Source organism: Nyctereutes procyonoides, unplaced genomic scaffold (genome assembly GCF_905146905.1).
Source record: "Nyctereutes procyonoides isolate TBG_1078 unplaced genomic scaffold, NYPRO_anot_genome, whole genome shotgun sequence".
In the NCBI taxonomy this organism is placed as follows: domain Eukaryota; kingdom Metazoa; phylum Chordata; class Mammalia; order Carnivora; family Canidae; genus Nyctereutes; species Nyctereutes procyonoides.
The window spans coordinates 16,736,284-16,990,168 of record NW_026575155.1 but is presented as its reverse complement, the minus strand read 5'-3'; the positions used below and the strand labels follow the sequence as shown (position 1 = coordinate 16,990,168).

At 55.8% G+C, this 253,885-nt stretch overlaps 17 protein-coding genes and 1 pseudogene across 20 annotated transcripts in view; 7 read left to right on the top strand and 11 right to left on the bottom strand.

Moving 5' to 3' along the window:
- The first annotated feature begins 1,707 nt into the window (after positions 1 to 1,707).
- Positions 1,708 to 40,195, top strand: UBE2G2 (ubiquitin conjugating enzyme E2 G2). 4 transcript variants are annotated; one of them, XM_055313344.1, is made up of 6 exons: positions 1,723 to 1,836; positions 21,017 to 21,052; positions 21,144 to 21,189; positions 31,740 to 31,858; positions 35,470 to 35,610; positions 38,379 to 40,195. In XM_055313344.1, the coding sequence occupies exons 1-6, from the start codon at positions 1,794 to 1,796 to the stop codon at positions 38,489 to 38,491; spliced, it is 498 nt and encodes a 165-aa protein (XP_055169319.1). In that variant the 5' UTR covers positions 1,723 to 1,793; the 3' UTR covers positions 38,492 to 40,195. The 4 variants fall into 4 exon arrangements, with proteins under 4 accessions (XP_055169317.1, XP_055169319.1, XP_055169318.1 ...); XM_055313343.1 differs by lacking the exon at positions 1,723 to 1,836 and adding an exon at positions 2,006 to 2,286; XM_055313345.1 differs by lacking the exon at positions 1,723 to 1,836 and adding an exon at positions 13,898 to 14,030.
- An 11,739-nt stretch (positions 40,196 to 51,934) lies between these two features.
- On the bottom strand, positions 51,935 to 54,921 carry LOC129502139 (transcription initiation factor TFIID subunit 9B-like; annotated as a pseudogene).
- A 24,725-nt stretch (positions 54,922 to 79,646) lies between these two features.
- Positions 79,647 to 244,413, top strand: TSPEAR (thrombospondin type laminin G domain and EAR repeats). The gene is made up of 12 exons (XM_055313551.1): positions 79,647 to 80,228; positions 193,799 to 194,019; positions 219,991 to 220,229; positions 222,225 to 222,315; positions 223,739 to 223,895; positions 225,416 to 225,547; positions 226,213 to 226,439; positions 228,064 to 228,250; positions 229,343 to 229,572; positions 239,920 to 240,107; positions 241,669 to 241,770; positions 244,003 to 244,413. Exons 1-12 carry the CDS (start codon positions 80,144 to 80,146, stop codon positions 244,154 to 244,156), a joined length of 2,013 nt encoding a protein of 670 aa, XP_055169526.1. The 5' UTR covers positions 79,647 to 80,143; the 3' UTR covers positions 244,157 to 244,413.
- LOC129502118 (keratin-associated protein 10-4-like) lies at positions 86,583 to 87,909 on the bottom strand. The gene has a single exon (XM_055313558.1). It carries the CDS (start codon positions 87,824 to 87,826, stop codon positions 86,909 to 86,911), a length of 918 nt encoding a protein of 305 aa, XP_055169533.1. The 5' UTR covers positions 87,827 to 87,909; the 3' UTR covers positions 86,583 to 86,908.
- LOC129502123 (keratin-associated protein 10-7-like) lies at positions 95,369 to 96,538 on the bottom strand. Its single transcript, XM_055313562.1, has one exon. It carries the CDS (start codon positions 96,460 to 96,462, stop codon positions 95,701 to 95,703), a length of 762 nt encoding a protein of 253 aa, XP_055169537.1. The 5' UTR covers positions 96,463 to 96,538; the 3' UTR covers positions 95,369 to 95,700.
- LOC129502116 (keratin-associated protein 10-4-like) lies at positions 101,425 to 102,875 on the bottom strand. Its single transcript, XM_055313556.1, has one exon. The coding sequence runs from the start codon at positions 102,791 to 102,793 to the stop codon at positions 101,756 to 101,758; it is 1,038 nt and encodes a 345-aa protein (XP_055169531.1). The 5' UTR covers positions 102,794 to 102,875; the 3' UTR covers positions 101,425 to 101,755.
- On the bottom strand, positions 108,338 to 109,528 carry LOC129502119 (keratin-associated protein 10-12-like). The gene has a single exon (XM_055313559.1). The coding sequence runs from the start codon at positions 109,446 to 109,448 to the stop codon at positions 108,669 to 108,671; it is 780 nt and encodes a 259-aa protein (XP_055169534.1). The 5' UTR covers positions 109,449 to 109,528; the 3' UTR covers positions 108,338 to 108,668.
- Positions 114,862 to 115,459, bottom strand: LOC129502126 (keratin-associated protein 12-1-like). The gene has a single exon (XM_055313566.1). It carries the CDS (start codon positions 115,401 to 115,403, stop codon positions 115,023 to 115,025), a length of 381 nt encoding a protein of 126 aa, XP_055169541.1. The 5' UTR covers positions 115,404 to 115,459; the 3' UTR covers positions 114,862 to 115,022.
- Positions 137,379 to 138,039, bottom strand: LOC129502127 (keratin-associated protein 12-1-like). Its single transcript, XM_055313567.1, has one exon. The coding sequence runs from the start codon at positions 137,978 to 137,980 to the stop codon at positions 137,660 to 137,662; it is 321 nt and encodes a 106-aa protein (XP_055169542.1). The 5' UTR covers positions 137,981 to 138,039; the 3' UTR covers positions 137,379 to 137,659.
- Positions 139,607 to 140,713, top strand: LOC129502125 (keratin-associated protein 12-1-like). Its single transcript, XM_055313565.1, has one exon. It carries the CDS (start codon positions 139,869 to 139,871, stop codon positions 140,427 to 140,429), a length of 561 nt encoding a protein of 186 aa, XP_055169540.1. The 5' UTR covers positions 139,607 to 139,868; the 3' UTR covers positions 140,430 to 140,713.
- LOC129502117 (keratin-associated protein 10-7-like) lies at positions 144,005 to 145,458 on the bottom strand. The gene has a single exon (XM_055313557.1). The coding sequence runs from the start codon at positions 145,215 to 145,217 to the stop codon at positions 144,273 to 144,275; it is 945 nt and encodes a 314-aa protein (XP_055169532.1). The 5' UTR covers positions 145,218 to 145,458; the 3' UTR covers positions 144,005 to 144,272.
- Positions 154,731 to 156,278, bottom strand: LOC129502113 (keratin-associated protein 10-8-like). Its single transcript, XM_055313553.1, has one exon. It carries the CDS (start codon positions 156,202 to 156,204, stop codon positions 155,065 to 155,067), a length of 1,140 nt encoding a protein of 379 aa, XP_055169528.1. The 5' UTR covers positions 156,205 to 156,278; the 3' UTR covers positions 154,731 to 155,064.
- On the bottom strand, positions 168,368 to 170,099 carry LOC129502115 (keratin-associated protein 10-7-like). The gene has a single exon (XM_055313555.1). It carries the CDS (start codon positions 170,026 to 170,028, stop codon positions 168,793 to 168,795), a length of 1,236 nt encoding a protein of 411 aa, XP_055169530.1. The 5' UTR covers positions 170,029 to 170,099; the 3' UTR covers positions 168,368 to 168,792.
- On the top strand, positions 174,749 to 176,413 carry LOC129502114 (keratin-associated protein 10-12-like). The gene has a single exon (XM_055313554.1). It carries the CDS (start codon positions 174,815 to 174,817, stop codon positions 176,078 to 176,080), a length of 1,266 nt encoding a protein of 421 aa, XP_055169529.1. The 5' UTR covers positions 174,749 to 174,814; the 3' UTR covers positions 176,081 to 176,413.
- On the top strand, positions 206,611 to 207,805 carry LOC129502122 (keratin-associated protein 10-7-like). The gene has a single exon (XM_055313561.1). The coding sequence runs from the start codon at positions 206,691 to 206,693 to the stop codon at positions 207,468 to 207,470; it is 780 nt and encodes a 259-aa protein (XP_055169536.1). The 5' UTR covers positions 206,611 to 206,690; the 3' UTR covers positions 207,471 to 207,805.
- On the top strand, positions 214,846 to 216,161 carry LOC129502121 (keratin-associated protein 10-7-like). The gene has a single exon (XM_055313560.1). It carries the CDS (start codon positions 214,941 to 214,943, stop codon positions 215,826 to 215,828), a length of 888 nt encoding a protein of 295 aa, XP_055169535.1. The 5' UTR covers positions 214,846 to 214,940; the 3' UTR covers positions 215,829 to 216,161.
- Positions 218,203 to 219,276, top strand: LOC129502124 (keratin-associated protein 10-12-like). Its single transcript, XM_055313564.1, has one exon. The coding sequence runs from the start codon at positions 218,260 to 218,262 to the stop codon at positions 218,947 to 218,949; it is 690 nt and encodes a 229-aa protein (XP_055169539.1). The 5' UTR covers positions 218,203 to 218,259; the 3' UTR covers positions 218,950 to 219,276.
- An 8,454-nt stretch (positions 244,414 to 252,867) lies between the features above and the next one.
- The window catches only part of LRRC3 (leucine rich repeat containing 3), a 4,191-nt gene continuing 3,173 nt past the window's right edge, over positions 252,868 to 253,885 (bottom strand). The window contains exon 2 of the mRNA XM_055313549.1: positions 252,868 to 253,885. This exon is cut by the window's right edge and continues 2,434 nt beyond it. The gene's annotated coding sequence lies outside the window, so the exon portion shown is untranslated.

Here is a 253,885-nt window from a genome sequence, read left to right as displayed (position 1 = left end):
CCGGGTACAGGGGGCGCGTTGTGGGGGCGCGTGAATGCGCACGTTAGTTAGTCTGGGCTTCTCAAGGTTTTTGCTGTTCGAACCTCAAGACTCTTCCTTTGTGCACTGCATCCCACTCACTTCCGTGAAGTCAGCACTGGACCACGGTTCTCTAGGCCTCTGCCCTGACAGACGCAGACCTCGGAGGCTGCTTTGCGTTGTTTTTTGTTTTTTAAGATTTTGTTCATTTATTCCTGAGACACACAGAGAGAGGCAGAGACACAGGCAGAGGGAGGAGCAGGCGCCCTGCGGGGAGGGCCGTGGGCTCCACCCTGGCCTCCGGGTCATGCCCTGGGCCGAAGGCTTGAGTGTCCCCGCCCGCCCGGTTTGCTGCCCCCTTAAATGTGACCCAGTTCAGCAGATGCCGCCTGCTGGCTGTACTGGAGCAGCATCCTCGCCCTCGCCCTCGCCCTCGCCCTCGCCCTCGAGCAGGAGCCGCTCCTTGCCCTCGGGGTCGGGTCGGGTTTTCAGGTTGCAGGACGCAGGACGCACATGATAACAAACCAAGGACGCGGATAGAGTCTACAGAACATCATAGGGCGGATCGGTGGGAGGGTATGGAGGCCGCAGGTGGCACGTGACCGTCCCGGAGCTGAGGACTCTTGTAACGGTGCACAGGTGCTTGTGTGGCGGAGCTGAGCTGCAGAGCACGCCCCGGGGTCACACCGGGGTTCTGAGAAGCACCAGCACATCCCAGGTCCGGGGGTCAGCGGGGACGGAGCCACCGTAACACTACAGGGGACCCGGCGGCCACTGCTCCCCGCCGCTGACCGGCCAGAGAGGCAGGGAGCCCGGGGGTGGGGGGTGGGGGGGGTCGCTGCAGGACCCAGGCCCTCCCCTCACCTGGGCAGCAGGTGAGCGCACGGCAAAGGCAGGCCTTTGCCGCTTTGCACCTTTGAGGAGGCGGAGATTGTCCGCAGGCCGCAGGCCGGTCCGCCTGCAGGTGCGCAGGGACGTCAGGCACCTGCTTCCCGCACCTTCCGGCCTCGACTGCCCTGGGCGGAGCGTGCACCGGAACCGGCAAGCGGGGTCTTCAGCCTTTTAACATTTTTACTTGTTCATGAGAAGCACAGAGGGGGGGGGGAGGGGGGCGGAGGGGGAGGGAAGGGGAGGGGGGAGGGGGGCCGAGACCCGGGCACAGGGAGGGGCGGGCTCGATCCGGGCCCCGGGGCACGCCCTGGGCGGAGGCGGCGCCGCCCCGCTGAGCCCCGCCCCCCCCCCCCCCCCCCCGGCAGCCCGCGGGATCTCCATGCTCCCGCCCCGCCCCCACTCACGGGGATGTGACCTGAAACTACGCAGCATCAGTGCGACCCGCTCCCGGCAGCCCAGCCGCCCCTCAGGCCACCGCCTCAGGCCGCGTCCTGCCCCGGCGTCCCGCCCCCCGTCCCCGGGCCCGTCCTCCGTCTCCCTCCCTGGTCCCCCCCCACCCCCCGTGATGTAACAGGCGGCGGACCCCGATCCTCGCGGCCCCCGCCCCGGTGCCCGCATGACCGTCCGGCCCGGGCCCGCGTCCCCGCCGGCGGCTCAGCGGCAAGGGCCCGGCGCCGGGGAGCCGCTGCCTCGGGGACCCCGCGGGCGGGACGTCGCGGCCACCGCGCCTGCGCAGCCCCTCGCCGCCCGCCCCACCGCGCAGGCGCCCCCGCGTCCCGCGCCCCGGAAGGGCTTCTGCGCCCGCGGCGACCCGGAAGCGGCCCTGCGGCGGGCGGGAGCGAGCGCGCTCGGGGCCGGCGGACCGCTCGGCTGCTGCCCGGACGATGGCGGGGACGGCGCTCAAGAGGCTGATGGCCGAGTACAAGCGTGAGTGCGCGCCCGCGCCGCCCCCCGCCCCCCGCCCCCCCGCCTCCCGCCTCCCGCCCGCGCCCCGGCCCCGGCTCCTCCCGACCCCCCGCCCCCGCCCCGCCCCCATCCCCGCGCCTGGTCCCCTGCCCTGACCCCTGACCCCGTGACCCTCGGCCACCCCGTCCGCCGCGGCCCTCCTCCCGGCCTGGTCCTCACTGGGGGCCCGGCGGCCCCGCGTCACACCCCGGGTCGGAGCGGGCCGGGGGGCTGGCCCCGGGCTGCGGCTGCGGCTGCGGCTGCGGCTGCGGCTGCGGCGGGTGGGCCGCCCCCCTCCGCCCCCGCCAGCGGGAGGACAGGGCGGCCGAGGGGCGGCGGGGGACCCCTGGGGGGTCCCAGCGGCCGCCGAGAAGTTAAAGCCAAAAATGCCCGAAACAGAAGCCGCACATTGGGATGCATCCGAGGTGGAAGGTCAGAGGGGCCTCTGCCTAGTAGGGCCGCCCGCCCGCCGCCGCCGCCCGCCCGCCGCCCGCCCGCCGCCGCCCCTCCCAGGGCCGAGCTCGGGGACCCGCGCAGCTTCCGAGCCAGCAGCGTGTTGGGCTACTTGGGGAAGCAAGGGGGGGGCCAAAGCCCGGGACGTCCTGTGTCCTGCCTTTTTCCAGCGGGACGTTCCCTTGGAGGAGCTGCCGGAGGGGGGGGGGGGCTCAGAGCCGGACCGGGCCACAGGCGGCTGCTCGGGCTGCTTGGGCCGCCGCCTGCCTCGACCGGGCCCTGGCTCCGCTGGGCGGAGGTCCTGCCTTTCAGGGCGCCGAGGGTGGCTCTGGGCTCTGCAGGCTGCTGCTGGTACCGCGGCGCTGGGCAGGCTTTGAGGGAAGTCGGAAGGAAACGAAAAAGACTGGTGGGTGTGCACGGAGCTCGGTCCCTCGGCAGATGGGTGCGGCTCGGGGGGCGTCCGTGTCTGGCAGGAGCAGACGCCGGCGGCGGGGATGCGGGCCCCTTAGAGGAGATGGTTGGTCACCTACTGCCCCGCCCAGTGCCCTCTGGTAGGGGCAGAGCGTGGGCAAGGGCGGGGCGGCCGCGGGCAGGGTCCTCTGCCTCCTGGGAAGCCTGGCTGGGGCGGTAGTGCAGGGGCACCTGCCGTCCCTGCCGTCCCTGCCGTCCCTGCCGTCCCGCTGGGTGTTTCCAGACTGTGCCGGTCGCGGAGCCCTAGCCCGGCTTCCCTTCCAGACTGCCGCCAGGCTCTGCTCTCTCCCGTCTGCGTCTGCGGGGAAGGAATCGATTCAGCCTCGAGGGGAATCAGGTCCAGGCCGCTGCTTGGGTACAGACTCCCCGTTGTCGAACTGCATTTCCTGAGGATGTTCGCAGTAGCAGAGATTGCTTTCCCTTTTACCGTGGTTACAAAAACCTCCTCTGTGAGTCCAGTCCTGCTGTAGGTCTGCAGTAGTAAGTTGCAGATGACACCTGACTTCCAAGTCTGTATCGCAGAAGTGTGACGTAGGCATTCTTACATGTTTTTGTGTGGCATTCTGGGGTATATGTGGAAGCCACAGCCCTGAAGATGCCCCCCTCGCCTCGGCTTGCTGGCCCCTACTCATCCCATCAGACGCACGCAAATCCAGCGCCGCTGTGAAAGGCGTAAGGCACAGGTTCCGGGAGAGCTGACTTACAGGGAGGGAGATTAGCCTGGGTCGTTGGGGTCTGACCCCAAAGTCACAGGAGGAGCTGAGACCGTGGAGGAAGGCAGGAGAGGCGAGGCGAGGCGAGGCGAGGCGAGGCGAGGCGAGGCGAGGCGAGGCGGGAGGGGAGGCTCCCCTGCTGTGGCTGGCTGGGAGGATGCACACGTGGCCAGGAACAGAAGCACGGGGTGGCCCACGGCACCTGGGACTGACTGCTGGGTGCTGGCGGTCGGGATCCTGGAGCCTCCGTCCCACAGCGGCAGGGACCCGGGTTCTGCCTGGAGCCTGAATGAGTTTGGGGGGACACCTGCCTTGATTGCCTTGTAAGACTCGAGGCAGAGAACTACCTCCCTCTTCTGACATATGGAAACTGTAAGGTCATCAGTGGGTGGTGTTTTAAGCCATTGAATTTGTGACGGCAGTAGAGAATGGAAACTGTGTGTGTCTGAGGGGAGTTCTGTTGTTGCTGTATCTTAGAAACATAAGATTCCATTTCATGATCCTCATCTTTTGTGAATTAGCCTCTAGTTTGTCTTACCATATGGGTGACATATCCATTGTAAATGTGGACTTTATAGAAACAATCTCTCTATGAAACAGGGTTTCTTTATTTATTCATGAGAAACAGAGGGAGAGGCAGAGACACAGGCAGAGGGAGAAGCAGGCTCCCTGCGGGGAGCCCCATGGGACTGGATCCCGGGACTGCAGGGTCACACCCTGAGCTGAAGGCAGACGCTCAACCACTGAGCCCCCCAGGCATCCCTGAAATGTACTTCAGTAGATTATTGGGATAGGGTTCAGGGATACTTTTCATGTTGGGGAACAGTCCCAGAAATGTAGAAATTTAGGGGTGCTGGTAGAACCTTGGCTAGGATTCTGTTCAGCCTCTGGTTTTTCACATTTTGCAGGAAATTGAGTAATAAAGGCAAAATGATTTGCCTACGTTCTTAGGACCAGGAAAAAGGTGTTAGAAAAAGAACTGAGATTTTTTTTTTTTTTTTAATTTTTAAAATTATTTTAAAGTAGGCTCCACATCCAGCATGGAACTCAGTGCGGGGCTTGAACTTTTGACCCTGTGATCGAGACCTGAACTGAGATCAAGAGTTGGACAGTTAACTGACTGGACCACCCAGCTGTCCTAAACCGATATATTTTGTTTTATTTTTCAAAGATTTTATATATTTGTTAGAGAAAGCGAGCAAGCACAGGAGCGGAGGCAGAGGGAGAAGCAGACTCTCCCCTGAGCAGGGAGCCTGACTCGATCCCAGGACCCGGAGATCATGACCCGAGCCAAAGGCAGACACTCAACGTTTGAGCCACCCAGGCGCCCCAGAACTAATGTATTTTAAATGGGATCTTTTCTTGACGTTTTCTTGTCACACAGCATCCGGCCTTTCCGAGAAGTGTCAAAAATAGAGTTAGGTATTGGTTTGGGGGGGTCTCCTTTAACAAAGGAGCGCAGGCCGAGTGGCTTAACAAAACAGAAGTTTGTTGTCTCTCTGTCTGGAGGCCCGAAGGCCCAGGTCCAGGAAGGCCCAGGTCCAGGTCGCCTCTCGGCACGGCCACACCCTGGGGGCTTTCGGGAAGAATCCATCCTGGCCTCTTGCAGCTCCTGGTGGTTGCCAGGAGTTCCTGCTGTTCCTTGGCTGGGGTCCGTGTAACTCCCATCTCAGCCAGTCGTCGTGGCTTGGCTGTCTTCCCCGAGGGAGGTGCCAGTCAGTGGTAGGACTCACCCCAGTCCAGTGTGACCCCATTTTTCCTGGAGCGCATGCGCAGACAAGGTCCCACGCACAGATTCTGGGGGACACACGCAGCCTCGTGCCATGTGGAGTAGCCTCGGATGTGAACGTGCAGAACTGGGCACCTGCTCCTCCCTTCGCAGTGCTGCTCCCACAGTGTCTGTGTCTCAGTTGCTTCCCGCCACAGCCCTCCAGTTTTTTGGGCTTAAAACCTTAGATTTGCCCTTGATGACTCCTTTTGTTTTATATTCACATGTCACCTGTCGTCCTGGAGACCCACACTGGTCCATGCCACTCACCTGTGGCCTGGATGACTGCCGGGACAGTCCTGATAGGTTTTCTGCTTCTGCTCTTGTCCCACTTTGTTCTGTCCTCAGCACAGCAGAAGATGCCATTAAAGCTCGTCAGGTCACGTCCCTCTGCCCAGGACCCTTCTTGGCGGCAAGAGCCAAAGTCCTGGCGATGACCCCTGCCTCTCAGTTCATCAGTCCCCTGCACTGCCAACCCGACTGGCCGGGTCATGGGCGCATGTCTCCCCTGGGCAGCACCCCCAGCACTCATGCCCTGCTCCCCCCTGGAGAAACCTCCCCTGAACCCCCGGACTCCACGTGTCCTTCCGGTTACTGTCCTCTTTCCTGGCAATATGTCTTTTGAGCTTCTCATAACAACTCTTTATTATGAAGGGAATTGTGTAAGAGTAAATGTGTATGTTCAGATGAAAAGTGAATGGACATCTGTACCCGCGGCACCCAACTTAGGAATCAGCACTAGCAGTTAACTTAGAGATCTTCGTGCTCCTTCCCTCCAGCCCTGCAAGTTAGTGCTGCTGAAATTTGCTGACTGGCTCCTTTCCTTTTCTCTGTCTTCTTACCGCTTAGTACACTTCTTAGCAACATACTGTGTGTTTTTGCCTGTTGTACTTAATAATTGAGATGGACTCACACAGGTGTGTTCTCACAACTTTCTCTGAGCGCTTCCTGCAAGGTCTGTATCCGGAGTGTGATACAGTCACGGAGCCCTCCCGTGATCCACCTTCCTGGATGATGCCAGACCGGTTCCCTGGGCAGTTGCCCCTGGCACAGTGCTTTGAATGTTCACGGACACCTTGGTGTTGGGCAGGGTCTATTTTTACCAACCTGGTGGGTGAGGTGCGGTTCCTCGTGGTTTTGTGTGTTGTGATTGAAGTTGAGCATCCTGTCACGTTTATAGGTGGTTTATGTTTTTTCCTTTGTGAAATCTGTTTGAGTCTTTTACCAAATGTCCATAGAGTGGTTTGTCTTTCTCTTACTGATTTGTAGGTGTTCCTTGTATATTGTCTATTCCTTTATAGATCCCTAATCCATTGTTGGCTATATATAAGTATTTTATCCACCGGTCTTTGTGGTGTCTTTTTTTTTCCCCAGCCATCTTTTTTTTTTCTTTTTTTTAATAAGCAGTTTTGTTAAGGTATAATTGACATTCAATAGGTTAATATACTTTAAGTGTACAGTTTGATGAGTTTTGGTGGATGCACAAGTTTTGGTGGATGCACACGCCCATGAAGCTATTGCCACAATCAGGAGGATGGGTGTAACCACTGCCCCGTGAAGTCTCCTGCTTCTAGAATCCACCTCTCCTGTGCCTTCCTGTGCCCCCAGGTTCCAGGCAACGACCAGCGGATCTGCTTTGAGTCACCATAGATTGTTTTGTCTTTTGTCAGGATTCTTTCATCCAGAGTAATTCTGTAGCCTCCCATCCTTCCAAGTAATGTCCCATTGTTGTATGCTCAGTCCGCAGCATATGGGTGGTTTCTAGTTCTTGGTTAATACAAATAAACCTGCAGGAACGTTGGTGTGCATGTCTTTCTGTGGACATACACTTTCATTTCTCTTGGGTAAATGGGTCACCTGTGAAGTTCATGTTTAATTTTTAAAGAAACAGCCAAACTGTTTTCCCACGTGGTTGTACCATTTAACATTTCTACCAGGAGTGTAGTAAAGAGTTCCAGGGGCTTCACTACTTTGTCTGCACTTGGTTTGTTTGTTTATTTATTTATTTGCACTTGGTTTTTAAAACTTTAGCAATTCTGTTGTGTGTATAGTGGTATTTCATTGTAGTTTTTAATTTTTTTTCATTTTTAAGATATCTTAATTTATTCTACAGTGTTCTGTGTTTATCTTTTAAATTAAATTTTTAACTTAAATTCATGTAAACTAAAAAAAAAAACCCAAACCAGAACAATTCACTCATTTCTCCCATTTTTCCACTCCCTTGCCTCTGGCAATCCCCAATCTGTTCTTTGTATGTATGCCTTTACCTTGTTGTTTTATGTATATACACATATACACATATGCATATATATGTATAGTTAAAATTTTATGTGTATGAAAGGTCATACTGTATTTGTTTTTCTGTATCTGACTTACTTCACTTAGCATGATGCCCCTTCCAGGTCCATCTGTGTTGTTGAAAAAGGTAACAATCCCTTTTTTACGGCTGAGTAATATTCCATTGTATATAGGCTTACCTTGGAGATATTGTGGGTTGGGTTCCAGACCATCACAATAAAGTGAATATCACAATAAAGTTGGTCAAGTGAATTTTCTTGGTTTCTCAGTACATATAAAAGTTATGTTTACTCTGTACTGTAGTCTGTTAAGTGTACAACAGCATGTGTTAAAAAAGCAATGTACATACCAGTGTTTTCCCCATTGTATATTCTTGGCTCCTTTGTTGAAAGTTAATTGTCCATATATGTGTGGATTTATTTCTGGGTTATTTTATTCCATTAACCTATGTGTCTGTTTTTATGCCATAGCATTGTAGAACTGTAAAATCAGTGTTTTAACTACTACAGCTTTGTGATACAGTTTGAAATCAAAGAGCGTGATGCCTCCAGCTTTGTTCTTCCTCAAGTTTGCACTGGTTATTCTGGGTCTTTTATGGTTCAATGCAATTTTTAGGAGTGTTCTGTTTTTTGAAAAATGCCTTTGAATTTTGATAGGGATTATATTGAATCTGTACATTGCTTTGTGTACATTTCTTTGCCCATGTAGTCCACATTAAAATGTGGCCATTTTGGTAGTATTAATTCTTTCAATCCATGAGTATAGAGTATCTTTCCATTTGTGTCTTCGGTCTTTCATTAATGTCTCCTGATTTTCATTATACAGGTCTTTTACCTCCTTGCTTAAGTTTATTCCTAGGTATTCTATTCATTTTTGTGCAATTATTAATGGGATTCTTTCTTAATTTCTTTTTTTGATAATTCACTATTAATGTATGATGCAACACATTTTTGTGTATTGACTTTGCATGTATCATGCAACTTTACTGAATTTGTTTATTCTAACAGTTTTTTGATGGAGTCTTTAGGATATTTTATGTATGTCAGTTGCAGATAGTGACGGTTTTACATGTTCTTTTCCAGTTTGGATGCCTTTTATTTCTTTTTCTTGCCTAATTGTTCAGGCAAGGATTTTTAATACTCTGTTGACTATGAGTGATAAGAATAGGTATCCTTGGGGCAGCCCAGGTGGCTCAGTGGTTTGGCGCTACCTTAGGTTCAGGACGTGTTCCTGGAGTTCCGGGATCAGGTCCCACATCTGGCTCCTTGCAGGGAGCCTGCTTCTCCCTCTGCCTGTGTCTCTGCCTCTCTCTGTGTCTCTCATGAATAAATAAATTTTAAAAATCTTAAAAAAAAAAAAAAAGAATAGGTATCCTTGTCTTGTTCCTGATATTATAGGAAAACCTAGCTTTTCACCATTGAGTATGGTATTGGCTGTGGGTTTTTCATATATGGCTTTTATTATGTTAAAGTATGTTCCATCTCTGCTTACTTTGTTGAGGATTATCATAAATAGATGTTGAGTTTTATCAAATGTTTTTCTGCATCTATTGAGATGATCATATGATTTTTAACCCTCATTTTGTTAATGTGGTTTATCATATTGACTGATTTGCAGATGTTGAACTATTCTTGTATTCCTGGAATAAATCTCACTTGATCATGGCGTATGATTCTTTTAATATATTGTTGAATTTGGTTTGCTAATATTTTGTTGGGAATTTTTGCATCTGTGTTCACCAGGAATATTGGCCTGTAATTTTCTTGTGGCATTCTTTTTTTTTTATTTTTATTTTTTTTATTTATGATAGTCACACAGAATGAGAGAGAGAGGCAGAGACACAGGCAGAGGGAGAAGCAGGCTCCATGCACTGGGAGCCCGACGTGGGATTCGATCCCTGGTCTCCAGGATTGCGCCCTGGGCCAAAGGCAGGTGCCAAACCGCTGCGCCACCCAGGGATCCCTTCTTGTGGCATTCTTGTCTGGTTTTGGTATTATGGTGAAACGATAAAATGTTCCCTCCCCTTCTGTTTTCATTTTTGCTTCTTCTTCGTTTGTGTGTGTGTTTAGAAGACTCTCTCTCTCTCTCTGTGTGTGTGTGTGTGACTATCATAAAAAAAAAAATAGAAGACTTTGAGAAGAACTGGAATTAGTTAATTCTTCCTTGCACGTTGGGTAGAATTCACTAGTGAAGCCATCTGGTCCTAGACTTTTGTTTGTTGGGAGGTTTCTGATTTCTGATTCAGTCTCTTTAACAGTAATCAGTCTGTTCAGATTTTCTATTTCGTCATGATTCACTCTTACTAGGTTGTGTGTTACTAGGAATTTATTTATTTCTTCTGGGTTGTTCAGTGTGTTGGCATACAGTCATCCATAGTAGTCTCTTATGATCCTTTGTATTTCTGTGGTATCAGCTGTAACATCTCTTTCATTTCTCATTTTATGTTTTTGAGTTTTCTCTACATTTAACTTCCTGAGTCTAGCTAAAGGTTTGTCAGTGTTATCTTTCCAAAGAACCAGCTCTTAGTTTCATTATTTCTATAGTCTTTTTAGTCTGTTTCATTTATTTCTGTTCTAATGTTTGTTACTTCCTTCCTTCTACTAACTTTGGGCTTCATTTATTCTTTTTCTGGTTTCTTGAATTATAAAGTAAGGTGGTATATTTGAGATTTTTTCCTGTTTCTTGAAATAGGCATTTATCATTATCCACTTTTATTTATTTATTTTAAGATTTTATTTATTTATTCATAAAGACACACACAGAGAGAGAAAGAATGGCAGAGACATAGCCAGAGGGATAAGCAGGCTCCATGCAGGAAGCCCAGTATGGGAATCGATCCCGGACAGGAAGCCCAATGTGGGACTTGATCTCGGAATTCCGGGATCACGCCCCGAGCCCAAGGCAGATGCCCAGCTGCTGAGCCACCCAGGCACCCCTGAAATTCTCTTTTAGAACTGCTTTTGCTGCATACATTTTAGTATGTTACATTTCCTATTTTTTTTTAACTTTTTGTCTCAAGGTTTTGTTTTTTTTTTAATTTCTTTTGATTTCTTCTTTGACTCATTGATTATTCAGTAGCATGTTTAATCTCCATATATTGTGAACATTCTGGTTTTCTTCATGTAATTTCTAGTTTCATATTGTAGTCAGAAGACATACCTTATTCATTTTTTTTAAAGGAGTTTATTTACTTATTAATGGGAGACACACTGAGGCAGAGACACAGGCAGAGTGAGAAGCAGGCTCTCTGCGGGGAGCCGGATGCGGGACTTGATCCCAGGACCCTGGGATCACCACCTGAGCTGAAGGCAGACACTCAACTGCTGACCCACCCAGGTGCCCCCCCCCAAAAGAGATACTTTATATGATTTCCATCCTCCTAAATTTGTTAAGACTTATTTTGTGTCCTAACGTGGTTTTCCTGGAGAACGTTCCGCTTACACTTAAGAAGAATGTGTATTTGCTGCTTTTGAGTGGAATGCTCTGTAAATATTTGTTAAGTCCATTTGGTCTAAATGTGTCCTTTAAGGCCAGTGTTTTCTTATTGATTTTCTGTATGTAAGTGGGGTATTAAAATCCTCTACTATTGGGGATCCCTGGGTGGCTCAGCGGTTTAGTATCTGCTTTCGGCCCAGAGCGCGATCCTGGAGACCCGGGTTTGAGTTCCACATCGGGCTCCCTGCATGGAGCCTGCTTCTCCCTCTGCCTGTGTCTCTGCCTCTCTCTCTCTCTCTCTCTCTCTCTCTCTCTCTCTCTCGAATAAATAAATAAAATCTTTAAAATAAAATAAAATCCTCTACTATTATTGTAGTACTGTGTGTCTCTTCCTTTAAGTCTGTTAAAATTTGCTTTATATATTTAGGTGCTCGTGTGTTGGGTGCTTAAATACTTACAAATGTTATATCTTCTTGTGTGATTGATTCCTTTATCATTATATAATTCTCTCTCTTTTATTACAGTCTTTATTTTAAAATCAATTTTGTCTGTTATAAGTATAGCTGCTCCAGATTTTTTTGTTTCCATTTGCATCTTCACTTTAGTCTGTGTGCCCTTACATCTGAAGTGAGTCTCTTTGTAGATGGGTCTTTTATTTTTATTATTTTTTTTAAGATTTAATTTATTTATTCATGAGAGACACAGAGAGGGAGAGAGAGAGAGAGGCAGAGACACAAGACAGAGGGAGAAGCCGGCTCCATGCAAGGATCCTGACGGGGACTCCATCCCCGGGTCTCCAGGATCACGGCCTGGGCTGAAGGTGGCGCTAAACTGCTGAGCCACCGCTAAACTGCTGAGCCACCGGGCTGCCCTGGATCTTTTATTTTAATCCATTCAGCTACTTCCTGTCTTTTGATTGGAGAATTTAGTCCATTTACATTTAAACTAATTATTGATAGGCTTGTATTTGTTGCCATTTTGGTTGTTTTCTGATGCTTTTTGTAGTTTCTCTGTTCCTTTCTTCTCTGCTTTCTAATCCTTTCTGGTTTGATGCCTTTCCTTGGCAGTATGCCTATATTTCTTTTTTTTTTTTAATTTTTTTTTATTTATTTATGATAGAGAGAGAGAGAGAGAGAGAGAGAGGCAGAGACACAGGCAGAGGGAGAAGCAGGCTCCATGCACCGGGAGCCCGACGTGGGATTCGATCCCGGGTCTCCAGGATCGCGCCCTGGGCCAAAGGCAGGTGCCAAACTGCTGCGCCACCCAGGGATCCCTATTTCTTTATCTTTTGTATGTTTGCTACAGGTTTTTGCTTTGTGGCTACCATGAGGCATACATAAAACAACTTATGTTTATAATCTATTGTAAGTTGACAGTAACTTTTTTTTTTTTTTAAGATTTTATTTATTAATAAGAGACACACACAGAGCACACACACACAGAGAGAGAGAGAGGCAGAGAGAGAAACAGGCCCCACACAAGGAGCCCAATGTGGGACTTGATCCCAGGACTCCAGGATCAGGCGCTGAGCCAAAGGCAGACAGACGTTCTGCTGAGCCACCCAGGCGTCCTGTAACTTAAGTTTCTAAAGCTCAACATTTTTACTCTCCCTTGCCCCCACATTTGATGTTTTTAGTGTCACTTTACATCTTTTTATCTGTGTATTCCTTAACTAATTATTGTCATCATAGTTGTTTGTACTACCTATGTCTTTTAACCTTCATAGTAGCTTTATAAGTGCTTAACCCATTATACTTTTCCTATATATTTATCTTGCCAGTGAGATTTATTCTTTCACGTGTGTTCTTGTGAACACCCTTTCTTTTCAGCTTAAAGAAGTCCCTGGAACATTCCTTATAAAGCCAGGTTAATGGTGAGGAACTCCGGTAGCTTTTGTTTCTCAGGAAAACACTTTATCTCTCATCACTTCGGAATGATTACTTTGCTGTGTGGAGTATTATTCTTGGTTAGAGATTTTACTTTCAGCACTTTGAATATATCATGCCAGTCCCTCTGGCCTGCAAATTTCTACTGAAAAATCTGCCAATAGACTTAGGGGAGTTTCCTCATATGCAATAAGTTGTTTTTCTCTTGCTGCCTTTATTTATTTTTATCTTCCTTCCCCTCTGCCGCACCCCATCTCTTGCTGCTTTTAAAATTCTTTCCTGGTCTTTAATTTTTGACATATAATTATAATGTGTCTTGGTGTGAGTCTCTCTAGGTTCTTCTGATCTGAATGTCTATTTCCTTCCTGAGCTTAGGGAAATTTTCAGCCATTACTTCTTCAAGAAGATTTCTGGAAGCCCCATGATCCAAATATTAGTCTGTTTCCTGTTCTATAAGCCTCTAAGCTCTTTTTGCTTTTCTGATTGACTGAGTTCCACTGCCTTGACTTCAAGCTGACTGATCCTTTCTTCTGCTTCATCTAGTCTATATTTCAGGTCAGCTGTTGTAGTCTTCACTCTTGTTTAAGAGAGAGAGAGAGAGAGAGAGAGAGAGAGAGAGGAGGGGGACATAGGGAGAGGGAGGAAGAGAATCTCACACAGACTCCATGCCCAGGGCAAGGCCCTCCTGCACAGAAAGACCAGGCTTCTGAATCTGTGGCTTCCTGCTTTCCCTTGGGGTGGTAGCTGTTTAAGAACTCTTTCTCCGTTGGTTAGAGTCCTCTGGGACCCACAGCATAAATCCAGCTGGTAGCCAGAGTCAGGTGATGTGGAGATGTCCCCTGGCAACAGTCATAAAATTTGGGGCACCCGACGAGTGTGAGCTCCTTTCTGTGTGACACTGATAATTACAGTTTCATGGGACCAGGAACTCAAGCTTCCCTGGCCTCCAGAGCTGGGTGATCAAAAGGTGTCCTACCAGTGACAGCCATAGAAATCAGGGCACTAGATACACGTAAAAGCTCCCTTCAGGGAAATGCTGGAGCCCTGGAGCACAGCAAAGACAGAGGGTGAGGGTGGCGCCCCAGTCTCCGTCCACAGAGAAGAGTGTTCCAGTAGGCTCTTGCTCTCAGGCTGGCCCTCTGATACAAGCAGGTGAGCCTCCTTCACTTAAGTCTGGGTACAGTCCACGGGCTGCCTCTGAGCTGGGCCCTAGGGTGGATGAGTCCCAGTGTGCAAGCCCGTTAAGGGGAGGTCTTGTAGGTTGCTCCTGGTCTTGTGGGCCTCAGGATGTGAGTCCCATGGAATTTTAAAGTTAAGTGTTCTGGGGGCTTGTCTATCCATGGGTATCTTAAAAGTTGGGGTGCTGCTGTGTTTTGTATATTCACATGCCATCCAAAGTGTCCAGTCTTTTGCTATTTTTAATGTGTATTATTAGTAAGTTGTAACACTTTATATGATGTAGCTGCTAGTCTTTTGTTGGATATTTTGTAAGTAGTGTCCTATAAAGTGTGGCTTGCCTTTTTTATTTTTAAGATTTTATTTCTTTAAGAGAGAGTAAGTGCAAGAGAGCAGGAGTTGGGGGGCGGGGGAGAGGGAGAAGTAGATTACCCCTATCGCAGGGAGCCCCATCTCAGGACTCAATCCCAGGACCCCAGGATCATGACCTGTGCCGAAGGCAGACATTTAACTGACTGAGCCACCCAGGTGTCCTGCTTGTCTTTTTTAAAAATTGTGGTAGGAAAACATAATTTTACCCTCTTAAGAATTTTTAAGTGTACATTATGGTATTCTTAACAATATGCATGTTGTACAGTACAGCTTTAGAACTTTTCTGTTTTGTGTGACTTAAGCTCTGTATCCCTTGAATGGCACCTGCTGTGGCTTGACTTTTAATCTCCATCAGGGTCCCTTCTAAAGAGCAGAGGAGTTTTTAATTTCACTGTAAGTCCAGTTTATTTACTCCTAAAATATTTCATGCTTTCTATGTTTACAAAATCCTTGTCTAAGGAAAATGAGATTGCTAAGATTTCCTCATATGATATAAATCATATATTCTTCTCGATGACATATATGTGGTCAACCCCCTGTGTGTGTCTGTGTGCTGATCTCCCAAGAACACCAGTCAGATTGGATCAGGGCCCTTAGTAACCTCATTTTAACTTAATCTCCTCTTTACAGACCCTCATTATAAGCTTCCCCCCCCTTTTTTTTTCCATTTAGTCTGTGTTGGGGGTTCATTGTACACTCTTCCATAGAGGTTTGCATCTTTCCTTGTTGTAGCAGTGAAATACTCCATTGGTAGATACATCATTATTTGACTGGTCCCTTATTGATAGATATTCAGGTGAAATTTCCAATGTTTTGCTATTACAATTAATTCTGAAATGAATAGCCTAATGCGTGCATCTTTTTCTACTTTTACCAGTGCATCTGTCTCTAGAGTAGATTCTCAGACAGGGTTGCTGGGTCAGAGGTTGAGTTTATATTTCATTTTGTGTGGTGGCTATTTTTTACACCATTATCAAAAAAGTGTTTTTAACAAATTAACCTTCTCAGGGAGTCAGCAGCATAGTTTGTGCAGATTTCTCTGATCGTGTTAGAGTTGGTTTTTTGTTTTTTGTTTTTGGTTGCTTTTACAGTAAACCCGAAGCTCTGTGCATGTGTGTTTTGTAAACAAAAAACTGAGAGGAGCCAGCGGGAAAGGTTCCCTCCGCTCTGGGGAGCGCTGTCACTGTAGTGCCACCTCCCTGACAGCAGGTGTCACTGTTGAATAAGGGTGTGGGTGGGCCGGCGGCAGCGGGGTCAGGTCCAAGGGCCCTCAGTGTAGACCACCTGCCCCTCCCAAGGTGGGGTGTCACAGGGGAAGGTTCCCAGGGGCCGCAGATGAGGAAGAAAGCCAGCTGTTTGGGAGGTAAGCTCCCCTTCAGGGTTCTGGGAGGACAAGTGCCGTCTTTCCTCTGCCTTGCTTTCAGGCCCCCTGCTCCCTCCCACCCTGCAGTTTGTAACTCCTCTGCTTTAATTTTTGTTTTTTGTTTTTTTTTCCTTATAATGATGTGGTTTGACTTTAGACATGAAAACTGGACTACATTTCAGATGACTGGGTGTGTTGGGCCTGGCGAGCTGGGTTCTGGTTCCCCTGGGCCCCTTCTCCTGGCCTGCTGTCCTGGAGAGACACGAGGGGACTGAGACAGAGTCTGTATTGCCACATCCGAGGGGCTCAGCCTTCCTGGTACTCCTGCTCATGCTCCTGGGATTCCGCCCTCTTGCACACGTTTGCTGGGTGCCTCTCCGAGCCCGCACTGCTCCCTCCCTTCCCCGCCTTCTCTGGACTCTGGACTCCCTCTCACCTGTACCTGCTCTGGTTCCTGGGTCAGGGTTTCTCAACAGCAGCTGTTGGCGATTTGAATGAGATCATTTTCCTTGTGTAGGACTTGTTTAGGGTGAAAGGCTGAGTATTCCTGGTCCCTTCCCCCTAAATGGCAGTAGCATGCCCCAGTCACTGTGAAGACCTGGCAGGGACACCTGAGTTCACAAGTGTTCCCTAGGAAAACTGCTCCAGCCACTTCCCTCAGTCCTCAGCGGCTCCATCTGTTCCCTGTGCACATAAGTTTATACTGTTTCTTTCCCCTGAGCTTCAGACTGGTTTCTCCAACCACCTGCCCATTCCCTCTACTTCTGGGTTTTTATTTTTTTATTTTTTTATTTTTTTTTTGATTTTTATTTATTTATGATAGTCACACACAGAGAGAGAGAGAGGCAGAGACACAGGCAGAGGGAGAAGCAGGCTCCATGCACCGGGAGCCCGACGTGGGATTCGATCCCGGGTCTCCAGGATCGCGCCCTGGGCCAAAGGCAGGCACCAAACCGCTGCGCCACCCAGGGATCCCTACTCCTGGGTTTTTAAAAGATTTATTTTGTTTTTTATTTTTTTTAAAGATTTTATTATTTGAGACCTTGTGCAAGAGCGAGAGAGCACCTGAGCAGGGGGAGGGGCAGAGGGAGAGGAAGACACCTCGCTGGGCGGGGAACCAATGTGGCACTTGATCTCAGAACCCTGAGATCATGACCTGAGCTGAAGGCAGATGCTCAGATTGAGCCACCCAGGTGCCCGTTTTGCACAGCTTTACGTTGTATGTAGCGGTGTATCATTTATTTGCATTTTTGTTCCATCGTATGACTATACCACAATCTCTTGATCTCTTCTATTGATAGATACTTGGGTGTTGTGTTTTTTGTTTGTTTGTTCTTTGGCTGTGTGTGAATAATGCTGCTATGAATTCACTGCATACATACAATGGGGTAGTAGTCAGCAATAACAAAGAATGAAATCTTGCCATTTGTGACAATGTGGATGGACCTTAAGAGCATTATGCTAAGTGGAATAAGAGAAAGACAAATATCAAATGATCTCTCTTACATAAGGAATCTAAAAAAAAAAAGAAAAACAACTCCAGATAGTACAGGTTGGTGGTAGCCATGGGGGGTGGGGGGTAGCCGTAGACAGAGTAGGTAAAAGTGGTCAGAAGGTACAGACTTCAGTTATAAATAAGTCCTGGGGAGGTAATGTACAGCATGGCGACTATAGTTAATAATGCTGCATTGTACATTTGGAAGTTCTCATCATAAAAAACAGTTTGTGACTGCGTGTTGGTGGAGGTCACCTAGACTTACCGTGCTCATTTCAGTATACAGATACCAGCTCCTTGTGTTGCACGCCTGAAACTAATGCGGCTGCGTCTTTCTATCACCTTCTTCGCTGTACTCTTCGGTATCCGAAACACTCTGTTCACATGTTTCCTTATTTCCTACCTGTCTTCCTTCACTACCACATAAGTTCATTGATGGCAGGGACCTTGTCTGTTCTTCGCCCCTGCGTGTCCACTGGCTGGAGAGTGCTTGGCAGACAGCAGCATAGCTGACAGCTAACGGTTGGCCACTTGTAGTCCTATTGGCTCAGACCACTGCCCGAGGCTTTGTACTGCTCCTCAAAGCTCCAGAGGGCCAAGAAGAATTGTCACTATGTACTTTTCAGTACATCAAATTATGTAGCAAAAGAGAGAACACAAGCTTTCCAACCAGCTGCTGGAGCAGTATTTTCATGGCGATAGTGAAATATTTAAATTGTGCTGTGTTTATCAGGTTTAGATTCACTGCGGCATTTCATCAGTGATTTTTTTTTTAAGATTTTATTTATTCATGAGAGACACAGAGAGAGAGAGAGAGAGAGAGAGAGAGAGGTACAGACACAGGCAGAGGGAGAAGTAGGCTCCATGCGGGGAGCCCGATTTGGGATTCGATCCCAGGGCTCCAGCCAGGCTCACGCCCTGGGCTGCAGGCAGGTGCTAAACCGCTGAGCCACCCGGGAATCTCCCATCTGTGACTTCGATGAGTTCTCATGCTGCTCTTGCTTCACGCTGTTATCCTTGGTATACGTCTGCTTTCTCTCTTTAGGGAGAATGTGAAGTGTTGCAGTACCAAACTGCCTAATTGCATCCAGAGATATATTTCATTTCCCCTTTTTCTTCCAGAGGTGGGTTCCTGGGGGGGGGGGGGTCATTAATAATTTGTTCTGAGTTGCTCTGCACGGCAGCATGTTGGTGGCTTCCTAGAATCCTAAGTGTTTCTGCTGCCTGGATTCTTGGACACATCTCTTGGTGCACACATGTGCACACTTTACTGTGTGGTTATACTCCTAGAAGAGGTGCATAGGATAAGGTATGTGGGAAGGGCATAGAACCTATATGCCCTCTGTGGGTGCACCCCTCTCCCAGCACCGCCACATGTGTACCCTCTCAGAAGCTCTCTGGACCCCATCCTGTTAGGGTTTACGGGGGTTTCCACCAGGGGGCCTGAGATGACGCATGGACTCCATTGCCAGCCCTTCCCCCTCCCTGGGGTGGGGGGTGGGGTGGGGCCTGAAAGTTGGGAGCTTCCAGTCCTTCTTGCTCTTTCTGGCCTCCAGCCCCCACCCAGGAGCCATCCAGGAGTCCACCTGCATCACCTCATTAGGACAGAAGACGCTCTGAGTGCTCTGGTCACTTAGGAAGTGAGGAGGGCTTAAGGAGTGCCGGACTGGGCCCTGGGGGGCTGGGGACAGAGACCAGGATGGAGATTTTCTATTATTCACATGCCTCCTTTCTCCTTTTTCTTATGTATTTTGATTTTGAATTTTTTTGTTTGGTAGTGTAGGAGGAGAAACTTTATTTTTTCTGCTTAAATATTAGCATCATTTGTGGAAAAGACTGCCCTTTTACCTCTGTTGGAGTTAGGGACATTGACCCCTATACATTCAAAAATATATGTCTAGCTTTGCCCAAAAACTTAACTACGAGTAGCTTGCTGTTGCCTCGAAGCCTTATGACCGTGTATACAGTCGGCACATGCTTTGTATGTTATAGGTCTGCGCACAGTGTTCTTAAAGAGGGGCAGCTGGAGAAGGAAGGCTACTAAGGGAACAAGGAAGAGGGGGGCCCGTGGTGGTCAGGGCTCCCGCCGTGTTTGCACAGGTCTGCTTCCGGACACTCTCCGTCCTGGTCCCTTGGTCCACTTGACCCACTTCCTCACTGTCACACGGCCTCACCAGAGCTTAGTAATAAGCCTTGATACCCTTAGGTGGAGTTCCCAACTTACTCTTCTTAGAGTGTCTTGGCTGTGCTCACTTGTTTGCATTTTCGTGTATCTTTTAGAATTGTCTTGTCGCACTCAAAGAAGAAGGCCGGTTGGGATGTTGGCTGAGGTTGTACGGAATCTATAGACTCGGTTTGAAGAGGGTTGACAACTTCATAATGTTGAGGGTTCGACCCATGAACTTGCTCCGATTAGTCTTTAAAGCTCTGACAATTCTGCTATGTTACAGATCTGACATCTTTTAAAAACTTATTTCTACATTTTCCCATTACGATTGCCATCTTTTAAAGATTTTTCTAGCTTGCTCCTACATAGAGGCACAGTTCAGTTACATGTCTGGACCTCGTAGTCAGCAGTGTTGGCAAACACTTTTTCTTACAACGCCTCTTGATTCTTCTGGACCTTGTACATATGTGCGCATAGCACCTGTGCGTAATGGCAGTTTGACTTCCTCTTTTCTGAGCCTTATGGCTTATGTTTATTTGGCAAAGATTTATTAATTTTATGTCCCTTCAAAGAACCAGTTTTTGGTTTAGTTTATCTTCTGTTTATCTGGTTCTTACTAGACTGGTGATGTCGTCAGCACTTGGGCCCAACAGGAAGTGCATCTGTGGCCAGATTCCTCACTCCCAGTGGCCACCCTTCTTGCCCTCGACTGTTTTCATCTTGTGCTCTTTGCTTTTCCACATTTCTGTGTGGCTTTGGTTTCATTTTGGAGCTTTCCATATAAAAGATGAGGAGGCCAGGACTTGAAATGGCATTTCTTAGTGGCAGGGCTGGGCCTCATCTTTCAACAGCCCCTGACCTTTGGAAATTGCTGCCAAATGCTGCTGCCTACTTGTTTACACGGAGTGCTCAGATCTGACAGCGTGGAGCATCACAAGGGGGCTCACAGATTTGGTGGAGCGGTCCTGGGGGCCAGCAGCCTGCCTATCTGAGCTCCATGAACTGCTTCATGAGCGGAAAAACTTGTGACGCCTCTTAGAGTGATGGGAAATACCATTCACTAGGAAAATAATAGACAATGTTTGATTTATGAAATTTAATCAAAATAACTAGCAGGAGTATTTTTGAAAGATAATTACCCCACCTCCTTTTTTAAAAAATATTTTATTTATTTATTCATGAGAGACACAGAGAGAGAGGCAGAGACACAGGTAGAGGGAGAAGCAGGCTCCATGCAGGGAGTGGGACTCCAGGATCACACGCTGAGCCCTGAGCCAAAGACAGCCACAAGACCACTGAGCCACCCAGGTGTCCCTGATAATTAGCCCTTTTGTTTCTTCATTTGTAAAACAAGAGGGTTTATACCTTAAAAATTCTCCTTTTTGCTGGTATAGAGTTTATATAGTCTTTGTTAGAAACGTAACTGGGATGGGCACGCACTTTGGGGGAAACAGAATTTTACTGTGTACTCTAATTTTTAGTTTTATATGCTTTTAAAAGTTTTGTTAAAATGCTAACCTAATGTTCATTCTATTTCATAATGGTTTTACTTTTTCATTTTATAGAATTAACACTGAATCCTCCAGAAGGAATTGTGGCAGGTAAGGCACTGAAATTAACCTCTGTATAATCCACTTCTAACCGCCAATGTTGCCTTCCAAGTTAATTGTGGATTTTTTTCCCCCCCTGCAGGCCCCATGAATGAAGAGAACTTTTTTGAGTGGGAGGCACTGATCATGTAAGTTAGTTATGTGTAACTAGTTTTCGAGCCTTTCCTGGACTTCAGACCTTTGAGTCTGTTTAGCAGCGGGCTGTGCTCAGAAGTGTCCATTTAGAAAAAAGACTTTGCTCATCTCTTGAATTTAGTCTGCTAGTCTGAGAGCAGAAAAGAGCACAGATGTGTATCCTGAGAAATGTTTCCTTAGAGCCTGTCAAAGGTTTAGTCGATTTCATTTCTGTAGAGTTTTACAGTATTAAGTTTTGAATGTTGTGTGGCTGTGCAGGGTGAGCTTCAGACACTGTCGGGGGTTTTGACTTCAGGAAGTTCCTAAGAGCTCAAAGCTTTAAGGAGGAAAGGCCCCTTAGGACGAGGGGCTGGGGTGTGGGAGGGTGTGTTTGGCGGGTGAGCCCCCAGCCCTGCGCCCCATGTGCACTCCCCCCCGCCCCCACTTCTGTGGAGCTTCTCCTCTGCTGCTGCTTCTTTCTCTGGGCACCTCATCTGGCCTCCCATTGCCCCTGACCCCAGAATGTGGCTTAGTTCTGAGGCGAGCAGTGTGGTTTCTGGCCCTGTTATACAAAGATCAGGAGTGGATTTCGTACTGCACTTTAGTGATGTTACTTAGAAAGAGCCAAGATGGACCCCTGATTCTAGAGTGTTCAATGGTCCTATGAGCTAGGCTCTTTGTTTGCCTTCCTTGTACTTTAGATGTATAGTTTTTGGCCATCTGTAGACTTACTATATTTTTAACAAATGTGGTTAGTTAAAATATATTAAGTTGAAATTTATCCCCAGTCTTCCACTTTTTTCATTAGTAAAATCGATGGTTCAATCATTTGGCAGGTGTTGGGGTTGGATTTCTGTTGGCTTGAGAAACACTGTATGGGAGGGGCCGGGGCAAGCGTGCACTTCAGACATCATCACACTTTGTGAATCTGCCCAGTGCCTACATCTCATTAGTTCTTAATGCTTTATGTGTTTTAATTTTTATGTTGAAAAAGATTTTATTCATTCACTTGAGAGAGAGAGAGAGAGAGAGAGAGAGAGCAGGAGCTGGGGAGAGGCAGAGGCAGAGGGAGAGGGAGAAGCAGACTCCCCTCTGAGCAGAGAGCCAGACCTAGGGCTCTGTCCCAGGACCCTAGGATCAGGACCTGAGCTGAAGGCAGACCCTCAGCCACCTGAGCCACCAGCCAGGCGTCTCAATGCTTTATAAGTTTTAGAAACAGATTGCTGCTACATGTTGTCTGTGGAGGTTAGATTAATACATGGAAATCAATGAGAAAATGAAGTTTTTTTGATAAGCAAAATATTTTTAAAATCATCAATAAATACTATCCAGAGAAAATACAGCAAGCACGATGTCTCCTGATAATTTGTAATACTCTACTTGCTTGAGCCTATGATGCCCATTATTTTCTGTGTGTTTAAATATTTTTGGCATGAGGATGTCTTTACAATCTGTATTTGTGTCTCAACTGCTATTGTATCTTTTGTCCCTGAAAGCAATACAGTGGGATGGTGAGTCCTGCTCAGCAGTGTCCTACGTCTAATGGAACATGGCATTGTCCACTGTGTCAGCCATAGATCCTTTTATTTTTTAGGAAGCAGAGATTCCATCACATAAACTTGATTTGTACCCCCTTTTTCCATTTTCTGAACCCCGTGTATTCTCTCTGTGTTCAGGCAGGCACCTGTGCATGCCACCTGGGCAGCCAGCCTGGTAGAGTACATGGGTTGTTGGAAGGTTTGAGCGCACAGGTCAGTGGGCCCCTGGCAGGGCTTCCATCTTGCAAGATACTGGCTTGTGCCCATCAGCAGACTTAGAAGCCTTTTATTTATTTATTTATTTATTTTTATTTTTTTTATTTTTAAAACTTATTTATTTATTTAAAAAAAAATTTTTTTTTTAGAAGCCTTTTAAAGGGACATGTGAGCCTTCCCGTATGGTTTCTAAAAAAGTGTTAGGCTAACTAAACTTGTTAGGGTAACTATTACTAATTTTAGATGAACACTATAAAATTAAAACCAATATTTTGAAAACACACATTAGTACTTAGTTGCAAAGGCAACAAAAGCAGAAATCAAGTAGGATGTCAGCTGAAGTTTCTGCATAGCACAGGAAATCATGGACATAATGAAAAGGCCACCTACTGATTGGGAGAAAATATTTGTGATTCATAGCTCTGATGAGGGCTTAGTACCCAAAATATAAAAGAAATTCACATAACTCAATAGCAAAAAAATAAACAATCAAACAATGGGCAGAGGATCCGAATAGACATTTTTTAAAGAAGACATCCACAGGGCCAATAGGTACATGGGAAGGTGCTCACCATCACTCATCATTGGGGGAATGCAGTTAGAACCACAATGAGGCATCACCTCACACCTGTCAGCGTGGATATGACACAAAAGACAAGAAACATGGGATGCCTGGGTAGTTCAGTGCTTTAGCGCCTGCCTTCGGCTCAGGGTGTGATCCTGGGGTCCCGGGATCGAGTCCTGCATTGGGTTCCCTGCATGGACCCTGCCTCTCTCTCTCTCTCTCTCTCTCTCTGCATCTCTCATGAATAAATAAATAAAATCTTAAAAAAAAAAAAAAAAGACAAGAAACAAGTGTTGGAGAGGATGTGGAGAAAGGGGATCCCTCGAGCACAATGCAAGCTGGTGCAGCTGCTCCTGAGAACAGTGTGGAGGTTCCTCAATAGCTAAAAATAGCTTCTTGAGGAACGACCCAGCATTTGCACTTCTGGGTATTTACCCCAAAGAGAGTGAAAACACCAATTCACAAAGATACCTGCGACTCCTATGTTCACTGCAGCATTACTTATAGCAGCCAAGACATGGAAGCAACCTGAGTTGCTCTCTACCAATGGATGAATGGATAAAAAAAGGTAGAGTGTGTATATACATGTACGTGCACACACACGAGTAACACCTATAAAAAATGAAATCTTGCCATTTGTGAAAACGTGGATGGACCTTGAGGATATTATGCTAAGTGAAATAATTCAGAGAAAGATAAATACCATGCGATCTCACTTATAGGTAGAATCTAATAAACAAACAAACAAAAAAACAACCCCAAATTCATACAGAGAACAGATTGGTGGTTGCCAGAGGTGCTGGGGGTGAGTGAAAAGGGTGAAGCAGGACAAAAGGTACAGACTTCAGTTAGAGAATAAATCTGTCTGGGGAAAGGAACAGACGGCATGGTTAGTATGGTCAGTAACGTTGTAGTAGGTATTTGAGTCTTCAAGACAGTAAATCTTACAGGTTCCCATCACAAGAAGTTTGTAACTTTGTACATGATGAATGTTCACTAGGTTAACTGTAGTGAATCCTTACGCTGTACACCTGAAACGTAATGTTGTGTGTCAATTATGCCTCAATTAAAAAAAAGTAATAAGAGCTTTTTCAGTGCTTTTACATTTGAAGAAGGCTTTTGCATTAGTATGGAGTTCCCCTGCCTCGGGGTTTGGTGAGCCTGTGGGTCTTGGTCCCGTTCCAGACCCTTTTACAAACAAGAGGCCGTTTACAAATGTTCTTAAAACGTCTATTAAGGAATTAACTGTCCTCCCATTGATCGGTCTCACGCTGCTATTTTGGCAGACAGCTGGCTGAGTTTTATTCCTTAGTGATAGGTTTTCTTTCTCTCTTTTTTATTCTTTAATTGTCTCCGGAGTGTCCTCTGTACTGGTGTTTCTGAGACTATGCTTGCCTCATTTCGTGGGAGGCGCAGTGCTGCCACGTTCGTAGCAGTGCTAACCCGTGGGGCCTCCATCTCTTCTTGGCTGTGCCCTAAGGAAAACATCTTTTCAGGTGCTTGGGCTGCAGGTACTGAGTGCCTCTTGCCTGAGGATGCAGGTGTGTCCCAGGTGACCCCACATCTCCCTGAGAGAACGAGGTGGAGGGTGTATGATGGGAACGCAGCAAATTAATGAACAAGAGGAGAACGAAAGAATAAAATTGCCACAGCCTCTTCCCTGATGATGAGGCAACTCCGGTGTACCTGGCTGGCTCAGTCAGAAGAGCGTGCAACTCTTGATCTTGGGGTTGTGAGTTCAAGCCCCATGTGAGTGTAGAGAGCGCTTAAATAAAAACTTTAAAAATCAGGGATCCCTGGGTGGTACAGTGGTTTGGCGCCTGCCTTTGGCCCAGGGCGCGATCCTGGAGACCCGGGATTGAATCCCACGTCGGGCTCCCGGTGCATGGAGCCTGCTTCTCCCTCTGCCTGTGTCTCTGCCTCTCTCTCTCTCTCTCTCTGACTATCATAAATAAATAAAAATTAAAAAAAATTAATCATTCCCCTCAAAAAAAAAAATCAGTTAAAAAAAAAAAGTAGAAGGTAGCTCTGATGCTGTCAGCTGAGCTTATGGTGGAGTTTGAGCGTATGGCCAGGAAGAGGGCCGGGGCTTCCCATCAGTCGAAGAGATGGGGGCCTTGGGGCTGCGTGGCCGGCATGGCTTCATGCTCTTGGGCCAGCCACGCTTCACTTGTTGGGATCATCATCTTTTTTTTTCAATAATAAATTTATTTTTTATTGGTGTTCAATTTGCCAACATACAGAATAACACCCAGTGGGGATCATCATCCTTTTAGACAAGTGGCATCACAGTCCGCCTCTTCAGGTCGAGTCTGTGGCCTGTGCGACCTTGTTGCCCTGGACTGTGGGTGGGGAGCTGAGGTCCTTGCCTGCACACGGTCGGAGGCTTCCGTAAGAACAGGGAGCTCGGTGCCGCAGGCCGGCTGTCTGTCGTCATGACTAGAAAAGGTGCAAAGGCCTCTGGGATCGTGCGGCCCGGCTCTGTCCTCCCCCAGCGTTCTTGGAGCAGCTGGCCTTAGTGATCTCCCTGCCTGAGCCACCGCCTAGCCGCTGTCCCCTCCAGGCCAGAGGCTCTGGCAAAACGAGGAGCTTCCCTTCCCTCCCGGTGCTTGGGGACCCTTCGCTACTCCCCCACATGTCACAGCCGCAGGTACGAGGAGCCCCGGGCTGTGCTCCCCCTCCGTCGGTGCTCAGCCTGGGGGCCAGACGCAGAGGTCACAGTTGAGGCGGCCTCCGTCTCCGCCGGGCCTGTCCCCGCGGAAGGCCGTCCCGCGTGTCTCCTGGCGGTGCCGCGCCTGCTGACAGGCCATGACGCTGAGAGAGCGGTCTCCTCCACCGCGGGCCGGGGGCCCGGCAGCAGCCCTGTGCGGGAGGAGGTCTGTTGCCGCGCTCGCTGCGGTAGTGGAAACATCACTGTCCGCCGTGCCGTCCCGCGTGGGAATGCCACGGCAATTCAGACAGAATCAGCATCTGGCCTGGGAAGCCGCTGCGTGCCCGTGAGCAGGAAAGCAAATGGGGACAATGGGCCTGGACCAGTGTTGTCACTGGGGTGATGTCATTGCCCGCCCCCCAGGACACGGGTGGTGTCAGGGGACAGTTGCGGCTGGTGCAGCGGGCAGTAGCGGAGCTCAGTCCCCGCATCTCGTGGGAGGCTGCCGAGTGCCTCACTGCCCGACAGCCCCTCGCAGCAGCACGGGCCTGTTGGTTTCCTAATGACTAATGATGTCGAGCGTCTTTCCCCAGGCTTACTAGCCACGCGTATGTCTTTGGTGAACTTCAGAACTTGTGCCCATTTTTTAATTGGGTCGTCGTCGTCTTATTGAGTCATAAGAATTCTTTATATATTTTGGATATAAGTCCTTTATTGGATATGCGGTTTTCAGATACTTTCTTGCAGTCTGACTTTCCTTTTTCATTTTCAATTTTTTTTTAAGATTTTTATGTATTTATTCAGAGGGAGAGAGAGAGAGAGAAGCACAGACACAGGCAGAGGGAGCAGCAGGCCCCATGCAGGGAGCCCGACATGGGACTCAGTCCCAGGTCTCCAGGATCACGCCCTGGGCTGAAAGCAGTGCTAAACCGCTGAGCCACCCGGGCTGCGCTCCTTTTTCATTTTCTTAATGGGATCTTTTGAAGCTGAAAGGTTTTTAATTTAGATGAGGTGCAGTTTAGCAGTTTTTTTCTTTTATGGATCATGCTTTGCTGTCATACAACCCCAGGTTGCAAAGATTTTCTCTTGTGTTTTATATTTGTAGCTCTCTTACATTTACCTTTACATTCTTGATCCATTTTGGATATGGCATCCAGTAGGAGTCCAACGTCATTTGTGTGTGGCTGTCCAGTTGCCTTAGCACCTTTGTCAAAAATCAACTGACCATAAATGTAGGGGTGTATGTTTGGGCTCTGAATTCAGTCCCATTGATCTGGGCCTGTGCTGCCCCCACTGCCACACAGTCCTCGTTCCTGTAGCTTTATAGGATGGTTTGGAACTGGAAAGTGAGTCCTCCATTTTGTTCTCCTTTCTCAAGATTGTTTTGCCCCTTCGTGGGTCCTTGGCATTTCCATCTGAATTTGAGGGTCAGCGTGTCAGTTTCTGCAGAGAAGCCAGCTGGGTTTTCCACGGGGATTATGTGGAGTCCCTGGTCACTTTGAGGACTGTGGGCGTCTGCACAGTCTTGAGTGCCTGGCACGTCTCTCCACTTTGTTGGGTCTTTTCAAATTCCCATCAGCAGTGCCATGATACATTTTTAATTTGAGAAAACCCAGTTTTGGGGACAAAGATGTGAATTTATACACAGAGAGACAAGCTTGGAGAGTGACCGTACTTACTGTGTCTGCCTTGGGGAGGCGATGCTGGAGGGGGTGCAGAGGGGGAGTATTCTGTTTTTATTTTATATACTTCATGTATTTGAGTGTTTTCCAACAGACTTTTCTGGTTCAAGTCAGTTTAGGTCGTAAGAGTTGTTGTCTGTCAGGACTGACTATGAAGTTCCTGGACGGTAGACTGACTTAGTCCGCTCTAACTGTAGGTCGGATCGGTGGATTTCAGGTTCTCAGACGTGTCTGGAGCACCAAGTCCCCACCTTAGAGACCGCCTGCAGCCTCCTTTTGAACAGGTTCAGTCTGGGCAGGTGACACAGAAGAAAGCCTGTGTTTGCTCCCTTGGCGGAGGGCGACAAGACAAGGTCATGAACCACTGTCGGGCTGCATCTGCCGAGCCCCCCGCTCCGTCCCAGCGGAGCCCCCCTGCTCCTCGCCTCCTAGAGCCTGAGCCGCCTTTACTGCGGGGCTGTGGGTTCCCGGTGCCCCCACCCAGAGGGGCCTGGGGCCCTCGTGCTGCTCCTTCTGTCCCTGCGGGGAGTGGAGCTCAGCAGCTGGAGGCATCCCAGGCCAGGAGCGCGGGGCAGAGCCCCAGTGCTCTCCCTTCCAGAGCACCCCAGCGTTGGGGGGGGCATGCAAGCGGGGGCGCTAGTGAGCTGGGGGTGCCGTGGGGGGTGGTGCCATGTGGGTGAGCTGGGGTGCTGGTGAGCTGCTTTCCCTGAGCCTGGGCGCCGGGTGCAGGGAGGTGACGCCCATGCTGGCAGCAGATGCCCTCCTGGCCCCCGCGGGGTGCTCCGTGGGGCCCCGGCCCTGGCAGGGGGTGCCACCGAGCAGCAGGCCCCTCCGTTGCAGCCGTGGGGGTGTGACTGGAGAGTAAGCCTGCTCGGTCCCCATGGCCAAGACCCTTGTCCCAGGCGGGTTTGAGACCTGGTGTCTGTGTGCCGGGTGCCGGCCGGGTGCCGGGCAGGTGGCTCCCGCCCAGGCCGCCCTCCACCCCCCGGCCGCCGTCCCAGAGCCACGCCGAGGGCGCGGCGGGGAGGGTCACTGCTTCGCTTAACTGAGCACCTCTCCGGGTCTTCTCGGGTCCTGCGGCGGGCGCGACCCTCGTGGCCAGCTCTCGACCCCGGGCGTCCCCTGGGCGGTGCTCGGCCATCGGAGGGAAGGGCGGGCGCGGGCTTCCCTGCCCAGCCCGCAGCCGCCCCCGTCCTCAGGCTCCGTCGGGCTCTGCGGGCCGAGAGTTCAGTGAGTAGACGGACAGTGATGTGCAGGCTTTGAAGAATTTACATTTGTTTTCAGTAAATTTGTTTCCTTCCTTCTTGTGCTTTGTTTTTCCTGTAATTTTCCCTTCTTGTACCTTTATTTTTGAGATGAGGCGTTTAGTGACAGGGCGGTGAGGCTGTCTGCAGCGTGGCACCAACACTCGTCCCAGGATGATGCTGATTATGCCTCTCGGTCCTGGTTCCGGAGCTGCCCCGAGTCTGCAGGCTCGGCCGCCCGCGGGGCCTCCGGGGGAGGAAATCCTCGGTTCACACCAGTAGCCAGCGAGGGCATTTGAAAAGAGCTTTGATACCTAAGACGCGGGAGCACTTGCGGAAATGTTTGATCATGCTTCCCAGGCTATGGACGACCCAGTGGATTTTTTTTTTTAATGTTAAAGAAAGCCCTATTATGAAAAACAAAGAACTGTTATCAGAGTGTTGAGCAAATACCATTTGGCTCATTCCAGAACACTACCCAGACCTTTTGTTCTCCCTTGCCGGGGCCGTGCCAGGAATACGGAGGCATTGGCAAGCAGTCCCGGCATACGCCAGGGTTGCTTTCGGAGACACTGCCTGTTTGCCCAGCCTTCGGAGTTAGCAGTTTGAACTGGGTTGGGCTCCTAACTCCTGTACCACCTTAGGACGTCAGCTGCGCCTGTCATCACTGTACTTCGACTTTGCTAACAGTGACGTGAGGGCAGCACTTCCAGACGCCTTTTACCAGGGGCCTGTGGACCATGAACAGGGTGGCGTTTATCATCTGCCGGGAGCTCCTCTACTGGAAGAGGCGTGGGATGATCATAAATCTCTCATCTTCAGTCTGTGCTGGGTCTGCGTGCAGAGGAAGAGGCGTCCAGGACAGCCGTCCAGGAAGCGCAGAGCAGGCCTCGGACGGCCCGGTCCGGCAGCCAGCTGGTGGCGGTGGTGGCACTGGTGCTCTGTGCCGCCTGCAGCCCCTTCTCTGGGACGGATGCCCTGCCCAGCACCAGAGTCAGCCTGGCCCCACGCTTGTACCTCTTCATGTGGCTTTCCCTGTCCTGGTTTCCTGCCAAGGCTCCGGGCGGTGTTGTGACACTCACCTCTCCAACACAGAGTAGCTATTCACTGTGGTTTTTCCCCAAAGTAGCAAGGACACAGTTTTCAGAATCAAGGTCGGTCTCTTAAATAGAAGAAAAAAATTGGCTCCCGAAACACTTCTCGCCTTGTTCTCATTTTGACTGTTTTACTGCGGCCCATCCCCCTTTCTGCCGGGATGCAGTCCTGGCCTCCACTGCACTGGTGCCATCGAAGGCCTGAGCATCCACACCAAGTGATAGGAAAGCCTCTGTTCAGTTTCTTTTTGAAGTTTTTATATTCCTTTTATTGTGGAAATAAACAATGTTTATATTGTTTTGCAAGTTTATGTTATTACTGAATCATAATATTTTTTTAAAGATTTTTTGTTTATTCACAAGAGACACAGAGAAAGACACAGAGACACAGGCAGAGGGAGAAGCAGGCCCCTGTGGAGAGCCCGATCCCAGGACCCCCGGGGTCATGCCCTAGGCCGGAGGCAGACGCTCGACCACTGAGCCACGCAGGCATCCCTGAACCATAATGATTTTCAAAAAGTGAAAGTTGTTTTGTAATAGATATACTTCAGTAATTTTTTTTCCTGTGCCTTACCTTGTATTCGTTTTGGAAGGCGGCACGTCTGCCGTGTTGAGCTGCTCCTGCAGTGGCTGGGCCTGGGTCTCCTGCTGCCGCGTCGTAGAGCTAACACTGGTCGTGGCTTGGAGAGACGGGCCTTTCTAAAGGGACCTCTCCGCTCACGCAGAGATGGTCGTAGCTGCCACTGTCTTGGAGTCTTCCACGGGCAGCGACTCTTGCACATTCGTAAGTGAGGTGTGTGAGGGAGGAATCTTTCCCTCCTGAGCTGGGGGCTCTTCCTCTCTGCTGCCTTTGTGTCTCACACGTGGCTCAGGGTAGTGTTGATTTACATGGACGTTTTAAAGTTTGACAGGACTTAGAAGTGGTTCAGTCCGTTTCTGCCTCTCTCCGTGTGATGAGGAGGTAAGCCCGGGCAGATGGGCATGCAGGTGCCCGGTGACTGTGTGTTCAGGTGACCGCGCTGGCACGGGCTGTGGCATGTGGCACGGCTCTGCAGGCCGGGCTGGCAGCTCTGATGCGTGTGGCACGCCTGGCCTTGTGCGGGAGCCGTAGTCAGTGATCACACGTGTGCTGTCTGTCTGTTTCTTGAAGGTTACAAAACCATTTCTTAGGCACATGTAAAAATTAAAAATAGCCTTTGAAATAGTAACTCTTACCCCTTCATTTAATCCAATAGTCGTGCTGTAACGTGCATAATTTATATCTTTATCTTAAAGTGCAATTATAGCACACATACAGAAAACAAAATCCCTTGGGTCTCACAACATTGCTATTAGTTCTTTATTAATGCAAAACCTGTGCCTGTAATTCCATGTTTGTGCTTGTACCTAAGACTTAAACCAGATTGGGATGGGATGATGAGATGTTACTTTCCCATTCAGAAAAAAGCACCAGTGCATCACTGTTATTTACATAATCCTTTCATGTGCATTTGTAAAGAGTAGAAATTTCCTAGCTGCTTCCTACAGTGGGCTGGACATGGAAAACCACTTGACTTGAGTGTTTTTGTCTCCTAGGGGCCCAGAGGACACCTGCTTTGAGTTCGGTGTCTTTCCTGCCGTTCTCAGCTTCCCGCTGGATTACCCATTAAGTCCCCCAAAGATGAGATTTACCTGCGAGATGTTCCATCCCAACAGTAAGTGCTCTGGGGAGTGGTTTCCATAGCACCAGGCGAGGCTCGGGGTTGCGTGTGGGTAACAGGTGCTGTCAGTGATGTAGGACATGGAACAAGTTATCTGTGTTTTGACCTGTAGCCACTTGGTCCTGGTGGTGTTGACGTCAGTTGAAGGACGGTGTAACGTAAATGAAGGAAAGTGCCATCTGACCTGTCCGCTCCTCCTTCCAGCGGGTGGGTAGAGCTCTTTGCCAGCCTCCGCCAGCCTCCGGCGGTGTGGTTAACGATGGGGACCACTCAGAGCAACCTAGGTTTTCACCCACAGGGCATCGGTTAACTAAGCTGCACTAGACCAAACGTTAGAATGCTGCTTAGATATTTCAAATGCTCTAGAGTGATATTTAATAATACAGAATGACACTTGTTCTATATCAAATGATTGAAAAGCAGCTTACGTTTAATCACATTTGTTACAATTTACTTTTTTCGAAAAAAATTCACATCTAATGTATATAACTGTAAACGTAGCACAAAAATGTTGGAAGTGATCTTTTTCAATAGGATCTTTTTTCCGTCTCTAAATCTTTTTTCTAAAATAAACATGTATTTTAAAGGGGAAAATAAGGTCATTAAATAAATTTACTGGACTTAAGTTGGCAGAGTGTCTAGTAGTAGGGATTGGAATTCCTGAATGGCTGTGGTTGTTTATTTCTTCCTTTTATAAGAGGGGATTATAGATAAGAGAATTAGTAAGAAAATGTGTTGTATCTTTAATGATCCTATTTAGTATAATGTTCCTTTTTATTTTTTTATTTTATTTTTTTAAAGATTTTGTTTATTTATTTATGATAGTCACACAGAGAGAGACAGAGAGGCAGAGACACAGGCAGAGGGAGAAGCAGGCTCCATGCAGGGAGCCCGACGTGGGATTCGATCCTGGGTCTCCAGGATTGCACCCCGGGCCAAAGGCAGGCGCCAAACTGCTGTGCCACCCAGGGATCCCAGTGTTCCTTTTTATAAATGGTGATTGCCACTAAAAATCATGATCTTAGTGGTTGTGGAGAAGAAAAGCAAGTAAGATATACTGTTTGGTAGAAATTTTTTCTTACTTGAAACTGATTCCTTTCCCTATGCTTCTCCACATATAAAAGAGGTAATGGCTAATTTAATCCATGAGAGCATTTATAGAATTTTCTGAGCCTTTGACACCCCCTGGCTTACAAGCGACCCCACCCACCCTGCAGTCCTCCCGTAGCCCGCCTGCCTGAACACCTCCACGCGGGGGACCCTGCCCAGACCCCTGCCCCCTTCCCCCTGCAAAGGGTCACAGGATTGCCCAGCTGGGGAGACACTCCCCTGCTCCCCTGTTGGACTTGCTGTCCAAACCCTCGTTTGGAACTTCTTGTGTCCTGCTGATGTTACGTGTGAGCAGTTTGCTCCTCAGGGGGACCGTTTTGAACACAGTTATGTATGCACGGTAGGTGCTCAGAAACCCTCCTCTCGAGAAGGCTGGCCCTGAGGTGGCAGTGGTCGAGGTTGGGTGGTGCGAGCGTGTGGGTGGGCGTCCATCATACTGGGATGACTTTGGCCTGTGTTTAGGATTTTCTATCAGAGTTTAAAAATATGTTACGATAGAGTTAATTGAAAAAGTTAACAATTTTAAATTGATTGTAAAATGTGACTATAAAGAGGATTGCTGGCAATTACAAAATAATGAGATTGTATCGAAGATAAGCACATTCTTGAGAAGAGTGCCTGTGACATGCTGTCAGATACCAGTGTGGCCGCAAACTGATGAATCAGTCGTGTACCCAGAAGAGCAATGACGTTTTTCATGTTAAAATAATTGATACAAGTAGCTTTGAAATTTGGCCTTACTGTAAGTGGATATGTTATTTTTATTCTGTAAAAATTATTTTTGAGAACTACTTAGTAGGCTCAGCAATATCATAAAAATCGGTCAATCCATAAATAATTAAAAAAATAATTCACACTTGCAGAGACTTGCTGGATAAAGGGTGAACAGATAATAAAAGGTAGGGGCTGGGACCATCAGGAGCTCCCAGTCTGAGGCAGGGATAGATGTGGATGGAAAAACACAGATAAATGTAAAACCATACCGGGAGGCCAGGGGGGTGCCCTGTGGAGGTGGTGTTTGAGCTCAGGGTCTGCAGGAAGAGCAGTAGGAGTCACCCAGTGATCTGTGAGGTGGGGAGGGTCTAGCACATGCAAAGGCCCCATGTAAGGAGCAAAGGGGACAGACCAGTTCAAGTTGGTCAGTAAGAAGGATTTTGGTATTTGCCAGGGGCAGTGGAGATCCACTGAGGGAGTCGGAGAGTGGGAGGGAGTAGCATGGCCAGTGTGGTCTTTGAAGGGTCACTGGCTGTGGTGTAGGGGACAGATTGCAGGGCGGACACCAACATGGTGGGCCTGCAGAGAGAGGGGCCAGCAGCGTGGAAACAAGCTCGGGCATTGACAAGGGAGGAGTTGGCGGGGGAGTTAGAGGGAGGCTTGGGTCATGAAACTGAGACACCCCGTGAGACAGGAGGGGGCAGGGCTACAGCTGCTTCTCTGTGTTCCTTGGGTGCCACCGAAGTTGGAACCCTCATGGCAGAGAGACTGTGCAAACCGAGGGTGCCCAGGCCCCTCGGGCGTCCTGCCGTCCACGACAGACTCACACACGTTCCTTCTGCGAGAAGTTGCACAGGTTCTGGGTAGCCAGAGAGCAGAAACTGCTGGATGGGGTGGACGGAAGAGCCAGGAACGGGACACCAGAGAGGCCCGTAGAGCCACTCAGCTTCCTCAGTGGTCGTGGGGTTCTGAACTCATGAGTGAAGGGGAGTTACGTAAATTCATTCTAAATTGTCGATTGTTTCTATCATTGTAGCTCACTTGGCTTACATTTTTATAGTTGAGTCTGTCCTCAGCACACACCGAACCATCTGAGGATCTGCCTGTGTAAAAGAGAAGCGACCGGTGCTGCTGTGTCCCCGACAGGACTGAGCGCACACCGCGAATTGAAACGCATTTTTCTCTACCCATACCGCGGGGGTCTGGTTCCTGATGCTGCGTGCTGGGGTGGGTTAGACTGGACACGGCTGACCTCCAGAGGCACGGGGGGCCGGCTGTCCCCGGGAAAGTCGGGGCACCTTCCTCCTTGATGTTTAAATCATCCCTGTTGCCTTCTTCCTGGCGCCGTGGATGTAGTTGCACAGTCCAGGTCCAGGTTTTCATGGTGGAATTAGGAAAATCTCAGAAACCATTGTGGAAATTATTTTGAGTGATCTTAGTACTTATGAGTTATTTTGCTGAAATATTTCACTGTCAGGTAACCATTTTATTTAGTGCCTTTAGGTAGAGTATGTAAAAAAAATAAAATCCCTGTGAAGGTAGAACCATCTGGGGTGCCTGGGACCAGACAGATGGGCCTAGAGCCCGGTCAGTGAGCGAGTGGCCCACCTGGCCGTGTGGGAGTGAGCGTGGCACTCAGGGCCTCGGGCTCTGCTCCAGCGGTGCAAACAGCTTGCTTTCCGTGTCTGCACCATTTACGCCCTTCCCGTGGTGGGCCCGGCCCAGCGTGGGGCCCCCGGACTCGTTCCCTGGGCTCACCTGCTGTGTTCTGACCCCTGCAGTCTACCCCGATGGCAGAGTCTGCATTTCCATCCTTCACGCCCCGGGCGACGACCCCATGGGCTACGAGAGCAGCGCCGAGAGGTGGAGCCCCGTGCAGAGCGTGGAGAAGATCCTGCTGTCGGTGGTGAGCATGCTGGCAGGTAATGTTCCGAGGCCGCCGGGCCGTGCCGCAGCAGGCAGGCAGCACAGTGGCTGCGTCTCCGTCCTCCTGTGGTTCTTCATAATTCATTTCTGGTCGTGGTTTGTTTACATATGCTGTTTGCTGCTTTGTCGTTGACTTGTTGGTATGTTCTTTTCCAAGTGTAAGCGCACTTCATAATTACAGCTTCATGTTGTATGTGTTGTATGTTGACCACAATTAACTGGGCTCCAGGCCTCAGGCATAGCGACCGTGGCGTGGGTGTTGATTGGGGCACCTGCTGTGTCGCAGATGCTGGGTCCTGGAGTTTCAAGGCTCAGGGTGCCCTAGACCCCAACTTTAAGGCCCGCTTTTTGAAGGGACTTTCCACATCCACCTGTGGTTGCCCGTCACCCGTACATCCTGAGATGGAGACACACACAGGGGCTGTCAGGCGGGTTTGTCTGGGATGAGTTTAGAGCATGGAGGGGGAGCAAGAGGCATTTGGGGTGAGGCATCTGGCTCTCGTGGGAGTCCTGCCAGCACTGGTTCTGGCTCGGGCCCAACCGGGGGCAGGGGAGCCCTGCAGAAGTGTGCTTACCTGGGGCCCGAGCCCCGGTGGGGATGCCAGGCCCTGCAGCCGTGTGCCTGTTGGCCTGGGACGAAAGGATTTCCAGCAGGCGGGGGGGGGGGGGTGGCTGCGGGCCGCGAGGAGGGCTGTGCTTGGGAGACTCGGGCTCACCGATGTGCAGGGTGGCCCCCGGGTTTCCGACCTCAGTGCCTGGGTAGAGGGCTGCTGTCTCTAGGGACAGGAATCCAGAGGCGCAGGAGTGGGAATGTCCATCCTCAAGAGCTGCTCAGCCGAGGCCGGGTGTGGAGGTGAGGGGTGCGAGGTCATGTCTGCATAGGACGGTGGGTGAGGGGCAGGGCAGACGGGATGAGAAAGGGCCTGTGAGGAGCCTAGGGAGGAATGATCTAGAAAACCCGGAAGAAATGAAACAAGGGAGAGTTGGAGGAGGCTGATCGTGCTGTGGGAGGCCCAGAGGAGGAGGCCCGGGAGTCCCCGTGGGCTCCTGGTGTCCCGCGATGTCAAGGACCTCTGTGCGTGCGCATGTCGGAGGGTGGAGGCACTCAACTCTCCAGGCACTGAGTGACTGCGTCAAGTGAGGTGTGGATGCTCACGGTGTGTGGGCCCCCCAGACTGTGTGCCTGGCTGGTTCCGCTGCCTTCACATGTTGGCTGTAAATCATACCATGACAAACGTTTTTGCTATAAATTCTTTTTTTAGAAATTTTTATTTATTTATTTATTTTTATTTTTAAAGATTTATTTACTTATTTTAGAGAGTGGAGAGAGGCAGAGTCCCAAGCAGATTCCTAAAAGGTTTCAATGTAGGGGTGCCTGGGCGGCTCCATCGGTGGAACATCCAACCTTTTTTTTTTTTTTTTAAGATTTATTTATTTATGAGAGAGGCAGAGACACAGGCAGAGGGAGAAGCAGGCTCCCTGCAGGGATGCCAATGGGGGACTCAGTCCCAGGATCCCAGGGTCACACCCTGAGTCAAAGGCACATGCTCCCCTACGGAGCCACTTGGGCGTCCCAGCATCCAGTTGCGATCTCAGCTCAGGTCTCCGTCTCAGGGTCGTGAGTTCAAGCCCAGTGTGGGGCTCTCCTCTCTGGGTATGGAGCTTGCTTTAAAAAAAATAAAAGGTTTTAATGTATTCCTCACACACTCCCTCTGAGTACGTGTCCTGTGCTCTGAGCTACCTTCCAGCCATGTCACCGCACCCAGCTGGGCGGTGCCCTGCCGCCCACTGGCGCCCTCTGTCCTGGCTTTAGGAGGCTGTGAGCCGTCTGGGCCTGGGGAGTGGGGCTGTCATAGGTGCTGGGTGGGGGTGGGGCTGGCTCGCTCCGTGCTTGCTTGCTCCCTGTGGCAGGCCTGGCCAGGGTCCCCAGAGCACACCCCCTCTTGGGGCCTGCAGGCTGCCCAGTCCTCCACCTCCCTTGTAGCACTGAGTTTGGAAGGATACAGGTGTGCATGTTCATAGTGTGTAGGCCTGCTGGGCGGTGTGCCCTCTGAGGGCCCGTATCACCGTGTCCCCTGCACACCTGCTGCCCTGCACTAGGCCTCATGCACACGACCTGGTGAGGAACGGTTGTGGAATAAATGGGAGGAACGGAGACCCGGTGGCCGCGGAGGCAAGCGCGGCCGGGGGTGAGGGAACGGCTGGGGTCGTGCCGGCAGCCGTGCTGGGCTCTGTGCTGCCTTTTCTGCTCTGACCCAGCGCTTCACAGGGCCGTGTTCCAGCTCCCGGCCCCGCAGGCCCCGGCTGCCTGTCTGCGTGTGTCCTGGTCTGTCTGCAGCGCCTGCTGGGGTCAGGTGTCCACTGGGCCTGACACCGACCTCATGTCGTCCTCTGGCCGGAGCTGGGGGCGTCTGTAGCCCACTGTCTGACGGGGGCCCAGTGTTTGTAGAGCGAGACACATGACACAGGTTGGCTCTTCGAGACGCTCGAGAGGTGAGGATCACGAGGTGGGTCTTTGTGCCTCGTGTGCGTGTCCCTGACGTCACGCAGCCTTTCAGCCCCCCTCCCTCAGGCAGGCTCCTGTCTGTCTCTGATAGAGTGGACTTCCTCCTGCAGGTGTCACACACCAGTGGCGCTCGCTTGCTTCTGGGACGCAGCTCTGGGACGACTGACGCACGGGGGTTTTTCAGTGGAATGGAAGACCTCGCCAGGCCCCTGCTTTCCAGAGCCCTTTTCACACTGAGCGCGTCTCCTTCTCTTTCAGAGCCCAATGATGAAAGTGGCGCTAACGTGGATGCTTCCAAAATGTGGCGGGATGACCGGGAGCAGTTCTGCAGGGTCGCCAGGCAGCTGGCACAGAAGTCCCTGGGGCTCTGAGGCCCACCCTGGCACACACGCAGACACGGCGCCCAGCCGTGGCCAGTGTTTCTCTGCTGAACACCTAGTGACAGTGACACTCTGTGCTGGTACCAAAAGAGGCAAGCTTGCAGAACCACAGCATCTGTTTTTTTCCCTACCTTTCCCGCTCCAAACAGGCTTCTCTTCTGAAATTATGATTCATGTAGGATGACAGCTGGATGCAGTTTTACCGTATTCCTGGCAAGGCGGTTCATATTCCTGGCAAGGCGGTTCGGGTAGATGGTGAAAGCCGTCCCCGCCTCCTCTCCCCGCTGGAGCGGAGCGCCCGCGGTCAGGGGCTTCCCTTTGGTCGCGGTTGGTGAGGGCGTGTGCGCGCCGCACTCCAGGGGGCTAGAACCAGTAATGCTCCTTCTGAAGAAGCGGCCACGCAGCCAAAGCAGAGGGGGGGGGGCGGGACAGCTCTGCGGGGGCCCCGTTCCCTGTGTGTCCAGGAGGGGGACGCAGCTTCGTTCCCGTGCTTTATAGTACTTCATACGTGTTCTCCTTATAATCTCGTTACGTCTTGTTTTGTTTGTTGTGTATCAAACTATAGGAGTTTTCAGGAAATAAATGCTTTTTAAAAATATGGATTAATGAGAAATGGGATGCATGAGAAAGAGAGGTTTACTGCTGGGTATAAAGACTGACTTTCTTCCCGGTCACGTTCAGCCAAGATTTACAGTGATGCCCTAATTGACTCGCACGTCACTAGGGCAGGAACACGTGAGACTGGAAGTTGTCGTTTCTTCTGGATCCGTAGGAGTTTCTTTTCCATCCAGACCCTGGGAGCTCAGAGGTTCTGTACCCTGTGGTGGCAGCAGGAACAGTAACTACCGAGACAGAATTTGTTCCTTGCAGTTTTGGTGTCGGAAGGGAACGTACAGCCTTAATGAGAGCAGAGCGCAGAGGCGTGCCTTATCCCCGACCTTGGCAGGCCAGACCTTGGCACGGCGTGGCGTGGGGGTCTCCGGACCCCAGGACCCCCGGGCGGAGGTGGGGCACTGAGTTGTGGTCTGTGACCTCGCTGCAGCCCCGAAGCTCGCCAGCGCCAGGGGCTCCGCTATAAGCGATACCAGATCTGTTGCACGCAGAGTCAAGTATTTGGCCTGTTCCAGACAGGCTAGGTTTAAATGGGAATCTCTATTTTTGAAATAAGGGACCGTCTGTAAGACATTCAGTAGGCTACACTCGACATCATCCCTTCCCTCCCTCGACGCAGGGGTCCCGTCCTGCTGAAACCTGGCCTTGTTTCTCAGTGTTGACAAGTACTGGCGGAAGGGGCCCATCCACGCTGGGCTTCTGTGAGGAAACCAGATTCTTCGGGGGGGGGGGGGGCATTTCAGATTTGACATTCAGTACAAGAGCCTCTATTTGGAAGGGCATCCGGAGAGGAGAGGTTTTGCACCCGGATAGTATTTGTGGGCCTCCACCCGGAGGGAAGGACAGGTTGGCGGGGCACGCGGTCTGGGGACGCGGCGGGCGGGTGGGCTCGCGCGGCGTCAGCAGGGGCCGGGGCGGGGGTGGGGGCCTCCCATGGAATCTGGAGAAGGAAGAGGAGGCTCTTTGCAAACAAAGTATTTTTATTCACTTGTATTTATTAAACGGAAACAAAGAAGCTCATGTTGTCCTCACTCTGCTGGAGTTTAATTACTATGTTAAAAATAAAGATATATTTTCCCCCTAGTCTGCTGGTATTTTTCCTTGTTGAATTTCATGTAATCCTGTGACAATCCGAGGCCCTTCGTGCCCGGGCCGCCCCAGAGGCCCCACAGCGGGAGGAGCCGAGGAGCCGTGGGAGCGGCGCTCTCCTGGCTTCTCACCGCCGCCCTCTCCCGCCCGAGTCCTGGGGCCCCGGGGGCCGCGGGTGCAGGGGCGCAGTGGCCAGCCTCTCCTTGGAGTGCGGCGCCCACCGGGCCGTAAACCTGGCGGGGGGAGCCGCCAGCGGGGCGTTGAGGCCACCCCGGCTCTGCAGACATCAGAACGCAGGCGACACGCCGGCCGCTGCTGTTGACCCGCCTCCGAATCGGGTTCCTGACGGCGAGGCTGGGGCCTGCAGGTGCCGGGGCCGCCTCGGTGGGGGGGCGAGGACTGCGGCCGCCCTCAGCTAGGACGGGGGACTCCCCGCGCCGGGACCCCGGGCACCCACCGGGCATGTCCCTCCGCCTCCTCCTCTCCAGCGGCCACACTACCGGTCCTCCCCTCGCCAGCCCCTCCCCCCCCGCACTTGCCAAGCTGACCCGGTGGCCGCCCTCCCCTGTCCCTCGGGCTCCTGCTTCTGCTATCGAGGGTGGGGCCCTGGAGCCCTCCCTAGTCACCTGCCGAGTCCCCACCACCTCCCCATGGGGCTTCCTCATCTGAATGAGGGGAGGCCTGGGCCCCGGGCTGGGGAGGCAGGCCCGGCGTGGGTGGGGACCCTGTCGCAGCAGGCAGGAGGCCGTGCACGGGGCAGGTGGCCGCGCTGCTGGTGGAGGTGGCCCTGCCAGCCGGAGGACACGTGCTGTCCTTTCCCCTGACTTTCCTCCGACCGAGCTAGCCTTGCTGGGGGGGGGGGCAGCTGTAGGTGAGAGGGGCGGCGTGGGAGGCAGGAAGAGCGTGGGATGCACAGCCGGCCCGGAGGGGGCTCTCACGGCACAGGCAGGCGGGCTGGGTGTCCCCCGTGGGCGCTGCGGACGTGGGTGCCTGCAGAGCCCCGGGCCTTTCTGTGGTTCTAAGGTTCTCAACTTCTCGTCCCCAGGAGTCCCAGGGCGTCCTGGTGCTGTCGTCTCGAGGTGGCGGGAGGCAGAGCGTGTCCCTGGGAGCCGGGCCGGGCCTCGCCTCGGGGACCCGCTCAGAAGGGGGCTCAGCACTTGGGGCTGGGCAAGCGGGGTGGCCGTGGCCTGGTGTGCAGAGGACGCGGCGGGCCTTGGGGGGAACAGGGCTGGGCTGAGTTGGTGGCAGACTGTGGGACCGTGCTGTGTCTCTGGGCTGCTGCGTGGTCGCCCCGCACCTGAGCTCCCTTCCCCGTGGTGGGGGCTGCTTCTCCTCCTCCCGCGTGGGGAGGCTTGGGGGGGCCGTGCTCCCAAGCTGTGGGACCAGCCTGCCCTCTGCGGGGCCGGCAGGCCACAGGGGGGCCGGGCCCCGTGGGCTGGGGGACAGGCTGGGCCCTTGGCCCCCCAGTGAGCCTGCGTGAGTGTGTGAGCGTGTGGACGGTGGGGACACCCCGCGCGCCTGCCTGCGGGGAAGCAGCGGTGACGGCTTCCTTTCATGTGGTGTGTGCGTGTGCGCGCGTGAGCACGTGGGCTCACCCTCCTGGCAGAGGACCTGACGTTGGAACCCGTTCAGGTGGAAGCAGGAGACCGAGGGATTGTCTTGTGCTAATGGCTCTTTGAAATCCCGGGTAATGCGCTAAATGAGCTGGAACCACATTAAACAGTCGCAGCTCCGGGGCAGAGCCGGCTGGGGCTCTCGGGGCTCTCCCGCCCCGCCCGGTGGCAACGCTCCCCCCCCGCCGGGGCCCGGGCGCCACCCCCGCGGGCACACCCGCCCCCGTGAAGACCTTTGCCTGACGCGTGGGTGCAAGGGTGCTCGGGTGGGCGCCCATCAGCACGCACGCCCACCCGCGTGCACACCCGTGCACCTGCATTCAGGCTCCTCCGGGGCGCGGGCCCTGTGGCGTCAGGGCTGCTCGCGGGCTCCCTGTCCCCCGCCCTCCGCGGGAAGCACCGGCCGGCAGGTGGGGGGTCTGGCCTGGGCAGAGACGCCTGCTGGGGCAGCTCCTGCTGTGGCGGCAGCGGGGACGCGTGTGGCCAGGACAAGGGCCCGAGACCTGGCCATCGGAGGCCGCCTACTGAGGCCGGGGCCTGGCGGGGGTGCCGCGGCCGCCGAGGGCCTGGGAGCCGTGTTCGCGGCTGCACCTGCGGTGCTGCGCCCACCTGCCGCCTCCGGCTGCGTGACCCTGGATGCGCCCCCTTCCTGGAGGCTTCTGGCCGCAGTGGCCCAAACCAGCCCCGTTGGTGTGCGGCCAGTCGGGCCCCCGTCTGTGTGTCACGGGGCGCCTGGCCCCCAGGCAGCCAGCGAGGCCTGCACATGCGACGGCCGTCACGCGGGCACGAAGCTGTGCTGCTGCAGGCCAGGGCGGGCACAGCGTGGGCTCGGGGCCTGGGGCCCAGCAGGATGGGGGCTGACGGGGTGGGGCCGTGGGCGGGGCTGCTCAGGGGGGGAGCTTCCTGCCCCGGCAGGTGCACGCCCCGGCCACACGCTCACACACCGCACATCCACACGTGCATGCTGAAGCCCCGTGCACTTGCCCGCACACCCGCACCCTCCCACGGTGGCACACCGCACGCCTGCAGACTGGCTCCCTCACCCCACACACCACGCGCCCTGACACACGCGTACCCTTACCCCTGTCCACTCCCGCACAACTGCACCCCTGCAGGCCTGACTGCACAGTGGGGTGCGTGTGCTGTTGGGCGCAGGCGCAGTAGGGGGATGCCGTCCCCACCGCCGAGAACACGGGGCCCCGGAGCGCGCCCTGCTGTTCGTGTCTGGCCCTGGGACTGGGAGGGCCCCCTTGGTGTGGTGATGCTGACGGGCATCCTGTGACGCTGCTGCCCCTCGGGGGCAGCACCCCGGTCACCCCGCCTGGCTGGGGTCTCCTCCAGTGGTTCTGTGCCCGCGCGGATGAGCAGGGACCCGGCTTCCTTTGGCCCTGGCGTCGGAGCCAGAGTCCTCGTTCTTTCTTCTCGTAGGACAACCTGTTCCCTGAAAGGTTCATAGAATTCAGTTGCTAAGCTCCTGGGCCTGCTGCTCAATTTGGGGAAACTCTTTCTTTTTTTTTTTTCTTAAACATTTAAAATATCTATGGCCTTATATTTCTTATAGATGGCATGTATCTATAAGATACATTAAAAATTTTTTTAAATTTTGTTATTAGAGGAGGGGCAAGATGGCGGAAGAGTAGGGTCCCCAAGTCACCTGTCCCCACCAAATTACCTAGATAACCTTCAAATCATCCTGAAAATCTACGAATTCGGCCTGAGATTTAAAGAGAGACCAGCTGGAATGCTACAGTGAGAAGAGTTCGCGCTTCTTTTTTTATATATATATATTTTTAATTTTTATTTATTTATGATAGTCACAGAGAGAGAGAGAGAGAGAGAGGCAGAGACCAGGCAGAGGGAGAAGCAGGCTCCATGCACCGGGAGCCTGACGTGGGATTCGATCCCGGGTCTCCAGGATCGCGCCCTGGGCCAAAGGCAGGCGCTAAACCGCTGCGCCACCCAGGGATCCCTTTTTTTTTTTTTTTTTATATATATTGAGTTCGCGCTTCTATCAAGGTAGGAAGATGGGGAAAGAGAAATAAAGGAACAAAAGGCCTCCGAGGGGGAGGGGCCCCGCGAAGAGCCGGGCTGAGGCCGGGGCGAGTGTCCCCAGGACAGGAGAGCCCCGTCCCGGAGAAGCAGGAGCTGCACCAACCTTCCCGGGCGGAAAGGGGCCCGCAGGGAGTTAGAGCAGGACCCAGGAGGGCGGGGATGCCCTCGGGCTCCTGGGGACACTCACAGACACCTGCGCCCCGGGAGAGTGCGCCGAGCTCCCTAAGGGCTGCAGCGCGCACGGCGGGGCCCAGAGCAGCTCGGAGGGGCTCGGGAGGCGGCTCCGCGGAGGGGGCTGCGGGGCGGGAGCGCGAATCCAACAGCGCAGGCCCCGGAGCACAGGGCGCTGGGAGACAGCCCAGGATCCGGCCTCCCCCGAGACAGGCAGAGGCCGGGAGGGCCCAGGATAGCAAGGACGCTCCTGCCCCAGCTGAGCAGATCAGCGGCCCCGCCCCAGAGCCTCCAGGCCCTGAAGACCGAGAGCTCCGGAGCTACTGCGGGAGCTGACTCCAGGGCTGCAGAGCTGGCCCCGCCACTGTGGTTGTTCCTCCTGGGGCCTCACGGGGTGAACAACCCCCACTGAGCCCTGCACCAGGCAGGGGCTGAGCAGCTCCCCCAAGTGCTAACACCTGAAAATCAGCACAGCAGGCCCCTCCCCCAGAAGACCAGCTGGACGGACCAGTTCCAGGGGAAGTCAAGGGACTTAAAGTCTACAGAATCAGAAGATACTCCCCCGTGTTTTTTGTTTTGGTTTTGGTTTTGGTTTTCTTTTTGATTTCTGATTGCTTCCCCCACCCCCTTTTTTCACCTTTCTTTCTTTTTCTTTCTCTTTTTTCCTTTTTTTCTTCTTTTTCTTTTTTCTTTTTCTCTTTTCTTTCCTTCTCTCTCTCTCTTTTTCTCCTTTTCCCAATACAACTTGTTTTTGGCCACTGCACTGAGCAAAAAATGACTAGAAGGAAAACCTCACCTCAAAAAAAAGAATCAGAAACAGTCCTCTCTCCCACAGAGTTACAAAATCTGGATTACAATTCAATGTCAGAAAGCCAATTCAGAAGCACTATTATACAGCTACTGGTGGCTCTAGAGAAAAGCATAAAGGACTCAAGAGACTTCATGACTGCAGAATTTAGACCGAATCAGGCAGAAATTAAAAATCAATTGAATGAGATGCAATCCAAACTAGAAGTCCTAACGACGAGGGTTAACGAGGTGGAAGAAGGAGTGAGTGACATAGAAGACAAGTTGATGGCAAAGAGGGAAACTGAGGAAAAAAGAGACAGACAAAAGACCATGAAGACTGATTAAGGGAAATAAACGACAGCCTGAGGAAGAAAAACCTACGTTTCATTGGGGTTCCCGAGGGCGCCGAAAGGGCCAGAGGGCCAGATTATGTATTTGAACAAATCCTAGCTGAAAACTTTCCTAATCTGGAAGGGAAACAGGCATTCAGATCCAGGAAATAGATCCCCCCCCCTAAAATCAATAAAAACCGTTCAACACCTCGACATTTAATAGTGAAGCTTGCAAATTCCAAAGATAAAGAGAAGATCCTTAAAGCAGCAAGAGACAAGAAATCCCTGACCTTCATGGGGAGGACTATTAGGGTAACAGCAGACCTCTCCACAGAGACCTGGCAGGCCAGAAAGGGCTGGCAGGATATATTCAGGGTCCTAAATGAGAAGAACATGCAACCAAGAATACTTTATCCAGCAAGGCTCTCATTCAAAATGGAAGGAGAGATAAAGAGCTTCCAAGACAGGCAGGAACTGAAAGAATATGTGACCTCCAAACCAGCTCTGCGAGAAATTTTAAGGGGAACTCTTAAAATTCCCCTTTAAGAAGAAGTTCAGTGGAACAATCCACAAAAACAAGGACTGAATAGATATCATGGTGACACTAAACTCATATCTGTCAATAGTAACTCTGAACGTGAACGGGCTTAATGACCCCATCAAAAGGCACAGGGTTTCAGACCGGATAAAAAAGCAGGACCCATCTATTTGCTGTCTACAAGAGACTCATTTTAGACAGAAAGACACCTACAGCCTGAAAATAAAAGGTTGGAGAACCATTGACCATTCAAATGGTCCTCAAAAGAAAGCAGGGGTAGCCATCCTTATATCAGATAAACTAAAATTTACCCCGAAGACTATAGTGAGAGATGAAGAGGGACACTATATCATACTTAAAGGATCTATCCAGCAAGAGGACTTAACAATCCTCAATATATATGCCCCGAATGTGGGAGCTGCCAAATATTTAAACCAATTATTAACCAAAGTGAAGAAATACTTAGATAATAATACACTTATACTTGGTGACTTCAATCTAGCTTTCTACCCTCGATAGGTCTTCTAAGCACAACATCTCCAAAGAAACGAGAGCTTTAAATGATACACTGGACCGATAGATTTCACAGATATCTACAGAACTTTACATCCAAACTCAACTGAATACACATTCTTCTCAAGTACACATGGAACTTTCTCCAGAATAGACCACATACTGGGTCACAAATCGGGTCTGAACCGATACCAAAAGATTGGGATCGTCCCCTGCATATTCTCAGAACATAATGCCTTGAAATTAGAACTCAATCACAAGAAGAAGTTTGGAAGGACCTCAAACATGTGGAGGTTAAAGACCATCCTGCTAGAAGATGAAAGGGTCAACCAGGAAATTAAGGAAGAATTAAAAAGATTCATGGAAACTAATGAGAATGAAGATACAACCATTCAAAATCTTTGGGATGCAGCAAAAGCAGTCCTAAGGGGGAAATACATTGCAATACAAGCATCCATTCAAAAACTGGAAAGAACTCAAATACAAAAGCTAACCTTACACATAAAGGAGCTAGAGAAAAAACAGCAGATGGACCCGACACCCAGCAGAAGAAGACAGTTAATTAAAATTCGAGTAGAACTCAACGAAATCGAGACCAGAAGAACTGTGGAACAGATCAACAGAACCAGGAGTTGGTTCTTTGAAAGAATTAATAAGATAGATAAACCATTAGCCAGCCTTATTTAAAAAGAAGAGAGAGAAGACTCAAATTAATAAAATTATGAATGAGAAAGGAGAGATCACTACCAACACCAAGGAAATACAAACGATTTTAAAAACATATTATGAACAGCTCTACGCCAATAAATTAGGCAATCTAGAAGAAATGGACGCATTCCTGGAAAGCCACAAACTACCAAAACCAGAACAGGAAGAAATAGAAAACCTGAACAGGCCAATAACCAGGGAGGAAATTGAAGAAGTCATCAAAAACCTCCCAAGACAAAGAGTCCAGGGCCAGATGGCTTCCCAGGGGAATTCTATCAAACGTTTAAAGAAGAAATCATACCTATTCTACTAAAGCTGTTTGGAAAGATAGAAAGAGATGGAGTGCTTCCAAATTCGTTCTATGAGGCCAGCATCACCTTAATTCCAAAACCAGACAAAGACCCCACCAAAAAGGAGAATTACAGACCAATGTCCCTGATGAACATGGATGCAAAAATTCTCAACAAGATACTAGCCAATAGGATCCAACAACACATTAAGAAAATTATTCACCATGACCAAGTAGGATTTATCCCCGGGATGCAAGGCTGGTTCAACACTCGTAAAACAATCAATGTGATTCATCATATCAGCAAGAGAAAAACCAAGAATCACATGATCCTCTCATTAGATGTAGAGAAAGCATTTGACAAAATACAGCATCCATTCCTGATCAAAACTCTTCAGAGTGTAGGGATAGAGGGAACTTTCCTCGATATCTTAAAAGCCATCTACGAAAAGCCCACAGCAAATATCATTCTCAATGGGGAAGCACTGGGAGCCTTTCCCCTAAGATCAGGAACAAGACAGGGATGTCCACTCTCACCACTGCTATTCAACATAGTACTGGAAGTCCTAGCCTCAGCAATCAGACAACAAAAAGACATTAAAGGCATTCAAATGGGCAAAGAAGAAGTCAAACTCTCCCTCTTCGCCGATGACATGATACTCTACTTAGAAAACCCAAAAGACTCCACCCCAAGATTGCTAGAACTCATACAGCAATTTGGTAACGTGGCAGGATACAAAATCAATGCCCAGAAATCAATGGCATTCCTATACACTAACAATGAGACTGAAGAAAGAGAAATTAAGGAGTCAATCCCATTTACAATTGCACCCAAAAGCATAAGATACCTAGGAATCAACCTAACCAGAGAGATAAAGGATCTATACCCTAAAAACTACAGAACACTTCTGAAAGAAATTGAGGAAGACACAAAGAGATGGAAAAATATTCCGTGCTCATGGATTGGCAGAATTAATATTGTGAAAATGTCAATGTTACCCAGGGCAATTTACATGTTTAATGCAATCCCTATCAAAAAACCATGGACTTTCTTCAGAGAGTTGGAACAAATTATTTTAAGATTTGTGTGGAATCAGAAAAGACCCCGAATAGCCAGGGGAATTTTAAAAAAGAAAACCATAGCTGGGGGCATCACAATGCCAGATTTCAGGTTGTACTACAAAGCTGTGGTCATCAAGACAGTGTGGTTCTGGCACGAAAACAGACACATAGATCAATGGAACAGAATAGAGAACCCAGAAGTGGACCCTGAACTTTATGGTCAACTAATATTCGATAAAGGAGGAAAGACGATCCACTGGAAGAAAGACAGTCTCTTCAATAGATGGTGCTGGGAAAATTGGACATCCACATGCAGAAGAATGAAACTAGACCACTCTTTGCACCATACACAAAGATAAACTCAAAATGGATGAAAGATCTAAATATGAGACAACATTTCCATCAAAATCCTAGAGGAGAACACAGGCAACACCCCTTTTGAACTTGGCCACAGCAACTTCTTGCAAGATACATCCATGAAGGCAAAAGAAACAAAAGCAAAAATGAACTATTGGGACTTCATCAAGATAAGAAGCTTCTGCACAGCAAAGGATACAGTCAACAGAACTCAAAGACAACCTACAGAATGGGAGAAGATATTTGCAAATGACGTAGCAGATAAAGGGCTAGTTTCCAAGATCTATAAAGAACTTATTAAACTCAACACCAAAGAAACAAACAATCCAATCATGAAATGGGCAAAAGACATGAAGAGAAATCTCACAGAGGAAGACATAGACATGGCCAACACGCACATGAGAAAATGCTCCGCATCACTTGCCATCAGGGAAATACAAATCAAAACCACAATGAGATACCACCTCACACCAGTGAGAATGGGGAAAATTAACAAGGCAGGAAACCACAAATGTTGGAGAGGATGCGGAGAAAAGGGAACCCTCTTACACTGTTGGTGGGAATGTGAACTGGCGCAGCCACTCTGGAAAACTGTGTGGAGGTTCCTCAAAGAGTTAAAAATAGACCTGCCCTACGACCCAGCAATTGCACTGCTGGGGATTTACCCCAAAGATACAGATGCAATGAAATGCTGGGACACCTGCACCCCGATGTTTCTAGCAGCCATGTCCACAATAGCCAAACTGTGGAAGGAGCCTCGGTGTCCATCGAAAGATGAATGGATAAAGAAGATGTGGTTTATGTATACAATGGAATATTCCTCAGCCATTAGAAACGACAAATACCCACCATTTGCTTCGACGTGGAGGGACCTGGAGGGTATTATGCTGAGTGAAGTAAGTCAATCGGAGAAGGACAAACAGTGTATGTTCTCATTCATTTGGGGAATATGAGTAATAGTGAAAGGGAATATAAGGGAAGGGAGAAGAAATGTGTGGGAAATATCAGAAAGGGAGACAGAACATAAAGACTCATAACTCTGGGAAAGGAACTGGGGGTGGTGGAGGGGGAGGAGGGCGGGGGGTGGGGGTGAATGGGTGACGGGCACTGAGGGGGACACTTGACGGGATGAGCACTGGGTGTTATTCTGTATGTTGGTAAATTGAACACCAATAAAAAATTAATTTATTAAAAAAAATTTTTTGTTATTAGGGCAGCCCCGGTGGTGCAGCGGTTTAGCGCCGCCTGCAGCCTGGGGTGTGATCCTGGGGACCCTGGATCAAGTCCCATGTCGGGCTCCCTGCAGGGAGCCTACTTCTCCCTCTGCCTGCTCCTCTGCCCCTCTCTCCCTCTGTGTCTCTATGAATAAATAAATGAAAAAAAATTTTTGTTATTATTACTACTTAGAACATTTTTTTATTTTGTATTTTTTAAGTAATCTCTGCACCCAGCATGGGGCTTGGACTCCTGACCCCAAGATCGAGAGCTGTGTGCTCTTCCCACTGAGCCAATGGGGCATCCCAGTTTCTATTTTTTTTTTTTTACGATTTTTTATTTATTTATTCATGACAGACACAGAGAAAGAGAGAGAAGCAGAGACATAGGCAGAGGGGGAAGCAGGCTCCCTGCAGGGAGCCCAACACAGGACTTGGACTCGATCCTGGGTCCCCAGGATCACACCCCTGGCTAAAGGCGCAAAAAAAAAAAAAATGGCACTAAACTGCTCTGCCACTGGGGCTGTCCTATTGTTTTTTATAAGATCTGACAATTTCCATCTTTTTTTTTTTAATTTCCATCTTTTAATTAGTGTAATTATGGGGGGGGTTTGTTTAAAGATTTCATTTATTTCAGAGAGAGGCAGAGCACAAGCAGGGAGGCAGAGGGAGAAGCAGTGTCCCTGCTGAGCAGGGAGCCCAACACAAGACTTGATCCCCGAGATCGCGACCTGAGCCGAAGGCAGACACTGAGCCACCCAGGCGCCCTGTGTAATTATGTTTAATGTAATAATTGAGATGTTTGGATTTCGGTCTTCTGTTGTTGTTGTTTTTCTTTGCTTTCTGTTCGTCCCCTCTAAGTGCTTGTGACTTTGCTCTGGCTTTCCTGCCTTCATTTGGATTCTTGGAATAATTATTAGTATTCCATTTAGCTTAATTTGCTTTTTAGTTGTTTTTGTTTCAATTTTATTTTCTTAATTTAAATTTTTAAATTAATCATAGGACAAATGCATTAACAATTTCTTGGTCTTATAAACCATTTTACAATTTTGAAATAATTTTCTCATATACCAATTAAACCCTCAACAACATCCCTGTGAGGTAGGCAGGGTTGGTGTTATTTTTCTATTACCGAGAACTAGGTTCAGAGGTGAAGTAAGGTCACATAGCTGGTAAGTGATGGGAGCCAGGGCTAGAACCTAGGCTTTTTGACATGCTGCTTCCCTGAGAACATTCTAGTAATGATATCCTATGCTATATGATGAACATCCTTCTCCTAACGTGATCGGACCTGTTTTTGTAAGTTTGATACCACCTTTTCCCTAATATCCAAAAACACTCAAACTGTGATAAGACAGGTCTTTTTGGTTCCTGGACTATTTCTCTTCAATGTATCAAGCACCATCCTAACATGAAACTTGCCTGTGCTTTAAGTTTGAGGATCCTTGGCTGTAAGTTCTAAATTATGATATATGAAAATCTATTTTAGAAAACTCTGCCAAAGTATTCCTATATTGAATATGTCAAACTTACTTGAAAACAACAGGCCTATTTGTATTTTTGAAAACTTTGCAATCTTTTCCCCTAAGACGTTTACATGTGTATAAGTGGAAAATGGTGAAAGGTGTTGAGCAACATTACCGAGAAACCTATGCATAGTACACCTAAATGCAGGTCACATTACACTGATTTGATTTTGTTGTTGGCCTTCTAGGGGATTTTCAGGTCTGATCCCATCTGATGTACGATATCCTCAGCAACAAGCTAGAAAAATGAATTATACCAATAGAAGGGTTCAAGCAGTAGTGATCGTAGCATATATGTATGGTAGAAAGGAAAAAAACACTTGCTCTTTAATGGTTTCTGCCTAGGTCCAGTGTAAATATACTTTTCAAGGCAGATTTTAAGCTATGGCATCTTCTCTGTTAAATTCAGACATGTGAAATATGGAGTTACCAACTTGCAATGTAAGACAAACTATAACTGATGCCAAACTACCGTTGTTTTTTTTAAGATTTTTCTTATTTATTTATTAATAGAGACACACAGAGAGAGAGAGAGAGAGAGAGAGAGAGAGAGAGAGAGGCAGAGACACAAGCAGAGGGAGAAGCAGGCTCCATGCAGGGAGCTGGATGCAGGACTCGATCCCGGGTCTCCAGGATCACACCCTGGACCGCAGGCGATGCTAAACCACTGTGCCACTGGGGCTGCCCCAAACTACCTGTTAAAAGCAGAGTAAAGCTCAAACAGCATAAAAAGCAATGGATAAAGCCCAACTGCTCTACTATGGAGAGAAAGAAAGCAAAGCAAAACTTTAGGCATGTAAAGCAGGTTTTAAAAATAGGAAAATGACACTGAACTGTATTATCAGTTAATTAGACTTTTTAAATTCGGGGTTTGGCCTTCTAAGAGTATTGGTGGAAACTCAGGCCCATGGGGAAGACGTGGTACAGAAAATGAATGGGATCTAGAAACTGGGTTGAGGAGGTGGGAGGTTAGGGAATAACAAGAAACAAATACACTCAAAATAAATTTAGAATCCCTTTAAATACATCCTTTCCAAAAATATTTCCTAAATTTAGAGATTTGGTCAAAAAGGTTGGTGAAATGAAAATTGTGACTTTTTTTTTACCTTACAAAAGAAAGTATTTGAATGTAAATCAGAAATCGTGCTGTTAAAGATTAGCCCACTGATGAGGCTGTAGAAGCTGATACATGCAGAAAACTGCTTCCAAATATAAAACTGTTAAAGAATTCAACGTTAATCAAAATATTAAGAAACAAATGCTTTTTTACTTGAAGCCTAATGAAAAAGCATTGGTATCTGACAGTTTAAAAAAAAAGAAATCTAACAGTTTAAGCTAATGTGAAAATCACTGCAGCTACTTTTACGTTTTCTAGGATAAAACCTGAGAAGATAGAGTATTCCAGTTCAGTACAACGGGCTCCAAGCCAACTACACATTTGAAACGCGTCTTGATGGAATTCCTTACATCGTACCATTATCATCATCACCTTCGTGTTTTCTCTTCAGTGGGTTTGAGTCACTGGCCATTTTCTGTGATGAAACCATGTTGGAGGTAATGAGAATATTTTGGGGCCCAATTACTGAAGGATTAATCAGAATATTTTGAACTGCAGTTGTTGCAGGAACTGATTTGACGGGGGTCGACTGAGAATGTGGAATCTGCACCGTACGTCTTTGGCTCGTCACTGACCCTGGAGGTGCAGCTTTGGGACAGGTGCTGTCCGTGGGGTTGCTACAGCGGAACCGGCCTCCCTTGGTTAGGTCCCTTCACTTAAGGACTTGGGCCTAGTGTTGGAGCTGTTGAGCAGCCTCTGTCAGGTGCAGTCTAGGTCCTGCAAATGGCTTAATCAGGGGTAAAGGGGTTTGATTTTTCTGCCTTGCAATAGCTAGTGAAAATAACCTCTTGGGGGAGAAGTCAAAGATCGATCAACGCGACACGTAAGGCTGGCGATCGATCACACCAGCCTTACGTCATTGGCATCAACATTAGGTTTCTTAGCAGGACTCCAATAAATTTTTGCATCATCCAGAATGGTAGTCACATATCGGAAAGCAAATTCCAACATTTGATTCATAACCGCTGGTTCATACTCCGTAACTCCCATATCCTTCAAGGTTTGTGCCATTGCCGAGGCGTCTCGCGGAGCGTTGGGAGGCGCCACCTTGCCCGACTGCATGTTATCCTGCCACTAATCTGCTTTTTAAATATAATTTATCTGCATGAGCAGCAAATACATTGCATTTGATCGTGGGACATATTCATCCCTCAGCGGTTGCCCCGGGGCTTGCAGTATCCCCGCCTCTCCCTCTGATCTCCTTAGGGTCACCAGAGCCACACGGGACCCGGTGGGCCCTGGGAGCTGTCACCCGAGGCACAGCTGCCCCACCAGGCCGCCCCGATGCCACGCCGGCCTTTGCCGTCAGCGGTCCTGCTGAGGGATGGGGGGAGCAGAAGAGCGTCAGCCCCCCTGGGAGCCGTGATTCCTCTTTCCCTCCCCGCGTGGGGGCGAGGGGGGCAGATGGGCTGTGCCATGGCCTTTGCTCCTCAAGGCCACCCCCTGGGCCCGGCCTGCCCCCTGCAGACCTCGCCGCCTGGAGGCCAGGCCGTGGCGGTCCTGTCACCTCCTGTGTCCCCCCGCTGGCCTCTGCCCGTGTAGGCCGAGGCGTTGGCCAAATCCCGGCCTTTCACCGGCAGCTCTTGGGCGGCTTTCCACACACGGGTGTCTTCGTCTGCCCAGTCACCTGGCCTGTTGCGCGGTCCCGCAGCCACCCTGGTCCTTCCGGACCCACGGCCTCCTGCCTGCCTGCTGTCCCGCACCACGCGTGCACTTCCCTCCCCTTGACGGCGACAGCTGCTGCTCCGACCAGGCCGTCCCAAGCTCTGCCACTTGTCCAGCGCTCGCCCTGGCACATACTCTGCCATCCCCGGGCAGGGCCCCGCAGCCCCCGCGGCCTCATGTTCCCATCCCTGCGGCTCACGGTGGGACACCAGTCCTGTCCCCGCCCAGAGACACGGGCCTGGTACCTGTCTGCTGTGCTGGCCCAGGCCCAGCTGCCGTGCCAGCCGCGGTGGGCCGCCTGGGGCCCCGGGAGGAGAGGCCGCCCCAGGTCTGTGTGTCCAGGCTTACCCAGCAGGCCGTGGGCTGCGCACGCCGTCACGTCAGTGCGTGGGAGGACCCCTGCGCGGCCGCCGCTCGGCACACTGCAGCAGCGACGCGCCGGCTCCCTCCAGCTGGCCAGCCCGCCGCGCCAGGCCCCGACCCCAGCCCGCTTGCCAAGCCGTGCTAGGCGCTTGCATTTTCATGTACCCTCGAGAGAATGATTAAAAAGTAATTAACCTAACTTTAGCCTGATTGTCCTAATAAATTAGCCACATGAATCATCTGCCGTGTGCCAGCCTGCACATGCTCGACGACCAGGGGAGCGTCCCCACGGGAAGACGGTGCCCACCACCAGGGGAGGGGCCTGGCCGCCTCAGTCGGCAGGGAGTGCAACCCCGCACACACCTGCTGCTGTCTCCCCAGACCGGGGGCATCAGGGGTCAGTGGGCATCAGGATCGGGGCATCGGATCAGGGAGTATCAGGGGCCAGGGGGTATCAGGGGGCATCAGCGATCAGGGGCATCGGATCAGGGAGTATCAGGGGTCGGGGTATCAGGGGTCCAGGGGCATCAGGGGTTGGGGGCATCGGGTGTCTGGTGGCATCAGTGGTCCGGCATCATCAGGGGTCAGCAGGCACCAGGGGTCCAGGGCCACCAGGGGTCAGGGGGCATCAGGGGTTGGGGGCATCAGGGGTCAGGGGGCATCAGGGGTTGGTGGCATCAGTGGTCCGGCAGCATCAGGGGTCAGCAGGCATCAGGGTCCAGGTCGTGCCATCACAGCCGAGGCTGCCTCAGGGGCCGAGACACCCTCCTGCCCCGAGCCCTCGCACGGCCCCCTGCCCAGCCCACGGCCGGGGGGCCTGCCCTGGGGGTAGGGTGATCCTCTGGTGCCAGGCCCAGGGTCTCGGGGTAGGTCTTGGTGGCCACCGTGCTGCTGTCGACGCCTCCAGACTGCCTGCGGCATTGCGGATCCCAGGGGGGGACGTGCGTCGGGTCCCCGGCTGGGCCTGGGGCGGTGCAGGGGCCCCCAGGCCGCGGGGGCTGCTCCTCACAGGGCCGCGCAGACCGCGGCTGAGCCCCCTCCACGTGGCCTCCCAGTGGCAGCAGCGGGCTCCGAGCACATGCGCGGGGCAGCCACGTATGGCCACGCACGAAACCAGAGGCCCTGCTGATTGAGTAAAAGTTTCCGTCCCCGCCCTGACACACGTGCGTAAGGCTCGTTGTCCCCACGCCTGATGCAATGTGAAAACACACGCGGTTTCACCGTGGCCGCGCGGGTCTGGGCTTCTGTGCACCGGCTGGCGATGTTGGACGTGGCACTCAGCGCACACCCGCGCCATTTACACGTTGGACATTCGTCCCATACATTTTATGTTTTTCACCCAAGTCTTTTTTTTTTAATTCACCTGTATTTCAACAAAATCCCTACTTATGTTATTCACAGTTGTCATTAAATTAATATCTATTAACAGTGCTGGTCTAAACTAGCTTTAAAACCTGTAATTATGTTCAAAGTGTTCAAAATGTGAATGTGGGGCAGCCCGGGGGGCTCAGCGGTTTAGCGCCGCCTTTGGCCCAGAGCGTGACCCCGGGGTCCCGGGATTGAGTCCCACATCGGGCTCCCTGCATGGAGCCTGCTTCTCCCTCTGCCTGTGTCTCTGCCTCTCTCTCTCTTCTCTGTGTCTCTCATGAATAAATAAATTTTAAAAAAATCTTTAAAAAAATGCAAACTATAATTCGTAAAACAAATTATAATGACTATAAAAGGTCAATAAAAATGATTAAAGTTAAATTTTTGAAACTCAGATTCTTACGGGTGTGACCTGAATGTTCCGCGTGCAATGTCCCCGCTGCTGCGCATGCCGGTCTGGACCGACACCCGCAGGGCGTTCCGGGGTGTGAAGTGCCCCCTGGACGACCCGAGGTCCACTGCGGCTCCCGAGCAGCTCCCGAGGCCCCGGACGCCGCGGACGTGGGCCGGTGGCGGCAGGACCTGGAGGGCGCCGTGCAGGGCCACTCCGGGCGGGAGCAGGTGCCAGGACGGCCGTCCCTGCTCCTCCATGAGCGTGCTGTCCGCGCTGGGACCTGGGGCGACGAGTGGCCCAGGCCGAGGCCTCAGCCCGCCCCTGGGCGGTCACTTCGCTCAGCCTGTGGTCGGAGGCGGCCGCCTGGCGCTCGGCACCCAGGAGGCGCCCGCGGGCCTGGCAGGAGGGGAAGAGCGGTGCCCACGCCTTGCCCCACGCGCGGCTTAGCCGGACTGGCCTCCTGAGCCCTCCCTCGCCGGCGCCAGCGCTGGAGGCACAGCGGGAGCCGGGGTGTCTCCAGGCGAAGTCACCAGCCGAGGTCCTGCTCAGCTGCAGTTTCTTTGAGCTCCTACTGTCCTTTCGGCCTCAGCAGCTGCACGTCCCCGCTCGGCCCTTCGAAGGCCCCAGTCCCCTTCTGCGCGTCAGGCCGACCGGCGCGTGGGACAGCACCCGCTCCGGGAGCGTGGGTCCCTGTGGCCGGGAGCGCGGCGCCCCGCATCCCCGGTGTGTCCGTGGGGGCCGCCAGGAAGGCGGCGGCGACCTCCGCCCCGGTTCCCCGCCCGGCAAGCCTGCTGCATGCAGCGGCCTCGGGTTGGCGTCGGAGGTGGCTCTGCTCCTGCCCTTCGCCATCCCGCCGCGGGCGCGGCTCTTGTGAGCCCATCGCCCACGGAGGCGCGATCCTCGGAGAGTGTTTGCCTTCGCCCCTGCCAGCTGCAGGGCGCCACCCGCCCCTTCCCCTCAGGCGTCCTGCGGTGCCCGTGCTGGCGGCTGTGGCTTTGGACGTGCTCACTGCTCCCCGCGTGGGTTCCCCCTGCGCTCGCGGCTCTGATCGCCCAGAAGAGGTGGCCCTTTGGGGGCCCTGGCCCCAGGGGCATAGGGTCTAGGAGATCCCGCCGTCAGGGCCGTGGGGCCTGCCCGCTGTCTGGTGAGCCCCGGTGGGGGGCATGGACACGGCGCAGAGGGGACCGGGCTCCTCCCCGCCCCCAGCCAGCCTGGCCCCGGGGTGCTGACCTTGGGGAGCCTCCCCGTGCCCCTGCCGCTGCCCCTCCCGCAGCTGCAGCCCTCACTGGCCTCCCTCTAGGCGGGAGCCTGCGCCCCGCACGCACCCCACGCGCTCCGACGCGCCCCTACGTTGCGCCCCTCATCTGGATCATGGCCACGGCCTCTGATTACAAAACAAGTGAAAAAAGTTTTTAAATTCTTAATGCAAAATCCATTTCTGATCGTTTCGGAAAATCAGTTGGAAAAACGAGGAAAGGTGAAGGTCAGCGATGCGGAGCCGCTGCCTGGGCCCGCCTCACCCCTGCCCTCGCCGCTCGCTGGGCCGCGCGTGTTCTGGAGCGTCCCCCGCCGCGGAGCCACCACCGTGGGCTCCTCATCCCTCCACCCGGGGTCCAGGCTACTCCTCGGCGGCGGGACCACTGCTGCAGGCGGCGGGGAGGCCACGTCCACGCGCCGTCGTGGGCCATGCTGGTCTGCCGAGTGGGCGCTGGAGGCCCTGCAGGGATGCGTCGGGGGCCGTGGGCCTCGCCTGGTGCTCAGGACCCCGCTCCTCCAGCGTCCCTGGGTGCTCCAGCCCTGGGGCTTCCAGAACTTTCCTGCACCCCGGGACTCTTCTTCATCACCCCAATCTTGCTCATAAACTCAAATTTTAAAAATTAAAAAAGTAATTTGAACTTTGGGGCGTCCGAGGGGCTCAGCCGGTTGAGCGTCGGACTCTTGGTTTCAGCTCAGGTCATGATCTCAGGGTCGTGGGGTCGAGTCCCGTGTGGGGCTCTGTGTGCTGCGGGGGGTCTGCTTGGGCTTCCCTCTCCCTCTGCCCACCCCCTCTCTCCAATGAATAAGTGAATCTTTTAAAAATTTTTTTGATTAGGGATACTCAAGGTCAAAACGGTATGTTTAGTTCATTGCAAAATACTAAAAATATCCTCCCACGGGCCTCACCCTCCTCCGGACCCAGCGCACCCCAGGCCCTTGGCTGTGCCCCTGCAGGCCTGCCTCCTCGGCTCCCACACCCCTGGGCCTTTACGTCTCTCCGACCTCCCCGCTTCTAGATCAGGCCGTCCCCAGCAGCGCCAGGCCCCATTCGTCGTTTCCTGTCCGACTCTTCCAGCCCCCAGACTGGCGCGCGGCTCAGACCCGGTGCTCCCTGCGTGCTGATGGCCTGAGCGGCGCCCTCAGGTGCAGCGCAGCGGGTCCCCGTGTCACCGGCTGCTGCGGGGGTGGGGGTGTCCAGGGCACCTGCGGGGGCGGGCGGGGGCTGGGTCCCAGCAACGCCGTCCCACTGCCCGCTGCCCGCCAGTGCTTCGGCCTCACGTCTTTCCGGACGTGTCTTCTGTTCCCACCCGCGTTCTGCTTTACCGTTTCCCTCTTCAGTTGTGGTTTAAACTTGGCGTTGAACCCATTGCTCAGGTCCTTCATTCTGTAGCCGAGCAAGCGCGGGGGGCAGGGTGGCGGCTCTGGACGCTGTGCGAGCCCAGGCTGACGCTCGCGGGCGCGCCGTCCACAGGAGGCACTTGGCAGGTGCAGTTCGGCTAGGGGTCCCGAGCTGTGAGGTGACCCGGCTTATCCCGGTGGGTCTGATGGCTCACGGGGTCCTCAGAGGAGGCGGCAGAGGGTCCACGTCGGAGAGGGACGTGTGACGATGGAGCCCAGGGCTGCGAGTGGATTTCCCCTGGGGCTGCCTTGGCTTTAGCCCCACGAGAAGCCCAGGGCGTCCCTCTTAGGCCCGGTGAATCCCCCGCAGGCCTGGTACATCCCCCACGGGCCTGGTGCATCCCCTGCAGGCCCGGTGCATCCCGAGGGCCCGGTGTATTCCGTGCAGACCCGGTGTGTCCCCCCAGGCCCAGTGCGTCGCGTGCAGGCCCGGTACATCCCCCGCAGGCCCGGTGCATCTCCCGTGGGCCTGGTGCGTCCCCCCGTAGGCCTGGTGCGTCCCCCCTGCGGGCCCGGTGCGTCCCCCTGAGGGCCCAGATCGTGCACTGTAACGTGTGAGCCCCCTGGCAGCAGGTTCGTGCTTCTGTAGCAAACTAAGGGGACCCTGCGTGTGCAGGTCGTGTGGTTCCTGAGCGGCGGTCCCCCCCCCGCCCCCCGCTGTGGTTTCTGGTTTCTGTCGAGACTTGGAGCTTCAGCCTCTGACGTCTGCTGACTGTTCCCACCGCGGAGGCTTTGACGGCCCGTCTCCACTTTCTGTGGATTTGGCCGGTCTTTGCTCGTGCGGCCGTGTGAACGTGTGTGCTCGTCCCTGGTTTGTGGGGCACTGTATTGGGCTGTGCTGTGACAGCACGCTGAGGCCCGGGATGTTACCTCTGCAGGTAGCGTGACTCACCCTGCGGGCGCCTGCACACAGTGGCCGTGGGCCTCCAGGCCGAGGGCGCAGTGCAGGGGCGCTCCCCGGGGCCCCGTGCGGGGGCGCTGCCTCCCGTGCTCCGAGCTGGGGGCTCCCAACCGCCTCCCAGGGCAGGCCGATGCCCCCGGAGCAAAGCAGCTCCGAACGCTGGCCCCTGTCTTGGCCTTTGGGCCTCGCTGGGGCCCAGCCCCGTGATGCCCTGTGCCTGTGGCCCTCGGCGCCGTCGGGGGGGCCGCAAGCCCCGTCCCTCTTCAGCGTGAGGAGGGAGGCTGCAGGCGAAGGTGGAGGCAGGGGCAGAGGCGCTGGTCCCCAGGGCAGAGCGCACCAGGCCCGCGTCACTCACGCCGCTGCGGCCACGGGGTCCGCCCTGCACCGAGGCCACCCCGGAAGCACGCCCGCTGGTGCAGGAGCTGAGCGACCGGGGGAGGGCGCCGGCCGGGCGGCCCCCGCGCCGTCATTCTGACGTCCATCACGGTCACAGAGCGGCCGAGGGGCTGGCTGGGACCTGGGCCAAGGGGACGTGGGCCGGGTCTGGGTCCTCCGTGTGCAAGAGCGTGAGTGTGAGCCATAGCAGCCCTGGGTTACTGCTCGGGTGGGCAGCGCGACCACAGAGGTGCCCAGAGCGGGACCGTGGCGAGGGCCCGAGCGCCCGGGGCTTGACGGTAGGCGACACTGTGCGGTGTCTCGTAAGCGTGCCCGCCCCCTTCACACACGCCCCGATGACCAGCCTGGGAGCAGCCCGCCGGCCGGGGACGCTGGGACAGGCCCGGGCCTCCGAGCCGTGCTGAGGTGACGTGTGAGCCCCCAGGGCTCCTCTTTCATCCTGCTGGGGAGACACGAGTCCAGACGAGTCGTGAGCCGCCTCATTAGCGATGGCACACGGCGATGTCGCTCCCGGTGCTTCACCCTCGAAACCAGAGTCACACTCGGAACGTGTCCAGCTTCTCCCGTTCAGCCACCTGGAGATGCAATCACCCCGTCTGCCTAGATCCTATCTGCCCGCTCGCAGCCCCTGGCCTGCCCCCAGCTTTCACCCCCCGCGGCGGCCTGACTCACGGCCGCAGAATCCGGGGGGGCTGTCGGCCCTACTGAGTAGACGGCCGCACACACGTGTGCGCATCACGTACACACGCACACGCATGCACGCACCGCATGTGGGGCACACTCGTGCATACCATGTACACACAGGGGTGTGGGCACGTGCTCCATGCATATACACGCAGGCACATACAAGCCCCCATGCATTCAGATGCATGTACACACGTGTGCGTGCACACATAGGTGCACACTCATGCACACTTCCCGCATGGGCATGGGCACACGGCCCCACGCACACACACGTACATGCACACACATACACATCATGTACACACGTGTGCACACACAAACACAGAGCTGTGAGCCGTGGCTTCCCCAGGTGACGGGGGCCTGGCCTTCACCTGCACGTTCTTCCTTTGGTGCTCATCGTAGCTGGCCCCCAGGTGTTCTGGTGAATTCCATGGGATCGCTGCCTGCCAGGCTCGGCTCCCTTGGGGACATTCTCTGCCCCGTGCGTCCAGCCGTGTCCCCAGGGCTGGAGAGAATGGCGCCAATGCGGGCAGGTGGACCCCGGGGGCTGTGACTCGGTCATGGCTGTCACCCTCGGTGCCCTCGCCCCAGCCGCCTGCTCCGTGGATGCGATCCGGCTGGCATATGATCCTCCCTCCTGTGACTCCTCCCCACCACGGTGGAGTGAGGAGCTCACTGCGCTGCAGGGAAAGCCGCTTGGGTCTCGGGGCGAGGAGCCAGCAGGGCTGTGTTGCCCCACGGTTGGGGTGTCTGCGCACACGCTCCTGCCTTGGACAGTGCAGAGCGTGGAGAGAACCTGCTCGGGCGCAGCTGGAAGGCACCGTGGGCACAGTCGTGTCACGCGGTTTGACCCTCGGAGCCACACAGGCTCCTGGTGAGGCTGGGGGAAGCCTCGGGCCCCGGCCCTCTGATGCTCAGGCTGCTGCCCCAGGCTGGGGTCTGGGGCCCGGGGAGATGAGGCGTGGGGAGCTGAGGGGGAGCCCCAGATCCAAGGCAGGTGGGCTGTCAGCGGGGCATCGCTGGGGCAGGGACGCTCAGGCATCCACCCACTTGTTCTGCACAGCCTGGTGATGCAGGGGGAGTAGGCTGAGATCATGGCATGAGGTTAAGAAAGATTTGACACAGTGCTCCAAACCCCTCGGACAGGGGCAGGGCAGCCTGCGCCACCGCCAGCCCGGCTGCAAACCCGCCACCAGGCCTAAGGACTGTTTACTCGTGGGCCAGGGGGCCCTGGGCGCCGGGAAGATGGTAAAGCACAGACACTGCGGCGTGGCAGGTGGCGGTGTTTCACGGGGGGCTCGTTGCAGGCACCGGGGGAGGGGGCGGTGGTGCAGGCTGCCCCGGCCAGGTGGGAGCTCCTGGGACCCACCTGGGAGGCGTCGGGGTCGTCTGGGTCAGCAGTGGGTGCCCTGTGCCTGGCCCCCCCGGCCCCCAAACCTGGCTGACGTGGGAACGTGAGCACCGGCCGCAGCCCCCCCTTTCCTGCTCTTGGCCTTTCTGGTTCAGCGGCCACGGGCAGTACTCTGGACGGAGGCTTGGGGTTGACAGGTCCCAGGGGGTGAGGGCACCCACGACGTGCTGCAGTTCCGGAAAGGATCCCCCTGCGCCCAGAGGCAGGAGCACACGCATGCCCCCAGCCTCAGAGTCACCTAAGCGGCTCGGGGCGGCGGCTCGGGGGCTCAGGGTGCCCGTGTCACAGCACCGCCCCAGCACCCTGCAGCAGGAGGCTCGGGCAGGGTGGCCTGCTGACCACGGGCGGCCACTCTCTGGCCAGTGGCCTGAACAGCTCTGCTCCCCGGGGGGCTCGTGATGTCGCTAATAAGGGTGTGGGTGGGCGCTGGGATGGAATCACGCTGTGGCGCCAGCTAGTTTGTTTTTGAGACAAAATTTCTATAAAACTAGCCATTCTGGGATCCCTGGGTGGCGCAGCGGTTTGGCGCCTGCCTTTGGCCCAGGGCGTGGTCCTGGAGACCCGGGATCGAATCCCGCGTCGGGGTCCCGGTGCATGGAGCCTGCTTCTCCCTCTGCCTATGTCTCTGCCTCTCTCTCTCTCTGTATGACTATCATAAATAAATAATTAAAAAAAAAAACTAGCCATTTTAATGTGGTCAGCTCAGCGGCATTTAGTACATTCACACTGCTGTGCAGCCGCGGCCTGTGAGTTCCGGAACATTCCATCACCCAGGGGAAGCCCCGAGCCCGCCAGCGGTCACCCCATCCCCTCCCTGGCACCCACCGCTCCGCCCTCTCCTGCCCTGGCTTCACCCATTCTGGACACTTCCTGGAGACGAAGTCTTGCGCTGTCTGCTCCTGGTCTGACTCCCCCCGGGCGTGGGCGTGGGCCCGTCCAGACAACGAACCGCCCCGGGGGACATGCAGGTGTAGCGTGGCCTCCGGGCAGGGCTTGGTCGTTGGGGAAATGGTTCTTGACCTTCTGTGACATTGTCCTAGGGCTCCCTGACCTCTGGGGCGTGGGGCCCCGCCCACGGCTCCGGGTGCCTGTGGGTCTGGGGGACTCCGACTTCTCTGTTGAAGGGTCTCCACCCCCACTGCTGACACCCTCCTTCCCCTCCCCTTTCCCGGCCTTCCCCAGCATCAGAGGGCCTCCCAGGGTCGGGGTGGCGCCTGAGAGTCTAGCTGCCAATGAGCTCCCAGGCGATGCCGGGCACCGGGAGCACCACCTGCCCTGGAGGGCACCGTGGGCGGGGGCGGGGGGTGGTTCATGGCCTGGCTGTCCGACGCCTCTACCCCGTGGGGAGCAGGCTGGTCTAGCGTGGGAGAAGGACACTGAGACCCTGAGGCCAGCAGGGGGCAAGGGGGCTGGTGCCCCAAAGACGTGCTCCACATCACATGTTTACCCCGGAGAGGCTCTTGTTCCTGCCATCCGTCTCTGCCACAAAAACAATGCTGTGAGCGTCAGACTCTAAGTTCTCAATCACTTCTTTTGGGGTTTCCTTAAATTAGTATTAGCAGGAAAGTGGATAAATTGTACAAACGTTGATTCACAATTTTCGGTAAAATATGTAAGGACACAATAGGCTTTTTTTTTTTTAGAAATGCATCTCTTGCTGAGTTGGGGGTTTGGATTTTCCCGTGGTTGGTGTGTCGTTTATTGATGACGATGTTACAGTCACACTGACCATGGCGTCCCTCACAGCCTGGCTGTCGGCTGGCGCGTGCTGCTCCACCACCTGGCCTGTCCGGCAGCACGGCCTGGGCTGTGGTATTGGCCACCAGGCTCTGGGAGGGGATCACTGTCCTCGTCCTCAGAGGTGCATCCCTGGTCCTTCAGGGGTACAATGCGACCCCTCCAACCTTCTCCTGGAAGTTCTGGAGGCTGCGGGGAGATGTGAGGCAGAACATGAAGTGGGCAGGAGGGACAGAGAGGACGCAAGAGGCCTTCGGCTAAGTGCCGCTTCATGCGTGAATCTCCCTGCCCTGACATCCCTGGAGGGACAGTCGCCAGTGGGTGGGTGACGGGCTGGGCACAGAGTCCCCTGCAGCCACTTAGAGTCCTTCCCGGCATTGTCCTCACTCACACAGGACTGTCCCTGGAGCCATACATCCTCAGAACTGCCGTGTGCTGCCTTCCCAGCTCCGTGTGGCTTTGGCACCCCCTCGTCACTCCACACTCTCAGCATGCAGCCAGGGATGCGTCTGTCCCTGAAGTCCTGGAGGACTTGAGGACCGTTGCTCCAAGGCTGGGTCTCTAGTCCAGGTGTAGGGTCCCCATTCCCTCTGCTGCTCCCTTGCTGAGGTCGCTGCTGGCTTCTCTGCAGGACTGCGGGTGGCCTGGGCCTGTCCAGCACCCCTACCCCGTCCCCTGCACCCTGCTAGCTGCTGCGCACTGGCCGTGGACCCAGGCCAATCAGGGGAGTCAGGCCCAGCATCCCAGCCCCAGGACAGGGGATAGCTGGGCTGCAGGATGGGTCTTCCATGCTTCATGTGGGCGGGGCGGGGGGAGACCCCAGCCAGCCCTGGGGAAGGGGCCCTGGGCGGCTGCACTCTGTGGTCTCTGCCCGAGTGCCAGCCACTTTGCTCATTTGGTGCCGTCAGGCTGCACTTTTAAGCTTAAAATGGACTGTTCTGAGTAGACGATGCATGTGTGTGGCTTGAGGCCACATGGAGTGATTCCGTGTTCCCCTGCCTGTCTGCCGGCTGCCCGCTTTGTGCACACTCACCATGTGCGCTGGGATGTGTGCTGGCCCTCTCCATCTTGGTGACCTGCCTGGGCTCCTGTGCCGTGGAACACTCACAGAAGCGCCTCCCTCCTCTCTGTGGCTGTCGTGTGTCTGTCACATGGGCGTCCAGCCTTTCTCAAGGCCCTCCTTGACCAGCTGTCTCCTGGTTTCCGTCTCCCGTGCTTACACACAAAACCGTCCTCACAGCCTTGCTCAGGTGGCTTTGTGTGGAGGTGGGAGTAAATCTGTGCAAATGTCCTGAGCAGGATTTACTGGGTTGGAAGGGATCGCTGTTCTGAAGGCTGGACTAACCACTGGAGCCCCATGCTCACTGGGTAAGCTTTGCCCCACAGCGCGGACGGCGGCATGGCCCCAGCCCCACTGGCCCCACTGGCCCCACCAGCGGTGGTGAGCTCTTAAGGCCTCCTCTGCACTTTCCAGTCAATGGTGGCTTTTTTGGTGAGCTTGTCATGATGAGACACCCCTGGACATTCTTCCCCACCTAGAGCTTCAGTCTCCTCCTCTCTACACCCAGACACCCTTTCTCATCCTCTAAGGCCGGCCTCACACACCGTCTCTTCCAGAAAGCCTCCCCAGTGTGCTCTGCGGTCGCTGCTCCACTGTTGTGTGCAGAGTCCCCCATTCCAGGGGGCCGTCCGGCAGAATGTGGGGGCACCTGTGCTGGGCTGCGGTCATTTACTTCCCACACCCTTCTAGAAACATCTTCCTTTATTGTTCAAAATGCTTTATCTGCAGTATGACACCTTTTAAACTTATTTCCCCCAGATCACTCTTGACAGTGTGGTTTTGGCCACAGTGAGAAAAATTCAGAGGCCATGTGGTGGCAACGTGCTGTTTGCATTCTAGCTGAGCCATGCTGTGCAGGGGAGGGTCCCCTCTTGCTCGCCTCCCGCACACCTGCAGCTCTGCCTGCTTGGCCTTCAGAGGCCGTCTGTGCCGTGAAGCCTCTGCCCGAATGTCCCAGATCCTCCTGGGGGGCCCCCACCTCTGCTCCCAAGTCTCAGGTCCTGCCCCCACCCCTGCTCAACCCCTTCCCTGGTCCAGCAGGATGAGACTCCTGCCCTCCTCTCCTCCCCCTTTGACCCTCCCCCTTGTCCTGACCCTCCCCCTCCCACTCTTCCCCCTCCATCCCATCTCACCTCTCCTCCTTTCCCCTCTCCTCCCCATCACCTGTCCTTCCCCTCACCTCTCCTCTCTCCCTGATCCCTCCTCCCCCTATATCCCTCCCCTCCCACCATCTACCTCCCCTCCCCTCCCCCTTCCCTCCCTCACCACCTGTCCCCCCCCTGCCCTCTCCTCCTTCTGCCCCTCCCCCCTCCCCATCCTTCCAGCTGTTTTCTAGGAACTCCAGGCTTGTTCCCTTGTTTTCACTGCCTCCCCTGTCAACTCACTTCTGCGGGTGTCTTGCTCTAATCCAGCCCACCCATCACTCTCTGCTGCCTGTGTGCAGCCCTCCCCTCCCCTTCCCTCTGGACACTGGTTTCCATCATCCACCCCCACAAGTGGTGCAGCCCAGAAAAGGCTAGTGGGGCAAAGGAGTGACATATGGGAGGTGTGGGTTCCCGCACCTAAGCGCACGTGTGCAGGCCTTCCCCTGGATGCAGTGCCCCCGACCTTGCCAGCACCTTCCCCTGGGCTGCCGCCCGGGGCCATCAACAGTGCAGCCCTCTGCACGTTGTCCCTCATGCTCACTCCTTGTGTGGACTCCTTGTAAGTGAAGAGATGAGGGGTTTTCTCTCCACAGAGGCCGGGGTCTCTGGGAGGGGTTGATGTGTTCAGGACCTCACTGTGGCTCCAGAGGACAGAGTTGGGATGTTGGCGCCCCAGGACCTAGGGATGTGGCAACAGGGGTGACCCACAGCCCCAGGGTGAGGCTTTCCTGGAGGGCCCTGCAGGCTCAGGGATGACACACACAGCCAGGAACGAGGCCCTGCTTCCATGGAGAAGTCCCTGGCTCTGCCTTGTGACCTCGGAGGTCAGCCCGTAGAAGCGCCCATGGCCCTTGGTGGTCACCTACTGCAGGCTGAGCGTGTCCTCCAAAAGATATGCTGGAGTCCTGACCCCCGGTCCCTGCCAACGTGACCTTAGTCGGAGACCAGGTCATCACAGACATAATTGGTTAAGATGACTTGGGACTGGAGCGGTGGACCTTCACCCAGTGGCTGTGTCCTCACGTGGAGGCTGAGAAGCCACGGGATGGAGGGGGCGCAGAGTGGGCTGATGTGCCTGAGCCAGGGGACCCCGGAGCCCCCAGAGCTGGACGAGGCAGGGCCTTGGGAAAGGGCGGGGCCCCGCGGTGCCCTCACCTGGACTTGCGGCCCCCAGCAGGGGGAGGACAGCCCTCCACCGCTAAGCTGCCCACGTGGGCCCGTTTGAACAGCGGCCATGGAAGCAAATACACCTGCCCGCAGTCAGCCAGGCCCACCGGGACATCACGTGGACAGAACTAGTGCCTCTGGCCACCATGGTGCCTGCCTATGGGTCATGCCCCCCCAAGGCCCCCTCGGAGGGGTGAGACCCTGAGGATTCTGAGGGCACGTGACACGCCTGACAGAGAGAAACTGTCCCTCTTCCCCTGGGCTCTGCGAACGAGCCCAGCTTTGGCTGCGGAGCTTTGACTTAGCAGGAGTGGGGTGTCTTGGTGGGGAGGCTCCTGTGGGTTCTGCTGTGTGGTCTGTCTTGGGTCAGAGCCAGGGAACACGGCGTCCTCTTCTTGCCTTTCGATGTTAAGTTGCTGTCAGAAGGCAGGGCCTCTGTTGGGTAAACATGCCCGGGGAGCCCTGGGGCGCCCAGCGTGGGTGCTGGCCCAGTGCAGGCTGGGTGGGGGCGCTGCAGGCCGCTGGACGGGGCAGTGCTCGGCGCCCCTGGCAGCCCCAGAAGCAGCCTGGGCCCGGGAGCTCGGAGAGCATCACCCGCTCTCCAGCCCAGAGCACCTCTTCAGGCTGCACAGCGTCCGTCAGAGCATGTCAGCGGCACCATCAGGCAGCCTCGGGGCAGCGCATCCCACACGTGGTTTTGGGGCCCCCATTTGCATCCCGCACCCCGAGAAACCACAGATCTGGCTCCTGCAGGACCAAGGAGCTGGTGCCAGGCTGGGGCACGGGCCGGCACCCGGGCGGCAGGGGCCGCGGAGCCAGCCCCTCCCTGCTCTTGCACCTGCTGCGCGCTACTCCGGCCCCGCAGCGTCCATGCGGCTCCCGGCCTCTGTCCTGGGAATGGGCCTGGAGACTGCAGGGCCCGTCGCGCTGCTGCCCGGCACTGGGTGTGAGAGCAGGACGGGGGCCCCGGGGCGGGGACTGTCTCGGGAAGGGTCCTCTGGGCACCGCCACGGCACGGAGGCGCCCGCCTGGGCGCCGGGGCCGATCCCCTCCCAGCACCGAGTCCAGGTCAGCTGCCCATCGCTGGAAAGGGACCCGGGAGACGAGTGTGGATCGGGAGGGAATTTGAGCTTTATGGAGGAGGCCGCTTAGCCGGGGAGAAGGCGGCCTCTTGTCCCAGAGCCGACTCCGCGGTTTCTGCCTGGCACACACGGGGCGCGCGTGGCTGCAACATTTCTTGGTCACGCGCGGGCCGATGGTGCCCGCTGCAGAGCTATCCCCGTGCCCCGGGCTGTGCCAGGGCCGGTTCTTGTTCTGTGACGTGCAGGAGTGCTCCGTTCTTTCTGCAAGGGGGGCCAGGCCTGCAGGTGCACAGAGGGGCTCCGAAAACCCATTTGTGCGCCCTGAAGAACATGTGGCTAACAGATCGCTGGGCCCCGAGGCTGGCCGCCGTGCCCGGGGCCCTCCTGGGCCTTCTCAGGGCCGTGGGCTGCACATCTCCAAGAGGGTAGATTAGTTCTGTTACAGGTCAAGGGCCTCAGGTCAGCAGCAGGGGTGTGTCCACGTGAAGCGAGGGAACCCTTGCGAGGGCTGCCGCACGCGGTGTCTCCCGTCCTGCGTGGCGCCCCGGAGCTCTGTGCTCATGGGAGCCGTAGGTCAGCTGTAGCACCGGCTGTGAGGAGGGCAGAAGGGAAGTGTGTGTCTCCACGGGTGCTGGCTCGTATGTGTGTGTGCATGTGCACCTACATTGTGGTGTGTGTACATGCATGTATGTATGGTATGATGTGTGTGCACACATATGATGTGTGTGTCCATCTATGTGATGAACATTGTGCATGTGCTTGCGTGGTGTGTGCACTGTGTACCGTGTGCATATGTGCACACTGTGGGTGGTGTGTGGTGTGCATGTGTGCTATGTGTGCATGTGCATATGTGTGCGTGTGTGCACACAGTCCTTGCTGCTTCATGCCAACCTGCCAAGTGATCCTGTCGGTAAGATTATGAATAATTTTCATTTTCTCCTATTTCTCAGCAGAACGTGATGAGGTTTCAACAATGAACATATTTTTACTTGTAGAGTAAAAATAAACTTATTTTTAAAAGCCAGTGTGTGCCTAAGTGATGTCACTTATTTGCTGGGGATCATGGACGAGGGCCGTGGCAGATGAGGCTGGGGCGCCCTAGCCTGTTGGGCCTGTCAGCGGGGAACAAGCTGGCATGCTCAGTGGCCTTTCTGTCACCGTTCTTCTAACAAACCCCACAAAGACGTGAGTGCAGGCTGGTCACCGGAACGGAGGGGCGGCCGTGAGGGGCGGGGGCCCTGGGCCTGCCAGCACCTCAGAGTGCCCCCGATACTGCCACTCTGCCCGTGTGGGGCCACCCCGCGGGGTGGGGTCTGCGGTGCCCGCTCACCCCCCCACTCCGAACCCGTGCTCCACATGGGCAGCCGTCCAGTTACGGGGTTGCCCACTCCGTCCCAACACCCAGAGGAGCATGAGCACCACGGTGGGCTCTACATGTCTCCTCTAGGGTGACTGTGTCCCTGAGTGCATGTTGGAGCCCTGACCCCCAGGACCTCAGAGGGGCGGTCTCTGGAGCCGGGCTCCTGGAGGGGTGTCGGGGAGGCCTCGCAGAGGAGGAGGCGGGCCTGGCTCAGGGAGGACAAACACCGTCCCAAAGGCCACTCGGCCCGGGGCCCCAAGCCCTTGGATCTCTCCCCCTTCCTTGGTGCAGCTGCCAACCCGGTTGTCCTCAGGCTCCTCCCGGACCGGGCTTCCCTGCTCCTCTGTCTGGGCCACACACGGGGGGCTGGCTGTCCTGCGGGGCGCCCCTGTGCACCCCCACCTCACCCCCAGGGGAGGCGGAGCTCACGCACTGCTGGGCTGGCTCGCCCCACGCCAGACCCCACTCCCGACCCCCACCCCGGCCCCCACCCTGGCACCTGCCCGCTCAGGGCCTCTGCCCTGCCCCCTAGCAGCTGTGCCCTCAGGATCCAGGGCACGCAGGACGCGCAGTTTCGGGTTGTCAGCGACTCTGCTGGAAAGCAGCAGGACCGGGGCCCTGCGAGGCCACAGGGTCGTCGACCCACCTGCGACCCCAGCACTGCAGCGGGGCCCCATCCGGGCCACGCTCGGCTCGCTCGTGGGTCCGGGAGGTCCTGGAGGAGGGGTAGCAGGCTCAGCCGGGCTGGGCGGGGCCGCGGGAGCCTGTGGAGCAGGACAGGAGGGAAGCGGGCACAGCGGGGCATTGCAGCCTCTCTCCGGGGACCGGGATCCAGCACAGGGCGCAGCTGGCGCAGTTCTCCGAGCCGGGTCAGGACGCTGGAGGGGGTTCTGGTCTCGGGGCCCGCGGTGGGGGCGAAGGGCCGCCCCGGGCAGATGGGAAGGCTCCCGGCCTCCTCCTCTGCAGGACCCCAGGGTGCGCGCAGCCCCAGACGGGCTCGGAGCAGACCGGGCCGCCCCCGGGGCTCCCTGGTCCCCCCAGTGTGGGCGCTCGGGCCACGCGCCCTGCACCCCGCTTTGGGGCGCCGGGGAGGGGACGCACGCACCCCAAAGCCGGGCCTCCGGCTCACTGCTCGGCGGAGGGAGGGCGGGCAGCCCGCGGGGTCTCCGTGCAGGGCGCAGGGCGCAGGGCGGAGGCGCGGCCCCAGCCGGGCTCGGGGTGATTCACATCAAACAGCGGCGCCTTTGTTGATGCGGCCGAGCGTGCGCGGGGCCCCTCGCGCTCCCGGGCCGCGGCGCTAATTACAGCCCTGCCCGCGCCCGCCCCGCGCGCCTTTGAAGTGGGGGCCCCTGCGCCGCCGGCTCGCACCCGCTAATTGCAGCCTCCCCGCGGCCGCCGCGGTTGCTAAGGATCCGCGGGTCCTTTCAGCAGGTCGCCCGGGAAATTACAATGCGGCTCCCGGGGGACGGCAACCCCGTGCTTTTGCCGGGTTTACGTTACTGTGGGTTAATCTGTAAAGAATTTTAAGAACACGCTCTGCCTGGAGGTGGGAGCCGGAGCCCGGGGCAGCTGCAAGGACGCGCCTGGTGACCCCCCTCCCCCGCGGCCTTGGAGCGCGGGTCCTCGCGTCCCCCGCGGAGGCGCCACCGTGCGCTGCGCGTGATCCTAGAACCGAGCCCGAAGCCACGTCGCGGGGGAGGCGGGGGGGGGGGTTGGTTCTCGGGAGCGCGCCCGGCCGTGGGGCCCGAGGGCCGGCTGCTCAGTCGGTGCTTCTGGGGGATCCCCGAGGCTGCGGACACAGGGCCTGGGGCTCCCGAAGTCCCGCCCGCCCCCCCTGCGAGCCACCCCGCTGCGCCCCGGCCCGAAGGCCCCGAAGCGCAGGCGGCCCGGGAGTGCGCGCAGGCCAGGGACCCCGCGTCGGGGAGCCCCGGACGGATCCCGCACCGACCCCACACCCACGCTGCCCCGCCACATGCCGGCGGCACCGGTTCCCACGAAAGTTCGGGAGCAGGGGATCCCTGGGTGGCGCAGCGGTTTGGCGCCTGCCTTTGGCCCAGGGCGCGATCCTGGAGACCCGGGATCGAAACCCACATCGGGCTCCCGGTGCATGGAGCCTGCTTCTCCCTCTGCCTATGTCTCTGCCTCTCTCTTTCTCTCTCTCTGTGACTATCATAAATAAATAAATAAAAAATTAAAGAAAGTTCGGGAGCAGCGCCCCAGGGCGACATCGCGGGCACCCCTCGGTTATGAGCTGGAGCGCAGGTCCTGCTGCAGAGGGCAGAGGCCGGGGTGCACGCCCCAGCCCCACCTCCCGCCCTCCCCTCCTCCTCCCCAGCCCCACCTCCCGCCCTCCCCTCCTCCTCCCCAGCCCCACCTCCCGCCCTCCCCTCCCCCTCCCCAGCTCCACCTCCTGCCCTCCCCTCCCCCAGCTCTGCTTCCTGCCCCTCCCCCAGCTCCACTTCCTCCCCTCCCCCTCCCCAGCTCCACCTCCTGCCCCTTCCCCAACATCCAGACTTGGTGCACAGGCCAGGGTTTACTGCTCGGCATCGCTTGGCAAAACCGGGTGTATTTATGTAGAGACTTCCAGAAGAATCGACACCAAAGCGTTAGAATTGTTACTGTAGTGCAATCTAGGCACCGCTTTTTTTTTTTCCTAGTTATATTTTTATATAATGAAAATGTCACACAAATATCGTTTCATGGGTAAGGCGGTGTGTTATGTGTGAAACTTCTCTCACGGGGGGAGGAGGAGACTCTGGCGGGGACCCTCCTCCTAAGCATCCTTGACTCCAAGGCAGAATGGGGGTCGACCCCATTCCCGCAGGTTCTGAAGTTCTGCTCCCCAGCAGAGGATGCAGGGAGGAGCCCGCAGGGGATGCAGGAGCTCCCCAACCCCGTCCCTTCTGTGTCTGGCTGCTCCAAGGCTGCAGCAGGATCCTGGCCGCCCCCCACCCCCGGGGCCTCCGGCTGGCCTGTGCGCAGAGATCCCTCGGTCCTCTCTGCTGGCCGCTCTGCCTCTGTGTCCACCCCGTCTCCTGTCACCACATTTCCTTCAGGGAAATCAGTTTCTGCAACTTAAAGTTTTTTGCCCAGATGGGAAAAAGCAGCAGCTCGGGACAGTGAGACAAAGGCACATGTTTTGTAAATGCACCCAACAAATTTTAGAAAGGTGAGAGCTTGTGGAGGGAGGAATGTTAGCAACCAGGGAAAATAAGCTGAGAGCATACAGGGCTCACAGGCGTGAATGCACCCTGAATGCACCTGGCAAGATGGCATCCGGGGGCAGCACAGCCTCGGTGGAGTCTCAGGGAGGGCGGAGCGGAGTGCACACAAGCCCAGGAGCACAGAGGTGGAATCTCAGGGAGGGTGGAGTGGAGAGCGCAGGAGTGCTGGAGCACACACACGCACCCCCGACTGCAGGACACACTACTTCATGGATAATGCTGGTCAAACTGTCTGCCAACTCGTATACTTAAAAAAATTTATAATTGAATTAAAGTCTACAAACTTAAAGGAAGAACTATGATAAAATGTCAAGTCTGGGGAAAAAAAAATCTAAGGTCTTGGTGAAACCCCATGTTAGTAAGAGAATAAAGCATGGGTATTCAAAAGACCAGTGGATTACACGGCTTCATGGCAAACCTTAACAGAAAAGAATGCTGAAATATGCAACATTAGATGTGAGAAAAATATATAATTACAGATAAGAGGAGATTAATTTTATTTTAAGAGAATATTATGTTAAATCTTTGGCAGTACACTTGGAAATTTGGAGGAAGTGGGTGATCTCTCTGTAAGAGATAAGTCATCAGGGACGCCTGGCTGGCTCAGTCAGTGGAGTGTGTGACTCTTGATCTCAGGATTGTGAGTTCAAGCCCCATGTTGGGTGTAGGGTTTACCTAACAAAAAGAGAGAGAGAGAGAGAGAGAGAGAGAGAGAAATGTCATCAATATTAGCTAATGAAGGAGCAGAAAAACAGAATAAACAAATGAAAGAAATGGAGGTCTGTCCGAAACATTTGCCATCGAAAGAGTCCCATCTGGAATTTAATATGGTCACTGTAGTAGCTAACTTTATTGGATTAATGGTATTTTTCTTAGCTATGAGGACCCTACCATAGAAATGTTGGGACGTGTCCTTTTTTAAGGAAACACATGCAGAAATATCTAGAGTGAACGTCGCATTAACAATTTGTGTCCAGATGGCTCAACAGAAAAAATGTTTACACAGGCACATGCAGACATGCAAGGGGTGCACACGTGACAAGCCATCACCAACGGGTGCGTCAGGGCAAAGCAAATGTTTGGTCAAATTTTCTTAGAATTGAAAAGTCTTTAAAAATGTTGCAAGAAGAAGGCTCAAACATTTTCACAAATGAGGCCCAGGTTGCAGAAAACAAATCCGTACACTAGTTAAAGTCTCCTAGAGCACGGAGAAGCACAGAAAGCCCTTGAGTTAGTTAGCTGGCTTTAGCCAGCATGACCTTACTATCGCCCTACAATCAAGATAGTGAATTCACAAATTGATCACGTGTTATTGAACGCCGAGATACAAGGCCTGGAGTTTCCAGCCTGGGGAGAAAGACACATGTCACTCAAAGGATCACGGGACAGTGATCCAGAGGTGGAGGAGGTGTGCTGGGAGCCCCGAACGAGGAGGCTCTCCCCAGAGGAGTTAATTAGGCCAAGGAGGGAGGAGGGTGTCCAGAGATGGCCCAAGCTGGGAACAGCCCTGGTAGGAGGAGCCACATCCGGGATATGGGTCTGGGAGAGATGTGCTGGAGCCCAGAGGGAGGCTGTGTGTGTATGGCGGGTGACATGTCCATGCCCAACACCAGACTGGGCAGGTTCAAACTCCAGGGCCTTGTAGGCCTTTCTCTGAACACTGTCTTTATTTGGGGATCAGTGGGAAGCCAGAAGGGAGACCAGTCTGGCCAGGCTTGGGTGCTGCAGAGATTGCTCGCATCAGGAGGGGGTCTGAGGGGTGCAGGAGACAGTTGGGCAGTGACAGTGTGGAATGAAAGTGGCTGGACAGGGAAGGTGATGGGTACAGGGGGGCAGAGGTGCTTGGGGTGAGCTCAAAGGGGCTTCCCCAGGGAGGCGTCAAGGATGAATTTCTGGTTTCTGACCTGTAGCCCTGGAGGGGGAGCCCTTCCCTGAGTGGGGAGCACTGGACAGTGCACGGTGCCTTCTCGACGCCCAGGAGCGTGGGGCTGTGGCACATGTTTTTTAGCCTCACGCATCTAGGAGAAGATAGAAGCCTGAGGGAGAGAGCAAGGAGAAGAACGTGAGCAGGAAAGCAGCATTCTAAATGAAGTGTTGGTTGGAATCCCACAACATACTAAAGAAAAATGCACTGTGACCCCAGGAACGTGAGGATGCCCCAGCAGCATTAAAGGAGAGGGCACTGTAATTAATTCCACTGACAAATTAAAATAGAAAATATGTGAAATCATATCAATTGATGTGTGAAAGCATTTGAGGGTTACAGACAGTGATTCAGAGGGGCACCTGCACCCCCGCGTTCCCAGCTACCGTGTCCACGGGGGCCGCGCCGTGAGAGGAGCCTCGACGTCCACGGACAGATGCTGGAGGGAGGAGACGTGGTCCCTGCGCACCCCGGGTGTCACTCGGCCTTGGGGTGGGGGAGATCTCGCCATTTGCACCGACGTGGGGGGAGCTGGAGGGCATGATGCCGAGGGGGGCGAGTCAGCCAGGGAGAGACATGATCGCACGGCCTCCCTCACACGGGGACTGGAGGAAACAGCCCAGAGGGTCACGGGAAGGAGGGAAAGTGAAACAGGACAAATCAGAGAGGGAGACAAACCCTGAGAGACTCTTAATCACAGGAGACAAACTGAGGGCAGCTGGAGGGGGGCAGTGGAGGGATGGGGTCACTGGGGGACGGGCATGAAGGAGGGCTCGTGATGTCGCGAGCACCAGGTGTTACATACAACTGATGAATCGCTAAGTTCTACCCTTGAAACTAATAATACACTCTACGTTGACTAAGTTGAATTCAAATAAATAATTTAAAAAATTTTGAGAAGATGCAGTGGTTATTCCTACTCTAAGTAAAAGAGAAGGAAAACAAATTGGTACACATATTCAAACAGAAGAGCCAGAATTATTCTTATGGGCAGACAGTATTTGTTTTAGAAAAACAGGAGATTCTAAAATCGCTTGGTAAGTTAACGTGGCTAGATACAAGATAGTTGTACTGCAATGAACCAGCTTTTTTTTTTTATACTACCAGTAACTAATTACAGGTGGAAATAGCGGGATTATGTTCATAATGATGATAAAATTATAAATAAATGTATAGGACATTTACAGGAATAATTTTACAGAAAATGTGCTGGACCTCTATAGTCAAAACTAAAGAAGTTTTTTGACGAACTTAATTCGAGGTTGGAATAATCCGAGAGATAGCTGTGTTTCTGAGTGGGAAGACTTCGTATCATAAAAATGTCCATTCTTTTTTTTTTTAAATGTCCATTATTCTGAAATCAACCTGTGAACTTGTTGCCACGCGAATAGGTATTCCTATGACATTTTTGCTTGTTTGATTTTGGTTTTGGAGGTAGAAATGAGAGGCAATAATTTTTAAAGTTCACATGAAAGAGAAAATATGAAAGAGAAGAAGAGAGAACCACCAATACGTTTTTGAAGTGAGAAAGCCAGTGTGCACGCCCTTGATCTATAGGTCTGAACACTTACTGTAAACACTCACCGAAATAATGTGCTGGCAAAGGAAATAGACAAAGAGATTAGTAGAACAACGAAGAATGGAAGAGTTCCAAGTATGTGTGGAGGCCTAATCCATCATAAATGTGACATTTCAAGGTGGTGGGGAAAGGAGAGGCACTTAATACATGGTGCGTGCACGACAGCCTTCTGGAGCAGAGCTCGTCGGTGCATTCCAGCTACCCCAGATCACACCCCAGGTGGCACGGGGAGCCCAGCGGAAGCACACAGCGGAATAGCAGAGACCTCGACAAGTTGTATCCGAAGACCATACTCTTAAGGGAGATGTTGCTGACTCAATAAAAGTTATTAAATACTTGGCCAAAGACAGGGCACCTGGGGGGCTCAGGGGTTGAGCGTCTGCCTTTGGCTCAGGGCATCCTGGGATCGAGTCCCACATTGGGCTCCCCGCAGGGAGCCTGCTTCTCCCTCTCCCTGGGTCTCTCATGAATAAGTACATAAAATCTAAAAAAAAAAAAAAAAAAAAAAAAAATACTTGGCCAAAGACAAAAGCATCAGAAAAATGGTTTAAACTAAAGGATAAAAAAAGGAAAAAAAAGTGATGGGGAAAATATCTGCAGCCACCCTTTAGCAGACAGGATTACTGGCGCTGCCATCCTAGGACTCATCTCCTGATGGGAAAAGCAAACTCTTATTCCCTCGGTCAGTGACGAGCCGTCTCTTATTAAATCTCTTCCAGAATCGGATCCCGGCCTGCGCTCCTGCGGACGGTGGGCTGGTGGCCGGGGCCAGCTTGCCAAGGGTCGGTGGGGACTCCCCGTCACACGCCAGGTGCTCTTTCTTCCCCGGAGACCCTCTCAAACCCCCTTAGCCCCGGGGTCACTAACCGTCAAGTTAGGGCACATACTCCAGAGGATTCAATATGTTTATGTTGAGCCGCTGGGGTCACCCACCCCCGTAGGTGACGGCTTAGTCCCACCGGGCCCCAGACTGGGTGATGGGCGGGTTGAGCTCAACATCGTAGTCCTCTGATCTGACTTGTGCCGTCTCCTCACCGTCCTTCCCGGGGCGGGAAACGTCTACCGGGCCCGGCAGGGAGGCCGACCCGCTCCATCCACGTGGCCGTGCTCCCCAGCACTGTTGCCACGTGACGAGGTGGGCGCCCTGCGTGTTGCTGGAGCAACCTGTGTCCCCAGCCGGGCATGAGGCCCTCCTCTGTCACCGCAGCGGACCCGGGGAGTGACCGCAGGTACCTGAGTTGGATGTTCAGGGACAGACTTTCTGTGTCGCCATGGAGGTGGCGAGCAGACCCGGGAGCGGGAGGCTTGGGCGGGCTCCGAGCAGTCACAGGACAGCCCAGGACCTGCTCTGCTCTTCCCCTGGTGCCACCGGTCTCGGCAGGTTCTGCATCCACGTGACCTCCGGGCGGGGGCTGAGGGATTCCCAGGCCAGCAGCCTGCAGGGAGGGCTTCCTGTCTTGCGGTCCTGGGCTCGGGGCCCATAGAGGGACAGGGACCCCTGCACGTGCGTGTCCCCCCAGCGTCGTCGGGCCGGGTGTGTAGCACCCCTTTGCATAGGTGCGGCTTTGGCCCCTGGTTGATGGGCTATCGCGCCGCGCAGGCCTCCTTGGCACTTACCGCAGGTGTGGACGTTGAGACTTGGAGCATTTAAGTGGCGTGTCTGGGGTGACGCGGGGACCAGTCTGGAAGTTCTGAGCTGTTTTCCTGCATTCGGGCGCAGTTTGCTAAGTTGTGAACGTGAACGGGGTTTCCACTAAGGAGCCTGTGTCGCTGGATCCTGGTGTCAACGGATCAAACGCGACTGAAGGGAGCTTTCCCGGGGGAGGGGGGGGGTCTCACGGTAGCCTAACTGGGATTCCTCAGATCTGGCTGTTAGAATAGGATCCAACCAGTTGAAGGCCAGCAGGAGGCGCGGGTCGGATGTCAGCGGTCAGGCGGCGAGGCTGCGGGAGTCACAGTGGTGCGGCCTGGGTCTGGGTTGTGCGGGAAGTGCCAGCCTGTGACTGCCCAGGGCCACCGACACCCACGAGGTTCTCGCCCATGGGGCCGGGCGCATGGGAGGCTGCCCGTCAGCTCAGACAGCTGGCCTCTCTCTGCAGGTGAGGCCTGCCCCGCTTCTGGGGGGCGGCGTCCCCCCCACGCCGTGATGGGCGCCTGCCCCGTGCGGCCGGGAAGGGTCTGTCCCTGTGCTGGGCGGGCAGGGATCCCCGAGCGGACAGTCAGGGGCACTGCGGGCCTTCCCAGGTTTCCCTCCTGAGGCCTCAGGTAACCAGAACCGCAGGACGAGGGTGGAGGGCGTCGGGTAGTAGCTGTAGGACATGCCTGTCTGTCTGTCTGTCTGTCTGCCTGCCTTCCTGTCTAGGGACAGAGGGAGGGTCTCTCCGGGCACAGGGTGAGTTTCACGCAGAGCTTTGCACACTCCCTCTGCCTCCCTCTCTCTGTCCCTGCGTCTCTATCTCTATCTGTCTCTGTCCCCCATGCCCTGCGCCCAGTGCCCCCAACAAACCCTCCCTGCGGGGGTCCGTCCCCGTCACAAACACCCGTGTCTCACGAGGCCTCTGCGCAGACCTGGGGCGGGGGCTTTGCAGACACTGTCGTGCAGCTATGATGCAGACGTCCCTTCAGGGGCCCGTGACCAGGAAAGCCAGCAACGTGGGACTGGGGCGCAGGGCCCCCCCACGCAGGGCAGCTCCCCGCAGGCCCCAGAAGGCTCTGAAGAGGGGTCGGCGCAGGGCAGGGCGTGTGGACGAGGAGCAGCCACACCGAAGAGCTGTGGGGCCTGGGGCGGCCTTGCGGTCCCCAAGGTTCTGAGTGCTGGGACCCCGGTGGCCCCCTGGGCCGCGACGTGGAGCTCCCGCCTGAGCTGGGCGCTCCCCTCCCCCAGGCGAGCCTCCCGAGCCTCCTCATTAGCTGTTCCCGGGGAGGACTGGCTTCCCTCCGGAGGGGAATTCCTGAAACCCAACAGTTGACAAACCCACACACCCTCGGGAGGGCCGGGCACCAGATAAAAGCCTTCCTGGCGGCCCGGCCCCTCGTGGGGACGGCCACTGCCTGTCAGCCCAGCCGGCGGAGGCGCTGCGCCCGGCCCGGCGGCGGCTGTCCTAGGGCAGCGGCCTGCGAGCAGCACCCGAGCAGACGGGGTCTCCGGGGTTTCTGGTTTGCCCCCAGCTCTCGGCCCGACCGTCTATTTCTCTTTCCTTTGGGAACAACGTGCTTTGCCAATGACTGATCCCGGTGCCGCCGCTGGGATGCTCTCACCTGTCACCTGCAAGGCAGGACCCAGGCCCGTGCGGGGATGAGCTAGGCTGCAGCCCGACCCGCCAGGACCACCCGCCTCCCCCCGCCGAGCCCGGAGGAGCTTGGCTGCCACCCAGCCGCCTCTGTCCCTGTCGCCGGACCCTGGCATGTGGCCACCACAGTGACTGCCCCGGGGCCCCCGTCCCCTGCCACCACCCCGACACGGCTGGCCCAGGTGTCTGAGGAGCAGCTGCCTCCCCGCGGGCCGAGGGCAGGGCCCCTGCATGGAGCTTGGGACCCGGACCCCTCATGTCTGTCCTGCTGACGCTGTGTGTGGCGCTGTTGGCCCTAGCGACCCCAGGCCGGGGCACCCCGCCATGGGAGCCCTGCACAGGTAAGGGGGCATCGCGCTGGGCGGAGGGCACAGCTGCACGCGGTCGGCTGGGGGCCTGGGTTTGCTTGGGCGGCCCTAGCGGTTGGCCTGGGAGAGGCGACGGGCAGAGGGGGCCGGGCAGAGATGAAAGGGCTGGGGAAGGCCTCGCCGTGGAAATGCCAACAGGGTGGGGACCCGCTTCAAAGTGAGAACCCGCCGCCATCTGAGGGCTTCACGAGTACTTACCTGTGCGGCGTCCTGGGGAAAGGCCTTGCACCTGTTCCAGGAATGAGCCATCCCCCCGCGGCCCTAAACGCAGAGAAACCCAGGTCTGCCTGCGTGCCCCGGGGCTGGCCCTGCTGTCCCACGGCCCCCGACTCAGACACGGGCGCCCCCAAGAGCGGCACTGGCTGGTTCCTCCGAGGGAGGGTCTGCTGCCCCACCGCCACCCCACCCCGATTTAGGAGGCTCTGCTGGCTCGCTAATGACCATGACATCACTGTATCTTTCTGGAGTTTCTTTCTTTTCTTAGTTAAGATTTTATTTATTTATTAGAGAGAGAGAGAGAGAGAGACAGGAGAGCATGAGGGGAAGGGCAGAGGGAGAAGCAGGCTCCTGCTGAGCAGGGAGCCTGATGCAGGACTCGATCCCAGGACCCGGGGATCATGACCTGAGCTGAAGGCAGACGCTTCACTGATGGAGCCCCCCGGGGGACCCCCTTCCTGGAGTTTCTACCCAGAGCTTTTATTTATCAAATTTAACATTAAGAACAAAGTGACAGGGAAAGGAGGCCTGGTGGCTGGAGACCCACTGAGCGCGAGCGGCCTCACCAGGAGGTCAGCGGCGTGGGTGTCAGAGCCCCACGCGCGCCGGTCTGCAGCGTGGTTCCAGTTCTATTTGCAGATTGCTCATCCCGGTCCCCTCCCCGTGATAGCCCGATGGCCCTTCGTTCCCAGTGGCACGCCCCGGGGGCATGAGGACCCCAGTTTGGAATGCTTGGCGGGGGGTCTGGCGCAGGGGAGAGGCCCGCAGGCCTCGGGGAGCAGGACCGAGGTCCCCCCCAGCGTCCCCGCCCTGAGCTCCCGCCTGCAGCGCCTGCCTTGGGACTCGTGATTTGCAAACCACACAGAAGCCAAGTCAGCCTGTTCCCAAGCAAAACCCCCCCGGCTTCGGGGGACAGAAGCACGGAGACCACCCCGTGGGCCGCGGGCAGCGGCAGCCCCAGAAGGACCCCCGGGCGGCGCCGAGCCCAGCCGCTGTCCTAGCACACGCAGCCTCCCGGTGGGGGATGAGTCACCGACATGTACCTTCATGCTTCCTGCAGCCCTGGGAACGGAATCAACCTGCACAGTAATAATAAAGGTTATTTATAAAGCCCGCCCCCTCTGCCCCGAAGGCTGCTGCAGAGTTAAAAGATGACCCAGTTCTAAACACCGGGGACTCGGGACGAAAGATAAAAGTCGAGTAAATCGTATTGAACTGCGTTTGGAGTCCTCCCAACACGCTTGCACGTGGCTCATCAGGACTTCAAATGGTTAAAAAAAAAACAAACAAACCCACTTTGATTCCGTCCCGTTTTGAGAGGCACCTGAGCTTTCCGCCGTGAGGCTGTGTGAGCGAGCCGGGGTGGGGGGCGAAGCGCGGGCGCCTTGGCGGCCCCTACCCTGGCTCCCGACGTCCTGGCCCCGAGTCCGAGGCCGGGGCCCCGATGACAGCAGCCTGGCACCGTGTCGCCGAGGGCTCCTGTGGCCGGCGGGCCTGGCTCTGGGTGTGGGGGGCTCCACGCTGGGGAGACGGGCGCTTGATTCCACCCCCCCTCGGCCTGCCCTTCTGCAGGCTTCGCTGTAAGGCTGTCGGGGGGCGGCGGCTGGGGTTTTCGGGCGTCCCCACCGCAGCGGGGCAGGAAGGTACCCTGACACCTGCGCCTGGGAGGAGGGAAAATGCTCACTCGGGGCTGGACGTGGCAGCCAGGCCAGGGTGGCCCGGGGTTGGGAGGAGGGGGCAGGGAGGAGGGGGCAGGGCTCGGTGGGACGTCGAGTCAGGAGGCCGCGGGTAGACGGAGGGCCGGACAGCCTGAGCTGCATGCGGGGCCCGGGTCTGGGCGGTAGAGCTGGCGGGGCGTGCCGGGAAGCCACGGCCAGGGTCACGCAGGTCCTCGGGCTGGTGTGCACTCACGGGGCCCTTCGGGGGGCTGGCCGCTGCCAGACCCCTCGCACAGGCCCAGGTTGTAGCGACGGGGAGATTGGGTTCAATGCCTGCGGGCGGTGGGCGCGTGGTGCCGACCTGCTGTCGGCGGGCTGGGGACTGGCCTTGCTGCGCAGATGCAGGTGCGTCTGAGGGTGGGGCAGGTCTCCCAGAGCCCAGGCCAGGCGGGACAGACGGCGGCGTGGACAAGGCCTCTGCGGAACGAGGCGGGGCTGCAGGCGGGGGCCCCGGGCTCAGGGCGGGAGGCAGGGTGGGGTGGGGCCTGGCAGGCAGGATTCTGGGGTGAGAAGCCCTTTCCAACTGTTGGCCTCCGTGACCCCAGGAGGCAGCCCCAGTCTTCCGACCGCAGGCCCCCCCCCCTTTGTTCCCCCCGAGCTGGGCCAGCGGCTCTGGACAGGGTTGGCGCAGGGGCCCCCAAGATGCTTGCTCGCTCCTGGAGGACATCCGAGGTTCTGGGCCGCGTGGCTTGTGAGGTGCAGGGCCATCATGGGGGGGACATCGTGGTGGGCCGTGTCCTGGGTGTGGGTTCTTGGTCGGGGGAGCAGCAGCGGTGGGTGGCATGGGGTGATCCTAGCTCGTCTCCACGGAGACCAGAGGCCAGGGTGGCAGGACTCTGCGGGAGCCCAAAGGGGCCTGGCGGGGCTGGGTCACTGGTAGGCTCAGAGAGGCTGGGTACAGGGAAGGGGTGAGGGGTGGGGGTGCGGAGGGGGACGGGGTAGGACGACAAGTCTGGGCCGCAGGTGTCAGGATCGCAGTGTCTCGCCTTCATCTGTGCCTGGTGCCCCGGAGCATTGTCACCCGGGAGCACGGACAGGTGGGCCCCTCCCCAGGACGGGCGTGGTGGCGCCCAGAACCCAGTCTAGGGCACCCCCTCCCCCTGCCTTGTCTCCTTCATTCACGCGACCCGGGCGGGGAGGGGGCTGTGCGCAGCCCTGGGTATGCACACAGCCTGCCCACCAGCCCAGGCGGCCCCGGAGGAGGAAACCTGGAGGGTGGCAGCAGGGACCCCAGAGGGCCAGGTGCAGGGGTGCGCGGGGCACTCCGGCCTCCGCCCTTCATCCCGCAGCTGGAGGAAGCAGCCAGGAGGCCCCAGGGACAGACCTGCACTTTAAAAGCTCTCAGGCAGCGCGGGGTCCCTGGGGGCGGCCTCTTCTGCATTTGGGGGGCAGGACGTGCCCCCCGCCCCTCCTGGGCTGCTCTCGGGGGCGCCAGCCTTGCCCGCAGACTTCCTCTAACCGGGAGCTTGCAGGAGGGTGGCTGCAGTCTGGGCGTTGGGGTCCCCTGGGAGGCCCCGAAGCGGTTCCTGGGAGACACTGCGTGGGCACGACGCCCCCTCCTGGCGGCGCCTGGGAGCAGGCGAGAGGCCTCCCGGGTGCAGTTGGGGAGCCGCCGACCTTGCAGGTGGGTGCTGGGGCCCCTCCGGGAAGGGGACCGCGAGCCGCACCTCCCAGGAAGCGGGGGCACCCAGGGTGAGCCCCCCCCCCCCAGTGCTTCACAGCTGCGCGGGGCTGGGAGCCGCTGGCCGCTGGGGACAGACGTCTGGGCACTTGTCGCGCTGCTGAGGCTTTTCATTTCCGTGGCTTTCGGCGCCCCGGAATGTGCCCTTAGGGGAACGAGCCTCTCTGCAGGCTCAGGAGGGCCCCTGCCCCACACCCTACCACTGCCCTTCCCCTAGCCTCCCCAGACAGCGTCGCAGAGCCCCCACCCCTCATTCCCCAGCGCCGAAGAGGCCACCCGGTCGTCCCCACCGCCACCAGGGGGGCCCGGCCCCCCCACCCTGACCTCAGTTTCCTTTTTAGAAATTCTCTGCCATTAGGCCGCGGCGCTTACTGTTCACTACTCACAAACGGGAAAATCAGCCACCCCCAGGGCCCGTGGGGTCTGCGCCTGCTTCCCGGCGGCCCACCCCATCCCTCCCCGCCCCACCCCTGTAACCCCACCTCGTCGCCCCTCGCCCCTGCCCTCCTAGGTGGATTCTGAGCTCCTGGCTTAGGGGGCAGGGGGCGCCTACTTCTCTGTCCCCAGTCTGAGTCTGGGGGAGCGACGGGGGGACCTGGTCCTTGGATATTACCCTCCCTCTGCCTCCTAACACCCTGGACCTGCCTGAAGGCGGGGGGGGCCTGGGTTTCTGTGACCCCCCTGCCACCTGCCCCGTGGAGTGAGGGGGAGTTGGGCCCCGGAAGCCAGTACCCTCGGGTGCCTCTGGGTCCGGGAGGGGGCGTGGGGCAGAAGGTGGAAGGGGCCCTGTGGACTCAGAGCTCAGGCCCGGGGCCTCCTGCTGGCATCCTCAGGGTGGGCCCCGTCCGCAGCCAGGCAGGGGCGGGCAGGTGTGCCCCGCGAGTGAACATGTGCTCTCAGAGCGTGTGCAGGTGTGTGCACATGTGCGTGCCCACGAGGGTGCGAGCGTGTGTGAGCGTGAGCTCCCGAGCCATGGGGAGAAGTGGGGGCAACCCCCGGGGGTAACATTTGTGTCACTCATGTGGAGGCCCCTGGGCCTTTGCGCATCCAGGTGTGGGGACATCCCTCTGAGCCCCACTTGGTGCGGCTCTGGGTCCAGCGGGCGCCAGCCGGGGTTCAGGCTGGGGACCCCATGTGTTGCACGTCTGGGGGTCGCCCGGAGGAAAAGGGCACCGGTGTGGGTGACAGGCTGCAGCTGGCGTCCCCGCAGAGCGGGTGGCCCTGGCGCTCGGGGGCTCGGCGCTGGGGGCTCCTTCCTGGTGAAAGCGGGGTGTGCGCTTTCCCTGAGGGGGCCGCGGGCTCCTGGCAGGCCCGGTGGGTGAGATTCAGGGCGGGGAGCCTCTCGGAGCCCTGACGCCGACCCCGCTACTGGGCGAGGGACGCAGAGGTGATGCAGCTGCCACACTGGCTGCGCCAGGCCCGTCACGGGTGAAGCCACAGGCAGCCGCACCCCATCGCAGATCTGCATCCTGCTCCGTGGGCGGGAGAACCCGCCCCGTCAGTGCCTCAGTGGCAGAGCCTGCATCTGTGCGTCATTCGCTCTGAAAGCATTTTGGTGACTGTGTTTTCGCACGGTTGTGTCCCCTTGACGCCTGCGGTGCTGTATTTGACACACGTGGATCATGTTTCCGGTGCGGGGCCGGGGTTTCAGCAGCAGCCCAGGGAGGGCGAGGACGCAGGTGGGGCTTCCCTGGGCCACCGTCCAACGGGGCTGCAGGGGGCAGAGGGGAGCTGGTGGGCGGGGTCCCAGGGGACTTCTGGCCCCCAGAGCAGCAGGGAGGATTGGTTCCTCATACCTCCCTCCCTGCATACCAGGGTCCCGGGGCGGGCGGGGGGCAGGACTCCCACCTGCCTGGGCAGCTCCAGATGCGGACGGGGACTGTAGGGCGCTCGTCTGTGTGCACCCGGTTACCCTGTCCTCTAAGGGGGGCGTTCGCTGTCCACCATCCTCCCTTCGTGGAATGGCTCGCAGGGTCCATGGCCTCCAGGGAGCGAGGGCGGGAGGCAGCAGGGCAGGTTGGGAGGTGGCTCTGTCTAGGAGGGGGGCCTGGGTCCAGGAAGCCCCAGGACACGCGGGGCCTGTCCCGACTGGCCCCGAGCGAGAACCCCGAGGGCGGCCTGGGTGGGCCTGGGGCGGAGGGGCTCTGTGCTGGCCTGTGCAGCTGGGGACAGCAGGGTGGCACTCTAGACAAAGCCCCGCAGTTCATGGGGAGACCAGGGTGGATTCGGGAGGCTGGCTGGAGCACAGATGCGCCGCCTCCGCGGTGGCCCCAGGGGACACTGGTTCAGCCTCCTCCTAGCTCCACCGCCTGGGAGACAGGCCTGGGGCCGGGGGTCCTGCTGCAAGGGGCCACCTGGGTCCTTGTCATTCAGCAGGGCCACCCTGCACTGCCTGGAGGCTCAAGTGGGGACCATAGGGTGGGGGTCAGCTCAGCGCCCTTGGAGATGCTCCCAGGATGGGGCTCGTCAGCAACTGCTGACACCAGGGTCTGCGAGCCCAGAGGATCCGAAAACACGCAACAAAACCAGTTGGGAAGAGAGGCCCACAGAGGCATGGACGCAAGGCTGATTGATGGGGGAGGGGCAGAGGGAGAGGCGGAGGGAGGGAGAGGGAGCAGGGGGAGGGGCAGAGAACCCCAAGCAGACCCGCCCGCCTGATCTCGAGACCCAGATACGGTGACCAGGGCCGCAGTGAGGAGTCCGAGAGGCTAGTTGACGGAGGCACCCAGGTGCCCCTGGAATTAGTTTATTCAGCTGTGTGTTTGGGGGGGGAGGCAAACCACTTGTTGGAGGGGCAGAGACAGGGCAGGGGCAGGATGTCCCAAACAACCTGGGGACCCATCAGTGACAGCGAGGGCTGTCTCAGGTGCATCTGGGCACAACATGACGCTGTGCAAAGGCTCAGGCCTGCTTGTGAGGGTCCAAGGGTGAGCATTTGTGCTGACAAGTCCCAGGGATCCTGCTGGCTTAAATCCTAGGAGGCAGTGGGAGAGCGGGGGTGCCCTGTGGTGCCCAGCTCCCCGGAGGCACGTGCACCATCAGCGGGAGCACACGGGACGGCACAGCAGGGACACGCTGGAGGCCTGGCGGCAGCAGCTGGGCTGGCAGGGGGAGGGAGGGGCGCAGCAGGCGGGCCTGCACACGGGGCGGCAGAGGAGGGACACGCAGGAGGAGGGTCTGCAAGGGCTGTGCTGGCAGCAGGGGGAGGCCTGGCAGCAGACGGGCTTGCAGCAGACAGGGGTGCAGCAGATGGGGGTGCAGCAGACGGGTGTGCAGCAAAAGGGCTTGCAGCAGGCAGGGGTGCAGCAGACAGACACACAGCTGTCTTCCTGGCAAGGGGAGGAGCTGCAGTAAGAAGGCTGGCAGCTAGACTGCTGGCAGCAGGGGGAGGCCTCACAGCAGACAGGCTTGCAGCAGACAGGGGTGCAGCAGAAGGGGGTGCAGCACACAGGCTTGCAGCAGACGGGGGTGCAGCACACAGGCTTGCAGCAGACGGGGGTGCAGCACATGGGCTTGCAGCAGACAGACACACAGCTGTCTTCCTGGCAGGGGGAGGAGCTGCAGCAGGAGGGCTGGCAGCTAGACTGCTGGCAGCAGGGGGAGGCTGAGCAAGGGGAGGCCTCACAGCACACGGGCTTGCAGCAGACAGGGGTGCAGCACACGGGCTTGCAGCAGACAGACACACAGCAGCCCTCCTGGCAGGGGGAGCAGCTGCAGCAGGAGGGCTGGCAGGAGCCGGGGCAGGCTGGTGGGCAGGAGCTGGACCCGCAGCTCGCAGGGGTGCAGAGGAGGGTCAGGCAGGAGGCCGGGGCGCAGCACGGGGGCTCGCAGTAGCTCTCGGGACAGTCGTCCACCTGCCAGGAGGGGTCGGCGCAGGAGTCGCCGGAGCTGGGCAGGCAGACGCGGCTGCCGTAGCTCAGGTCGCTGGAGCAGACAGACAGGGTGGAGGTGGCCATGGTGTGGGTGCTGGGGCGGGGTGTGGGTGCGGGTGAGTGTGTGGGTGCGGGTGCGGGTGCGGGTGTGAGTGTGCGAGGTGCCGGGCCGGCGGCTTTTATACGGCCCCGGCGGGTGCTGTCCAGCGACAGGCTCCCGAGACTTCCCCTTCCTCGTTGGTGTTTTGCCCGAGTCCTGCGAGTGCTTATTATTCTGCTGTATTTACAGGAAGGACTTGCTGCCCTTAAAATACCCGTCAGGGCCGAGGACCCCAAGGGTGTCTGTCAGGGAGCAAACAGCCGGGGGCACCGCGGACCCCAGAGCTTCGGGCCGTGCAGCCCGCCGAGGCCGCCCTCCGGGTGAGGGACGGTTGCCTGCGGGCCCCGAGGGCCACAGCCTCCGTGAGGGCCACGGGGTGCTCGTGAGCTGCGCCCCCCCCCCTGCACCCACGAAGGGCGCCCGGTGGCCAGGGCGGTCGGGGGCGGATGAGGGGCTCGCAGGTGGGATGTGGAGGCCCCGAGGGGAGTGGATGATGTCGTCCAAATCCAGCCTTCATCAGGAGATTTCCAGAAAGATCCACCACAGGGAACAATTCTCCGAACAGAGGGAAATGGGGTCTTCAGATGGGGACCGCTGAGCAGACGTGGGATGAGGTGCGGGGAACGTCCGGGTCAAGGCCCGCTGCTGAATCCCAACACCCCAGCAACCCGAGCACCCCAGGCGCTTCCAGAGATATCGGCACCGCACGGCAACCCGGCGACCGGGGGAGGTGAGTTCAATTCTGGGTCCCCGGAGCCATCCAGGGTCCGGAAGGTAAAGCCCTTGGGACACTACAGCTGTTCTGGAAACTGCCTCGTGTGCACCACCCGGGAAAGCATCTCGGGACCACCAGGTCTGGTAAAACGCAACCAACAAAAACGAAGAGAAGTAGAACATAAAAGATAATCAAGAGCAAAAAAAAAAAAAAATCTGTCAAAAGCTTGTGGTCCTCAGCTTCTTCAGGGAGAGGAATTTTGCCCGCATGACCTCCCCGAGCCGAGCAGGTGCTCCCGTCCGCCCTCCTCCCCCCCCACACACACACAGGGGAGGCGCTGGCACGTGCGCAGCGCTGAGACCTGGCGGACGCCCAAGGCCGCCACGTGCCGCACGAAGTCTCCTTGCGTCCCCGTCCCTCCACCCCAGGCCCCTGCAAGCCCCGACTCCGTCACTACAGTTAGGTGTTTTCCAGAAAGTCACCTACATCCGGTGCCCAGCCGCCCGGGCTGCTTCCTTCACTGGAGCAGCAGGCGCTTGGGCGGTACGTGGCCTCCCGCAGGGACGCACCAGGACCCCCGCCATCGTGTCCTGGGAAAGACACTTCCTGCGCCTCCCGTGCTTGCGGGTTGAACACAGCTGCTGCCACGCGTGCGGGCGTTTGCCCGGCTGGAGTGTCTGTTTGTCCCGAGTACACGCCTGGGGGTGGTGCAGCTGGGCCACAGGGAGGCCGTGTTGGATGTGACACGAAACAGCCCAACTCTTTTGCAGGTGCCTGTGCCGTTTGCGCCCCCACCCGTGGCGCAGGGCAGTTCCCGCGCCTCTGCATCCTTGCCGGCCCAGGACGTGCCAGGCTTTTAAACTTATTATTAAATATTAGCCATTGGTGTGCGGTGGCATCTTACCGGATTTAGTTTGCGATGCCCTGATGCCCAATGCCGAGCCGAGATTCCTTACCGCGCTGACTTGCCAAGATGTGTCCCCAGGGGCTGTGTGACCCTGCAGTCCCCCCGGCGCTGTTCGAGCGCCCCACTCCCCGCGTCCCCGCCAGCGCCGGGCATGGTCAGCCTTGTCCCCGGTGGCCCTTCTGAGAGGCGTCTAAGGGTGTCTCGCTGCGGCTTCAGTTTGCATCTCCCTGATGAGTAATGGTGTTGGGCCTCTTTCTCACGTGCGTATTTGGCATCTCCTGCGTCTGTTGGGCGTTTCTTCAAAGTTCAGGCCTCTTCCTTTTTTAGGTTTCCTTGACATTGCATTTTGAGAGCTCTTTCCGCATTTTGGAATATGAGTACAGTTGACCCTCGAATAATGTGGGAGTGTAGGGTGCCAACCGCCTCGAGCTCTGACTGCCCAGAAACCTAAGTGCTAACAGCGCCCTGTGGACCTGAAGCCCTACTGACAACGCAGAGTCCATGGACACATCGACTCGTGAGCTAGAGAAGAAAATGTTCGTACAAAAGTCAACAGGAAGAGAAAACACATGCACGGAAGGACATGTATTTCCTGGAAACACCGCGTCTGAGTGGGCACCAGCCGTCCACACCCGTGTCGCTCAAGGGTCAGCTGTACTTTGCTCAGATGTGACTTGCAAGTGTTTTCTGCAACTCCGTGGCTTCTCTCTCCACGCTCTTCACAGCGTGGTTTCAAGAGCAAAATGGTTTAATGTTGGTAAAGACCAACTTACCAATTTTCTTCTTTTTCAGATCACGCTTTTGGTTCTTAAGCCTAAGAACTCTGCTGAACACAGAGATTTCACAAGAATTTCCTCTAGTGTTTTCTTCTAAATGCTTAAAATGTTTACATTTTACATTTAGGTCTATGATCCATTTTTACTGAATTTTTATACTAAGTGTGAGGTATGGGTCAAGTCTCCTTTCTCTGTTTTTTTTTTTTTTTTTTTGCATTTGGGATGTCCAGTTGTTCCCAGTACACTTCTGTCTCTTTAACTTGACTTTGAATTCTGTCAAAAATCAGCTGACTGTATTCATGGGGATCTATGTGTCTAACCTGTTTCATTAGTCTACGTAATTATATCTCTTTGTCAACATCACATCATCTTGATTACTGTAACTTTATAGGAAATCTTGAAGTCAAGTGGTGAAGTCTTCCAACTTTGTTCTTCATTTTCAAATGATTTCGATACTTGAGCTCCTTTGCCTTTCCAAATAATTTTAGAGTTAGCTTGCTCATATGGACGGAAAGCTCTTACTGGGATGTGGATCGGGATTGCCCTGAACCTATTATAGACCAGGCTGGAGGTCACTGACACCATAACAATATTCCAACCTGTGAACATGGTCTAGCTCTCCATTTACTTACACCTTGTTAAATTTCTCTCATCAGTATTTTGAAAGTCCTCATTATGTCCATATTCTCTGAGATGTATACCTAAGTTTTCATCATTTATTCTACTGCAAATCACACCTCTAAACAAAATTTTTCAATTCCAATTAATTGTTGCTACTATATAGAAATGCAATTAATTTTAATTATTTTAGACTTGCACCTTTCAACCTTGCTAAACTCTCTGATAGTTCTAGGAGATTTGTGTGGATTCTTGGGGACTTTCCATGTGGACAGACATATCCTCTGTGAATAGAGAGCATTGTATTTCTGTTTTTTTAAAAAGATTTTATTTATTTATTCTTGAGACACACACACACACACACACACACACACAGAGAGAGAGAGAGAGAGAGAGAGAGAGAGAGGCAGAGACAGAGGCAGAGGGAGGATCAGGCTCCATGCAGGGAGCTTGATGTGGGACTTGATCCTGGGACTCCAGGATCACGCCCCGGGCTGAAGGCGGCGCAAAACTGGTGAGCCACCCAGGGATCCCTGAGACCATCGTATTTCTTAATTTCTGACATGTATGCCTTTTATTTCTTTTTTCTTGTTTGTTGCATGGATAGGACTTCAGTATGTGTTGAGTAGGAGCAGTGAGAGAGGACGTCTGTATCCTCTTCCTCATCTTTACAGGAAAGCTCTCAGTCTTTTATAGCTAGGTATGGTGTTGGCTGTAAGTTTTTAACAGATGCGGGATCCCTGGGTGGCGCAGCAGTTTGGCGCCTGCCTTTGGCCCAGGGCGTGATCCTGGAGACCCGGGATCGAATCCTGCGTCGGGCTCCCGGTGCCTGGAGCCTGCTTCTCCCTCTGCCTGTGTCTCTGCCTCTCTATCTCTCTCTGACTATCATAAATAAATAAATATTAAAAAAATCTTAAAAAAATTAAAAAAAAAGTTTTCAACAGATGCCTTATATCAGGTCCACAGTTTTTTCCCAAATATTCCTTGTTCACTTTAGTCTTTTTTTAAAAAGACTAAACAAGGTGGAACAGTTCCCCATTAATTCTATGAGGTTTTCATTCCCTGATAACAAAGCCAGTCAAAGACATGATAAGAACAGAAAACAAACCAATATCCTTCATGAACAATGAATGCAAAAGACCTCAACAAAATACTAGCAAACTGAATTCAGCAGCATAGTCAAAGGATTATGTGCTACAAACAAAAAGGATCTATTTCTGGAATTCAAGGATGGTTCCACATATGAAAATTAGTCAATAGAAAACCCCACATTCCCAGAGTAAAGAAAAAAGTAGACGATCCTCTCAACTGATGCAGAAAAAGCATTTGAGAAAATTCAATACTCTTTCATGATGAAAACACTCAACAAATTAGGAATAGAAGGAACTATATCAACAGAATAAAATATATATGTGAAAACCCCACGGTAAACATCACTCTCAATGGTTAAAGACAGCTTTTCTTCTAAGATCAGGAACAATACAGGATGCCCACTTTTACTGCTTCTAATCACCACAGTACTGGAGGCTCTAGGAGAGTAGTTAGACAATAAAATAAATTAAAGCAGTCTAAATTAAAAAGGAAAAAATGAAATCACCTCTGTTCACAGATGCTATGATCTTATATGTAGAAAATCTTAAAGACCTGTTAGTACTAGGAATGAATTGAGAAAACAGCAGGATACAAAGTCAACACACAAAAATCAGTTGCATTTCTATACACTAATAATGAACAGCCCAAAAAGGAAATTATAAAAACAATTCCACTTACAATTGCATCCAAAAAAAATAAAATAAAGGGAATTAACCACGGAGGCAAAAGCCCTGTATGATGAAAACTAAAAAACGTTGCTGACAGATGGTAAAGAAGACGTGATTCAATGGGAAGACATTCCATGTTCACAGGTTGGAAGACTCAGGATTGCTAAGATGTCAATACTACCGAAAGCAATGTACGGACGTAATACAATCGCTATTGAAATCTCAATGATGTTTTTTACAGAAACATTAAATCCCTCAAACTCACACAGAATCTGTGCATAGTCAGAATAATTCTGAAAAAAGAAGGCCAGAGGACGTACACTTCCTGATTTCAAAACCACAAAGCGATGGTAATTAACACAGGGTGGTACTGGCATAAAACGGGCAGCCATGTAAACTAATGGAATAGCATAGAGTCCAGAAATAAACCTTCACATTCAGGTCAAACCATTTTTCACAAGGTTACCAAGTCCATTCAATGGAGAAAGGACAGTCTTTTCAAAAAATGGTGCCAAGAAAACCGACTATCCACATGCAAGAGAATGAAGGACCCCTACCTCACACCACACACAAAAATGAACTCAAAACGGATCCATGACATAAATGGAAGACCTAACACCATAAAACTCTTGGAAGAAAACAAAAACACAGGATGAAAGCCTCACAACACTGAGTTCCACAGTGATGTCCTGGATATGATAGCAAGGCACAGGCAACACAAAAAATACAAAACTTGGACTTCACGAAAATTTTAAATATTTTCACCTCAAAAGACAATACCAATGGAGAATAAAAGGTAACCCAGAGAAATGGGAGAAAACATTTGCAAATCGCATTCCGATAAAGGATTCATATCTAAAATGTTCAGAGAATTCCCAAAACTCAATAACAAAGCCAAACCACCCCATTGAGAAACAAGCAATGGACTTGAATAGACATTTTTCCAAAGATGTACAAGGTATGTGACCAATGAGCGGATGAAAAGATGCTCAACATGGCTCATCATTAGAGAAATGCGCATCAAAAGTCCAATGAGAAGCCAGTTTACACCCATTAGGATAAATATATAATATATAATATTTATGTAAATATTATCACAAGGAGGAGACAGTGTATATGATATATATGCAAGAAGAAGATAGCAAGTGTTGATGAGGATGTGGAGAAATTGAAGCCCTTGGGGGTTGTGAGTGGGAACGTGAACTGGCCACGGCCACTGTGGAAATCAGTACGATGGTTCTTGAAAAGATGAACAGTAGAATTACCACAGGGTCCAGCACTTACACGAGCATTTGCTCAAGACAACTGGAAGCAGGCCTTCAAGGAGACCTCTGACAGCCGTGGTCACAGCAGCATCATTCACAAGAGCTAAAGAGTCGAAGCGGCCCAAGTGTCCACCGAGGCATGAGTAGAGAAGCAAACAGAGTCCCTCCCGCGGAACAGTGTTCAGCCTTAAAGAGGAAGCGAGTCTGACTCCAATGCGGGTGAAGCCTGAGGACCTAGTGGCCGGAGACGCAGGCCAGTCACAGAGAGACAACGACGACGTGACCCCCCTTCTCCAAGGTGCTTCGGGGACAGAGGAGGGAGGGTGGGCTCCAGGGGCGGCGGGATGGGCAAAGGCGAGTCTATGTCCCATGTGGACGCGGCTTCATTTCCCCAAGAATGGAAGAGTCTGGGGACGGGCAGCAGGATGGTCGCCCCACGTCAAGAATGTGCTTAGCACCCTGAACTGTAGGCTTGAAGATGGTTAACACGGTAGACGTGGTGTTACGTGCATTTGGCATCAATAAAGACAAATTTTAAAAAAGAATAATAAGAGGAAGGGAGCGATCACACCGTGAAGAGATGCGGAGGAAATTTACACACCCAGGCGGGAATGAATAAGCCACCCACGGAGACCCCGTGCTGTCTGTGCGTCCTGCCCTAGGATGTCCCCGGAAGGACTCAGTGTGGAGACGCTATGCCAGCAGGTGCCGCGGGCTGCACAGGAGGGGTGGGGGGGTACAGAGTGTCCCCGGACCATGATGGGGACCCCAGACCCAAACACTGGCTGCTGTGCCTCCCCCAGCACCCAAGGCCATCTGTGAGCTTGAGGGTGCCTGGAGCTCCGCTGGGGTGACCCTCCCGCATGGGGCTGGAAATATTCTCCAGGGGGTGAGAGCCCCAACGGCGATAAGCACCTTGTGCCTTTCCTTCCCCGCTGTGCCTCTCCTGTGCTCCTTGGCCCCGGACCTGACACGCTGGCTTCAGGGTCTTGTCAGGGCTGAGTTGACCCAGGTGGGAAGGTATCCAGTCCCTGTTACCCCATCTTGGCAGCAGCAGTGCCTCCCCCAGCCCGCCACCTATCCATGGGATGATTAGAGCATGCAGGAGGACCCCAGGGGGATCCCAGGAGGCCCTCAAGCCCCCAAGGGCTATGCTGCCTGCGGCCCCCATGCCGGCCTGTCTATGCAGCTTGCTCAGCTGGGGCGGTGGGTGGAGATGGGCCCAGGGCTGAGCCCCCCAGGCCACACCCCATGTGTAGGTGGCCAGCCTAGGGAGCCCCGGGGACGCATGTGGGGCCTAGCAGCCCTGACCATCTGCACCAGGGCGTGAGTCCCATCCCGCAGACTCGCCCAGAGCAGTTGGGCCCTGGCCCCTGGGGACCTCTCATCGCTCCTCCCAGAAATGTTCACGCGGGAAGGGACTACTGTCGGGTCCAAACCCCGGGACCCCACCCCCATGAGAGTCATATGAAAGGAAGCAGGTCAGCCGGTGAAGTGAGTTTATTGGGGTGCCCAGGGAGGTGCGGACAGGTCGGAGAGGAGGTCAGGTGACCCGAGCAGAGGAACTGGGAGGGAAGGCAGGTGACCCAGGGTAGGTGGAGGTGTGTCTTGGGAGCAGGAGTCCCGGGGAGCCGCGGGGTCAGCATTCTTAGGTTGGAGGAGGTGAAGGTCAGGTCAGGAGAGTGGACACCCGGGGTGACCCCGTCGTGGGTGGGGTCAGCCACCTAGCACAGGTGAGGGCTGGGCTGAGGGGTGGCCGGGAGGCCCAGGGTCCCTGGGTGGGGCCTGAGCCCAGGGCCCCGGGGGCACGTGCCCCATCAGCGGGAGCACCCGGGACGGCACAGCAGGGACATGCTGGAGGACTGGCGGCAGCAGCTGGGCGGGCAGGGGGAGGGGGCGCAGCAGGCAGGCCTGCACACGGGGCGGCAGAGGAGGGACACGCAGGAGGAGGGTCTGCAGGGGCTGGGCTGGCAGCAGGGGGAGGCCTGGCAGCAGATGGGCTTGCAGCAGACAGGGGTGCAGCAGACGGGGGTGCAGCAGACGGGCTTGCAGCAGACGGGGGTGCAGCAGACGGGCTTGCAGCAGACGGGGGTGCAGCAGAGGGGCTTGCAGCAGACAGACACACAGCTGTCTTCCTGGCAGGGGGAGGAGCTGCAGCAGGAGGGCTGGCAGCTAGACTGCTGGCAGCAGGGGGAGGCCTCACAGCACACGGGCTTGCAGCAGACGGGGGTGCAGCAGACAGGGGTGCAGCACACGGGCTTGCAGCAGACGGGGGTGCAGCAGACGGGCTTGCAGCAGACAGACACACAGCAGCCCTCCTGGCAGGGGGAGCAGCTGCCACAGGAGGGCTGGCAGGAGCCGGGGCAGGCTGGTGGGCAGGGGCTGGACCCGCAGCTCGCAGGGGTGCAGAGGAGGGTCAGGCAGGAGGCCGGGGCACAGCACGGGGGCTCGCAGTAGCTCTCGGGACAGTCGTCCACCTGCCAGGAGGAGTCGGGGCAGGAGTCGCCAGAGCTGGGCAGGCAGACGCGGCTGCCGTAGCTCAGGTTGCTGGAGCAGACGGACAGGGTGGAGGCGGCCATGGTGTGGGCGGTGGGGTGGGGGTGTGGGTGCGGGTGAGTGTGTGGGTGCGGGTGTGGCTGTGAGTGTGTGAGGTGCTGGTCCGTCGGCTTTTATACGGTCCTGGTGCGTGTTGTCCTGCGTAACTGAGGACACTTCCCCTTCCTTGTTGGTGTTGGGAGCTGGTTTTCAGGGACCCCTCATTAGGGCTGCTTTATTTTTCCAGAAGATGCCACCCAGCTCGTAAAAGTCCTGCCCGTCAGATATGGAAAAGCATACATACAAGAGGGAAAGGAGAGAATGGAAATAACTCAGTATTATGCAGACTTATGCCTTATTTTTTAGCATTTTTTTTTTAATGTTGGGTCTTTTAGTCTGGTTTTGCTTTTTATTAGATCTGTATAGTTTGGTTAATTAACCAGTGATTTAGTTTTACATTTAAGCTAGAATTAATCTTTTTTCTTTGATGATATTTATTTCTTTGCCTTTTTTTAAAAAACTACTTTCAATTTTTAGATGTTTTGTCTAATCTATTTAGAGCTTCATCACCATGGCAATATATATTTCCCTTAAAACACTGTAAACAAATATACTAGGAGTGCACCATTTTAATCTTTACTAGTTATTGTGAGATTGCTGTGTAAGTTAATAAATACATTCGTAAATACATTGTTTGCAGGAAGAAAATTTCTGAGTTACAGCTCAGGAAAAGCCTACTGACTCTACGTTGTAAGCTTTACTTAACACAGTATAAAGATGAAAAGGCAACAAAAATAATTCATACTCCTTCAGCCCCTCATTGCAACAAAGCCCTAAACTGGGAGAACCTTATTCCCCTCTTTCCTCTTCCTTCTCCAATTCCCACTTATTGTCACCTTGTAATATTCAGAGAGCACTTGGATTATGGGTCTGAATAGGGAAATGCTTTCAGATAATCATTAGCCCACATACCAGTAACTTACACTCAAAGATGGGATGGAGTTGTAAAGTGCTTTTATAATACGATATTATTGTTAAAGGCAAGGGTTGACTCTTTGTTTTTTTTTTTAATTTTTATTTTATTTTTTTATGATAGTCACAGAGAGAGAGAGAGAGAGAGAGAGGCAGACTCCATGCACTGGGAGCCCGATGTGGGATTCGATCCCGGGTCTCCAGGATCGCGCCCTGGGCCAAAGGCAGGCGCCAAACCGCTGCGCCACCCAGGGATCCCGATGCTTTGTTTTGACATGGCATGTCCTAAAATAAATAACAATTCAATATGGAAAAAAAAAAAAAGTCCTGCCCATGTGCTGGGTCCAACATTCCTGTTGATTGGAGGGCATGGGGGGTTCTGGCCAGGGTTGAACTGAGGCCTGGGTGCAGTGGCCGCCGCCTTGGGGATGGGGTGCTGGGGGAGGGGGGCTTGGGTTCTGGCCTCAACGGTGGTTCCCATCTCTGGGGCGGGTGATCCCTGTGATTTTGCATTTGTTACCACTTTCGCAGAGATGAAGGGAGGCTGGACACATACCTGGGAGGGCGCTGTCCGGGGTTAGGGCCGGCTGTCCCTCCCCGGTCACCGTGGTCATGGCGTGGTGCAAGGCTGTGGCCCAGGGAGGGGCCGGCCTTGGGCGTAGGGGTTCTGTCCCTGGGCCTTGACGGGCTGGGCCTGTGCTGGCCAGGCAGCGGCCCCAAGCTCGGGGTGTGTCCCTTTTCCAAGCTGTGGGTCCCGGGGCCCTGCAGCTCTGGCCTCGCAGCTCCGTGGTGGTGCCGGGCGAGCGGCTGCCCCGGGCTGGCCTTGGGGGCAGCTTGTTGCGTTTCCTTTCCCTCCTCACTCGGACCCTCATGCCGTCTGCCTGGGGGGCTGGGCCGGGAGTCCTCTCCGTGAGCCCTTGGGACACCTCTGTTGGCTATTCAGTGTCCGGGCAGCAGCCCCTGAGGGCTCTTCATAATTGGCACCTCCGGGGGCCGAGGCTGGGCCTGGCCGGGGTCCCTGAAAGAGGGGGAGGGGGACAGATGGACAAGTAACAGGCGGCAGGTGCCTGGGGGGCTCAGGGTATCAGCAAGGCCAGCTCGCAGGGGTCCTTGATGTCTCAGTCCCTGGGGGGGGGGGCATCCAGGGGCCGTGCCCAGGGGCCTGGGGTGGCTGGGACGGCAGGCAGACCCCCAGGGGGTTAGAGCTTCCATCCTCGGCCGGGGTTTGGGGGTGGCTGGACCCGACTCCTTAGCTGGATGCAGCTGAGGCTTTATTTTAATTTTTTTTATTTTTTAAGATTTTTAAATTTATTTATTCATGAGAAACACAGGGAGAGGGATGCAGAGACACAGGCAGAGAGAGAATCAGGCTCCATGCAGGGAGCCCGACGTGGGACTCCATCCCGGGACCCCTGGATCAGGGCCTGGGCTGAGGGTGGCACTAAATGGCTGAGCCACCAGGGCTGCCCTTATTTTATTTTTATCATAATTTTTATTTTACGTTGTCTCAGTGACACCTGAGACCAGAATGCTTAGAAATATGAAGATTTGGAGATCCCTGGGTGGCTCAGCGGTTTAGAGCCTGCTTTCGGCCCAGGTTGTGGTCCTGGAGACCCGGGATCAGATCCCACGTTGGGATCCTTGCATGGAGCCTGCTTCTCCTTCTGCCTGTGTCTCTGCCCCTCTCTGTGTCTGTGTCTCATGAATAAGTAAATAAAATCTTAAAAAAAAAAATACGAAGGTTTGATCAAACTCATCCGCTTCTGCTTCCCGAGGCTGCGGTAACGGGTGACCACACCCCTGAGCTTCACAACAACACACGTTCATGTCTCAGCGTCCTGAGCTGAGGTCAGGGTGTGGGCAGGGCCGCCCGCCGGGAGGTCCTGGCCACGGCCCTCCTGCCCCCTCAGCCTGGTGGCCCTGCTCCCCGGTGCGGGGCCTCCGCCTTCCAGCTCTGCTTCTGGTCCCGTCGCCCCCCGCCCCCCAGGTCTGCGGGCGAAGGACTACTGAGCCTCGTCCCCCTGGCATAAGGTCGCTGTGCCCACGTCAGGGGCCCACCTGGCCGCCTGGCCGTCTGCCCGCTGCCGGATTCCGAGTTTTCCTGAATTTAGGAAACGACCTGCCATCCCCTGGCCACACAGGAGCCGTCGGCAAGATGGGACCCCAGGGTGGCAGTGTCGCAGGGTCCCGCGAGGATTATGTGACAGCACGGCAGGGCCTGACGCTCCCGCACAGCTTCCCAGAGGCGGGTGGCCCTTGCTGGGGATCCCGGGCCGTGTGGCAGGAAGGATGGCGCGTCACAGCGGGACCCCGGGGCCCCAGACCTAGGAAAGCGACATGCGCTTTGCTGGAGAGTTCGCGGCTGCCATCAGACACGGGCTGTGACCAGAATATGCGCAGGGGGCCCGAGGCTTCAGGGTCCCTGGGGGTGGCCAAGGCCCCGCTGCGTAGAGGGTTGGAGGGTGGATTTTAGGCCATCAGGCCAGTTCTGGGGACCCCAAGAGCTGTCCCCGCCCCGGGAAGGGGCGCCCAAGGAGGCCCGGGCTCCCTTCACACCCAGGACAGGCCCCGGGCCGGTCGTCAGGGCAGCCCAAGGTCTCACCGCCCCAGCAGGTGGGGGGTGCGGGCTCAGGGTGCAGGGCCCCAGAAAACTCAGGTGCGGGGCAGGACGGAGGTGTGTGTGGGAGCCCAGGGCCCAGCTCTGCAGGGACAGTCCCCGGGAGACGGGACAGGGTGAGACTAACTTCGGGGACGGGGCCAGGCTGGGTCAGGGCCGGGTGCGGGAGGGTGGGGACAATGGGGCCTCGGGGGAGTGTGTGAGGGACGGACAGGTCCCCGGGGGGCGGGAGGCTCCACCCTGCAGGGGACTCACGCAGTGCGGGGCTGGGTCGGGGGCGACTGGGGCCTCCCCTCCCGTCCTCCCCGCTCAGGGCACGTCCTGCGGGCTCCCTGCAGGGGAGGGTGCCCAGGGTTAGGGCGCCGCCACCGGGTCCCTGAGGATCCGCCCACCAGGGCCCGCTTCTGGGACGGGGGTGCCCGGGCCGTGGCTGTGGCCGCCCTGCCTGGGACTGGCCCTGACACTGCGGGCGGGAGCCCCGGGCCAGGCCGGAGAGGGACGTGCCTGGAGGGGCCCAGAGGCCGAGGATGGGCCGGGCAGCGGGGCCCCGGGCGCCCTGCGGGGAGGGCTGGCCATTCAGCTAGAAATGGCCCACGGAGGGCCCAGGGTCCTCGGGGTTAATTCAAGGCAGGTTTATTCGGTTTCTCCGAGCAGCTCTGAGGAGGCGAGACCACTGAGGCCTCCCTGTGGACATGGTCCCTGGGCAGGACGCCGGACCCTGCGAGGACGTGGCCGAGGCCGTGGGAAGGGCTCTCCTGAGTGTGATGGGAACCGCCTCCTGCCCTGAGAGGAAGGTGCTGTCCACGGTCACGGGGGTTCCCAAGACACAGACCCAAAGCAGCTGGGAGGCTGGCAGGGGGAGAGCTCGGATTCCCCAGAGTGTCCTGCTGGCCCTGGGGGACGTGCCCTCCAGGAACAGGACGGGACCCTGGGCTCCTGCCACCCACCCTGAAGATTGTGCTTCCAACCTAGTCGTTTCCTCTAGAGGCTTGGAGCACTGCCTCCCCCAGCCCGCTGCCTCTCCACGGGATGAGCAGAGCACGCGGGAGGACCCCAAGGGGACCCCAGGAGGCCCCCAGGCCCCAGGGTGTGCTGCCTGCGGCCCCCAGGCCGGCTTGTCTGGGCCGCTTTGCCCAGCTGGGCAGTGGGTGGAGATGAGCCCAGGCAGAGCCTCCCAGGCCACGACCCGTGTGCAGGTGGCCAGCCTCGGAGCCCCGGGGACCCAGGCCCAGCAGCCCTGACCGTCCCATGCGACGCCGTGAGTCCCACCCCGCGGCCCCGCCCAGAGCAGTTGGGCCCCGTCCCTTGGGGACCTCTCATCCCTCCTCCCAGTAATGTTCACGCGGGAAGAGACCACTGTCGGGTCCAAACCCCGGCACCCCACCCCCGTGAGAGTCAGATGAAAGGAAGCAGGTCAGCCGGTGAAGTGAGTTTATTGGGGTGCTGGGGAGGGGCCCACAGGTTGGAGGGCGAGGCCAAGTGACCTGAGCAGAGGAACTGGGAGGAAAGGCAGGTGACCCAGGGCAGGTGGAGGTGCGTCCCGGGAGCAGGAACCCAGGGGTGCCGCGGGGTCAGCGTTCTTGTGAGGGAGGAGGTGAAGTCAGCTCAGGAGAGTGGACACCCAGGGGGACCCCATTGTGGGCGGGGTCAGCCACCTAGCACAGGTGAGGGCTGGGCTGAGGGGTGGCCGGGAGGCCCAGGGTCCCTGGGTGGGGCCTGAGCCCAGCGCCCCAGGGGCATGTGCCCCATTAGCGGGAGCACACGGGGCGGCACAGTAGGGACAGGCTGGAGGCCTGGCGGCAGCAGCTGGGCTGGCAGGGGGAGGGGGCGCAACAGGCGGGCCTGCACACGGGGCGGCAGAGGAGGGACACGCAGGAGGAGGGTCTGCAGGGGCTTGGCTGGCAGCAGGGAGAGGCCTGGCAGCAGACGGGCTTGCAGCACACAGGGGTGCAGCACACGGGCTTGCAGCAGACAGACACACAGCTGTCTTCCTGGCAGGGGGAGGAGCTGCAGCAGGAGGGCTGGCAGCTAGACTGCTGGCAGCAGAGGGAGGCTGAGCAAGGGGATGCCTCACAGCAGATGGGCTTGCAGCAGACGGGGGTGCAGCACACGGGCTTGCAGCAGGAGGGGGTGCAGCAGACGGGCTTGCAGCAGACAGGGGTGCAGCACATGGGCTTGCAGCAGACAGACACACAGCTGTCTTCCTGGCAGGGGGAGGAGCTGCAGCAGGAGGGCTGACAGCTAGACTGCTGGCAGCAGGGGGAGGCTGAGCAAGGGGAGGCCTCACAGCAGACAGGTTTGCAGCAGACAGGGGTGCAGCAGACGGGCTTGCAGCAGACAGACACACAGCAGCCCTCCTGGCAGGGGGAGGAGTTGCAGCAGGAGGGCTGGCAGCTAGACTGCTGGCAGCAGGGGGAGGCCCCACAGCACACGGGCTTGCAGCAGACGGGAGTGCAGCACACGGGCTTGCAGCAGACAGGGGTGCAGCACACGGGCTTGCAGCAGACAGACACACAGCAGCCCTCCTGGCAGGGGGAGCAGCTGCAGCACGAGGGCTGGCAGGAGCTGGGGCAGGCTGATGGGCAGGGGCTGGACCCGCAGCTCGCAGGGGTGCAGAGGAGGGTCAGGCAGGAGGCCGGGGCACAGCAGGGGGGCTCGCAGTAGCTCTCGGGACAGTCGTCCACCTGCCAGGAGGGGTCGGGGCAGGAGTCGCCGGAGCCGGGCAGGCAGACGCGGCTGCCGTAGCTCAGGTCGCTGGAGCAGACGGACAGGGTGGAGGCGGCCATGGTGTGGGTGCTGGGGCGGGGTGTGGGTGCAGGTGAGTGTGTCGGTGCGGGTGTGGCTGTGAGTGTGTGAAGTGTCGGGTGTTTGGGCTTATATACACCCCAGGGCGGCGTGTTGTCCATCACGAGGCCCTGAAAGGCCTTTTCCTGTTGTGGGAGCAGGTGCCTGAGGCTCCGGGTCACGCGCACCCCGGCAGGGAGCTCGGCTCTTGGGTGCCCCCGGCGGGTCAGTGGTCCCCATCCCGCCCTCACCCCTGCTCCCAGCGTCTCCCTGGGGGCTTCCCACTATTCATCCCCATGCTCCTCAGTACGCAGTGGAAACACACACATATTTTATTGTCCGTTTATTTGTGGATCGTCTTTATTTGGGGATATAATCCTCTCCCGAGTCCAGGAACCAGTGAATGGCTGTGAGCTGTATTTATTTTTAGCAAACACATGCGTCACAGGTCTATGCCAGCAACTGTCCTGAGCAGCTTTGTACACATCAGCTCCGTGACAACAACTGTGGTTTCTACCTCACCGATGGGGAAACTGAGGCAGAGCCACGGCAGCCGGGCAGGGGCCCAGGGGGAGGGTCCTCGGGTCAAGGAGCCCAGGGGCTGGGCTGAGAGGCGCTGCCTGCTCGAGTCCCGGGTGTGGGGCAGGGGTCTGGCGGCGTTGGGCCCAGGGTCTGGGGGCGGGGATCTGCCCCCCTGGGAGGCTGAGCCTTGCTGGGCAGGGCCAGGGGAGCTCCTCCAGGTGTCTGGGCAGGCCCGCCAGCTTCACGTCGTGACTGCCGCCCGGCTGCCCACCCTGGGGCGGAAGGTCCTAGAAGGGAGTGGGGACCGTCCTGGTGCCGCATTTGGGGTCTGGGCTGGGGACGCTGGTCTGCTGTGGTGGTGGCGGCCTTGGGGTCCAGAGAGGGAGCCTGGTGTCACCAGGGGGGTGGGATGGAGAAGCGGCCAGGCAGTGTGAGCGCCCAGGAGCCCCGGGAGGGGGGTCTGCCTTGCCTTGGGGTCCCCTTCTGGAGGTGGTGAGGGGCCTCTCTGGGGAGCATGGTGAGCTGTGGCTGCTATCCCCCGAGGGCCAGGGCCCATCCTTCCGGAGCCGAGGCAGGTGCAGGTGCCTGGAGCAGCCCCACATCCCAGACGGGATGCGCACGCCAAGGTGAGCGGAAGCCAGGTGACCAGCGAGGAAGACAGATTATATTACTGAGGGTGACCCGGGGGGACCAAGACAAGGGCATGTTGCTGAGCGGGCGCCCGTGCAGCCACCCGGGGTTGGCGGCGAGACAGGGAGGGCACGTGAAGGGGGTCGTCGCTGGTGAGGCCACCTGGGCCTGCGACCGGCACTCTGGGGTGAGGCCCCTGGCCCCCAAAGAGACTAGGTGGCCCGTGTTTCCATGGAGACGCCGTGGCTATGCAGGGCACATCGGTGCAAGGAGCTGGGGTCGTGGGTCCAGCTTTCAGGGGAGGCCGCACTGGGCCGGGCCGCCGTGGTCAGGTGGGGGCAGAGCGCAGGCCGTCCTTGCGGCAGCCCGAGCTGTCCAGGCGAGTCCTGGGGGGGAGCGCTTCTCCGTGTGTCAGTGTGCGTGGGGCACCCGCCCCCGGCCGTGAGCACAGGGCCTCGGTCCCCATTAGCCACCGCCTCCCGTGCCGCCGGCGCCCCAGCCCCGGCCCAGCCTGCTCTCCGGCTCCCAGTCCCGCTCCTCCAGGCCCTCCTACCTGTGGGCCCGACAGCGTCTCTCCGGCCGCGGCCGGCTCACTTCCCTCCACGTCGTGTCCTCCGGGCTCCCCCATGTAGCAGGTGTCAGGGCTTCTTTGGGTTCACGGGTGGGAAGACCCCGCCGGGTGGATGGACCGCGTTCCCTGTATCCGTCCCCCCGTCCAGGGACCCCTGCGTGGTTTTTCCCTTTCGGCTGCTGTGAATGACGCCGCCAAGAACATCCGAATCCCCTCTGTACTTTTGGGGGTGGATTCTCAGGAGTGAATTTCTGGGTGTGTACGGGGCGTGCCCGTGTGCCCCCCAGAGGTGCACCGTCTGCTCCCCCGCTGGCGACGTTCGAGGGCTCCGGACTCTCCACATCCCCACGTCCTCGCCTCACCCACCTCCCCTCACCTTCTCTTTCTTCCTTTTCAAGGTACAGCCGTCCCGGTGGGCGTCAAGTAGTGTTTCATAGTGGTTGTGATTTGCATTTCCCCGGTGACGAGTAACGTGGAGCACGTTTCCGTGCGTGTGCACAGCTGTGTTGGGGGAAATGTCCCTTCACTGTCCTCTGCCTGCTGTTAAATCCAGTTGCTTTTGTTTTTGTGGCCGAGTCGTGTGCGTTCCTTGGAAGGTCCTGGATATTCAGCTCTTCTCTGGTACGCGATTTGCGAATATTTTGGCCAGGCTGTAGATTCCCCGTCACTTTCTGCATGGTGTCTTCTGAGCCACTAAAGTTTTGAATTTTGGTGAAGCGCAGCGTATTTTTTTCTTTTGATCTTCTTGCCTTTGGCATCGTAGCTAAGAACCCATGGTCAGATCCAAGGTCACAAAGTGTTTCCCCTTTGTTTTCTTCTAAGATATTTTGGTTTTAGCTCTTACTCTCGGGATGCGTATCCATCGTTAGGTGATTGTTGTCTGTGCGGTGAGGTGGGGGGACCCAGCTGTGTTAAATTGCGTGGGGGAAATCTGGTTTCTCCAGCACCTCTTGTTGAAAAGACGGTTTCTTCTTCCACTGACCAGTCTTGAAACCCTTGTCAAAAATCAATCGGCCGTAAATACATGGGTTTACCCCTGGACTCTCAATCTTATTCCTTCAGTCTCTAGGTCTGTCCTTACGCTAGTACCGCAGCAGGTCCACGGATGTACTTTTGCACTAAGTTTGAAATCAGGAATGATGAACCCTCCACCTTTCCTCCTCTTTCACAGTATTTACTGGAGTCTCCACCCCTATGAATTCTGTATGATTTTGAGGATCAGCTTTTTCATTTGCAGAGAAAAAGTTTCTTGGTTTTTTTTTTTTTTAAGATTTTATTTATTTATTCATGAGAGACACACAGAGAGAGAGACAGAGGGAGGCAGAGGCACAGGCAGAGGGAGAAGCAGGCTCCATGCAGGGAGCCCGACGCGGGATTCGAACCCGGGTCTCCAGGATCAGGCCCTGGGCCAAAGGTGGTGTAAACCGCTGAGCCTCCCGGGCTGCCCTTAATTTATTTTTACCATAATTTTTATTTTACTTTGTCTCAGTGACACCTGAGATCAGAGTGGGTAGAAATATGAAGGTTTGATCAAACTCATCCGCTTCTGCTTCCCGAGGCTGCGGTAACGGGTGACACACCCCTGAGCTTCACAACAACACACATTCATGTCTCAGCGTCCTAAGCTGAGGTCAGGGTGTGGGCAGGGCCGCCCCCTGGGGGGTCCTGGGCACGGCCCTCCTGCCCCCTCAGCCTGGTGGCCCTGCTCCCCGGTGCAGGGCCTCAGCCTTCCAGCTCTGCCTCTGGTCCCGTCGCCTCCCGCCCCCCAGGTCTGCGGGCGAAGGAGGACGGGGCCTCGCCCCCCTGGCATAAGGTCGCTGTGCCCACATCAGGGGCCCACCTGGCCACCTGCCCGTCTGCCCGCTGCCGGATTCCGAGTCTTCCTGAATTTCCCCAGCGATCTGCCATCCCCTGGCCACACAGGGGCCGTCCCCAAGATGGGACCCCAGGGCGGCCGTGTCGCAGAGTCCCGCAAGGATTATGTGACAGCACGGCAGGGCCTGACGCTCCCGCACAGCTTCCCAGAGGCGGGCGGCCCTTGCTGGGGATCCCAGGCCGTGTGGCAGGAAGGATGGCGCGTCACAGCGGGACCCCGGGGCCCCAGACCTAGGAAAGCGACATGCGCTTTGCTGGAGAGTTCGCGGCTGCCATCAGACACGGGCTGTGACCAGAGTATGCGCAGGGGGCCCGAGGCTTCAGGGTCCCTGGGGGTGGCCAAGGCCCCGCTGCGTAGAGGGTTGGAGGGTGGATTTTAGGCCATCAGGCCAGTTCTGGGGACCCCGAGAGCTGTCCCCGCCCCGGGAAGGGGCGCCCAAGGAGGCCCGGGCTCCCTTCACACCCAGGACAGGCCCCGGGCCGGTCGTCAGGGCAGCCCAAGGTCTCACCGCCCCAGCAGGTGGGGGGTGCGGGCTCAGGGTGCAGGGCCCCAGAAAACTCAGGTGCGGGGCAGGACGGAGGTGTGTGTGGGAGCCCAGGGCCCAGCTCTGCAGGGACAGTCCCCGGGAGACGGGACAGGGTGAGACTAACTTCGGGGACGGGGCCAGGCTGGGTCAGGGCCGGGTGCGGGAGGGTGGGCACAATGGGGCCTCGGGGGAGTGTGTGAGGGACAGACAGGGTCCCCGGGGGGCGGGAGGCTCCACCCTGCAGGGGACTCACGCAGTGCGGGGCTGGGTCGGGGGCGACTGGGGCCTCCCCTCCCGTCCTCCCCGCTCAGGGCACGTCCTGCGGGCTCCCTGCAGGGGAGGGTGCCCAGGGTTAGGGCGCCGCCACCGGGTCCCTGAGGATCTGCCCACCAGGGCCCGCTTCTGGGACGGGGGTGCCCGGGCCGTGGCCGTGGCCGCCCTGCCTGGGACTGGCCCTGACACTGCGGGCGGGAGCCCCGGGCCAGGCCGGAGAGGGACGTGCCTGGAGGGGCCCAGAGGCCGAGGATGGGCCGGGCAGCGGGGCCCCGGGCGCCCTGCGGGGAGGGCTGGCCATTCAGCTAGAAATGGCCCACGGAGGGCCCAGGGTCCTCGGGGTTAATTCAAGGCAGGTTTATTCGGTTTCTCCGAGCAGCTCTGAGGAGGTAAGACCACTGAGGCCTCCCTGTGGACATGGTCCCTGGGCAGGACGCCGGACCCTGCGAGGACGCGGCCGAGGCCGTGGGAAGGGCTCTCCTGAGTGTGATGGGAACCGCCTCCTGGACTGAGAGGAAGGTGCTGTCCACGGTCACGGGGGTTCCCAAGACACAGACCCAAAGCAGCTGGGAGGCTGGCAGGGGGAGAGCTCGGATTCCCCAGAGTGTCCTGCTGGCCCTGGGGGACGTGCCCTCCAGGAACAGGACGGGACCCTGGGCTCCTGCCACCCACCCTGAAGATTGTGCTTCCAACCTAGTCGTTTCCTCTGGAGGCTTGGAGCACTGCCTCCCCCAGCCCGCCGCCTCTCCACGGGATGAGCAGAGCACGCGGGAGGACCTCAGGGGGACCCCAGGAGGCCCCCAGGCCCCAGGGTCTGTGCTGCCTGCGGCCCCCAGGCCGGCTTGTCTGGGCCGCTTTGCCCAGCTGGGCGGTGGGTGGAGATGGGCCCGGGTTGAGCCCCCCAAGTCGTGCCCCGTGTGCAGGTGGCCAGCCTCGGAGCCCCGGGGACCCAACGGGGCCCAGCAGCCCTGACTGTCCCGTGCGACGCCGTGAGTCCCACCCCGCGGCCCCGCCCAGAGCAGTTGGGCCCCGTCCCTTGGGGACCTCTCATCCCTCCTCCCAGTAATGTTCACGCGGGAAGAGACCACTGTCGGGTCCAAACCCCGGCACCCCACCCCCGTGAGAGTCAGATGAAAGGAAGCAGGTCAGCCGGTGAAGTGAGTTTATTGGGGTGCTGGGGAGGGGCCTACAGGTTGGAGAGCGAGGCCAAGTGACCTGAGCAGAGGAACTGGGAGGAAAGGCAGGTGACCCAGGGCAGGTGGAGGTGCGTCCTGGGAGCAGGAGCCCCGGGGAGCCGCAGGGTCAGGGTTCTTGGGAGGGAGGAGGTGAAGTCAGCTCAGGAGAGTGGATACCCAGGGGGACTCCGTCGTGGGTGGGGGCAGCCACCTAGCACAGGTGAGGGCTGGGCTGAGGGGTGGTCAGGAGGCCCAGGGTCACTGGGTGGGGCCTGAGCCCAGCGCCGCGGGGGCATGTGCCCCATTAGCGGGAGCACACGGGGCGGCACAGTAGGGACACGCTGGATCCCTGGGGGCGACAGCTGGGCTGGCAGGGGGAGGGGGTGGCACAGCAGGCGGGCCTGCACACGGGGCGGCAGAGGAGGGACACGCAGGAGGAGGGTCTGCAGGGGCTGGGCTGGCAGCAGGGGGAGACCTGGTAGCAGACAGGGGTGCAGCAGACGGGCTTGCAGCAGACAGGGGTGCAGCACACGGGCTTGCAGCAGACAGGGGTGCAGCACACGGGCTTGCAGCAGATGGGGGTGGAGCAGACGGGGGTGCAGCAGACAGGCTTGCAGCAGACAGACACACAGCTGTCTTCCTGGCAGGGGGAGGAGCTGCAGCAGGAGGGCTGGCAGCTAGACTGCTGGCAGCAGGGGGAGGCTGAGCAAGGGGACGCCTCACAGCAGATGGGCTTGCAGCAGACAGGGGTGCAGCAGACAGGGGTGCAGCAGACAGGGGTGCAGCACACGGGCTTGCAGCAGACAGACACACAGCAGCCCTCCTGGCACGGGGAGCAGCTGCAGCAGGAGGGCTGGCAGGAGCCGGGGCAGGCTGGTGGGCAGGGGCTGGACCCGCAGCTCGCAGGGGTGCAGAGGAGGGTCAGGCAGGAGGCCGGGGCACAGCACGGGGGCTCGCAGTAGCTCTCGGGACAGTCGTCCACCTGCCAGGAGGAGTAGGGGCAGGAGTCGCCGGAGCCGGGCAGGCAGACGCGGCCGCCGTAGCTCAGGTTGCTGGAGCAGACGGACAGGGTGGAGGTGGCCATGGTGTGGGTGCTGGGGCGGGGTGTGGGTGCAGGTGAGTGTGTCGGTGCGGGTGTGGCTGTGAGTGTGTGAAGTGTTGGGTGTTTGGGCTTATATACACCCCAGGGAGGCGTGTTGTCCATCATGAGGCCCTGAAAGGCCTTTTCCTGTTGTGGGAGCAGGTGCCTGAGGCTCCGGGTCACGCGCACCCCGGCAGGGAGCTCGGCTCTTGGGTGCCCCCGGCGGGTCAGTGGTCCCCATCCCGCCCTCACCCCTGCTCCCAGCGTCTCCCTGGGGGCTTCCCACTATTCATCCCCATGCTCCTCAGCACGTGGTGGAAACACACACATATTTTATTGTCCGTTTATTTGTGGATCGTCTTTATTTGGGGATATAATCCTCTCCCGAGTCCAGGAACCATTGAATGGCTGTGAGCTGTATTTATTTTTAGCAAACACATGCGTCACAGGTCTATGCCAGCAACTGTCCTGAGCAGCTTTGTACACATCAGCTCCGTGACAACAACTGTGGTTTCTACCTCACCGATGGGGAAACTGAGGCAGAGCCACGGCAGCCGGGCAGGCGCCCAGGCGGAGGGTCCCCGGGGTCGTGGAGCCCAGGCGGCTGGCAGGGCCCCATTGGAGGGTCCCTGGGGTTGTCGCGGCCCCACAGGCGCTCGAGGGGTGGGTCCTCGGGGTTGTGGAGCCCAGGCGGCCGCCCAAGGACTCGGGAGGGACGGTCCTCCATGTTGCAGAGCCAGGCGGCTCTGCAGGGTCTCAGCGCTGAGGCACAGCCTGCCCGAGTCCCGGGTGTGGGGCAGGGGTGCTTGTGAGCTACATCGACTGCCTGCGTTGGGCCCAGGATCTGGGGGCGGGGATCTGCCCCCTGGGAGGCTGAACCTAGCTGGGTCAGGGCCAGGGGAGCCCCTCCAGGTGGCCGGGGCAGGCCCGCCAGCTTCAGGCTGCCCACCCTGGGGCGGAAGGTCCTAGAAGGGAGTGGGGACCGTCCTGGTGCCGCATTCGGGGTCTGGGCTGGGGACGCTGGTCTGCTGTGGTGGTGGCGGCCTTGGGGTCCAGAGAGGGAGCCTGGTGTCACCAGGGGAGTGGGATGGAGGAGCGGCCAGGCAGTGTGCGCGCCCAGGAGCCCGGTGATGCAGGGAGCCCGGGGGCGGGGGGCTGCCCACGTCTTGGGGTCCCCTTCTGGAGGTGGTGAGGGGCCTCTCTGGGGAGTGTGGTGAGCTGTGGCTTCTATCCGCCAAGGCCCAGTGCCCATCCTTCCAGGGTCGAGGCAGGTGCAGGTGCCTGGAGCGGCCCCCGCTCCCCTGGGTGGTCGGGATGCCCACGCTATGGTGTGCGGAAGCCAGGTGACCATCGAGGAAGGCAGATTGTATTAATGAGGGTGACGCGGGGGGACCAAGACGTGGACGTGTTGCTGAGCTGGTGCCCGTGCGGCCACCCGGGGTTCATGGTGAGACAGTGAGGGCACGTGAAGGAGGTTGTCGCTGGCGAGGCCCCCTAGGCCTGTGACTGGCACTCTGGGGTGAGGCCCCTGGCCCCCAAAGAGATGAGGTGGCCGCGGCGTCTCTCCGGAAACATGCAGGGCACATCGGTGCAAGGAGCTGGGGGTCGTGGGCCCAGCTTTCAGGGGAGGCCGCACTAGGCCGGGCCGCCATGGTCAGGTGGGGGCAGAGCGCAGGCCGTCCTTGCAGCAGCCCGAGCTGTCCGGGCGAGTCCTGGGGGGTGAGCGTTTCTCCGTGTGTCAGTGTGTGTGGGGCACCCACCCCCCTGGCCGTGAGCGCAGGGTGCTCTGTCCCCATTAGCCACTGCCTCCCGTGCCACCGGCGCCCCAGCCCTGGCCCAGCCTGCTCTCCGGATCCCAGTCCCGCTCCTCCAGGCCCTCCTACCTGTGGGTCCGACAGCGTCTTTCCGGTCTCCAGGATCACGCCCTGGGCTGAAGGCGGTGCTAAATGGCTGAGCCACCCGGGCTGCCCGGCTCTTGGGGTTTTAATAAGGATTGCATTGAATCTGCATGACGCTTTGGTTAGTCCTGCCACCATAATGTAAAGTCTTCCCATCCATGAACATGGTATGCTCGTTGTCTTCTGCTCTTGCTGCATGTTTTATAGTTATTGGTGCACAGGTCTTTCACCCTTTGGTTTAATTTATAACCAGACATTTTATTATTTCAGATGTGATTTTCACTGCCTTAAAAAACGCCTTAAAAAATGCTGAAAAGCAGATGACCACACGAGAAAATACATGTCACTTAGTTTTAGAAAAACAGGCTTATTTACTACATCTATTACCAATAACGTGCTGTCGTGCTCGCTGCTCATTTACACGCTGTTTATGTATTTTTCCAATCATCTGTTTATTTGTAGCGTTGCTCATGTGTGGAAGCACAGGCTGGATTCCAGTCACCACGACTCTGTGAGCGCCGTTCCTGAAGTTTGTAGCATATGCAGTGCGTTAATGGCAGTCTAATGCCAATGTGATTTTTATTTTTCTGCAGATGACTTTTGTTTGTTTAGTTCTCTGCAGATGCTTTTGGGAACCACTTATTATCCCTAATGCTCTGCGGTTTCAACAGGATGTATCTGGGTTTTTCCCCATTCGTTTTTCTTGGCATATTGCTTAGTCTTTTCAACCTTGAGGCTGTATCTTCTACTGTGGGATGTGTTCCTCTCTAGGAATGCATTTCCTCATTCCCCCGTGTCCTCGTTGTGCTCCCCCCCCAAGAGCAGAGCCCGTACTCCTGGGGGAGGTCATTCATGCTGACTTGTTTTCCCTCGTACTTTCTACCTCTTCAACATTTTGTCCTAAGTCTCAGGGATTTCTCATGTCATCTTCAAGCTCCTCTGTTTAATGTTAAATATCATCAACACATTAGATATCTATGACTTCTGGGGCATTTGTTTTCTAATTGTTCCCTTTCAAAGCCTCTTGCCTTTGCTTTCTGGCTCTAATATCTTCTTGATGTCCTACTATATTTAAGATTTTTAAATTTAATTTTGACTTTAATTTAAAAGGTGATTTCTGCTTTGTAAACTATATGCTTCCTCTGGGTTGTATTTTTATATCTGTTGTCTCAGGCTTTCTTTCTTGTGCCACTGGTTTTGGTCATGTGCTGGGGTAAGGATGGGAGTGGTTCTTGGTGGTCTGGGCTCCTTTTCCACCTGTGTCAGCCTGTGTTGAGTTAGAGAAAGCTCACCCATGTGGGGAAGTTGACGTGGCACTCTGGGATTGGAGGTGGTGGTCTCGGGAATAATAAAGTTGGGAGCTCAGAAGCCAGAATGAGAGCTATGCACCTGTGGGGGACAACAGCTCCCCGGGAACCTCAGCCCTTCCTGGTTGAGGTGCTCAACTGTCCTAGAGGTACACACTGGTGGTGTTTGGGGAGAAGTGGGACTGCTAGACACTCTGCCTTGGGGGGGGGGTGCCTGCCTTGGTGGCCCTGGTTGTTCCCTTCCATTGAGGACACTCCTCCTCCACTGGGCCTCATCAGGAGCAGGGGATATCATGTTCCAGGGTCCACTGGTTCCTACCTCCTCTGCCTTGCTTTGGGGTGAGCACACTCGCCTCTGCTTCCCTTTGCATTTGTTGAGTCCCTCACCCATCGTAAGCTGGCTTCTCCCGCACAGTGGGTCCTGGGAGGGTGGAGATGGGATTGGTGGGCTCAGCCCGCCATCTTGAACGGAAGCGTCAGCTCTCTTGGAGTGATGGCTTTCCCACAACCACCTGAAACTCTGGGTATTTGACTGATCCATAGTCTACCCTCATTCCATTTGAATGCTGGGTACCCAAATTCTCTTTGTGTGCACCCCAACTCACTTGGAATATTAGGTTGCCACAGCATGGAGGCTATTGGTTTAATTTCCTATCCAAAGCAGGAATCCCATTTTGGCTTCTATTTTTTTTATGAGGAAAATTTTATTTTAAACTACTAAGCTGGGATCCCTGGGTGGCGCAGCGGTTTGGCACCTGCCTTTGGCCCAGGGCGCGATCCTGGAGACTCAGGATCGAATCCCACATCGGGCTCCCGGTGCATGGAGCCTGCTTCTCCCTCTGCCTATGTCTCTGCGCCTCTCTCTCTCTCTCTGTGACTATCATAAATAAATAAAAATTAAAAAAAAATAAACTACTAAGCTCAACAATTATTTTTAACTATTTTTACTTTCATTTTATTGTGAAAAATTTCAAACATACAGAAAAGCTGAAGGAATTAAACAGTGCATATCCACATACCCAACTCCTGGAACCGATAGCTAACACTGAGCCTCATTTACTTTCTCAGATACTTGCCCATCAAACCACCCCTCTTATCCATACATCTTATTTTTCTAAGCATTTTAAAGTAAGTGACAAACAAGTACACTTCACTCAAACACTTAGGAAGCGAATCGTTAACAGGAATTCGATTTTTGTGCTTTTGTGTGTGAAATCCTATGAATCTTAGAGGTGTTTCACTCTATGAATTTTGACAAATGCAAACACCTGAGTAGCCCAAACCCTATCAGGGCCCACAACTTGACCATGCACCCAGCCTTATCAGGGTCTTGGATGTGACCTGTGCCCACCCCTCTGGCCCTGGACCTCACCATCCTCCCCAAGTGTCTTCCTCCACCTACTCAGTTTCACTCAAAATCTCCAGAAACAGCCATTGTTCTTTTTTTATTATTATTTTTGTTCTGATTTTTAAAAACAATAAATTAGCTCAGCTCTTCGGAGAGCCTCACTTAAATGGAATCATGAAGCAGGTGCTCTTCTGTCCGACTCCATTCACCAACATCATATTTTTGAGATTTGTTCATGTTGTTGCAAAAGCAGTGCGGTCCTCTTAATTGCTGATTTGTATTCCATTGTAGGACTCTGTGCCTTGTTGATCCATCCCCGTTGATGGCCATGTGGGTTGATTCCAGATCTGTTAGTAAGAGAGTGGAATAAATGTGCCTTCTCTTCAAGCCCTCCCCACCCAGAAGCTGGAACAGCCTCTTGCTGCTCATTATCTTGCAGGGTAGCTCTGACTTTTAGGGAACTCTTTCTTCCTTGAGCAGAGATCTGTATCCCTGTCACCCTGGCTCCTTGGTGCAACCTTTGGGGTGTCACACAATGAACCTCTCTTCTTGGGAACTGCAAGCTACTATGGGTCACTCAAGCTGTGCCTCTTCCTTCTGTCATTGAAGGAAGTTGGTGGTTTCTAGGATCCCAAGAACCATGCACGAAGTCCTCATTTGAAACAGTGGGAAAGAACGCCCCATTCGGATTCAACAGCCTGGGTCTCCACGTGTCTCAGAGGGGCTCCCCAACATGCGGAAGGGTGTGACTGTCCCAGGAGAACCGCCCTTGGACAGGACGACTTCTCACTCACTGGCTTGTCCAAGGAAGCAGATGACAGGGAGAAGCAGCTTCAGGGCAAAATCACAGAAAGATACAGCGCTGAGGAGCACAGAGATTTATTTTTAATAGATCACTAAGCTTTCGTGGATAGGAAAAGCAGGAGGGAATTCTAGCCTCTATGGAGTGTGGCTCCGTCAGTGCTTCAGGAATGAGACAGGGCAGGAGAGGTCAATAGCAGATATGGATGTTCCAGGTGACTTGTTAGCAGCAGTTAGGGGTGCCGCAGGGGCCAGGGGTGCAGACCAGGGTGGGGCGGGAGGGCTGGCAGCAGCCAGAGGACTGACAGGGGGAGGCCATATACACGATGGGCTTGCAGCTCACGGGCAGGCACACAGCGGGCTTGCAGCTCACTGGAAAGCACACAACGGGCCTGCAGCTCACAGGCACACAGCTGGACACCTGGCAGGGCCTGAGCACACAGCTGGACACCTGGCAGGGGCTGAGCACACAGCTGGACACCTGGCAGGGGCTGAGCACACAGCTGGACACCTGGCAGGAGCTGGGCACGCAGCCGGACACCTGGCAGGAGCTGGGCACGCAGCAGGCTGGCTGGCAGCCCTCGGAGCAGCTGGTGTGGCACATGGTGGAGTGGGGCTGGAGTGGAGTTGGGGACGAGGACAGGCTGATCTGGACGCTCCTACCTGGTGGCCTTTATACCCAGCTGTGGCGTCCCTTCCTCCAGTCGCCTGATGGTTTTCCTCCTCCTCCTCCGCGTCTCTCCCTGGAGTTCCTGGTGCGAGTGACTCAGTTCAGGAAACCCCGTGTCAGCTGCAGGCTTGCCGTGACCCAGCGGCCCCGGGAGTTCTGGATTCAGAGCCCGGGTAGGAAGGTGAGGGACCGTCAGCTGGGGACAGGGGACCGCACATCGGGATGTTGGGGTGCCTCCCTGAGCTGATAAACCGTCCTCCATCCACACAAGAACCGTCCTGTTCACCAGACCGGGGTCGGTTCGGAAACTCCATGATCCAGAATCTTCCTGACAGATCAGAGCTAAGTGGCCGGTGGCTGTGGCCGCGTCACACACGTCACACAGTCCCAGCCCTGTGCCGGGTGCCGTGCAGACCCTTGCACGTGGATCCACTCATTCTGGATTAGTCACTGATCCCTGTCACCATCCAAGGGGTGGGGGGGACCCCACTTACACGAGGTGCAGTCAGAGTCCCTGACGTGTGGGCCTTCTCACCACCGGGTGAAGCAGCAGGAGTCTGAAGCTGCTCGGTTGCACCCCGAAGTCCGTGGCCTCGACCTCGGTGCCAGATTATGTGGGACTTCAGGGGTTCCATGGTGACATATCCTCAGGTCCCGAGTCGGCCGGGACAGACGAGACTGAGTGACAGACAGGTGAAGCGTCAGTCCCATCTGTGTGGTCCGTGTGGCTCCCGAGCTCTCTGGCGAGTTGCCCTCCTAGATGGGGCACAGCAGCCGGAGCCCAGCTGGGCAGGGAGGGTGAGCGGCCCACGCTGTGTGCTCCCCCAGCCCGGCTCCCGCAGAGCAGGTGTGACCTTCCCCGAGTCCCTTCCGAGGTGGAGGTGGGGGCAGGGGTGTGGACCAGCGTCCCCGCACTCCCTGGCCCTCTGCTCTTACACGTCAGCCACAGCACGGGCACCAGCGCTGGTGCCAGGTCGCAGGGGCGGCCGTCTCTCCGGGCCCTCCCCCCCACTGGTGGGTCCCCCCGAGTCTGCGGGCGGGGACAGAGGTGCTCACGCTGTGGTGGGTGCTGAGACAGCGAACAGCCCGCATCCTCTGACAGCGCACGGCGCGTGACCCTCCCGGACGTGACCTGTGGACGAGCCACGAGTCTGTGAGGCCAGCCCTCCACACGCCCCTCCGTTGGCTCCAGCCACGTGAAGAGGATTCGGGGCGACCACGGGTGACCACACATCCAGACATGATCCAGTAATGGAGTCGCACATGTCAGTCGGTCACTTGTCTCTCGAGAAAGCACAAACCTGCCTTTACACCTGCCGGCGTGGCCCACCTGCCTGCCCTCCTCCTGCCTGCAGACCCCACCCCCCGCGCCCCTGCCGCTCGTGCCCTCTGCACCGGAGCCGCCCTCCTGGCTTCCGAGTGTCCGGAAAGGTTTCATTTCACCGTTTCAAAGGACTTTCCTTTCTTTTCTTTCTCTCCCCCTTTTTTCCCCTATATGTACACCTCTTGATCGGCGCTGTTTGTCCTGAGCCCCTCAGCACCTTGTCCTCTGGTCTCCACTTCTCATGACAAGTCAGCTGTCACCGTTTCTTCTCCGTAAAGTGATTTTCCTCTCACTGCTTTGAAGGCTTTGCTCTGTCCTTTGGTTTTCATCCCTCTGGTATGTGCCCAGATACGGTGTTCTTTGTATTTATCCAGCTTGGGTTTTTCTCAAAGATCCTGGGACCCCTATAAGTTGGTGTCCTTTTTTTTTTTTAATCTAGTTTGGGAGAACTGGTGAGACTTCTACATATTTTATTTTTTAATTTATTTTATTTTTATTTTTTTTTACTTCTACATATTTTACGCTTTGATTTCATTCTTCCCTCTGGAGACTGAACTAACCTGTGTGTGAGACTGTCTGGCACTGGCTCACAGGCTAGTTTTTCTTTCTGCCCCCCCCCCTTTTTAAAGATTTATTTATTTATTTTAGAGAGAGTGCGAGTGGAGGAGGGACAGAGGCAGAGGCAGAGGGAGACAATCCCAAGCAGACTCCCCCTACTGAGTGCAGAGCCTGATATGGGGCTCGATCTCATGACCCTGAGATCATGAGTTGAGCTGAAATCAAGAGTCAGATGCCCAACTGACTGAGCCACCTGGGTGGGGCCCTTCTTTTCTTTTCTTTTTTTTTTCAAGATTTTATTTATTTACTCATGAGAGACACACACAGAGAGAGGCAGAGGCAGAGGGAGTAGCAGGCTCCCTGCGGGGAGCCTAATGGGGGACTGGATCCCAGGACCCCGGGGTCACGCCCTGGGCTGAAGGCAAATGCTCCACCGCTGAGCCCCCGGGGGCCCCTCTGTGTATTTTTCTTAGCTCTTCCTTCTCCTTCGGGTTAGACAATCTCCCTCGAGGTGCGCTCACTCTCGCACACCCTTTATTCCCCGTCTTCACTCTGCCATGACGACTTCCCAGGGGACATCCCATCTCCACTGTTGTGTTTTCAGTTCTAATTCCCATTTCCCACCGGTTCCCACTGAACTGCCTGACATCCCCTCTCCATTCAGTCATGACAATAACCCTTTCCTTTAATTCTTTGAACGTATCCTCCTTCGACTCTTGGGACACATTTATAATAGCTTCTCTACGGCCACCGTTTGCCCAACCAAGTGTCCAGACCATCCCGAGTTTCATTACTGCCGATTGATTTGTTCCTTTAACTGCGGATTACATTGTCTATACCCTTTTTGTCTAGTGGGTTTTTTTATTGTCTATTGACAATAATGATTGATAATACATTTAGGAAGTCTGCGTGTTCTCGCTCACTGGCTACTGATGTTCTTCCTGGCAGAGAGTCAGTCACTGGATGATCGTCTTGAAGGTGGCCAAGCCTGGCTTTACACCTTCTTCGGCTGGTCTGTGGAGGCTTCAGAGTGATTCCTAAGCTCCTTCTCTTGGTGGGACTCAGATGCCAAACTGTCTTCTCTGGAAGTGCTGTCCTGGGTTGGCTTTTTAGGGCAGGTCTGGAGCGGGCCTCACCGTAGGTATGGTCGCTGCTCCCTGGGTGTGGCTGTATGGGGTCTTAGCAGGTTGCTGGGGGGCTGCACTCTCCATCCTTTTTTTTTTTTTTTAGGATTTTATTTATTTATCTATGAGAGACCCAGAGGGAGGCAGAGGCACAGGGAGAGGGAGAAGCAGGCTCCATGCAGGGAGCCCGATGTGGGACTCGATCCCGGGTCTCCAGTATCACACCCTGGGCTGCAGGTGGCGCTAAACTGCTGAGCCACCCAGGTGCCCTTGTACTCTCAATCCTATGGCAGATGCTCAACGTTAAGCCTCCGGTGGTGTTGCCCTGAGTGTAGACGGCCCTGCCGCCTTCCGCAGATTTACACGGGACTCTCACAAAGACTCATGCGTGCTCCCTCCTTCCTGGTGCCCCATCCACTCTTCAGAGTCTAGATGCTTCCACTGCGCCAACCAGTAATGTGTTTCTGCTCAGCAAGTGGCCCACCATGTTCTGCCAAGACCCCCCAGCTCACTGTCCTGCCATTGGGACTCCGACCGCCCGGGGTAGCGGGCCGGGCAAAGGGGGAGGGCGCTGTGTGTTTCCTTCCTCTCGGGAGCCCATAAGAGCTGCTTGTTGAGGGCTCATCACTGTGCCTGACTTGTGTGCTTGAGGGGAGGGCGAGACGGCTACCGTCGCTCCGTCGGGTTTCCCTGGTTTGTTCTCCGAGATTCCACACTTGTCTGTGCTGTGAGCTTCCAAGTCCAGGCAGCAGAGGTGGTGCCGTTGGTCTTGGCCTCAGTGGGGCCCCGGGGGAGGGGGCAGCGACCAAGCAGGCGTAGCTCAATCCACCTGCTGTCGCCGATACCACACTCAGAGGGCTTGACGAGGAGTGTGGCTCCCAGAACAGACTCGCTGGTCAGTGACACGCTGTCCTGGAAAATCCTAGATGACACCCGCTCTGCTCCCCAAAAGAGGCCAGAGTCTTCCTGTGAAGACTTCCTGAGATGGCCCTGTGAGGGCGGACCCCAGCGGGTGCCCTCTGCAGACGGGCCGGCCCCAGAGTCTTTGTATTTATCCAGCTTGGGTTTTTCTCAAAGATCCCGGGACACCTATAGGTCAATGTCCTTTTTTTTTTTTTTTTTTTAAATCTAGTTTGGGAGAACTGTCCGTTGAGTCTTCTACACATTTTATGCTTTGATTTCATTTCCCTCCGGAGACTGAACTGACCCGTGCGTTAGACTGTCTGGCCCCGGTTCACAGGCTCTTTTTTCTTTTTCTTTTCAAGATTTATTTATCGTGCAAAGAGTGTGAAGGGGAGTGGAGTGGAGTGGGGTGGGGTGGGGGTGCCGGGAGCACAGATGGGTGTCTCTCCTCAGGGAGGGGACCCAGGACGGGGAACAGGGCCTCCCTGACGAACAGCCGTGGCCTGTGCTTCTCTGGGTCCATATGTGTGTCCCTTTGGGTGCCTGGATGGACCTCGCTGAGCTGTGTGTCCATCTTTGGGCCCCTGTTCTGGAAAATTCTCACAAACCAGTCCCGAGTCTTATAATTCAGCAGCCTCTTGCACAGCTGTTTTCACAAATACCATCTTCTGCACTAAATTCTGGGGGCTCTGTCACTGTCAGGGCTGGGGGGGTGGAGTCTACAAGCCAGAGCCCCGCGGACGGCAGAGCGTGGGCTTCCCTGCTGGCCTTCTGGTGGTAGGAGTCGGGCGAGAGCCCAGGGAGGAGAGGGAGCCCCGCCACCAGACGCCGACAGCCGCCCATCTGAGTCCCCGGGGCCGTGATGTCTGTGGGCTGCATGGGTGCTGGGGGTGCTGTCTCGTGCTGCGTCCCCGCACACTTCACGGGACGCCCCTGCTTCTGGTGGGGCTGCATCTCCATGCTGGAGGTTCGCGGCTTTGCTGATGGTGCGTCTTGAACGAGGGGGCTTTCTCGAGACGGGGTCCGAGGTCACTGCCCGCCGGGAGTTCCCTGTGACACTCACGCCGTGGGCAGGTGGCCAGCACTGGGCCGCCGGCCTGAAGCTTCGGGGACGCTCAGACACCGGCCAGATGCCCTCGTTCTCCCGGCGTCTGCCCCGGAGCCTTCCTGACGTGGGGGAGGCCGTTTGGGGACTGTCGGTGCGCACAGAGGGAGGGACATGGCGACATCCGCATTGGCAGGTCCACGCACAAGTAGCTCCGGCGACACCGTAACGGGGAGGCGGGGCCCGGCCGGTGCTGGAGAGGTGCTTGGGCAGGTTTCCAAGTGTGAGAGGAGCTTGACAAGCAGCAGGTAGTCATGAGGGTGAGGCCCAAACACGTAAAACACCCGCAGCAGAAAACCAAGTCCTGGGAGACAGCCTGGAGGAGGCGCAAACAAGGAAGTCAACAGGCGGCTCTGTGTTGCCAGGACGCTCCAGCCCGGGTATAAAGGCCACCCCGGGAGCACCCTCCAGACACTTCCACCCTCCTCCCCGACACCAGCCCAGCTCCACGCCAACATGTGCCACACCAGCTGCTCCCCAGGCTGCCAGGCTTCCTGCTTCACCTCCAGCCCCTGCCAGGCGTCCTGCTACGTGCCCGTGAGCTGCCGGCCCTCCGTGTCCGTGCCCGTGAGCTGCCGGCCCTCCGTGTCCGTGCCCGTGAGCTACCGGCCCTCCGTGTATGTCGTCCCCTCCTCCCAGTCCTCCGTGTGCCTGCCCGTGACCTGCAAGCCCCTGGTGTTTGTGGCCTCCTCCTGCCAGTCCTCTGGGTCCTGCCAGCCCTCCCGCCCCACGCTGGTCTGCAGGCCCGTCTCCTGTAGAACCCCGACCTGCTTCTGACCATGAGCCTCCTGCCTGGCTGCTCCCAGGGCACGGGGGCCACACCCGTGCCCTTCCTGGAACGAGCCTTCGGTGGGTCTCCAGGTTCTGCACGGGGCAGATGAAGAACATGCCCAGCAGACCCTCTGAAGCCAGTGCAAGGATGGAGCAGGATTATCTGGATCCTTCTGTGACACTGGGAAGCCCTGGTCTCCAGCAGGGAACCCACCCCATGTGAGTCAAATAAATGGTGCCTTCCTGACGCAGCTCTGTGCATTTCTGTGTTTTCTGCCCTAGTCCACGCTACGAGGGGGAGGCCGGTCCCCTTGTCACAGGGCTCACGGGACGTGCAGGTGCACCTGCCTGGGGTGGTGACTCGTCCTCCTTCCAGGGCTGCTCTACTTCCCCTTGGCTGTCGGCCCCTGCCTGGGGGCGTGAGGACGGACGTTCCCCACCGCGTCAGAAGGTGTCCCGTGTCCCGCGTCCCGCGTCTCAGAACGTGGAGCCCAGCTTTCAGCTCTTGTAGACCTTAGATCTTAGAACCGGATCAGTTCGGGCTCTCAGCTCCTGACTCGCTCCTGTTACGGGTCCACGTGGCCCATTTCTAATTGGCGGATGATCCGTTGTTGATTGCTGTCGTCAACCCCCAGGAGCCCTCCACCTAACCTGGTGCTAGGACCCATCACTGACTCCCTCTGGCTTCTCCGGGTGACCACCCGCAGCATCGCGTGCTGTTCGTTTGCAAAGAGCGCGCCCATCGCGTCAGTGTGGACCCGGAAAGCGGGTTTTCTCATGCAGGCTCTGAACGGCGGTGGGAGGGGTCATCCTGCACGGACCGGCCGGGAACGGACTTTGTCCTCTCCCTGTTGGTGCTAGGATTCCTCGCACGCCCTGTGTCCTGGGTCCCCCTGACCCTTCCCTGCTGTTCTGCTTGGGGGGGTGGGGGGGGAGGCGGTGCTGTTTCAGGTTGAACCTGCTCCTGTAGGTGGGCGGGTGTGGGGGCGAGTGGATGTGGGGTGGGAGGGCCAGGCCGGGGACTGTTCCCACCCCTCCTTTGGCACCTGTGACCCTTGCATCGAGGCCATGTGCCCGTGGGAGCCAGCTGCACCCCCTGGGGAACAGGGAGCCCCAGGCCGCGGCGGTCATGCTTCTCATGCACCTCGTCTCCGCAGCCACCAGGGCTCAACGCCTTGTTTTGGGGGGTTTGCTCTGCACTGAATTTTCTGAGTTGGAGACGTGGGTGCATTTGAGACCGGCCAGCACCACAGTCCACTGGCCTCCCCTGCTTTGGTCCCGGCGGAGGCGGGGGCCCTGCCCAGCAGACGGGAGCCTGGCTGCCCTCCCGCCTGGGGGTGGCCTCCGAAGCACTGCCCCCTGCCCCTAGTGTCCCCGAGATTCCAGAGGAGGCCCGTGCGGGGTGGGAGGTGGCTCAGCTCCCAAGGTGTGGCCCTTAAATCGGGGGGCTTCCTTCGCTCACCAACCAGAGGGCACCTGGGGGGCCCAGCGGTTGAGCACCTGCCTTCGGCCCGGGGCGTGACCCCGGGGTCCTGGGATCAGTCCTGCATGGGGGTCCCGGCGTGGAGCCTGCTTCTCCCTCTGCCTGTCTCTGCCTCTCTCTGTGTGTCTCTCATGAATAGATAAAAGTCTTTTAAAAAAGGGTAAAGCCCCCTCCCCCTTCCCTCGGGCAAGGAGGGGACACAGTCCTCCGACCCCGCCCTCCAAGGCTCCTTTATTCTTCCCTGGAGGCAGGTGATGCTCTTAGAGCTGCAGAACTGCTCCTACTATCCTTTAACTGAGGTGGCCTAGATTGGAGTGGGGGGAGGGGCTTGGTTAAAGCCGAGCTGGGAATGGGACCAGTGGACTTGGGTGAAGACGCTCCCTCTCGTACTTGCGTCCCCTGTGTACGCACACACGTGTGCACACATAACATACATGCATACACCATGCACGCACCAGCGCATACACATCTCACACTCACACACGCACGAGGCATCTGGTGTGCCCGGCTAGCAGCGGGAGGTGAACCCGCCGAGTAGAGCGTGTGCTGAGGGCAGGAGCACAGCTCGGCCCCACGGGGAAGCTACCCCGCGAGGGCTGTGGGGCCCTGAGGCCCCTCCGAGCCTCCGTTCCGTGGTGCTGAGTTTCCCCCTCGGGAATGTCTTAGGAAGTGAGGCTTTAGAGCGTGAGACACCAAAGGACAGTGCAGGTCTGACCAACTTATTAATTTTTTTTAAGATTTTATTTATTTATGAGAGATACAGAGAGAGAGAGAAGCAGAGGGAGAGGCAGGCTCCATGCAGGAAGCCCGATGTGGGACTCGATCCCCAGACTCCAGGATCACACCGCGGCTGAAAGCAGCGCTAAACCGCTGAGCCACCAGGGCTGCCCTGACCAACTTATTAATTAAGGTCAGGTCCCAAAGAAGGTCCAATTATCTTCAAGGTCATGATAAAGGGAAGCAAATGAGCAAGTGGGAAACGGCCTTTGGGCTGGGTCCCCACCCGCTCTGGGAGGGTCTGCGGAGGGGGTGCAGGTGCCAGCTCCCGCTGGGCTCCTTGACGTGACCAGAGTGGTTCCTCCAGGATTTGGGGACCGGGAATGGATGCCCTGCAGCAGGTGGGGTGCAAAGGAGACAGGCCTGCAGGTGAGGGCAGGAGGACTGGCAGGAGGGCCCCCCACGGCGCCTGGCACCTCGCAGGCAGGTGGCGGGAGCAGCCCTGGCTGCAGGCCGCTGGGTGCTCCCCTGGCCCAGGGGTGTGACGGGGGAGCAGCAGGTGTGATGCGTGGTGGCGCGGGGCAGGGGACGGCAACACAGAGCAGATGCTCCCGCCGCCCAAGTGTGGGGATGATGTGTGGGATGCTGTGCTCGGGCTGTGACACCTGTGACACTGGCAGCCCCTCCCGGTGCAGAGGAGAGCCCGGTGCTCTGCTCTCACGCGGTCCTGCACTCACCCTCCCAAGCGGTTGTGGTGTGGTGCCCGGCTCGGGCATCGGAGCACCGCCCTCAGCTTCCCTCCCGGAACCTCTCACCTGGGCGCCTTGCGTCTGCCTCCCCCACTCGGTCCTGTGCTGTAGGCCACACGTACACACACATGCACACGGGCATACACACGGACACACATGTGCATGAGGGGACACACGTGCACGAGAGGACACACACGAGCATGCACATGTCCACACGTGGGCATGCATATGTGCATGAGGGGACACACACAAGCATGCACACATGGGCATACACATGGGCACACACACGTGCATGAGGGGACACACACAAGCACACACACATGGGCATACACATGGGCACACACACATGCACGAGGGGACACACACAGGCATGCAGATGTCCATACATGGACATGCACCCGTGCATGAGGGAACACACACAGGCAAGTACATGTGCACAAGGGGACACACATGGGCACGCCCATGTCCACACATGAGCATGCACACAGGGGCGCATACATGGGTGCACAGTACACATGGACATGCACACACCCATGCGCACGCATAAGGGCACACACACGTGCACACACACGGGCACTCACACGCAGACACGCAGCACTGTGCTGGCTCGCTGGGGCCCTTGTTGACCCGGCCGTGGGAATTCCCGCGGAGCTCACAGCATAGGATGTGACACGGACGCCGGCAGCTACTTTGCCACGTGGACAGCGTGTGGCAAGAAAAAGGCTGCTGGCGGAGTCCGGAGACGGGAAAGAGGTCCCCCGGGTTCGGGAAGCCCTGCCTAGCGCCTCCTGCAGGAACCCGCGGGCAGGGCCTGACCACCCCGGTGCACCTGTCCGCCGTGTCCTGAAACAGTGCGGTGTGTTCCGTGGCGTGTTTTCGACATTTAAATGGCACCACGAGCTGTGCATCCTTTTGTAACATGCTTCTCCCCCGTCAGCGTCATGCGGAGCCGTCCTTCCCTGATGAGTCCCGCAGCCCTCGGCCGCTTCTGTTCGCGGCCGTGTAGGATTCCACCGCGGGGCGGACTGCCACCTATTTATTCTCCTTCACGGACATTGGGTTCTTCTTCATTTTTAGCTGCTGCCCCAAATGCTGCCCGTTTCCGTTCTTCTAACTCTTCTGGTGCCCACGTGCCAGCGTGGCTCGACGTCCTCTCCCCAGAAGTGCTCCTGCTCCTCCGTGGCCTTCGCCTACCCTGGAGCGTGCGAACCGCTCTGCAGAGTGGCTGTCCCCACTTGTCACACCAGCCGCCGAGGCATCGGCTGTCCCACGTCTCCTACCGTGGCCACTACAGTTGCATGACCCCCACGTGGGCAGCCTGACTGTTGGGAGATACGCCTTGGGGGATTTATTTTCTATTTTTTCTTAATAGGATGACAAGCATGCAGGAAAGTACAGAAAACCTGAGGGCACAGCTTGGTGAACATTCACAAAGTGGGTGTTCCCTGTAACCGCCGCGGGTCCAGGGAGTGGACGTGCCCCGTGCCCAGAGCCTCCGTGCCTCCCCCCGACCCGCCCCCGTCCTCCTGGAGTGGCCGGCACCCCGATCTCCAGCACAACTGAGGACTTTCCCCTGTTTCTGAACTTACTGAGAGAGGGATCTCCTGCTAGCCTGCAGTCTGTTTCTGGTGTTCGGGTTCATCTAGCTCAGAAAACAGGCGAGGGAGCGGGCTCGTTTTTGTACGAGCTTGGAGAGGTTTACTGCTTGGAGTGCCAGCTGGCACCCACAGACCCTCTGGGTCTGGCCTTAAGACAAGAGGGTGGATTCCAAGTCCTGATCCGATTTCTCTAATGGTTACAGCTTATTCAAGTTCCAAATGACTCATTTTGGGAAGTTAGAGAATTTATTGGGGTGAAGTTGTTTGTGACATCCATTGCTTATTATATTATATTTTTAAATGATTTTGTTTATTTATTCATGAAAGACACAGAGACAGAGAGAGGGAGAGACAGAGGCAGAGGAAGAAGCAGGCTCCATTCAGGGAGCCTGAGTGGGATTTGATCCCGGGACCCCGGGGTCATGCCCTGGGCTGAAGGCAGACGCTAAACCACTGAGCCACCCGGGCATCCTTTTTTAATTTAATTTAATTTAATTTAATTTAATTTAATTTAATTTAATTTAATTTATTTAATTTAATTTTATCTATTCTATTCTAATTTCTTAAAAGATTTTACTTATTCATGAGAGACACAGAGAGAGGCAGAGACACAGGCAGAGGGAGAAGCAGGCTCCATGCAGGGAACCTGATGTGGGACTCGATCCCAGGACCCCAGGGTCATGCCCTGAGCCAGAGACAGACCCTCAATCACAGAGCCCACCCCCCCCCCCCCGCCCCAGGCATCCCTATTTGGAGGTTTTCGAGATAAAACACTCCTTGCCAGTGTCTCACTTCGTCACAACTCATGAAAAGCTAAAGAAAAGTATCCGCAATTTTTCAAATTCTGAATAAGTCGATCCTTGACGTCACTTTTCTTCCTGCCCAGTCGTGTTCGAGGGACGTGTGTCGCAGTCCCTCCCTGTGAGCGAAGGGCCGTGGCTCCTCCGAGGCATGAATGCGCCGCATTTTGCATTTTGAGGCTGTCCTCTGTGGTATGTTGAAGTGCAGGAGAGTCACATCTTCCCGCTGAATTTCATCACTAATGATAATTCGCATCGTTACTAGCAGCGCTTTCTACCTCAAGGTATAGTTCGCCTATTACGGTAGCTGCACCTGATGTTTTTGGTGAGGGTCTGCTGGGTGCACTTCCTTACTTTCAACCTTTCTGCTCTTTACGTCGGGGACCGGGGCTTGACACCTCATGTAAAGGAGTGGGAGCAGATCTGTCCATCTGTCCGGCTTGCGGGCTCCTGGTCTCTGCCGCAGCCACGAAGCCCTGCTGTTGCCGCACGAATAGCCACACACGGTGTGCGAGCCAAGGAACGTGGCCGTGTCCGGTGAGGCCAGGCCCGCAGCCCTGGGCCTCTGCGAGGGGCGCAGCCGGACACCCCCACGTAGACCACAACCACGCGGAGCTGAATTTTTTTTTTTTGAATTTTATTTAAAAAGAAATTCAATCCCTGCTTTTCACCTGGACACTTTCATCTCACTCTGTTTATCACGGTCGCAAATACATGTGAATTTTTTTGTCGTCTTATTTTGTGATTCTCTTTGCCTCACTGTTCCACGCCGCTCCGAGCAGTCCTCTCCTACCCGCGCTCGCATTGACGTTTTACAAAACGTCTCCTCGTGTTTTCCCCCTTCCCCCTTCCAGTTCTCACGCCGTCTGTCTTTCCCCCATGGTCCCGAGGACTCCAGCGATCTGGCGTTGGTCACGACCCTTCTCGCCCTGAGAATAAAAGCAGATTCCCTGCAACGTATCAGCGTTGCGTGTCCAGGGCTCTAGTTTTAACTTGATTTTTATTCTAACCGCACAGCATTTGCAGCCCTTCTCCTCGGTTAATGTTTGTCCATCCACATGTTCTCCCAGCTTCTAAAGTCACTGTCCCTGCCCGCCTCCCGGATGCCCCCTCGGGTACCGTGCTTCTTCCTGGGGGTGTCCTGCAGGTGCTCCCACACTGTGTGGACGCAGCTGGAGCATGAGCGCCTCTCGGCCCGTCGACCCCTCTGTCGGCCTCACAGCCTCCTCGTGTGCAGCTGCAGAGCCCACCCCAGAAGCCCCCGGGGGGCCACGCTGGGCTTTTCTCTAGCTGCTTCCAGAACATTCCCTCCCGAGAGCTCCCGGTGCTCGGTGCTCGCCACCTGGGCTGAGGCCCGGCTTCACCGTCTCTGGAAAGCGCCCCCCCCCCCCCCCCCCACTGTGGCCTCATCCCAGTTCTCATCCCACTTCTCTCTGGTCTCTCCCTCCAGGAGGTGAATTTGTTGAATGTTGGATCTTCCCCTTCTGTCTTACAAGCCTCTCAGCCACATTTTGTTCTTTCAGAGTCTCTGCAGGTCGGCGTCGGGTTCGCGTCACCCCGGGGCATCCCGTCTACTCCCACAAAGTGGGTTTTCATTCCGGTGATTTTACACGTTTTGGCTTTAGAAGTTATATCTGGTTCCCCCCAGTACATACATCTTTTTTTTTTTTTTTTGAATAGCATCTTATTCCTTATTCATGTTTCTTGTTTCACTGTTTAGTTTCACCCACGTTTCAAACACACTTATTTAATATTTGTAACAGGGACCGAGGCTCCCCAGGTCGTGGTCTACGGCCCTCTGCCCGAGGTCAGATGCACGAGCATCTGAGCTCGTGTCGACTCTGAGAAGCCGGGACCACGGGTGTGCGTGAGCCTCTGGAGAGCGTGTGCCCTCCCCGGCAGGCACTGGCCAGGACCCGTCGTACAGATGGGGACACCGAGGTCACAGGGAGGCTGCCCCGTAGACGGCAGAGCCGCGACTCCAGGCCAGCTCACCCGGCTGCGCAGCCCGGGCTCTAACCGCCGCCAAGCCTCCGGAGACGGGGTGCTGAGCCGCCCTTCGCGTGAGGGAAAGGGGCCGGTGGCCCCGGCCAGGCCGCAAGAGCTGAGACCAGGGAGCCGTGGTCAGAGCACAGCAGGTGCACGCGCTCCTGTCCCCTCTACCCCCTCCCCTGCAGCAGCACCTTCGGTGGACCTGTGTGGCCATCCGAGGGCCATCTGTCCCCGCCTGCCTGTGCTGGCTCCCGGGCGTCACCCTGGGCCCCACGGGGGTGCTTGGGGAAGGACAAAGGTGGCGTCGGGGGTCAGAGAAGGGCCTGGGGTCCCGCTCCTTTCCGTCCCCAGGGGAACCGAGGCCAGGATCACCACAGCCCGAGATGGTGTGGGCCACCGCTGTGCTGCTCGGGGACCTGGCCACGGAGCCCAGAGGCGTCGCGCTCACACGGGAAGGCCCCACTCTCTCTGCCGAGGGCCGGTCAGGGGCAAAAAGCGCTGACCCAGGGCGCAGAGGGTAATGGGCTGGCTGGGCTCCCCCGCTCCCCAGTGCCACCTCGGTGCTGCCCCCCGCCCCCGGCGGCAGCCCTGACCCTGGGCGCCCCCTCACAGCTGCAGCCCAACAGCCCCGGCACCCAAGCGAGGGCAGCGCGGCTGCCAGCCCCGGGCGCTCGGCCCCGCAGGCTGCGGGGAGCACTGGGCGGACACCGGCTCGGGCCACGCTGGGAGCCGTCGTGAGGAGCGGCCAGCCCCAGGCCTCGGCCCCAGACCCTGCTCCAGACAGCGGGGCGCCCCTCCCGGCCCGGGCCCGCAATTTCCAGGAGGAGCGCCTGATGGGTCGCTTTACTAGCAGCGCCGGGGGCCGCCGGAGGCCCCGGGGATGGGCCAAGACCGGTGCGCCCCGGGGGCAGGGGGCGGGGTGCTGCCCGGGGCCAGGGGGGCCGGCTGGGAGGCCGCATCAGCAGCAGGCCAGGACGCCGCAGGGGATGGCAGGCGGCAGAGGAGGCCGGGGCACGCGGGGGCCTCGCACACGGCGGGCTGGCAGCTCACGGGCACGCAGCAGGGCAGCGGGAGGCCTGGCAGCAGGCCTGGGGGCAGCACGGGGCCACGCAGCCGCAGGCCGGCCGGCAGGACTCCGCGGTGCCCACCCCCCGACCCGCACAGCAGGAGCACGCAGGGGACGCAGCAGAGGGCGCCCCCGCTCGGGAGGTGGCAGCATCCAGAGCAGCTGGGGTGGCACATGGTGGCGGGTGCTGGGCGCAGGTGGGCTGGGGTTGGGGTGGGGGGACCTGGGCCTGGGGGTGTGGCCGGGGTGTGACAGGGTGTGGCTGGGCGGGTCTGCAGGCCGCCTCCCCTGGTTGCTGGTGTCCTGGTGACAGACACACCCTCTGCTTGTGCTATTTTTGCTTATGTCCCTTCCTGTGCTGGGGGCTCCGGGAAACAGCCCCACAGGGTGACCCCGGCCCAGGGCACAGCCTCAGCCTGGAAGGGCTCAGGCCACGCGGTGCCGGATGGGCCCTGTGGGCATGTTGGCCGGTGGCCTGTTGGCGTGGGGTGGACAGACGGGTGCCCCCGGGTCGTCCCCCCAACACACAGCCTGCCGGCTCGCTGGGTGTCCCTGCTGGGTGCTGACGCTTGCACCCCGTGGCCTGTCCATGCTGGGTCCATCAGCTCCCCCTTCTGGGCCTCTTCCTGCTGGGGTGGCCAGGCATCCTGCCCGCTGGTGTGGGGCCTGGCCGCGGGAAGATGGGAGGACGTGGCTGGACGTGCCCTCACCCCTGCCCATGGGGGGCCACCCGGGCCTGGCCCAGGATGGGATAGGTGGGGCCAAGGCCCTGCAGCCCCGGGAAGGGCAACCAGGTCTCACCCCAGACAGCAGGTAACCCGCCAAGGAGGTTCAGCCCCGCGGGTCCCACCTGCCCGAACCACAAAGGTGGAGGGTCTTCCACATAGGATCTTGATAAAACTTCACTGTGAATCTCTGGGGAAGAAATCACTGTCCCTGTTTGTGCCAAGAGCCGGTCCCAGGCCGGGCAGTGGCGGGGATTTGAAGCCAGGTCGAGCTGCGCCCCCAGTGGGTGGGCGATCCTGGCACAGGGTGGATTCTGGAGCAGGGGGCGGGGACGAGGAGAGTGGGGTCCCCCTCTGGCCTCTGGGACATCCTGGACATGTGCTGGTCTCCTCATCCATGTCCTCAGGAGCCATCCAGCAAGGCCGGCCACGTCCCCGAGCCCGAAGCTCAGCCCTTGGCTCCAGATTCCAGATGAGGGGCTCAGGCGCAATCCCCTTGGAATGAGGGGGCCGATGGGCCCTGCGCCATTGTGAACAATGCCCCTTTCGCTCAAAACTGATGACAAATTCCGTGGACACCCTAATCGGAGGCCTCCACCCGCCCTCGCTCCGTCAGCGAATGACCTATGACCCTGGCCAACGAAGGCCCCCAGGGCGGCCATGGCGTGGACCCCATCCGTGGCCCCTCGGAGCTTCTCTGATCACCTCCTCGACCAGGCCGCGTCCTGGCTTCTACGGCACAGCCTTGTTTCTGAGACCCAGGGAGATGGAGTCGTGCAGCATGTCGGGCTCCGTGCCTCCTCCTCTCCATGTTAGGTGGGGATGCAGGTCCCCCCCCCACACGTATTTTAGGCATTTTTACTCCCCCTGTGCCCACGGTAGGGATGCGCCACACGGTACCCAGCCTGCGGTCCACAGACCTCTGGGCTGGCTCCTGCTCATGGCGGGGCCCACGCAGACGTTACGCTCACCTGCGCGTGTGCACTTTGTGACAATGTATGAACACATTTGTATCAGACACGTGTTTAGGAGCTGAGTTGCGGGTTTTTAGGACATGCACATTTTCAACCTACTAGACAATACCCAACATAAATCCTTTTAAGGTAAGGTGTGTAGCACGATTCCACCAAGTTACACTTCCACCAGGAGGCAGGGGTTCCAGGGCCTCATCCTTGATAAAGCTTAGTATTGATGCTCTCTCTCTCTCTCTTTTTTTTTAAAGATTTCATTAATTTATTCATGAGAGACATAGAGAGATTGAGAGAGGGAGAGAGAGGCAGAGACACAGGCAGAGGGAGAAGCAGGCTCCATGCCGGGAGCTCCACGTGGGACTCGATCCCGGGACCCCAGGACCAGGCCTTGGGCCGAAGGCAGGTGCCAAACTGCTGAGCCACCTGAGCTGCCTCTTTTTTTTTTTTTTTAAATATTTCATTCATTTATTGATGCTCTATCTTTTAAAGATTTATTTGAGACAGAGAAAGAGAGAGGAGAGAGGGAGAACAAGTGCAGGGAGGAGCAGGGGGAGAGAGAGAACCCCAAGCAGACTTCTGGCTAAGCTCAGAGCCCGTTGCGGGGGCTCAATCCCACAACCTTGAGATCATGACTTGAGCTGAACCCAGGGAGTAGGTCACTTAACTGACTGAGCCACCCAGGGTGCCACTTAGCCCTGATTCTCTCTTTTTAAAGTCAGGTGTGTTGAGGTGCGACTTACATATAGTAAAATTTAGTCTTTTTACATGTACTTGCAAAGAACTTGTATAAATGTGTATGGTTTACATCACACCCGCACCACGATGGTGACACAGGACTTCACGCCCCCCCCCGCCCCAAATGCCCTCACGACCCGCCCAGCATCTGGAAACCACCGATCTGGTCACTCTACGTGTGCTTCTTCTAGAACACCATATAAATGGAACCCATGGCACGAAGCCTTCCGTGCTTCTTTGGCTCCTGTCACTTGGAACAGCCCCTCTGGGGCTCATTCACGTCGTTGCCTTCGTCAGTAGCGTGTTCTTCTGATTTGCTGAGTAGTGTCGGCCACCCCCTGGGTGGTGGTGGCCGTGAGGTTTGCCTCGAGTTTCTGGCTAGTACGAGTGAACCACTATGACGCTCACGCGCAGGTTTCTTTGTAGGCATATGTTTTTATTCCCCCTGAGTAACTGTCCAGGAGTGGGATAGCCGGGCTGCGGGCTAGGGGTGCGTCCTGATGCCACCTTGCCTTGATCAATGTAGCTCTAGGGGGACTCCCCAAATCACCTACTGTTTGTTTTCCAACTTTGCTCCTTCTTCTTACGCAAATTGTTTCAGGCAGTCCTAGTTTCTTTGTCTCTCCATATAGGCATCAGAGTAAGCTTATCAATATCTTTAAAAATTCATATTGAGATTCTGATTGGGATTGTGTTGGAACTATAGATCAGTTTTGGGGAAAATTCTTTTTTTTTTTTGAACCATGGATTATTTAGAAGTGGGTTGGTTAATTTCCAAATGACGTGGGAGGTTGCCAGCTATCCTTTTGTTATTAGTGTCTAATTTCACTGTAGTCAGAGAATATATTGTATTATTTCAATTCCTTTAAATTTGCTGAAGTTTATTTTTATGGTGGATAACATGGTCTTTTTGGTATATATTCCATAAGCACTTGAAAACGATGTGTATTCATCAGTCGCTGGGTGATGTTTGATAAATATTAACTAGGCCAAGTTGGTTGGCGGTACTGTTGGGCCCTTTACATCCTTATTGATTTTCTGTGTACACGTTCGACTCACTGCTGAGAAGCTCAAGTCCCATGATAACAAAACATGTGGATTTGTCCATTTTTCCCTGCAGTTCTTTCAGTTTTTTTTTTGTTTGTTTCAAGTGTTTTGAAATGTTGTTGTTAGGTTCTTACACATTTAGGATTCTTAATGTTTTCATGGTGAATCAACCTCTTTATTATTATGTAATATTCCTCTTTATCCTTGGTACCATGTCTTATTCTGAAATATACATTTTATATTAGTATAGTCATTCCAACTTCATTTATTTTTTTTTAAAATATTTCATTTGAATTCAATTTGCCAGCATATAACACCCAGTGCTCATCCCATCAAGTACCCTCCTCAGTGTCCATCACCCAGTCACCCCATCCCCCCTCCTCCCCTTCTGCAACCCTTTGTTTCCTAGAGTTAGGGATCTCTCATGGTTTGTCTCCCTCTCTAATTTCCCCTGCTCAGTTCCCATCCTTTCCCTTATAATCTATTTGGTTATTTCTTACATTCCACATTTGAGTGAGACCATATGATGATTGTTTTTCTCTGATTGACTTACTTCACGCAGCATAATACCCTCCAGTTGCATCCATATCAAAGCAAATGGCAATTATTCATCCTTTCTGACGGCCGAGTGACACCCGGTGTGTGCATAGACCACGTCTTCTTCCTCCATCATCTGTCCATGGACGTCGAGGCTCCTCCCACAGTGTGGCCCCTGTGGACACAGCTGCTGTGAACACTGGGGTGCAGGTGCCCCTCTGAATCACTACATCTGTATCTTTTGAGTAAATCCCCAGTAGTGCAAGTGTGGGATCATATAGGGTAGCTCTATTTTTAACTTTTTGAGGACCCTCCATACTGTTTTTCCACAGTGGCTGCACCAGCCTGCATTCCCGCCAGCAGGTGAGAGGCTCCCCTTTCTCCGCATCCTCTCCAACATGTGCTGTTTCCTGTCTTGTTAATTGTAGGCATTCTGATAGGTGTGAGGTGGGATCTCATTGTGGTTTTGATGTGCATTTCCTTGATATCAAGTGATGTTGAGCACCTTTCCATGTGTCTGTGGCCACGTGTAAGTCTCCTCTGGAGAGTTGTCTGTTCATGCCTTCCGCCCATTTCTTGACTGGATTGTTTGTTTCTTGGGTGTTGAGTTTGAGAAGTTCTTTATAGATCTTGGATACTAGCCCTTTATCTAGGGGCTAGTGTCTGTCATTTGCAAATATCTTCTCCCATCCTGTAGGTTGTCTTTTAGTTTTGTTGACTATTTCCTTTGCTGTGAAGAAGCTTTTCATCCTGATGAAGTCCCAATAGTTCATTTTTACTTTTGTTTCCCTTGCCTGGGTCAGGGAGTGGCTGAGGTCAAAGAGGTTGCTGCTTGTGTTCTCCTCTAGGATTTTGATGGATTCCTGTCTCACATTTAGGCCTTTCATCCATTTTGAGTTTATTTTTGTGCAAGTTGTGAGAAAGTGGTCCCATTTCATTCTCATGCATGTGGCCTCTAATTTTCCGAATGCCATTTACTGAAGAGGCTGTCTTTTTCCCAGTGGATAGTCTTTCCTGCTTTGTCGAAGTTGAGTTGGCCATAGTGTTGAGGGCCCATTTCTGGGTTCTCTATTCTGTTCCACTGATCTGTGTGTCTGTTTTTGTGCCAGTACCACACTGATGGTCACAGCTTTGTAATACAGCTTGAGGTCAGGCATTGTGATGACACCAGCTTTGGTTTTCTTTTTCAACATTCCTTTGGCTATTTGTGGTCTTTTCTGGTTCCATACAAATCTTAGAATTATTTGTTCCAACTCTGTGAAAAATGTTGACGGTATTTGCATTGAATGTGTAGATTTTTCTGTATAGCCACACTTTCATTTTTTAAAAGATTTTATTTATTTATTCATGAGAGACACAGAGAGAGGCAGAGACACAGGCCGAGGGAGAAGCAGGCTCCCTCCGGGGAGCCCGATGTGGAACTCGATCCCAGGACACTGGGATCATGCCCTGAGCCGAAGACAGACGCTCAGCCACTGAGCCACCCGGGTGTCCCTGTATAGTCACACTTTTAATGATGTATCCAGGTCATTATGTTTTATAGGGGTTGGGGATATATTTATACTACTTGAGGTATTATGAGCTTTTTGGATCTGTGGTTTTATGTATTTCACTATATTTAGACACTTTCTCAGCTCTTATCTCTTCAAATATTTCTTCTGCCTTATTTTCTCTCTCCTGTTTCTCTGGGACTTTAATTACATACATTAGTGATGATTTGATATCTTCCTAGAGCTCTTTGATGTTCTGTTCTTGTTTTTCCTCCCACTTTCTCTTTGTGTGTGTGTGTTTTGAAGATTTTACGATTGTTTTTAAATAATCTCTCCACTCAATGTGGGACTAGAACTTACAGCCCTGAAATCAAGAGTTGCATGCTCCACTGACTGAACCAGCCATATGGCCCACTTTGTGTTTTAATATGGGAAATTTCTATTATCTTCAAATTGAATGATTCCACTCTTAGCTGTGTGAAGTATACTCATGAGCTCGTTGTAGGAATTAATTTTTGACACTGTATTTTGAATTTTATATTATTGTTTGGGTCTTTCTTACAATTTCCATGTCTCTTCCAAAATTCCCTATCTGTTCATATATTTAGTCTGTGTTTTACACACTGTCCTTTTACATATTGTGATATTCTGAGCCTGGAGACTCATGGAAGCTCTGCACCCTCTCCTCATGCCTTGCTCTCTGCATCTCTTCCCTCTGGCTGCTTATGAGCTGTATCCTTTTATTTTTTTTTTAATTTTTTTTAATTTTTTATTTATTTATGATAGTCACACAGAGAGAAAGAGAGAGGCAGAGACACAGGCAGAGGGAGAAGTGGGCTCCATGCACCAGGAGCCCGACGTGGGATTCGATTCTGGGTCTCCAGGATCGCGCCCTGGGCCAAAGGCAGGCACTAAACTGCTGCACCACCCAGGGATCCCTTTTTTTTTTAATTTTTTAAAAATTTTTTATGTATCCTTTTATAATAGAGTGGAAATCTAGTGAGCAAAAGCTTCTCTGAGTTCTGTGAGGCACTGTAACATATCAGTTGAACTTAGGGACCTCTGATCCAGAGCCGGTTGGTCAGAAATGTAGGTGACAAGCTAAGCTTGCAGGTGGCATCTGAAGTGGGGTGTGGGGTCAGTCTTCTAGGACTGAGCAATTAACCTGTGGGATCTGATGCTGTCTCCAAGTAGATAGTGTCAGAACTGAGTTGAATTTTAGGACACCATGTAGTGTCCCAGACCACTGTTGGAGGTATGGGGAAGCATCCCCACACATGTGTGAAAACACAATTTGCGTATTAATCACAATTAATTAATTAATTAATTAATAGAAGCCTTCTTTGCCCCACACGATGGAATGTGTCACTCCATCCCACAGGTAACTATCATCCTAAATTTAATATTTGTCATTCTCATGCTTTTACCTATACATTTACCACATGTCCTCCATAAATATTTACACCTCTTACATATTTGCCACTTTGACTCTTTTTACTGCATTCTGGATACTTTCTTTGGACCTGCCTTCTGATTTTTCTAATCCCCTCTTTGGCTGTGTGTTTTATTGTTATGTGATGACCTTCAAGGTACCTAAGAGTCTGGATTCCTTTGTGGTGGGCTTCCAGGGCCATGTGCTTAGGGCAAGGGCTGGAGGCGGTGTTCTTGCTCTGCCCTAAGTTTTCTCCTGCCCTCGTGTGTCTGGCACGTGGAGGGGACCTCTACACATGCCTGCCTCTCCCTCCAATGACTTCTCCTCCTTCTGCAGCTCTACCAGCCAGGCTGAGTTGGGACCAGGAGGGCTCTGTTGTCCTGGTCCAGGGTCAGTCTTGAGCAGGCCTATGTGCCTGGGTCGTGGAGGGTGAGGCTTTCTCACTTCCTAGTGCTTCTCCCTGCAAAACGGGCCAGACTCTGCTTTGTAGTTGGGGAGGGTTTGTGTGAGCTTCCCCTACCCCCCGCCTTTTGCAGCGCTCTGATTCCCGGCCCCTGTTGAGTGGGCGTAGCTCTTCCTCTGCCCTTCCCATCTATAAAGTGAGTCTCGGGTGCTGGATGTGGGGATGACCCCTTCCCCCTGCACCCTCCAAGGACCCCCACCCCCAGCAGAGCTGCTGGAGAAAGGGCTCTTTGAGGAGGGGCTATTGTACTTATGCTTGTATATGTCTTCGAGATAAGAACTTCAAAATATGTGAGAGTAAACCAGAGGGACAAGCTGCATCAGGAAGGCACGATTTATTTGGCTCACACAGGGTTGGTTCCCTGCTGGAGTCAGAGGACCCTGGAAAACCAGGGCTTCCCAGGGGTGGGGGGCACGCTTCCCAGGGTCACAGAAGGATCCAGATCATCCTGCTCCATCCTTGCCACTGGCTTCAGAGAGTCTGCTGGGCATGTTCTTCATCTGCCCCGTGCAGAACCTGGAGACCCACCGAAGGCTCGTTCCAGGAAGGGCACAGGTGTGGCCCCCGTGCCCTGGGAGTGGCTGGGCAGGAGGCTCATGGTCAGAAGCAGGTCGAAGTGCTACAGGAGACGGGCCTGCAGACCAGGGTGGGGCGGGAGGGCTGGCAGGACCCAGAGGACTGGCAGGAGGAGGCCACAAACACCAAAGGCTTGCAGCTCACGGGCAGGCACACGGAGGACTGGGAGGAGGGGACGACATACACGGAGGGCCGGTAGCTCACAGGCACGGACACGGCAGGCTGGCAGCTCACAGGCACGGACACGGAGGGCCGGCAGCTCACGGGCACGTAGCAGGACGCCTGGCAGGGGCTGGAGGTGAAGCAGGAAGCCTGGCAGCCTGGGGAGCAGCTGGTGTGGCACATGTTGGCGTGGAGCTGGGCTGGTGTCGGGGAGGAGGGTGGAAGTGTCTGGAGGGTGCTCCCGGGGTGGCCTTTATACCCGGGCTGGAGCGTCCTGGGGCATGACTGCCTGTTGACTTCCTCAGTTGTTTCCAGCACGCTTCCCCCCGCCTCCTGTCGCGGGTGTGCTCTCCTGTGTCAGGCTCCACCATAAATATGTTTAATGTAGAGGCCAATTTCTTCTTCTGTAAACAGGTTGTTCTGGTTTGACTTTGCGTGGGGTTGGGGTGATCTCTCCAGGCCAGCACTGTGCACACAGCACCACTGGCTCCACTCCGGACTGCATCCTTCATCCCTTCTTGCCTCATGCCATCTGGGGGCACTTTGGGGCAGTGATGCATTTTGAGCTTTTCTGCACAGAGAACATTAAAGTGGGGATCCCTATGCTGGGAAGCAGGGAAGTCTGTGGGACAAATCGGGCCTCTGCTTGTTTTGTAAATAAAGTTTTATTGGAAACAGTCATGCTCGTTTGCTTCCGTGTTGTCTGGGGCTTGCTCTGTAATGTGGGGTGCTTATAGAGAGCACGCCACTGCCAGCCTGAAATAGTTACTCTCCTCCTTTTATGGAGAGGTGACCCCTTCTGCCTCCTAGTAACCTATACAACAGCTGGTTTGTTCGTGCGACACATATGTATTGTGTGCCGGCCACAGAGACGTCCTGGCCCCGTGAGCCTTGCGGGGCGAGGAATGAATGAGTGCGTGAAAGTTAATGCGTGAAATGATTCCAGAGCAGGCCAAGTCCCAGAAAGAAAAACAGGTTCAGCAGGTAGAGAGGAGTGAAGGCCCTGGTGGGTGGTTTGAGGCACCCCCCGGGTGGAGGCGATGCTGAGAGAACAGAATTAAGACACACGAAGAGTGACTAGGGGACCGTATCAGGAAGTCTAACAACGAGCGATCCCAACCCAAGGAGGAGCAGAGAATGATATTGAGACATAAATAGTGGACCAAAGTCCCCAATGGTTTTTCAGGTAGGCTCCATGCCCAGCGTGGATCCCAACGTGGGGCTTGAGCTCACCACCCTGAGGTCAAGACCTGAGCTGAGATCAAGGTTCAGATCTTTAACTAACTGAGCCACCCAGGACTCCCCCCCCCCAATTGTTTTTATTTAAATTCTAATTTATCAATCCAAGAGTCTCAGAAAACCCCTGAAGTCCCGCATAATCTGGCACTGAGGTCGAGGCCACGGACTCCAGGGTGCAACCGAGCAGCTTCAGACTCCTGCTGCTTCACCCAGTGGTGAGGAGGCCCACACGTCAGGGACTCTGACTGCACCTCCGTGTAAGTGGGGTCCCCCCCACCCCTTGGATGGTGACAGGGATCGGTAACTAATCAGGGATGAGCAGATCCACGTGCAAGGGTCCGCACGGTGCCCGGCGCAGGGCTGGGAATGTGTGACGTGTGTGATGTGGCCACGGCCGCCGGCCACGAGGAGCCCTGCCGCTTGGCTCTGGTCCGTCGGGAAGATTCTGGATCACGAAGTTTCTGAATTGATCCCGGTCTGGCGAGCGGGAAGGTGCTTGTGTGGACGGAGGACAGTGTATCAGCTTGGGGAGGCCCCCCAACATCCTGATGTGGGGTCCCCTGTCCCCAGCTGATGGTCCCTCACCATCCTACCCGGGCTCTGAATCCAGAACTCCCGGGGCCGCTGGGTCACGGCGAGCCTGCAGCTTACACGGGGTTTCCTGAACTGAGTCACTCGCACCAGGAACTCCAGGGAGAGACGCCGAGGAGGAGGAGGAAAACCATCATGCGACTGGAGGAAGGGACGCCACAGCTGGGTATAAAGGCCACCAGGTAGGAGCGTCCAGACCAGCCTGTCCTCGTCCCCGACTCCACTCCAGCCCCACTCCACCATGTGCCACACCAGCTGCTCCGAGGGCTGCCAGCCAGCCTGCTGTGTGCCCAGCTCCTGCCAGGTGTCCACCTGTGTGGTCAGCCCCTGCCAGGTGTCCAGCTGCGTGCTCAGACCCTGCCAGGTATCCAGCTGCGTGCCCAGCTCCTGCCAGGTGTCCAGCTGTGTGCCCAGCCCCTGCCAGGCGACCTTCTGCGTGTCCAGCCCCTGCCAGGTGTCCAGCTGTGTTCCCAGCCCCTGCCAGGTGTCCAGCTGCGTGCCCAGCTCCTGCCAGGTGTCCAGCTGTGTGCCCAGCCCCTGCCAGGTGTCCAGCTGTGTGCTCAGCCCCTGCCAGGTGTCCAGCTGCGTACCCAGCTCCTGCCAGGTGTCCAGCTGTGTGCCCGTGAGCTGCAGGCCCGTTGTGTGCTTTCCAGTGAGCTGCAAGCCCGCCGTGTGCCTGCCTGTGAGCTGCAAGCCCATCGCGTATGTGGCCTCCTCCTGCCAGTCCTCTGGCTGCTGCCAGCCCTCGTGCCCCACCCTGGTCTGCACCCCTGGCCCGTGTGGCACCCCGAATTGCTGCTGAGCTGTGGCCTCCTAGGACCCCTCCTCTCTGCAATCAGAAGTAGCTGCTCTGAGCTCCTACCAGGCAGCCCAGGCATCACCTGCCTCAGACCTTCTGGACCCAACTGGATCATCTTCCAGCAAAGCCACTTGATCCCCACTAACCAGGTGGAACGGGTCACCCACTGGGTCCCCCGGCCCAGGCCTGGATCACCCACACAGCACCCAGCTGGCTGGTGCGAGTGCCCAGGCTCTGCAGCCGCCCCCACAAGAGTCTAATAAATCCCGGAGCGTGTGCGAAGCCCCCGAGTGTGTGCGGCGTGTCTCCTTTAGCTTTCTCCGGGTGGCTCCCCAGGATCCAGGAGCACTCCCTCTGCCGAGGCACCCCGTTTACCAGGTGGCCGTGCCCAGGTGGCGAGTGGGCGAGTGGGCCTCCTGCTCAGCCTGAGAGGTGCCCCTGGAACTTCCTTTGGTCCCACTTTGTCCCTCGAACCACCGAGGTTTGTTCTTGCTCTGCTGGGAGGGACTGAAGGCGCGTCTCCAACCTTCCCACCTGCCTTTTAGGTAGAAAGGTCCCCGCTCAGCCACTAACATTCAGAGCCAACCTGGTCGAAAACTGAGACGTGTATGCTCCAGGGAAGAGCACAGCTCCTCCTTTGCCCGTGGGGGACAGGGCTCTGAAGGTAACTTCCCCTCGGAGTCACTCGCGTCCCTGTCCCCAGGATGGGTCAATACAGCCCTGCAGGCAAGGCGGCTCCGCAGACCGGTGACCTGAGGCTGATGCACTGGGAGGTGGGCCGGGTGGGCCCGCGTCATCCAGGGATTCACAAGAAGGAGATGGGGGGGTGCAAAAGAGGAGGCCGTGGGAAACGGGATGCCGCACCGCGGGCTTGGAGCACAGAGCGGGGAGCACGGAGCGGGGAGCACAGAACGGGTGGTGGAGCAGAGCAGGGAGCATGGGGGCGGGTGGTGGAGCACAGAGCACTGACCAGGGAACACCAAGCAGGGTGCAGGGAGCAGGGAGCAGGGAGCACCGAGGAAGGAGCATGAAGAGGGAGCACCACTCAGGGAGCAGAGAGCATCAAGCAGGGAGCCCCACTCAGGGAGCACCGTGCAGAGAGCATGAAGCAGGAATCATGGAGCACTGAGCAGGGTGCAGGGAGTACCCAGCAGGGAGCCCCGAGCAGGGAGCCCTGCGCAGGGAGCAGGGACCCCGAGCAGGGTGCAGGGAGCACCGAGCAGGGTGCAGGGAGACGCAGCAGGGAGCCCCGTGCGGGGGCGGCGCTGCGCCCGGGGGGACAGGGGACAGGTGTGCGGCGCTCGGCAAGGACCGGGCCCCCCAGAGCGCGGCCGCCGGGACCTGAGCGTCCGCCGGGGCCGGGGCTCCCGCAGCGCCGGTGCGTGCGTCCCCGTGGCCCCTCGACGCCCACCCTCCGCGCTCCCGCCTGGGGCCCGCGCGGCTCGGGGTGGGGACCCCCGGCCCGCCAACCGGCCCTGCCCCGACGCGCCTGCGCCCCCTGCGGGGGACCGCGGACACCCCCGGGCTGACTCCCCGGGTGGGGGCGCGGGGCCGCCGGGGACACACGAGGGCAGGGCAGCGCCAGGGGAGCGGGGACAGCGGGGAGGGGGGGGCGGGGTGGGGGGCGCCTGAACCAGGACGTGGTCCCCGGGGAGCGCCCGCGGGGTCCTGACCGCGCCGGAACTGCGCACCCACGGTTCTGGGATCGCCCGGCACCCCCAGGCCTCGGGTCGCGAGCATGTGACGGTCGGGTCGGGGCGCCTGCCGGGGCTCCCTCCTCCCGGTCCGTGAGCCCCACCGCGTGCCCAGCCGGGGTCCCTCCCCCCGGGCGCCCCCGGAGCCGCCACAGGCAGCGCGCAGGCCCCGCCCCGGGGATGTCCTTGATGGGGGGGACCGCGCTGCTCCCGGGCGCACCGGGCTGCCGCCCGCAGAGGGGCTCCCCGGGGTCGGGGTGGGGGCTGGGGGGCTCGGAGGGTGGGGGGCTCGGAGGGTGGGGGGATGGGGGCTCGGAGGGTGGGGGTGTGGGGGCTCGGAGGGTGGGGGCTGGGGGGCTCGGAGCGCTGAGCCGCGTCGCTGCAGTGGAACACGGGACCGGAGGCCGACACCTCCGTCGCATTCTCTCCTTGGGCAAGGGGGGCTGGCTGGTCGTGTAGACGCCCCGTCTGGGAGCTGTGGGGCAGACCGTGTAGACACCCCCTCTGGGAGCAGCTGTGCTGGCCATGTAGACGCCTCCTCTGTGAGCCGGGCTGGCTGTGTAGACAGCCCATCTGACAGCAGCCAGGCTCGGCGTGTAGACGCCCCATCTGGAAGCAGTCCGGCTGACCGTGTAGACGCCCCGGCCAGGAGCCGTTGGCCGCAGGCAGGCTGGCCAGGCCTTTGCAGGGTACCTGAGCCTCCTGCAGGAACCGTCAGGTGGTCCGGGGCGTGGAGCCGCCAGCCCAGGGCAGGGGTGCCTCCCGCAGGGCCCCGCCGACCCTCCCACGCACTATGCTGGCGCCGTTGTGGGCTGTGGGTTGCTGGAGGTTGACTTCCTGGGGAGTCAATCTCGTGCCCTTTGGCTCTGCGGTCCAGGGAGGGGCGGAGCCTCCCCTGCCTCTGGTGCGGAATCCACCCGGGTCTCTGCCTTTATCTGTGCAGATGGTCTGGTTTTCTTAAAATTCAAATGAACAAGTAACGGGCACAGGTTTTGAATAAATTCAGGTGAACTGAGGGGTTTAAGAGCCCAGCCCCTTTCCTTTTCAAGGCCCCTTGGCTCTGGGTCCTCCCCCGGGGTAGAGCCCGCCTGGGGCCAGGGGAGCCAGCCTCTGAGGGGGCGCATGTCGTCCTCTCCCGCCTGCCGCACCTCTGCTCTTCTGCCCCGGGGCCTCTCCCCCCTGTTCCTGGTGCAAGACATAAGGGGGACCTGATGCCGGCCTGGTTGGTCTGCCTGGTGCCCACCTGGCCCCCCAGCGCTGTGGTCCCCTGAGACTGCAGGCTCGTCCTCCCCCGCTGTCCCAAGGGTTTGTCCGCAAGGCACCTTTTTGCCCCCATCTCCTTAATCAGGCCTCGAAGCCTTGAGTAGAGTGGATGATGCCTGACCCACTCTGCACCCCTCTCGGGGCCTACGGGGATTTGCGGGGCTTAGAGCGCCAGCCCTTGTGCCCACCCAGCAAGCGGCCGCTCCTCTGTGTGGGCACCCCTCCCCAGGGGAGTCAGCACGGTGCTGGGTACTGAGCCTCGGGGTCCCGCCAGTTAGGCTCCTGCAGCTCCCCCTTCACCTGCACGGGCAGGGGATCGGGTGGGCCAGAGCCTGAAGGCCACTCAGGGTGCGGGCCTTCTGCGGCCCTGCTCACCTCCCGGGCCCAGGCTGGGAGGGCTCCGCACCGTGGGTGGGTGTGGGTGTGTGTGTGGGGGAGGTCCTGGGAGGGGAAGGGCCAGGTGCATGCAGGCAACATCCGCATTCAGACCTCATTGTCTCTCAGGGGCTTTGAGCTTGGACATGAGACTGGGTCGTCACTGTTTGCAGCCCCCCCCAGCAGCCACGGCTCCAACCGGGGGCTCTCCGGGCTTGGAGGAGGAGGGACAGACACACGCCCGTCTCTACTTCACGACACAAACGCTTTATTGATCACAGCAAGTGGCCTTCGTCACGCGGATTACAAGCCACGGCTCGTGCAGACGAGGGCCCTGGGGCCGCAGGTCGCCTCCGCTGAGGGCTGTGGGTCATCTCCCCAGAGAGGGGCAGGTGGCCTGTTCAAGTCCCCGGTTGGCAGCAGCCGCATGTCCACTGAAGGCCGGGGGTCCCGGGGTGAGGGGATGGGGGGGCTCAGCAGCTGAGATGGCAGCTCCCGGGGCAGTTCAGGCAGCTCAGCAGCAGGCGGGGCGGTGGCAGGCCTGGCAGGAGCACCCGGGGTGGCACAGCAGGGACATGCTGGAGGCCTGGCGGCAGCAGCTGAGCTGGCAGGGGGAGGAGGGAGCACAGCAGGCGGGCCTGCACACGGGGCGGCAGAGGAGGGACACGCAGGAGGAGGGTCTGCAGGGGCTGGGCTGGCAGCAGGGGGAGGACTGGCAGCAGACGGGTTTGCAGCAGACAGGGGTGCAGCACACGGGCTTGCAGCAGACAGGGGTGCAGCAGATGGGGGTGCAGCAGACAGGGGTGCAGCAGATGGGCTTGCAGCAGACAGACACACAGCTGTCTTCCTGGCAGGGGGAGGAGCTGCAGCAGGAGGGCTGGCAGCTAGACTGTTGGCAGCAGGGGGAGGTCTCACAGCAGACCGGGGTGCAGCAGACAGGGGTGCAGCACATGGGCTTGCAGCAGACGGGGGTGCAGCAGACAGGGGTGCAGCAGACGGGCTTGCAGCAGACAGACACACAGCTGTCTTCCTGGCAGGGGGAGGAGCTGCAGCAGGAGGGCTGGCAGCTAGACTGCTGGCAGCAGGGGGAGGCCTCACAGCACACGGGCTTGCAGCAGATGGGGGTGCAACAGACGGGCTTGCAGCAGACGGGGGTGCAGCACACGGGCTTGCAGCAGACAGACACACAACAGCCCTCCTGGCAGGGGGAACAGCTGCCGCAGGAGGGCTGGCAGGAGCCGGGGCAGGCTGGTGGGCAGGGGCTGGACCCGCAGCTCGCAGGGGTGCAGAGGAGGGTCAGGCAGGAGGCCGGGGCACAGCAGGGAGGCTCGCAGTAGCTCTCGGGACAGTCGTCCACCTGCCAGGAGGAGTCGGGGCAGGAGTCGCAGGAGCCAGGCAGGCAGACGCGGCCGCTGTAGCTCAGGTCGCTGGAGCAGACGGACAGGGTGGAGGCGGCCATGGTGTGGGTGCTGGGGCGGGGTGTGGGTGCGGGTGAGTGTGTGGGTGCACGTGTGGGTGTGAGTGTGCGAGGTGCTGGGCCAGCGGCTTTTATACCCCATGGGGTGTTTGTGTTGTCCCAGGGGACGCTCCCCACGCCTCCCTGGCTTGTTGGTGTTTTGGGCCGTGAGGACCATCATTAGGCCTGTTGTCACGACCCGATGTCGCTCAGCTTGTAAGCCTTCTCCCCGCTGGGCAGGGCTGCTTGTCCCTGACGTGAGCCCAGTTCCCCTGGGAGCCCCGGTGGGGAAGGTGTAGCCTCCCTGTGGCCCACCCTGTGGCTGACACTGTGGCCCCCTCCTGGCAGGTTATGTGCTGGGGGTCCAGGTGCCAGCCTTGGGCTCACGTGACCTGCCCCGTGTGGCCCCAGCCCGGGTGTGCAGGGCCTCATGGGAAGCAGCTGGGTTGTGGAGCAGGAGGACAGAGGTGCATATTTCAGGGCACAGGTGACGTGGGACTGATCACTCCTGGGCGGCTGGTGAACTTCTGTGGTCCCAGTGTCTGCCAAGGCCAGTGAGGAGGAGGCGGATGCCCACAGACAGGGCCCGACACCCCCTCCCCAAGGAGGAGCCAGAATGTCCCAGGGAGGCCTGCACTCCCTAGGTCATTGGGAGGACCGGATTCAAGGACTGATCCTTGGGGCCTAACGCTCTTCCTCGGAGCCTGTGGTCGGTCAGTGGTCCTGGCAGAGGCAGGTCCCTGTTTGGGGCCTGAAAGTGGGCTGAGATTTAATCTGGAGGAGGTGGGCGTGGAGTGAGAGTGACGTGGGAACAGTCCATCCAGGACAATCCAACATTGCTTAATTTCAAAACCCAAAGGGAATCTGTTTGGAACATGAATGGAGGAGAAGGTTAGTATGAACGTGAGAAAGTCCTCCCCGCGGAAGCAGGAGAGGGTATGAAAGAATCACATACAAAATTCAAAGCACTCGAGTTTCCAATAAACACAGGGAAAGATACTTGAGCTCATTAAGAATCAAATGTTCCCAAATTAAAACAAAAAATGTCACATCTGTAAGATCAGCAAAGCTTTAGGACGTTGTGGACTTGTAGCACTGCTGCGCGTGGGGGCCCCACTCCCAAAGACCCCTAGCAGGCATGATCTTTACAGATTGGGCCCACAATGATACAATTTGTGATTTTGTCCCTTTTAAAGTGTACGAGTCGGTGGCACTTAGCAAAGTCATGATGTTGTACAACCACGACCACCATCTATTTCTAAAACGTTCTCATGGGTCCAGAAGGAAACCCTGTCAGTCACCAATCTGCTTCCTGTCTCTACGGACCTGCCTCGTCCACACACTCCGCCTGGAAGGGCTCACACAGTACATGGCCCCGTGTCTGACCTCTTTCACGGAGTGCGATGTTTGCCAGGCTCGTCCAGGTTGCAGCGTGTCCGTGCTTCACTCCTGCCACGGCCGAGTAATAACCCAGCAAACGCCACCCCACATCTTATTTATCTGTTGTTCATCATCAGTCAGCGGACATCGGGGTTGTTTCCACCTTTTGGCTGTCGTGAATAGCGCCGCCGTGGACATTGTACACGGTTTTGTTCGAACGCGTCTTTTCAGTTCGCCATGGTGTCTACCTAGCAGTGGAGTTGCTGGATCAGATGGTGACTCTGTGTTTAACGTTCGAGGACCTGCCAGGCTGCCTTCCACAGCAGCTGCACCGTTTTGCATTTCCGACGGCAAGGTTCTTTCCACATGCTCCCCGACGTTGCTTCTGTTCTGGTTTAAAAAAAAAAAATCGTAGCCACCCTTGGCTACGATTGGCATCGTAATAAGACGCTGGCATCTTATTGCGGTTTTGACTTCCGTTTCCCTGACGACTGATACTCTTGGGCTTCCTTTCAAGTGCTTGTTGGCTGTCTGAATATTTTCTTTGGAGGAATGTCTGTCAAAGTGCTTTGCCCATTTTTAATTGGGTTATCTGTAGCTTTGTTGAGTTACAGGAGTACTTCATGTATTCTGGATATTAAATTATGCTTTGCAAATATTTTCTGTCGTTCTGTGGGTTGCCTTTCACTCTCTCGATAGCATCCTTTGAAGCACAGAACTTTAACTTTCGATGAAATCCAACTCACCTGTTTCCTTTTGTTTAGTGTCATAACCAAAACAATCCCTTTGCCGAATCCAAGGTCATGCAGATTTTCCCCTATGTTTCCTTCCAAGAGTTTTAGAGCATCAGCATGTATATTTAGGTGTTTGATTGATGTTTGAGTTGATTTTTGTAAATGGTGTGAGGTAGGGTTCAACTGTATTCTTTCACACATGGATGTCCAGTTGTCCCAGCACCCTCTGTTGAAGAGACTATTCTTTCCCCCACGAGATGATCTTGACGCCCTTGTTGAAAATCAATTGACCAGATGAGTATGGGTTTATTTCTACATTTTCAGTTTTATTCCACTGACTTCTATGTCTATCATTATGCCAGTACCACTGTTTTGATCACTGTAGCTTTGTAGTAACTTCTGTGTGTCCTTTCTAATTTGGACATCTTTTGTTTGTTTTCCTTGCCAAATTGCTCTGGCTAGCGCTTGCAGCACAATGTTGAATAGAAGCGGTGAAAGAGGGCATCTTTGCCTGTTCCTGACTTAGGGGAAGGCTTTCTGTCCTACACTATGGAGGCTGATGTTCCCTGTGGGGTTTTCATCTACTCTCTATTATGCTAGGGAAGTTCTCTTCTCATAGTTTGTTGATGGTTTTATTATGAGAGGGTGTTGGCTTTTGTCAGATGCTTTTTCTGCATCAGATGAGATCATCATGTTCCCCACCCCCCACCACACACACTTTATTCTATTAATGTGATGTATTAGTTTGATTGTTTTCCATATGTTGAATTACTCTTGCATTATTGGGATAAACCCACTTGGTCATGGTGTATAATTCTCTTAACATACTGCTAGATTTTGTTTGATAGTATTTGGGGGAAGTCTTAAAAATCTTTATCTATAAGGAATATTGGTCTGCAGTTTTCTTTTGTTTGCTTTTGCCTGGCTTTGATATCAGGATAATGCAGACTTCACAGAATGATTTAGGAAGTGTTCCCTCATCTTCCGTTTTTGGAAGAATTTGAGAACATTTAGTGTTAATTGTTCTATAAATGTTTAGCAAAACCCAGCATGAAACCATCTGGTCCTGGGGTTTGCTTTTGGGGGAGGTTTTGGATTATATTGTAATCTCATTCCTTGTTTTATGTCTATTCAGTTTGCCTATTTCTTCTTGAGTCAGTTCACTCACTTGAGATTCAAAGACACAAATAGATTGAAAGTGAAAAGATAGAAAAAGATACTTCATGCAAATAATAACCAAACGAGAGCTGGATGGCTATAATAAAATCAGACAAAATAGTCTTTGAGTCAAATTTGTTGTAAGAGACAAAAAAAGGATATTAAGTATTGATAAGAGGGTCAACATATCAAGAAGAGATGACAATTATAAACACATATGCACCTACTAACAGACTTCCAAATATATAAGGCACAAATTACAGAATTAAAGAAATAATTTCAGTTCTATGATAATAGTTGGAGATTTCAATGTCTTTTCCATGAATAAAAAAAATGACATAATAGAACAACTCGATCAAAGATCAACAATGAAACAGAGGCTTTGAATAACACTATAAACCAACTAAACCCAACATGTATACAAAATACTCAGCAACAGCAGAATGCATGTTCTTCTCAAGTCCCCATAGAATATTTTCCAAATTAGACTCTATGTTAGGCCACAAAACAAATCTCAGTAAATTTTAAAAGCTGAAATCGTACCAAGTATCTTCTCTGACCAAAATGGAAAGAAACCAATAACAGAAGAACAATGGGAAAACTCACAAATAATTGGAAATTAAACACACAGTGAAACAACCAATGAGCCAAAGAAGAATTCACAAGAGAAGTTAGAAAATACTTTGATATGAAAGCAGATGACAACGCAATGAGTCAGTACTTAGGGGATGGAGCAAAAACAGTGCTCAGAGGCAGATTCATAGTTGTCAACACTTGATTTAAAAAGAAGAAATATTTAAACCCACAACCTAACCCTACATCTTAAGGAACTAGAAAAAGAAGAGCAGACCAAACCCAAAGCTGGGAGAGGAAGGAAACAGAGCACAGATTAATGAAACAGACACTAGAACTACTACAGAGAGAATCGGTGAAACCAAAAGTTGGTTCTTTGAACAGAGCAACAGAATGGACAAACTTTTATCTAGACTAGGAAAAAAAAGAGAGAAGACTCAAATTAAATAAAAATGGGGACATCACTACTGACCTTACGTACGTGACAAAGGTTATATGAGAGTTCTAACTGGACACCAAAGACTTTGGTGTCCCGCAAAAATCCTTAGAAACACAGAAACTACCCAAACCAACACTCTGACTGGAGTCCTTTATCTCCTCCTATGGCTCCAAGTTACTGTTTAGTGTCCTTTTATTTCAGCCCAAATTATCATTTCTCCTAGGGCAAGTCTGTCCATGGGCAATGAAGCCTTTTAACTTTCATTTACCTGGATGTGTCTTAATCTTTGCTTCACTTGGCAAATGCACATTTGTGGGGCATGGACTTCTTGGTTGGTGGACCTTCTTCCAGCACTTTACACACGCCGTCCCACTGTCTCCTGCTCCCACATTTCTGATGAGGAATTGGCTGCTAATCTTCCCTCTTACCGCTTTTAAGATTCTCTCTTTGTATAATTTGGTTATCATGTATTAGTGTGGTTGTCTCTGGGTTTATCCTCTTTGGAGTTCACTGAGCTTCTTAGATGTATAGACTCCTATTCTTTTTTAATTCGAAAAGTTTTTTTAGCCATTATTTCTTCAACATTTTTTTCAGCCCCTCTTCTCTCCCCTCTCTTTAGGAGATTCCTGTCAGTGCATGTTGGTCTACTTGATGGTGTCCCATGGGTCTCACAGCCTCTGTTCACTTATCCTTAGTCCCTTTTCCCATCGACTCCTCAAACCAGAGTATTTCAACTGTCCTGTCTCCGTATTTACTAATTCTTTCTTTTGCCTGCTCACATGTGCTATTGAGCTCCTCTAGTAAATTCAGTGATTGCAATTGGTTCAATAACCCTAGAATTTCCGTTTGGTTCCTTTTTTATACTTCTGTCTCTTTACTGATATTCTCAATTTCATGAACATTATGCTCTTCATTTCTTTTGTTCATGATTTTCTTTGAATCTTAGAGTATATTAAGAGAGTTTACTTAAATGTTTTGTCTAGGGATGGCTGAGTGGCTCAGTGGTTGAATGGTTGAATGTCTGCCTTCGGCTCAGGGCGTGATCCCAGGATCTGGGATCTAGTCCCATATCGGGCTCCTTGTGGGAAGCCTACTTCTCCCTCTGCTTATGTCTCTGCCCCTCTCCCTCTCTCTGTGTCTCTCATGAATAAATACATAAAATCTTTAAAATAATAAAAGCTTTGTCTAGAGACGCCTGGGTGGCTCAGTTGGTGAAGCATCTGCCTTCAGCTCAAGTCATGATCCCGAGGTCCTGGAGTCAAGCCCCAAGGGGGTTTCAGGATCAGCAGGGAGTCTGCTTCTCCCTCTCCCTCCCGCTCCCCTTGCTTGTGCCCCCTCTCTCTTTTTCTTTCTGTGTGTCAAATAAATAAAATCTTTTAAAAAATAAAAGTTTTGTCTAGAAAGTTCAATCCCTAGGCTTTCTCAAAGGCATTTTCTGCTAATTGCTTTTTTACCTGTGAACGAGTCATCCTTTCTTCCTTCTTTGCATCCTTCATATTTTTTGTTGAAAGCTGGACATTTTGAGTATTATCATGTGATAATTCTGGATATCAGATTCTCCCCCTTCCCTATAGTTTTTGTTGCTGATTGCTGTGACCTGTCATTGTGTTTTTGTCCAGTGACCCTTCTAAACTATATTGTAATGACTGCACTCTTTGTCAGGTGTGCTCAGTGTTCCATTAGCCTAGTGGTCAGATACTGATTTGACAGAAACTTCCTTAAACACCTGGAACCAAACAAGACTTTTCCCCCAGTCTTGGCGGCTGGGCTCTGCTTGTGTGTTGGGACCACGCCCACAGCCCTGGGCTGGACAGTTGACGGATGTGCCTTCACCTTCACATGATGCCTGTCAGAGCTGGACATGTAGCCAGTGGTGAGTGTCCAGGGCTTTCTCAGCTCCTTTCTGAGCATGGGCCCCTTGCAGGCGTGTGTGGAGTCTTCTGGTCTCCCAGCCACCTGTGGAAGCCTGAAAACTTTATTCCTCTAAAGATTTCATTCCCCAGCTTTCTGTCCTTGGCTTTTTGGGGTGTCTTCTGTTTGCCACAACTGATACCTTTTCCCCAGGCAGCAGTGGGTTCATTTGACAAACTCTCTCCATGTAGCTGCTTCTTTGCCTTGAAGTTATGAGAAATTAAGCCAAGCCCTTGGTGTGGGCAACTCCAGAGCCACTGCTCAGACAACCACACTTCTCATAGAATGGGGCTTGCTCTTGCCAGAACCAGGGCCCTCACTGGCACCCAGTCCACCAGGCTGCAACCACTTTGTTCTTGGTGGAGCATTTCCTTGGTCGTTGTAACCCCTTGACCATTTGATTCTTTGCCAGTTTTTTCAGTGTTTCTATGGGGGCATGGGGTGGGCCCTTAGAGTTCCCTACTGCCCATCTTTTCTGATCACTCTTAGTAGACACAACTTTTAAAAGTCCTTTTGAGGACATTTGTTGATATCTCTCAGAATTTAAAATCAGCAAACTCTGACCTGGAAGTCTCACTTCTGGGAATTTAGGCACGGTGAAAACACACACCTGTGCACACAGGTAAGCAGTGAGGACCCTCATGGTGGCATTGTTTGTAATGATCAAAACTGGAGAGACTTCAGATGCCCATCCCCCTGTTTCTGAATAAACCCCTAACGGTGTATCACCCTTTGTGATTCTATGTGTCTAGGGACAAGGAGCAACCATAAGGTATTATTTCTTATCAAGTTGGCAAAGATAGAAAAAGGTAACCCCCATGCTGAGAATCTATGCTGCTGTAAAGAGGACCCAGATCTTCTGTGGGCAATGTGATTTTCTTGCCTCCACCATTTGACCCATTGCTCTGCAGTACCAGGACTTCATTCTCAGATTTGCTCATGTGTGTGGGAAGCTGCGTCTGGCTACATCTGGACATGTGACATTTGCTCCCACCCTCTGGTCTGGCCATGTTTTCACACTGTTCTGGCCTTTCTCCACTATTGCTGTTTCCGGTCATCCTTTCCCAGCTGCTCTCTGCCAACCCAGCCCAGTAGGTGGGAGCCCCAGGGGCTGTGTCCTCTTCTCTACCCTCTGCATCCCAGCAGCTGGCATGGTGCTGGAGCACACGACATTCTGGTGTCTGTGAATGTAGGATGCCACCTGTCCCTAGAAGACTGTCTGGGCACCAGACAAGCCAACTGCCGGTCTTTGCTGTCCCTACTTCCCAACAGGACTGTGGCATGTGCTGATGTCGGGACAGCCCTCATCTGTGCGTGAGGAGGAGCTGCTTCTACTTACAGTGGGTTGGGGTCTTTGTTCTCAGCCCATTTGGTGCTCACAGGGTTTTCCTGGGAACAAAGTCTCAGACTGTGATGGTGGCCAGACAGCAGAGCAACGACTGGAAGTAGACATGGCCCATGGCAGGCATCATGTGCAGGAGCTCCTGGTCCTCCAAAGATGACAATATAAGCCCCACAGAGGAGCACAGAGGTCCTTGGGTGCCGGCTAATGATCACATCGCTCCCCTGAGCTCCATGTTCCCAGATGAGTTGTGGGTCCCCTTTGTCAGTGAAACCACCACAGGAAACAGAGAAAAAGGGTGTAAGACTCTAAAATATTTGTTGGCGGTTATTCTGCAGGAAGCGAGTTGCATGGTTAGACTGGTCCAGGGGTCATGTGGGGCTGAGGGAGTCGCCTGTTGCCTGTCTGGCCCAGAGGGGTCCCTGGGCTCTACCTTTCAGGGCATCCAGGGGTGCTTTGGGGCACTTTCTGGGGGGGGATGCAGATGTGGGTGGGTCAGCCCTGGAAGGAGTCCACAGTGACAGACTCACTGGCTGTGAAAGGGAATGGCTGGCTGGGTGGCTTCCTCCTGAGTCAAGGGTGAGCTTGGGGAGGTTGGCTCCGCAGGAGGCAGGGGCCTTTAGGGGACAGTCTAGGTCAGGCAGGCAGGACCCGAGGGAAAGCGCATGGAGTAGCCAGCTGGGCTGCAGGAGCAGGCAGGCTGCACAGGGGCTGCCCCAACAGAGCCCTGAGCCCCTGGGGGGCCCAGGAGCTCTTGTAGCCCAGAGGCAGGGCGGGGGAAGCAGGTGGCCCTGGGACACCCAGGCTGGAGGCCATGAAGCAGGTGCTGTGGCACGTGGTGGCCTGGGGCTGGGTGGGGTCAGGGTGGAGGTCAGGGGTGCCCAGAGGAGCCTTTCCTGGGTGGCCTTTATGGCCTCCTGGCTACAGGCCACATGGGCTTCTCTCTACTGTGTTTTCCCAACACTTCATCTCCCAGTAAAGAGGAGGTGAGGAGGGGATGAGGAGCTCAGACATCAGAGAGCAGCTGTGAATTTAAACCCCCGTCCTTTGGGTGCCTGCCGTAGTGCGAGCCCATGAGAACGGCTAGGGCTGGGTGAGGCCGGCGGTGTTTGTCACAAATAAATCAAAGGAATAACACGTGGGCTCAGGGAACTTCACCCCACGGGACCTCCGGAAGTGACACACACCAGGCACAATCAGCAAAGCCCAGAGAGTCACAGGTCACTTGTGCAAACCACTGAGGACAAGTGTTCCTGGGGTGAGGGCAGGGGTGGGGGCATGCTGGCGGGCGACATAGGGGGATGCCTCTGCTCTTGTCAACGAGTGTCAACCGTGACACCAGTGCCATCCTGACATCAGAGCAGCGTTGTCCAGAGCACCAGGCACGTCCAGGCCTGATGGGGTTCCCAGCTCCCGGAGGAGGCCCTGCCCCGTGACTCCGTGTCCCTTCTGCTCCCAGGCGGAGTCCAGACCTACCAGCTGATGTCTTGAGTCCTGCCCAGGATGGGATCCTGGGGCTCCTGCCACCCACCCTGAAGATTGTGCTTCCAACTTAGTCGTTTCCTTTGGGGGCTTGGAGCAGTGCCTCCCCCAGCCCACCGCCTCTCCACGGGATGAGCAGAGCACGCAGGAGGACCCTAGGGGGACCCCAGGAGGACCCCAGGCTCCAGGGGCTGTGCTGCCTGGGGCCCCCAGGCTAGCTTGGCTGGACCGCTTTGCCCACCTGGGGCGGTGCATGGAGACGGGCCTAGGCTGAGCCCCCCAGGCCACGCCCCATGTGCAGGTGGCCAACCTTGGGAGCCCCGGGGACCCACTCGGGGCCCAGCAGTCCCACCCTGTGGCCCCGCCCAGGGCAGCTGGGCCCTGGCCCTTGGGGACCTCTCATCCATCCTCCCAAAAATGTTCACGCGGGAAGGGACCACTGTTGGGTCCAAACCCCGGGACCCCACCCCCGTGAGAGTCAGATGAAAGGAAGCAGGTCAGCGGGTGAAGTGAGTTTATTGGGGTGCCAGGGAGGTGCCCACAGGTCAGAGGGCGAGGTCAGGTGACTGAGCAGAGGAGCTGGGAGGGAAGGCAGGTGACCAAGGGCAGGTGGAGGTGCATCCCGGGAGCAGGAGCCCTGGGGAGCCGCCGGGTCAGCATTCTTGGGAGGGAGGAGGTGAAGGTCAGGTCAGGAGAGTGGACACCCAGGGGGACCCCATCTTGGGTGGGGGCAGCCACCTAGCACAGGTGAGGGCTGGGCTGGGGGGTGGCCAGGAGGCCCAGGGTCCCTGGGTGGAGCCTAAGCCCGGCGCCCCAGGGTCACGTATCCCATCAGCGGGAGCACACGGGACGGCACAGCAGGGACACGCTGGAGGCCTGGGGGTGGCAGCTGGGCTGGCAGAGGGAGAGGGGGGCGCAGCAGGCGGGCCTGCACATGGGGCGGCAGAGGAGGGACACGCAGGAGGAGGGTCTGCAGGGGCTGGGCTGGCAGCAGGGGGAGGCCTGGCAGCAGACAGGCTTGCAGCAGACAGGGGTGCAGCAAACGGGCTTGCAGCAGACAGACACACAGCTGTCTTCCTGGCAGGGGGAGGAGCTGCAGCAGGACGGCTGGCAGCTAGACTGCTGGCAGCAGGGGGAGGCCCCACAGCACACGGGCTTGCAGCAGACGGGAGTGCAGCATACGGGTTTGCAGCAGACGGGGGTGCAGCACACGGGCTTGCAGCAGACAGACACACAGCTGTCTTCCTGGCAGGGGGAGGAGCTACAGCAGGAGGGCTGGCAGCTAGACTGCTGGCAGCAGAGGGAGGCTGAGCAAGGGGAGGCCTCACAGCAGACAGGCTTGCAGCAGACAGGGGTGCAGCACACGGGCTTGCAGCAGACAGGGGTGCAGCACACAGGCTTGCAGCAGAGGGGGGTGCAGCACACGGGCTTGCAGCAGACAGACACACAGCAGCCCTCCTGGCAGGGGGAGCAGCTACTGCAGGAGGGCTGGCAGCTAGACTGCTGGCAGCAGAGGGAGGCCTCACAGCACACGGGCTTGCAGCAGACAGAGGTGCAGCAGATGGGCTTGCAGCAGACAGGGGTGCAGCACACGGGCTTGCAGCAGACAGGGGTGCAGCACCCGGGCTTGCGGCAGACGGGGGTGCAGCACACGGGCTTGCAGCAGACAGACACACCGCAGCCCTCCTGGCAAGGGGAGCAGCTGCTGCAGGAGGGCTGGCAGGAGCCGGGGCAGGCCGATGGGCAGGGGCTGGACCTGCAGCTCTCAGGGGTGCAGAGGAGGGTCAGGCAGGAGGCGGGGGCGCAGCAGGGGGGCTCACAGCAGGTCTCCTGGCAATCGTCCACCTGCCAGGAGGAGCTGGTGCAAGCACTGGGCGAGCAGAGGCGGCTGCCGCAGCTCAGGTCGCTGGAACAGACCGACAGGGTGGAGGCGGCAATAAGGCAGGTCCGGGAGCAGCAGGTGTCAGCCATGCTGGAGTTTTGTGCTGGGAGGTGAGCAGGACAGGGGTGTGTGTGACAGGTGTGCGAGTGAGGTGCTCTGGGCGTCGGGGCTTTTATATCTGTCCCTGGGGTGCTGAGCCTCGCCTGAGCCTGCACCAGCCTTCCTTTTCCTTGTTGCTCAGCGTGTATTTCCTGACAACCCTTAGGGGTTATTTGCGGTGTGATGTTTGTCCACCGTCCCCAAGGCTCTGAGTGTGTCCGGTGATGCCTGGTTGCTTGTGTGTGGAAACACTGAGGTGCACAGTTCCTGTTGGTCGACCAGCTCAGGGTTGGGTGTGTCTGGACAACCTGGGCTCCTCTTTCCATATTTGCTTGTGTGATTTTGGTGTGAATTCTGGCCTCTGCAGATGCTCCACACGTGGCGGCAAACCCCTCACTGAATAAAAGTGTGTTGGCTCGGAGGAGCCCCCCGATCTCCTGCTCCACCTGCAGACTCTGGTGGGGTGACTCCCACAGTCCGCGCCCGACACTGTCCTTGTTCCGCTGTTTATCTCACGGTTCCCCAGTGATGTGCATATTCTGTACTCTCTTGAGTTTTCAGTTTTATTATTTATTTAAATTTTTAATTTTCAGAAGTCTTTATTTTAATCTTTTAATCGCACGGTGCTCATCATCACAAGTGCACCCCCTAGTCCCCATCACCTGTTTCCCCCAGGCCCCCCACCCGCCTCCCCTCTGGTGACCATCAGTGTGTTCTCTAGAGTTATGAGTGTTTCTCGATTTGCCTCTCTTTCCTTCTATTTTTTGCCCCTTTGCTCCTTTGTTTTATTTCTTAAATTCCCCATATGAGGGAGGCCGTGTGATCATGTCTCTCCCCGGCCGACTCGCCCCCCCCTGCATCATGCCCTCCGGCTCCCCCCACGTCGGTGTAAATGGCGAGATCTCCCCCGTCTGACGGCCGAGTGACACCCGGGGTGCGCAGGGACCACATCTCCTTCCTCCAGCATCTGTCCGTGGACGTCGAGGCTCCTCCCGGCACGGCCCCCGTGGACATCGGGGTGCAAATATCCCTTTGAATTAGTAATTTTATAACTTTGGGGTAAATACCCAGTAGTACAATTGCTGGGTCGTAGGGTAGTTCTATTTTTAACCTTTTGAGGAACCTCCACAGTGTTTTCCAGGGCAGCTGCACCAGTTTGCATTCCCACCAACATGCACAAGGGCTTCCTTCTCTGCACATCCTGGCCAACACCTGTTGTTTCTTGTGTTGTTGACGTTAGCCGTTCTGACAGGTGTGAGGTGGGATCTCATTATGGTTTGATGTGTATTTCCTCCATGATGAGTCATGCTGGGCATTTTTCATGGGCCCGTTGGCCATCTGGCTGTCTTCTTCAGAAAAATGCCTGTTCATGTCTTCTGCCCATTTTAGGATTGAATTATTTGTTTTTTGGGTATTGAGTAAATACAGACCCTTTATACATTTTGGAAACTAACCCTTTATCTGATATGTCACTTGGAAATAGCCTCTTCCATTCCGTAGGTTGTCTTTTAGTTTTGTTGGTTGTTTCCTTGGCTGTGCAGAAGCTTTTTATCTCGGGGAAGTCCCAATAGTTCATTTTTACCTTTGTTTCTCTTGGCTTTGGAGACGTGTCTTGCAAGAAGTTACTGCAACCAAGGTCACAGAGGTTGCTGCCTGTGTTCTTCTCTAGGATTTTGATGGATTCCTGTCTCATTTAGGTCTTTCAACCATTTTGAGTCTATTTTTGTGTGTGGTGTAAGAAAATGGGCCAGTTCCATTCTCCTGCACGTGGCTGTCCAATTTCCCCAGCATCATTTATTGAAGAGACTGTCTTTTTTCCAGTGGATATTCTTTCCTGATTTGTCAAAGATGAGTTGACCATAGAGTTGAGGGTCCATTACTAGGTTCTCTCTTCTGTTCCATTGATCTGTGTGTCTGTTTTTGTGCCAGTGCCAGACTGTCTTGATGATCACAGCTTTGTAATATAGCTTGAGGTCAGGCATTGTGATGCCCCCAGCTTTGCTTTGCTTTTTCAAGTTGCTTTGGCTATTTGGGGACTTTTGCGATTGCATATAAATGTTAGGATTGTTTGTTCCAGCTCTGTGAAAAATGCTGCTGGTACTGTGATAGGCATTGCATTGATTGTGTAGATTGCTTTGGGTAATATGGACATTTAATGATGTTTGTTTTTCCAATCCACGAGCATGTCATCTTTAATTCCTCACATCACCATTTTATAGTTTTCAGAATATAGGTCTTTCAACTCTTTGGTTAGGGTTATTCCTAAGTATCTTACCTTTTTTTTTTTTAAAGATTTATTTACTTATTTGAGAGAGAGAGAGCACGAGAAGTGAGGAGGGACAGAGGGAGAGAGAGTCTTAAGCAGACTCCGTGCTGAGTGAGGAGCCCGACTCAGGGCTTGATCTCACGACCCTGAGATCATGACCTGAGCCAAAATCAAGATTGGATGCTTAACTGACTGAACCACCCAAGCACCCCAGTATCTTATTATTTTTGATATAATTGTAAACGCGATTGATTCCTTAACTTCTCTTTCTGCTGCTTCATTACTGATGCACAGAAATGGAACAGATTTCTCTACCTTGACTTTGTGTCCTGAGACTTTACCGAATTCCCGAATCAGTTCCAGCAGCTTTTTGGTGGAGACTTTCGGGTTTTCTGTATAGAGTGTCATGTCGTCTGCAAGTAGTGAAAGTTTGACTTCTTCCTTGCCGATGTGGAGGCCTTTTATTTCTTTTTGTTGTCTGACTGCGGAGACTAGGACTTCCAGTTCTAGGTCGAACAACAGTGGTGAGAGTGGACGTGCCTGTCCTCCCCCTGACCTCAGGGGACAGGCTCTCAGTTCTTCCCCATTGAGGATGGTGTTCACTGTGGACTTTCTCATATGGCCTTTATTAGGTTGAGGTGGGTTCCCTCTATACCTACCTTGTTGAGGGTTTTTATCATGAATGGATACTGTACTCTGTCAAATGCCTTTTCTGTGTCTATTGAAATGATCACATGGTTCTTCTCTTTTCTCTTATTGATGTGATGTATCACATGGATTGATTTGTGAATATTGAACCACCCTTTATATTGAATAAATCCCAGTTGATTATGATAAATTATTTTTTAAAATGTGTTGGATTCAGTTTTCTAGTGTCTTGTTGAGGATTTTTGCATCCATGTTCATCAGGGTTAATGGCCTGTAGTTCTCTTTTTTTAGCAGAGTCTTTTTTTTTTAAGATTTTATTTACTTATGGGAGAGAGAGAGAGAGAGAGAGGCAGAGACACAGGCAGAGGGAGAAGCAGGCCTCATGCAGGGAGCCCGATGCGGGACTTGATCCTGGGTCTCCAGGATCACGCCCTGGGCTGAAGGCAGGCGCTAAACTACTGAGCCACCCAAGTTGCCCATTTAGTGTAGTCTTTATCTGGTTTTGGTATCAGGGTAGTGCTGGCCTCATAGAGTGAATTTGGAAGTTTTCCTTCTTTTTCTATTTTTTTTGAAACAGTTTGAGAACAGGTATTAAATCTTCTTTACATTTTTGGTGGAATTGCCCTGTGTCTGGTCTTTAACTTATGTTTGCTGGGAGATTCTTGATAATTGATTCAGTTTCTCTGCTGGTTATGGGTCTGCCCAGGTTTTCTATTTCTTCCTGTTTCAGTGTTGGTAGTTTGTATGTTTTCAGGATTTATCCATTTCTTCTAGGTTGTTACTGTTGGCATATAGTATTTCATGATGTTCTCTTATTATTGTTTGGCTTTCTTGGGGGTTTGTTATTATTTCTCCTCTCTCAGTTGTGCTTTTATTTTTTGGATTCCTTTCTCTCTGTTTTTGCTGAGTCTGGCTAGGGATTTATCAGTATATCAATTGTTGATTTTTACAAAGAACCAGTTCCTCATTTCATTGATCTGTTCTCTGATTTTTTAGTTTCTATATCATTTATTTCTGCTCTAATCTTTATTATTTCCCTTCCTCTGCTGGCTTAAAGCTTCATTTGTTGTTCTTTCTCCAGCTTCTTTAGGTGTAAGGTTAGGTTCTGTTGTTGAGATTTTCTTTCTTGAGGTAGGCTTGTATTGCTATATACTTCCCTCTTGGGGCAGCCTTTGCTGCATCCCAAGATGCAAAGGTTCCAAACTGTCCCCCAGTTCCCCAAAGGTTCCAAAATGTTGTGTTTTCATTTTCAATTACTTCCATGTGTTTTACGTTTCCTCCTTAATTTCCTGGTTGACCCATTCATTCTCTAGTAGGATGTCCTTTTTTTATTTTTTATTTTTTATGATGTCCTTTAACCTCCATGTATTTGTGGTCTTTCCAAATATTTCCTTGTGACTGACTTCAAGTCTCACAGCACTGTGGTCTGAGAATATGCATGATATGATCTCAATTTTTGTGTACATGTTGAGGGCTGATTTGTGACCCAGTGTGATCTATGCTGGAGACTGTTGCATGTGCCTCGAGAAGGATGTGTATTTTGCTGCTTTAGGATGGAATGTTCCTCATATATCTGTGAAATCCACCTGGCCCAATGTGTCATCCAAAGCCCTTGTTTCCTTGTTGATTTTCTGCTTGGATGATCTGTCCATTGCTATGAATGGGGTGTTCAGTCACCTACTATTATTGTGTTATTATCCACGAGTTCCTTTACATTTGTTATTAACTGTTTTATGTATTTGGCTGCTCCCAAGTTAGGGACATAAATATTTACAATTGTTAGATCTTCTGACCTTCTTGTTGGATTGTCCCCTTTGTTATGACATGGTGTCCTTCTTCGTCTCTTGTTATGGTCTTTGGTTTAAAATCTAGCTTGTCTAGTATAAGTATGGCTACTCTGGCTTTCTTTTGACATCCATTTACATGGTAGATGTTTCTCCATCCCCTCACTTTCAATCTTCAGGTATCTTTATGTCTAAAATAAGTCTCTTGTAGGCAGAGTATGAATGGATCTTTTTTTTTTTTGCCCATTCTGACACCATGTGTCTTTTGATTGTAGTGTTTAGTTCATTTACATTCAGAGTAATTATTGATAGGTATGTATTTAGTGCCATTTTAATGTTTTGTGATTGTTCCTGAAAATTTTCTGTGATTTTTAAAATCTTCATATCTTTCATGGTTTGCTGGCTTTCTTTAGTGATATATTTGGATTCCTTTCTCTTTATTCTTTGCATATTTATTAATGGTTTTGATACATGGTTACCATTAGGCTTGTATATAACATCTTCTGCAAATAACAGTCCATATTAAGTTGATGGTCACTTAAGTTTGAAACCATTCTTTACTCCTCTCCTCCTCACATTTTAGGTATGTGTTGTTATATTTTACATCCTTTTATTTTCTAAGTTCCTTGACTGATTTTTTATAGAAATGTTTGTTTTTACTCCTTTTGTGTTTCCTGCCTTCATACTGTCATTTGGTCGTTCCCACTCAAAGAGTCCTCTTTAATATTTCCTACAGGGCTAGTTTAGTTTTTCTTTGCCTGAAAAGCTCTTTATCTCTGCTTCTATTCTGAATGACAGCCTTATCTCTGTTGCTATTCCTTATCTCTGTGTTAATTGTCTCACTGATGCATTCCACTCTTTTATCTAGTCTAGTAAGTATCCTTATAATCACTGCTTTAAATTTTCCAACAGGCAGGGCACATGGGTGGCTCAGTTAAAGTGTGCAACTCTTGATTTCAGCTCACATCATGATCTCAGGGTCATGCTCAGCATGGAACCTACTTATCCTTCTCCCTTTGCTCCTCCTTCCATGCATTCCCTCTCTCTCTCTCTCTCTCTCTCTCTCTCTCTCTCTCTCTCGATAAATAAATAAATATGTAAAAAAATTTCTGTCAGGCATTTTTAGAAATATCTGTTTCACTTAGATCTCCAGCTGTAGCCCTGTCTTTAATTTGGGACAAATTCCTCTGTCTTCTCATTTTGTCTAACTTTATGTGCCTGTTTTCCTGTGTTAGGAAAGTCAGCTACATCTCCTGTTCTTATGAAGTAGAGGTCCTGTAGTCCCCTGCCACACAGTGTCCCCTATTCCCCAGGGCTCTGTGCTTCAAGGCCTGTCTCCTGTGTGTGCTGTGTGTGCTCTGCTCTTGTGTCCTGCCACTTTATCCTTCAGACCAGTCATCTCTAGGCTTTCTTTACCTGTTGTGGTTAGTGTTTGGTCCCTGGTCTGAATGTGGCATATTTTAATTAGTGTGTTCTGATCTGCTTGTGAAATGAGACCTATCACCACCACCACCAGAACTCAGCCTCCATGGAGTTCCTGAATTGGGAGATGCAGTGTGAGCAGACATTTGGACTGGTCTTCTGGATGAGGGGGCCCACTGGAGTGGAACTGAGATGAGCATGACTGGGAATGGTGGTTCTTCAGGAGCACAGGGGATGTGGGGCTGGATGTGAGCAAGTTAGGTAGCCAGTGTCATCACTGGGCTGGTTTCTGCAGGTGGCTCTATGCTTATACTGGAAGAGTGTGGAAGGGAAATGGTACCTGTCAGTTCCTTTTGTTCACAGAGGCATCTTTCCATAAATGCTGCTTCTCCGGGTTGTGCTCCCAGATGAGCAAATAACCTCCCCACTGGTGCCCTAGGTGTTCTTCGGGTCACTGTTTCCATGCTGTATGTCCAAGGGCTGTTTTCCCTGCATTTTCTCCATAAGGAGCAGCTCCAACTTCCTCCAGATTCCCCCAGAGCCAAGCACATTGACCATCCAAACTCCAGTCTCTAAGCTCTGCTGGTTGTAACAACTCATGAAATTCAGGCCCTCTCGCTTTCCATGCCAGTTGCCGTGGGGATTCATCTTCCCCGTGTGCTCCCCTGTGTGCTAGTTTAGTCTGTTTCCCCTCTGTGTGCCCACAGCTCCCTCCCCACTGTGGTGGCCATGGTCTGTTTCTCACCCAAGCCATGTTTCTGCATTTCTATCTTCTTTGTGTGGCTTCTTCTCTCCCATTAGTTGTGGAGTTTGTTTTGCCAGTCTTCAGATCAATTTCTGGGGGGTATTTAGGATGAATTGTCTGATTATATTCATGGGATGAGGTGAGACTAGGGCTCTCCTACTCCACTGCCCTCTTCCCCCACCCCTTGAGTTTTCAGTTTTAAATAGGATGTGGTCTTGTGTCGTGAAGGAAGGCACTTTCTCTTGTCTGCCCCCCCCAACCCCATGAAAAGTTCCTCTCCCCAGCCTCAGGAGGTAGAAATATCCCAATATTTGGTTAAACCATTATCAAATCTGTATCATTTAAACCAGAGCATGTTGCTCATAGGCAGGTCTGCGTAGTGGAGCCAGATTTAATTTCCTCACTTGTACATGTTTTGTTTTTGCTTGTGTTTTTCCTTTTTTAGAGTTAACAATTGCTTATGTTTATTTGCTTCTTTCTCTGTGTACCTATCATTAGATCATCACTAAATCCTCTAATTTATCTCCAAGCTCCATTCAAGAGGGTTGAACATATCAGGTAATCTACCGGCTCCCTTTATTTTGTGGAGATGTCTCTTCAAGAGCTCCATTTATGGGATGATGTCTGCTGTGTATTCCAGGCATCACCCATGGATCTCCTCTCATCACTGTCTTTGGATTTTCCTCCATCTCTCTCCTATAATGGGTCTCTTATTTCCTGAACATAGTGTCCTTTCCTTTCTGGGCTTATGTATTTCTTTGGGTGGAGCACACCCTCTGGTAGCTTTCTGAAAATGGGTGCACAGGAGATAAATTTTGGAGCATAGAATAAGTAAAGATGACTTCATTCTGCTTTTATTCTTGATTGATAATTTAGCTGGGTATAATCTTCTGGATTGGAAGAATTATCCCTTAAGACATTTTGCTGAAACATAAAATGTTTCCAGAATTTCAAATGTTCCCTTGTGCTGTTTCTCAGTTAACTCAACTCTCCCAAGGAATCACTAGTTTACCTTATTTCCCTATGGATTGGTTTCACCTGTTCTGTCTACTTCTTAGTTTATGGCTCCTTTTGCTCAACAGAGTGTCTGTGATAAGCAGCCATATGGATGATGCATTATTGATCCACTCTCTTTTCCTGATGATACAAATTTAGACTATTTACAGATTTTGGCTAATATTAATAATGCTGCTATAAGAATTACTGTACATTTTGGGGTTTTTTGGTGGATGTATTTAGCAATCTACTTCAGTGTGCACCCATGAGTAGAATTTCTGGGTCGAACGATAGGCACATGTGCTGTTTAGCATATATCTTGTCCCAACGGCTTTCTAAACACATTTACATCCCTATTGGCCAATATTATGACTTGTATAATGACTTGTCATTCTATATCCTTTGTAAAATGAGGTATTGTCAATCTTTTAAAATTTTATCCATTTTGGAAAGGGTGTAAGGATACCACATCATTGCATTAATTTGCATTCCCTAATGACTAAAGCTGCTCATTGAGCACCTGAATATATTTTCTTCTGAGGTTGCATGTTTAAGTCATTTGCATGGCTTTTAAAAGTAAGGTTATTTGTATTTCTCATTGGATTATGCAAATTTATTATATTTTCCAAATATGCGTTAATTGTTGCATGTATACAGTGGTGTGTGATAAATGTTTGATAACTGGCTGTATGTAAAATGAAACCAAAAAGCCCTAATTTATTGCATGTACCAGTTCCCATGATATAAATACACCACAGCTCTCATTGTGATGTTTTGAACACAGAACTGGGAAGAAGTGGTACAAGCGTGCTTCAGCACTCCACCGGGTATAAGCGTTACACACGTCTCTTCCAAGTCAGGGACTTTTTTTTCTCATCCACTGGATGGTATCCTTTTTAAAAAGTCAACTTATTGAGGTGTGATTTGCATACTGTAACATGTACCTGTCTAAAGTTTCTATTTGCTTAGTTTTGGAAAAATATGCACTGGAGTGACCACTGCCACAAGGAACGTATAGAACTTCTCCATTATCCTGAAAATTTCACGTGTGTTCTTAATCCCACCCTGTCACACCCTGGCTTCAGGAAACTACGGAACTCCTTCCCATCTAGGTTAGCTTTGTGTTCTCTACAGGTTCACGTAAATTATGTAATATGAATTCTTAGGGTTTGACTTCTGCTTCTGAGTGTATTGAGATATATGAGTATGCATGTGGCTGCCTTCTTTTTGTGCTGCATAATATTCCATTGTGTGGATATAATACAATTTATTCATCCGCTGAGCTGTTGATGCACACACAACTGGTATGAACGTTCATGAACAATTCCTCGTGTGGACTTATGTTGCCACTTGTCTTGGGTAAACAGCCAGGAGTGGGATGTCTGGGCCACATGATTGGTGTATGATTGACAGACTGCCCAACCGGTTCCCAAGTGACCACACGTGTTTACATTCCCTCCAGCAAATCTGTATGTTCTTTTACATCTTTGCTGACACTCACGGTGGTTAGACTTTCTAACTTGAGGTGTCTTGATGGATGTGTTGTGATGTTCATGGTGTCCTTGATGAATAGAAGCTCCTAATTTTAATGAAGTCCAGTGTAACGACACTTTCTTTTGAAAAAGAAAAAATACATTTATTTATTTACTTTTGAGAGAGAGAGCAAGAGTGTGTGAGTGTGGGGAAGGGGCAGAGGGCCAGAACCTCCACACAGACTCTCTGCTGAGCAAGGAGCCCTACCAGGGGCTCAATCCCAGACCCATAAGATCATGACTTGAGCAGAAACCAAGCGTTAGATGCTGAACTGATTGAGCCACTCAGGCACCCCTGACTCTTGCCTTTTTGTTTATTTCTTTTTTCTTTTCATTTTTTCCCTCCTTTTTCTTTTTTACTTTTTTACAAACCCTTGTGTCGAGGGCTGATGACTCTTGCCTTTTGTGTTTAGTGTTCTTGGCGTCCCATTGCCAGTCTTTGTGTACCGCACATTGTGAAGATACTCTCCCATGTATCCTTCTGGACCTCCACCATTTTGCCTTCTGCATTCAGCTCTGATATCCTTGTCCTCCCCTCACTAATTGTGTATGTGAAGTGAGGTAGACGGCAAAGTTTACTTTCTTGCCCTCGCATACAGACACCAGCTGGCCTGTCTCGTCACTACCCTACTAAGCTGCAGCGGTGCCCTGATTGGGAATCAGGGAATCAGTGACACTGAGGGCGAGGGTCATTACTGGACCCCTGGGGCATCTGCTCTTGTGTCATCATCTGGATCTCGTACTTTTTGTGATGGAAAGTGTCACCCTGACCTTTCAAGCTCTCCCATGATTGCTGGCCTCCTCAAGGGCTTTACCTTTCCTTACACTGATTTCAGTGATACTTTCCTAGAAAATTGTCCCCTTAGCCCACAAAATCTGACTGTATTGACTTAAAGATATATATTTCTTTCCATAATTTAAAATTTTCTCCATCTTTGGTCATGTGTCTGTTTTGATACTTAATATCCGTTATCTTTTTTTTTTTTTTAGGTTTTCCAACATTGTTACCCTTTTATAGACTTAAAAAAATAAATGTTTGGTTTCTTTGATTATATCTACTGTTGCTTTTTCTGCTTTAATTCATTAATTTTATTAATTTATTTCTTTTATTTCCTTTGGAAGTTTCTGAATTGAAATCTTTTTTATTCTCAATTTTGCTTGTATACTACTGTATATCCTTGAGGATTATTGTGCTTTGGTTTACTCCCCAGTTTGGAAGCACTTTAAATTTTCCAAACAAAACTTCTTTTTTATTTTTATAAGTTCATCTTAATGAATCTGTCACAGAAACTGGTTTGTATATAACATTTTTTTACCTTTCTAGATAGTATTTTTATTATAAAATATTTCAGGAAGCATAGAAAATAGTAGAATAGACATCCAAATATCTATGAGTTAACAGAAACCTTAACATTTTGCCATATTTGCAGAATATTCCACATGTTGTTGACATGCCATCTGACCCCCCCCCTTGGGATAGCCCCCTGTTTGGAGGCTGGCATTCACATTCCTGCACATGCTTTTGTAGTTTTCATAGAGAAGTTTATAGTCATGAAGGCAAAGTATCACTTTGTGGTTTTAACCTTCCAGTGTGGGCTTTTCCGCACATATCAATCTGCAATGTGATTTTTATTTTTATTCAATGTTATGTTTCTGCCATTCATCTGCTGTGTTTCTCCGGTTCAGTCATACTAACTACCACATGCTCTTTTCTTGTGTGCATAGACTGTGGTCTAGTTGCCCATTCTCCCACTAAAGGTGGTGTTTAACTTTTAGGCCTTTCAGACTCCATTGTACAATAATCTATGTGGGCGTCAAGTGCACACACATAAGTCTTCTCCAGGAGAGCTGCTCGGGGTATAGGATGTGCACAGGTTTCGCTTTTCCAGATGTTACCAACTTGCTTTGAAACATGACTCTCACCTGCAGCATAAGCAGACCCTGTTTCTACACTTTGGGCGATGCTTGTTGTCATCAGACTTGAACATTTCTGCATTGGGGTCCCCAGGATTTTGGTGATTTGCTGGGGGACCTCCCAGGACTCAGTATGTAGAGCAAAGTCAGCCCAGGGGAAAGGTGTGTGGGGAGATGCCAGTGATACTGGACACATTTCCAGAGCCCTTCCCAGTGGGATCACCCAGGACATGCTTAACTCCCCTGCTAGGAGCTGTGACAACATGTATGATGCGTCACTCCCCAGGGAGCTCATCAGAGATCAGCACCTACGGTTTTTATCAGGGCCAGATCACATGGGCACCGTCTGCCTGGCTTGTACCAAAATTCCAGGCCTCCAGGAAGAGTGACTACTCAACACAAGCCATAGTATTTGTACAGTTTATGCCAGTGAGGCCCTCCTATCACATGGGTGGAAACTCTCCCAAAGTCTACATTCCCAGACACCCCCTAAGGGCCTACCTTATGAGCAGGCCTAAAGACAGCTGCCCAAGGCCTGCGGTGCTGACTCTTAACTGCACAGGGCCTGTGGAGTCCATCCTTCTGGAGCGGGGGCTGGAGACAGTCTGCGTTCAGGGAAGTCGCCCCTGATGGGTGGCTCTTCCCCAGGGTAGGCACTGCCATCAGACTATTTAGCCTTTATGTCCTTGAAAATGTGTCCACATCCTGGACATACATGTAGCCAGAGGCACTTCCTGGACACTACTAAAGACAGGACATGGTGGTCCTAGGGCACAACCCGGACCATCCTTATGTGGGGGGTGTTAGGTGGGGATCTTTGTTGGAAACCACAGAAATGAATTCTGCTTAACTTGATCAAAAAAGGAATTTATTGGAGGGACTGACAGCTACAGAATGAGGGTTGGTGAAGAAATAAGCTCAAGAATCAGTGGAGGAGCCAGGGCCATACCGGGTCCAGGGGCAATAGTGAGAAACCAGCTCTGGAAAAGACACTTTATCTTGTCTCCTTTCACTCCACGAGGTTCAAAGGCTTGGGGGAGCCCAGCTGGCCTTGCTGAAGTCACTGCCAATCCAGGTGGAGGAGGCAGGGCATATTGACTAGGGGAAAGTTAGTACCTGAAGAAAGTCAGTGGAACAAATGCACCATGGGAAACAGGTGACCAGTGTCCACTGCAGGAGCCCAGGGAAGAGGACTGGATGCTTGGTGCTTAGTAAAGAATCCAGGGTGTGCAGGTGGGCTCTAGAGCTTTGGGTGCTCTTATGAAGATCACTTAGCAGCAGGACTTCTGGGCTGAGGAGGGGCCGCAGCAGGCCTGGCGGGAGCACACGGGGCGGCACAACAGGGACACGCTGGAGGCCTGGCGGCAGCAGCTGGGCTGACAGGGGGAGAGGGTGGCGCAACAGGCAGGCCTGCACACGGGGCGGCAGAGGAGGGACACACAGGAGGAGAGTCTGCAGGGGCTGGGCTGGCAGCAGGGGGAGGCCTGGCAGCAGACAGGCTTGCAGCAGATGGGCTTGCAGCAGACAGACACACAGCTGTCTTCCTGGCAGGGGGAGGAGCTGCAGCAGGAGGGCTGGCAGCTAGACTGCTGGCAGCAGGGGGAGGCTGAGCAAGGGGAGGCCTGGCAGCAGACGGGCTTGCAGCAGACAGGGGTGCAGCAAATGGGCTTGCAGCAGACAGACACACAGCTGTCTTCCTGGCAGGGGGAGGAGCTGCAGCAGGAGGGCTGGCAGCTAGACTGCTGGCAGCAGGGGGAGGCTGAGCAAGGGGAGGCCTGGCAGCAGACGGGCTTGCAGCAGACAGGGGTGCAGCACACAGGCTTGCAGCAGACAGGGGTGCAGCAGACGGGCTTGCAGCAGACAGGGGTGCAGCACATGGGCTTGCAGCAGACAGACACACAGCTGTCTTCCTGGCAGGGGGTGGAGCTGCAGCAGGAGGGCTGGCAGCTAGACTGCTGGCAGCAGGGGGAGGCCTCACAGCACACGGGCTTGCAGCAGACGGGGGTGCAGCAGACAGGGGTGCAGCAGACGGGGGTGCAGCAGACAGGCTTGCAGCAGACAGACACACAGCTGTCTTCCTGGCAGGGGGAGGCGCTGCAGCAGGAGGGCTGGCAGCTAGATTGCTGGCAGCAGGGGGAGGCTGAGCAAGGGGATGCCTCACAGCAGAGGGGCTTGCAGCAGACAGGGGTGCAGCAGACAGGGGTGCAGCACACGGGCTTGCAGCAGACAGACGCACCACAGCCCTCCTGGCAGGGGGAGGAGTTGCAGCAGGAGGGCTGGCAGGAGCCGGGGCAGGCTGGTGGGCAGGGGCTGGACCCGCAGCTCGCAGGGGTGCAGAGGAGGGTCAGGCAGGAGGCCGGGGCGCAGCAGGGGGGCTCGCAGTAGCTCTCAGGACAGTCGTCCACTTGCCAGGACGGGTCGGGGCAGGAGTCGCCGGAGCCGGGCAGGCAGATGCGGCCGCGGTAGCTCAGGTCGCTGGAGCAGACGGACAGGGTGGAGGCGGCCATGGTGTGGGTGCTGGGGCGGGTTGTGGGTGCGAGTGAGTGTGTGGGTGCAGGTGTGGGTGTGAGTGTGCGAGGTGCTGGGCTGGCGGCTTTTATACCCCTCCTGGTGCGTGCTGTCCAGCAGCCGGTCCCTCAAGCCTGCCTTCCTTGTTGGTGTTTGGAGCCCGGGACTCTCATTAGTGCCGGCTTTATGTTTGGTCCTATGAGGTGTTGCTTAGCTATAAAACTCCTAGTATATTTTGGGATCTGTTGACACATGCTCTGGTTCCTTTGGTGCAGCACAGACGTTGAGCTAGTAAAGGTGTGAGTCTGCAAAAAGCATGTCCTGGGGCCAGGTTGGCTGCATAAGAAATCCATCCCTTGGAATCCTAAGTGCCCTTTGTTGACACCCGGGTGGATCTCGTACACACCGGTGGGGTGGGGTGCGGTGGGGAGGGGTCTCTGCTAGCCAGGGTGGTGAGCTTCCAGAGTGCCAGGCTGGAGAAGCCAGGGTCAAAGAAGCTGTGGGGCAAGAAGTGTTCTAGTTGTGACACCCTGGTGCGGAGGGCTCCCCTGACGGCACCTGCAGGTGGCAAGCAGGTAACGGTGGGACAGTCGGGTGGCCACTTCCATGTCCTTGGGTGGCCACCAGGCCTCTTATGCCTGACCACTCACTGAGGCCGTGGGTTCTGCATCTGCGCACAGACTTCTTATGCCCCAAACACCGCAAACCTTGAGTACAAACAGGGGTGCAGAAGGCACAGCTCCAGCAAAGCCTCCATGTGGAAAACAATGATTGCCTTTGTCTTTCTTATTGATTTTCTTGATTGTTAGCTGAAAAATTCCTTGGGTCACCCCAGCCAGGAACCTGAATGTCATCCGAACCCCTTCCTTCCTTCCTTTCTTCTGGAAGTAATATCCAAGTGGCCACCAAGTGGTTTTGGTTTCCTCTGCTAAATAAATTTCCATCATCTCTGGTCCTTCTACCTTCCAAGTGTGAACTTACTCACTGGGGAGCCAGCCCCCCCACCATGTGCTGGGAGTGGTGCCAAGCTCGAGAATGCATGGGTGCCCAGGGCCCGGCCTGGCGCGTGGAGCCCCTGGGGGAGGGCTCTGGGGGCACTCAGGCAGCGTGTGGTGCCCCTGCTACGTCTGTGAGCTCCAGTCCTCGCCCTTCCTGGCCATTCTGTTTGCAGCAGTGGTTCTCACCCCAGGCCCCTCAGCCACGAGGAAGTTCATGATGGGGCAGAGGGGTTCTAGGAATTCAATTAAACTGCAGACTGAGTTTCTTTATATCATTTATTTATTTATTTATTTATTTATTTTATTTCTTAAAAGATTTTATTTAGTCATGAAGACAGAAAGAGAGAGAGGCAGAGACACAGGCAGAGGGAGAAGCAAGCTCCACACCAGGAGCCTGATGCAGGACTGGATCCCTGGACCCGGGATCATGCCCTGAGCCGAAGGCAGATGCTCAACTGCTCAGATACCCAGGTGTCCCTCTATATCTCTTTAAAAAGATTCTACTTATTTATTTGACAGAGAGAGAGAGAGAGAGAGAATGAGCAGGAGGCAGATGCTCAACCCACTGAGCCCCCCAGGCGCCCTTTCTTTATGTCTTGAGTTACAAAAATAGTACAGGTTGAGCCTGGCCTCCCATGCTCAGGTTCCAGTCCCTCTGGGGGCACGGGAAGTGATCTGTCGGCTGGAAGTGCATGGCAGAAGCAGGGAGAGGAGAGGTTTGCCATCTATGACAAGGCAGCCCTTGCCAGACATTCGTACCCAGCTGAGGACAGCTTGGAAGCTGGATAAAATACAAGAGTGTCTGTGCTAGCTTTTGAAGGCGGCTGATGAGACTGAGCATTAAGGGGCAACATGTGGAGATGCGCGGGGGGAGGGGGGGACACTCCAGAGAGGCGAGCTGGCATCTCCAAACGGCTTTTCCCCAGGTGCAGCTGATGAATCTTGTGTACGGTGTGAGGGGAAGCAAGTAGCGTACAGAGAGGCCAGCGGAGCTTCTGGAAACCTGGGAGGGTGGAGATACTACATGGGAGTCTGCGACTGAGGAGGTCACATGGACCCAAGGGGCAAGACCCCAGGGAGGTGGCAGGCAACGAGACGAGGGAGCTCTAGAGCCGCAGCTTGTATCTCAGGGCATTTGCCAAATGTTTATGCTAGGCGGGAAAGACGCTAAGAAAGCCAGCGGAGAACCAGCAGAACCCAAGCAGAGCTTTTGCAGCCTCATTGCCAAGAAGACATGGCCAAGCAGGAGTGGCTCTCGGGTGCGACCCCTGGACAGCTCAGACCCAGGAGTGGGGAAGCCAGATGTAGGGCAGCCTCAGGTCAGTAGGGTCCTCTGCCCCTCTCAGGCCGCCAGCTAGCACGGGGAGAGAAACTCATCCAGAGCTGCTAGAATTTTTCATAGACGATGTCAAACATTCGATCAAGAATTATGGGGCACCTGGGTGGCTCAGTGGCTGAGTGTCTGCCTTCGGCTCAGGGTGTGACCCCAGGGCCCTGGGATCGAGTCACCTGTCGGGCTCCCCACAGAGAACCTGCTTCTCCCTCTTCCTGTGTCTCTGCCTCTCTCTCTGTGTCTCTCATGAATAAATAAATAAAATCTTAAAACAATTTTTAAAAAAGTTTAATATAAGCCACCAGTGTGCTGATGAGTCTATAAAAATGCTGTAGTAATCTTAGTGTTATTAGTAAAGTATAACTTCAATTCTCCAAAAAAACCAAGTGTAAAGTATTAGATATTTCAATTTACAAATAAAGATTGTTTGCACCAAAAAAAAAAAAAAATGTGTGCAAATTCCAAGAACTGGGTCCTGAATACAAGGGCCCAGAGGATTGGAAGCACAAGGATGAGAAAGATACAAACACACAGGACAACGTGAAATTCTGTGCAGCTGCAAACAAGAAAGAGGAATCTTTGTATTTTCATAGGCAGGGGGCTCCATGTTATATTAAGTCACAAAAAAATCGTAGTGGATAGAATGTGGTACAATCTGTATTTTAAAAATGTATGGGGATCCCTGGGTGGCGCAGCGGTTTAGCGCCTGCCTTTGGCCCAGGGCGCGATCCTGGAGACCCGGGATCGAATCCCACGTCGGGCTCTCGGTGCATGGAGCCTGCTTCTCCCTCTGCCTGTGTCTCTGCCATTCTCTCTCTCACTGTGTGCCTATCATAAATAAATAAAATTAAAAAAAATTAAAAAATAAAAAAAATGTATGCACACACATACATGACGCACGTGTGTGTGCCCACACGGAGAGGAGAGTATTCATTATTCACGGATTCTTCAGCTGGGATTCACTTACTTGTGACAGTTTATCTGTAACCACAAATCCAGACTCGCAAAGTGTGCGTGGCCATCCGTGGATGTGGGCAGAGTGCCCCCAATTTAGGAGGCGGACGTGCAATCCCAGCTGAGCAGGAACAGGTTCTGCCTCCTGTGCCTCCGGGACTCTACACCTGTCCTTTCACTGTGTCCTTCATGCCGTATTTTGTGCTTTATGTTGTGACTTAGTGGGTGGAAGTGGTCGCTGCCGGCACCGCCCCGAGGGTGTGGGGCTCTGAGCCCAGGAGGACTCGCATCCTACAGCGAAAATGCCAGGTAAGCCGTGCTCAGGTGAGACTTGGGCCCTGAGTCCAATGTTACGTGAGATGTGTATCGAGTACTTATTACCTAAGTCACTGAACAGAAACACACGTCAAGCCAGGTAACGGATGAGGTTGCTGAAGGTGACCCGCGCTTGCAGGGCCCTGGCCCGCCTCCCCCAGGGGTGCTGGCTCAGCGTTCCCCGTATCTGCTCACGCTGGGTTTTCGGCGACTTTCTAGAACGTGGCTACTGTGATGAGAATGCCCTGCGTGCACGTGTGTGCCCCCGTGTGTGCAGACAGAGTGAGACACACGGAGAGACACGCACAGAGATACGGGGGGCGGGGGGATATGGCTGCATCCTGAGAGGAGGGTGGGGCTGGCAGGCGGGGCTGAGGGTGGCTCAATGGTCCTGGCCCTGTTTCCTAACCTTTCTTGTGGTTCTGTGTCCCGGTGCTGCTCAGTGACACCCTGGGGTGTCTGGGGTCCTGCAGGGCTGGAAGAGGGGCAGGGTGGGGGCTGGCGGGGACTGTACAGAGGGGGCTGGGGTAGTGACTGCACCGCCACCGCCAGGCCCTGCTGCTTGGGGGCTCACCCACGACCACAGCCCCGGGAGGGGAGGGAGGCACACAGTTGAACACAAGCCGGGCCATCTCCCGAGCACGAAGGCAGGTGCAAAGCAGACACACAGACAAGACGTTCTTTGGTGATGAGAAATGCTGCAGCGGGGTAACCCCTGGAGATGCTGAGCCCGCGGCCTCGGGTCCCGCCTTCACGGGGGCAACAGCCCTGCATCCCCAGGGGGCAGGTGTTAAGCCGCAGAGAAATGTGGCGGCCCAACGCCGTCAGCCTCCGAGGGCGCACCTGCCCTGGGGCTGCCCCGCACACCGAATGGTCTCAACACTCGCCTGACACCCCCATCCATCCCCTGTCCTGAGAACCCGGGCTGAGACCTTGTCACTGCTCCCGAATCCCCGGGGACACGTGGGCCACCTCGGGAGTCAGTTGCAGTCATTTATGAGCTGCACAACGTGCCTGCAAATTAACATCCCTCGGGGCCTCGGAGCCGGAACTGCAGGCCGCTGGGCCCTGGGACGCAAGAGCCAGGACAGTATAAAAACCGACACCTCAGCACCTCACACACTCACACCCACACACGCACCCACACACACACCCGCACCCACACCCCGCCCCAGCACCCACACCATGGCCGCCTCCACCCTGTCCGTCTGCTCCAGCAACCTGAGCTACGGCAGCCGCGTCTGCCTGCCCGGCTCCGGCGACTCCTGCCCCGACCCCTCCTGGCAGGTGGACGACTGTCCCGAGAGCTACTGCGAGCCCCCGTGCTGCGCCCCGGCCTCCTGCCTGACCCTCCTCTGCACCCCTGCGAGCTGCGGGTCCAGCCCCTGCCCATCAGCCTGCCCTGGCTCCTGCCAGCCCTCCTGTGGCAGCTGCTCCCCCTGCCAGGAGGGCTGCGGTGCGTCTGTCTGCTGCAAGCCCGTGTGCTGCACCCCTGTCTGCTGCAAGCCCATGTGCTGCACCCCTGTCTGCTGCAAGCCCGTGTGCTGTGAGGCCTCCCCCTGCTGCCAGCAGTCTAGCTGCCAGCCCTCCTGCTGCAACTCCTCCCCCTGCCAGGAGGGCTGTTGTGTGTCTGTCTGCTGCAAGCCCGTCTGCTGCACCCCTGTCTGCTGCAAGCCCGTCTGCTGCACCCCTGTCTGCTGCAAGCCCGTCTGCTGCACCCCTGTCTGCTGCAAACCTGTCTGCTGTGAGGCCTCCCCTTGCTCAGCCTCCCCCTGCTGCCAGCAGTCTAGCTGTCAGCCCTCCTGCTGCAGCTCCTCCCCCTGCCAGGAAGACAGCTGTGTGTCTGTCTGCTGCAAGCCCATGTGCTGCACCCCTGTCTGCTGCAAGCCCGTCTGCTGCACCCCTGTCTGCTGCAAGCCTGTGTGCTGCACCCCTGTCTGCTGCAAGCCCGTCTGCTGCACCCCTGTCTGCTGCAAACCTGTCTGCTGTGAGGCCTCCCCTTGCTCAGCCTCCCCCTGCTGCCAGCAGTCTAGCTGCCAGCCCTCCTGCTGCAGCTCCTCCCCCTGCCAGGAAGACAGCTGTGTGTCTGTCTGCTGCAAGCCCGTCTGCTGCACCCCTGTCTGCTGCACCCCCATCTGCTGCAAGACCGTCTGCTGCCAGGCCTCCCCTTGCTCAGCCTCCCCCTGCTGCCAGCAGTCTAGCTGCCAGCCCTCCTGCTGCAGCTCCTCCCCCTGCCAGGAAGACAGCTGTGTGTCTGTCTGCTGCAAGCCCATCTGCTACCAGGCCTCCCCCTGCTGCCAACCCAGCCCCTGCAGACCCTCCTCCTGCGTGTCCCTCCTCTGCCGCCCCGTGTGCAGGCCCGCCTGCTGCGCCCCCTCCCCCTGTCAGCCCAGCTGCTGCCGCCAGGCCTCCAGCGTGTCCCTACTGTGCCGTCCCGTGTGCTCCCGCTGATGGGGCATGTGCCCCCAGGGCGCTGGGCGCAGGCCCCACCCAGGGACCGTGGGCCTCCTGACCACCCCTCAGCCCAGCCCTCACCTGTGCTAGGTGGCTGCCCCGACCCAGGACAGGGTCCCCCTGGGTGTCCACTCTCCTGACCTGACCTTCACCTCCTTCCTCCCAAGAATGCTGACTCCGTGGCTCCCCGGGGCTCCTGCTCCTGGGACGCACCTCCACCTGCCCTGGGTCACCTGCCTTCCCTCCCAGTTCCTCTGCTCGGGTCACCTGGCCTCACCCTCTGACCTGTGGGCACCTCCCTGAGCACCCCAATAAACTCATTTCACCAGGTGACCTGCTTCCTTTCATCTGACTCTCATGGGGGTGGTGTCCCGGGGTTTGGACCCGACAGTGGTCCCTTCCTGCGTGAACATTTCTGCGAGGAGCGATGAGAGGTCCTCAATGGCCAGGGCCCAACTACTCTGGGTGGGGCCGTGGGGTGGGACTCATGGCCTCGCCCGGACGGTCAGCACTGCTGGGCCCCACGTGCGTCCTCGGGGCTCCCGAGGCTGGCCACCTGCACACAGGGCGTGGCCTGGGGGGCTCAGCCTACACCCGTCTCCACCCACTGCCACAGCTGGACAAAGTGGCCTGGACAAGCCGGCCTGGGGGCCGCGGGCAGCAGAGACCCTGCGGCCTGGGGGCCTCCTGGGGTCTCCCTGAGGTCCTCCCATATGCTCTGCTCATCCCGTGGAGAGGTGGTGGGCTGGGGGAGGCAGTGCTCCAAGCCCCCAAAGGAAACAACTAGGTTGGAAGCACAATCTTCAGGGTGGGTGGCAGGAGCCCCAGGGTCCCGTCCTGGGCAGGACTCAGGACATCAGCTGGTAGGTCTGGACTCCACCTGGGAGCAGGAGGGACATGGAGTCACCGGGCAGGGCCTCCCCAGTGAGCTGGGAACCCCGTCAGGCCTGGATGTGCCCGGTGCTCTGGACAATGCTGCTCTGATGTCAGGATGGCATTGACGTCACATGAGGACACTCCTTGACAAGGGCAGAGGCATCCCCCTATGTCACCCGGCAGGGTTCCAGAACTCTTGCAAGCAGTGGCCCAGTGTCCCTTCCCCAGAAGGATCAGAGCTGGCTCCCCTGTCCCCCCAGCCTCCAGGTGGACCACGTGCCCTCCCCGCAGCTGTGTCCAGGACCAGAACCCACAAAGTGAGCCCGGCTGTCCTGGCTCAGTGCCCTCCGTCACCCACAGCCACCGCCCCCAGTGCCACACCACCCACCTGCTGCATGTTCCCTGCCTCCACGCTACCCCCCGCTACCAGCGCTTCCGTCTAAAATCTGTTTGAAATTCCCATATAATAGGATGCAGCCAATTTCATTGTACAGTTTTATGAGTTTTGAAAACAACCCGCACCTTCACCCTCCACTCGGGTCAGGGTATAAGCTGTCCCTCCTGCCGAAGGGTTCCGTGCGCCGGAGCCACCACGCCCTGCCTGGGCCCGGGAGCGGCTACTGGGCTCCGTCGCCAAAGTTGATGGTTCCTGGAGCGTCTGGTATGGTGGGAGCACGACAGGTTTGCTCGGTGTGTGGCTTCACTCACTTGTCTCTTTTGTTGCCTGCGTTCGCATTAATTCCATTTTAATTGCTGAGGTGTGTGATTGACCGGCGTGGCCCGGCAGGATCCACCTGTTGAAGTACGTCCGGGCCTCTGGGCCGCCTCCACCTTTGAACGATGATGAAACCGCCTAAGCGCCTGCGCTCTGCAGGTTTTGGTTTCTCCTGGGGAAAGCCCTGGGGGAGGCTTGCGGGGTCACGTGGTAGTAGTGTGCAGAGCGGCGTGTGCACCTCCTGGCGGCTACTGCGTGGGGCCGTGGGGGGGGGCTGTCAGCTTCTCGTGCGCCTGCCGGAGGTGGGTCTGTCTTCTGCAGGGAGGCGTCTGCTCAGATCCTCTGCCCACTGCTCTGCAATCAGACTGTTTGCAAGTGTTCCTTACGATGCCAGTCCCAGTCACTTATCCTACATGTATGCTGCATATTTCTCTGCCTGTGGCTTGGCTTTTCACTTTCCTTTTTTTTTTTTAAGGATTTTATTTATTTATTTATTCATGAGACGCAGAGAGAGGCAGAGACACAGGCAGAGGGAGAAGCAGGCTCCATGCAGGGAGCCTGATGCAGGACTCGATCCCAGGACCCCGGGGTCACGCCCTGAGTCGGAGGCAGATGCTTAACCCCTGAGCCTCGCAGGTGCACCCACTGAGGCTCTGTTAATTCAATTTTTTTTCTTTACTGCCTTTTGGTTTGGGTATTTTCTGTGATTATGTCTTCTAGGTCACTGATCATCTGCAGTGTTTATTATGTCTTTAAACTCATCCTTTACATTTTTTATTGTTGATCTTATGTTTATCAGCTCTTGGAGTTCCATTTAGTTCTCTTTTATATCTTACATTTCTCTCTGCTTTGTGTTCATGTTTTCCTTAAAATCCTTGTACATATTTATTATAATTGTTTTAACTACCTTGTCTGCTAATTCCAGCAACAGTCATTTCTGGGCTTGTTTGTATAATCTATTTTGCCTCTTGATTATGGGTTAGCTTTTTCCTCTGAATGTGTCAGTAATTTTGGGGCACCTGGGTGGCTCAGTCAGTTGAGCGTCCGTCCGACTCTTGCTTTCAGCTCAGATCATGATCTCAAGGTCATGGGATGGAGCCGTGTGTTGGGTTCCATGCATAGCACAGAGTCTCCTTGAGATTCTCTCTCCCTCTCCCTCCCCCTCTGCCCTGCCCTCACTCATGCTCACATGCTCTCTCTCTCTCTCTCAAATAAATAAATAAATAAATAAATAAATAAATAAATAAAATCTTTTTTAAAAAAGCATCTAGTAATTTTTTATTGGATGCTGGGTTTCAATAAAATAATAGTGTAATACTGTTGAGTGTTGTACTTTGTTTCCTTCCTCTAAACAGTGTTGGGCTTTGTTCCATCTGGCAGTTACCACCCGTGGACCGGCTTGATAATGGTGATGCTTCTGTGCTTGTTCCCAAGTTTTGTTACGGGGGATCTAGAGAGGCCTTTGCTCTCAGGCAGGGTTAGCGCGGCTCTTGATATGTGACTTCTGGGATCTGTACTGAATGCCTCTGGTACCCAGTGAGGTCTCCACTCTGGTCGTTTGGAAACCCATTGCCTCTTAGCCTTGCTTAAGCTCTGGGACTTGTTCCCCTTCAAGCTCCATGATTGTTCTTGTCCAGACTCATGGGGTTCTGAGTTCTGACAAATGGCTCAGTATTGGGCAGTGGACTCAAGGTGTTCCCGTGGAGCTCTTTGCTGTATATCTCTCTCTTCTTCTGTGTCTGTCCCCACAAATTCTGGGTGCCTCAGCCTCTTTGACTCTGATTTCCCTCTCTTCAGCTCAGCAACCCCTATACTGACAGCATTCCCCTCCACATGCTGCCGCCCAGAGACCCAGCCAGGAGGCTGGGGCAATCATAGGGATCTCCTCCTGTTTGTCTTCTCCTAGGGATCCAAGTTCTGCATTGTCAGTTGTCCAATGTCTGAAAATGGGTTTCTTATATATCTTGTCCCATTTCCTAGTTACTTAAGGTGGGAGGACAAGTCAGATCCATCATGTCCTGAAGCATAGCCTCACTCCTTTGTTTTGAGACTTCTGTTCTTCCTCTAGCCAATCCCTTGCTTCCTTCTTTGACTACTCAAGATCTTCCCTGACTCTGAAACTGAGTCTTCCCTCTTCCATTCTGGGAAATGCTCCAGCTAGACTGAAGCCCAACCTGAGACTTACCTGCTGCCCCAGGACTGGAGCATGTAGCCAACAGTCTTCAAGTGGGAACCCTCATAGTGGATGCTGGAGCCTCAACCTAACTTCTCTGGGGTTCTGACCTCCATGAGAAACAACACCAACCTTGCATCCCACACAAGGTTCAATGGGGTCCTGTTTGCCTGTATCCCATAGTAAGTATGTCAAGCCCTAATTGAAGGCCCCATCTATTGAGTGATTCAGGCAAAATCCAGATATACAGCTAAGAATTTTGTGAGTAAGAGTGGCCAAGGGAGGAGGGGGAGATGCCCGGGTGGCTCAGATGGTTGACCATCCAACATTTGGTTTTGGCTTAGGTCATGATCTCAGGGTCATGATCTCACAGGTGGTGAGATTGAGCCTCAAGTTGCATTCCGCACTCATCAGGGAGTCTACTTGAAAGTTATATCCCTCTGCCTTTCCCCCAACTTGTGGTCTCTTCCTCTCTCTCTCTCAAACAAATATATCAGTTTTTTTTAAAAAGATTTTATTTATTTATTTATTCATGAGAGACACAGGGAGAGGCAGAGACACAGGCAAAGGGAGAAGCAGGCTCCATGCAGGGAGCCCGATGTGGGACTCGATCCTGGGTCTCCAGGATCAGGCCCTGGGCTGAAGGCGGCACTAAATCGCTGAGCCACCTGGGCTGCCCAAAATAAATCAGTCTTAAAAATAAAAGGAGTGGCCAAGAGAGGTACTTGGACTTGGATCCTGGTATTGCTGGTGAGTTCTAGTCAGTGAACAGAGAGCATTTTTGGGGAGAAATGGCACATGCATGAAGAGTCCAAAGCTGCTCTGAGAGGCCGAAGCATGTGCTTAGTTATGGACCTTACAGATTCCCTGGGTCAAATGTACTCCATTAGACTGGTCTGTAGCAACAGAGAGGAACCCTGAGGTATCTAAAACAAGCTAGGAAAGTGCTTGACCTGGTGATAATAAATTTCACAGATCGGGATCCATTCGAGGGCATGGGAACATTGAGTCTTTACCCCAGGCTCTGAGGATGCAGACCTGGGGGACATCCCGGGGTCTTGGGCTCTGGGCTCAGTGACCATCAGCAGTTATTCAAGGTGGTACGTATGACCTCTGGTCACAGTTTTTGTTTGTCCCTTGAGTCACCAACCTTTGTGTTATCACTAATTAAGTTAGAAATGGAAGGAATATCTCTTAATGAATGAATTACCACTACAGAGATTTTGTTTTTTGTGAAATAAGTCTTCATGAGATGAGGCCCCTCCCAAATGGCCAGTGGAAGTGGGTGACAGTGTTGGATATCTTGCTGGGTTTTGCTTCCTCCTTCCTGCCCCCCACCTGCCAGCATGTTACCTTCTGCACTCAGAGTCGACTTTGGGAAGCCCCCTGGTTGTCGTGACTGGGAATGGCCATCTCTGCTGGGCCACTGAAGACTCCCCCGCAGGATTCTCGTTCTCAGGATTATTGTTGCTCTCTTGTTCCACGCGTTAGAGTTGGCACATCGAGCTGTGTGGTGGGGACCCTGTGTGGTGAACACTCTCATCTATCCTGGAACCAGGCTTTCCACAGGGTGGGTGCTCCGGTGTCCCATACAACCTCCGCCTCTTCTGCAGTCAAGTTGTGGGCAAGCCTCAGACATCTTCACATCAAAATCCCTCTTGATTTTGTCATCATTGGAAGAGAATCAGTACTTCCTCCAAGGACTCCAATGCATCAGTATTCCAAGAATAGTTTTTAAAGAGTTCTTAAAATACCCGGAAATCACCACAGTGTCTTTCTGTCCTGACCAGTCCGCCTGGGCCCTGCACATTCACTGTAATCAGAATGCACTTGCCCTTTGCCATTATTGCCAATCCTTGCAAATATTGCAAGAGTGAGTCCTATTACTCTGACCTTGGAAAGGACATGAAGACCCAGAGACGGGAGGATGTAAGCAACAGATCACACGGTGTGCTCCGACGCCACACGGGGAATATCAGTGGGGCGTGTGAGAAGGTTTTAAGCAATACAGTGATAAAAAAAATTGCTAATTTCAAAGTTAGGAGGACATCAGGACATGCTTTGGAGAAACATGGATCTAGCAGATCCTAGTCCTGATTGTCGTGAGGAGTGGCGGGGGCAAATCAAGGAAAAGAGCTATTCCATGGATGACAGTACAGGAGGGAGAAGGATGAGCCCGGGAAGACCCCAAGTGGCCAAAGGGCTACAATAGCCACCCCCACCCTCTGCTGCGCAGTGGGGACTTCAGGGAGTCGCAGGAAACCACACAGGGTCCTGCAGGGCGGCAGTGTTGTGTGCAGAGGGGAGAAGCGGACGTGTGGTCAGGGTGGGGGGTAATGATAGGATAGACAGAGCCAGTGCTCTACTTGGTCTTGGGCATTTATTGGTCAGTTTGCTTAAGTCAGTGTCCAGAGACTGGACCCTGGGTCTCTGAGGGTCTGAGGGTCTCTGAAGGGTCACTGAGCTGAAGAGGCTGGGCTGACCCTCCTGAGGGGTGGGAGATAAGGAGGGGAGGCCGCTGCCATGGGGACTTCCTAGGAGACCTCCCCAGGGCCACGGCACTGCATGAGGATGTTTAGTTTTTCTACATGTCCAGCTCAGCCGCACACTGGACCAGCAGACACTGGTCCATGTGCTGGAGCAGTTCAGGACGTGGTGGTCAGCTTCCAGGTGGGACCGGTCCCGTCCTCAGGAGTGGCAGCCCCTCGGCATGGGGCAAGACCAGATTGAGGAGGGGTGGCTGGGAGGACTGCAGTCACTGGGTGGGACCTGCGGTGGGGCGGGGGGAGGGACATGCCCAACTGCAGCAGGACTTCTGGGCTGAGGTGGGGCTGCAGCAGGTCAGGCACATGGGGCGGCAGAGCAGGGACACAGGAGGAGGGTCTGCAGCAGGAGGGGCCGCAGCGGCTGGGCTGGCAGCAGGGGGAGGCCTCACAGCACACGGGCTTGCAGCAGACAGACACACAGCAGCCCTCCTGGCATGGGGAGCAGCTACCGCAGGAGGGCTGGCACGAGCCGGGGCAGGCTGGTGGGCAGGGGCTGGACCCGCAGCTCGCAGGGGTGCAGAGGAGGGTCAGGCAGGAGGCCGGGGCACAGCAGGGGGGCTCGCAGTAGCTCTCGGGACAGTCCTCCACCTGCCAGGAGGGGTCAGGGCAGGAGTCGCCGGAGCCTGGCAGGCAGACAGACGCGGCCGCCGTAGCTCAGGTCGCTGGAGCAGACGGACAGGGTGGAGGCGGCCATGGTGTGGGTGCTGGGGCTGGGGTGTGGGTGCGGGTGAGGGTGCGGGTGCGGGTGGGTGTGGGTGTGCCAGCTGCCCTGACTTTCTCTTCGTACCCTCCTGGCTTGTGCTGTCCCAGCAGTCGTCTCCGATGCCCTTCCCTCCTCGGTGCTAAGTGCTGGGTCCTGCAGAACCAGCCACAGCTTTTTACTTCCAAGTGTCCTTGCTCAGTTCATGAAACTCTGGAATCTGGCCTGGGAGTCTCTACCTGTTTTTAGTCCTAGAAAGCAAACTTGGAGGTGGAGTCCAGGTTTCTTTTGTTTTAGCGGGGTCGTTGGGGGCCGGGGGTGGAATACCTGGGGGCGGGTGCTGGCTCCTAGGCCCTGGGCTGAGTGCTCTGCTGGCCGAGCACCGGCCTGTGCCTCGTGTGGGAGGTTCATTCTCTCACAGGACGTCCGAGATCAAGGAAGGGCAGGGTTGGCTCTTCCTGGGACCGTGAGGGAGAAGCTGTCCCATGCTCTCTTAGCATTGGGGGTTTGCTGGCAACCCTGGGGTTCCTTGGCTTGGAGAAGCGTCTCCCACTCTCTGCCTGCATCCTCCACGGCATCCGCCCTGGGTGCCAGTCTGCGTCCACATTTTCTCTTTTTAACAAGGACGCCAGTTGTATCGGATTAGGACTCCTCTCCCCGGACCTCACTGGATCTCGATAATCTGTGAAGACTGTCTTTCCAAAAAAGGTCACTTCCCAGGTACTAGGGGTTAGGACTTCGACTCTTAGCAGGCACCTGCTCGGAAGCAGACAAGGCCAGAATCTGAGATGGGAGAAAATGTGGAACGGGTCTCCTTTCTTGGGGACTGTGGTCTGCGGCAGGGAAGGATGGGGCGCAGGTAGCGCGTGGCCTGACAGGCCAGCCGCGCACGCACATCCCCTGCTTGTCCAGGCACAGCTGAGCTCAAGGGACACTTACCCGTGTGCTTACCCATGCCCTCGCCCAGCTTCCTCTAGTAATATCTTACATATCCATAGATCGATGACAAATCCTAGAAATCAGCATTGGCACCTCTCCTATTTCCCGTGAATGGCCCCTCTCGGCCTAGGACTCCCCGCAGCATTGGTAAGGTCTCCCCGGTCTTCTCTAGTCTGAGAGAGCTTCTTGGTCCTTCCTTATCCTTTATGTCTTGTTGCTTGTGAAGAACCCTGGTCACATGTGTTGCAGAAGAAATTTGGGGTTGTCTGAAGTTTCTTCACCGTTAGACGGAGGTTATTGTGTTTGGGGAAGAATCTCGCAGAAGAAATGAGTCCAGGGAAGCAGGGGTACATGATGAGGATGTGTCTTGTCCCTGGGGATATGGTTGTTTTTCTCTCTGTAATTAATACATATTTGGGGTAGGGGGAGATTCTATGAGATTTTGCAAATGTCCCGTTTCTGCCGTAATGTTTGCTCAATGGTTTTAGCGTCCCTCTGGGGGCCATGCCTGCAGCAAGACCACTGTGGTGTTTTGAGGGTGAGCTTCTACTTCCGCCTTCCACCTCCACTTACTAACTGGAATCCTTCTATAAGGAGGAGTTATCCCATCTCCTCCATTTATTTACCTGTTCTGTTTTATTTCATTATGGACCAAAGAATATTTGTTTTTGTTATTTGACTTATAGTTCACTCTTCTATTATTTTGTTGTTCAGATTGTCCCAGTGTTGAGCATTGAGACCTCCTTCATTTTGGGTCTGGTAACTTTCAGCAGGCTTCCAACTCCCCAACATCTCACTTCTGGCCCCAGATCCTCTGAAATTCTCCTGTCGCATCCCTGGAATTGACCACTTCTCCAAGGAGCCCTGCTCCTTTTGGTGGATGATGGTATTTAGAAACCGAGATCTGGAGCGAGGTGCGCTCATTGCTGCTGGGGTGTCACCTCTTCATGGGCAGAGCAAGGAATTGTACGAACGGGTGCTTGGCCTTAGGGGGAGGCATTCAGTCTTCATGCTGGCTGGCTGGTGGTCGCTGAGGCTTTGTCTGGATCAGCTTTCTCAGGCTAAAAAGCTCCCTCTTATCACTGAAAGATTTTTATCATGAATGGATGTTGGATTTCACGGAATGTTGAAATGATAATATTTTCTTTTTTAGTCTGTCAATATGGTGAATTACACTAATTTTTAAAAAATATTTTTATTTATTTATTCATGAGAAACGCAGAGAGAGAGAGAGGCAGAGAGAGATATAGGCAAAGGGAGAAGCAGGCTCCACTCAGGGAGCCTGATGTGGGACTCGATCCCAGACCCCGGGATCAGGTCCTGAGCCGAAGGCAGAAGTTCAACTGCTGAGCCACCCAGGCAACCCAAATTACATTAATTGATTTTTAAAGCTTTTTATTTTGAAATAATTAGAGATGAAAGGACATTGCTGAGCCAGTACACAGAGGTGCCATGTACTTAAATGACTTGATTTTTCAATGTTGAACCAGTCTTGAATTCCCAGATAAACCCTACTTGGTTGTGATGTATCATCCTTTTTCTATGTTGTTGGACTTGACTTGCTAATATCTTATTCAGGATTTTCGTGTCTGTTTTCATGAGGATATTGGTCTGTAGTCTTCTTTTATTGCAATGCCTTCAGTTTTGATAATGCCACCCTTGTAAAAGGTGTTAGCAAGGGTTTCTTCCTCTTCTACTTTCTAGAAAAGATTGTATAGAGTCAGTATTTGGTCTTCTTTAAATATTTAGGAGATTTTCCTGAGAAACTGAAGTTTCCTTTAATAGAAATAGGACTTTCTGGTCATCTGTTTCCTCTTTAATGAAGAGCCTACTGAAGAGTTGGTCCATTTCGCTCAAGGTTTTTTTTTTTAATTTTTATTTATTTATGATAGTCACAGAGAGAGAGAAAGAGGCAGAGAAACAGGCAGAGGGAGAAACAGGCTCCATGCACCGGGAGCCCGATGTGGGATTCGATCCCGGGTCTCCAGGATCGCGCCCTGGGCCAAAGGCAGGCGCTAAACCGCTGCGCCACCCAGGGATCCCTCAAGGTTTTTTTTTTTTAAGATTTTATTTATTCATGAGAGATACAGAGAGGCAGAGACACAAGCAGAGGGAGAAGCAGGCCCCATGCAGGGAGCCCGATGCAGGACTCGATCCCGGGACCCCGGGGTCATGCCCTGAGCTGAAGGCAGGCGCTCAACTGCTGAGCCACCCAGGTGCCCACACACAAGGTTTTGAATATATAGGCATAATGTTGTTTATAGAGCTCCTCACTATCCTTTTAATTTGTGAAAAATGGTTCTAATATCCCATCTTTTATTCTTGGTATTGGTAAATTATTTCTTCTTGTTTTTTTTTTCCCCTGGTCAGTCTAGCTGGAAGTTTATCAATTTTATTCATCTTCTCAAAGAACTAGCTTTGTTTCAATTGATCTCCTCTGTTTTTCTTGTTTTCATGTACACTGAGTTGTATTATATACAATCACACTGACTTACCCTTCCATTTTCAATTTTCTTAAGTCAAAGTTTAGATGGTTGATCTGATTCCTGTTGTCTCTTCTAATGGAAACACTTAGTACTGTAAACCTCCTCCTCCTTTAGCTGCCCCCGACCAGCCCTGTCTGTGTCGATAGCCCTCATCTATTGGCCCTTTCCAGCTCCAATTCTGTGATTCCTGGACTCAGTGCATGTATTTGAAGGGCAATAGAGTTGATGAGGACGCTCACACAATGGGATTGGAAGGCAGGTAAAGCTCTAGGTGCTGACGTTTGGACTTCCACATCCCTGAGGCCACCATAGCCGGATTCATCCTCTGTTCCTGTTCTCACTCGCCAGGAGGACGTGAGATAAGGGAGCATGGAAAGCTGGCTGGATTGCAGAGATAATCATGCCTGGCAGGAGAAAGCGATGTTTTTATTACAAAGGTCCCCTGGGGGCAGGGACTGCTGCTTCATCTTCGCCTCTCCCACCTCTCAGCTCCTGGCAGAAGAGACTAAGAGGTGGCATTTTGGATCATTAGAGACAAGTTCTGTGGGTGGGACCCTGAGGGCAGCTGAGCATCCTGTCTCGGGAAGAGCTCAGATCAAACCCCCTGTCCCTGTGCCAGGTCTGTGTGATGCGTGCATTGTCTTTTGCCTTCTGAATGTCCACGTGCCCAGAGAGGCCAGGTGCTTGTTATACCTAATGGACAACATGCGAGAAAGGTGAGAAAAGAAGGTTCTGGTTTGGGGTTGGCCAGTGTGAGTCCAGTAAGTGGGCCTATTCCCAGACTGTGTGCGGATTTTTCTGTGTCAGCTGATTAAGGCACCCGAATGCCCCATTGCCGATTTATGTAAAGTGAACTTAACGTCAGCTGTGTACTAGCCGCGTGGGTCTTACTCGAGTCCTTCTTCGCCAGCCCTGGCCGCCTGCATTCCCACAGGCAAACACATATCCTCCCACAGACTCATGCAGGAAGTTAATAGTTGAGCGAAAATGTGGCCCACACAAGGCTCACTGCATCCTGAGGGATGGGTCATCCATTTCCAGTTCAGTCACTGTAGTCTGCCTCTGGGGAGCGACTTCCGCCTGCCAGACAGTATTCTCCAGTCCCTCCCACAGCCCTACAAGAAAGGAGGGTACATCCCCTTTTGCTGATGAGGTGATGGAGCCTCTGAAAGGCTGATGACAGAAACCGCAGGACATAGCGCCTCCCAGGAGAGCTGGGGGCAAAGGCCGCGGTCCTTGCTATACTGTCTGCTTGACCCCTTGGGCAGTGTGGTGCATCCTGAGAACACTTTGGCTCTGCCGGGTGACTGAAGTGGACGCGATGAGTGTGGTTTTGAAAGCGTTGATGTGTGTGGAGCGCTTAGCGCCGGCTGGCCACAGAGCACTCTATCACGCCTTTGTGAGGTTATTGGTGTCGCTGCTATTTTGGTGTCGCCCTGAGGCTTCAGCGGCCTGATGGCCACACTGCCTTTGCCTTCCCAGGCATCCACGCATCCATGCTGCAGCCCCAGAGAGTCCAGGAGTCCCGCTCAAAGCCCAGTGTGCCAACCTGTTCCACATCCTGCGGTTTCCTTTAAAACAAGTTTTTAAAAAGCAGGTTTGAACACACAAAAGGGACATGAGTTATTTTCCCATGCATGCTCCATCTTACATTGTTTTCCTATTTCTTTTTTAAAACCAGTATAGTAGGAGAAAAGTGATCACTTATTACTGTTCTAATTTGCATTTCTCTGACTCGTATTGACTTGAGCATTTTGTCATATGTGGGCCCTTTGGGTTTCTTCTTTTTTAGGTTGCCTTTTTTTTTTTAGGGATTGTTCTGATGTTCTCCTTGCTGGTTTCCAGGGGCTCCCTGTTCCTTCTGTATCTCTCGTGTTATGGCAAATACTTTCTCATTCTGTCCCAGGACCACTGGCCTTGCCCATGGTGTTCTTTGTGAGCAGAAGGTCTTGTTTTGATGTGAGCAAGTGTAATGACTTCTTTCTGATGGTTTGTGCTTATTGAGCTTGTTGTAATCATCTGTACCCCAAAGTCACAGAAATGGCTTCCAACCACCCCTCCTGGAGAGGTGAACTGAACTGTGTATCCTGGTCGGGGAGGAGTTCAGCCTGGTTTTCTCCCCATAGACACTCAGCTTTGCAATCACTTTCTCCCAATGACCCTGGCCTCCTCACTGATCTGCGTGGACTACTGGCCATAGGTGTTCCAGATCTCCATCTCTTCTCTCCATGGGTCCACCTGCCTCTTCCTGGGCCCAAACTGGCCTGTTTTGTGATGATGGCTATACATTCGGTCTTACTGTCCAGTGGGGCAACCCTTACAATACCCTAACCTAAATTCCTGGAAATAAACTCCTCCAGGGCCCTGGGCACACAATTTAAATTGGTGAAATCCACAGAGTAAGGAGGATTTTCTTGGCCATTTCCTTCTGCCTCCCTTCCCACCCCAGTGGAGGGACCCCTCCTTAGAGACTGTCTAGAGTGTGCAGAGTCTACCTGGCTGAGGGGCTGTGGCTCACACCTGGACCCCCAGCCAAGGCAGGTGGCTTCTTCTGAATAATCTGAGTCTTGATTGGCTCCAATATAGAAAGTCTTTCCAGGAACCAGTTCTGGGGCACGAGGAGTCTGGCTCCTGGCCAAAAATCCTATGCGTGATCTATCAGGCCCAGCCACAGGCGATCATAAGGTCTTCATCCAGCGGACGGCCACAGCCCCACCACACACCAGGCTTGGGACGCAGCCAGGGCACTGTTGTCCTGGGGGAAACGTAGCAGGGACCCAGGCCTGCCTGCCATGCTCGGATGTACATCTGCATCTGTAGCCCTGGTGCCTCCATCAGAGGCCTCCTTGTGGGGCGCCTTGAAGTTACTCTCCCCTGTCCGCACCCCGCTCTGACTCAGTACCCGGTATTTTTCTACACCCAGCCCTCCTTCCTCCTTCCTGGGCCCCAGGGCTCATCAACCCATGGCGGGCTTTCATCCTGGGCTCCTGGGCATGACCCCCACCACGTGTCCTTCCATGGGGGGTGGGGGGTCAGGACTTCCTGTGCTTTTAGCTTCTTGAAGTAAGCGACTAAAGTTTTCACTGTTTCTTCCAGTTTGGCTTGCTGCTGTAATGGGCTCCCCCAATATCCGGCTGCTCATCTGGGTCCCTGAGGGGGGAGGTCACTGCCATCCCATCTTACAGATGAGCAAACTGAGGTTCTGAGTGGCACAGTGAGTCAGTTATGGGCCAGACCTTAAGACCTTGAGGCTAGTTCAGGACCTTCTGTGCAGCCAGTTTTGAGTTAATGTATTTGTGGCTACCATTGCATCTTCTCTGCTAAACTCTAAGTACTTTGAGAACAAAAACGATTTCTGAAGCTGCCCTTTCAAGAAGCCTTTGTAGAACAAACAGAGACCACCTAGATGAGAAGAAGCAAGCTGGCTGTAGCAGGGGGTCCCCCACAGCACTGGATTTGGCAGAGACTCCAAGCAGGGGAGGGGGAGAACCTACAGTGGAAAAAGAGAGACTCAGTCCTTGGCCAGGTCCCGGCTGGTGTGGGGGCCACGTGTCAGGGTTCGGCTACTGTGCGCAGGTGGCTCGGTCACGGTCTGCTTGTGTAGACAGCCTCTCAGCGTGAATATAGCAGCTGCGGTGAACGTGTGTCTAACGGATTAGAATTAATTTGCAGAGTTTCATCGCCGTGTGTGTCTGAACCTCCAGCGGGGGCTCTAACTTTGTGGACTCGGTCACCCCGCATCCCTGCATCCAGCAGGATGGTTTCCGGGGAGGTACAAAACCTTGGAAACCCTCCAACTGTGTGTGCAGACTGCAGACAAGGTGTGGGTGGGGAGCCGGATACCATAGACTGAGCATCTGTCAGAGCAAAGCCTGCTCATCTGCATGGGCTGGAGGGGCAGGGGTGGGGAGAGGGGAAGAGGCTGCTCAGCCAAACAATGGAGGGAGAGGCTCTCCCTGGGATTAGCCGCATTCGGGGTTCCCCTTGCTGCTCACGCACCCTGATTGCCTGTGCCCGGGGCTTAGCCAGGCTGAGGCATGTTCTCGGCTCTGGCAGCCTGCCTGGCAGTGGACCCGTGGGTCCTGAATGAGGGGACAGGCCCTGGGGGGCGTCCGCTTAAACCGCCAGGCCAGGCCCAGCATCTCACAGTGGGCTGAGGGTGGATTTAGGGCACGGTGGCTACTGGAGCCTCACACCCTCCAGGGACCCCGACCAGACCCAACCGCCCAGGACCCGGACTCCGAGCCTGGTGCCCACCAGCCCGAGGCTCGCCAGGGTCAGGTCCCGGAGCACAGGCTCGCCCCAGCCCGCGGTGCCAGCGAGCTCCCTCTAGGCGGTGTGGGACCTCAGCACGACCTACACAGCTGCCTCGGGGGTGACCCCTCGGTGTTCGGAGACCTGGAGGATGCAGCCATCGTCCCGCGAATGACCCGCTGTCGCTCCACGGAGCTGCTGTGCTCCAGCGTCCAGCGTCCCTCCGTCTGTCTGTCCCTCCGGGCGCCCCTCACCTCGCTCTCTGCTTGCAGTTGCAACACGTGAATAGGAATGACTGCGAATCTGTCCGCCCGTCCTCACAGTGTGCCCCAGAGGTCATCAGGCAGTGTCCTCCCAACGGTTCAGCCCCCACTCCCGCCCCACCGTCCCCTTGCCACCTGACGGCCACCAGCAGTGCGCTCGGGATGGCCATTCATCCACACCCCTGTCAAGTCCCCTCCGGAAGGACCTCAATGTCCCCTGCTGCGTCCAGGCTGGTGACCCGCTCCATACCTGCAGTTGGTCACAGGGGATGGGCAGGTGTAACCTCAGTCACCCTCCTTGCGCGCAGTGGGCAAGGCTGGGCCATGTCCAGTGCGCTTCCTGCCCCGGGGCTCCTGCCCTATGAGGCCCTGGGCGAACAGCCTGCAGGCTTCCCGTGGGGGGTTATTAGGTGGTAGTAGGAGCGTCTGCACTCACCGTGGATCGTTCTGTCTCCAGCCCCTTCCCCCTCCTCAGTGTCCTGATGTAGCCCCTTGTGCCGCAGCCCCTGGGCCCCTCGGGACGGGGCTCCCACCAACTCTGACCGCTCCCCCGCAGCTCACGTTAGGGGGTCCCGTCATTTCTCTGCCCTTGGGTGCCTGCCTCTGGCACTTTTTCTAAATTCCCTGGATTTATGGAGGAAACTGTGCTCTACCTTCCACTGCGGGGCCCACTCGCCCTCGTCCCAGGCTGCGTTCCCGCCGTGTTCACCCCTGCAGGGAGTGGCCACTAGAGGGGCAGGGGCTCCGGGCTCAGCCCGCCCTGTCCTGGGAGAGGCATGGGGTGTGTGCAGCGGGGTCCGTCCGCTGAGCCGCAGAGCCCGTGGGCCTCAGGGCCCCTCTGCCACATGGGTGGCCACCGCCATTCTCACGGCGCTGCCATCTGACTGTGCTTCCTGCAAAAACAGGGTTGGGGCCCTCGTGTCACCTCCCTGTGCCCCCACAGGCTGGAAGTGACCCAGGACCCCCACACCCACTTGGGCCTCAGCCGTGGGTGCTTCGAGGAAGAGCAAGGGCTCGACCCCTAAGTAGGGGTGTCTCTGAGGTTTCTGGGCCCTTCTGTGGGCTGCCTGGGAGCTGTAGGCCTGCGTCTGCCCCAGCCCGGGGCTGATCCCACATGACCCCGCGGGTGGCTGCGTGACACAGGCCCCCGAGAGGAGCGATGCTCCCCGGCCTCGCTGAGGAGGAGCCCTTGGCTCTGCCACGAGTTGTCCTTGCCCAGGTTCAGAGGGCGGGGGCTGGGCACCCTTTCTGCCCCCTGCTGAGGGCCTTGGAGGCCTTCCTGGGGTCGAGGACTCAGCCGCACCCTCAAAGCCACACGAGCCGGGGCCACGTGGGGGTGCCTGGAAGCTGGAGGACACCCCCAAACACTGGCCATCTGTCATTGCCAGCAGGCCCGGGGGTCAGAGCCACACAGACAGGAAGAGTGCCAGTCCGCCCAGCGCCCGTGGGGACAGAGCTCGCCGGCTCCCTAACGGCCGGGGATGGGTTACGGTTCCCTGGATTCTGTTGGTGACGGTGACCCCGCTGGGAAGAGCCACTTCCCTTGGACCAGGCAGTGACCGGCCGAATTTCCTTCGGCGTCAAGCCCACGGGTAACCCGGATGGTGCTGCGCGCTCATGGGAGCCGGGGTCCGGATGCCTGGGTCCAGACGGCTCCAGACGGCTCTCGCCACGGGGCTGGTCCCAGTCCTCGGCCTGCAGCCCGGCCCTGGAGGCTCCTTGCTTCAGTCTGGGAGACATTTACTTAGCAGCTACTGCCCGCCGGGCGCTGGCCGCGCACTTCTGGAACGTGGAGTCGCCAGGTGCGCGATGTGCACAGGCCCCACTGTTGGGAGCGCTGTGCCCCACGCCCACGCGAGCGGGAACGTGCAGGGTGCCTCGCCGGGCTGTCACTGCCCAGAAAGCCCCTGAAGGCCCTGGTCACAGGGCCTGTTGTCCTGGCGAGGCTGCTCCCTCCTGGGAGTGTCCCTGCATCGAGGGTCAGTGGCTCTGGGAGGGGGGTCCATGATCCACCACGGTGGGCTCAGGTCAGCTCCACCGTCATCATCGCCGCAGACCTGCTGACCGCGGGCCGTGGGCCCAGCACCCCCATGTGAGGCCCAGGCCCTCAGCAGGTCCCCTGGGCCCAGGGGCAGCTCCAGAAGCGGCTTCATTCCGGCTCCGTACCTAGCCAGGCACGCGGTGGCTGAGTCGGGGTCGGGGTCGGGCAGGGTCCAGGTGGGGGTCCAGGCGGTGGCCGTGGCTCTGCTCCAGGGCAGCCCCTCCCTTCCCTTCCGGAGGCTGGGCCCCTCTGGCCCCGGGCACTGCGTGGGCTCCCCACTTCCCTTCCCATCGTGGGCCTCGGGCGGAGGCCGGCCCGCCCATCAGCCACGCTCCGACGACCTTGAAGAGCAGGCAGAGGTTCTCCCGCACCGTATCTGCCTCCCTACGGTGGGCGCGAGGAGCAGTGCCCAGTCCCGGGTGGCCTGCAGGGCACACCGGAGGCTGCACGCTTCCACGGCACACGGGGACATGGGTCACGGAGCCCCGCGGTGAGCACGGGGCATGCCCTCCCCAGGCTGTCCTCCCTCTGTCCCCTCGCATGCCCAGCATGGCGTGAGGCCATCGGCCGGGAGGCAGCGAGCCCCAGAAAGTGCAAGTGTAGCTCCTTCTGGGAAACCCGGGGTGGGGGGTCCCTGCAGACCCAGGGGCGCCGACCCTCACCGGCAAAGGGGACGCTCGCGGGCGGGCGTGTCTAACCCACCTGTGGTTTCCCCGACACAGACCTGCGCCCCCTGGACATCCTGGCAGAGGCCGTCCCTCCGAATGGCGCCGCGGGCGGAATCAGGGTGACCCAGGCCCACGGCGTGCGAGGACTCCAGCTCTCGGCCGCCGCCCCCCACGCCTTCAGCTTCCCTGCCTCGAGGATTTTCTTCCGGTGCGACCTCTTCCCTGAAGAGTTTTCGATCGTCATAACCTTGAAAGTTCCCAGTCTTCCCCCCAAGGTCAGTGACGCTCTTTGCTCTTTATCACCCCCCCCCCACCGCGGCCAGGCCTCTCCCGCGGGCTCTGGGGCATCTTCGGGGTCAAGCGGCCGTCCCCATAGGTAGTGAGGTCCCCATCACAGCGCGCGTGCAGGCGGAGCCCGTGGCACCATCGCGAGGTGGGCTCACCGGTCCAAGGCTCGGGGACAATGCTTGGACTTCTCAGTTTGACATCTGTCCTCGGGAAATGGAGAGCGTGCCCTTCGGGGCCCGATGACCCGTGGCTTGCGGCCCCTTCAGCCCAGATGCAGCCAGCATTCCCGCCCCCCTCGGCCCGCCGCCCCCAAAGCTGAGGACCCTCGGTGCCCAGTGCTGCTCCCCCACGGGGCCCTGGACCGTGCTGCGCGTAGGCCTGGGGGACCCGCTCGGAATCTCAGATAAGGACGGAAAGGCCGTCCCCACTGGCCGCGATCCTCCCCGTGGGCTTGCTCCACGGCCCGGGGACGTCTGCTCACGAAAGCCCTCTCTTCGTGCCTTCGACTCGGCTGCGTTTTCTTTCCCAAGTCTTTGCGTTTTCCCTGTTTCATAATTTCCATTTTCTTCTATTTTATATAAATTCCACTTCTCAGCTTAAAGCCTCCATCTTCTCAGCTACTGTCCTGAGCACGGCTCCAAATATTTGGACGCAAGGACTCCATTCCGCGGACGATTCCCACTCGTGTACCGCCATTAAAGAGTGCTTTTTTTTTTTTAAGTTTTAATTTAAATTCCAAGTAGTTGGGCAGCCCCGGTGGTGCAGTGGAGACCCTGGATTGAGTCCCACGTCGGGCTCCCTGCATGGAGCCTGCTTCTCCCTCTGCCTGTGTCTCTCTGCCTCTCTCTCTCTCTCTCTCTCTGTCTCTATGAATAAATAAATAAAATCTTTAAAAAAAATAAATTCCAGGTAGTTGCCTTACAGGGTAATATTAGTTTCAGGCGTGCAATGGATGATTCAACATTTGCAACAGAACCCAGTGCCCTTCAGGACAGGTGCACGCCCGACTCCCCATCTCCTCCCCCGCCTCCCCTCTGGTGACCGGCAGCATGTTCTCTGGGGTTGCATCTGTTTCTTGGTTTGTCTCTCTCTCCCTTTTCCCCCTTTGCTCCTTTCTTCTGTTTCTTAAATACCCCGTGTGAGGGAGGCCGTGCGATCATGTTTCTCCCCGGCCGACTCGCCGCCCTCGGCATCACGCCCTCGGCTCCCCCCACGTTGGTGTAAATGGCGAGATCCCCCCCCTCTGACGGCCGAGTGACACCCGTGGTGCGCAGGGACCACATCTCCTTCCTCCAGCATCTGTCCCTGGACGTTGAGGCTCCTCCCGCAGTGCGGCCCCCGTGGACATGGCCGCTGGGAACGTGGGGGTGCAGGTGCCCCTGCAGCTCACCGCCTCTGGGCTGCAGGGTCGGTACCCAGCAGTGCAATTGCTGGGTCAGAGGGCAGCTCTGTGTCCGGCTCCCAGAGGCCACCCCCCCACCCCGTCCCCACGGTGGCCGCCCTGCCTGCGTTCCCACCAGCTGCAGAGAGGCTCCCCTTTCTCCACATCCTCCCTGCACCTGTCGCCTCCCGACCGTGGCCGTCCTGACAGGCGTGCGGGATGGGGTGGAGGGTCCCACGTGGTGTTGGTGTGTGTCTCCAGGACAGGGAGGGATGTGGAGCATCTTCCCGCGTGTCTGGGGCCCCGTGTGGGTCTCCACTGGAGACGTGTCTGCTCACGTCTTCCGCCCATTTTTTAATTGGATTTTTTACATTTTGGGGTTGTTGAGTTTGATAAGTTCTTCATGGATCTTGGACACCAGCCCTTTACCCGATCTGTCTTTACAAATGTCTTCTCCCATCCTGTAGGTTGTCCTTTAGTTTTGTTGGTTGTTTCCTTTGCTGTGAGGAAGCGTTTCATCTTGACGAAGTCCCAATAGCTTCCCTTGCCTCCGGAGACATATCTAGAAACATGTTATGGCAGATGTCAGAGAAATTACTCCCTGTGCTCTCTTCCAGGATTTTTATGGTTTCAGGTGTCACATTTAGGTATTTAACCCCTTTTGAATGTATTTGTGTCTGGTATAAGGGAACGGTCCAGTTCCACTCCTCTGCTGTCCGGTTTCCCCAGCACCATTTGTTGAAGACACTGTCTTCAACTGGATATTCTTTCAACTGGATATTCTTTCCTGCTTTGTCAAAAATGAGCTGACCATAGAGTTGAGGGTCCATGTTTAGGTTCTCTCTTCTGTTCCATTGATCTGTGAGTCGGCTGTTGAGCCAGCACCAAGCTGTCTTGATGATCACAGCCTTGTAGTGCAGCTGGAAGTCTGGAGTTGTGATGCTTCCGGCATCGGTTTTCTTTCTTAGGGCTGCTTTGGCTATTTGGGGTCTTTTGTGGTTCCACACAAATGTTAGGATTGCTTGTTCCAGCTCTGTGAAAAATGCTGCTGGTATTCTGATAGGCATTGCCCTGAATGTGTAGATCGCTCTGGGTAGCATGGACATGTTAACAATATTTGATCTTCCAATCCATGAGCATGGTATGCCTTTCCATTTCTTTGTGCCATCTTCAGTTTCTTTCATAAGTGTTCTGTAGTTTTCAGATCTTTTACGTCTTTGGTTAGGCTTATTCCTGGGTAGCTTATTGATTTTGATGCAATTATAAATGGGGTTGATTCCTTAACTTCTGTTTCTGCTGCTTCATTACTGATGCACAGAAATGGAACAGATTTCTCTACCTTGACTTTGTGTCCTGAGAGTTTCCCAAATTCCCGAATCAGTTCCAGCAGCTTTTTGGTGGAGACTTTCGGGTTTTCTGTATAGAGTGTCATGTCGTCTGCAAGTAGTGAAAGTTTGACTTCTTCCTTGCCGATGTGGAGGCCTTTTATTTCTTTTTGTTGTCTGACTGTGGAGACTAGGACTTCCAGTTCTAGGTCGAACAACAGTGGTGAGAGTGGACGTGCCTGTCCTCCCCCTGACCTCAGGGGACAGGCTCTCAGTTCTTCCCCCATTGAGGATGGTGTTCACTGTGGACTTTCTCATATGGCCTTTATTAGGTTGAGGTGGGTTTCCTCTGAACCTACCTTGTTGAGGGTTTTTATCATGAATGGATACTGTACTTTGTCAAATGCCTTTTCTGTGTCTATTGAAATGATCACATGGTTCTTCTCTTTTGTCTTATTGATGTGATGTATCACATGGATTGATTTGTGAATATCGAACCACCCCTCAGTCCAGGAATAAATCCCACTTGATTGTGGCGAATGACTTTTTAAATATCTTGTGGATTTGATTTGCTAGTGTCTTGTTGAGGATTTTTGCATCCATGTTCATCAGGGTTAATGGCCTGTAGTTCTCTTTTTTAGTGGTGTCTTTATCTGGTTTTGGTATCAGGGTAATGCTGGCCTCATAGAGTGAATTTGGACGTTTTCCTTCCTTTTCTGTCTTTTGGAATAGTTCAAGAAGAATAGGTATTAACTCTTCTTTAAATGTTTCATAGAGGGATCCCTGGGTGGCACAGCGGTTTAGCGCTTGCCTTTGGCCCAGGGCGTGATCCTGGAGACCCCGGATCGAATCCCACATCAGGCTCCCGGTGCATGGAGCCTGCTTCTCCCTCTGCCTATGTCTCTGCCTCTCTCTGTGTGTGTGTGTGTGTGTGTGACTATCATTAAAAAATTAAAAAAAAAATGTTTCATAGAATTCCCCTGGGAAGCCACTGGCCCAGGACTTTTGTTTGTTGGGAGGTGTTTGGTTATTGATTCATTTTCTTTGCTGGTTATTGATCTGTTCAAATTTTCTAGAAATTTCTTTCTGTTTCAGTGTCGGTAGTTTGTATGTTTCTAGGAATTTATCCATTTCATCTAGGTTGTTAAGTTGTTGGCATTTGGTGTTTCATAATATTCTCTTATGATTATTTTTTGTGGTGTTGGTTGTGATCTTTCCTCTTTCATTCATGATTCATTTATTTTGGTCCTTTCTCTTTTCTTTCTGATAAGACTGGCTAGGGATTTATCAATTTTATTAATTCTTTCAAAGAACCAGCTCTTGGTTTCATTGATCTGTTCTACTGGGTTTTTGTTTGTTTCTGTATTGTTTATTTCTGATCTAATATTTTATTTATTTATTTATTTAAGGGGTGGAGAGAGAGAAAGAATGGCAGGGGGAGGGGTGGAGGAAGAGAGAGAAGCAGACTCCCTGCTGAGTAGGGCGCGTGAAGCTGGACTGGATCCCAGGACCCTGAGATCATGACCTGAGCTGAATGCAGATGCTTCACCAGCTGAGCCACCCAGACACCCCTATTTCTGCTCTAGTCTTTATTATTTCTCTTCTCTTGTTGGATTTAGGCTTTATTTGTTGTTCTTTCTCCAGCTCCTTTAAGGTGTAAGGTTAGGTTCTGTAGTTGAGATTTTCTTCCTTCTTGAGGTAGGCTTGCATTGCTACATACTTCCCTCTTGGGACAGCCGTTGCTGCATCCCAAACGTTCCAAACTGTTGTGTTTTCGTTTTCATTTACTTCCATGTGTTTTAAACTTCCTCCTTAATTCCTGGTTGACCCATTCATTCTCTAGTAGGATGTCCTTTACCCTCCATATATTTGTGGTCTTTCCAAATATTTCCTTGTGGCTGACTTCAAGTCTCACAGCACTGTGGTCTGAGAATGCACATGAAATGATCTCAATCTTTGTGTACGTGTTGAGGGCTGATTTGTGACCCAGTGTGATCTATGCTGGAGACTGTTGCATGTGCCTCGAGAAGGATGTGTATTCTGCTGCTTTAGGATGGAATGTTCCTCATATATCTGTGAAATCCGCCTGGCCCAATGTGTCATCTAAAGCCCTTGTTTCCTTGTTGGTTTTCTGCTTGGATGATCTGTCTATTGCTGTGAGGGGGATGTTCAGTCCCCTACTATTATTGTATTGTTATCCATGAGTTCCTTTATGTTTGTTATTAGCTGTTGTATGTATTTGGCTGCTCGCTCCCAAGTTAGGGACATAAACATTTACAGTTGTTACATCTTGTTGATGGGTTGTCCCCTTTGTTACGACATAGTGTCCTTCTTCGTCTCTTGTTATGGGCTTTGTTTTATTTATTTATTTATTTATTTATTTATTTATTTATTTATTTATTTTTGGCTTTGTTTTAAAGTCTATTTTGTCCCATCTAAGTATGGCTACTCCAGCTTTCTTTTGACATCCATTTGCATGATATTTCTCCATCCCTTCACTTTCAATCTCTGTGCATTTTTAGGTCTGAAAGATGATTTTTTTAACTGCTTCTTTGAGCTACACTTCCCATACCACACCATTCCCTAATTCTCTGTGCCAAGTGTGCAATTTGGTGATGTTCAGTGTCCCCAGCTATCTGTACATCCCTTGCTGTGGGCAATTTGCCACTTGCCACCACTTCAGGAAGACCTCCCTATGCCCTTGGGTTACCCCACCTCCTGTAACCAGCAACAACTAGTTGACTTTATGTCCTACTTGTTTGCCTACTCTGGACATTTCAAATAAATGGATCCATTCACATATATATGGTCTTGCTCCTGGCTTCTTTCATGTAGCGTGTCTTCAAGGTTCATGTATGTGGAGCATTCATCAGTACTTCCTTCCTTTCTTGGCTAAATCATTTTCAACTGCGTGGACCTATGACTATTTGTTTATCCATTCATCAGCTGATGGACATTTGGGCTGTTTCTACCCTTTGGCCACAGTGAAGAGTGCTCCTATAAACCTTACATGGTTTCGTGTGGACATATATTTTTAATTCTCTTGGGTATATAGTTAGGTGTGGACTTGCTGGGTCATATGGCGACTCTATGATTACATTTTTTTTTAAAATTTTTATTTATTTATGATAGTCACACACACACACACACACAGAGAGGCAGAGACACAGGCAGAGGGAGAAGCAGGCTCCATGCACCGGGAGCCCGACGTGGAACTCGATCCCGGGTCTCCAGGATCGTGCCCTGGGCCAAAGGCAGGCGCCAAACCGCTGCGCCACCCAGGGATCCCCTATGATTACATTTTTAAGGGGGGGTGCAAAGGGAAAGGGAGAGAGAGAATCTTAAGTGGGCTCTGAGCTCAGCCTGGAGCTCAACATGGGGGTTGATCTCACAACCCTGAGACCATGACCTGAGCTGAAATCAAGAGTCGGATGCTTAACCAACTGAGCCACCCAGGCATCCCTCTATGATTAACTTTTTAGGACTTGCCAGACTGTTTTCCGAGGTAGCTGCACTATCTTGCAATTTCTCCACATCCTGTCAACACTTCTTATGATCTTATTTTTTTAATCTAGCCATCTTCATGGGCAGCAAGTGGCATCTCATGGGGTCCTGATTTTCATTCTGTGATGAATAATAATGTTGTATGTTTTTTCATGTGTGTGTTGGCTGTTTGTCTATCTTTTTGGAGAAATACATATCCAAGTCCCTTGCCTAATTTTAACTGAATTTTTTCTTGTTGTGGAGTGATGAATTTTCTATGTGTTTTAAATTGAAGCCCCATATCATATATGACTTGCAAATATTTTCTCCTCTTTTGTAGGTTGTCTTTTCACCTTTGTAGTGTTCTTTGAAGCACAAACCCCTTTAATTTTGATGAAGCCAGATTTATCTTTTTTTTTTCTTTTCTTGCTTATACTTTTAACGTCATATCTTAGAATCCATTGCCAAATCTGAGGTCAAAAAAACCTACCCCAATGTTTACTTCTAATAGTTTTATAGCTTTAGTGCCTTTATTTTAGTCTTAGGTCCATGTGAGTTTGTGAGTTAAGTTTTGTAATTAATTTTGGTGAGAGGTAGTGGCCTACTTCCTTCTTTTGCACACAGATGTCCAGCAGTCCCACCACTATTTGTTGAAGAGACCATACTTTCCCTGTTGAATGGTCTTAACCCTTGTTGAAGTCAATTGACCATAGATATATGGATTTACTTTTGGACTCTCAATTGTATTCCATTGATGAATCAATAAATACCAATTTATTGTCTGTCCTTATGCCAGTACCATACTGTCTTAATAAGTATAGCTTTGTAGTAAATTTTGAAATTGGGAAATGTGTGTCTTCCAATTTTTAAAAGATTTTATTTATTTATTTGAGAGAGAGAGGGAAGGGGGGAGAGAGAGAGAGAAAGAGAGAGAGAGAGAGAGAAAGCACGCGCACACAGGCAGGGGGAAGAAGAGAGGCAGAGGGAGGAGCAGGCTCCGCTGAGCATGGACCCTGATGCAGGGCTTCATTCCAGGATCCTGGGATCATGACCTGAGCTGAAGGCAGATGCTTAATCAACTGAGCCACCCAGGGGCCCCCAAATTTGTTCTTATTCAAGGTTGTTTGGGCTTATTCTGTTCTGGCTTATTCTGCATTCCATATGAATTTTAACAACAACTTTCAGTTTGTGCTAAGAAGTCAACTTGGATTCTGATAAGGATTGCATAAGTGTGTAAATGGGAGATAACTGCCATCTGCATAGTGTCAGGTCTTCTCATCCTTGAATTGGGATGTTTTCCATGGATTTAGATTTTCTTTAACAAAACAAAACTTGGGACACCTGGGTGGCTCAGTGGTTGAGCATCTGCCATTGCCTCAGGTCAGGATCCTGGGATCCGGGTTCAAGTCCTGCATTGGGCTCCCGCAGGGAGCCTGCTTCTCCCTCTGCCTGTGTCTCTGCCTCTTTCTCTGTGTCTCACATTAATACACAAATAAAAATCTTTAAAATATATATATATATATATTTTAAAAAACAAAACTGATTCTCTACAGCTCTCAGAGCAACTACTTTTGCAGCTATCTTGTTTTCAAGTATCCATTTAATCTAATTTATATACTTTATTGGCATATAGTTGTTCATAGCATTTCTCTGTAATCCTTTTTATTTCTGTAAGGCTGATAGCAGTGTCCCCTCTTTCATTTGTGATTCTCATTATTTGAGTTTTCTCCACCTCTCTTTTTCATGATCAATGTAGCTAAAATGTTGTCAATTTTATTTATCTTTTCAAAGAGCCAATTTTATTGATTTTCTCATTTTTCTAGTCTCTATCTCACTTATTTATGCCCTAATCTTTATTATTTCCTTCCTTCTGCTTGTCTGCAGTGCCTTAAAGTGAAAGTTTAGGTAATTGATTTGAGACCTTTCTTCTTTCTTAGTATAGGTGCTTACAGCTGTAAATCTCTAAGAAGTGTTATAGCTGCATTCCGTAAATTATAGTATTTTGTTTTTCACTTTCATTCATTTAAAAGTATTGTATGATTTTCTTTTTGATTCTGCTTTGATCTTTTGGTTATTTAGGAGTGTGTTGTTTAATTTCCACATGTTTATGAATCCCTCCAGTTTTTTTTCTGTTACTAAGTTCTTTTTTAAAGATATTATTTATTTATTCATGAGAGACACAGAAAGAATGGCAGAGGCACAGGCAGAGGGAGAAGCGGGTTCCCTGTGGGGAGCCAGATGAGGGACTCGGTCCCAGGACCCCAGGATCAAAACCTGAGTTGAAGGCAGATACTCGGTCACTGAGCCACCCAGGAGCCCTCTGTTACTAATTTCTAATATCACTCCAATGTGGCCAGAGAATACAGTTTGTGTTATTTCTATCCATTTTAACATATTGGGGTTTGTTTTATGGCCTAGCCTATGTTCCATTCTGAGGATACTGTGTGCATTTCTGAAGAGGCTATACTCTGCTGTTGGTGGCTGACAGATGTCCATTAGGTCTTGCTGGTTTGCAGCGCTGTTCTTTGTGTCTTTATTGATCTTCTTTCAGGTTGTTCTGTCCATTGTTGAAATTGGGATATTGAGGTCTTCAATGAATATTATTCTGTTTTTTCCTGTATGTCTGTTAGCTTTTGATTGTGTATTTTGGTACTGTTATTATTTGCGTGTATGTTTATAATTATTATATATTCCTCATGGATTGACCTTTTATCACTATAAAATGTCACTCTGTCTCCAGTATCAATTTTTTTAAAGTCTACTTTATCTGATGTTAGTAAAATATTAATATCTTTTTGTGGTTGCTGTTTCCATGGTATATCTTTTTCTATCATTTTACTTTCAATCTAGCTGTATCTTTTACTATAAAAGTGCATTTCCTATAGTGAGTGTATAGTTGAATCAATTTTATTCAGTAGAACAATATTCCCTTTGATTGAATTAATTCACAATTGATGTTATTATTGATATATAGTTGATCCTCATTATTCATGAATATCGCATTTACAAGTTCACCTACTCACTAAAATTGATTTGTAGCCTCAAAGTCAGTACTCACGGTGGCTTCACATTCATTTGTGGACATGCACAGAACAGCAAAACATTGGGTGTCCCCACATGTGTGTTCCCAGCTGAGGTCAAACAAGATGCTCCACGTCTTATTTCAGTTAATGCTGCAAACAAGTGTCCTGTGATGTCTATTTAGTGCCACACTTTCCATGTTCTTGTGCTTCTCTTTGGTGATGTCACTGTTTGAAATGGCCTCATAAATCAGGAAGGCTGTGATGTGCCTCACAGAGAAAATACATGTGATAGATAAGCTTCGTTCAGGTGTGTTATGTTGCTGTTGGAAGGGACTTCAGTGTTAAAGAGTCAGCAATGAATATTAAGTATTCACTGTGAAATAATAATGTATTTTGACATATTATATATATATGGTAAAATATATATGTCTCTATCCTTGGTTTTCACTAAAGTTTGGTCTCTGACCACAGTTTCTAACACTGCACTCCTAAATCCCTTGGAATTTCTTGAGTGATAGGAATGAATTTGTTATAATGAGGTAATTCTTAGTTGGCTTCAGGATGGGGGCTACTCACCAGAAAGACCAAGCTCTGATTATAAGCCTGGTGCTTTCAGCCCCATCCCTGTCCTCAGGAAAGGGGAGAGGGGCTAGAAATTGAATTAATAATCAACCATGCCTACACAGTGAAGCCTCCCTAAAAATCCAAATGCATGGAATTCTGAGAGCTTCCAGTTTGATGAACATGTCCACGTGCCAGGAGGGTGGTGCACCCCAGTTCTGCAGGGAGAGAAGCTCCTTCAACCCAGGACCCATGCAGACCTCGCCCTGTGTATCCCTCCACGTGGCTGTCTGTCTGCAAAATATCCTTTGCAATAAGGTCACCAATAGGAAGTCAGCTCTTTTCCTGGGTTCCGTGAGGTGCCCTAGCAGAGGGTTGAACCCGAGGAGGAGGTCATAGGAACCTCTGATTTGTAGCTGAGTCAGATGGAAGTTGTGGGTGACGGGGTGTCTACTGCTGGCATCTGAAGTGGAGCCAGTCTTGTGGGCCTGAGTCCTTAACCTGGGAACCTGCCTGTACTAGGTTAGGGTTGGATTGGAACTGAGTCGTGGGACACCCAGAGGGCATCAGAGGGCTGGTCGGTGGGAAAAACCCACACACCTGCTGTCACAAGCATTACAGTGAAGGAAGACGCTGAGATTCTCCTAGACACACATACAAGGAGGCTCCGTATTGATCAGCTGATGAAGATGGGACCAGGGGCCCACAGGAACCTAACTCTAGTTCTAACGCTGGGAGCGCTGGGCTAACCCAGCATGCGTGGCGATTTTCCGTAACAAGATCTCCACCAGTGGCGCAAGTTGGCTGCAGCTGGATCTTGCCTGCTGCTTTGCTGTTCTGCTTTCTCTGTCTCGTGTCTTCTCGTGTGGGCTCCTCTCTCTCTCCTTTGACACACTCTTTTGCACTTAGTGAATATTTTCTCATTCAGCATTTTGTATCTTTAATGTTTTTTCTTTTTTCTTTTTTTTTTTTTAGTTTTTTCCTAGTTTTGCTCTAGGGCTTCCGTATATTTATTTTAACTTAGTAGAATCAGCTTCCTGTTTACACTAAGTCAATTCCAGTGGCGTAAAAACATGCTGTTTCCACTGACCTCCATCCCTTCCTATCTCTTTGTGGTCTTGCTCTTACATATACTCCATCTGTCAATGTTGAAAAACACTCGATATATTGTCATAATTATTACCTAAGATGCTTTTATGACTTCTAAGAAGCTGAGAGAAGACGGGAAAGTGAGTATTCTATTTACAGCCTTTTATCGTTTCTAGTTCTTTTCACGTTTTCTTGTGGATCTGAGTTGCCATCCGGGGTCATTTCCTCCGCTGGATGCAGCTTTGCTACCACCTGCCTCGTTGGTCCCATGTTGTCAAATACATCACATCACACACAGGCCCAGCAAAGCGGTACGTGCAATTCTGTGTAGGCAGCTGCTTTCCAACTTAGCAAGCTGTCTAAGACTCAGTGAGGGAGAAAAGCACGCATCTGCACCGTCCGTTGTAATCACATGACCACCTTCACTGGTGTGCTTCCTGTCCCCCTGGGGATCAGAATTCCCAGCTGGGTTTGCTCCCCTTCAGCCTGAGGGACTCCCCTCACTGCATCTTCTATGGGGGGGGGCTGCCAACATCAAATTCCCTCCGTTTTTATTTCCCTGGGAATGTATTCTGACTCATTTGTAAAACTAGCCTTGTTGGACAGACGATTCCTGATTGACACTTCTTTTCTCTTGAGTACTTTGACGACCTCATCCCCCGTCCGTGATGAGAACTCGGCTGTGGAACTCACTGTGTGCACTTGTGGGTGACTCGATGCTTTTCTCCTGCCTTTGACTGTCAGCACCCTCACCGCAATGGGTCCGTTTGTGGGTCTTTTGTGTCTGCCCCATTAGCAGTGCATTGAGTTCCTGGATGTGTAGATTAAAGTTTTTCAATAGATTTGGAAACTTTTAAGTCATTATTTCTTTGAGATGATACCATTTCTCCACTGAGGACTGACTGCCCTGCCACCCTCAGGGCAGCCCCCAGTCCCACCCATCAGAGCTGATGAGGCTTTAAACCCTGATGCCCACTGTCCCCACGAGTCTTGATGGAGCCCTGCAGCTCAAAGCATCACCAAGGCCCTGCCCTCGCCACTTCAGGGGCTCGGCAGAGGATGGCGGCCACGTGTCCGTGAGGGCATGGGGGCCGTGCAGGATGTTGCATACTCACTACGTCTCAGGCGTCGAACCAAGCGTCTGGGCAGGAAGCAATGAAGCAAATGCATTGCCCATCATGGTTATTCCTACTGTGCTAACCTGCATCCGGGTCCTTGGCCCCGTCTATGCGCCAGTCTCTGCCCCCAGGACGCTTTTCTCACACCTGCCCTAGGGCTCTGTCCTGGGAGACCCATACCCCATCAACACCCACTACAACCAGCAGCATCAGCCCACAAACCCCATGGCCAGGCCACTTGAGCCTCATCAGAACTGTCCAGAGCTAAATATCTCACTCCCGCTCAAAGCCCACGTTCCAGGATTGCTCCCACCTCAGCCCTTCCTTTGGAGGAGAACGGCGCCCCCGCCCCCCACCGTGGGAGGGAGCATAAGCTGTCACTTTAAGAAAATCACCTATTGCTATGGTCTCCACAAAAGCATCAAGGCATTTCCATGGTCTTTCCTCTGAGGACAAACGCAGGTCGGGAGCCCCACAAGCCAGGGGCAGACGGTGACAAGCCCGTGGGAATAAACACGCTGAACAATAAGGAAGGGGAGGCTTCACTACCCTGTTGTTGGGACAACACACGCACCAGGAGGGCTATAAAAGCCAACAGCCCAGTACCTCACACACTCACACCCACACCCGTACCCACACACTCACCCGTACCCACACCCCCACCCCAGCACCAACACCATGGCCGCCTCCACCCTGTCCGTCTGCTCCAGCGACCTGAGCTACGACAGCCGCGTCTGCCTGCCCGGCTCCGGTGACTCCTGCCCCGACTCCCCCTGGCATGTGGACGAATGTCCCGAGAGCTACTGCGAGCCCCCCTGCTGTGCCCCGGCCTCCTGCCTGACCCTCCTCTGCACCCCTGCGAGCTGCGGGTCCAGCTCCTGCCCATCAGCCTGCCCCGGCTCCTGCCAGCCCTCGTGCTGCAGCTGCTCCCCCTGCCAGGAGGGCTGCTGTGTGTCTGTCTGCTGCAAGCCCGTGTGCTGCACCCCCGTCTGCTGCAAGCCCGTGTGCTGCACCCCTGTCTGCTGCAAGCCTGTGTGCTGCACCCCTGTCTGCTGCAAGCCCGTCTGCTGTGAGGCATCCCCTTGCTCAGCCTCCCCCTGCTGCCAGCAGTCTAGCTGCCAGCCCTCCTGCTGCAGCGCCTCCCCCTGCCAGGAAAACAGCTGTGTGTCTGTCTGCTGCAAGCCTGTGTGCTGCACCTCTGTCTGCTGCAAGCCTGTGTGCTGCACTCCTGTCTGCTGCAAGCCCGTGTGCTGCACCCCTGTCTGCTGCAAACCCGTCTGTTGCCAGGCCTCCCCCTGCTGCCAGCCCAGCCCCTGCAGACCCTCTTCCTGCGTGTCCCTACTCTGCCGCCCCGTGTGCAGACCCGCCTGCTGCTCATGCTCCTCCCCTTGCCAGTCCAGCTGCTGCCGACAGGCCTCCAGCACGTCCCTGCTGTGCCGTCCCATGTGCTCCCGCTGATGGGGCAAGTGACCCTGGGGCGCAGGGCTCAGGCCCCAACCCAGGGATGGTGGACCTCCCGTCCACCCCCCAGCCCAGCCTTCACCTGTGCTAGGTAGCTGCCCCCACCCACGACGGGGTCCCCTGGATGTCCACCCTCCTGAGCTGACTTCACCTCCTCCCTCCTAAGAAGGCTGACACTGCGGCTCTCCGGGGCTCCTGCTCCCGGGACGCACCTCCACCTGCCCTGGGTCACCTGCCTTCCCTCCCAGTTCCTCAGCTCGGCTCTGGTCCCCTGGCCTCAACCTACGACCTGTTGGCACCTCCCCAGACCCCAATAAACTCACTTCACCGGCTGACCTGCTTCCTTATATCTGACTCTCACGGGGGTGGGGTGCCGGGGTTTGGACCCGACAGTGGTCTTTTCCCGCCTGAACATCTCTGGGAGGAGGGATGAGAGGTCCCCAAGGCCCAGGGCCCAACTGCTCTGGGTTGGGCTACCGGGTGGGACTCCCGCCCTGGCGTAGGATGGTCAGGGCTGCTGGGCACCACATGCGTCCCCAGGGCTCCCAAGGCTGGCCACCTGCACGTGGGGCATGGCCTGGGGGCTCAGCCCCGGGCCCATCTCCACCCACCACCCCAGCTGGGCAAAGCGGCCCAGACAAGCCGGCCTTGGGCCTGCGGGCAACACAGCCCCTAGGGGCCGGGGGGCCTCCTGGGGTCCCCCTGGGGTCCTCCCGAGTGCTGTGCTCATCCCCTGGAAACGTGGAGGACTGGGGTGACACTGTTGCTGCCAAGATGGGGTAACAGGGACTGGATAACTTCCCACCTGGGCCAACTCAGAGCCCTGACAAGACCCTGAAGCCAGCGTGTCAGGTTCAGGACCCGAGGAGCACCAGAAAAGCACAGAGGGGAAGGAAAGGCACAAGGTGCATATCGCCGTTAGGGCTCTCACCCCCTGGAGAATATTTCCGGCCCCATGCAGGAGGGTCACCCCAGCAGAGCTCCAGGCACCCTCAAGTTCACAGATGGCCTTGGGCGCAGGGGGAGGCACAGGCAGCCAGTGTTTGGGTTTGGGGTCCCCGTCATGTTCCGGGGTCGATCTGTGCCCCACCTCTGCCCATCCCATGCACCCCGCGGCACCTGCTGGTGTAGTCTCCAACCTGGGTCCTTCCAGGGACCTCCTAAGGCAGGACCCACAGACGGTGCAGGGACTCCGTGGGTGGCTTTTTCATTCCCACCTGGGTGTGTAAATTTCCTCCGCATCTCTTCACGGTGTGATCGCTCTAATTCTTCTGTGCTAAGGTCGACTTGGGGCGACCATCCTGCTGCCCGTCCCCAGACTCTTCCATTCTTGGGAAAATGAAGCCGCGTCCACATGGGACATAGACTCGCCTTTGCCCATCCCGCCGCCCCTGGAGCCCACCCTCCCTCCTCTGTCCCTGAAGCACCTTGGAGAAGGGGGGTCACGTCGTCGTTGTCTCTCTGTGACTGGCCTGCGTCTCCGGCCACTAGGTCCTCAGGCTTCCCCCGCATTGGAGTCAGACTCGCTTCCTCTTTAAGGCTGATCACTGTTCTGCGGGAGGGACCGCGTTTGCTTCTCTACTCATGCCTCGGTGGATGCTTGGGCCGCTTTGACTCTTTAGCTCTTGTGAATGATGCCGCTGTGACCACGGCTGTCAGAGATCTCCTTGAAGGCCTGCTTCCAGTTGTCTTGAGCAAATGCTCGTGTAAGTGCTGGACCCTGTGGTAATTCTACTGTTCATCTTTTCGAGAACCATCGTACTGATTTCCACAGTGGCCGTGGCCAGTTCACGTTCCCACTCACAACCCCCAAGGGCTTCAATTTCTCCACATCCTCATCAACACTTGCTATCTTCTTCTTACATATATATCATATACACTATCTCCTCCTTGTGATAATATTTACATAAATATTATATATTTATCCTAATGGGTGTAAACTGGCTTCTCATTGGACTTTTGATGCGCATTTCTCTAATGATGAGCCATGTTGAGCATCTTTTCATCCGCTCATTGGTCACATACCTTGTACGTCTTTGGAAAACCGTCTATTCCAGTCCATTGCTTGTTTCTGAGTGGGTTGGTTTGGCTTTTTGTTATTGAGTTATGGGAATTCCCTGAACATTTTAGATACGAGTCCCTTATCAGAACGGGATTTTCAAATGTTTTCTCCCATTTCTCTGGGTTACCTTTTATTCTCCATTGGTATTGTCTTTTGAGGCAAAAATATTTAAATTTTCGTGAAGTCCAAGTTTTGTATTTTTTGTGTTACCTGTGCCTTGCTATCATATCTAGGAAATCACTGTGGAACCCAATGTTGTGAAGCCTTCATCCTGTGTTTCTGTTTTCTTCCAAGAGTTTTATAGTGTTAGGTCTTCCATTTATGTCATGGATCCGTTTTGAGTTCATTTTTGTGTGTGGTGTGAGGTAGGGGTCCTTCAATCTCTTGCATGTGGATAGTCAGTTTTCCTGGCACCATTTTTTCAAAAGACTGTCCTTTCTCCATTGAATGGACTTGGTAACCTTGTGAAAAATGGTTTGACCTGAATATGGAGGTTTATTTCTGGACTCTATGATATTCCATTAGTTTACATGGCTGCCCGTTTTATGCCGGTACCACCCTATGGTAATTATTGTAGCTTTGTCCCTTTGAAATCAGGAAGTGTATGTCCTCTGGCCTTGTTTTTTCAGAATTGTTGTGACTATACAGAGATTCCATGTGAGTTTGAGGGGTTTAATGTTTCTGTAAAAAAACATCATTGAGGGCAGCCTGGGTGGCTCAGCAGTTTAGCGCCACCTTCAGCCCAGGGCCTGATCCTGGAGACCCGGGATTGAGTCCTGCTTCGGGCTCCCTGCATGGAGCCTGCTTCTCCCTCTGCCTCTCTCTCTCTCTCTCTCTCTCTCTCTCTCATGAATAAATAAATAAAAATGTTAAAAAAATCATTGAGGTTTCAATAGCGATTGTATGACATCCGTAGATTGCCTTGGGTAGTATTGATGTCTTAGCAATCCTGAGCCCTCCAACCTGTGAACATGGAATGTCTTCCCATTGAATCATGTCTTCTTTACCATCTGTCAGCAACGTTTTTTAGTTTTCATCATACAGGCTTTTGCCTCCGTGGTTAATTCCCTTTATTTTATTCTTTTTGCATGCAATTGTAAGTGGAATTGTTTTTATAATTTCCTTTTTGGGCTGTTCATTATTAGTGTATAGAAATGCAACTGATTTTTGTGTGTTGACTTTGTATCCTGCCGTTTTTCTCAATTCATTCCTAGTGCTAACAGGTCTTTAGGATTTTCTACATATAAGATCATAGCATCTTATATGAACAGAGGTGATTTCATTTTTTCCTTTCTAATTTAGACTGCTTTTATTTATTATTGTCTAACTACTCTCCTAGAGCCTCCAGTACTGTGGTGATTAGAAGCAGCAAAAGTGGGCATCCTGTGTTGTTTTTGATCTTAGAAGAAAAGCTGTCTTTAACCATTGAGTGTGCTGTGTGCTGTGGGGTTTTCACATATATATTTTATTATGTTGAGATAGTTCCTTCTATTACTACTTTGTTGAGTGTTTTCACCATGAAAGAGTTTTGGATTTTGTCAGATGCTTTTTCTGTATCAGTTGAGAGGATCGTGTACTTTCTTCTTTACTCTGGGAATGTGGGGTTTTCTATTGACTGATTTTCATATGTGGAACCGTCCTTGAATTCCAGAAGTAGATACAACTTTTTGGTTGTTGCATATAATCCTTTGACTATGCTGCTGAATTCAGTTTGCTAGTATCTTGTTGAGGTCTTTTGCATCATTGTTCATGAGGGATATTGGTTTGTGGTTTTCTGTTCTTATCATGTCTTTGACTGGCTTTGTTATCATGGGAATGTAAACCTCATAGAATGAATGGGGGACTGTTCCACCTTGTTTAATCTTTTTAAAAAAAGATTAAAGTGAACAATGAATAATTGGGAAAAAACTGTGAACCTGATATAAGGCATCTGTTGAAAACTTACAGCCAAAAGAAAAAAAAAGAAGAAGAAGAAGAAGAAGAAAGAAAAAAAAGAAAAGAAACCTTACAGCCAACACCATGCCTAACTGTAAAAGACTGAGAGCTTTCCTCTGGAGATGAGGAAGAGGATACAGACGTCCTCTCTCACTGTTCCTACTCAACACCATACCGAAGTCCTATCCATGCAACAAGCAGAAAAAGAAATAAAAGGCATACATGTCAGAAATTAAGAAATACGATGGTCTCAGGGATCCGCGGATGGCTCCCCAGTGTAGCGCCTGCCTTCAGCTCGGGGCATGATCCTGGGTTCCCGGGATCGAGTCCCACATCAGGCTCCCTGCATGGAGCCTGATTCTCCTTCTGCCTCTGTCTCTGCTCTCTCTCCTGTCTCTCTGGCTCTCATGAATAAATAAATAGAATCTTTAAAAAAAGATACAATGCTCTCTATTCACAGAGGACATGACTGTCCGCATGGAATATCCCCAAGAATCCACACAGATCTCCTAGAACTATCAGAGAGTTTAGCAAGGTTGAAGTGTGCAAGTCTAAAAAATTTAAAATTAATTGCATTTCTATATAGTAGCAACAATTCATTGGAATTGAAAAATTTTGTTTAGAGGTGTGATTTGCAATAGAATAAATGATGAAAAAAAGAATAAATGATGAAAACTTAGGTATACATCTCAGAGAATATGGACATAATGAGGACTATCAAAATACTGATGAGAGAAATTTAACAAGGTGTAAGTAAATGGAGAGCTAGACCATGTCCACAGGTTGGAATATTGTTATGGTGTCAGTGACCTCCAGCCTGGTCTATAATAGGTTCAGGGCAATCCCGATGCACATCCCGGTAGGAGCTTTCCGTCCGTATGAGCAAGCTAACTCTAAAATTATTTGGAAAGGCAAAGGAGCTCAAGTATCCAAATCATTTGAAAATGAAGAACAAAGTTGGAAGACTTCACCACTTGACTTCAAGATTTCCTATAAAGTTACAGTAATCAAGACGATGTGATGTTGACAAAGGGATATAATGACGTAGACTAATGAAACAGAATAGACACATAGATCCCCATGAAACAGTCAGCTGATTTTTGACAGAATTGCAAAGTCATGTTAAAGAGACAGAAGTGTACTGGGAACAACTGGACGTCCCAAATGCAAAAAAAAAAAAAAATAAATAAATAAAATAAAATAAAATAAAAAACAGAGAAAGGAGACTTGACCCATACCTCACACTTAGTATAAAAATTCAGTAAAAATGGATCATAGACCTAAATGTAAAATGTAAACATTTTAAGCATTTAGAAGAAAACAGTAGAGGAAATTCTTGTGAAATCTCTGTGTTCGGCAGAGTTCTTAGGCTTAAGAACCAAAAGCGTGATCTGAAAAAGAAGAAAATTGGTAAGTTGGTCTTTACCAACATTAAACCATTTTGCTCTTGAAACCACGCTGTGAAGAGCGTGGAGAGAGAAGCCACGGAGTTGCAGAAAATACTTGCAAGTCACATCTGGCAAAGTACAGCTGACCCTTGAGCGACACGGGTGTGGACGGCTGGTGCCCACTCAGACGCGGTGTTTCCAGGAAATACATGTCCTTCCGTGCATGTGTTTTCTCTTCCTGTTGACTTTTGTACGAACATTTTCTTCTCTAGCTCACGAGTCAATGTGTCCATGGACTCTGCGTTGTCAGTAGGGCTTCGGGTCCACAGGGCGCTGTTAGCACTTAGGTTTCTGGGCAGTCAGAGCTCGAGGCAGTTGGCACCCTACACTCCCACATTATTCGAGGGTCAACTGTACTCATATTCCAAAATGCGGAAAGAGCTCTCAAAATGCAATGTCAAGGAAACCTAAAAAAGGAAGAGGCCTGAACTTTGAAGAAATGCCCAACAGACGCAGGAGATGGCAAATATGCACGTGAGAAAGAGGCCCAACACCATTACTCATCAGGGAGATGCAAACTGAAGCCGCAGCGAGACACCCTTAGACGCCTCTCAGAAGGGCCACCGGGGACAAGGCTGACCATGCCCGGCGCTGGCGGGGACGCGGGGAGTGGGGCGCTCGAACAGCGCCGGGGGGACTGCAGGGTCACACAGCCCCTGGGGACACATCTTGGCAAGTCAGCGCGGTAAGGAATCTCGGCTCGGCATTGGGCATCAGGGCATCGCAAACTAAATCCGGTAAGATGCCACCGCACACCAATGGCTAATATTTAATAATAAGTTTAAAAGCCTGGCACGTCCTGGGCCGGCAAGGATGCAGAGGCGCGGGAACTGCCCTGCGCCGTGAATGGGGGCTGGGGTGGAGGGACGGGGACGCAAGGGGACTTCGGCGCGGCACGTGGCGGCCTTGGGCGTCCGCCAGGTCTCAGCGCTGCGCACCTGCCAGCGCCTCCCCTGTGTGTGTGTGGGGGGGGGAGGAGGGCGGACGGGAGCACCTGCTTGGCTCGGGGAGGTCACGCGGGCAAAATTCCTCTCCCTGAAGAAGCTGAGGACCGCAAGCTTTTGACAGATTTTTTTTTTTTTTTGCTCTTGATTATCTTTTATGTTCTACTTCTCTTCGTTTTTGTTGGTTGCGTTTTACCAGACCTGGTGGTCCCGAGATGCTTTCCCGGGTGGTGCACACGAGGCAGTTTCCAGAACAGCTGTAGTGTCCCAAGGGCTTTACCTTCCGGACCCTGGATGGCTCCGGGGACCCAGAATTGAACTCACCTCCCCCGGTCGCCGGGTTGCCGTGCGGTGCCGATATCTCTGGAAGCGCCTGGGGTGCTCGGGTTGCTGGGGTGTTGGGATTCAGCAGCGGGCCTTGACCCGGACGTTCCCCGCACCTCATCCCACGTCTGCTCAGCGGTCCCCATCTGAAGACCCCATTTCCCTCTGTTCGGAGAATTGTTCCCTGTGGTGGATCTTTCTGGAAATCTCCTGATGAAGGCTGGATTTGGACGACATCATCCACTCCCCTCGGGGCCTCCACATCCCACCTGCGAGCCCCTCATCCGCCCCCGACCGCCCTGGCCACCGGGCGCCCTTCGTGGGTGCAGGGGGGGGGCCGCAGCTCACGAGCACCCCGTGGCCCTCACGGAGGCTGTGGCCCTCGGGGCCCGCAGGCAACCGTCCCTCACCCGGAGGGCGGCCTCGGCGGGCTGCACGGCCCGAAGCTCTGGGGTCCGCGGTGCCCCCGGCTGTTTGCTCCCTGACAGACACCCTTGGGGTCCTCGGCCCTGACGGGCATTTTAAGGGCAGCAAGTCCTTCCTGTAAATACAGCAGAATAATAAGCACTCGCAGGACTCGGGCAAAACACCAACGAGGAAGGGGAAGTCTCGGGAGCCTGTCACTGGACAGCACCCGCCGGGGCCGTATAAAAGCCGCCGGCCCGGCACCTCGCACACTCACACCCGCACCCGCACCCGCACCCACACACTCACACCCGCACCCACACCCACACCCCGCCCCAGCACCCACACCATGGCAGCCTCCACCCTGTCCGTCTGCTCCAGCGACCTGAGCTACGGCGGTCGCGTCTGCCTGCCCAGCTCCGGCGACTCCTGCGCCGACCCCTCCTGGCAGGTGGACGACTGTCCCGAGAGCTACTGCGAGCCCCCGTGCTGTGCCCCAGCCTCCTGCCTGACCCTCCTCTGCACCCCTGCGAGCTGCGGGTCCAGCCCCTGCCCATCAGCCTGCCCCGGCTCCTGCCAGCCCTCGTGCTGCAGCTGCTCCCCCTGCCAGGAGGGCTGCTGTGTGTCTGTCTGCTGCAAGCCCGTGTGCTGCACCCCTGTCTGCTGCAAGCCCGTGTGCTGCACCCCTGTCTGCTGCAAGCCCGTCTGCTGTGAGGCCTCCCCCTGCTGCCAGCCCAGCCCCTGCGCCCCCTCCTGCTGCAAGCCTGTCTGCTGCAAGCCCGTGTGCTGCACCCCCGTCTGCTGCAAGCCCGTCTGCTGTGAGGCATCCCCTTGCTCAGCCTCCCCCTGCTGCCAGCAGTCTAGCTGCCAGCCCTCCTGCTGCAGCTCCTCCCCCTGCCAGGAAGACAGCTGTGTGTCTGTCTGCTGCAAGCCTGTCTGCTGCAAGCCCGTCTGCTGCACCTCTGTCTGCTGCAAGCCTGTCTGCTGCAAGCCTATCTGCTGCACCACTGTCTGCTGCAAGCCCGTGTGCTGCACCCCTGTCTGCTGCAAACCCGTCTGCTGCCAGTCCTCCCCCTGCTGCCAGCCCAGCCCCTGCAGACCCTCTTCCTGCGTGTCCCTACTCTGCCGCCCCGTGTGCAGGCCTGCCTGCTGTTCATCCGCCTCCCTATGCCAGCCCAGCTGCTGCCCCCAGGCCTCCAGCGTGTCCCTGCTGTGCCGTCCCGTGTGCTCCCGCTGATGGGATACGTGACCCTGGGGCGCCGGGCTTAGGCTCCACCCAGGGATGGTGGGCCTCCCGGCCACCCCTCAGCCCAGCCTTCACCTGTGCTAGGTAGCTGCCCCCACCCACGACGGGGTCCCCTGGATGTCCACCCTCCTGAGCTGACTTCACCTCCCCCGTCCTAAGAACGCTGACCTTGCGGCTCTCTGGGGTTCCTGCTCCCGGGATGCACCTCCACCTGCCTGGGTCACCTGCCTTCCCTCCCAGTTCCTCAGCTCGGCTCTGGTCCCCTGGCCTCACCCTCCGACCTGCTGGCACCTCCCCAGACCCCAATAAACTCATTTCACCGGCTGACCTGCTTCCTTTCATCTGACTCTCACGGGGGTGGGGTGCCGGGGTTTGTACGCGACAGTGGTCTTTTCCCGCCTGAACATCTCTGGGAGGAGGGATGAGAGGTCCCCAAGGCCCAGGGCCCAACTGCTCTGGGTTGGGCTACCGGGTGGGACTCCCGCCCTGGCGTAGGATGGTCAGGGCTGCTGGGCACCACATGCGTCCCCAGGGCTCCCGAGGCTGGCCACCTGCACGTGGGGCATGGCCTGGGGGCTCAGCCCTGGGCCCATCTCCACCCACCACCCCAGCTGGGCAAAGCGGCCCAGACAAGCCGGCCTTGGGCCTGCGGGCAACACAGCCCCTAGGGGCCGGGGGGCCTCCTGGGGTCCCACTGGGGTCCTCCCGAGTGCTGTGCTCATCCCCTGGAGACGTGGAGGACTGGGGTGGCACTGTTGCTGCCAAGATGGGGTAACAGGGACTGGATACCTTCCCACCTGGGCCAACTCAGAGCCCTGACAAGACCCTGAAGCCAGCGTGTCAGGTTCAGGACCCGAGGAGCACCAGAAAATCACAGCGGGGAAGGAAAGGCACAAGGTGCATATCGCCGTTGGGGCTCTCACCCCCTGGAGAATATTTCCAGCACCATGCAGGAGGGTCACCCCAGCGGAGCTCCAGGCACCCTCAAGTTCACAGATGGCCTTGGGCGCAGGGGCAGGCACAGGCAGCCAGTGTTTGGGTTTGGGGTCCCCGTCGTGTTCCGGGGTCGATCTGTGCCCCACCTCTGCCCTTCCCATGCACCCCGCGGCACCTGCTGGTGTAGTCTCCAACCTGGGTCCTTCCAGGGACCTCCTAAGGCAGGACCCACAGACGGTGCAGGGACTCCGTGGGTGGCTTTTTCATTCCCACCTGGGTGTGTAAATTTCCTCCGCATCTCTTCACGGTGTGATCGCTCTAATTCTTCTGTGCTAAGGTCGACTTGGGGCGACCATCCTGCTGCCCGTCCCCAGACTCTTCCATTCTTGGGAAAATGAAGCCGCGTCCACATGGGACATAGACTCGCCTTTGCCCATCCCGCCGCCCCTGGAGCCCACCCTCCCTCCTCTGTCCCCGAAGCACCTCGGAGAAGGGGGGTCACGTCGTCGTTGTCTCTCTGTGACTGGCCTGCGTCTCCGGCCACTAGGTCCTCAGGCTTCCCCCGCATTGGAGTCAGACTCGCTTCCTCTTTAAGGCTGATCACTGTTCCGCGGGAGGGACCGCGTTTGCTTCTCTTCTCATGCCTCGGTGGACGCTTGGGCCGCTTCGACTCTTTAGCTCTTGTGAATGATGCCGCTGTGACCACAGCTGTCAGAGATCTCCTTGAAGTCCTGCTTCCAGTTGTCTTGAGCAAATGCTCGTGTAAGTGCTGGACCCTGTGGTAATTCTACTGTTCATCTTTTCGAGAACCATCGTACTGATTTCCACAGTGGCCGTGGCCAGTTCACGTTCCCACTCACAACCCCCAAGGGCTTCAATTTCTCCACATCCTCATCAACACTTGCTATCTTCTTCTTGCATATATATCATATACACTATCTCCTCCTTGTGATAATATTTACATAAATATTATATATTTATCCTAATGGGTGTAAACTGGCTTCTCATTGGACTTTTGATGCGCATTTCTCTAATGATGAGCCATGTTGAGCATCTTTTCATCCGCTCATTGGTCACATACCTTGTACGTCTTTGGAAAACCGTCTATTCCAGTCCATTGCTTGTTTCTGAGTGGGTTGGTTTGGCTTTTTGTTATTGAGTTTTGGGAATTCCCTGAACATTTTAGATACGAGTCCCTTATCAGAACGGGATTTTCAAATGTTTTCTCCCATTTCTCTGGGACACCCTCGTGGTCCTCGGCCCTGACGGGCATTTTAAGGGCAGCAAAATCCTTCCTGTCAATACAGCAGTATAATAAGCACTCGCAGGACTCGGGCAAAACACCAACGAGGAAGGGGAAGTCTCGGGAGCCTGTCGCTTGACAGCACGCCCCAGGGCCGTATAAAGTCCGCCGGCCCAGCACCTTGCACACTCACACCCCCACCCACATCCACACACACCCACACCCCGCCCCAGCACCCACACCATGGCCGCCTCCACCCTGTCCGTCTGCTCCAGCGACCTGAGCTACGGCAGCCGCGTCTGCCTGCCCGGCTCCGGAGACTCCTGCGCCGACCCCTCCTGGCAGGTGGACGACTGTCCCGAGAGCTACTGCGAGCTCCTGTGCTGTGCCCCAGCCTCCTGCCTGACCCTCCTCTGCACCCCTGCGAGCTGCGGGTCCAGCCCCTGCCCACCGGCCTGCCCCGGCTCGTGCCAGCCCTCCTGCTGCAGCTGCTCCTCCTGCCAGGAGGGCTGCTGTGTGTCTGTCTGCTGCAAGCCCGCGTGCTGCACCCCTGTCTGCTGCAAGCCCGTCTGCTGTGAGGCCTCCCCTTGCTCAGCCTCCCCCTGCTGCCAGCAGTCTAGCTGCCAGCCCTCCTGCTGCATCTCCTCCCCCTGCCAGGAAGTCAGCTGTGTGTCTGTCTGCTGCAAGCCCGTCTGCTGTACCTCTGTCTGCTGCAAGCCTGTCTGCTGCACCCCTGTCTGCTGCACCCCCGTGTGCTGCCAGGCCTCCCCCTGCTGCCAGCCCAGCCTCTGCAGACCCTCCTCCTGCGTGTCCCTTCTCTGCCACCCCGTGTGCAGGCCCGCCTGCTGCGCATCCTCCTCCCCCTGCCAGCCAAGCTACTGCCCCCAGGCCTCCAGTGTGTCCCTGCTGTGCCGCCCCGTGTGCTCCCGCTGATGGGGCACGTGCCCCCGGGATGCTGGGCTCAGGCCCAACCTAAGGACCCTGGGCTTCCCGGCCACCCCTCAGCCCAGCCCTCACCTGTGCTAGGTGGCTGCCCCCAACCACGACGGGGTCCCCACAGGTGTCCACTCTCCTGACTTGACTTCACTCCTCCCTCCCAAGAACACTGACCCTGCCACTCCCCAGGGCTCCTGCTCCCGGGACGCACCTCCACCTGCCCTGGGTCACCTGCCTTCCCTCCCAGTCCCTCTGCTCGGTCACCTGGCCCTGCCCTCCAACCTGTGGGCCCCCTCCATACCCCAATAAACTCACTTCACCGGCTGACTTTCTTCCTTTCATCTGACTCTATGGGGTGACCGTGTGGACTCTGGGGCTTCCTGGCTGAGGCCGAGTAGCCACAGGTGCCCCAGGGAGTCCGTGTGTACCTGGGCTGCTCTGCGAGTGGGTCCTGGCCGTGAGGCTGCCGCGTGTCCCCCAGAGCCTGCTGCCGGCTTTCGGCGAGGGAGGGTGGCTGGGTCATATGGCCTCTTCCTGTCACCGTTTCCAGGGCCCTCGCACTGTTTTCTACCTCAGCCCTTCAGGGCTGCAACCCCGCCCCACTTTCTCTGTGTCCCTGCCAGTACCCCTGCGGCCTCATGTGCAGTAGCCCACCTGATAGGTCCCACAGTGCGGGGCTTTTAGCACAGAACTTGTCACGGTGGTGGGCCCTGCCCTTCCTCCCCTCCCCTTTCCTCCCCTGCCCAGCCTCCCCTGCCCAGCCTCCCCTGCCCCTCCTCCGCTGCCCCTCCCTCCCCTGCCCAGCCTCCCCTCTCCTCTCTCTTCCCTGCCCAGCCTCCCCTCCCCCTCTCTCCCCTGCCCAGCCTCCTCCCCCCCATCCATCACCTGCCCAGCCTCCCCTCCCCTCTCTCTTCCTTGCCCTGCCTCCCCTCCCTCTCTCTCCCCTGCCCAGCCTCCTCCCCCCCATCCATCACCTGCCCAGCCTCCCCTACCCCTCCCTCACCTGTCCAGCCTCCCCTGCCCCACGTTCTCTTTCAGAAGAACGAATACCTGTTCACTGTGGTGGCGGAGGAGCCCGACGCCCTGCTGCTCGGCCTGCGGTACTCGCCCACCCGGCTGCACTTCCTCTTCCTGAGCCAGGACGCAGCGGGAGCCTGGCAAACGCGAGTGACTTTCCGCAGTCCCACCCTGATGGACAGCCAGTGGCACACGCTGGTCTTGGCCGTGTCGGAAGGCTCCTTCTCCCTCACCACAGACTGTGGCCTCCCGGTGGACATGTAGGTGGCAGGACGCAAGGGGTGGACCAAGGGGGCCGGGGGCCACCTGCCAAGATGCGGCCCGGGCATCGGTGCAGGGTGGCTGGCCCAGCTGCGGCTGGCGTCGTGCAGTGTGCACCGGGGCACTCGGGCCTGTGGGCCAACAGCCGTCAGGGGCATCCCTGAGGCAGGAGTGTGGGGTCGTCAGCAGGGTCGGAGACCAGACCGTTCTCCGGAAGGGCCGCAGCGGGTGGGGGCCGATGCAGGCGCCCGAGCTGGGGGCACTGGACATGGCAGGGGAAATGTGCCCTGCAGCGTGTGGTCACCATCACAACAGGCCGCAGAGGAAGGTCACAAAGCTCAGGCACCAGCGCCAAGGTGAAGCTGCAGCCTGACTCGAACCCAGCTCCTGCTGTGCCATTTTCAACACATCCCTTGACTTAAGACTCAGTTTGCTTGTCTGGGTTGAGGGAGTGACATAATGGGGTGCAGAACAATCCATCCGGTAGCTTTGACCCAGCCCCAGAAGCCTGAGTCCACACCCTGTCCCACCGTCACCTGGTCGCCAGGCTGGACCAGGGCGCGTGGGTCCCCACAGCCCCGTCACGGAGTGATGACCCCTGTCGCCCTCAGCTTCCACCCTGGCTCAGTGGGGCTGGAGACTCTTTTTCTTTTTTTTTTAATCAGAGATTGTCCAGTTTACATAAAATCGATCATTATTCCAAATATTATTTGCAAAGGCAGACTCTCACTCTGCTTTGTTACCATGGAACTGACTCCATAATAAAAAAAAATCCTTGACATTCATACACTTCGTTTAAATACGTCTCTACTACAAGCGCCCCCCCCCCCCCTCATGCCCTCAAGTACATCAGGGCCTTTACCGGGTGATGACAGTAGGGACCCAGCAGGGGGACGGCTCTGTGATGGGGACGTGTAGGGGCCAAGGAAGGGGACGGAAGGAGCCAGGGCTGCAGCCACTGGTGGCCAAGGAGGAACCTGGGTCCTGCGGTCAGGCTTCCCAGGCCTTGTGGGAGCCACGGAGGGCACCCCTGTGATCAGAGCTGTGGTGGCAGCACAGGGGATCCTGGGATGGCGGTCAGGATCTGGCCTCACCATGGCCAGCTGCAGCCAGACGCAAGGCCGGAAGGAGCAGGTGATCTTACAGGAGGATATGGCACCGAGGAGCAGGAGGGGGCAGTAGGAGAAAGCACATGTCTGGTTCATCAGCCCCAGAGGCTCCGGCCAGGATGTCCCTTCCAGCATGTTCCTACCGTCCCCCCCACCCCAAGGGTTCAGCTTCCATGTCCGAGTCAAGACCCAGCTCTGGCCACATCTTCCAACACTTCCCAGGCCACCAGCAAGGATCCCTCCCCACCAGATACCATCTGTGCCCCCCAGGCTTGGTGGAGGGTGGGCAGGCGGGGGATCCAATGCCAGTCTGAGCCACCTGAGGTTCCCGAGAGATGGAGGAGCCACTCTGCAGCCACACTTTTGCAGAAGACTCTTGTCCTGGAGCAAGGAGCATCCCTCAGATGCAGGTCCCCCAGAACCGGGGAATGGGACCTTGCTCGGAGACGGCGTCCTTGCAGGTGTGATCAGGTGAAGCTGAGGTCGTACTGGAGTAGGGCAGACCCTGGTCCAGAGTCTGGGGTCCTTATAAGAGCAGGAGAGGCACAGAAAAGGCCACGTGTAGACAGAGGCAGCAGGGGGCGGGGGGATGTGGGCTACAGCCAGGAAAGACCAGAAGCCCCCAGAAGTTGGAAAAGCCGAGAGAAACCTCCCCCGGAGCCTCCAGCAGGAACACGGCCCTGCAACACCTTGATCTCAACACTTCTGGCCTCCAGATCCGTGGACCACCTGCCGTCTGAGCCCAGATGATGAGCGTGTAGAGTTTGTTACAGTCGCCCCGGGAAACTGAGACCCCTCACATGCTGCTTCTCCCTGTCCTTTTCTGTGTAAATGGGCCATGACCCTGCTCCCCACGGCCCTAAAACCAAACTCAAATGTTTTCAGAATGGCCGACGTGCCCTTCCCGGCCACCCTGTCCGTGCGAGGAGCCCGATTCTTCATCGGCAGCCGGAAGAGGACCAAAGGCCTGTTCACGGTAAGGAAGGAAGGGGCTGCCTGTCTGGCCTCCCAACAGCAGCGCTCACAGAGGGGCTGTCACTACAGGCCTGGTGTCCTCACACTCTGATTCAAAAGATGGGTGTGCATGCCACGCAGGACCAGGAGCCCTGGGGTACACTAGGGCCCCGTTCTTGCCAGGCACATTTCCCCATGTTCTTTCTTCCTGGCACACTCACCCCACTGCCAGTGCGGCTCGCACCCTACACCCTCAGGGCCCTGCTCCATGTCCCCTTCCATGGACACCTTCTTCTGCCACTTAGAGAAAATGAGACTTGTACCCAGCCCCTTCCCCTGGTTGTCTTCTCCCCCGTATCCCTGACGGTCCTCAGACCAGCTGTGCGTTTGCTCATTTCCTATCTCTCCCCTAGAGTGCAGGTGAGGGACCTTGTTGCATGAGTGTAGGGGCTCTTGTTCCTGCTCTGTCCAGTGCCTAGCTCCATGCCTGATACATAGCAGGTGCTTGGTGAATATTTATGGATGGCGCGCTTGGGTGGATGGATAGATGGGTAGCTGGAGGGGTGGGCGGATGGACATATGGATGAGTGAGTGATGGATGATTGAATGGGTGGGCGGGTGAACATACAGAAGAGGGATGGATGGATGGACACATGGATGATGGATGAGTGAGTGACAGATGGCTGAATGAGTGGTTGGGTGAGTGAATATATGGAAGAGTGATGGATGGATGAATGAGTGGATGGACATATGGTGGATGGATGGATGGGTAGATGGATGGATGGATGGGTTAGATGGATGGACACATGGATGGATGAGTGAGTGACGGATGGATAGATGGATGGACAGATGGATGGATGAACATATGGATGGATGAATGAGTGATGAATAGACATATAGTGGATGGATGGATGGGTGGATGGATGGATGGATGGATGGATGGATGGATGAGTGGCATATGGAAGGATAGATGGATGGATGGATGGACATATGGTGGATGGATGGATGGGTTAGGTGGATGGACACATGGATGGATGAGTGAGTGACGGATGGATGGACATATGGATGAACAGATAAGTGAGTGGTGGATGGATGGATGGGTGAGTGATGGAAGGACATATGGTGGATGGATGGATGGGTGGATGGACAGACAGATGGACAGATGGATGGATGAGCAATGCAGCCCAGTCACCCAAGGTTGGTTCACAGGGAAAACCCCTTCTGTGACCTCATTACCTTAGAACAGTGTATAGTTCTCCGCCCTTGCTCCAGTGCTCCCCACCCCCACAGCCAATGAGCAGATTCTTCTCTCGTAGCTCTAGAGGTGGCTAGACCCTCATCCCCATTCCCACCTGGCCCCCAGGCTCTGGACAGGCTGAGTGAGCCTAGTGGCCCAGGTCCTCTCTGGAGGTGAGGTTCTAAACACGCTGTCCCTCTCTCTGCAGGGCCTGGTGAGGCAGCTGGTGTTGCTGCCCGGCTCGGATGCCACCCCAAGGCTCTGTCCCTGCAGGAGTGCCGAGCTGGCTGTCCTGTCCATCCCCCCTGTCCTGCAAGGTCTCTCGGGGAGGCCAGAAGATAATGAGGTGCTGAAATACCCCTATGGTTAGTAGGTCAAAGCCACCCACTGCCCCGCACTGACGGTAGACCCCAAGAGCTTTGTCACTTTCCGACCTCCCCTGGTAGCAAAGACGGGGGTGATTATCCAACTGACCTCCGAGGGTGCCCTCGCGGCTCTCCTTAGTGTGTGCTTGCGGGTTCTCCACGTTAAGTCACAGTTTGGACCGGTTGTGTAATTTATGTAAGCAGCAGCCCCTGGAGCAGCCGAATCTCCTCCCACCACCCCTCAGCCCGCCCCTCCCAGTCCTCCTGGCCATGCTTCCCCGCTCAGGGGAGCCCCTCAAGGGCGTCGGCCCTCACGGTCCAGTCCTGGGGTGGCTTCCAAACTCCAGAAGCACCGGCTGCTGCTCTTTATGTGCTCACGTTGGAGAGGCTAGAGACTGGGGCGCCTCGGTGGCTCAGTCGGTTCAGCAGCCGACTCTTGATTTCGGGTCAGGTCGTGATCTCAGGGTCGTGGGACTGAGGCCTGCATCAGGCTCTGTGCTCAGTGGGGAGTCTGGGGTTCTCTCTCTCCCTCCTTCCCTTCCCCCTGCTCCCATGTGTGCTCACGCTCTCTCTCTTTCTCCCTAAAATAAATAAAACTTGGAGAAAATAGTCTACAAATTGATGCAGTTTATTGTCATGACACTCTGAATAATTTTATAGCAAAAGTACAATTTTGAATGATTCCTTAGTTAACAGTACAATTTTGAATCATCTTTAAGTAAAGAAGAGACACAGAGGAAAAGAATTTCCCCGCACAGAGAAAATTTTCAGGCCCTTAATGGGAATTTGCCACACCTGTCCAGTCCCTGCCCAGAACAAGAGGCAGGAGGCAGGAGTGAGAGCCCAGGCCTCCACTGGGCGCTGCATCCGGCGCAGGTGCTCTGGTCACAGCGCTGGCCGTCGGGTGCAGCACCCATGTCGCTGTAAGTCGGCTGCGCAGCATCTTCAGGATGAGTGGGCCTGGCCCTAGAGGAGGTGTGACCACCTGAGGACGGGGTCAGACGCCAAGAACTGGGCAACCACCAAGCTTAGGTAAACTGGCACCACAGAGTGACCGGTCTGAGAGGAGGGCAGGGCAGCCGTGTAACGGCCAAGGCTTTTCTTGTTTCCTTTTTGTTTTTAAAGATTTTATTTATTCATTCATGAGAGACACAGAGAGAGACACACACACAGGCAGAGGGAGAAGCAGGCTCCACACAGGGAGACCGATGCGGGACTCGATCCCAGGACCCCGGGGTCACGCCCTGAGCTGAAGGCAGACGCTCAACCACTGAGGCTCCCAGGTGCCCCTGGCCAAGGATTTTCCAAAGGAAGGAGGGCCGTGGTCCACAGTGGGCGGGGAGGCAGGAGGGAGGCCTCGCACCGTCCGTCCCACTGTGCAGGGGCCTCGCTCCCTCCCCAGGGCCACGTGGAGAGCTGTGTGTCCTCATGGGCCCTGCACGCAGAGGCAAAGGCAGGACCGCCTGGGCCAGGGGCCACCCCCAGCTCCTGTACTCTGGACCCTCCTTGTCTCCCCCTAGAAACCGACTTGAAGGTGACGCTGGGGTCCCGGCCCCCGTGCACCAAAGCGGAGGACACCCAGTTCTGGTTTGACGCCAGCCGGAAGGGGCTGTTCCTGTGTGTGGGCAGCGAGTGGGTCTCCGTGTTAGCAGGTGAGGCGGGCGGCGGGCTCCCCGGCCCGGGAGTCAGGGTTACCTGGGAATAGGGAGCGGCCCCCCAGGACAGCAGGCCTGTGCACGATTTCATTGGATCGTGTGTCTTCTGGGCACGGCACATGGGGGGCGGGCTTGTCGTGCTCCCCTCGTCCAGGTCGAGTCCCCGAGGCCCCAAGGGGGCAGCCTCGTGGCGCCGCGTGTGCCCCTGGGATCTCAGATGCTGGAGCCCGGAAGCACGTCATTCCTGAGTGTGTCCCGTGGGGCCTTCCCGCGTGGGGACAAGGGCGCTCGGGACCCTCGCCCGCGGGGATCAGGAGCCGCCTGCAGCGCCGCTCACCCGCCTGGAACCCAGTCCCTCGGGCACCGAGCAGTGGGCATGGGAAGCGCGGAGGAGGGACCCAGGCCACCCCGTCATGTCACGGGGGCTCCGCACACCCCACACCCGCGCAGGCGCCAGGGCCCCTCTGCCAGCCTCTGTGTGCGGGGGAGACGCGCTCGGGGCAGCTCGCCGTCCGGAGAGCCCCGACGGGGGCCAGGGCCGTGGCCTCGGGGCTCGGGCTCGGGGCTCGGGGCTCAGGGCCTGGGGTCTGGGTCTCGCTCCCCGACGGCCAGCGGCCTCCACTCCGGGCGGCGTGACCGGGGCTGCACGGTTCTCTCACCAGCCAAAGAAAAGCTGGACTATGTGGAGGAGTACCAGAGCCTGTTCACCAGCTCGGAGACGCTGGGCATCGAGGTCTTTGCCATCCCCGAGGCTGGGCTCTTCGTAGCAGCTGCCAACCGGAAGGCCGCGTCCGCCATCTACAAGTGGACGGACGGAAAGTTCGCCTCGTACCAGAACATTCGCACGCACCAAGCGCAGTCCTGGCGACATTTCACCATCGGGAAGAAGGCAAGTCTGCTTCCAGCCACTTTCTTTTTCTTTTTTTTTAAGATTTTATTTATTCATTCATGAGAGACACAGAGAGAGAGGCAGAGACACAGGCAGAGGGAGAAGCAGGCCCCACGCAGGGAGCTGGACGCGGGACTCGATCCCGGGACCCCAGGATCATACTCTGGGCTGCTGGCGGCGCTAAACCGCTGAGCCACCCGGGCTGCCCTCCAACGACTTTCTCAATCCTTTTTATCTTGGAAAAACCCCGAGTCCAGACGTTGGCTCTGCTCGTGTAGTCGGGAAAGTATTTCTCGTGGTTTCAAAGTCCTGCTCCGGTTCTAAGCAGCTTTCACAGTCACTTAGCGGGGCCTCTAAGTCCGGGATGTGAAGTCTGGTTTCCTACAAAATAGGAGGCACGACCGTTCCCGAGCCGCCGCCCGGGTCCAGGTAACCCATCGGGGCTAAATTAACAGCTTGTGGGCTCCTAGGAGCAGGTCCACAGTGTGGAATTCACTGGCGACAGAGACACTCACTCCGTGGACTCTGTATCCAAACGGAGGGGGCCGGGCCCGGAGGTGAGGGTGTGGGACCCCCCCCCGCGGGCAGCCCCTGCGCAGCCACGGCCGGATGGGGCCAAGGGCATGGGCGTGGGGCCGAGGGCTGCCCCCAGCACGACGCATTCTCTGATCAGCGCCCCCTGCCCCCTGGACCCCAGCGGGAGAGTCCTAGGGCCACCCTCCTGCGCCCCCCGCATCGCTCGCCGACCGGAGCCAGGTGCGGCCTGCCCTCAGCTGGGCCCACCCGAGCATGAGCAGGAGCGGGACGGACAGGCCTCTGCGCTCCTGTTGCTCACAGAACCCCCCGCCCCGCGGCCCAGCCGTGCCCGAGCCCAGCGTGGCGAATCGCTGGCCGGCGCTCTGGCCTTTCGGTTGGTGACATTTTTTTTAAAAAGATTTTATTTGTTTATTCATGAGACACCCAGACTGACAGGCAGAGACACGGGCAGAGGGAGAAGCAGGCTCCCTGCGGGTAGCCCGATGCAGGACTCGATCCCAGGACCCGGGGTCACGTCCTGAGCCGAAGGCCCCAGGTGCCCCAGTTGGCAACATTTTCGTTACAAAAAATGCTGACTTCCCATCAAAGAAATACCAGGAAATTCAGAAAAACAAGGTGGGGCAGGTCTGTCCCGTCCCCGTTCAGGTGTGGGGCTTACTGAGTGCACACTTGCTTCCGTGCTCCACGGGTGTGCCCCCCACGACCAGCCAGCTTGGCCCCAGGTCCCGTCACAGGGGAGTGGAGTGGAGGGGAGGGAAGGGAAGGGGAGGGGAGGAGGGGAAGGCAGTTTTTTGTCTGTTTTTAAAGAAATGCTGATGAGGTACGGGCACCTGTGCGCCACACTCGGCCACGCGACAGGCGCGAGCTTCCCAGCGGAGGCGGCCCAGGGTGCTCTGCTCATCCCGGGGACAAGGACCACTCTGTGCATGAAGCGTCCCTGAGTCTGGGGACCATGGGCCGGCGAAGAGACACGTTAGGGGCGGATCCGCAGAGACGGGGCCGGCGGACAGGGACGCGGGAGCTCCGTGGCCTCAGCGCCGGCCCGGGCACAGACGGCAGGAACCAGGGTCCCGGGCGTGTGTTTCAGGTGTTCCTGGCCGTGGCTAATTTTGAGCCGAATGAGAAGGGTCAGGAGTTCTCCGTCATTTACAAATGGAGCCAGAGAAAGCTGAGGTTCACGCCGTACCAGCGGGTCCCCACCCACAGCGCCCGGGACTGGGAGGCCTTCGAGGTGGCCGGGGAGCACTTCCTGGCCGTGGCCAACCACCGGGAAGGTAGGCTGCGGCCTTGCGCGGAGGAGACCACGGGGGGTGGGGCTGGCTCCCCCCACCCCCCCCCCAGGGCCTGCTTTCACCCCGTTAACAGACTACAATAAACCGCACCTGGCCCGGGTCTCTGGGCTTGGCCCTCTGACAGCGGCGCCCCGGGCCAAGGCACCTGAGCACCTTCTCCCCGTCCAGGTGGGGAGACAGAGGCAGTGTGTGGGCGCCTGCCCAGGACGGGGGTCATGGGAACGTGGCCCACCTGGCCGCGCACACCGCCTCATCTCAAACTAACCGACCAACTAAGTGACTGGCCTCCTCGTGGGAGGAGTTGGCTGCAATCGGTGTGGAGGCGAGCGGTTGCCCGGCAGCCGGTGTCCTGCAGAGGGACGGTGGTGGGGACGCCGTGCTGGAGAGTCGGTGCAGGCTGTTGTCTCCTTGGGGACAGGCTCCTGCCTTCTGGACGCAGGCTCCGTGATGCAGGGGGTGCAGGGGGTGCAGGGGCACAGGCCCGGCAGAGGCCAGGGGGCTGGTTTCTGGCCCAGCGATGGCCTGCGTGAGCACAGCTGGCCCCTCCCGGGGAATGGGAGAGGGCAGGGTCGGAGGCAGCGGGCCCTGGAGGGCATCTCTGGCCAGGCCTCGGCCACAACGGGCCAGGGAGCTCCATAGGGGCCTGGGAGGAGCACCTGTCCCCCCGCTCCTGGGCAGGGGGACCCCAGAGGCCTCCTAACCAGTGCTCCTCGGGAAGTGGGTGTCCTGGGAGAGGCTGGCCCAGCCAGGGGGGCTCCAGGGAGAGTGACGTAGGGACGGGGCTTCTGGGTAGAGGAGCAGAAGGTGCGAAGGCCTGACCTGTGGGTGACAGCGAGAGCTGCGGGGTCCTGGGCAGTGTGAGAAGAGAGGTAGGGAGGGTGGGGTCCCGTCTCTAAGGGACACAGGGAGGACTTTCATCTGGGCACAGGGGCAGGGAGCATGGGGGTGGCCAGGGGGATGACTGCTGTGGAGGGACGCCCAGGGCCTGGGGCAGGGCCAGGGCAGGGCTGCACCAAGGCCACTGCAGGGCCTCAGTCGTCTGCCTCCCTCCCTCACCGGCCGCTTGACTTGCAGGTGACAACCACAACATCGACAGTGTCATCTACAAGTGGAACCCGAGGACCCGCCTCTTCGAGGCCAACCAGACCATTGCCACGTCGGGCGCCTACGACTGGGAGTTCTTCACTGTGGGGCCCTACTCCTTCCTGGTGGTGGCCAACGCCTTCAATGGCACGTCCACGAAGGTGCACTCCCACCTGTATGTCTGGCTCCTTGGCTCCTTCCAGCTGTTTCAGGCCTTCCTGGTAAGGAGCCGGGGGGACCCCCATGTCGAGCCTCCAGCAGGCCGCGTGGCAGTGGGAGACAGATGACACAGGACTGGGGCCCTGAGATCCAGGACAAGTGCCCGGCCCCTGACCCTCACCCCAGACCCTCCCCACCAGAGCACTGCCCCCTGCGTATGGCTCAGGCTGAGGTGTTCCCTGTTACCCCAAGTGAAGCCTGGGGAGCCCTAAAGCGAGGCGGGAGGGTGCCCTGGCCCTGCCCTCCCTCTGGCACAGAGCTTTTCCGGGAAGCGCTGGGGGCTCGGCGGGCCTTGTGGCCCCTGGGCAGGCCTCAGCCAATGACTGGCCCTTCCATGAGTGTCAGGCTCCTGCCTGGGGCAGCCGGGCAGCAGGCCCCTGACCTGACCCCGACCTGGCCCCGACCTGGCCCTTCACCTGGCCTGACCCAACCCTGACCTGGCCCCTGACCTGGCCCTGACCTGGCATGTGCGGGGGAGGGGCAGCACGGCCCGCTTCCCCTCAGACCTCCGTGCACACGTCGGTGAAACCTTTGAGTCGAGCGAGGCACGAGTGTCTCTCTGGGCGGACGGCGCTGGGCACCCCGGGGAGCCATCGTGCTGGCCCTGGTCCTGGCTCGAGGGCCGAGGATCTTGGAGGGCCGCACAGGTGCCGGGCGGGGTGCACACGGGCCATCTCAGGAGGCGGGGCTGGCGCTGGCGGCCCACCTGTGTTCTGATGAGCTGTGGGCGCTCCCTCTACGTGCTGGGATCGTCATGGAGAGGCTGTCACCACCAACACGACGCCTTCCTCCCTGGATCCTTCCGGAACACTCCTTTGCTCGTTTATCTGGCCCTCATTCACCCAGCAGAAATGCGTTGAGGGCTCCCCTGAGCCTTGGGTGGGGACCCCTTGGGCGTTCGACATCACTGGTGGAGGAGGGAACGCGCTGAACCCCCTCCCGTCGGGTCTGCAGGGAAACGGGGAGGGCGGTGGGGGCTTTGCTAGGCAGCCCCTGCACGGAGGCCCCGAGGCCCGCGGCCGTCTCCTCTGGGACAAGCCCGGAGGCCGCCCTCGGGGCAGGTCTCAAACGCAAGGAGGGATGACGACCCTCCGCAGGCTCCTCTGCGGGCCGTTCCCTCCGCCATCCAGGTGACACCCACTCGCTGCCCCGCACCCCTCAGAGCACACAGTGCGGTCAGGGCACCCCTTCCAGGGTCCGTGGCAGGCGGCCCCCTCGGGCAGGGACGTGAGGACCAGCCCCCGAGGGGGAGGGCCGCTGCGGGAGGGCAGTCAGGGCGCAGTGCCCCGCAGGTGGAAGGGAGCCTCCCCCAAGACGTGAGGGCGCCCGCACTGTGCTATGGCCAGGGCAGCCGTGCCCAGTGTGCATGGGGCGGGGCAGCGCCAGGGCGAGACAAGCACGTCGGGGGAGCCAGTTCCCAAGTGCCGTGGTGGGACCAGGGGGCCCGATGTGAGCAGGGAGGCAGCACGACCCCAAGATTGCTGGCAGGAAGACGACCCTCCTGGGGCTGCCGATTCCCGAGAGGGACCCCCAGGAGGACTGGGACTGGGGTGGGCATGAGTCCTCACACCGCGTGCCTTCCTGCAGGCTCGGGGCTAAGCGGGGGGAGCGGTGCAGCTGAAAGTGCCCGAACCCGGGGCTTCATCCACCTCCTCCCGCTCCATTCTCTCGGCCTCCCTGGAAGCTAGGTGCTGCCCCTCATTTCGCCTCACGCCCGGGGACACTGAGGCACGGGGGTCCGGCACTGGCACCTGGCCACGTGGCGCCGTCGCTCTGGTCAGCGTTGCGCAGAGCTGTCGAGGACGAGCGCCTTCCGAGGACTCCGCCGTCGCTGCGACGCCTTGACAGAGCCGAGGTCCGGAAAACAGCGCGGGCGGCCTGGCCAGAGCCGCCCCAACCACCGGCCTGGCCGCGGGCTCACCGTTTGAAAGGCCTTTGGCGATGGGCCGGCCTGGGAGCCCTCCCGTCCCCCCCCCCGGATGCCCCCGTGGAACCAGCCCCCAGGCCTGTGAGACCGAAGACACACCAGAGTCTGGGAGCAGACGTCGGGATTTGCACACAGGCCTGGGGAGCGGGGACGGTGGCTGAGGACGGCGACACGGCACGGAGCAGCTGCGCACGGGCCGCGTGGAGGCCGGCGCCGGTGACAGGCTGACGGCAGCGCATGTGGAGCCCCCGTGGGCTCTAAGCTACCTCCCGCGTCACCAGGGTCGCACGACGCCCAGCCCGAGGAGGCCTGGTTCTCAAGGAAGATCCAGGGTGATGCTTCCGGGCGCTACGGGGCGGGTGGGGGCCGGGGACAGACCCCTGTGGCGTCCCCGGGGCAGGTCCTGCAGCCCGACGTGGAAGGCGCGGCCCGCGGCTTTCTGGTCCCCACGCCGGGTTTGGGCAGGGCCGTGGCCTGCGTTTGGCATGAACACGGTTCCTGCCGTGGGTCGGAGCGCGCGTTGAGATCATCGCCCCGCGGCTCCCACGCCGTGATCCTCCACCTCCTCCGTGGGAGCCAAAGGCCAGGTCCAGAAGCTGTTCTTCCTCGCGGCACTTCATCGGGGCGGCGATCAGGTGCCGCGGCTCCCGGGGGCCCAGCCCGCCAGGGCACATGCCACCCGCCGCCATCCTCACTCATCACGGGGCAAACACGAGGGAGGCTGAAGCCTGGTAATCGCCGTCAGAGGTATCCAAGCAGACTCCGTGTTTATAAAGTGGCTGCGGGTGCCATGAAAGGACAGTCCTCGGGTCTTAAAAATACGGTCGCTGCCCATATAAGAAGATACTCGTCAACCGCACTGGAAAATGAAGGCGGGGGAGACTTCTAGAATGTGGAGCAAGAAGGTGAGGGAGGGAGAGGGGATCCACCCAGGAGATCCGGATGGAGTGACGCGGGAGCAGAGAGCAATGGGGCCGTCGGGGGGCCCGGAATGCGCCTTCGGCAGGGGACGCTGGCCCTGGACACCACATCACACGGGACTGGCTGTGAGGCAACGGGAAGACCCGAACCTTCCAGAGACGCCAGGACAGCTCCGGAGAGGCTCAGGCCACGGCGCAGGGCGGGTTCCTCTCCCGCAGCCCTCTGGGTTCCGAGGGAGCCCACTCCCGCCTGAATCCTGCGCGCGGCCCCCACGAGGCTCCCCGGGTCTCCTCGGCCCTGCGGCTGCTCCGTCGGAGCCACGGTCAGGGCCAGGAGAGGCGGGAAGCCACACTGGCTGTCACCCCTGCTGCTCAGGGTCAGCCCCGGTCACATGAGCCACACGGGACACTGGGCATGTGGGGCACGTGCTGTCCTGAGGTGTAGACGCGGCGTCCACAGGGAGCAGCTGGCCTTGCCGAGCCGCGGGAAGAGCGGTCACCTTCCGAGGAGGGGCTGCTTGACCCGCATGCAGGGACTGTCCCCAGGGGCTGGGCGAGTGGTGCTCCGAGCTCCTCCTGCCGCCGAAACCCCCCAGGAAGGGCTGGGCTCTGCGAGAGTGACGTTGTGATGTGCCCAGGACCCCATAAATGCTGACACTCACATCTCAAGTCTAGAGTCATCCTGCGGACAACGTCCAGGGGCCGGGGCTAGGGTCGGACCCTGAGTGCATATGTTGGGGTTCGTTGGCGGGACAAGGGGGAGGGGAGGTGAAGGAGGGGAGGGGCCCCATATCTTCCTCCTAGAGCTCCAGTGGGGTGTGCGGCACAGACCAGGCATTACAGGGGTCTCCCCGGGCCCCAGGTGGGGGCAGCTCTGTGTCCCGGTGCCCAGGGCAGGCGTGGTGGGCCGGGCCCCCCAACAAGCAGGACCCAGTGGCCGTGGGCCCCGCCTGTGCACGGGGCACGGCTGCCCTGCTCCCCACGGCCTCGCGCCAAAGCCCTGGGGTTGCCGCTGGTGGGCAACCTCTCTCGCGTCCCCTTTTGAAAAGCCTTCCTGGCGTTTGCAGAGGTACTTGAGGGGAGGTCCGCGGCGGCACTTGCTCAGCGGGCTCGTGATCGCACGTCAGATCCGCTTCACAAGTGAGGACACCGAGGCGGGAGGTGGGGGACCCAGCGAGGGGCGCAGGTTGGGCGGAATCTGGGGTGTGGGCCGGGGCCCTGGGAGGGGTGGGTTCTGGACTCCACGCTCGGCGGCGCTAGTGGTGCTGGTGGCGCTGGGCCAGCGGTGCCCGAAGGCGGCGGCCGCTCTGCGTTTGCAGGCGGGATCCGGGACCTGGGATCCAGCCCCGGTCTGTGCCCTGCCCTGAGGGTGGGGCTGACCCAGGAGCCGGCCCTTGGGCGGTGCCGGGGTCACCACCGCCCCCCAGCCCTGCAGGCCACCGAGGGAGGCCCGGGGTGGCCAGAGCTTCGCGCCCTGCCCAGGGGCCTTCCCTTCGACGCCGCCGTCTCCTCACGGCTCCGTGATGCCTCAGACCCCGCAGAACCCCACTTTCATGTTTTGCCAGCATTTTTCGCATTGTGTTCAAATCCTTCTAGGCCCTGGCATCGCCTTACTGTGCCGGGTGCTCTGAAAGCACGCGTGATGGAGAGGAGCTGACCTCACAGGGGCCTTTGCTGGGGGGCTGGGCTGGCCGTAGGGGGCGGGGGGTGTCACCAGGAAGCCCTGGCCCTACAGGGTCCAGCCTGTGGCTCGTGTGACGGGGAGGCAGACTGCTCACCCTCGGGCACGTTCCCAGCCCCACCCTCTGCATCTCCCCACCTCTCCCACCAGGAATTCCAGAACCTTCCTGCAGACGGCAGAGACCAAGGCCCCAGTGACTTGGCCTCGTAGTCTTAGAGCCAAGGAGGCCGGAGCTGGGTGTGTCCAGGAAGGCATGGCCTCGGTCCACGGGGAGTCCGGCCTCCAGCTGCTGGAATCTCTGCCCCCTGAGCTCTTAACTGGCTGTGGGTCCTGTGGTCACGGCATGGGAGGGGGGCAGGTGGCTGAGTTGGGGTTGGTTGTCCTGGAGATGAGCTGCTGGAAATGACAACCAAGGGCAAGAGGGGCTGGCCGAGTGCCCACGGGATGTGGGGGGCAGAGAGCGAAGCGCTAGGGAAGCAGGTCGGTGGGCGAAACTGGGGGCTTGTTGGAAACCTAGTGTCCACCAAGCGGGTACGTGTGCAGGCAGGAAGTGGAAGCGGGGGGTGGGGGGGTTGGGAGCCACAGCTGTGGGCTGGGTGGTGCGGGAGCACCCCTGGGCGGTCAGCACTGCCCGACGGCCCCGGGAAGGGGCTTCCTCCTGGGGACTTCTGTTTGCTCAGTGGTCAGGAGCCTGGGGGGGGGGGGCATCCAGAAGTCAGCCAGGGAGGGCGCCGCCCCCTGCAGCCTCCTGGGTTGGGTGGGACCCTCGCCCACCTGGCCAGCTGCCCAGCTGAGGACAGCGGCCCCCCCGGCCCTTTGGGGGGCAGCCTGCCCTCCCGACAGCACGCCCTACCTCCCGATCCTGTCCCCCAGGCGCTCCTAGGCCTTGATTCTTTGCTCCATGGAAGCCAGAACCCAAGGGCCTCCTGGCCGAGCAGCGGCTCCTCTGATTAGAGGAGCCCCCCACCCCGCCCTCGGGGGAGGGAGGCTGTCGGGGGCTCCAGGTGCACCCGCCGCCGAGCCCCAGAAGCGCCGTCGCCCCGTGCCTGAGCGGCCTGCCAGGCACCGTGCCGGGGGCTTTGGGGCGGGTGGCAGGGGAATTCCGCGGGGGGTGGGGGTGCCCAGCCCAGCAGGTGCCTGGCCGCCCTGCTCAGTGCCAGGCAGGGTTTGGCAGGGCTGTTTGATGTGGGGATTTCTTCTCTCTCTGATGAGTCCCTAATGTACCCAGAACTGGGGCCTCCTGCAGCAGGCCCAGGGCCCGCACCCCCTGCCCGGGCTGGTGCCGCCGCAGGCGCGCTGTCCCCACCCTCACTTCTGAGCTGGAAGAGCCTGGGCTCTGGCTGAGGCCACGGGGGTGGGCCCTGTTCCTCTGGGTGGGAGGAGGGCTCCTCGGCGGCCCGCGGCCCCGGCCTCGCGTGGGTCCCTGCCACCCTCCACCCAGATAAAACCCCGATGCCTAGTTCAGTTTGAATTCTGGGTAAACAGTGAATACTTCTTAGTAAAAGCACCCCAAGTGGTGCGTGGGATACACACAGACTGAAGAGTCATGGTCTGGAATTCAAATCAAATGAGGCACCCCCATACTTGCTGTATCGGGTGGGCACGTGGCACCGAGGCAGGATGAGCACCCCTCTGCCCACACGCACCTGAGCGCTCCTCCCTGCCTCCTGCTCCGGCCACACCCTTGGCCTCGTCTCCGGATCCTCCACAGCCCCTCCTCACCCCCCTGCTGTACGCCCCTCCGTGACGAGTGAGTGGTCTGAGGTCGCGTGGCTCGGTGCCCGAAGGAAGCCTGGCAGCTAGGGAGATGCTCTCCTCAGGCCACCTGCTGGCCACTTGTACTGCAAGGGTGTGCACGTGTGCATGCAGGCGTGTGCATGTGGGTACACAGGTGCGTGTGTGTGCATGTAGGCATGTGTAGGTGGGTGTGGGTACTTGTACCAGGTGCATGACTGTGCATATAGGTGTGTGCTTTGTGTGTGCAGGCATGTGTACACAGGTGCACGAGAGTGCATGCAGGCATGTGTAGGTGTATGTATACAGGTGCATGTGTGTGCAGGCAGACATGTGCATTGTGTGTGCAGGTGTGTGTACACAGGTGCGTGTGTGTGCATGCAGGCATGTGCAGGTGTGTGTACAGAGGTGCAGGAGTATACATACAGGCATGTGCATTGTGTGTGCAGGTGTGTGTACACAGGTGCATGAGTGTGCTTGCAGGCATGTGTAGGTGGGTGTGGGTACGTGTACACAGGTGCATGAGTGTGCATGCAGGTGTGTGCATTGTGTGTACACAGGAGCACGAGGGTGCATGCAGGCATGTGCATTGCGTGTGCACATGTGCATGTGTGTCCATGAATGTGTGCAGGCTTGTGCACTTACAGGTTGTGGTTTCCCAGCCACGTGGATTCCTCAGCGTAGGGTTGGAGGGAGCCTGTGGTCTGGCGGTCTGACCACTCCTGTTTGGTTTCTCGGGAGTTGCAGAGCCACCACGTGTGACCCCTCGCGGGGTGGGCCCCCAGCACTTGTCCCGGGGAGCAGCCGCAGAGCGGATGACGCTGAAGGCTCCGTGGACCCCAGTGTGTGTGAGCCTGCTCGGGTGCTGTGAGGCGGCCCCAGGGGACGGACGGTGCCACCTCATGGAGCCACATGAGCAGAGGACACGCTAATCCAAGAAAGCCCTAGCCCAGCTCCTGGCGCCCGCATGGAGTCAGTGACCCGCAGGCGTCCTGGTCCCCTGGTCCTTGTCCTGATGAGTCTTGTTCTTTAGCCGGAAGTTCCCGGTCCGTCCCCTCAGGACAGGGCCAGACCCGTTCTAGAGCCGCTGGACTAGGCAGTGCCAGGACGTCTCAGTAGGGCCAGGCCGGCTGGGCCACGGCAATGGCACCCTCTGCTGGGCCTGGAGAAAACGCCACCTCGACGGCAGAATGTTCTTTGCCCATGGTTGAGGTTGGCCAAGCAGGGAGTGAGGCCACCGGGGGCCAAGCAGGTGGGCTGGGCCGCACATCCTGGATTTGCATGTGGGGACAGCGGCATCCCAGCAGGTGGCAGATGTGCCAAGGAGGGGCAGGCACATGAGGCTGGCCGGGGCTGGTCAGGGATGTGGGATGTCCCTCAGGCACGGGCCTCACTGGGCACTGGGAAGCAGGGAGGAAGGCAGCGGTGGGCCCGGGGTGCCCCTGCCGTGTAGCCAGCTCTGGCCCGGCCAGGACCACCCGGGGCCACTCAGGGATGACCTGTCCCCAGGGAGGCAGCCCGGTCCCCAGCCTGCCCACTGGGGGGCTGTGGGCATCCCTGTGTCCCCGGGCCCGGGCCCTAGTTCACGCAACGGAAATCCCCCTGGAGCCTGGCCCCGAGCGTGACCCCGACGTGTGCGGGGGGGAGGGGAGGGTGCTAACAACCACCTGCTGCCCCAGTATGAGAGCGTCGCAGTGTCGGGGGCACAGCGGCCAGCGGGGATGCCCCCTCTGAGGTGCGGGGCGACTCCCTGTCCTCAGCTTGCTGCAGGACTTGCTACCCGGCAAAGCATGTGCCCCGACGGATCTAACGTCCTGAAAGCACGTCTCTTTCTTGCTTCGGGGGAGGCCGGGGAGCAGGGATCCCGGGCCCCATATCCTGGGCCCCTCTCTGGGCGGCTGGAAAGCTGAGGGCTGCCTTTGGACCCCACCCCGCCCTCCCCTCCCTCCGGGGAGCAGGTGGAGCTTGGATGTGGAGCAAGCGCGTCCTTGGTCACGCGGAGGATCCAAGATGTGGGGAAATGTCTGCTTTCGCCAGGACTTTTGGTTTTACACGTTGGGTGTGAGGTGGTGTCTCGGGTGCTCTAAGCTTGTAATTCCCCGGAGACTGCAGACCTCGGACACGTCCCCACCAGTTTCCTGGCTTTCTGTAATTTCACTTGTGAGATGCCTGTTCAAGTCTTTTGCCCACATTTTATCTTTATTTTTTATTTTTTATTTATTTTTTTTGCATCGTCATTACTGATATGTAGGAATGACAGCCCGTGACAACACCGCGTCCCCGCCTGGCCATCGGGTGCTGTGTGCGTGTGTATCCTCACGTGGCTTCTGGTCACAGGAGCCCTGCGGACGCCCCGCGGTCCGTGTGCGCCCTGAGCTCGCCTCCCCTTGCCCCGGCCGCGTGGCCGCCCGCACTCCCACCACCTCCAGCCTGTCCTGGAAATCGGGCCCCCTGGCAATTCCTTCTGTCACTGTTCTCTGAAAATGACCTTATTTTTACCTTCACTTGAGAAAGCTGTTTTCACCGGTTTTGGGATTCAGGGCTCACATGTTTGCCGTTCGATTACCCTGAGGACGTCTTGCCATTGACGCTGAGCCTCCCCGGTCTCGGGTGTCGCTGCGCTGCTGTCCCTGCGCCGTGCGGCCCGGGACATGTCTTCTCCTTCCCCTCTAGGCTTCCCGCTTCGTCCTCTCTGTCAGCTCCCGGAACAGGACACGTTGGGTCTCTGGTCCTCTCGGATCTGTGGTTTGGTGTCTTCAACCGCATTTGGAAACATTCTAGCCCTCGTGCATTTGAGCGTTTGCTTCTCTCTCCTCTTCTCCTTCCCTTCTGGCTCCATTCATGGGCTCACCTGGGGACCCCCACCCCGGGTCACTGGCTGCACCCGCCGAGCGCCGTGCCCACGCGCCATGTGGTGAGGACAGTCCTCAGAGGAAAGGTCGGATAAGCAGGCTCCCCGTGCACGTGATTCCCTTCGTTTGGGGGTCGCGGCCCCTCCAGTGCCCACTCCCCAGAACCGTCGTGTCACACGGTGGCCTGCACAGTCACGCTCACAACTGCCGTCAGCAGGGGGGCCAGGCCGGCCCGCGTCCCTCTGCTGCTATCAGAAGCTGAAAGTCGGGGGGCAAACATTTAAAGACAACTTGAATGCCAAGTGTGCCGCTGGAGCTTCTGCAGCCATCAGCAGCCCACGGGGACAGACGGGGTCTCTGCTGACACGGGAACCAAGAGCCCGGCAGCGTCCACTCCCTGTGGTTTGGGCTCTCCGGGGGCAGTGACAAGCGCCGCAGACCCCGCCACGGGGAGCAGCCACGCTCTCCTCCTGCACCACCCACACCATCTGCCGCCTTCCTGTGGGGACGTCCAGACGGCCTCCCCCTGCACCACCACCCCCGATTTCCCCGGGGAAATGTGTCCATCTGTTTCTGCCCCTGTCCTTTCTCCTGAGGGCTCAGGTCGGGGCCTGGATCTGGACCCCCCGACCTCTCCGCCGCCCTGCACGGCCCTACCAGAACCCCTGAGATGCTGGCCGTAGGCTGGACACAAACCTCCTCCACGTGGGTCCGCGCGGGGGCCCCGTTCATGCAGCTCCGGGTCGGGGCAAGGGCTCCCGGGCTCACCGTTTGTGCATAAGCGCAGCCTTGCTGCCCGTGCGCCCCTCGCCCTCCTCGAGGGTGATACGTGATTCCCGGAGGAGCAGCATGAGGGAGCCAGAGCTGGGGCTGCTGATGGAGCCCAGGGAAAGCCTCGGGCCAGGGGCGGCCTGTGGCCAGAAACACGGGTATCTAGAGTCTGCTCGGGAGCTCAGAGCCAGGACTGGGGGGAGCAAGGAGGGCTACCTGGAGGAGGTGTTTCAGCAGTTGCACCTTCAGGACGGGAGCCCTGGGGGAAGAGCACAGAAGGCCAAGAAGCACATTGCAGGGACGATCTCTCTGGGTGAGGGCACACTCGTGCGGGCAGGGGGCAAAGCCAGGTGGGGGGGCGGGCATTGTGTTTGCCCGCGGCAGCGCCGGGATATCTTGAGGGTCGCAGTTCCCGCACGCCCCCCCCACCCGCCCCGCACTCCTTCTTGCTCTGTCTGTCGCAGACGTTCGGCGCCGCCGACTGGGAAGTGTTCCGCATTGGAGAGAGGGTGTTCCTGGCTGTGGCCAACAGCCACAGCTACGACGTGGAGGCGCAGGTGCACAATGACTCCTATGTCGTCAACTCGGTCATCTACGAGCTGAATGTCACTGCGCAGGCGTTCGTCAAGTTCCAAGAGATCCCCACGTGCAGGTGTGCCTGGGGCGGGTGGTCGTCAGGGCGGTCGGGAGGGCGGGCACGGGAGGGCGGGCATGGGAGGACGGGCATGGGAGGGCTGCCCCCGGAGCCAGCGCCTGAAGGCCACGCGCGATCCCCAGAGCCACACACGCGGTGGCGGCAGCGGCGAGGGCTCGTCCCTGCCCTTGGGGTGTGATGTGGCCTCCGGGGGCCGTGGGCTGACTCTGGGGCTGCTATTTGGAACCTTGGCTCTAATTTCCTTCGGACACTGTGCTTTGTTTGCTGCAAGTCAGCGATTTTCTATTAAATGTGCAGGTTAAAAAAAAAAAGTGCAGATATGTGTCACCACCAGCAGGTGATTTTAGAACATTTTCGGGCCAGCCCAGGGAGCAACCCCCACCCGCCGGCGCTCACTCTTCCCCACGCCCCAGCCCCGGCAGCCAGCAGCCTACTTTCCGCCTCCATGGAGCAACCAGCTCCGGACGCCGCGTGTGTGTGGAACCCGCGGGAGGCGAGCCCTGTGCCCAGCTGCTCTCACTCAGCACAGGTCCTCATGGTTCCTCACGTAGGAGCGCCCGCCAACGCTTCGCTGCTTCTCACGGCCGAACGGTAGTCCATCATGCAGGCAGGTCCGTTCCGGTGACCCCAGCCGTCGCCCGCTGATGGACCTCTGACCAAATGGCATGGCTCTGAACAGAAATACACCTGCTTTGGGGGCACAGTGGGAACTCACAGCGAGACGGCTCACTTTCTTTTTATTTTTTTAAAAATATTTTATTTATTTATTCATGAGAGACACAGAGAGAGAAGCAGAGACACAGGCAGAGGGAGAAGTAGGCTCTGTGCGAGGAGCCTGATAGGGAACTCGATCCCAGGACCCTGGGGTCACGCCCTGAGCCGAAGGCAAGACGCTCAACACTGACCCCCCGGGTGCCCCTACTTCAACCTCTTTGAAAGATTTCGCCCTCATTGCCCAACAGCGCTGTGCGTGTGCAAGCCCACCGTCCAAGGATGGATGGGTGGGCAGCGAACGGGTCCCTCCACGTAGTGCACTGTCATCCAGCCTGAAAGGGAGGGGCTGTGACACAGGCCCCCGCACGGCAGGCCTTGAGGACACCATGCTCAGTGAGACCGAGGACACACGCGGTGTGATTCCACTCGTAAGGTCCCTGGAGCGCTCAACGTCAGGGGCAGAGCGTAGGGTGGTGGCGCCAGGGCTGGGGAATGGGTTCGTGCTCCACAGGGACAGAGGCTCGGTTTGGGGGAATGAGGAAGGCCTGGAGATGGATGCCGGTGACGGCTGCACAGCGCTCTCGACGTACCTGTCACCACCGAACCACGTGAAAACGGTCAAGACGGCACATATCATGCTATTTGTATTTTATAATTTAAATTTTAAAATTGAAAAAAAAAAAAAGGCAACGACTGGTTTGCACTTCCCTGGAGTGGACCCAGTTCGCTGTGCGGGAAAGTCGCCCTGGATTTGGGCTGCCACGGGGCCCTGGGTCCTGGGATTAGGAGAACCGGCCGGAGCCCGTGCCTGGGTGTGCTCACCTCTGCTCCCCTGTCTCCGCAGCGCTCTCGACTGGGAGTTTTTCTCGGTGGGAGAAGATTATTTCCTGGTGGTTGCAAACTCCTTTGATGGAAACACCTTCTCCGTAAACAGTATTATCTACAGGTAAAGAGCCTCCCAAGGCTGTCCCTTCCTCGCCGCCTGGGTTTACCTGGGAGGGGAGGGGCTCACCTTCCGTGCAGGCGACCACCAGCCGCCGCGGGTTGCAGGCCGAGCCTGGGTCATGCCCGAGGTTGGCCAGGTGGCCCCGCCGGTCACGCAGGCGCTCACAGGTCTGGATTCCGGCCGGAGGTGTGCAGGCTTCCAGCACGGTTGGCAGTTTTCTAATGGATCCTGTCCAGGAGTGCGGTGGTGTCTCCCTCCCGTTGCCACGTGCGCTTCAGTACAAGTTCCCAGGTCCTCGTCCGGGCCCTGGGCCACGGCCCTGGATTCGTTTCTCGGAGGCTTTCCGGTTTCGAGAGCACAGCACCTGGGATCTTTTCCTTTCCATTTCCAGCCGCTCGTCATGACTTAACCTTAGCATCTAGCTGCCCAACCACGTTGTCATCTCAGTTCTGCTTTTTTTTTCTTTTTTTCTTTTCTGCTAGTTTTCTTTAAGAAGAGTCTCATGGAATTTCTAGGGGTATAATTACATCCATTAGTACAAGCAACTTTGCTCCTTATTTCCTTTTTTTTTTTAAAGATTTTATTTATTTATTCATGAGAGACACAGAGAGAGAGACAGAGACACAGGCAGAGGGAGAAGCAGGCTCCATGCGGGGAGCCTGACGTGGGACTTGATCCCGGGACCCCAGGGCGCCCATGAACGGCATTTTCTTTTGGGGACTTACCTTTATCCCGTTTGATCTGGATCCTAACCTAATAAATACAGGTGCAGAGTCTTGTACCCGCACCTGCGGACTGAGAGGGTCCAGATGCAGGACCTGCTTTCTTTGCCGTTGGCTTAAACTCTGCTACAAAGCCGCCCAGGCCCCGTTCCTTGTCAGTGGTGTCTCTTGAGCAGCTGCCTCAGTGTCCCCCGCGGCCACCGGTGTAACCAGGCTTTTCACCTCTTCTCCAACAATCCCGGTCGTTCCCCGTCTCACTAGAAACGTCCCCGGTCCTCTTCCGACTTCCTGACTTAGTAGAAAGTGGAATTTTCAACGTGACGAAGTAGCTGGAGAGCTCGTGTGGAAGACCACGTGTTCAGAGGTGGCCACCAAGACTTTGAAAAGGAAGAACAGCGAAGGCGGCCCTCGCAGCGTGGAGACCGCAGCTGGTTCCCGCCGAACGTGGGCGTGCAGGTGTGGTCGCAGCTGGGCCAAGAGAGACGGCGGTTCGCAGCCGCGTCACGCGGTAAATGCTGTGACTCAGTCAACAGGGAAGGGACGCGTTACGTGTTACCTGATAAAATATGTCATCTCCTGTCTGTCTGGACGGGGACCACGATCTGCCCGGCTTCATATTTTACGTGGAAACAAACTTCCCAGGGGTTGAAAATCTAAGCGTAAAAAATCGGAAACAGCAGAAACATCAGCGGAAAGGCTAAGAGGGCCCCGACGGCCATGTGGCGCCGGCGCCACGACCTCCTCCAAGCAGGCGGCAGAGGGGCCGGGTGACTCCCTAAACCTCGGGGCTTCTGCGGAAAAGGCTTCGCGTTCAAAATCGGAGAGAACGACTGACCACACAGGGGGCGGATAAAGCAACCGTGCAATTGGAGAAAAGATTGTTTTAGTTTAGAGAAATGGGCGAGTTGTAGGCACAGGAATCACGGGGAGAAAATGAAAACCGTGAGTCAGCGCGAGGAGTTGTTTTCCAGAAGCTGGAGGACGGCACTTGGGCGCGGGCAGGATGGGAGCCACCCCGGGAAGCGGCCGGGACAATTGCCCCAAGGGAAACCCTCGCACCCTATGGCCCAGGCGCCGCCCCAGGGGCTCCACCCCGTGAGAATGAACCACCCACCGCGTGTCCGTTTGGGCCGGGAAAGCCTAGAACCATGGACTCTGCCGGCCGCACGACAGCTGTGTTTGGGGACAGGGGCTCACTGTCAACGCCGGTCCGGGAGCGGGGAGGCCCAGGCTTGGCCCCTGCGGTTCACCTGGCATGACCGGGACCCGCTGGGGGTGCCTGCAGGGGACTCTGGGCCGGGGCAGGACCCGGGCTGGACACGAGGCGCTGCGGGGTCTGAGGGCCGGGTGCCCGTTCCGGGTCTCAGTTTCCCTCTCTGCAGGCTGAGCATGGCGCGGGCGGAGGGGAGCTTGGGCAGTCCAGGGACACGTGGGAGCGGGGGACGGGGCGGGCTGGACAGGTGCTGGCGTGCAGGGCCTCACGGCCCGGCTGACAGCGTGTCTCCCGCAGGTGGCAGGGCTACGAGGGCTTCGTGGCCGTGCACAGCCTCCCGACCTTCGGCTGCAGGGACTGGGAGGCCTTCCGCACCACAGCCGGCTCCTACCTCGTCTACTCCAGCGCCAAGGAGCCCCGCTCCCGCGTGCTGAGGCTGAGGACCGGCTGACCCACACCGGCCGGGGACGTGCGTCCGCCTCTGGGCCCGGTGACCGGTGGCCGGCCCGAAGCCCGGCGCTGCCCGCAAGTCTGCGCCTCCTGCAGGGATTTGTCTTTCAAGGAAAAGCTCACACAAAGGTTTACCTCAGAACCAGCGGGGCCTCCCCACCGCCCCCCGAGACCCTGCCCCCTCCCACAGCCTGGACGGCAGCGGGCCTCATGCCGTCTTACGTGTTTTGTACCAGCTATTTATTGTACCCTAACTATACAGAAACATATTTATGACGCTCCTTACAGAGCACAGCAGCGTCTGTGTGTTTCTGGGGGGACGGCTCCCCGTGAACAGGTCCCGGGGTGGGGGGCGCACCCCTGGGGCCCTAGTCACCTCTGGCCTGCAGGGGGCAGCTTCCTCTGGCCTCATTTCCCCCGGGGATGCCGTGGGGGTGGGCTTAGGGGAGGGATCCCAAGGGGTGCGGGTCGTGTGTCCCTCCATGAGGACTGCACCCGTCCACGGGGCCCCCATGTCTCTGCACACAGGCGGGCTCCCCGGTCACTGCCGCTGGGCTCATGGGCATGCGGGATGGACTTGGAACGCCTCAGCTCCCCCGTGTCTAATGCCCCAGCCCTACACTGGGGGGGGGGCCTCCTGCCTCCCCAGGATGGCCGCTGGGTGGGACCTGACACCTGCCCCGGGAACTGGACTGGACTGGAGCTGCGTGTCCGGCCCCGCTGGGTGTCCCCAGGCCGGCGGCCCTCAGAAGCCCCTGCCATCTGAGCCCTCGTGACAAAGCTCTTGTCCCTCTGCCCGTCCTGTCCCGCCGGAGAGCCCTGGCCAGCACAACGGGCTCGCGGGCAAAGGCACTCGGGAGCCAGGACGCCTCGTGTTTGGTTCTGCTTTCTTCTTCCCAATCACCGAGCCTCAGTTTACCCATGCGGGAGGGGCCTGGGCGGCTTCCTGTCGGCCTGGCTGCTGTCGCTGTGGCGTCTGGCTTGCTGGGGGGCCAGGGGTGGCCCGGGGAGGGGGAAGGAAAACAGCGGGTGACGCAGCGGCACACAGGGCCCGCGACCTCGCCAACAAACAGTGCCACCGCGTCCTTGGCACCATATCCGACCCCCGTTCTACCGGGTGGAAGGGAAAAATGTAAACCAAGACGTGTTTAAGCTGTGAGTGCAAGCAAGAGGGGAATGGACGGAACGTGAAAATATTTACATCTTTCCGAGTGAGCTCTTCTGGGTCTCGTCCCGCGGCCGGACGTCTGCGAGGTGGCATCGGTTCCACTTGAGTTTGCCTGTGCTGTGACGTGGCCGCGTTCCTGCCACGGTGGCAGCCGCACCGCCTCATCGCGTTGGCCACGCCGGGCCTCGTGCGTCCATCCGTGCGAGGCGCTTCAAGGGTCTTCACTGTGACAAATAATTCGAGGTGGTTTCTTCGAAGCCGGGGTTTCCCGGAGACCTATGGCCTGTGGCAGTTTCTGCAGGGGCTCCCCACTCCCGGGCTCCCTCCCGAAACCCGAACAAGGCTCCGTGCGACCCGCCGTGCGGGCTCACATGTGCCCCCCGGTCCGGCCAAGATGGGACTCACCCGATTCACCACCTGTCAGGTGAGTCAGCGCAGGACTCCCGGCGAAGCTCCTGCTCACCGCGGCACCGCTCTGGCGCGGGGGCTCCTCGTGCGCCGCCCTTGACCTCACCCCCAGCACGGCCCTCGCCCTCTGCCACACAGGTGTGCACGCATGCACGCTCGTGCACACCCCTACGTACACACCCACACATGCACACGCATATGTCCCCCCACGCACATGCACACATATGCACATGTACACACGTACACATTCACACCCCCAGTCATCTGCACGTGGACACATACATACACACCCATACACGCACTCACATGTCCCCACACACACATGCACACCCCACATATACTCATCTACAGATGCACACACACAGATACTTGCACACATGCACAGACTGATGTGCACGCATCCATGCACACACACCGGCACATGTACACACATGCATGCACACTCTCACATGTGCACAAGCACACATGCCCTACACCTGTGCACACACGTGCTCACACACACAGGTGTGCACACGTCTCCCAGTCCCTCTTAGCCGAGGGCTGTGTCTTGGGCAGTCCCTGGGGCCTGGCTCAGCTGAAGTTCAGTGCCAGCTGATGCTCTGGGTGGCAGTGGCTGTCTGCTCACACAGTGCCCACTAAGTGCCAGCTGCCCTGCGGGGCCTGGGGACACACACATGACCACACAGTCCCAGCCACCACTAAACTCTCCAGTGGTTAAAACCCGGATTTCTCAGGCTGAGCCTCAGGGTCCTGCATGACCCTGGCTGTCTTCTCCTCCATCCTCTGCCCAATGCCCAGGCTCTCAGGCTGCACCCACACCCCACCCCGGGCCACCTGCCCTCTCCAGGCTGGACACCTCTCTTGTGCTCTGTCTCAGCTTTTCCTCGCCCAGCCCCTCCAAGCTGCCCGCCCTGATTCATGTCAACAGAAGCCCCCACCCCACGCTCCATTGGGCACAAAACACCCCCTCACTTCACCTGCTGGCACCTCACTGCACAACACTTAGAGAAACTTGGAACGCGCATGTCTGCCAACTGACTCGTATCCAGCTCCTCCTCTGAAACTTTGGTGCAGATTCGGTAAGGGCTCCTCAGTGTTCCTCCCCAATGGTGCAGGTGCTCTGAGTGCTCCCAGCCTCCCTCATGGTGCAGATGCTGCAGGTGCTCCCAACCCTCCCCATGGTGCAGGTGCCCCAGGTGCCCCTGGCCTCCCCCACAGTGGAGGTGCTCCAGGTGCTCCCAACCCTTCCCATGGTGCAGGTGCCCCAGGTGCTCCCGGCCTCCCCCACGGTGCAGGTCCTCTGGGTGCTCCCCAGCTCCAGGTGTACTTTGCTGAGAAGACAGTGCAGTGGGATTGTGAAGGGCACAGCTTTCCAGTCAGACTGAGAGGGGTTCAAGCCCTGGTTCTTCCCCTTGCTGTTTGAATCGAGCAAGTCACCAAACCCCGTTGGCCTTGGTCTCCTGAAGTCCCTTGGGTCTAAAATAGGGAGACCCCTCCCCTGGGACCGTGGCAGGATGGCACGGTATGGACGCCGCATGGCCCGTAGCAGGGTTCGTGGAGGGGTGAGCGGGGAACGGCTGGATCTGCCTCATCGCCACCCACCTGCTCAGGCATGTTTCCCTAAACAATGTCGGAGTACTTCAGGTCACATTAGAAAGCAAAAGGCTATCCTATGTCTGAACATAGAATCAACATCATTGATTCGAACCACATCCAAGCAAATCACAGAACGCCCAAGGTGGGGGGGGGGGTTCTTTACTCCTGGAAGGACAGTTTCTTTTTGGGAGAGCCCTTGCAGTGATCTGTCCTGCCAGGAGCACGCAAACGAGCCTGGAGTGGAGAAGGAGCATCTCGGCAAGGCGGTGGCTCTGTGACTCTGAAGCATTTTTAAATTTTGTCCTTTTAAAAAAATCCTGACGCGTTACATCCCCAAGTCATCATGGATGTCACAGCGGCAGGTGCTCCTGGGCCTGTCGTGGTGACAGGACTTGCCCAGTCGGTCCCGCGGGGCTGCTACACAGTTAAAAACTGAGCGAGTGCTTCCTGTCCGTTGGCGATGCAAGTTACTGGCTTGGAAAACCTCAGGCTCGGTGTCCTAATTATTGTGACATCCGACTGACAGGCTCTGATTCTCAGCTCAGGGCAAGGACAGGAGGTCTGGCGTCCAATCTGAGCCCTCGCTCCAGCGAGTCCAGCAAGCGGCTCGGGAGAGACCACAGAGCAGGGGAGGCTGGTGGGGAACTGGCTCCGGCTGAGCGCACACAGGGCTGCCCTCTGGTCAGCACCACTGACGCCGCAGAGACAGCGGGACCAGCCTCCGGCCAAGCCAGGCCCACCCTGGCCAGTGCCCAGCAGTGGGCGCAGAGGGGGTGTGGGCTGTGAGGCAGCGGGAGGAGTGAGGCCTCAGGACAGCATGCGCCTGTCCAAGGGGGCCACCTGCAGCACCCTGGTGGGGCCTGGCAGGGGCAGCACCTCAGAGCTGTGCCAGGGGGGCTCACCCTGCACACGGCCTCAGACAACCAGCGCTCAGGGAAGTCCAGCACCGAGATGACCACGCTCAGAGATGCCCCGGGTCCTCCCTGCCCTTTGGAAAAGCCTGTGCTGGGGCTGGGGTTCAGGGGGAGGAAACGGGGGTGCAGGGGGAGGAGGGGCAGGGGTGTAGGGGGAGGAAGAGGAGGTGCAAGGGGAGGAGGGGCAGGGGTGCAGGGGAGGAAGAAGAGGTGCAGGAGGAGGAGGGGCGGGGGTGTAGGGGGAGGAAGGGAGGGGTGCAGGGAGAGGAAGAGGAGGTGCAGGGGGATGAGGGGCAGGGGTACAGGGGGAGGAGAGAAGGGGTGGAGGGGGAGGAAGAGGAGGTGCAAGGGGAGGAGGGGCAGGGGTGCAGAGGAGGAAGAAGAGGTGCAGGGGGAGGAGGGGCAGGGGTATAGGGGGAGGAAGAGGAGGTGAAGGGGAGGAAGAAGAGGTGCAGGGGCAGGAGGGGCAGGGGTGTAGGGGGAGGAAGAAGAGGTACAGGGGGAGAAGGGGTGGGGGTGTAGGGGGAGGAAGAGGAGGTGCAGGGGGAGGAGGGGACGGGTGCACGTCCGCCTGGCTGCTGAGGCTTCAGGGTCGGTGCCGGTGTCTGTCTGCTGTCCGTTGCCCCCCCCGCAGCCGGGTCACACCCTGTGCCCCGTGCCCCCACTTGCTAACGTTGCCTGGCGGCCACCTGCCCTCACACCTGCTGGCCCCCCCTCCGCTGCGGCCGAGGCCCTCTCTCCAGACGCCCACCCTCTCCGAGAGCGTCTGGGCCACAGGAAAAGTGGGCCCGGTGGGCCCGTCGCTCCACTTCCTTTGCGCAGACGCCCAGGGGGCGCAGCCAACATCCCCAGCAGCGCCCAGTGGTGGCCTGGCAGTCCCCTGCGCCGCCCCCTCCAGCCGGGTGCCCCACGCAGGCCCCGCAGTCCAGGCTCACCGGCGCACGGACGGCTCCGCTCCTGCTCGCACCTGGGTTCTGCCCCCAGGGAGGTCGAGGCCTCCCTCTGCTTCGACAGTGAGCACTTGCAGGCCTGGGTGTGGGGGGGCCTGGACCCCAGCCCAGCCTGGCCCCCGCAGCTGCCTCCCGGGCATCTGCCCCTGCGGCCGCCAGGTCTTGGCTTCTCAGCTGAAAATGGAAATATTCCCGACCCGGGGGGCTGCCCGCGCGGGGTCCACCTGGGGCCTGGGGGCCGCCCCCGACCTCCCCGCCCCCTCCCGTAGGCCACACACCCTCTGACTCTGGTGCTCAGCTCCCATCCCCGCCCTCCCCAAAGCAGGGTCAAGCACCTGCTCCCCTGACATGCCCACCCTCCTCCAGCCGCACACCCAGCCCCCCCCCGAGCCCCCACCCGCCTGTCCAGAGGCCCCAGGCCAGATGGTCGGCAGGGCTCTCCCTCGCCGCAGCCCCCGTGGGCGAGGCTGACGGGCTCCGAGGGAGAAATGATGACTGTGGGGGGGCACACCGGTTGGGGGGGCCTGCATGAGAGGGAGAAGTGTGGCCCTGTGTGTGTGTGCACGTGTGGGACCACGCATGTGAGGGGGTGCGCCTGGTACGTGTGCACAGTGAGCATGAGTGTGTGCACACATGCATGTAGGGCTATACGTGTGAACTTGTGTGCACCGTGTGCGTGTGTCGCAGGGTGCAGGCGTGAGAGCGTGTGGTGTTGTGGGCACACCTGCTGCACCCCCACACTGCGGCCCGTGACTGCTCCTCTGCAGACGGAGGGAGGCCCGCAGGTGAGGTGAGCTCCCCAGGGCGCCAAGTGCACCCTGACCCGAGAACGCAGACCCCCTGAGGTGAGGAGGGCGGCCACGGGGCTCGGCGGCCACGTGCTCGGGCCACAGCGGCCACTCGCGAAATGGGGAGCGTTCCCGTCCCTGGGGCTGCGGAAACCAGAGCCACCCACCTCGGAGCCTCAACAGCGCAAGCTGATCGCCTGGATTCTGGAGGTCGCGCGGAGCGACCACCGCGGTGTGGGCAGGAGGCTCCTCGGGGGGCCCCGGGGGGCTCCAGGGGTCCGCCCCCGCCTCTCCGGCCCCCAGGGGCGCCTGCGTTCCTTCCCGCCTCCCGCGGCTCATCCCTCTCCCCCGCTCCCGGGCCCCTGGGATGAGGACATGCGCGTCTGTGCGACTGGCACGAGGCGGGGAGCACACGAGAGCACAGCTGGCTCGCCGGGTGCCGGCGGGGGGCAGAGAGGCACAGGGTCACCAGGCAGGGGTTTCGGGGCACGGGGGTCGGGCCTCGAGGGCAAGCTCTCTCTGTGTCTCTCATGAATAAATACGTAAAATCTTAAAAAAAAAATTCCTCGTCACTTTCCGAGGAAGCAACATCCTCTTGTGAAAATGGATAGAGACCCGGCAGTCGCCCGCGGTTCCCACGTGCCCCGCCACGGCCACGGGGCAGCAGACGTCTGGGGGAGCTGCTCCGCCCTGTGAGAAGGGGCCCCAGCAGGCCTCAGTGCCCACATCCCGCCCCCCGTGAAGGGCCCCCGCGGGACACCCCCAGACGGGGGAGGACCACGGGACAGCACAGAACCGCGGAACCGCGGCCGGAGCGACGGGAGCCCTCACGGGAAAGGGCCGCGCCTCCTGGAGTCGCCGACTCCCAGCCACCAACCCGGGAACCGTCTGACGCCACCCGGGAGACGTGGCCGCTAAATGGCATCAGTCGGGAGCCACTATAATTCTTCGGTGTGATGATGGTTTCGTGTTCACGCGAAACTTCTGGAGGAGGTAAAACTACAGAAAAAGGTTTCTCCTTGAGGAAGAATAAACCCTTCACAGAAAGGGGAGGGGCTCCCGGGCCGGGAGGGAGGGGCTGGGATCCCTCTGGGAATGGCAGGGCCGGCGCCACTGGAGGCAGGTGGGAGTCCCTGCAGGAGGCAGAGCGACCCCCCGCTGCCAGGGGCCGGGGGTGCGGGGGCACCGAGCACACGTGTGATCCGGCCAGAGCGGCCAGGAGCTGGAGCGGGGCGGGGACAGAGGCCCGGGCGGCCGGGCGGTGGGGACCGGGAAGCCGGGGGGACTCTCGGGAGGCAAGCACGGGCTGCGATCCGAGGAGAGGCCGGAGAGGCCGTCCCAGCAGGCGCACACCCGTGCTCTCCGGCGGCCACGGCCTCCTGGCGGAGCGGAGCCTGCTTCCGTCGCCTGCCGTGAAGACTCGGGCCGCCGTCAACCCCAAGCGACCCCCGAGATGTCGAGGGCTCCAGCCGGGACACAGGGACTCCAGCAGCCGCCGCAGCCCGGACCCGGCTCCTCCACGCCGTGGGCTCACGGGTCTGACGGGCCGGACGCTCTGCGGGGCGGGGGAGGGGGGGCAGGAAACAGAACCCACTCCCGCTCGTGTAAGCACAGAGGTTTATTGAGAGATGGGAGGCGGCGGGGAGGACAGGAGACCCCGACTCCACACCGGCTTCCGGGACGGAGGACTCCAGAGAGCATCCCAGGGGCCTGCGTTTGCAGGAAGCTGCCACCACTCCAGAAAGTTCCATCTCTGCCACGGTCTGCCCAAGCAGCCCTGCGTCCTCCCCAGGTGACTCAGTCCAGGGTCAGAGTCTGGGCTACAGGCATCCGTGGAGAAGGCACCCCCCGGGGTTCCCGGTGCCCAGCCCCGCTGCTCACAGCTCCCGGGGAAGTGCTCTGCACCCCGGCCTTGGCTGACCCCGACTGACCCCCTGGGCCGCTGCTCAACTGGGCCTGGCCAGCCCCCGGCGGCGGGGAGTCCACCTGCACACATGCCTTGGACCTCGGGGGGGACGCAGCGGCACCCACCGAGCTCGGCTTTTAACCGCTGGACCCCCCTCGTCTCCTGCCTGCGGCCACCCCCAGGACCACCCAATCTCACATCCGACTTAAAACACTCAGCCACCCCACTGCAGGCCAGGCTGGGGGGCGGCCCCCAGTTCAAGGGCTTTAGGGTGGGGTCCACAGGAGGCTGTTCCACGCACCCACAGCAGCCGGCGCCCCCATCCCAGCCACACCGCAGCCTGGGGGGTACACAGCCTGCCCCCCACGGCCTGCAGGCAGCTCCCAGGGGAGGCCGTAGAAGGGTTTCTGGAGCCGAGCTGGGAGCCTCCTCACCAGGGAGAGCCCCCCAGGGTCAGGATGGCCCATCTTCACCCCTGGGCCATCCGAGGGAGTGACCCCAAAGCCCAAACAGGAGGGAGGCTGGGGGGCCAGGAGGCCACGAGCATAGGGTGTCCCCTCCTAGGCTCAGGATTCCAGAGGCATCCATGGTGAGGCTGAGCACCAAGGGAGCAGGAAGCCCAACCACAGCGGCTGGGCAGGGACACCAGGCTCCGGAAGGGCTCCGGGAGCACCTCTCTGCACCCCTCACCAGCCCCCTGCACCCCTCACTGGTCCCCCTGCACCCCTCACTGGCCTCCTGCAACCCTCACCGGTCCCCTGTACCCCTCACTGGCCCTCTGAACCCCTCTGCACCCCTCATTGGCCCCTTGTACCCTTCACTGGCCCCCTGTACGCCTCACTGGCCCCCTGCACCCCTCACTGGTTCCCCTGCACCCCTCTGCACTCCTCACCAGCCCCCTGTACCCTTTGCTGGCCCCCTGCACCCCTCACCAGCCCCCTGCACCCCTCTGCACTCCTCACCAGCTCCCTGCACCCCTCACTGGACCCCTACCCCTCTGGCCCTAAGGCCTCCCTGGAAGCCAGATCCCCACCACTGACCCCCATGGGAAGGAGGTGAGGCCCAGTCCCCACCCCAAGTTGGGGTATCTGTTCCCACAGGAAGCCCCAAAGTCACCCTGCCCTGACTTCAGCCTTGTGAAGTGTCACCTCCCATGACAAAAGGGCTTTGCACACCAGGCCGTGTGTGCACATAAAGTGTTGAAGGTCCCTTATCTGTATCACATGAGAGCCGGGGGCCACCCATGTCCCATAAGGCTGTGACCCCGCTGCCCTGGACAGATGGGCCAACTGAGGCACCCCTTTTGTCATGTGCTGGACACTGTCAACACTGATTTCCTCAATGAGACCAGCCTGACCCCACGCAGCCCCCGCAGATTTAAGACGGGGTCAGCTACCCATCGGCGCAGGGGTGAGGGCTGAGGCAGCTGTAGGGCCCATGGGGTGTCCAGCAAGTTGTGCTCACACATGGTGACAAGGAGGGGGTGGGCCAGGCAGGTGTCATCTCCAGGGGTCCCTCGGGGGAGAGAAAGGCAGGGGAAAAGGGGGAGAAGGTGGCTGTACCCCAGGAGAGCGAGGCTCCCAGGAGCAGGAGGGAGCTTCGTGGTCCTGCAGTTTAGGGACCCGCTGGTCTTCCCTGGAGGGAGGTGTCCGCTCGGGGACACTCCTGAAGGGTGAGGCTCCCAGAAAGGCCCAGAAGGAGGGCCCGGCAGCCCGACTCTGGGCTCAGGGTGATAGGGAGAGGACCCTTCTGGTGTGTCCAGGGTCCTTGGAAAGGGGCCGGGAGGGAAGAGGCCCCTCCACACTCCCCATGCACCCCTGAAGGGCTGTGTTTGGGTGGAAGCCAGGCTTTGGGCTAATTCTGGTGATAGAGGAAATGAGGAGCTCCGCGGCAGCGTGACAGGGCCCCCACAGGGCTAAGGCTCCCCACGTGAAGGAGAGGCACCCCCAGACATGAGTGGCAGCCGCAGGACCCTGGCATCTGCCCCCGCACCTCTGTCG

Bases quoted from the DNA above. Each gene is read 5' to 3' on its own strand.
- UBE2G2 (XM_055313343.1), top strand. From the start codon at position 2,241: ATGCCCGAAACAGAAGCCGCACATTGGGATGCATCCGAGGTGGAAG. The intron at 2,287-21,016 runs GTCAGAGGGGCC...TTCATTTTATAG, and splicing joins GGATGCATCCGAGGTGGAAG to AATTAACACTGAATCCTCCA. The intron at 21,190-31,739 runs GTAAGTTAGTTA...TTTGTCTCCTAG, and splicing joins GAGTGGGAGGCACTGATCAT to GGGCCCAGAGGACACCTGCT.
- TSPEAR (XM_055313551.1), top strand. From the start codon at position 80,144: ATGTCTGTCCTGCTGACGCTGTGTGTGGCGCTGTTGGCCCTAGCGACC. The intron at 222,316-223,738 runs GTAAGGAAGGAA...CTCTCTCTGCAG, and splicing joins GGACCAAAGGCCTGTTCACG to GGCCTGGTGAGGCAGCTGGT. The intron at 240,108-241,668 runs GTGTGCCTGGGG...CTGTCTCCGCAG, and splicing joins CAAGAGATCCCCACGTGCAG to CGCTCTCGACTGGGAGTTTT.
- LOC129502118 (XM_055313558.1), bottom strand. From the start codon at position 87,826: ATGGCCACCTCCACCCTGTCTGTCTGCTCCAGCGACCTGAGCTACGGC.
- LOC129502123 (XM_055313562.1), bottom strand. From the start codon at position 96,462: ATGGCCGCCTCCACCCTGTCCGTCTGCTCCAGCAACCTGAGCTACGGC.
- LOC129502116 (XM_055313556.1), bottom strand. From the start codon at position 102,793: ATGGCCGCCTCCACCCTGTCCGTCTGCTCCAGCGACCTGAGCTACGGC.
- LOC129502119 (XM_055313559.1), bottom strand. From the start codon at position 109,448: ATGGCCACCTCCACCCTGTCCGTCTGCTCCAGCAACCTGAGCTACGGC.
- LOC129502126 (XM_055313566.1), bottom strand. From the start codon at position 115,403: ATGTGCCACACCAGCTGCTCCGAGGGCTGCCAGCCAGCCTGCTGCGTG.
- LOC129502127 (XM_055313567.1), bottom strand. From the start codon at position 137,980: ATGTGCCACACCAGCTGCTCCCCAGGCTGCCAGGCTTCCTGCTTCACC.
- LOC129502125 (XM_055313565.1), top strand. From the start codon at position 139,869: ATGTGCCACACCAGCTGCTCCGAGGGCTGCCAGCCAGCCTGCTGTGTG.
- LOC129502117 (XM_055313557.1), bottom strand. From the start codon at position 145,217: ATGGCCGCCTCCACCCTGTCCGTCTGCTCCAGCGACCTGAGCTACAGC.
- LOC129502113 (XM_055313553.1), bottom strand. From the start codon at position 156,204: ATGGCTGACACCTGCTGCTCCCGGACCTGCCTTATTGCCGCCTCCACC.
- LOC129502115 (XM_055313555.1), bottom strand. From the start codon at position 170,028: ATGGCCGCCTCCACCCTGTCCGTCTGCTCCAGCGACCTGAGCTACCGC.
- LOC129502114 (XM_055313554.1), top strand. From the start codon at position 174,815: ATGGCCGCCTCCACCCTGTCCGTCTGCTCCAGCAACCTGAGCTACGGC.
- LOC129502122 (XM_055313561.1), top strand. From the start codon at position 206,691: ATGGCCGCCTCCACCCTGTCCGTCTGCTCCAGCGACCTGAGCTACGAC.
- LOC129502121 (XM_055313560.1), top strand. From the start codon at position 214,941: ATGGCAGCCTCCACCCTGTCCGTCTGCTCCAGCGACCTGAGCTACGGC.
- LOC129502124 (XM_055313564.1), top strand. From the start codon at position 218,260: ATGGCCGCCTCCACCCTGTCCGTCTGCTCCAGCGACCTGAGCTACGGC.